At 42.8% G+C, this 257,332-nt stretch overlaps 3 protein-coding genes across 10 annotated transcripts; 2 read left to right on the top strand and 1 right to left on the bottom strand.

Moving 5' to 3' along the window:
* Positions 1–10,508: 10,508 nt before the first annotated feature.
* On the top strand, positions 10,509–23,261 carry ECHDC3 (enoyl-CoA hydratase domain containing 3). The gene is made up of 5 exons (XM_073328773.1): positions 10,509–10,692; positions 12,791–12,912; positions 17,651–17,748; positions 20,490–20,690; positions 22,688–23,261. Exons 1-5 carry the CDS (start codon positions 10,541–10,543, stop codon positions 23,018–23,020), a joined length of 906 nt encoding a protein of 301 aa, XP_073184874.1. The 5' UTR covers positions 10,509–10,540; the 3' UTR covers positions 23,021–23,261.
* A 42,651-nt stretch (positions 23,262–65,912) lies between these two features.
* PROSER2 (proline and serine rich 2) lies at positions 65,913–100,893 on the top strand. 4 transcript variants are annotated; one of them, XM_073328769.1, is made up of 4 exons: positions 65,913–66,093; positions 82,031–82,258; positions 93,495–93,747; positions 95,825–100,893. In XM_073328769.1, the coding sequence occupies exons 2-4, from the start codon at positions 82,124–82,126 to the stop codon at positions 96,829–96,831; spliced, it is 1,395 nt and encodes a 464-aa protein (XP_073184870.1). In that variant the 5' UTR covers positions 65,913–66,093; positions 82,031–82,123; the 3' UTR covers positions 96,832–100,893. The 4 variants fall into 4 exon arrangements, with proteins under 4 accessions (XP_073184870.1, XP_073184871.1, XP_073184872.1 ...); XM_073328770.1 differs by lacking the exon at positions 65,913–66,093 and adding an exon at positions 66,920–67,052; XM_073328771.2 differs by lacking the exon at positions 65,913–66,093 and adding an exon at positions 67,076–67,518.
* A 23,366-nt stretch (positions 100,894–124,259) lies between these two features.
* UPF2 (UPF2 regulator of nonsense mediated mRNA decay) lies at positions 124,260–257,126 on the bottom strand. 5 transcript variants are annotated; one of them, XM_073328763.2, is made up of 24 exons: positions 256,912–257,124; positions 251,090–251,469; positions 248,969–249,748; positions 233,107–233,267; positions 230,530–230,727; positions 228,636–228,785; positions 222,631–222,702; positions 218,508–218,611; positions 217,369–217,454; positions 206,011–206,119; positions 204,499–204,612; positions 203,169–203,285; positions 187,193–187,378; positions 184,864–185,067; positions 183,647–183,922; positions 180,211–180,394; positions 171,255–171,394; positions 169,043–169,147; positions 167,304–167,402; positions 164,974–165,141; positions 149,690–149,831; positions 144,072–144,192; positions 127,579–127,639; positions 124,260–125,518 (listed from the first exon to the last, which is right to left on the bottom strand). In XM_073328763.2, exons 2-23 carry the CDS (start codon positions 251,449–251,451, stop codon positions 127,606–127,608), a joined length of 3,912 nt encoding a protein of 1,303 aa, XP_073184864.1. In that variant the 5' UTR covers positions 251,452–251,469; positions 256,912–257,124; the 3' UTR covers positions 124,260–125,518; positions 127,579–127,605. The 5 variants fall into 5 exon arrangements, with proteins under 5 accessions (XP_073184864.1, XP_073184867.1, XP_073184865.1 ...); XM_073328766.2 differs by lacking the exon at positions 222,631–222,702; XM_073328764.2 differs by lacking the exon at positions 127,579–127,639 and having other exon boundaries at positions 256,912–257,123.
* Between the last annotated feature and the right edge of the window lie 206 nt (positions 257,127–257,332).

The following is a 257,332-nucleotide window of genomic DNA, read 5'->3' as shown; positions in this document are numbered from 1 at the left end:
ACTTCAGTCTCCTCGTAGGCTCATCCAACCTGAAAAGGGTATGAAATCCACAGGCATAGCACCACAAAACAGACACACTACCCCCTAAGGGGAATATGACTGCCCGATCAACTTGCAGGCTGGATCCAACATTCTGTGCAGCCAAATATATTCCCTCTCAGAACCCATATTAGCTACCCCTAAGGACTACATCCACGAGGATCTGGAGAAAGGTTTTACCAGTATTCCACATCCCCAGCAGGGACCCTGTCCCTTTGTGAAAAAGAAAGATGGCTCTCTAAGACTCCATGTGGACTACTGTGCCCTAAATAAAAATCTCAGTGTAGAATCAATACCCTCTACACCGACCCCAAAGCTCCTGGATCGGGTAAGAACTACTTGGGTACTCACCAAGTTACAGCTCAGAGGGGCATACAGTCTCGTCAGAATCTGATCAGGGGATGAATGCAAGACCACTTTTTCACACTCAGTATGGCTACTTCGAATATCTGATGAAGTCTTTTGGACTTACTAATGTGCCCGGGACCTTTCAGCATCTTATTAATAATGGCTTACAGGATATGCTGGACTGCCATGTGGTTGCCTATTTAGATGACATCGTAACTTGCTCTGAAGACCAGCCTACGCTAAGCTGGAGAGATGTGTCTTCAATCAGCCCACAGTGGAATCCTTAGGCTACATTCTGCCTTGCAAGGGAGTTCGCATGGATCCTTGGAAGACAGAAGCGATTCACGATTAGGCAATACTATAAAGAATTTAAGAAATTAGTGAAATTCATTGTGAATTTCAGTGAATACTTTATAAGGGGCTACTCCTGAATCCTGGTCCCTATAGCTTCTCTGCTGCAAAAAAACCCCACAAAGTTCACTTGGATGCCAGAAATCCAAGAAGCTTTCAATCAACTGAAGGCAGCATTCGCTTCCATGTCCATCCTCACGCATCCTTTCCCAAGTCAGCTGTTCATGCTAGAAACTGATGCTTCCAATGTCACCAGCAGGGTGATGCTGTCCCAGAAACAAGGCCTTGACCAAGAAGTTCATCTCCATTTCTGCAAACTCACTCCTGCTGAGCACAATTATGAAATTTCAGACTGGGAGCTATATTCCCTCTAATTTTTTCCATCCACGTGCGGAATAAATTTTGTTATGTGCACCAAGGTATGTGCAGATGTGCGCCACCAGTAGAAACAAAAACCTAAATATAATATATTTTTTTTAAAAGTTACCATAGGGATAATTACTCCAGCTAGGACAGGTTAGGCATTTTACAACTCAGTACTCACAAAGAATTAAATTTAAGTGTAAGAGAAATAAAAATTATGAAATGCACAGACCAGTCAAAACACTAAAATAACACACTTTGAAGTAATTAAATGACAATATATGTGCATTGCAGGAACTACCGAGTAGTAACAACAACAATACTACAAGTATGTGTTGGGAAGTGAGTGTGAAAGACTGTGTGTGTGTGTGCTGGGGAAAGCCGTGTGCTGTCTCTTTAAGACACTCACTGAAAGCTCTCCTGCTCTGTCCTGAGCCCTGTTGTCTCCCCTCACCTGCTCTAGGGAGATGAGGTACAGGGGCAGGCGCAGGGGGAGAGAGAGACTGAGATGGCTGCTGGGGAAATTTCAGAAACAGTACACTGTCTCTTTAAGAAAGGCACTCACTCAACATTCAGCCCTCAGACTGCAGCAGCTCCGAGTCCTCCTGAGCCAGGCTGTCCCTTCTGCCCTGCTCTGTGGAGATGGAGTACAGGGGGAGGGGGACACCCTGACATCTGCTCTCCTCTCCCCCCTCACCTCCCACCCCAACCCCACACAGCCAGCAGGAGGGTCCCAGGAGCAGCTGCAGGATGGAGCAAAGTGTGGGGAGGGACACCTGAACACATGCTGCCTGCTGTGAGCTCTGCTAATCAGCTGGGCAGCACCTGAGTCTCTCCTGCATGGCCACCCAAGCGTGCAGCTTACAGGGAACACAGAGCTCCTTGCCATCAAAGCAGCTTAAAGACCTGGAGGCTTTATCTAGAAGGAGTCAGACACCCAATTCAGATGTTCACTGATCACAAAAATCTAGAATACCTGTGCTCTGGTAAAGCCCCAACCTGGGGTTCCCAAAATCTTGGTTTTGGCAGAAGGTGTTCCACCTCCTCGAGGTGCATCTCCATGCATGGACTGCTTGCCATCCACAAACCAGTGGCCAATAAGAAAGATTGAACCAGATATTGGAACAATACCTGCAATGCTTCACAAACTACCATTGAAATAACTGGGCCTCACTGCTTCTACACACAGAATTTGCATAAAACAATGCAGACCACGCCTCAACCAAGAGGAGCTTTTTTTTTGGCACAAATTTTGGCTTCCCTGTTTTCACCCTGCACTACTCACAGCACCCACAGCTTCAGACCTGGTTCGTCAAATCCACCCAACACAGGAAGAGCTGAAACAAAACCTAGATGCATCCAAGACTGAGTACAAACCTCATGCTGACCATCACCCTCCAGAGGGCCCTACTTTTGCAGTAGGCTTAAAGATATGGCTATTAGCCATACAACTCAAGACCAGCAGACCTGTACATAAATTGGAGCTTCAGTACCCTATCAGATATGCAGGCAAATCAACCCAGTAACCTTCAAACTTCAACTTTCCTTAAGGTTCACGCTGTATTCCATGTTTCCCTCCTTAAACCCTTCTCCAGCATTCCCTTTCCCAAATGAAAACAGCCTGCCCCTCCATCACACCAAAGCTAAAGCAAGTGCCTTGTCCATGAGATCCTGACTCCCAGATATTGTACCTTGTTGACTAGGAAGCGTACAGGTCAGAGGAGCAGTCCTAGGAACCTGCCCACTATGAGCATGCTCCTGAAAATGTTAGAGCCTTCCACAGAGCCCATCTGGACAAACCCAGTCTTTTGGCACCCCAAGAAAGAGGAGTGGTGTCTGGACGGTGGTATTAAACCCAAGTCCAGCAGGTCCTAAGGGGGCATTCATAGAATCATAGAATCATAGAATATCAGGGTTGGAAGGGACCCCTGAAGGTCATCTAGTCCAACCCCCTGCTCGAAGCAGGCCCAATTCCCAGTTAAATCATCCCAGCCAGGGCTTTCATAGAATATCAGGGTTGGAAGGGACCCCAGAAGGTCATCTAGTCCAACCCCCTGCTCAAAGCAGGACCAATTCCCAGTTAAATCATCCCAGCCAGGGCTTTGTCAAGCCTGACCTTAAAAACCTCTAAGGAAGGAGATTCTACCACCTCCCTAGGTAACGCATTCCAGTGTTTCACCACCCTCTTAGTGAAAAAGTTTTTCCTAATATCCAATCTAAACCTCCCCCACTGCAACTTGAGACCATTACTCCTCGTTCTGTCATCTGCTACCATTGAGAACAGTCTAGAGCCATCCTCTTTGGAACCCCCTTTCAGGTAGTTGAAAGCAGCTATCAAATCCCCCCTCATTCTTCTCTTCTGCAGGCTAAACAATCCCAGCTCCCTCAGCCTCTCCTCATAACTCATGTGTTCCAGTCCCCTAATCATTTTTGTTGCCCTTCGCTGGACTCTCTCCAATTTATCCACATCCTTCTTGAAGTGTGGGGCCCAAAACTGGACACAGTACTCCAGATGAGGCCTCACCAATGTCGAATAGAGGGGAACGATCACGTCCCTCAATCTGCTCGCTATGCCCCTACTTATACATCCCAAAATGCCATTGGCCTTCTTGGCAACAAGGGCACACTGCTGACTCATATCCAGCTTCTCGTCCACTGTCACCCCTAGGTCCTTTTCCGCAGAACTGCTGCCTAGCCATTCGGTCCCTAGTCTGTAGCTGTGCATTGGGTTCTTCCGTCCTAAGTGCAGGACCCTGCACTTATCCTTATTGAACCTCATCAGATTCCTTTTGGCCCAATCTTCCAATTGGTCTAGGTCCTTCTGTATCCTATCCCTCCCCTCCAGCGTATCTACCACTCCTCCCAGTTTAGTATCATCCGCAAATTTGCTGAGAGTGCAATCCACACCATCCTCCAGATCATTTATGAAGATATTGAATAAAACCGGCCCCAGGACCGACCCTTGGGGCACTCCACTTGATACCGGCTGCCAACTAGACATGGAGCCATTGATCACTACCCGTTGAGCCCGACAATCTAGCCAGCTTTCTACCCACCTTATAGTGCATTCATCCAGCCCATACTTCCTTAACTTGCTGACAAGAATACTATGGGAGACCGTGTCAAAAGCTTTGCTAAAGTCAAGAAACAATACATCCACTGCTTTCCCTTCATCCACAGAACCAGTAATCTCATCATAAAAGGCAATTAGATTAGTCAGGCATGACCTTCCCTTGGTGAATCCATGCTGGCTGTTCCTGATCACTTTCCTCTTATGCAAGTGCTTCAGGATTGATTCTTTGAGGACCTGCTCCATGATTTTTCCAGGGACTGAGGTGAGGCTGACTGGCCTGTAGTTCCCAGGATCTTCCTTCTTCCCTTTTTTAAAGATTGGCACTACATTAGCCTTTTTCCAGTCATCCGGGACTTCCCCGGTTTGCCACGAGTTTTCAAAGATAATGGCCAGTGGCTCTGCAATCACAGCCGCCAACTCCTTCAGCACTCTCGGATGCAACTCGTCCGGCCCCATGGACTTGTGCACGTCCAGCTTTTCTAAATAGTCCCTAACCGCCTCTATCTCCACAGAGGGCTGGCCATCTCTTCCGCATTTTGTGATGCCCAGCGCAGCAGTCTGGGAGCTGACCTTGTTAGTGAAAACAGAGGCAAAAAAAGCATTGAGTACATTAGCTTTTTCCACATCCTCTGTCACTAGGTTGCCTCCCTCATTCAGTAAGGGGCCCACACATTCCTTGGCTTTCTTCTTGTTGCCAACATACCTGAAGAAACCCTTCTTGTTACTCTTGACATCTCTGGCTAGCTGCAGCTCCAGGTGCGATTTGGCCCTCCTGATAACATTCCTACATGCCCGAGCAATATTTTTATACTCTTCCCTGGTCATATGTCCAACCTTCCACTTCTTGTAAGCTTCTTTTTTATGTTTAAGATCCGCTAGGATTTCACCATTAAGCCAAGCTGGTCGCCTGCCATATTTACTATTATTTCGACTCATCAGGATGGTTTGTCCCTGTAACCTCAACAGGGATTCCTTGAAATACAGCCAGCTCTCCTGGACTCCTTTCCCCTTCAAGTTAGTCCCCCAGGGGATCCTGGCCATCTGTTCCCTGAGGGAGTCGAAGTCTGCTTTCCTGAAGTCCAGGGTCCGTATCCTGCTGCTTACCTTTCTTCCCTGCGTCAGGATCCTGAACTCAACCAACTCATGGTCACTGCCTCCCAGATTCCCATCCACTTTTGCTTCCCCCACTAATTCTACCCGGTTTGTGAGCAGCAGGTCAAGAAAAGTGCCCCCCCTAGTTGGCTCCTCTAGCACTTGCGCCAGGAAATTGTCCCCTACGCTTTCCAAAAACTTCCTGGATTGTCTATGCACCGCTGTATTGCTCTCCCAGCAGATATCAGGAAAATTAAAGTCACCCATGAGGACTTTAATTCTTAGGACTGCACCTTAGCAATGCACTGAAGTACTTCCCCTGAACAACGTCTTAGTGTTAAAGGCCTGCAGACACACACACAAGCCACACCCCAGGCTCCTGATTGGATGACAGACAGCACTCTCAAGACTCCAATAGGAAGAGGACACTGTGTGAACAATAGACATTGCCTGCTAGTCACTGCTTAGACTGCCCTGCTGCCTCGCCACTTTGCCTGACCTTGCCTTCCTAACCTGCTGACCGGCTCCTTGGATGGAACCTTCTCCTTACTAACCCCAATGAGAACTCCAACCATTGTCCCAGACTGCCTCTGATACTGATCAACCTTCCAGCTACCTAACCACCAGGGCACTCTTAATTACTGCTCTGAACTGCCCCCCTAGTCCGCCACAGCCACAAGGCATTACAAGCCCCCACAATGAAAACTAAAGTCTATGGGAGCTCTGAGCATTCAGAGGTCCCTCTGAAAAATCAGGCCCTTATTCTAGATATCTGTAGGTACTTCACAACAGTGGTTCCCAACCAGAGGTACATGTACCCCTTGGGGGTATGCAGAGGTCTTCCAAGGTATATACAGTATCCACTCATCTAGATATTAGTCTTGTTTTACAACAGGCTGCATAAAAAGCACCAGCAAAGTCAGTACAAACTAAAATTTCATACAGACAATAACTCGATTATACTGCTCTGTATACTATACACTGAAATGTAAGTACAATACTTATATTCCAAATTTATGTTATAATTATATGGTAAAAATGAGAAAGTAAACAGTTGTTCAGTAATAGTGTGCTGTGATGCTTGTATTTTTATGTCTGATTTGTAAGCAAGTAGTTTTTAAGTGAGGTGAAACATGGGGTATGCAAGACAAATCAGACTCCTGAAAGGGGTAGTGTCCAGAAAGGTTGAGAACCACTGCTTTACAAGATCGGAGCCAGACTAGCAAAAGTGGGGAGGATTTTTTCATCAGGCAATGGAATGGGAGCAAAAATTCACATCCTCAATGCACATATCTTGTTGATGTGTGTATCTTTATACATTATTTCTACTACACCAGTCACCGTGTTAAAGTATAGATGGAGACACGCTTGTGCGTAAAACATTTATACATGTCAGTTTTTTCTCTTACCATGTGGTGGGGGAATGGGGTGAGCTGGTGTGATTGTGGATGAGGATGGAAATCTATGGGGGTGTAAGACCCTTGCTGAACAGCGAGTGGAATGAATAATGCCAATGTGCTCTGTGTACAATAGCATCTTTCCCAGCTGATCAGCTGCCCCTTGTTGGCTGCCTGCCTGTGGTTGTTTATGCACACCCTGTCCCCCTTTGAGTGGATTGTGGGTGTGGGGACACCACAGTTACACTCTACCAGACCATCCTGGGACTCAAGATAGTATAGCTCAATGGCCAGAGTTAAAGCAGCAGTATAGGCACCAGGGTCCATATGGCAGCCCTCGAAAGCAGGGCTGTGTGGCCTAAGGGCCAGATCCAAGGGCTGCCACCAAAGTGAGACCCAGCCCAGGACCCTAACAGTGGTTGAGTGGTCTGCCACTGGGTCAGCGGGGAATCCAGCCACAACACACTGGCCTTACACAGGTGGGAGATACCACTCACTCCTCCACCCTGGGCCACTTCCTAGCATACTTCACAAAGTTGTAGTCCCTATAACATTGGGGTCTCTGGGCTCCTCAGTGCAGAAAACTCCCTGGGACTCTGACTGCAGCCAATCAGCTGTAGGTGACAGGTCTTCAGTCTGGGTCTCAGGATCTCCAGCTCCTGAACCTCAAGTATCCTTCCTCCATGGTAGTCAGCCTCAAGTGAGCTGGGCTGCTCTCCTTTATGCTAGCACAGCAGTTGGATCATGCCCAGCAGGGTCTGAGGGGCGGGACTTTCTCTGCCCATAATACGGGATTAACCCTTTCCTGCCTAGTGAGGGGTATGTACGCCCCGTCACACTACCTCACACAGCTACCTCCCAGCTCTGAGGAATAATAGAATCATAGGACTGGAAGGGACCTTGAGAGCATGGATGGTGCATGAGCCCCCACTTCAGGGAGGCTAGCCACACAGCCCCATCCTTACCACCTCCCATGTCCACCGGAGCCCTGAGTACCCCCACCCTGCAGCCGGAGAAGCCCTGGCTGAAACATCTGGGCCTCTGGCCACCCCCAGCACTGGGTTGCTAGCTGACCTCAGCATTGGCCCCAACACCAGGCTTCCCGCCAGCCCCAGGCCTCCAGCCGCCCTCAACACCGGCCCCAGTGCTGGGCCTCTGGTCACTTGCACCATTGGCCCCAGCCCCAAGTTGCCAGCCACTCCCACCGTCGGCCCCAGCACCTGGCTGCTGGCCTCTGTCCAGAGCTAAACTCTGGCTTGGGGGAGAGGGCGGAGCATGGGTGGGTCCAGGCCTTGGCTTAAGGGAGGTTTAGCCTCCCCATGCCTATTATATCTGCCGCCCATGCTCGAGAGGTCTTCTAGTCCAGTCTCCTGCACTCAAGTCAGGACTAAGTATTAGCTAGACCATCCCTGACAGATGTTTGTCAAACCTGCTCTTAAAAATCTCCAATGTTGGAGATTCCACAACCTCCCTAGGCAATTTATTCCAGTGCTTTACCACCATGACAGTTAGGAAGTTTTTCCAGACAGCCTGTACTGCATGTAAACAAAGACAAGAGGTCACTTCTGTGAGTAGTGAGTGGAATAAAGAATGGGGAAGTGGTGGTATTTCAGTCACGGCTGACTCCCTGCCTGGCAATGAGGCTAGAAGCTCTGGCCCTTTTTTCTAGAGAATTTCAGCCCTGCCTGGGGGGGCCCCTCCGCTGATGGGCTGCTTTCCTGCTCAGTGCCCAGCTTCTGGGTTAGAGCAGCCAATCAGAGCTGCTGGAGGAAGCAAGCTGAGCTGACACCATACTCACAGGAGGGGAGGGGGAAGGAGGGAGCAGAAAGTCCAGCAACTCAGGGCAGCTCCACTCCCACTTCCCCTTCTGTGGCCTGGGAAGGGGGGATGAAGAGCCCCTGGAGCTGTCCCCCCCATCCTGGAAGTGGGAGAGAGGACCCCACTGCAGCTTCCCAAGGCCTGGGAAGGGGATGAAGAACCCCGGGAGGAGCAGAAGGGAGGTTGTGAGAGCAAGGGACAGAACTGATGTTGGGGTATAATTGATCTGAGGCCTGGGGGGCTGAGCAGATGTGAGGGTGAGAGCTCCTGCAAATCACCTCACCCAATAAATATGGGAGGGTGGGCAGCACTGATTGTCATGCACACACTGGGGATGAGTAGGGAGAGCTCAACAATCTAAAGACAGGCCAAAAACCACAGTGTAATGTTTTTTAATCTCATGATTTTGCGGGGCCTGACTCGTGATTTTTTAACCTTTAGGGTTGGCACTACTGTGTGCGTTCTGCTGAATTGGAAATGATGATTCTCTGCTTTTTGTGTCATCCTTCTAAGAAGGCAGCCTGATGAGCCAGAAGCCCACCAGCTCCAACACGCCTCCCCATGAAGTTTAGCAGGGAGTGATGTGGGTGAAGGCTATTGCAGCTCCCTGATCCATCACCCCCCAGCTCTGCCAGGGCATTTCAGAAGAGTACTTCAAACAGAGGACTCTGAGTCAGGAAATCTGCCGTTTTACCTTTGGCTCTGTCACTGACTTGCTGGGTGATCTTAGGAAAGTTACTTAACTTCTGTCTCTGAAATCTGAATGTCCCCCCTCAGTAAAATGGGGATGGTTAACATTTATTGAATCTACAGCTCATAGGAATGTTGTAACAATTAACGTCTTTGAGCTCTTTGGATAGAAGGAGCAATGATAAGTATTATAATGAATTGGCTAGTGTACACATTGTACCAATGCAACCCATTGGGTTTGATCTGCTCAACTCAATGTCATAGGAGCAGTGAGGTTATTTGGCCTTTCCACACTCCTTGAGTACCATCATTTTGCTCTTTCAAGTCTTATTCTTTTCATAAGTGACTCTTTATGGGATCCTGGTCTTTGGCTAGTGCATAGAAAACTGGGGGGCAGAACTTTTGATTTTCTTCTATTCCCTATTCTGCTATCAAATCATGTGATATTGAGAAAGCCATTGCATCTCCGTGCCTCAGTTTCCCACTCTGTACAAGGAGAATAAATAATCAGACTGCTGAGTAGCTGCCTCACAAGATGGCTGTGAGTCTTAATTGAGATTTTTCAACTTCCTTCAGAACTTCAGCTAGATGGTGCTAGAGACAGACAATATATCACTCCAACCTGCAAATTAAGACAATTTTTTCAGAAATTAGTATTTCTTCCCACTGTTTCAGGATGATCGGCATCAGCCCCCAAACCGATCGTTGCCCATTATCAAAAGGCCATTAAGACAATTTACTGACGCAGGCTTAGATCTAAATCCCCAGCTCCCATAAAATCAGAATGTCACAGATCCAGGCAGTTTTGCTGAGGGTATAAAGAACCACAGAACTCTATTCAAAAGAGGGAAGAGTAATTCATCCTGCATGAATGCTGCCCTCCTAGGAAGAGTGACCTGAACAACATCCTCCCAGATATGTTAAGCATCTGCAAACAAATGGTGCCAAATCCTGTACTGGGCATATTAAGAAGGTCACTGCTGCTTTGGGAGCCTGCATAACAGCACCACACCAGTGGCTGGGGCTGGAGACATTAGGTCCAGTTCACCATTGTCCTGCTGTAATGCGTTGTCACGTACACCTGTGCAAAATGAGTGCTGCCAAGTGAGAATGGCAATGTCTTTGCACTGAGGGGCAGGCAGGCCAAGGCGGCATCAGGCTGTGTGTGCCTGGAGAGCAGAGGCGAGCACACTGGCGCCCAGCTCTCTGTGCAGGCAGAGGGAGCAGATTGCTGTGGGTGGCCGGGTGGAGGCAGAGGAGCATTTCCCCCGTTTCCCTGCAGAGCCCTGCCAGCCTAGGGGTCAGCAGAGAGCCAGAAAGGCTCCAGCAATTGCACAACACCTCCTCCCACTCCTTCCCCAAACAAGCAATGGCTGCGAGCCTGAGACTATGGAGGCTGAAGCCCTCCCGGATCCTCCGCGGCCGCGTTGCCTCTGGGTTCAGCAGCGGCGCCACCGCTGGATCGGGGCAGCAGCCACAGCTGGAGAAACTCACCAGCACGCGGCAGCTGGACGGCATCAGGTGAGGCTACGCTGCGCCCGTGTGAGCGGCTGAGCAAAAGGTCACACAGAACCGACCAGCGCTGGGACTCGGAGTAGTCCCCACTCTCCCCCGCGCCCCGATGGGACGTTCCTGCTGTGGGATTTTGTATGTGACCCAGACCCCAAAACGAGGTGTGTGTAACGCACTAGACCCCACCCCCAACTCGCCCACAATAGCAAAGGGGGTTGAAATGCTGGTGGATTTCCCTGACACGCAGACAGAATTTTCTATGCAGTTAATCTTCATAACTCTGGGTTTCTGATGTCAGTGATTTAATGGGGCAATGTCAGCTTTTGTGGGGGACCTGCATAGATTGGCAATGAGTGAGTGTAACTGAAAGGTGGATGGGGTACAGTTCAAGGCCAGTATGGCAATCAAAATCCAGGGGGATCATTTTTAAAAAGTCCTTTAAAGAATAAGGACATAAAATCGTTTACAGGAGCAGGGACGGGGCCTTCCCATGTGTCTATTACTCTGTTCAGTCCCTAGCTCAGTGGGTGTGGCTTAATAATTTTGACAGCACATTTGCACTTCTAAATTTTCCTTGTGGTATATAAAATCCTTGTAGTATATAAAACTGCCCACGGGGAGAATGGTGCTGTCTGACCTATGAAGAGCCGAGAGCCTCCCTGCCACAGAGATTTACCAATCTAAATCAGTGTTTCTCACATGAGGCCACCAGGGGCTTTTCTTGAGGCCACAACCTCCTGCGCTGTGATGCAGGGGGGAAGTGGCAAAGTAGTGGCCCCTCCCTGGTGCTTTTGGATGCACCACCTTTGTGTTGGTTGCTGGATCTTCCAGCAGGGGTTGGGCCCTGCCCCCCTCCAGAGATACCTGGAGGAGCAGCTGGTGAGTTCCTCACCTTCCCAGGTGTGGTGGGGCTCAGGCTTTGGGCTTCAGCCCTGGTGTGTTGGGGTGGCAGGCTCTGGCCACGGGACTTGATGCTCCAGCCCCCTGCTGCCTCCCCTGGCCACCCACCCACCCACCTACCAGCCCCATCGCCCCAACCCCAGCTGCCTCCCCCGACCCCCATCCAGGGTTTAATTTTTCCCAGGCTTGCCAGGGCTGAGTAAGTCTGCTGTGAAAAGTGATACTTGTATGTTTGTTAATATCACTTTTCACAACAGACTTATGAACTAGCACTAAATATATTACAATAATTTGGACATGTGTATATGCATATTTATTTGTTTTTCCTAAAGCTAACCAAATATTATAGGAAAAAGTATGAGAGCGGCCATGAGCAAGAGTTGGTGGCCGCACTCTGAGGCCACCAAAAAATTTGTCCTGAGAACCCCTAGGCTAGATCCTGCAGTTGTTGTATGGATGAACCCCTGTGCCTGCTTGGAGCCACATTGCCCAAGGCTCCCACGCTTATTCCCATCAAATGTAGTCCTGTTGACCTAAATGGGATTATTCACAGTCACAAGTGTTATGCCTGGTCTTAAGTGTGTGCTGGATTGGGCCCTAAACAGCCACAGTGAGTTATAGGACATAACTGTGCCTTCTTAGTCCCACAAAGTGTGTGGCTTGGAATTTTTAAATTAAATTTTGTATTTATTTTGGGGGGGAAGGGCTCCTGCCTTCACTTTATGAAATTGTCATGCTCTTACCCTTTGCCACCATGGGAGAGAAGCGATAATAGAACAAACATGACTTCTGTCTGTTCCCAAGAGGTGGCCTCCCGAGGATCTAATGATGAACACATCTGGTATGTATAAGTAAGCTGTGTAGCCAGTCCATATCTGATACAGAGGAACACAGCAGCCTCCATCAGGGAACAAAGTTGTCAAGAAATGCTTCCTGGTAGCAAGTTTAAAACCAGAATCAGCTGTAAATTCTTCAGTACAGGGACAGTCTTTTTGTTACATGATTGTACAGTGCCTAGCACAATGGGGTCTTGAGTACTGACGAGGTCTCTTGCCTCTACTGCAATACACATAAATTATATTAAATAAAATAACAAATTTCAAGTGCCCGTCCTTATTTGGACCAAAGCTTTGATTCCAGAAACAGTCGCAGAGGTTCTATTTTGTTTGACTGGATCATGACCAGTTTGTTACTAAAATCTTTACAGACACATTATGTTGAATAACCCGAAGAAAAGAAATGCTCTGTCACTCTCTATGCTGAAGTGTCTCCGCGATGATATTCTACATGATATCAAAAGCAAGGCTCTCAGAGTCATCATCATTTCAGGTATTTCCTTGATCTCAGGGGGAAAAAAAAGGTTGGAAAAAAAGATGGGTCAACTGCCATGTTCTACAATGCCATATACATAGTGGTGGTTTGGACAGTGTTAGAGATGGGCAAATAATGGATGTTTTGGTTCGCTGGCAGTTCCAAATTTGCAGAGTCAGGGCCATTGTTTACCCAGCTGTAAAATTGGAATAATAATACTTACCCAAACTTTGTTAAGTGTTTTAGATGAATGTTGTTACAGATCTGAGGATCCTGCAAAGACTTCCATATATGTAGGGTGTCTATTTTTCAGGGCTTATTAATTTCATTTTTAGGGGGCTATTTTTAGCTATTTTTAAACGTTAGGTAGCTGTAGATGGAACAGCCTTCCAGGGGAGCAGTGTGGGCAAAAAATCTAACTTGTTTCAAGACTGAGCTTGATAAGTTTATGAAGGGCCTGGTATGATGAGGGTAGATGGCCAAATCTCCAACGACTGGTGATGGGACACTAGTTGGGGAGGGCTTTGAGTTACTACAGAGAATTCTTTCCCAGGTTTTTGACTAGTGGGTCTCACCCACGTGCTGAGGGTCTAACTGATCACCACATTTGGAGTCAGAAGGAATTTTTTCCCCAGGACAGATTGGCAGAGACCCCAGGGGGTTTTCACCTTCCTCTGCAGCGTGGGTCACAGGTCACGTACTGGTTTGAACAAAAGTAAATGGTGGATTCTCTGAAGTGAGCTGTAGCTCACGAAAGCTTATGCTCAAATAAATTGGTTAGTCTCTAAGGTGCCACAAGTACTCCTTTTCTTTTTGGTGGATTCTCTGTAACTTGTAGTTCTCAAATCTTGATTTGAAGACTTCAGTAACTCACCCAGAGGTTATTGGCTTATTACAGGAACAGGTGGGTGATATTCTGTGGCCTGGAGGTCAGACTACATGATCATGATGGTCCCTTCTGGCCTTAAAATCAATGAGTCCAAAAATCAGGGATGTTGGAGCTTTCTCTTTGTATACACTGTAATGAGCAATCTCTTCATAATGTTCCCTGGTGTACATCAACCTAGCACTGTTTCAAATACATCAACCTAGCACTGTTTCAAACCACACTATGCTAAAGCACACTAGGGAACCTTTCATGCCCACCAGCAGGGTCTGCACAGACCAGTTAATGCACAACTCATTAGTGTGCTTTAGAAATCACCCTCTCATACTCTGCATTACTGCTCTGTGCAGATGAGCCCTTAGATACAAGTAACCATTTCCAGAGTTTATTTGATAAACACTGTTTTTTTTTTATTTTATTTATATCGTGTTTTATTGGTCAAGACCTAAAATCCAAAGTCCCACATATATGCTTAATTTTACACACTGTGAACAATACCTTCAGTGTGACCTGAGAGAGTACTACCCACGCTGTGTGAAGCTAAGCATATGCATAAGTCCATGCAGGGTCTGACCCTACTTTATAAGTGCAATAATAAGTACTGATGATAGTAATAACTAAACTTTTCTTCACTCAGTGAAAATACAAATCTACACAAGTGACAAACACTGCAGGAACCCTCTTGTGAGCTGCAGCGTTTTGGACCCTTACTGCAGTATATTTTTAAGGGTTCATAAGTTCAATTGTTACTTTTCTTTTCAAAATCAATTTTATATATAGGGATTTTTTTTAACAGAATAAAACCTAGGTTACAATGACCATCGAGTTAAAGAAAATTCCTTTTTTTTTTTTTAAGGGTTTACTGTTAAGAGGTGTTGAGCTCCCACAACTCCCATTGATTTCAGTGGCAATTCCACAGGCTCATGTGCTTAATGTTGAAGTTATGATCAATATCACAACATGTTGTGCAGAAGTTCAGTGGGTAGGACACAATATTGGGACTCAGGAGATGTGGATTCAATTCCCAGCTCGATTACTAGCTGCCTTTGTACTCTTCTGCAAGTCTCCAAACTTCACCGTCCCTCAGTTTCCCTATTTGTAAAAGGAAAGATGACAAGCATTGTAAAGATCAAAAGGTGACCAGCATTATATAAGAGCCAAGTGTTATTATGTCCCTTCTTCCTTCTAGATACTCATATAACCCCTATCACTATAGGTAACATTGATGGGCATGGTATAAGAACTTGAATAAAACAGTAATATCTGAGAACTTCCAGAGTATATAAAATAGAAAAAACAATCAACAATCTTTTTTCTTTCCTGGCCTGTAGAAGAAATAGCTTGATTCGTTTATAATTCTTTTAAATTTTGTGTGAATGAGAGTGAGAGTTGGATTATTTGTATCTCTGTGGGTGAAGGGTTTATTGAGGGAAAGGTAGGTCAGAGAAATTAGTTTTCAGTTAGCTTTGAAAGTACTACTTGGCTCTTATATAATGCTGGTCACCTTTTGAGCTTTACAATGCTTGTCATCTTTCCTTTTACAAATAGGGAAACTGAGGGACGGTGAAGTTTGGAGACTTGCAGAAGAGTACAAAGGCAGCTAGTAATAGAGCTGGGAATTGAAAGTACTAATTTTTCAAAAGTAAAAAAAAGTAAAAATTTTGTGAAATATTCAACATTTTTACTTTGGGGGTTGTTTTTTTTTTTTTTTTTTGCTTTTTTTTTAAATGAGAACTTTCAACCAGCTCTACTCCAGTTTCATTGTTCTAGTGGAATGCAGCTGATAAGGAGGAGGAAGTGATCTCGGGCAAGTTAAGGCCAAATCCTATGGGATGATTTTTCATGACCTAGCAGTAGAGTGGCACATGGGCTACTGTGTTTTGTATAAATTGGAGGTTTTTAAGGGCGTGCATGTGGCTTTTTCCCCCAGACATAATTAGTTACAACAATCTGGCACAGAGGAAACTATTGCATGGCCAGGGCTGTGTCTGTCTGCTAGGATGGAACACAGTCTTTGCATTTGGACATGGGTGTTTTTTGGTGCCTGGCTACATAAGTATCCATTAGCAATAAGGAGCTCTAAAGAACCCCAAAACTGCCAACCAACTTATCCTTAGGGCAAATGCCCTTGATAGAGAGGATACTTCCTTCTTCCTACCACTATTACTTTGCTGTGGCCTGGATTCAGCATTCATATAGGTTCAGATTTCTAGTAGGCATTGAGAGAGCTGGGGGATGGTACTGTTTGTGTTTGACATAAAGCAGACGTATAGCTGGGTGTATTCTGCCTTCATCTAGGTTCAGATTTCTAGTAGGCATTGAGAGAGCTGGGGGATGGTACTGTTTGTGTTTGACATAAAGTAGACATATAGCTGGGTGTATTCTGCATGCTGCTGGCAATTCAGTCTGTGCTGTCACACCAGCCTTCCCGACAGCATCATGTAGTTAAAGGATCATGGGTAGAGAAGGGACAGAAGAGAGAGAGGAGTTAGCCGTGTAGGATTCCACAGATGAGAGCTTTGGAGGTGGAGCAACCATTGCCCACAACAACCATCAGAGAGGAAAGACAGTTCTTGTCTGTTGCCCTCCTGAACAACCTGGCACCAAAATCCTGATCTTTATTTAGCGTGGGTGAAATATTAACCAGAGGCTGCTGAGTCCTGTATAAACAGGAGAGAACTGTGTCAATCAACCTAAGAACAGAGCAACTCCCCACCATACTGGGTAGAAGCTGTTGTTTAAGTTGCACTGAATAACTATTTTACTGTTTTTTCTGAGAAGCTAGGCTGAGCCCCGTAAAACCCCATCACTTCCTATTGACTGAGGAATCCTCTGCTAAATACAGGGGATCAAATACTCCTCCCCCCCCCACCCCCAGAAAAGCCAACAGGATGAAGGAAAGAATTTCAAAAATTATTTGGGTGTGACCTCACTTTATTTTTGAGGGGCTAGCAGCCCCCTGACTCCACAGAGCTTGAGGATCCTTGGAGATATATGGTACTATCCTCGCAGGTCACAGGGCATTCACGCAGAGAGCCAGCCCCACTATGCTTTTCCTTTGACTCCCGCCCTGCCCAGCCCCCCTCATTTGGTATACCACCTTCTCTCTGAGCTGAGGAGAGGGTGTCACTACTGCAAGGAGCAGCACTAACTCCCCTCTGGATTTCTCCTAGGAGACCTGAGTTGCTAGGGAGCATTTCACACAGCAGTAAGATTAATGAGGTGAATATGTGGCCTGTTGTGATTTGTCACAATGCAGGTACCTCCTGCCTTGAACCAATCCGTAGTTTCAGTAGCAGTTTAAGAGATCCCTTTTATGGCTTGTATATCAATTTAAGATTATAAGGTACCTTAGATGACTTTGGGATGAAATATATTTGAGCTACGTGCATTCTTATGTGTAAATTCTTATTATGTCTGCCATTTTGTGCCTCTCCTAGATGACCAGTTGTCATGTCTTGCACTAAGTTACACAAGAGGTGCTCAGTAGCAAGTGACGTGAGATCACTGGTTGCATTTCACTGGGTACCTACAATGGAAGGCAAAGTAGAAGCTGAAAATGAAAGCTCAAGGGTTTCCTTCTACAGATGTGTCCTTACAATGCCTGTTAGAGTCACTGGGGTTTATGTGACTAAATGCTGTACAGCAGTCTGTATCTTGATCTACAGCAGCTGAAATCTTGATCTAAAAAACAGAAGCCATCATTTTGTTATGTTTTTGCAAAGTACCGTCCTCCCCTATTTTGGGGTATCTCTACTTCTGCCATGTAGGACTTACTACATTCTGAATTGTCACCAGCCCAAGATGCTAGATTCATTCAGATCAGCAACATTAAAAGATTTTTTCTTCCTTTTGTTGAATGCTTTGCAGCGGAAGGACCTGTATTTTCAGCTGGCCATGATTTAAAAGAATTGTCCAGTGAATGGGACATGAAGCACCATATCGAAGTATTTGATACCTGTGCTGAGGTAAGCCAGGGTACTGGTTTTGCATTAATGCCAATAATGCATTTCAGTGAATCCACTATTAAAGTGCAGAGCTGAATGGGACAATGAAACAAGTTTAAGAAGGGAAAGAATGTGGTGGTCCTGTGGTTAGAACAGAGCTTGGCCCTCTGGACTCCTGACTCCAGTTCTTGACTCTGCCACTGATTTACTGTCTGATCTTAAACACGTTATTTTCTCTCATCATTTCTCCATATGCAAACAGAAGTGTAAGGATTATGCATGATTAAAGGCTTGTATCTGCAATATGCAAATGCTCGAAACTAGGTATAATTGTTGCATGTTCCTTTAAATCTTTTTAATATTTGATCCATGTATCATCACTGCATGAGTCTTGCAGTCTGCACAAATATGGATCAATTCGTTATGTTTCATAGGCATAGTACTCCTAACCTACCTTGCATCAATTAGGAGCCGTTGTCCTATTCCAAAACCTAGTTGGTCAACTGGAACCAATAGGGAAACATGGTTAATTTACTGATATTTGTTAAAAGCTCTGAGAACCTCATGAGAAAGTTGCTAAGGAAGTGCCAGGTACCATTAGACATATTGATAACACCCATGGATTTGCCTGTTTTCTTTATTTTAATATTAGTTTTATAGTATTAGTAAGATAAATGTTTAATTCAAAGTCGATTTTTTGCTCTTTTCAGTTGAAGACAGGGGTGGCTTTAGGGTGGGTTCATGGGTTGAGTTGCACCCACAGAAATCATTAAACCAAGGGTGTAAAACCAGGAAAACATGATGGAGAGGCAGCCAGGCCAAACCTGAGTGACACTGTGATCCTGTGTGCAAGATTGCAACACCCAGAGTGGGGAGCCAGCCCAGGGCCGCAAGATAGGAGCTGCTGCTTCAGGGCGAGTGAGGGGATAGGCTCGTTCTCCAGCCCCTGCCTCTCAGAGCCTCCCCTCAGCACCAAGCTGGGATTAAAGTTGAAGTGCTAGGAACAAGGGGGCTGCTGCGGGTGGACAGTGCCCCCTCAGCAGTTTAATATAGTACACCCATTGAATCAGGGCTAGTTACATCTACCCCTGGTTGAAGATAGTCATGTGTTATTCACACAGGCTTATGCCTAACCCCCATCTGAGCAATGTCCTGCCATGCTGACCACGAGCAATTGAGCAAACAGCCACTGGTTCATGGAAAAGCTGAAGAAACATAAAACCTTTTCTACTGTCATATAGAGTGGAATCAAGAGTTTGCAAGTTTCTCTACTTTAACAGAAAATTAGACGGTCCTGTAGGTATAATTAATACCGTGAATGTGTGCAGGATTTCAGTTATTGGCACTTCCCGCTGTAATCAGCGGGCAGATTGGAATAGAATGGCTCAGATATTTCATTCTTTGGGGTTCCTGATCTAGCAAACTAGGCTTTGAGTTAATAAAGAAAAATATAGGAGGATTAGCAGACTATTTGTAGTGTAAAAAGTTAAGTCAGTGTATAAGTCTTATACAGGATCAGGGCCTTAGCATATGACAAGTGTAATAATTTAGCCATGAGTATAAGGAACAAATAATGCACCATACTTCAAATAAATATTTCTGGAACCATGAAAATGATAAAGAAAGTTCAAGAGGAAATGAAATGCCAGGGACTAAACTAAATATATGATCTTTTTTTCTAACAGGAATATCTTGCACTTCTATAGCCCCTTCTATCTGAGAATCTTAAAGAGATTTAAAAGCACTAATCAAACCTCACTTTACCCCTATGTGGCAGGGAAGTCTGACTGGTAAATAACCACATCTTACATGTGGAGAAACTAAGGAAGTTAAGTGACATACTCTATTCACTAGACCACACTGCATTGGGTGTTGGACTAGGGGCTCAGGAAACACTGCTTTTAGTCCTGGCTCTGCCAGTGGCCTGCTGCATGCCCTTGGGCAGATCACTTAATCTCTGCCTCAGTTTTTCCATCTGTAAAATGAGGATAATACTGACTTCCTTTGGAACACACTTTGAAATCTACTGATGAAAAGTACTGTTTAGAAGCTAGGTGGTATTATCCCACACAAAACAGATACATCTTGGAGTAGAAACTAGCTCTCCTGACTTGTTTAAACACAACAAAACAAATACAATAATTTTTTTGTAAAGGATGTTTTGAAGAAAGTAGTTGCAGATGTGAATACTGTACACAAATGGATTCCTTGCCTGGTTCCATTTCTCAAGAAGTTCTGAACACTAGTTTTTAAACAATAGCACAAGAACTGAGATAAAGGCAGAGCTCATGCAAAACTGAATTTGGAAATTTCAGCCAAGGAGTGTAAAATATGATTTAGCAGAAGTGATTTCCCCCCACAAGAAGAGAGTGAAGAAACCAGCTGAAATTTGTCATCTAGTCACCCTGTGCTGATGTGAGTTGTTTATCTAGGTAATCATGATAACACTTAGCAGGTAAATAGCACTTTTTATCTGCAGAGCTCAAACATGGGTAAGTATCATTATACAGACCGAAATGGAGGCACAGAGAAGTTAAGCAACTTGCCAGGTGATCAGTACCACAGAAGTGTCCTGGCCCCCAGCACTGTGTAATACTCTTTGGGGGTAGGGACTATCTTTTATTGGGACACTCTGCTACCATATTACAGATAATCAATTAAGATTATTGTATCTGTAACAACATCTTCAAGTCATGGATTATGGGAACATGTTGCACCTATGCATCCGTGACCTGCTGACTACTTCCTTTTTGTATATACAGGTCATGACTCTGCTCCAAAAACTCCCCGTACCAGTGATTGCCCAGGTAAATGGTTTGGCTACGGCAGCAGGCTGCCAGCTGGTGGCGAGCTGTGACATTGCAGTAGCGAGTGAGAAATCCCAGTTTGCTACACCCGGAGTCAACGTTGGGCTGTTCTGCTCCACACCAGCTGTGGCCGTGGGGAGAGCCCTTTCTAAAAAGGTAGGTGGTGTTCAAGAGAGACCTGTTCTCTCTGGGTTCCTGAAAGTAGACCCCATATTTACGTGCTCTAGCTCTGATCCATGCACCTCCCTCACTCGGCACTTTGTCGTGCAAAACATTCCAAAAGCAACTTTAGAAAAAAAAAAATATTAGTCTGAGGAAGTCCAAGAATCATAGAATATCAGGGTTGGAAGGGACCCCAGAAGGTCATCTAGTCCAACCCCCTGCTCAAAGCAGGACCAATTCCCAGTTAAATCATCCCAGCCAGGGCTTTGTCAAGCCTGACCTTAAAAACCTCTAAGGAAGGAGATTCTACCACCTCCCTAGGTAACGCATTCCAGTGTTTCACCACCCTCTTAGTGAAAAAGTTTTTCCTGATATCCAATCTAAACCTTCCCCACTGCAACTTGAAATAGTGTAGACGTGACCTGTATTCCAGGACAGCAGCTCTGCTACCTCCCTGATCCCAAGCAGTGGGTCCTCACAGCAACAGCAGATCAGTACAGGAGTTCTACTCCCTTCCGCCAGTAAATTCTTTCCTTTAGACAATGATGCTTTCCCCCCTGCTGAGAGACCCCTCCAAGTGCAGGATACCAGTCCCATTAGGTATCCATTCCTGCCAAGCACTGACATTTCAATGCCAGCATGATCTGCTTAGCTCTGTTTTAAATAGCATCTATGACCTTCCTTTATCTCCTCCTCATTTCTTTCCTACTGACTGAGTATGGGCCTCACTCACTGGATAAGGAATACAGTTCACTTCACAAAGCCTCGTTTGAGATGTGCAACCTCAGGTCCCAGTCCTCATACAGTACTGGATCCATCTGGGCAGAAGCTTTTGTCCTCGCTATGTCAGTGGGGCTCTGCCCAAGTGCAAGGGTCCTGCTGTGCAGGTCAGATTTCAGGAAAGGGACCTTAACTGTTAACTTCCTGGCTCTGATGCCATCTTGAAATCTGTTGAGTTAGAATGGTTTGATACTACAGCTGCTCCTGGATCATCCTTCCAATATTTCTGATTGTACAATTCTGTGTTTAAAAAAATACAATGCCACATATTTTAATCAAAGAATATCAGGGTTGGAAGGGACCTCAGGAGGTCACCTAGTCCACCTGCTCAAAGCAGGACCAATCCCCAATTTTTGCCCCAGAGCCCCTAAATGACCCCCTCCGGGGTTGAACTCACAACCCTGGGTTTAGCAGGCCAATGCTCAAACCCCTGAGCTATCCCTTCCCCCAAATGTACAAGTGCTCCCATGTCAGATTAAAAAGCACCATTGTTGCAACTGTTAGGACTTATGGTTTTACATCTTATCAAATGAAATGTGCCCGAGAGGATGGTCTTTGCTGCAGGAGCTACAAATACAAGAACAAGGGTACTTAGACCTCATGATTCCGGATACCAGCTGATTGCCTCTAAGGTCAGCAAGGCATTTTCCTCCCCATATTTAGCCCTGTACAATTAGCCAAGTACATTATGGATTTTTTCCCCTCTCAAATAAAGCATCAGACACAGGTCACTGCAGGAAGCAGAATACAGAAATAGATGTAGCAGTGATCTAACTTGAGCGTCAGGGAGTCTAATTAAAAACCACACAGAAAACTAAAACTAAGGCCAACATTTTCAAAAACTACCCACTGATTTGGCATGCCTTCATTTTTATTCTGTTTTATATTTAGTGTGCTCAATTTAAAGCACAAAGGTGGGCCTGTTTTAGAAAATGCTGAGCACCCACCCCTCTCCTTGGCTTCAGTTGGAATCATGGGGGTTCAGTACTTCTCGGTATCAGGATCATGTGACTCAGGTTGGCACCTAAAATCTGTGGGCACTTCTGAAACATTTTTGCCCCTGGACTCAACTGTCCTCCCATTGAAGCTCATGAGAATTTTGCTAGCGACTTCAGGGTGAACAAGATTGGGCCTTATGTCTCCATTTTAATTGCTGACGTAAACCAAAGCAAGCTGAACTGGCTCAGTAGGATTTATTTTTTTCTGTCCAGGTTGCATTAGAGATGCTGTTCACAGGAGAGCCTATTTCTGCCCACAATGCTTTGCTGCATGGACTTCTCAGCAGGGTGGTACCAGAAGACAAGCTGGAAGAGGAGACCATGAAAATTGCACGCAAGATATGTGAAGCCAGCCGGTCTGTTGTGGCACTGGGGAAAGCCACCTTTTACAGACAGATGGCACTGGACCTTGATGCTGCCTACAGAATGACCTCCCAAGTCATGGTGGACAATCTGACCCTGAAGGATGGGCATGAAGGAATAGAGGCCTTTATTCAGAAACGCAAGCCTACCTGGTCACATGACGTGAGCACAGCTTGCAAATGAGCACGCTCAGGCTTAGCTAACTCACACCAGTGTCTTCTCTGTGAAAGTCCCAGGGACTGTATTTTTGGTATTGCTGAAAACGATTTCACTTCTGTATGGTGTAGCTGATGGCCACTGGCAATGATAAGGAAGGAAGGAAGGGGGAGGAAGATAATGGCTAATATTTCAGGTTGTTCTTCAAGGGATGCCAACAATCATATTACAAGGTTTCTGAGGACACAATAAAATGAAGTAAATCAAACCAACCTTGTCAGAAACTCAGCCTTGTGTCAGAAGGGCTCAATTCTATCTGGTGCTGTCGTCAATGTAACATATTCATGGCTACTTGGAACTTCAAGAAACTTTGGGGAAAGAACTTGGATCCTCCTGTTCTGAAAGCATAGGCCCCCCTACTCTTTGAGCCAAGTGAGAATCTCCATTAGTTAAGAACCTATAACACACAGCTACAGGATTTAGAGTCATCCTGGAGCAGGCAGTTGTATATATACACATAATAGTTAATTACAGCATGAATACTGTACAATTATGATAGAGACAGAAGCTTGCTAGAGTCCTTTCCCCTTATTAAAATGTGATTCTGAGCCATAGAAGTCATTAGTCTATTTCCTTCAGTTCATCTTCTAGTGCCTTGTCTGCTCTGGTTTTAAATAAATATCACAGTGATGCAAAGGACACCATTTGAGGTCATAAAATGATAATTTGCCCTAAAGTCCAGTGTCTGTGCAGCATTTAAATGCAGGTCCAGCATTTTCACATGGCCAAAAAAAGGCCTGCTCTAGATTCATTTAAGTCAATGGGAATTTTGCCATTGATTTCCTTGAGGCCAGGATTGGGCCCAGGATGTTCAGTTTGGACTAAATTGATGTAAATTGGCATAGCACTGGTAAAAGTGACCGGAACTATATTGGTTTACACCAGCTAAGGATCTGGTCTTACGCCATTAAGAAGCAACAATATTGCCCAGCTATTGGGCTGTATGTCCTTGGTTCAGCATGGAGAGTGCATCTGAGCAATGTAGCAAGACAGCTGATGTTAGTCTGGTGGGTCCTGCACTTTTCTTGGCAGGGAGCTAACAAGCCCCCGTTTGCCCCGGCTCTTGGGTACCAAGGGCCCCAATACTAGCCTGGGAAGGTGGTAGAGGAGGAAAGCAGGGGAGGGTCTGGGTTTGCTCCTCACTTTGAGTCCCAGCCCCTCTCAACCCCTGCAGGTTTCTTACCCTCATCCCCCTTCAGTGGGCTTACCCTCAGTCCTTAGATGCTGTAGGGAAGGGAGTCTCCATTACTTCAGTATTCAGGTCTTCCAAATCTCTCAACACCTCTCCAAACTCCAGGGGGTGGAGGTTTCCTTCTTCTGTCTGTCTGAAGCAAGGGATTTTATTAGGCTCCTAACAGGGCCTTGATTGACTGCAGGTGCTCCAATTAACCTGCAGCCTCCTTCCCTAGTCTACAGGGAACCACGCCTTAATTAGCCTTGAGCTTATATATTTCCCCTCTAGCACTCGCCTATTCTTCCCTGGCCCTTCTGTATCACAGCAAAGATACTTTGTTCCCAACAGTGAAGTTCTATGCTACTTTGTTTGCTTCCCCAGGTTTTGCATAGTCAATTAATGCAGTTGCTAATTCTCATGGATTTCTTTCTTCCATATGTTGGGATGGAGAATGCTATCCCTTCTCTCCTTTTTTCCTCCCCATCTGTAAATATTTGGCAATGTTTGTCCCATTTATCACATACATTGATTTGCTAAATTTACTATATTTAGCTCTCCTGTTCCCCTTATAGTTCATTTGTATCAGGAGCATGATTTTCCACACATAATGCATTTTCCTATAGCTATATGTGGTCATTTCTTTTAGGTCTTTCTTTTCTCTTCATTCTTTTGTACACAGTTCAAGCCTGTTGACATGAGGCATTTTTGGGGTTCTTCTAACCTCCCCACCACCACCACCACGTTGTCCACTGAATTCCTAGCATTCTGCAAATATTTGTTCAGAGTTTTCATCTTCCCTGTTTCCTATAACTTTTGCCAAACGCTTAAGTTCAATACCTTCAATCTTAATGCTACCGGCACTTCACCAGCAGCTATCTGCGTTATACACAATAGCGTTGGGATGATGGCACCACATACAATGCATAATGTTAGAGCTTGGATTGCGTCTAGCTTCGTTAAGATTGTTTGCGATGCTGAACTAAATGCTTAGCATTGGTACTCAGTATTTAGTCTTATTAATGTTCTATAATGCATTACCATTGCTTTCTTTTGTGCTCCTCGGGTGGGTCCAGAAATACTTTTAAATAAGTTGAGTTTACCTTTACATTTATCAACATTATTTTCAATGTGATGCTTCCATGTTAGTTTCCTATCAAATGTCACACTCAGGAATTTATAGCTTTTAACTATACCTATTTGCTGTCCATACAGAGACAATTAATCTTTTTAATTTTCTTTTTAAGTGAATATCATTCCTTTCATTTTCAGAATTTAAAACTGAAAGCCCCACATTTCCCCATTCGGCATTTTTCCTATGTGCTTCATTAATTTGTTTCTCACCTATTTCTTGGTTTCAGTTTTTAGCTCGTATGGCATGATCATCTGAAAACCAGGATGTGCCTACTCCTGTGCTCATCCTTTTTGGGGAGATTGTTTATGGTGACATTGAGTACCATACAGCTGATAACACTCCTCTGCGGACTGCCATTTGTGACTCTGACCTGCATAGTTCTTTTACTTAAGAAATCCTTTATCCACCTACGTATTTTTTCTTTTGTGCCAATGGATGATATTGTATGCAATAAGCCCTCTGCATAACGTGTCATTTGCTTTTTCAATATCTAGGAAAGCTACTATCATTTACTCTTTTTCCTCAGACTTTCTTGTGCCTCCATCTCTACTCTTACTTTGTGATCAAATGGACTCCTCCCGCTCCTGAACCCAATTTGCACGTTGTCTATAAGTCCTTTTTTTCTAGATACGTTGTTAATTGTTCATTCGTTTTTGCCATGGCTTTATCCATACATGATGTAAGGGCAATTGGCCTGTACATACCAGGTCTTTTTCGCAGCTTTCCATGCTGGGACTGCAACCACATGTTTCATCTCCATTGGTAGCTCACCTGTTCCCCACACACTGTTGTATAGTTTTAGTGGTATTTTCAGACTTCCTTCATCCAGGTGTTTTGGCATTTCATTCCATATACCATCCTTGCCTTGTGCGGAGTTTTTGCTTTTACCGATAGCTTTTTGAAGTTCCCTCATACAGAAGTTTTTGTTTAATATTGTATTCTCGTCTTCCTCCACCTCTTCCCATTCTTGTGATTCTCTTTAATAATTTTTCCCCATCATACAGATTTCTATATCTGATTTTCATCATTCCTAACATTGTGGAATATTTCTGCTAGGGCTTCTGCTTTTTTCTTCATTCGAGCTTTTTATCCCTTGGCCTTCTACAATGAGGCCTGGTACAGAATTGCCCTTACTCCAGATTCTATTTATTTTCCTAATCTTTATTTATTTTCCTGCCATACTCTCTCCAGCTTTCTTCCCCACCCCCTTTTTAATAGCCCTTTTCACAATTGCCTTTCTTTTATATTTCATTAAATCCTCACCATTCATTGTATTTTTTGCTTTCTTATATGCCTTGTTCCTTTCTGTAGTTGTTGTTTTACATTCCTTATTCCACCATGGTACATGGTTTCTACTTTTAGGGTGACTTAATACCTTAAGTATTGCTAACTTTGCTGCCATTATAATTCCCTTAGGTATATTGCTATTAAACTCTTCAGTGTGATCACTTATACATTGTTCATTAATATTTTTGTTACATTTGCTCCCACTTTGATTTTTTTCATATTCCAAGTGGGGGCCTTCCTCCATCCTCAACATTGCCTTGATAAACTATAAATACTGGAAAGTGATCTCTTCCCATTCCCTCCTTTTTATCGACTTCCCGGATGCATTTGCTCGCTATACTACTTGACACAATTCCAAGGTCTAGACATGAGAGATTTCCATTGGCTGCATTAAACCTAGTGGTATCATTCAGTATTACTAAAATATTTTCATCAATGAATTGATCTAGACATTTACCATTCTTATCATTTTTTCCACTTCCTTGCCATCTGTTATGGCTGTTTAGGTCTCCACATATAATTATATGGGCCTGTGGCATCTTCAACTGTCTCTGTCAAATCCTTAAATCTCCAGTTTTCCACAGGGGTTGTATACATTATATAGTCTCAAAGATGCAGATTTATTCTGCTTTGGAATCTTGATAACATTATACTCTATATTAAGTTTCTTCAACTCAATTTCACAATAACTTAGGTTTTCCTTAGTGAATGTACAAACTCCCCCTCCCCTCCCAACTTCTCTTTCTTGCCTATAGATGCCATAACCTAGTATTCTAAAATCTAGTTTTCCCTATGAACTGTGTTTCGTGTATACAAATGATATCAGATTTAGTATCTTTAAGAAGGATATTTTTCTTTAGTTCCTGTCCATGTGCTATTAGGTCAGTGGTTCTCAACTTATTACACATTGTGAGCCCGACCCCAGACCCTCGCTGCATGGGGCCAGCCAGCTGCCCGACCCCACTGCGCAGCTGCCCCAGACCCTGGAACTCACGCGGCCAGCCGGCAGCCCTGGACCCTGCCACACGTAATGGGCCGGTTGTCCAGGCCCCGGACCCCCGCCATGCAGGACTGGCCAGCTGACCCAGACCCCCACCGCATGGCTGCCCCGGAGTTTGCGGTGCCGGGTGGCTGCCTTGGACCCCACCATACGGGGTGGGCCGGCTGCCCTGGACCCCAGCCAGCTGCTCCGACACCAGCCCCCCGCCTAGGGTGACCAGATGTCCTGATTTTTTAGGGACAGTCCTGATATTCGGGGCTTTGTCTTACCTAGGTTCCTATTACTCCCCACCCTCTGTCCTGATTTTTCACACTTGCTATCTGGTCACCCTACCCCCGCCACACGGCTGCCCCTGACCTCATGGGGCCAGCCGGCAGCCCTGACCCCAGAGTCCCACCATGCAGGGCAGGCCGGCTGCCCTGACCCCGGCAGGCAGCCCTGACCTCTCTGCACCAGGCTTCTGGGAACCTGGCGACCCTGGTAGGTTGGCAGCCTTTACCACACAGCTGAGCTGGGCTGCAGCTGTGTACTAATTGGACCGTGGGTTGAGAACCGCTTCTATTAGACAGTAAACAGTAAATACTTAGTACCATTCTATTTACACTTCAGTGTTTCCTTCACTGAAAGCATGGAGTTGTTCTACTGATAAGTTGCTAAAATGTAGGTACTTTCCTGCTGCTTTAACCATAATTTTCATTTTCTGTTTTTTTATCCCTGCCTGCGATGCGCAGTTTATTGCTTACATCATAAAAGGTATAAAACTCTTTGTCCATACACAGTATGTCTTCTCCTTTTCCCCCGTAGCACTCATTATACCCTTTGATTTATTATGTTGTGTACTTCTCTCTTTTTACTGGGTCTCCTTTCCTCTTCCCCTTTTGGTCTTCAATGTCTCCTAGTAGCTTCTGCATTGTTTCTGTACCTCTCTTGCTTGGCTGCTATACACTTCCCGTAGGTTGCACTGTGCTTTCCTCCATAGTTACTACGCGGGTCATATAAATGCTCCCCTCCACATTTACTGCATCTAAATTTCCCTCCCTGAGGCTCTGACTGCCTTGCGTTGTATTTTATAGATTGTTTGTGATTTTGAGTCTCGCACCTTTCCTGAATTCTTAAAGAATTGGCGAAGAGCCTTTTTTTTTTTTTTTTTTTTAAACTGGGCCCTATTTTCCTTGTATTCTTGCTACATTTTGCAAGGAAAATTTTGTTATTTTAAGGCCTCTGAGTTTTCTATATAAACACCTCCTTTCACTGGTGCCGTCTTTACAGTCCCAAAGGATATGCTCTATCGTTTCCTGCACCTTCCGTGTTACACATAATCCATCTTTATGCACATTAATTAGAAATAAATTACTATTTAATCTGCAGTGCCCTGTTAGAATTCTAAATAGAGCCACTTTGAGCTTCCTCTCAGAGCCTTGGAGAATATCAACATTTTCAACTGTTGGGCATACTTCTCTGAGTCTTTTCCCCTTCGTTTTGTTCGCCTACAGCTCTTGCCATTCCTTCCTTATCTCATTTTTATTTAGGTGTTTAAATTCCAGTTTGCTTCAGGGGATTCCCAGGTCAGTGCATTCAGAATTAGTTGTAGTTTTTGCCTGTTTGTCTGCCAATTCATTGCCTGCTGTCCCTACCTGTGCCAGGATCCATGCGATTACTATGGTTACATCCAGTTGCATCAGTTTTGTTGTTACCAGTAATAGTTCAAAACGAAAATCATTTCTGCTGTCAGACTTGCCACTGTAAATCTCCTGCAGCTCTCATAAGGAGTCAGACAGGATGGCCATGGAGTTGGCACCCCCTTCCTGTTCTCTGCTGGCCCAGCCCACTCCCAGCTGGGATTCACTCTGTTAAGCCTGGCCCTCCTCTCAGGTGACCTAACTGATCTCAGGCCCTCATTAACCCTGGCAGGGCTAATGTGGAGTGCACAACCCATCAGTTACATCAGACTGCTCAGACAGATAAGGAGAGGGAAAGGGGGTAACTAACCTTGACAATATCCTTTTCAATATAAGATGCTCTGCTTGGTACATCTTCCTACATGGCCAACTGAGAGCACTGAGGAGACAGTCAATTGTTTTTTGTAATGTTTATATTTGGTGGGTGTTATTCAGCCAAGCTCTGTTGGCTCTTCTGTTCCAGGCTTTTAGGAGTAAGTAAGGCATTGGATTTTTACAGAATTCCGCTCTCCCCAAATGGCTGTGGCACTTGAGTGGTTCACCTGGCCCATCCTAGACCACAAGCGATGGTTTTTCTGCGTGCGCTCTCTCTTTCACTAGATAATTATATTTTTAGAAATTGTCCTCATGTAATTAACTACAAGCTGCAAAGCTACTTTTTAGATGGCTCTATTGACACTGTCTTGAGGGGTTGGTTTGGGTTTTTAAAGCAGATCCTGTTTCTGATTAAATAGTTACAAGTCAAACTTGTTTTACTTAAATAAGGATCTAAACCAACTGACCTTACTCCTGTGAATAGGTCTACTGCCTTTAAATGCTGTATCCTGCCTATCTTATTCACAGAAATAGGCCCATTAATGCCCCAGTCTTGCAAAGACTTATGGGCGTGCTTAACTTTATGAGATCTTAGCAGTGAAATTGAAATCAGTGGGACTATTCACCATATGTAAAGTTAAGCACATCCATACATACACCTTTGCAAGATCGAGGCTTAAGCGAGAGAGTGTTGGTTACTTATTAGATAGACCAGGGGAATAGGATGCAAGGCTCCTGAGTTCTCTTCCAAACTCTACCACTCACTCGCTATTTTGGGGTCTAAACTTCCAATGTCCCGGGTTTTGTCAACAACCTCAGTGGAAGTTGAGGATATTCAGCACCCTGAAGGATCAAGATCAAACCCTTCATAAAGCTGGCTCTTTAAGTCCAGTGTCTCTGTATCTGCTCAGAAGCATGTTATGAGGTATAACAAATTCAGTGCTAAGTACTTTGAGATCTTCAAATGAAAAGCACGACTGAAGTATCACAATCACTTTTTTTAAGATGAAGATATTTCTTTGTACTATTTTTGCTCAATAAAGCAATTGTGTAATTAGCATAGGCCTAGTTTGACTTGGGAACCGCATAATTAGTCATCAATCTGTCCCTCTAGCTCTGAGGTCTGTGGAACAGCCTCCCCATGGGGATTGCTGCATTGCCTATTGCTGGAAATGTCTCTTACTGGATTGGGCAGAGCTGTGGAGGAATAGAACAAACCCGCAAAGGGACTGACAAGGTGACCTAAATTTCCAGCTCTAATTTTTGCACAATTTTTTTTTAATCCACAAATGTCTTTATCTAATTTCATGAGCACACAGAATATTACTTTTTTGAAGCAGAATGGTTGCAAGTGTGTTAATTAAGTTCTACAGCCCAAGATCAGCAAACCAGATGATAAACTGAAAGCCTGTGGTGGGGCAGTGCCCCCCCCCCCCCAGGCAAGATTGGGCGACAACAGGCCAGAGCAGCTGTGCAGAATGGCAGCCAATCAGAGAGGGCCTGTGGGGGAGCCAATCAGTGCCAAGCAGAGGGCAGCAAATCAGGGCCAGGCTAGGCCCTATAAAAAGGCTGCCCAGGAGAGAAGCAGGGGGTTAGTCTCTCTCAGACCTTCAAAGGGGAAGGTCTGTCTCCTGAGTGAGGAGACTAGCACCTGGGATAGTGCAGTGCAGGGCAGGCTTGGGGGAGCAGAAGGGAACTTCAGCCCGGTACCTGCCAGGCTGCAGGCCCTGATAGAAGGGCCCACAAGGTGCAAAGGGTCCAAAGGGGAAGCAGCCCAGGGAGGAGAGGTGGACAAGGGGAGTGAAGGAGGGCAGGGAGGCTGCTGCCAGAGGGTCCCTGGGCTGGAACCTAGAGTAGAGGGTGGGCCTGGGTCCCCCCCCTTATATTACACTAGACTGTTAGAGCGGCCATAGTGGACTGCACCCGACCCCTGATAGAAGGGGTTAGACTTCAGGGGTGTGATTGGCCGCTGGGGTGAAGCGGAAGGACTGCTGTTAACCCCCTGCCCTTCCTGGAAGGGGGTGAGTGTGGACTAGGGGGCACTGCCAGAGGGCAGTGTCCTGAAGAGGATGCTGCAAGCGGGGAGCAGTGGGGGTTGAAACGCCAAATGAGAGCAAGAGATGGACTGTACACCACTGGCAGAGTACGCTCCACATGAACTGAGCTAATTCCCAGAGTGACCAACAGGAGGCTCCACAGTGGTAAGTCCCAACCGCATCACAAAGCCCTACTTCTGTGCCTAGCTGCTGCCTGAGGACAGAATTTGCCCTGAAATAACTGAGTCTTTCCCACATTGCCCCACTCATTTCTATTAAAGAACCTGCTCTGGAGCAGTCAGCCTGCCAGGTAATTAGCCTACTTTCAAGTGACCCGAATCACAAGTGACATGTCTATGTGTTGGGCTTCTAGGAATGCAGCTTATCATTACAAGTGGCTCTGAGAGGAAGGGACAAGATTTCTGTTAACTTTACAATGTACGCAGCAGCAGCTGGAGTTGGATCTGGTAGAGAAAATGTAAGCTACAAATTGCCATCCCAGGTCAGCACACTGATCCAGCTGGTCAGGCATCTTGCCTCCGAGAGTGGCTAGGACTAGAAGCCTTAGAGCAGTGGTACCCAATCTGTGGGGTGTGCCCCCCTAGGAGGGCATGGAGGAAACTCTGTGGGTGCATGGCAGGGTGAGGCATGAGCCCCACTCTGGGCCCACCCCCACTCTTTGCCACCTGCCCCTGGCTGTGTCACCCTGCTCTCAAGCCATAGTCCCAGCTGGGGAGGGAGTGTATGCAGACACATTCAATACTGTTAAGGGGGGGGCATGAGTGGGGAAAAGTTTGGGCACCACTTCCTTAGAGGAATGTGCGTGAGTCCCATAATAGACTGAAGTCTCAAGTAATACAATGAGCACAGATGATCTATAAACATATTCCTCTGATGAAGAATGTAAGCAAACAAGTCAGGGTGCAAAAATAGGTTTTAGCTTCATTGAAACTAATATAGTAATGACCTCTCTGGCTCCAAGAAGAACGTCCTGTGGCCCACACTGTATTAGCTAGGGCAAATATGCTGAAGGTGCCCTTAGACAGACACACTCAGGATACCAGGCACAAGACATTTGATGTTAAACATGCAAAAAGAGTAGGAATTCAGAATACATCCTAATTTTCCACATACTTGGGATTTTATCACAAGCGTCACAATATTTGGCATTTTTCTTAAATCTCTAGCTCCTGGAGTCAGTTGATTATATGAGAGTTTCAGCTTTCATTGTTTGTTTGTTTTGAAATAAGGCTCTAGCCCTTACGGTTGCAGAGGAAAGCTTGGAAACATGCACCATAATGGTTCAAAACCCAAAAGGCAAATAACCTGCAAAATTTAGTCATTTTAAATCCTGTTAGTTTTAAGTCAGTCTCATGATTTTGGGTGCTGACTCTTAATATTTGAAGATCTGGGGCTGGCGATACTGGGATTGGATTGTAACTGATAGCTAGTAAGTAGTATTGTCCCCACTTTACAGATGGGGGAAATGCCAATTGTTTTGCCCACGTTCACATGGTCAGTAAGTAGCAATAGACTTCTTCACCAGCAAAGTTTTCAGTGAAATCATCAGAAATGTAGGGCAGAGGTATACTCTGAAAAGACTCTGCAAAAGCTTTTGGGAAGGAATTATGAGCTACTGCATCAAAGGCCCCGTGCTTGACATTTATTGGCTTTTTGATGAATGTTGAGAAATTGTTGACCGTAAAATTACCCCATTAGGAGCCTAGCAAAGTTCTTTTCTGACCATTATCTTGCTCAATATCGCATCATGTTGCTACAAAGAGCAGAGATTCTATGTAAAAAAAATCACTGTAGCTGCGAAATGGTCCAATAATTCTGCGTTTAAATAATTCCATGGAAATGTGGGCAGCCTGCCCTAAACAATAAGGAGAATTCAGACAAATGGCTACGTTTTCATGAAGAGCTAAAGCTTGCTGGACAATTCTGAGAATATGCAGCGGGATGCAATTCTGTTGGTTTCAGTGGCAATGCACCCAGTTTATACTTTTTTTTTAACCCACTGGTATACTGTACCCCTCAGAAATATGCCTTTTTTGTAAGGAGACATACAAAAGTATATAAAAACTTCAGGGCTGTGCCTTTTCCCCTTCTCTATGATGTATAAAAATTGCCTCAATACATTTGTTTCCTACTTGTTTTTAACATTAGAAATGTAGGTCTTGTCTAGACTTGACACCCTTCTGGAAAACTGAAGTATGACATCGCTAATCCCACTGATTAACTGAAAGGAGGAAGTGATTCTGCTGAAACTGCTTCAGTCTGAAACAATGTTGCCAACTCATGATTTTCGCATGTGACTTGTAATAGTTGGTGTTTTTCTTAAGCCCCAGCTCCTGGAGTCAGGTGAGAATTTCAGTGTAATTCTGTATGTCCCCTCATGCTTCCTGTCTGTCATTCCCCTACACCCCACTTCCAGTCCTGCCCCAACACTTTCCCTGTGTCCCACATTCACTCTCCCTACCCATTGCCTTGCTCCCATATTCTCCCTAGCCTTTTATATCCTCTTCCCCCCCACATTTATCCACCCTGGGTTTCTTAGGTGTTACCACAATAAATAAGCAAGTCACAATTAAACAATAAATCATTAATAAAGCATTTTCTAACACACAATTTAAATTTTCCCTGTTGCAACTTAAGCCAATTCCTTCTCTGTGACAGTCTGACAGTGCTTTCACCAGGGTGCATCGACCGTAGGGAAATCTAGACCTTCATTCTTCACTAGCACAGCTGCACTGATGGAGGCTGTACTAGAGACAGTACACAGGTATTTTGACCACTCCATGGTCTAATACCAGGTCTGAATAATAACCATGTATTCTCTCTGATGGTCTTCACAACTGCATTTGTTTGCTCTCCATGAACATTCCTAGGAGCAAATTCTTTGTACACAGGAATGTTTGCAGAAAGAAAGAAAGGGCCTCATGAATACATGTGTAAATATTTATTCAGGTGAAAAGCTTTTTGTGGGATCAGGGAGCGGAATCAAGTCCAAGAGATTTTAGGTAGCCATTCTAACTACATGACTAGTGAAATACAAATAGCAAATGTCTAAGCAACATGGTGCTTATGGTGCAAACTCATGGTTTGCAGAAATTCTTAGACTAACAGATCTACATCTAATCTTAGGCATTTTTATGACACTCATTACCATAGCATCTAAATAGGTTTCCATAAATCATGAGTTGCATAATTCTGAATGATTAACAAGAGAAGATAGTCATGTAGTAAAGTCCTGGACTGGGACCAAGGCTATCTGGATTCACTTCCTGGCTCTGTCAGAGTCCCTGTGTGATCTTGGACAAGTCAGATTTGTGGTGTTTAAGGCCTAGTCTTACCTCCTTTATAGCACAGTCCATTAAATTTCCCCCAATAAATTGTTTGCCTAAAGCGTATCTTGATTTGAAGACATCTAGAGATGGAAGAATCCACCACTGCCCTGGGTAGTTTGTTCCAATGGCTAATTACCTCCCTGTTAAAAATTTGTGCCTTACTTTGAATTTGTCTTCTGCTTCTAGCCAGTCCAACAGAGCTGTTTGCACTGCAAGCTCCACTTAGTCTGTGTCTCACCCCTCATCTGGAGGCGGGGGTACAATTAATACTACTTTTCTGACTTTTTTTGTCTGTCTTGTTGTATTTAGACTTAAGCTATTCAGGGCCATGACTGTCTTACTATATGTATGTTCAGTGAAATACTTTGAGCTCAGTGGTGTCACTATAATACAGATGAGAATAATAATAAATATGTTCATAGCAACCAGAGACTGTTTGTGGATAATATGCAACCAGACAGAGACTAAAGTCAGAAAGTATAACAAACTGGGTGAATTATTTGATCACACATTCTCAGAATTCCAACTTTGAGCTGCAATGGTAGGAAACATTTTTAAGAGTGACTGAGCTATAGAGCAAACCACCAGAAGAGGGTAGCAATAGCTTGTGTTTTGAAGCAACTGCAGGCTGCTAGCCTAGAATCTTTCATGTGTTTTCTTTTACCAGAGTGTGTACATGGAACAAGCTGCTGATTTAAGCACAGCTCTCAGCACAGCAAGGTTGAGAAAATATCCTTGTAATCAAGAGCATAGATGGACTCAATTTCTTCTTTCTGACCAAGGCTTCTGGATCCCATTAGTTTACTGAGGCTAGGGGGACCAGACAGCAAGTGTGGAAAAATTGGGACGGTGGGTGGGTGTAATAGGAGTCTACATAAGAAAAAGACCCAAAAATCCAAACTGTCCCTATAAAATCAGGACATCTGGTCACTCTAACTGTGGCCCTTTTCATCCAACCTCAAAGCCTGGATTTGTTGTAAAAATAGCTCCCAGGGTGGCCACTTCCCTCTATAGTAGGGAGAAGCTACTGCCAAATCCAGAGAGCATTTTAGGAGTGGTTGGAACCCTTCCAACACCCACTCCACCAGGATATAGTCCCAACCTACCAGTCAGTTGTGTCTCTTTGGCTGAATCTTTCCTTCCAGCACAACTAGTTTGTCTACACAGCAGTTAGACACCCACAGCTGGCCCGTGTCACCTGACTCAGGCTTGCAGGGCTCAGTCTAAGGGTATGTCTACACTACGGAATAAGGTCGAATTTATAGAAGTCGGTTTTTTAGAAATCGGTTTTATATATTTGAGTGTGTGTGTCCCCACAGAAAATGCTCTAAGTGCATTAACTCGGCGGAGTGCTTCCACAGTACCGAGGCTAGAGTCAACTTCCGGAGCGTTGCACTGTGGGTAGTTATCCCACCGTTCCTGCAGTCTCTGCTGCCTGTTGAGATCCCAATGCCTGATGGGGCTAAAACATTGTCGTGGGTGGTTCTGGGTACATATCGTCAGGCCCCCCTTCCCTCCCTCCCTCCATGAAAGCAAGAGCAGACAATTGTTTCGCACCTTTTTTCCTGAGTTACCTGTGCAGATGCCATACCACGGCAAGCATGGAGCCCGCTCAGGTAACCGTCACCCTATGACTCCTGGGCGCTGGCAGACGTGGTACGGCAATGCTACACAGTAGCAGCAACCCATTGCCTTCTGGCAGCAGACAGTGCAGTACGACTGGTAGCCATCCTCGTCATCTCCGAGGTGCTCCTGGCCACGTCGGCTGGGAGCGCCTGGGCAGACATGGGCACAGGGACTAAATTTGGAGTGACTTGACCAGGTCATTCTCTTTAGTCCTGCAGTCAGTCCTATTGAACCTTCTTAGGGTGAGCAGGCAGGCGATACGGATTGCTAGCAGTTGTACTGTACCATCTTCTGCCGGGCAAGCAAGAGATGAGGATGGCTAGCAGTCGTACTGTACCATCTTCTGCCGAGCAGCCATGAGATGTGGATGGCATGCAGTCCTTCTGCACCGTCTGCTGCCAGCCAAAGATGTAAAAGATAGATGGAGTGGATCAAAACAAGAAATAGACCAGATTTGTTTTGTACTCATTTGCCTCCTCCCCCGTCTAGGGGACTTATTCCTCTAGGTCACACTGCAGCCACTCACAGAGAAGGTGCAGTGAGGTAAATCTAGCCATGTATCAATCAGAGGCCAGGCTAACCTTCTTGTTCCAATAAGAACAATAACTTAGGTGCACCATTTCTTATTGGAACCCTCCTTGAAGTCCTGCCTGAAATACTCCTTGATGTAAAGCCACCCCCTTTGTTGATTTTAGCTCCCTGAAGCCAACCCTGTAAGCTGTGTCGTCAGTCACCCCTCTCTCCATCAGAGCAACGGCAGACAATTGTTCTGCGCCTTTTTTCTGTGCGGACGCCATACCAAGGCAAGCATGGAGGCTGCTCAGATCACTTTGGCAATTAGGAGCACATTAAACACCACATGCATTATCCAGCAGTATATGCAGCACCAGAACCTGGCAAAGCGATACCGGGTGAGGAGGTGATGTCAGCGCGGTCACGTGAGTGATCAGGACATGGACACAGATTTCTCTGAAAGCATGGGCCCTGCAAATGCATGCATCATGGTGCTAATGGGGCAGGTTCATGCGGTGGAACGCTGATTCTGGGCTCGGGAAACAAGCACAGACTGGTGGGACCGCACAGTGTTGCGGGTCTGGGATGATTCCCAGTGGCTGTGAAACTTTCACATGCGTAAGGGCACTTTCATGGAACTTTGTGACTTGCTTTCCCCTGCCCTGAGGCGCATGAATACCAAGATGAGAGCAGGCCTCACAGTTGAGAAGCGAGTGGCAATAGCCCTGTGGAAGCTTGCAATGCCAGACAGCTACCGGTCAGTTGGGAATCGATTTGGAGTGGGCAAATCTACTGTTGGAGCTGCTCTGATGCAAGTAGCCCATGCAATCAAAGATCTGCTGATAGCAAGGGTAGTGACCCTGGGAAATGTGCAGGTCATAGTGGATGGCTTTGCTGCAATGGGATTCCCTAACTGTGGTGGGGCTATAGACGGAACCCATATCCCTATCTTGGCACCGGAGCACCAAGCCGCTGAGTACATAAACCGCAAGGGGTACTTTTCAATAGTGCTGCAAGCTCTGGTGGATCGCCAGGGACGTTTCACCAACATCAACGTGGGATGGCCAGGAAAGGTACATGATGCTCACATCTTCAGTGACTCTGGTCTGTTTCAAAAGCTGCAGGAAGGGACTTTATTCCCAGACCAGAAAATAACTTTTGGGGACGTTGAAATGCCTATATGTATCCTTGGGGACCCAGCCTACCCCTTAATGCCATGGCTCATGAAGCCGTACACAGGCAGCCTGGACAGTAGTCAGGAGCTGTTCAACTACAGGCTGAGCAAGTGCAGCATGGTGGTAGAATGTGCATTTGGATGTTTAAAGGTGCGCTGGTGCACTTTATTGACTCACTTAGACCTCAGTGAAACCAATATTCCCCCTGTTATTACTGCTTGCTGTGTGCGCCACAATATCTGTGAGAGTAAGGGGGAAGACGTTTATGGCGGGGTGGGAGGTTGAGGCAAATCGCCTGGCTGCTGGTTACGTGCAGCCAGACACCAGGGCGGTTAGAAGAGCACAGGAGGGCACGGTCCACATCAGAGAAGCTTTGAAAACCAGTTTCATGACTGGCCAGGCTATGGTGTGAAAGTTCTCTTTGTTTCTCCTTGATGAAACCCCCCGCCACTTGGTTCACTCTACTTCCCTGTAAGCTAACCACCCTCCCCTCCTCCCTTCGATCACCGCTTGCAGAGGCAATAAAGTCATTGTTGCTTCACATTCATGCATTCATCACACAAATAGGGGGATGACTACCAAGGTAGCCCAGGAGGGGTGGTGGAGGAGGGAAGGAAAATGCCACACAGCACTTTAAGCACAGCACTTTAAAAGTTTACAACTTTAAAATTTATTGAATGCCAGCCTTTTTTTTGGGCAATCCTCTGTGGCGGAGTGGCTTGTCGGCCGGTGGTCCCCCCCCCAACGCATTCTTGGGTGTCTGGGTGTGGAGGCTATGGAACTTGGGGAGGAGGCCGTTGGTTACACAGGGGCTGTAGTGGCAGTCTGTGCTCCAGCTGCCTTTGCTGCAGCTCAACCATACACTGGAGCATACTGGTTTGGTCCTCCAGCAGCCTCAGCATTGGATCCTGCCTCCTCTCATCACGCTGCTGCCACATTTGAGGTTCAGCCCTGTCTTCAGCCTGCCACCTCTCCTCCCAGTCATTTTGTGCGTTCCTGCACTCTGACATTATTTGCCTCCACGCATTCGTCTGTGCTCTGTCAGCGTGGAACGACAGCATGAGCTTGGAGAACATTCCATCTCGAGTGGTTTTTTTTTCCCCTTTCTAAGCTTCACTAGCCTCTGGGAAGGAGACGGGACTAACTTGAAGGGGAAAGGAGTCCAGGAGAGCTGGCTGTATTTCAAGGAATCCCTGTTGAGGTTACAGGGACAAACCATCCCGATGAGTCGAAAGAATAGTAAATATGGCAGGCGACCAGCTTGGCTTAATGGTGAAATCCTAGCGGATCTTAAACATAAAAAAGAAGCTTACAAGAAGTGGAAGGTTGGACATATGACCAGGGAAGAGTATAAAAATATTGCTCGGGCATGTAGGAATGTTATCAGGAGGGCCAAATCGCACCTGGAGCTGCAGCTAGCCAGAGATGTCAAGAGTAACAAGAAGGGTTTCTTCAGGTATGTTGGCAACAAGAAAGCAGCCAAGGAATGTGTGGGCCCCTTACTGAATGAGGGAGGCAACCTAGTGACAGAGGATGTGGAAAAAGCTAATGTACTCAATGCTTTTTTTGCCTCTGTTTTCACTAACAAGGTCAGCTCCCAGACTGCTGCGCTGGGCATCACAAAATGCGGAAGAGATGGCCAGCCCTCTGTGGAGATAGAGGCGGTTAGGGACTATTTAGAAAAGCTGGACGTGCACAAGTCCATGGGGCCGGACGAGTTGCATCCAAGAGTGCTGAAGGAGTTGGCGGCTGTGATTGCAGAGCCACTGGCCATTATCTTTGAAAACTCGTGGCAAACCGGGGAAGTCCCGGATGACTGGAAAAAGGCTAATGTAGTGCCAATCTTTAAAAAAGGGAAGAAGGAAGATCCTGGGAACTACAGGCCAGTCAGCCTCACCTCAGTCCCTGGAAAAATCATGGAGCAGGTCCTCAAAGAATCAATCCTGAAGCACTTGCATGAGAGGAAAGTGATCAGGAACAGCCAGCATGGATTCACCAAGGGAAGGTCATGCCTGACTAATCTAATCGCCTTTTATGATGAGATTACTGGTTCTGTGGATGAAGGGAAAGCAGTGGATGTATTGTTTCTTGACTTTAGCAAGCTTTTGACACGGTCTCCCATAGTATTCTTGTCAGCAAGTTAAGGAAGTATGGGCTGGATGAATGCACTATAAGGTGGGTAGAAAGCTGGCTAGATTGTCGGGCTCAACGGGTAGTGATCAATGGCTCCATGTCTAGTTGGCAGCCGGTATCAAGTGGAGTGCCCCAAGGGTCGGTCCTGGGGCCGGTTTTATTCAATATCTTCATAAATGATCTGGAGGATGGTGTGTATTGCACTCTCAGCAAATTTGCGGATGATACTAAACTGGGAGGAGTGGTAGATACGCTGGAGGGGAGGGATAGGATACAGAAGGACCTAGACCAATTGGAAGGTTGGGCCAAAAGGAATCTGATGAGGTTCAATAAGGATAAGTGCAGGGTCCTGCACTTAGGACGGAAGAACCCAATGCACAGCTACAGACTAGGGACCGAATGGCTAGGCAGCAGTTCTGCGGAAAAGGACCTAGGGGTGACAGTGGACGAGAAGCTGGATATGAGTCAGCAGTGTGCCCTTGTTGCCAAGAAGGCCAATGGCATTTTGGGATGTATAAGTAGGGGCATAGCGAGCAGATTGAGGGACGTGATCGTTCCCCTCTATTCGACATTGGTGAGGCCTCATCTGGAGTACTGTGTCCAGTTTTGGGCCCCACACTTCAAGAAGGATGTGGATAAATTGGAGAGAGTCCAGCGAAGGGCAACAAAAATGATTAGGGGACTGGAACACATGAGTTATGAGGAGAGGCTGAGGGAGCTGGGATTGTTTAGCCTGCAGAAGAGAAGAATGAGGGGGGATTTGATAGCTGCTTTCAACTACCTGAAAGGGGGTTCCAAAGAGGATGGCTCTAGACTGTTCTCAATGGTAGCAGATGACAGAACGAGGAGTAATGGTCTCAAGTTGCAGTGGGGGAGGTTTAGATTGGATATTAGGAAAAACTTTTTCACTAGGAGGGTGGTGAAACACTGGAATGCGTTACCTAGGGAGGTGGTAGAATCTCCTTCCTTAGAGGTTTTTAAGGTCAGGCTTGACAAAGCCCTGGCTGGGATGATTTAACTGGGAATTGGTCCTGCTTTGAGCAGGGGGTTGGACTAGATGACCTTCTGGGGTCCCTTCCAACCCTGATATTCTATGATTCTATGATCCTGTGATCATTGAAACACATGCAGCTGGTCGAGGAAAAAAAAAAGGGACAGCGGTATTTAAAGAGACACATTTTATAAAACAGTGGCTATACTCTTTCAGGGTAAACCTTGCTGTTAACATTACATACATAGCACATGTGCTTTCATTACAAGGTTGCATTTTGCCTCCCCCCCCACCGCGTGGCTACCCCCTCAACCCTCCCTGTGGCTAACAGTGGGGAACATTTCTGTTTAGCCACAGGCAAACAGCCCAGCAGGAATGGGCTCCTCTGAGTGTCCCCTGAAGAAAAGCACTCTATTTCAACCAGGTGACCATGAATTATATCTCACTCTCCTGAGGATAACACAGAGAGATAAAGAACGGATGTTGTTTGAACGCCAGCAAACATACACTGCAATGCGGTGTTCTACAATGTTTCCCGAGTACGTGTTACTGGCCTGGAGTGGTAAAGTGTCCTACCATGAAGGATGCAATAAGGCTGCCCTCCCCAGAAACCTTTTGCAAAGGCTTTGGGAGTACATCTAGGAGAACTGCGAATGCCAGGGCAAAGTAATCCTTTCACATGCTTGCTTTTAAACCATGTATAGTATTTTAAAAGGTGCACTCACTGGAGATCCCTTCTCCGCCTGCTGGGTCCAGGAGGCAGCCTTGGGTGGGTTCGGGGGGTACTGGCTCCAGGTCCAGGGTGAGAAACAGTTCCTGGCTGTTGGGAAAACCGGTTTCTCTGCTTGCTTGCTGTGAGCTATCTTCCTCATCCCCAAAACCTGCTTCCGTATTGCCTCCATCTCCATTGAAGGAGTCAAACACGGCTGGGGTAGTGGTGGCTGAACCCCCTAAAATGGCATGCAGCTCATCATAGAAGCGGCATGTTTGGGGCTCTGACCCGGAGCGGCCGTTCGCCTCTCTGGTTTTCTGGTAGGCTTGCCTCAGCTCCTTCAGTTTCTCGCGGCACTGCTTTGGGTCCCTGCTATGGCCTCTGTCCTTCATGCCCTGGGAGATTGACAAAGGTTTTGGCATTTCGAAAACTGGAATGGAGTTCTGATAGCATGGATTCCTCTCCCCATACAGCGATCAGATCCTGTACCTCCCGTTCGGTCCATGCTGGAGCTCTTTTGCGATTCTGGGACTCCATCATGGTCACCTCTGCTGATGAGCTCTGCATGGTCACCTGCAGCTTGCCACTCTGTCCAAACAGGAAATGAGATTCAAAAGTTTGCGTTTTTTTCCTGTCTACCTGGCCAGTGCATCTGAGTTGCGAGTGCTGTCCAGAGCAGTCACAATGGAGCACTCTGGGATAGCTCCCGGAGGCCAATACCGTCAAATTGTGTCCACAGTACCCCAAATTCGAGCCGGCAAGGCCGATTTAAGCGCTAATCCACTTGTCAGGGGTGGAGTAAGGAAATCGATTTTAAGAGCCCTTTAAGTCAAAATAAAGGGCCTCATTGTGTGGACGGGTGCAGGTTTACATCGATTTAATGCTGCTAAATTCAACCTAAAGTCCTAGTGTAGACCAGGGCTAAGAGACTGTTCAATTACAGGGTAGACATTCTAGCTCGGAATAGAGCCCAGGCTCTAGGGTGCTGCGGGGGTCCCAGAGGTCTCAGGCTGAAGCCTAAGTCTGAACATCTACACTGCAATTAAACAGCCCTTTAGCCTGTTCCCTGCAAGCCAGAGTCAGCTGACACAGGCTAGCTGTGGGTTTTTAACTGCAGTGTAGCCAGACCCTTAAAGACCAGTGATCTGGTGCAGCAGTGAGGCTGGTTAGTATACAGATGGCAAGTGGAAAGGAAGTTGCAGGACACTGAGCCACCCAAAATTAGTAGACACTGGAAAATTTTGCCCTAAAAACCAATAGGTGTCTCAGTTACCCATCTGTAAAATGAAGGAGATTCATTAGTGTTTGTAAAGAGTTAAGCCCTCCACCTTAAGGGAGGCAGTGTAGCCTAACAGATAAAGCACTAGTTGTAGACTTGGACGACCTGATTTTAGTCCTGGCTCTTTAACTGGCCTGCTGTGTGATCTTTTGCAAGTCACTTTACAGCTCTGAGCCTCAGTTTCCCCACTGGTAAATTGGGGATAATCCTTACCATCTTTGTAAAGAACTTTGAGATCTGTGGGTGATAAAAACCAGCTAAAAAACCTACAACATAGTGTTACTACTGTTTGTCAGTGGTAGTTACTGGTCAGTTATTAACTAACATGCTTGTTACACTTGTCTGGAGTCTAAGGCTGTGTCTACATTACAGCCTATGTCAACATAATTTATGTTGCTCAAGGGGCTGAATAAACCACTCCCTGAGAGACAAGCTACACCGACATAAGTGCTTGTGTGCGCAAGGCTATCGGTGGGAGAGCATCTCCTGCCAACATAGCTTCTGCTGCTCAGAGGTGGTCTTATTACACCTCTGAGAGAGCGCTCTCCCATTAGCGTAGAGCTTCTACACCAGACGCACTGCAGTGGCACAGCTGTGTTGGTGCATCTGGTATGTGCAGCGCTGCACATACAGACATGGCCTACAAGGTACAGGTGAAAGGTATTTAAGGCGACAACATGGGTGAGCTAATAGCTTTGATTGGACCAACTTCTGCTGGTGAGAGACAAAAACTTTCAAGCTACGCAGAGCTCTTCTCCAGGTCTGGGAAACTTACTCCATGTCAGAGCTAAATACAAGGTGGGAAAGATTAAGTAGTTCATACGTATTTCAAGGGACCATTCAATGTGAAGTGAGGGGAGGGATAGCTCAGTGGTTTGAGCGTTGGCCTGCTAAACCCAGGGTTGTGAGTTCAATCCTTGAGGGGGCCATTTAGGGATCTTGGGCAAAATGGGGATTGGTCCTGCTTTGAGCAGGGGGTTGGACTAGATGACCTCCTGAGGTCCCTTCCAATCCTGATTATTTATGATTAACACCCCTCCAGTCATAACAGGAGGGCAAGGTAGAAGGCAGCTGGGTGGGGTGTTGGTAGTGGGTTATAGATTGTTGTAGTAAGCCATAAATCCAGTGTCTCCATTCAATCCATGATTTCTAGTGTCTAGCAAAGCTATGAATTTAAACTTCCTAACTTTGCTGAACATTAAAAATCACGGATTGTTGTAATAAGCCATAAATCCAGTCTCTCTATTCAATCTATAGAGAACTAACAACCCCTTGCCTCATCTGTCTTCCCCTTCCCTCCCCTATGACTGGAGGGGTGTTAACCATCCACTTCACCTTGAATGGTCCCTTGAAATGGATTAACTACTTATGCTAAACAATCTGTTCCACCTTGTATTTAGCTGTGACACTCAGAATAGTTTCCCAGACCTGAAGAAGAGCTCCGTGTAAGCTCATCTCTGCCCCCAACGGAAGTGGGTCCAATAAAAGAGTACCTCCCCCACCTGATCTCTAATCTCCTGGGACCAGCATGGCTACAGCAACACTGCATACAGGTATTTAAGGTGTTACTCCAAATAGGCAGCAAATGCCATGGCACAGCAGGAACTACTGAAAAATAAAAAAAAAAAATCTGTAGAGTCCCATCCCAGCAGGAACAATGTTCTATTTCAGAGTAACAGCCGTGTTAGTCTGTATTCGCAAAAAGAAAAGGAGGACTTGTGGCACCTTAGAGACTAACCAATTTATTAGAGCATAAGCTTTCGTGAGCTACAGCTCACTTCCTCAGATGCATATCGTGGAAACTGCAGCAGGCTTTATATATACACAGAGAATATGAAACAATACCTATTCCCACCCCACTGTCCTGCTGGTAATAGCTTATCTAAAGTGATTTCCAGCACAAATCCAGGTTTTCTCACCCTCCACCCCCCCACACAAATTCACTCTCCTGCTGCTATCACCAGCAGGAGAGTGAATTTGTGTGGGGGGGTGGAGGGTGAGAAAACCTGGATTTGTGCTGGAAATCACTTTAGATAAGCTATTACCAGCAGGACAGTGGGGTGGGAATAGGTATTGTTTCATATTCTCTGTGTATATATAAAGCCTGCTGCAGTTTCCACGATATGCATCTGAGGAAGTGAGCTGTAGCTCACGAAAGCTTATGCTCTAATAAATTGGTTAGTCTCTAAGGTGCCACAAGTCCTCCTTTTCTTTTTGCGAATGTTCTATTTGTGACACAGCTTTCCTGCAGAGTCATTCTGATCCCTTGGGGCAGGTGGGCACTTTGTAATAGTCTGTTTCTGTAATCATTAGACTATTGTAAATATTAAAGTATCCCAGTGCCAGGTGTTTCTTCATCTGGGCTTGAATTTTTATGCCCAGCCTCAATGACAAATACAACAATGAAGTATTCAGTACAAAGTCGTGATAGAATAAATACTACTTGGAACTTTTGTTGCTTTACAAAAAAACTACTAATAAACCTCACTCTGATGTAGGGTTCACCTAACTCCCAGGATGAACTCCAAAGCAGCTTAATGTACGGAAACAGCAGCTAGAACAAGAAGGGAAGAAAAATACTGGATCCAATTCAAACTGTAGAGGAATTTAGGTAAACATTCAGTAACCCCTCTCCCCTTTGGAATGTGGCAAACACACCTGGATCAATGAACTCTCTAACCAGCATGGAAGGTAGAGCAGCAAGGTGGGGGGAGGTCATATTTTTCACTGGACCAACTTCTGTGGGTTGGAGACAAGCTTTCAAGCTTATGGAGAGCTCTTCTACAGGTCAAGGCTTCAACTGCATACAAGTATGGAAGGTGACATATGGGGTCTGATGCTGTACCAGACCTCCAGGAGCCATGAGGAAATGGGGGCAGAGATGGTTATGCCACCTTGCAGGTCCTGGGCTGCTCCAGAGGCTGCGTAGTGTGGCTCCACTAACGACATATGGTGGAAGCTGCACAGTGGAAAAGGTGGTGACATTTGTTCTGTGCGTGTCGGACACTGGGTCAGTGATGAAACCATTGGCATTCCCCCCCCGCCCCCAATGCAACCTCTGTTTAGACTTTGTTCTTCAGATGCATCCTATCCACCCTTCAAAGAGATGCTCTGAAACCAGCATCACCTATAACAAGAGAGGAAGCATGGTCTAGTGGTGAGGCCATTAGCTTGGTATTTAGTAGTTCTGGGTTCAGCTCCCAGTTCTGCAACAGACTTTCCATGTGACTTTAGGCAAGTTACTTAGACCCAGATCCTCAATGATATTTAGGCTTCTAGCTTCCATGGATCTCCTGGAAGCTAGGTGCCTAAATACCTTTGCAGATCTGAGTCTTAATCTAAAAATGCCTCCTTTCCCCATCTGTAAAATGGGGATAATAGTATTTGCCTACTGCACAGGAGTGCTAGGAAGATTCATTCAAGATTGTGAAGCACTCTGGTAATGGAGGCCATATAAATAGCAGTGATAGAACATCTATTTATATGGTCTCTCTTATGCCAGGGCACTTTGCAAAGGCAATGGTAAAGTTTATCCAAATACATTTTGACTAAAAGCAGCAAGCAAATGCACATTTTGTTCAGCTTGAAATGCCAGCATTACTGCACAGTTCAGAACGGAGTCAGAAGTGACATCCGCAGCTGCAGAGCCATTAAAACGCTGTTCCCTAAGGCAGGTGTTCAGACAAAGAAAGCTTCCATTTCAGATTCCACGATATGAAGAGGACCAAAAGACCTCTCTGAAATATTGTGACACAACCAAAGAGTTATTTAAAAGCAAGCAGTAAAAACCTTGAAACAGACAGAATTTAATAGGGAAAGATTAACCATTTCAAATAGCAGGGCACCTGTAACAACTGGAGCTGGCTGGGAAACTATTTTTCCCCCCACCAAAAATGTCAATAATAAACATTTTTGTAGCTTCTTCAAAACTTGAGTTTCCATTTGTCGTAAATATAAAGGGAAGGGTAAACACCTTTAAAATCCCTCCTGACCAGAGGAAAAACCTTTTCACCTGTAAAGGGTTAAGAAGCTAAGATAACCTCGCTGGCACCTGACCAAAATGACCAATGAGGAGACAAGATACTTTCAAAGCGGAGGGGGGAGGAAGAGAGAAACAAAGGGTCTGGGTCTGTCTCTGTGATGCTTTTGCTGGGGACAGAACAGAAATGGAGTCTTAGAACTTAGTAAGTAATCTAGCTAGAGATGCATTAGATTCTGTTTGTTTAAATGGCTGAGAAAATAAGCTGTGCTGAATGGAGTGGATATTCCTGTCTGTGTCTTTTTGTAACTTAAGGTTTTGCCTAGAGGGATTCTCTATGTTTTGAATCTAATTACCCTGTAAGGTATTTACCATCCTGATTTTACAGAGGAGATTCTTTTTTACTTTTTCTTCTATTAAAATTCTTGTGAGAAACTGCATGCTTTTTCATTGTTCTTAAGATCCAAGGGTTTGGGTCTGTGGTCACCTATGCAAATTGGTGAGGATTTTTATCAAACCTTCCCCAGGCAGGTTTTGGTGAGTATTTTGGGGGGGGGAGAAGACGTTTCCAAACGAACTTTCCCTATAAAATCCCGGTTAGACATTTGGTGGCAGCGAAAGTCCAAGGGCAAAAGGTAAAATAGTTTGTACCTTGGGGAAGTTTTAACCTAAGCTGGTAAAAGTAAGCTTAGGTGGTTTTCATGCAGGTCCCCACATCTGTACCCTAGAGTTCTGAGTGGGGAAGGAACCTTGACACCATTAAAAAAAAACCACACACCTGAAAACCAAATCTTGCTTTTTTTGGGGCAAAGGGATACCAAACATTTCAGTTTTTGGCAACCAAAAAACTGATTTTACTTAATTTAAAAACTGAATTTTTTTAAAATGAAAATCAAAAATATTTTTGCACAAGTTTCCATTTAGTTTCATAGATGCCAAAGCCAGAAGGGAACATTGCAATCATCTTGTCTGACCGCCTGTGTAACACAGGCCATAGAACTTCCCCAGAATAATTCCTAGACAGATTTTAGAAAAATAGCCAATCTTGATTTAAAAATTGTCAGCATTGGAGAATCCAGCATGCTCCTTGATAAATTGTTCCAATGGTTAATTACCGTCATGGTCAACATTTTATACCTTACTTCCACCCATTGGATTGTGTTCTACCTTTCTCTACTAGATGGAAGAGCCCATTATTAAATATTTGTTCCCCACAAAGGTACTTACAGATGAGAATCAAATCACCCCTTAAACTTCTCTGTTAAGATAAATAGATTGAACTCCTTGAGACTGTTACTGAAAGGCAGGTTTTTAATCCTTTGATTGTTCTCATGGCTCTTCTGTGAATCCTCTCCAATTTATCATCAACATCCTTCTTGAATTGTGGCACCAGAACTGGGAACAATATTCAAGCTGCGGATGCACCAGAGCTAAATACAGAGGTAAAAGAACCTCTCCATTCCTCCTTGAGATGTCCCTGTTTATGCATCCTAGGATCACATGAGCTCCCCGTGTAATGCTGTGGCCAAAAGAGCTAATGTTCAGCTGATTATCCACCATGACCCCCAAATCTGGGTGTTTCAGAGTCACTGCTTCCCAGAATATGGTGCCTCATTCCATAAATATGGCCTATACTCTATTCTTAGATGCACACATTTCTATATTAAAAATGCATATTGTTTGCTTGCACTCAGTTTGCAAGGGAATCCAAAACTATTATAACGTTCAGATATTCCTAGCCATATATTAAAGGATCTTATGGAAAACACACCTTTGGTGTATCTCTGAGAAGGAAGCTCTTTAGTCAGTCCATATCAGATAGAGAAGCCCGACTTGCTAAGTAGCAGTCCTGCAACCTACTGTGTACAAGGTGTACATGACATGGTGTCAGAAGTAAACTAGCCCCAGAGGAGAACCAAAACAGAAGGGAAGCAATAATAAAGGTTGTAAACAGAAGGAACAAAGGATGCAGGGCTGATCTCATCAACATGCCATTCTTCAGTGCTCCAGAGAACTTCAGTTTTGATAGACCTACAAAATGAATGAATTGGAAACAATATTTTGCAAACTAACCCAAGGAAATTGGAGACAGTCAGGTGTGCTCTTTAACTTATTCTATGGGAAACAGGCAGATCATACCTTTTTAAATACTTTGACTGTACTGAAGACAGTCACAAAGATAACTATACAAGGGTTTTGGCTGTTTGAGGCATCCTTTTAACCTCAGATAAATGTGGTCTATGAAAGAGCATGTTTTCATCAGAGAATTGAGGAACTAAGAGAAAATGCTGAATCTTGTATAAGCATGTGATGTCCTGCACAAGTACCCAAAACTGTGAGCCCTGTGTGACCTCTCTCAGCCTCAACAAGTGAGAATTTTGCTACAATTAAACTGCGTAACAACTCCCTGACAAACCAGCCTGTCTGCCTTGCCAGAAAACTCTTCAGGACTCTGCCAGTCCAAACCTTACCTAGCAGATATCAGTGAACCACTGCTCCTGAGTTCCCCAGAGACATTTCTCTGCAGCGTCCAGTCCTTCTCACTGGCCACTCACACAAGTTACTAAGGGCAGGTGTTCACTTAAAGCTGCCGTAGTCCAGATGCGTTGCTATAGCACTTTAGTGAAGATATTACTATACTGACAGGCAAGCTTCTGCTGTCAGTGCAGTTAATCCACCTCTGCAAGAGATGGTAGCTATGTCAGCAGGAGAAGCTCTCCTAGTGGCATAGTACTGTCTATACCAGGGGTTAGGTCAATATAACTGTGTTGCTCAGGGTGGGTGTGGATTTTTTTGAATGGGTACTGTAGACCTGGCCTAGAGACAGAGCACACAGCAGCCTGTTAGTTTAGCTGAAGATTTCGACTTCAATACACAGCATTGAGCTGGTTTTGCAATAAAACAAGAATAAGTTTAACAACAAAGAATAGAGATTTAAGTGGTTGTAACAGGGCTCACTTACCACTAGGGCACCTCCTCCTAGATGCTCTGGGGATTAGCACCTTCCAGGGCTGACACCCCCTTCCATTACTCATTTGCACACCCTATAGCCTCTCTCAGTCACTTGGGGTGCTCCCTCTTTTGTAGCTTGGCCCTCCAGCCAGATCACTACATGTTTTCCCCTTCTGGGGTATCAAAATTTCTCCATACAAACTGTCTCAGGCAGTCTTTCCATTTACTGCCCAGACTGTGCCACTTCCCCAGTTGCTGGTAGGGGAATCTGGGCCCACCCTCTGGAGGGTCACTGAACTGGAACCCAGAGTAATCAGTAGCCAAGGTCTATACCATCTTAAACCTTGCTGCCATGTCCCTGAGCCTTTTCCTACACCCTCTACTCTCACTTTCCTTCCTTTTCTAATATCCCTTACTGCAGCTGTCTTCCACTGCTAGCTTTATAATAGCACCACCTGTTCCTTCTCAGCTGGGCTGCATCATCGATCTGGACTTACTTAGGCCACCTAGTTCCCCTCAGCTGTGGCCTATCCAGTTAACTGGCCCCTTCTCAGACTCTTTAACCATTTCTAGGTTAATCTGGGGTGATCACCCATCACAGTGATAATAAGTAAAAGTAAAATAAACAGCTGTGGTTACAAATAAAACAAAACAAAACACACATTCTGGTGACTAAAACTTAATGTCAGCAAGTTTGCCATCTTTGTATAAGCATATTTCTCACCTACAGTCAGTTTCCAGCTACCTTTGCTTTCCAGACCATGAGGATCCAGCTTTTGTAGGCTCAGAGGGCACTTAACTTTAAGTCCCCTTGGTGATGGATACCTAAAATGTCACCTCCCCCACTCCCCCTTATATTGCCCAAAGTCTGTTGTCTCTCTTTCAAGAGCCAGGAAGGCTTTCAAGGGTGCAGATTCTGTCCCTCGACGTGATTGATAAATGGTCTTCTCCTCCACTCGTTTAGTTTTATGGCTTTGTTTACCTTATATGGAAATGAACATCTATTGTAGACAAGCTGGCAAGACAGGTAAATACACACTCCTTTGTCTAAGACATCTGGGTCCATGTCCTTTGTCTGGGTTCATGCTCTGCCTTCCAAACATACATCTGCCTTTTAGCATACATATATAACTCATTGTGAACAACACGTACATACATCACACAGTGTCACCAGTTTAAACATGATGCCTTACATGACACCTTTGGGATATGTATTATGACAATAGAGTGTTGGGGCAGTATGGAGGGCCCTCTTCTAGCTGGCACTGAGGCAGTTCCAGGGTCACAAAGAGCTTTGCATGCTTTGTCTGAAAACTGATTTTGGGACTGCAAAGCATGAAAATATCAGAAACAGGCTGGATATTTGGCCAACAGACAATAACCTTTTACAGCAGCTTCAATTCAAAACAGATTTAACCCTACACACAGCTATTCAAATAGCAAATCAGTCTGAGCTAGAACCTAGAGCAATTTGCCAAACTTGAAAACCTAAATCTAGTTTAGTAAACAGACACATGAGTACTAAAAGTCATTACCATAAAAGCCCTGAGGCTATTAAGAAATTCCTGGCGCATACCAAAGCCTTTCAGACTAAATGCACAAGATGTGGAAAAATTAATATCCCAAGAGATGGTGCATGTCCAGCCAAAGGTTCATGGTATAATAAATGCACAAAATATGAACATTTTCCCACCTGTTCACTGTACCGAGGCAGTCAGGGAGTTGACTAATATTACAATCAAGAGCCATTCTTTCTGAGATCTATCACATGTGATGACACTGAGCCTGCCTGGAGAGTGAAACTGAATGTTCATAGATAGACTTTTGACTTTGAAAATTGACTCAAAAGCAGCCATCACAACCATCTCAGAAGGGACTAACAATCACCTTCAACCCCTCCCACAGCTGAAGTCCCCTAACACAGCTCTGACTAGCTCTGCAGGTATTCTAAACTGCACAGCCCAGTTCACCACAGAAATAACTTACAAAGACAAAAGCTTTGCATTCAGAGTGCATGTGATCAAAGACAAAAGAACCTTCTCTGCTGCCGCATGGCAACCATGATGGGCTTAGTGAGAAAGGTGGAAGAACTCTATGGAGGATTTGATAATATTGGACTTTTGAAAAGAGATCCTATAAAAATAACCTTAAGAGACTATGCAGAATCACACAGAACAACGTCTCTACCAGACAGACCTTGGAAGAGACTAGCCGCAGATTTATGCACATTTATGCACATGCAGGGGCTATCATTACCTGGTGGTTGTGGACTATTTTTCTAGATATATAAATAATATACTTGAAAGACATACCATATTGCAGTATTATCGAGAAATTGAAGTGCACTTTTGCTCACTTCAGTATTCCAGAACAACTAGTGACAGATAATGGACCACAATTCCCAGAAGCAGAATTTAAGTCATTGCAAATGGAATAGGATATTGATCATATTATTAGCAGCCCACATTACCCACAACGAATAGAGAAGCTGAGAGAGCTGTACAGACAGACAAGAAAAATCCTACAGCAAGAAGATCCATTCCTTGTTCCAACTTTGGAAAAGAATCTATCTTCAAAATGGCCAGACATGAAGATAGTAGCCACATTGGATAAAAAAGCAAAAACAAAAATAAAGCCTATAAACAGTTTTACAACAGACATCACTCAGAGAACTGCCAGGTCTAGAATTTGGTGACCACGTTTGCTGTGTCAGACTCGATGGAGAAAAAGGATGGAGAACTTCAGCTGTTGTAAAGAAAAAGAATTCAGTACCCAGATCAGATGTGATTGAGAGTGACAGTGAAGAGTACAACAGAAACCATCAACATCTACATTTTGTTCCTCAGAGAACAATCAACATAGCAAATTCTACCGATGGTAGATGCAGAACAAGAATACTCAGAGATTCCAAACTGACCACAGCCAGTCACTGCAACTAACAGTCAGCAAGAAGGACCAAGTTGTTACGCATTTGAGTCATGTAATTAGAAAACAAATAAGATTCAGAGACATTTAACAGACTGATCTGTATTGAACGTCAAAGGTCGCATGATAGTGTAAATTTTGTAAACGGTAGGAATGTCGAATATAAAGGGAGAGAGACGTAATGGAATGATAAACTGTATTATGCTATTCAGCCCCTAGGTGGCAACATGTCACATATTTAACTTAAAAAGAAAAGGAGTACTTGTGGCACCTTAGAGACTAACCAATTTATTTGAGCATGAGCTTTCGTGAGCTACAGCTCACTTCATCAGATGTTTACCGTGGAAACTGCAGAAGTCTGCTGCAGTTTCCACGGTAAACATCTGATGAAGTGAGCTGTAGCTCACGAAAGCTCATGCTCAAATAAATTGGTTAGTCTCTAAGGTGCCACAAGTACTCCTTTTCTTTTTGCGAATACAGACTAACACGGCTGTTCCTCTGAAACCTGTCATATTTAACTTAAGCTCACTATAGCTCTTCCTGGCAGAACACTAAAGCAGAAGGGCTTTGCAACTTTGGAGGGCCGTAGCAGCACAGGGTGAGAGGATACCCATGCTGGTGGGTCAGAGGTGGCACCATGGGGGGAACCCGTCACACCTAGTAAAGTGTTCTTAAATGATTCCCAATTGTAATTCACAGTTGAAACTCTATTTTTGTGTGGATTGAACATTTTCAAGCAGCCCTAGTAAGGACACAGAGAGCTTTGTTGGGTAGGAGTGGCTCCATTCTGGACATGGTTTAATTGGGAACTCCTGTAAGTCAATAGTTTGAATAACAAAGGCCTGGATCAATAATTCCACATCATTCTCAAGATCTCAGCAGAGTGGAATTTCACATGCAATATAAACATGGCTGGTAACATAATAAGAGAGAAATCCACAGATATGGCAGCCGCTTGGCAGCTTCATGCTGGGTGGATAGCTGGCTCTGTGCCATCCTCTGCAGAAACCTCCAGTGCAGGTGGCATGCTAGGGGCATTCTTGCAGCTTAAAGTGGCATGGCTAGAGGTTTCTTATGCCCCAGCTAATCCCAGCTACCAGAATGGCACATACGGGCTGTTGGCAATTAGGCATAAGATAAGCAATCCCTTGAAGTTGTTCTAAACTTTGCACAAGTACGACCCGATCAGCACAGGGAAGGTACAAAGGTGGTGGGCAGCCAGTTTTTCCCTGCTCAGCCCCTATACTGAGCTCAGCTCTTGCACATGCAGGTGAAACTGACCTTTCAGCCCAGATCCTTAAAGGTATTTAGGACCCAAACTCCCATTGATATCAAAAGGAGTAAGATGCCAAAAAACTTTTAAGGATCTGGGCCTTCCCTCCTAGAGGTGAAAGTCTCCACAGCTTGAGTTAACTTCTGCCCTCCGTGACCCTACATAATCTCATTGACTGAAATCCTGTGAAATCCGGCAAAAGCCTGGAACAGCTCATTAAACAATGTTGAAAATGTTATCGCTAGCAGAAGCAACGCAGTAAGCAACATTACAAGGAGGGCGTGTACATTGCAGTTCCTTTAAAAAAAGAATAACATGTTACTAGAAGTAATAAATTGCTCACCATATACTCTTCATGCCAGGTATGAACATAGGCCACTATGTTTTATTGTTGACATTCACTATATTGTTTGACTGTTGATGCTGCACATACGCTTGCACAGCCCCTTCTTCATCACCAGTGCGGTCAGGGCCGTTGCCTGGGTGTACAGTAATGGATCTGGCAGAATCTGAATGGAGAGCAATCCTTGAACCATCCACTGCTCACTTCCCCCCTTACCAGCTTCCTTTAAAAATATGGCATCAGTGAAGCAGCTGCCTAAGGACTTTTGTGATGGGCCAGAGTCTAATACCCTTATTCGTGGTCTGTAATACTTTAGTATGGACTCCATGAAGTCAATAGGACTACTTAGGGAGGCAGTATTGCCTAGTGGATAATGCATTAGATTGTGACTAGGGAGACTCTTCCCTTAAGGCTGCTAGGAGAGCAAATCACAGCGCCTCTCCATGCCTCAGTTTCTCAATCTGTAAAATGGAGCTAATGATACTGACCTCCTTTATAAAGGGCTTTGAGAAGTACCAATGAAAAGCACTATATAGGTGCTAGGTCTTATTATTGTTACTTCTACTACTTATGGAGTATAATGCTAGGTTATCAGCATAGCAGACTTTTACTCTGTATACGTTAAAACTCAAAACACTCTTCAAAATCTCTTAGATTCATAGATATTTAGGTCAGAAGGGACCATTATGATCATCTAGTCTGATCTCCTGCACAACGCAGGCCACAGAATTTCACCCATCCACTCCTGCGAAAAACCTCTCACCTATGTCTGAGCTATTGAAGGCCTCAAATCATGGTTTAAAGACTTCAAGGAGCAGAGAATCCTCCAGCAAGTGACCCGTGCCCCATGCTACAGAGGAAGGCAAAAACCCCCCAGGGCCTCTTCCAATGTGCCCTGGAGGAAAATTCCTTCCCGACCCCAAATATGGTGGTCAGCTAAACCCTGACCATGTGGGCAAGATTCACCAGCCAGATACTACAGAAAATTATTTCCTGGGTAACTCAGATTCCACCCCATCTAATATCCCATCACAGGCCATTGGGCCTATAATGGGCCTCTTCCCTTACCCCTGCCTACTCTCGTGATTGTATTGCAAGGTTTGTGATACTTGATATTTTTCTTTAAGCCCTAGCTGCTGGAGTCATGTGCATACACCACCAGAATCTCAGCTTCTCCTCCACCACCCCCAAAAGTAAATTCCAATCCCTCATAATTATGGAAAAATGCTGGAAAATGTGACCCATAAAGGTGCAAAAGCCAGAAGGCAACAGCAAACTCCAAACCTAGTGTTTGGTTGGTTTTCATTTTTAATTTCCATGATTTTTAAGCCAATCGTGACTTTTGGGGGCCTGACCATTGATTTTTGAATGCTGGGGGTTGGCAATAATGCATTCCTGCCCTGGTCTTTCATTATTTTATTGCCCAATTGTATTTGCAAACTAGGTTCTTCAGAGAATGGACTTATTGACAAGTCTGGAGCATTATCTTTCAGTAGTTTATTATGTATATATTTTGTTCATCTATGTCTAATAGACAAGAATTGTATTTTGTTCATGCCCTTGTAACACAGAGGGGCACATGGGTAGATCCAGATCCAGAATTTTCATTACAATGATTGCATTATGTTAAAAACTTTTCACTCTTTGGAGTGCCTCCTGCTTGGGGCTTTCTTATCTAAAGATCAACAGCTTTTTAAATAAACTGGGTTGTTTGAGCCTTTTAGCTTCTGTCTGATGTATAACGAGTTGTTTGGTTTTTATCCTGCTTGTTTGTTTGTTTGTTTTTGTTTTTTTGCCATTAGAAATATGAGCCATGTGGTCTGGGTTTGCTGGAGCACCTCTTGGATATCTCACAGGAGGGCTAATGCTGGGTCTCTTACCTTCGCTGGAGGGGTGAAGGAGCTGAGTCTTTAGCAAAGACTTTGTCTCCAAAACGTTAGGCACTGAAGTTCAGGCTGTCTTTTTACAGCATTAAAAATAAAATAACATCAAAGGGGGTAGGAGGTTGCAAGCTATTTTCCCCTACCTTAATGCATTGGAGATAGCCCTAGATTTAATTATTAGTGGAAGTGGATGTTTATTTTAATAGTGTCTTATTTTAGCATGAAAACATGTAAAATCCTTCTGCCTAAAAGGCAGCTCTGGGTTTATTGCCACAGCAGCTACAAAATTACAGTGCACCCACTTAGACCATGTGCATACCTCATTAAACAATAAGGCACAACAAAGACTGCTGTTTCCATGGTTTAGTCTGTAATTGTAGGCTAGAGAATTAGGAGAGAGGAGGTTCAAGCACAGTGCTATAGATTCCTAGGCTGGGATTAGCCTCTAAGAGTCTTGGCCGCTGGCAATAAAGTATTGCTGGCATGGTATTGTCTTCTGTTTTATTTGTTAATAAACAAAACAAAGCAAAAATCCCAGAAGTTGTGAGTGGGACATTTTAATGGATTCATAAAAATAAAATGGAAAGTGATATCCTGCCCACACTGACGGGAAAGGCAAATCAACCATGGATTTCAGTGGGGCCAGGATTTCACCCTTGATTTCTTTAGGTTTATTAATTTAGGGCCTGATCCAGCTTCCACTGACATCAATAGGATTCTTCCAGTTGACTTTCAGTGGGAGTAGAAATGGACCTTTGGTGTCATTTTGACACGTCTGGAGACTGCGGCCCTCTGTTTGTCCACAAAACTGCTATAGAATGGCCTGGGTTGCAACCGGGCAAGCTGTCCTCAAACCGCACCTAAAAGGATTCCATCTACGTGCACATCAGCCTCCACAGCCCATCCACATCTTCCGAGATTGCCAATGAGAGTGCAAATCACTGCCAGTTGTGATTTTTGTGACAGAGATTCCTGTCCATTGGATTCAGGATTGAGTCTCCCAAATCCGTTTCACACAGGCCACCAAACAGCCATCAGATGGCAACGACTTTCAGCCCCTACTGATCAGAGCAGGAGTTGAACCAGGAGCCTAGGAATAAAAAGAGACAAGCTTATTTATGGGTGTATTTATTTTACTTCATCTAGTAGAAAACACCATAGGCCATTTATTGTTCTTTCATTCCTTCCCTTGTGGGACTAATATGATTAACACTTACTTGAATATAGTGATTATCTGTGAAATTCTTATAGGGAAGAAAGCCACATACATTTAAAAAGTGCTGAGGTAAATCATAGGATTGTGAGCTTCTCGGGGCAGGGACAGGGATGCCGGAACAATTTCTATAGTAGAGGTGCTAACAGCCATTGGACCAAACTGTAACCCTGTATATAATGGAAACCACTTCAAGCAGGGGTGTGGCAGCACCCCCAGCACCCATAGTTACAGGACCTATAGGCAGCGACTGTCTTTTTGTTCTGTGTTTGTACCGCACCTGGCACAAAGGGGTCCTGGTCCATGACTCAGGTTCCTAGGAGCTAAAGTAACACAAATAAATAATAATAATGAGAAAGACAGAGAGAGAAAATGATAATACAAACCTCAGAAAACATAGCTATTGAATGTTAAAAGCCAGGGAACAACTAACTCTGTATTTGAATGAAATTTAGTGCCTTGAGGCACCAACTAAGACTGGGGCACCATTATGCCAGATGCTGTACAGTTAATAAGTGCCATTCCCTTTCCAAAAAGAAAAGGAGTACTTGTGGCACCTTAGAGACTAACCAATTTATTTGAGCATAAGCTTTCGTGAGCTACAGCTCACTTCATCGGATGCATACTGTGGAAACTGCAGAAGACATTATATACACAGAGACCATGAAACAATACCTCCTCCCACCCCACTCTCCTGCTGGTAATAGCTTATCTAAAGTGATCACTCTCCTTACAATGTGTATGATAATCAAGGTGGGCCATTTCCAGCACAAATCCAGGTTTTCTCACCCCCCGCTTTCCGAAACCCACACACACAAACTCACTCTCCTGCTGGTAATAGCTTATCCAAAGTGACCACTCTCCTTACAATGTGTATGACAATCAAGGTGGGCCATTTCCAGCACAAATCCAAGTTTTCTCACCCCACCCCCACCAAAACACACACATACAAACTCACTCTCCTGCTGGTAACAGCCCATCCAAAGCGATCACTCTCCCCACAATGTGCACGATAATCAAAGTGGGCCATTTCCAGCACAAATCCAGGTCTTCTCATCCCCTCCCCCCCCACACAAACTCACTCTCCTGCTGGTAATAGCTCATCCAAACTGACCACTCTCTTTACAATGTGTATGATAATCAAGGTGGGCCATTTCCAGCATAAATCCAAGTTTAACCAGAATGTCTGGGGGGCGGGGGGATAGGAAAAAACAAGGGGAAATAGGCTACCTTGCATAATGACTTAGCCACTCCCAGTCTCTATTTAAGCCTAAATTAATAGTATCCAATTTGCAAATGAATTCCAATTCAGCAGTTTCTCGCTGGAGTCTGCATTTGAAGTTTTTTTGTTGTAAGATAGCGACCTTCATGTCTGTGATTGCGTGACCAGAGAGATTGAAGTGTTCTCCGACTGGTTTATGAATGTTATAATTCTTGACATCTGATTTGTGTCCATTTATTCTTTTACGTAGAGACTGTCCAGTTTGACCAATGTACATGGCAGAGGGGCATTGCTGGCACATGATGGCATATATCACATTGGTGGATGTGCAGGTGAACGAGCCTCTAATAGTGTGGCTGATGGTGTGATAGTGTGGCTGATGTTATTAGGCCCTGTGACGGTGTCCCCTGAATAGATATGTGGGCACAGTTGGCAACGGGCTTTGTTGCAAGGATAGGTTCCTGGGTTAGTGGTTCTGTTGTGTGGTATGTGGTTGTTGGTGAGTATTTGCTTCAGGTTGCGGGGCTGTCTGTAGGCAAGGACTGGCCTGTCTCCCAAGATTTGTGAGAGTGTTGGGTCATCCTTCAGGATAGGTTGTAGATCCTTAATAATGCGTTGGAGGGGTTTTAGCTGGGGGATGAAGCAGACGGCTAGTGGCGTTCTGTTATTTTCTTTGTTAGGCCTGTCCTGTAGTAGGTGACTTCTGGGAACTCTTCTGGCTCTATCAATCTGTTTCTTCACTTCCACAGGTGGGTATTGTAGTTGTAAGAAAGCTTGACAGAGATCTTGTAGGTGTTTGTCTCTGTCTGAGTGGTTGGAGCAAATGCGGTTGTATCGCAGAGCTTGGCTGTAGACGATGGATCGTGTGGTGTGGTCAGGGTGAAAGCTGGAGGCATGTAGGTAGGAATAGCGGTCAGTAGGTTTCCGGTATAGGGTGGTGTTTATGTGACCATTGTTTAGCACTGTAGTGTCCAGGAAGTGGATCTCTTGTGTGGACTGGACCAGGCTGAGGTTGATGGTGGGATGGAACTTGTTGAAATCATGGTGGAATTCCTCAAGGGCTTCTTTTCCATGGGGCCAGATGATGAAGATGTCATCAATATAGCGCAAGTAGAGTAGGGGCGTTAGGGTTGATGTCTAATGTATAATGTCTTCTGCAGTTTCCACAGTATGCATCCAATGAAGTGAGCTGTAGCTCACGAAAGCTTATGCTCAAATAAATTGGTTAGTCTCTAAGGTGCCACAAGTCCTCCTTTTCTTTTTGCGAATACAGACTAACACGGCTGTTACTCTGATCCCTTTCCAAAGAGATTACAATCTAACTAGACAAACCATGGGGAAAGGAAGCATTATGCCTATTTTACAGCTGGAGAACTGATGCACAGAGAGGCTAAATCCAGATCCTCAAAGGCATTCAGGCACCTAACTCCCACTGAAATCAGCTGGATTCAGGCACCTAAATACCTTTAAGTATCTGGCCCTAAGTGACTAGCCCAAGGTCACCCAGGCAGTCTGTGGCAGAGTTGGACACTGAATCCAGATCTTCTGAGCATCAGTCCACTGCCTTAGCCACAAGACCATCCTTCCTCTCTAAATAATTAATAGATGGATATTTCTTTGGCTTCTCCCCTCCACAAAGTATCTCTTTGCACTTCCATGGGCAACTGTAATCAGAGATTGTTTAATCAGTCCACATGTGCAGTTACATTGTCATGAAACGTTGAGCAGCTCCATCATACTTCTTGTGTATTACACCTCATGATTACACACAGCAGCAAAAGTGACTGTCTTAATACGCTGTGTTGGTACAGTGTTAAGCACAGTGGGGCCCCAGTCTTATCTGGACCGTCTAAGTGCTACTGTCATATAAATGATAAATCAGAGTAATAGTCACAGTAATCTTAACAATAAGTCAATAGTAATAGTAATAAAATGTAACTCAGGCTTTTCTGCTGCTAAATCTGTCCATGTTATAATTATTTCATCCTCTCACAGCATCTGCCCTATCTGTCTCTTCTTCCCATCTGTTGCATCTTGCCTGACATGTAGACTGTGAGCTCTCTGGGGTAGGGGGACAGTCTTTGTTATTTGTTTGAACAGCGCCTAGTACAATGGGGATCCGGTCTTTGATCAGGCTTCCTAGAGGCTACCACAATAAAAGTGAGTAATAATAAATTATAACTACCCTTCATTTTATTAGTTCTTTCCAATTGCTCAATACCACCCACTCAATCAGATCAGACCAGACCAGCCCAAATATGGAGAAAAAGACCCAAAAATGAAAGCTAGTAGTTCAGGAAGTTTAAAATAGTGTGGGATGGAATGTTGGAGAACAAATTAGGTTCTCTTTGACCCTAAATTTCCCAATTCACTACTTGTAGACTCAGGCATTTGTAACAGTAAAAGCAGACTAACAACACTGCGTGGGATGGAGGTGGATTTTTGGTCTGTCCGATACATGACCTCCCTCCCAATGTGAGCTCACAGATATAAGCCCAACCCTGCAGCCCTGGTGCAGGCAAAACTCATAGAGGAAATGCAGGATTGGGCTCCAAGTCGATATGATTGTTCTGACGCTATCATCAGGTATGTTTTGTTGTTGTTATGCTTCTTATTGGACAGAAATCAAGCGAGCATAAGCACACATGAAATCCTGTAATGGCTTATTGAGCAATGACCAGAAATGTCAATACCACGTGCTTATCAGTAAGCGGTGGCACAGGAAAAAGATGCATGCTTCACATTTCTTTTCAAACAGGTGTAACAAGTTAGTGGAGTGCTGTGTGAAGGAGCTCTCTACCCCATATAACGTACGGGTGATAGGCTGGAACTATACACCATGAACTTCACCACCTTCAGTATTGAATATAGAACACATCCCCTTGCAAGTGCTTTCCCCGAAAACCATCCCCCCCTTGGATATAGCAATTAAGCTAACAGATTGTGTAGAAAATGAGGAAAGAAGAAAAAAGTGAAAGATAAAGTAAAAATAATTTGAAAACATCCTTCCAGATGACCTATGGTGGGAGAGAGAACGCATAGAGAGAACCAGTTTTTCTGTATGCCTTCCTAGGTTTTGTTGTAGAAGGCATCAACACCATCAAGTGCATGGTATAAATCATTCAATACAAAGACTCTGTATACACCTACGGGACTGACAAAGGTCTGGAAAGCAGCTGGTTTCCCTCACTGTGATCACCCACTGAAAGGGAAAAGCTAGGAATAAGATCCCGTGGCTGCTGCATGACACACGCAGTTAATATTTGCTAGTAAGCAGTAGTCATGATACTTTACAGTTTTCTAATGTCTTTCATCTGTGGATCTCAAAACATTTTACAAATACCGTATTATGGCCCTGATTCAGGAAAGCATTTAAGCACAGGCTAAATCATAAGTGCTTTCCTGAATCAGGGCCTAAAAGCACCCTGTGAGGTGGGCATCTTTCCCATTTTATATAGCAAGAGACGGCGGCATCTCTGTCCTGTAACGACAAATAATTCATTAGTAATCATTGAAATAATGGAATAATGATTTCATATTTAATCATAATTGTTTAATAATTGGCATGTGGGATTGACACTGGCCTATGACCTTGTACAGTCGTAAATTGTTGGCAGCCAGAGCTAGAAATAGAGTGTAGGAGTCCAGAATCCCAATGCCTGGCTTGCTCTTCCCACTAAAACTGCTCCTGCTCCTATATAAAATTCTAAACATGTGATGGGGTGAGGTGCTATAGACATTTTTATAGCCAGAAATGTGGGTGATCATTTTACTCAGCAGTGGCCAAAGCTCACATGACTCTCCAAACATTGGTGATTAGGTATCCCATTTATTTGATAAAAAGAAAAGGAGTACTAGTGGCACCTTAGAGACTAACCATGATTAGCCCATTTTCCCCAAGTCTCTTTCTGCTTCTTTGTGAAGCACCACAGATCAAAACTGTGTCATGGGTATGGGTGGAGAGTACTAATTTCCATAAGCACAGTATAAAGTCCAGTTTAGATAATGGTTTGAAATCTCTGTAATGGTTTGGAAAATAAAAGCATTAATGTGATGACTGGCAGGACCACAAATGTGCTTTAGGGTGACCAGAGGTCCCGATTTCATAAGGACAGTCGCAATGGTTGGGGAGTTTTCTTATATAAGTGCCTATTACCCCCCACACTCTGTCCCAATTTTTCATACTTGCATCTGGTCACCCTAAATGTGGTATAAATAAATACTTCCGATATAGTTGGATTATCACAATACTTTTGTTCGTTTTATATGGGTGGGGTTGCCAATTTTGGTTGGCTGTGTTCCTGGAGGTTTCCTCACGTGACAGAATCTTTAATGAAAGATTAATCTTTAATTCCTGGAGACTCCAGGACAATCCTGGAGGCTTGGCAACCCCTATATATGGGGCTTCATAATAGATCCTGCTTCTGTTCTACCCAGTTTATGATCTCATATCACCCCCATCATGATGATATTTGAACAAAAGTGCTATTGCTACTTTTGAAATGCTTGTTACACTGCGTATATGCCCGGTGACGGGAGGTGGAGCAGTAACATGCATGCACATGCGTGCGCACACGGACACAAGCTGCTTGGATAAATCACAGTTAAGGCCCCAATCCTGCAAGCTGCTCCATGTGAGCAGATCCCTGCATCCACCCAGAGTCAGAAGTGCTGGAACAATTTTTATAGTGGGGGTGCTGAGAGCCATTTAACCCACCTGTAAACCTTGTATATAAGGGAAACCACTTCAAGCCAGGGGTTGGTGCTGCAGCACCCCCGCACCCCAAGTTCCAGCACCTACACCCAGAGTCCCACTGAAGTTTGTAAGAGGTCTCTGATTATAAACTCTTACTGAGGTTGCACGTACTTACTACATGTATGTGCAGTGCCTAGCACAATAGAGTTCCAGTTAGAGCTGTGTGAATAACTCTTTACTGACCAAACTGGGGGTGGGGGGGGGAGAATGTTTTGGGTTGACCCAAGCAAAAAATTTTCTACCAACTTAAAAAGTTGAATAAAATGAGTTTTGGTCAATCAGAAACATTTCACTTTGTCTGGGTTATTTTAACCTTTTTTTAAAAACAAAGCTGAGGTAAAATTCGAACTGAAAAGTTGTTTTGAATAAAAAAACATATTTATGTTTTGAAAATATGTTTTTTAAAAGTTTAGATTTTTTTTTTTGTTCTTTGTTTTTGCCCCCAATGGACTCAACTCTACAAATTCCAACACAAATTCACAACATGTTTTGGTTGACCCAAATCTGCGTTTTTTGGCAGAAAAAAGTTTCAACCTGAAAATTACATTGAGTTCTAGTCCTGATCTCTAAGTGCTAAAATAATACGTTGTAAATAATAACAACTCCACTTGCTGTACTAGAAATCAGGGGTAAGTTAAGAACTGCAGCAAACCGTTTCAAAAAGGCAAGACGGGGCAAACACCAGCATTTAACATTGAAAAAAACTCTCAGCTATGTTTCAGTAACATTATCTTCAAACAGATAATTGTATTTGTCATTGAGATGGAGGCGCTGTTTAATAAAACACACAATGGAGATAAAGTGTGGGAGACAGAACAGCTTTCTTTTCCTCATTCAGGCATAAGCCCTAGAAGAGAAAGACCTGGAAAAAAAAGTCAAGACTCCCAGCTCTGACACTAGTTTTCCTAGCTCTGACATTGTGGTGGTGTTTTTTTCCTTAAAATTTCCCACCAGTGCAGTTCTGCAGGAGGTAGAAAAACAGCAGGACCTCTAGAGTAGGCTATAGCAGTGTTGACACCTCTTGTGATTTGATTATGAGTCTCTTGCTAGTTGGTGTCTTTAAGGCCCCAGGTCCTGGAGTCATGTGATTATGTGAGACTCTCACCTCTCATTAAAAAAAGAAGTTTCTAGCCCTGCTGATTGCAGACAAAAGCTTGAAGAAGTGATCTCTATGGGTTTAAAAACCAAGAGAATAAAAAGAACTATTTTTTGTTTTAATTGTTTTAACACTATCAAGAGTTTTAACCCAATTTCATGATTTTTTGAGGCCTGACTCATGATTTTGGTTGGCAATATGGCCAATGTGCTGGCTTTTTAACTAGAGTGTCATCTAGACCTAGGGAGGTAGACACCTAACTACCTTTGAGGATCTGGGCTTGAGCATCTCTAGGCTCACATTTCCCCATCTATATAATAAAGATACTTACCTCCTTTGGTCACAGGGTTGTTGTAAGGGTTCATGGATTTTTTACATCAGTGGGGCTGTCCCACAGAGTAAAATTAGGTACACGCTTTAAGCATTTGCTGGTTTGTGCCCTTGGTTTGTAAAGTGCTTTGAGTCCCTGGGTTGGAAGGTGCCATGCAACGTTTTTGATCTGCACATGATCGTTGCTTTAAAAACTTAAACCAATAAGTTCAAGATGAGCCATGAGAGTTGGCGAACTCTCACTGTGATGCACGGCAAGCTATTACGCACCTCCCTTCCTCCCCACACCCGTTTATGTATTTGTTTGGGATGTTTTAACCGGTTTACAAATCCCTGCCAGGTCACTATCAGAAACAAAACCAGCTGTGCAACAGAGCGCTTGTGTTTAAAGAGACATTACGTCACAAGCCAGTCATTGGGGCTCTCTGCTTACCAGGGTGTTACTGTATTGCAGAGTGAGCATTGCTGCAATACTGATACTATTCTTCACCTCAGAGGGTTCTCAACCTGGGGGTACTCAGAGGTCTGCCAGGGAGTACATCAACTCATCTAGTGATTTGCCTACTTTTACAACAGGCTACAAAAAACCCACTAGAGAAGTCAGTACAAACTAAAATTTCATACAGACGACTGGTTTATCCTGCTCTATATACTATACACTGAAATGTAAGTACAATATTTATATTGCAATTGATTTATATTATAATGATATGGTTAAAATGAGAAAGTCAGCAATTGTCCAGTGCTGTGACACTTTTGTATTTGTATTGTCAGCTTGTGTAAGCAAGTAGTTTTTAAGTGAGGTGAAATGTGGGGGTAGGCAAGACAAATCATAGAATCATAGAATATCAGGGGTGGAAGGGACCTCAGGAGGTCATCTAGTCCAACCCCCTGCTCAAAGCAGAACCGATCCCCAACTACATCATCCCAGCCAGGGCTTTGTCAAACCTGACCTTAAAAACCTCTAAGGAAGGAGATTCCATGGCCTCCGTAGGTGACCCACTGCAGTGCTTCACCACCCTCCTAGTGAAAAAGTTCTTCTGAACATCCAACCTAACCCTCCCCCAGTGCAACTGGAGACCATTACTCCTTGTTGGCTCATCTGCTACCACTGAGAACAGTCTAACTCCCTCCTCTTTGGCGACCCCCTTTCAGGTAGTTGAAAGCAGCTATCAAATCCCCCCTCATTCTTCTCTTCTGCAGGCTAAACAATCCCAGCTCCCTCAGCCTCTCCTCATAACTCATGTGTTCCAGTCCCCTAATCAGTTTTGTTGCCCTTCGCTGGACTCTTTCCAATTTTTCAGAGGACTCAAAGGGGTAAACTAGCCTGGAAAGGTGGAGAGCCGCTGCCCAGCGCGCTTGGGGAAGGCTGGGAGGCCGGAACACCCGGGGGCGAGGGGGCAGGGAGAGGACTCCACCCCAGAGCCGGGCGGGCGGAGGACTGTCCCTTTAAACGCCGGCTGGGGCGTGGGCCGGGCGCAGTGCGCATGAGTTCAGTGCCTGGCTGCTGGGCTGGGTGTCCCTGCCCGAGCGGGAGTCACGGCAGCCGGGAGGGCTCCGTAACCAGCGCGGGGAGCCTGCACCTGCTCGGCTGGCGGACGGAGCGGGCTGGGCGGGCGGGCCAGGTGAGTGCGGGCGCTGGCCGGGGCTGGGCTCCCTAGTGTCGGAGCGGGACGGAGCGGCCGGCCGGCCCCAGCTGGGTGCTCGGCGCTGTCTGGAGCTAGCAAGACGGGCTGGCGAGCGGCTCTGCTCTGGGGTTCCCGCAGGGCTGTGCGGAGAAGGGTCCCCGTGTGTCCATTAGCCTCCCTGTGTCCCTGCCTCGTCGCCCCTCCGATCTCATCCCGGATCTCCGCTGAAAACCGCCTTCCCCTGGATCTTCTTTTCCGCCCCCGACCCCCGCCGCCTCGGTCGGTGGCGCTGACCCGGGTGCTTTGGGAGCCCGTGGAGGAGAGAGGTGGCCCCAAGGGGCTTCCTTGCCCCCAGCGCTGACTGACGCGCCGGCCAGCGAGCGATCTGCCTCCCCCCGCGCGTCAAACCGCAGGGACGGGACGACGGCTGGTGCGACTGACCCACTGACCCATATCCGAGGGGGTGAGAGCTGCCGGAGGTCTCCCCTGCCTTGGGCTTGCCGCGCCGAGGGCTTTGCCTTTGCTCAGCCCCAAGCAGGTTTCGTAGGAAACTAGCCCACGTTTCTTTAAGCACCGCCTGGGAGGCTGCGGCTCTCCAAAGCCAAGCGCCTGGCTACCCTTTGCAAAAAGCGGGGTTTTTTTTCTTTCTTTCTCCTGTTCAGTAGGCGGCTCCGTTGATGATGCGGTTGGTTTGTTTATCCCTAATGAGCTGGGGTGGGGGAATTAAGAAATGTAGCTATTGAGGTGCAGCTAACCAGAGCCAGGAAGACAAGCTCGTGTGCTCTGTATTTCTACTTGCCTAATTATGTTTATAAGTGAGCTATAGCTCAGGAAAGCTTATGCTCAAATAAATTGGTTAGTCTCTAAGGTGCCACAGGTACTCCTTTTCTTTTTGTATATAGCCCTTGTGTATCCAAAGATCCTCCGAGTGCTTCCCCAATCTCTCAAGGGGGCTGTGTCTAACAGTTTGCATGCCCTCCCCCCTTTTTTGGGGGGGGGTATTGAAAATTTTCCCACCCATCGCTGCAAGTGGTTAGTATAGACAAGGCTGCAAGAAGTGGCTGTTGGGGTTTTAAACGCCCTGTCTTCTGAACTTGCTCAAAACAGGTCGACGTGATTCAGTGCAAGAGCGTTAGCCATGGGGGTGGAGGGATGAGCGAGCCTCATGCAACAGGGCACAAATACAAGTGAAGTAAGTGCTTGCGTGCACGGAGAAAACGATGCAGGAAAGCTAAGTGGTATTCATGTATTCATCCCAGTATGCTAAAGCTTGGTCTTAAGAACAGTTTTTCCTTTTTTTGTCCAGATGTGAGGAAAACTTAACTGAGCCCTGGTCTACATGACAAACTTCTGTCGGTATAATTACATCATTCGGGGTATGGAAACCCACATCCCTGAGCCATGCAGTTATACTGACCTAACGCCTGGTGTAGACAGGGCTGCATCGACGGGAGGGCTTCTCCTGTGGACGTGGCTACTGCCTTTCAGGGAGGTGGAGTACCCATGTTGAAGAGAGAATTGCTCTCATCAGCATAGGTAGTGTCTTCGCTAAGCAGCACCGTGAGTGTAGACAAGCCCTGATGTCCTGCCAGAAGCAACGCGTGGCAGCGTTATTTAAAAAAAATGGTTAAATGACACTATGTGCCAGTGAAATTAATTTTTGGATGGGCAGGATTATAGTCTAATCCAGTGGGTGTTGGGGAGAGGCTGACATCATCTCCTCATTTCCCCCCACACACACACACTTTTTTTTTTAGCCATTGAATCAGTGGCAAAATCTCAATTGACTTTAAAGGGAGGAGAATCAGGCCCTGATGTGCCAAGTACCCTTTGTCTTTAGTGGGAGTCAGGATGGTTTGAGGGGAGGAGTATCTTTATATCAGCAAGCTGAAAAGCCATTTACTTGTGGTTGGGTTTATGTTGTAGAAAGCACAACTGCTGGTTTCTAACAAATATTTTAAAAGTCCATGGCAAACATGGAATTCTCTTTATAGTATTTATCATTTGTATCGCATCTAGAGGCCAGAACTAAGATCAGGGCCCCATTGTGCTAGGTGCTGTACATGTACGAACAGTTTACAGTCTAATTAGATGAGACAGCTGAAAAGGGAAACTGAGGCGGAGAAAGGTGAAGTGACTTGCCCAAGATCAAATTCTTCACTTAGGGTTTTTTTGGGTGTCCACCCCCCCCACACACACAATTGCAAAGCAATAGCAGTTAGGTACCAAAAATGCATAGCAGCTTTTTTGTGCAAGGAAGGGAAAGTGAGGGAAAGATTTTATTTTTTCTTTTCCCTCAAACCGGCTTAAGAGAGAATAAGTCTTGGTCTTAAAAGCTTGTGTATTTTCTGACTTGGGCTATTAAACAGCATTATTTTAAGACTCTTGTACAGATCCCTGGCTAATGCAGGACTGCAGATGGGTGCTACTGGAGAAATGCAGCAATTTCTATGTAGAATAATCACTTCGCAAATCTTGTTATGTAAAATGGAACTACGTTAGTAGTCAAACACTTGTGAAAATGTCTTATTTATTATTACGCACGGATGAATCTGAAACCAATACTAGGTTCAGATCACTGGTCAGTAATAGACAAAATAGATATAGTACTGACAAGCTTTACAAGTAACATTTGAGTGGGGAGGGGGGTATTCTTCCTTTGTATCTCTGAATAGTCAGTTTCACTGTTCTCCCTGTATAGTCCGTGTGTTTTCCCTTCTTGCTTGTGTGGGCGCTGCGGAGAAAAATATTAACCAGGAACACAGGCAGTGTGGTGAGCTGGGTGGGTATAGTTATCTGAAACCTTTTTTAAATGGACTATTTGAAGCTGACAGCGTCCCTCTAAGGACGGGAGCATGTGAATAAATGTTAATAGGAGGGAGCCTTAAGAAGCCAGCTGCAGTATCACATTCTACCAAAACTATTCGCAAAAAGAAAAGGAGGACCAATTTATTTAGTCTCCAAGGTGCCACAAGTCCTCCTCTTCTTTTTGCAGATACAGACTAACACGGCTGCTACTCTGAAACCTGTCAAAACTATTCTGTTATCAGAATGTATTTGACAATTTGGAATTCTTGTTTACCACTGGCTTCAGCTCCCAGCTAGGTTGTATTTTGCTTAAATAATCACTAAGGTTAAGATTTTTGTCATGACTATTTTTAGTAAAATTCAGGGACAGGTCGCAGGCAATAGACAAAAATTCACGGAAGCCCACAACCTGTCTGTGACTTTCTAGTAAAAATAACAGTGGTGGGAGGGACTGATAGGGGATAACTGAAGCCTGGAGGGATTGAGAGCCTGAGCCCTGCTCTCAATGGAAGGAGGGGAAGCCAGCACCCGCTGCCCTCAGGGGGCTTAGGGCTCTGGGGTCCCCCCGCCTCTTCTGGGGGCTCGGAGCTGCGAGGGTCCCCTGACACCCATAGTGGCAGAGAGCTCTGCACTGCCACCCCGGGGATGAAGCAGAAAATGTCCCTGAGGTCTCTAAGTCATGGAATCCGTAACTTCTGTGATCTCTGTGACATCTTCTCCTTAATAATCACTGTTGATCCTTATGGCAGAAAAGCTCACAAAACAGGAACAAATCCTTAACACAGCCTGTTGCCTCCGGCAGATGATCCTTTGCATGTCTCCTGCCATTTGCCATAGCTCTTTCTGAGGCAAAGCAGCACTCTGACTTCTTTGCACTGCACATCTCTTCCTACACCCTCTCTACTAAGTTGCAACATTCACAGGAGATCGCAAACTCCGTTGTTAGACTGTGACGTAGCGATGCTGTAGTGGGCTTCATGGGTGTTGGGGACAAAAATTCTCATGCCTTCCTAAGTATGGTAGAAAGTTATTCACCTATGATCTGTACAGCAGTGGGATCAAAGTTATGGGACCCTGAACCCCAATGATGTTACACTTGTGACAAGACAGAAGCCCACTAATTAAAGAAAACCTGTACCTTGAATTGTTTGTATTCTGTGCAGTTCCAAAGCATAAGTGACTCTACTAAGCACCAAGTTATCAAGAGGAGAAATGCAAACTAATTAACTTTTAAAGTCCTTTAAAATTCCCCTCCTGGCAATTTGCATAAGAATGTTTAAAGTCTTGGGAGACTTCAGTCCTATGGCGTATTTAATACCTAATATAAAATAGGTCTAGACAGCCATTGGTGTTGTATCTAGTTCTTCCTTAAGTAGTCACAGTCCATCAAATCTCAACCATAGCTGAGCAGTGAGAGCCTTATCCTTATCCTCCTGTAAGAAGTTAATCTAAAGAAAAGTAACTGCTTGCCACTGGCTGAGGTTTTATTTTTAGGCGTGGTAGAGAGGGATTTTATTTCTGCAAACTCATGGGAGGTAACAGCACTATTTAGAGATCTTTCTCTGGTTGTTTAACCTGGTATGTTGCATCTAGGCCTTTCCCAGTTGTTTTGTTTGTCTTAGGGTAGATAAAGGTGCTTTCATATGGCATGATGTGGCTAAAACATATTGATTCTGTAAGTTAAAGCTGCAGTTATTCACAACTAGTAAGGCAAAGACTCAAACCAACTCGCTTCTCAACGTTGTTCTTATCAATTCTCTTGAACCTGTGCCTAATCTAGAAGGTGCTGAGCACCCCTGACTCCTGCTGAAGTGAGGATTAAGTCTGTAACCAGGATTTTACCGCATTCTGAACACCTGGGGGTCTTGGGGCGCTATTACCTGAGGGTCTTGGGGTGATATTTCCAAAACAGTAATGGCATGGAATGCAGTAAAGGTTTCTCATCTTGGGGGTGGTTTGGTTACCTTGCCTTAGAACTAGGTGGTTTAACAGTCTCCTATTGTTTGGCAAATATTTTCAAAAGTTTCTTTCAACAACCACAAAAATAGCCTGCTCTTGAAAATCCAGAAAGACCAGTTAAGAAATAAAGACAACATCGAGCTGGCATCCTCAGACTGAGAGATTAATTTGGTCAAAGATGTAACCTTAACCATCGATATTAAACAAAGCAAGATGACAAAGTACTGTACATGCTGAAGTTAACTATTATTTGGAGAGGTATGTTAGAGGCAATCACAAATTAACAGTTGCTTTTTTTTTTTTTTAATTAGGCTCCTTTCTCCATTTAATTTAGGCTCTGATTTTAGCACTAGGACACATGCTTGAAATCCCTGTGAAGTCAATTGGATTCAAGCACATGTATTAAGTGCTTTGCTGAATTGGTGCTTCACTTGCCTGGCTGTTTTAGGGCCTTATGTACACAGGATTAATTATTATAGTGTTGTCAACTCCTGTGGATTTTTTTTTAATCACAAATCTCAGGATGCTTGGTGTTTCTGAAGCCCAGCATGGAGATTAATGTGGTTCTGTGAGAATCTCAGCTTTCATTTACAAAAATAAGAAATTTCCAGCACTCAATTGCAAAGAAAAGCTTAAATGTGACCTGAATGCATCTTAATGGCTCAGAAACCAAAAACTTAATACAAAGAACCCATATTGCATTTTTTAAAAAATGTCATTAATTTGGGGGGGCTGGTTCTTGATATTGGATTATTCAGGGTTGGCACTGCTGTTATGTACATTAAGGTAGCGCCCAGAGTTCCTAGTCAGGATCAGAAGAGCCTCATTATTCTAGGTTCTTGTATGAAAGGGTGTTGTACTTAAAGTACTACACAGGATCTTTTCAGGGGTGATAAGGCAAAGCATCACATTTTTTGGTAATACATGTATCAATCAACGCTGCATCATGGGCATATGATATAGATTACACTCAGGCACTCGCAGACACGCACAAACACACTCGGTCTTGTTATTGGTTTCAGAGTGGCAGCCGTGTTAGTCTGTATTCGCAAAAAGAACAGGAGGATTTGTGGCACCTTAGAGACTAACCAATTTATTTGTTATTGTTACCAACTAGTTGCTCCCCTTAATTTCACTGGCCAGGTGAGTTAGATGGGGGAGGGGTGGAGCCGGGCTTCTGTCGATCAACATCGGAGCATCAATCCGGACAAGATGAGACCCAGGGTCCCCTGTAAGACACCTCACATTTTTAGCAGTTCCCTCTCGTGCAAATCTGTACCAGATTCAAAATCTGTATCTGTTTCAGTTAGTCACCTGTGCCGCTTCCTTCTGGGTGTTGTCTTAATGCTACCACACTTATTTTCAAAGAGGGTATTTTTAAAAGAAGGTGCTCGCTTCTAACTCCCAAGGCCGTCAATATGTCTGATCTTCTTCAATAGGCCCACTTTTTATTGTTCTTGAGTTTGGCTTCCATCCCGTCTCCAAAGGTTGCAGCTGTCTGGAGGTGCTTGCCTTGCACACTGTGCTCATTCTCACCTCATTCATTCAACAGGGCAAGTGATTAAAAGGCGGGAGATCTTATTCTACTCCTAGCAAAAAGACACTTTTCTTCTACCTTAACTATCCTTAGGGGCTATAACATTATACCAAGGCTCAATACAAAGTTTCTGTATAAGGACTTGATACAAAGTTCCCATATACCAAAGGACTTGACACAAAGTTGCATGAAAACAGAGGTCACATGTGGATAGACTCAATACAAGGTTGTATGAAGAGGTATAATACAAAGTCATATGAAAGTTTTATGCGAAGATGCTAATGCAGAGATTTATCTACAGGGGTCACATGCTTTGTTGCTTCTGTACGCCAAGCTCATTGCACACACCAAAGGGTCCTTGCATCTCTTCCCCCAAACTCCCCCTGCCAGATACTGTGTGGGATTTCCCCCCACTTCGGGTCCCTCAATCTCCCCCTGCCCGAGGTTCTCTGTGCACCCCATTCCTCCATGCCAGGGGCTCTGTCTGTCTCCCTTTCTCCACTTTCCTCCACATCAGGTGCTGTGTGCATACCCCTTTCCGGTTCCATCCATTCTTCCTTCAGCCCCCCGTCATTATTTCTCTTGTCTGTCTGGGAGAGAAACCATTCAAGAGGTCAACATGTTAAACTCTACTGGGAGATTTCAGAGTAGCAGCCATGTTAGTCTGTATTCACAAAAAGAAAAGGAGGATTTGTGACACCTTAGAGACAAACAAATTTATTTGAGCATAAGCTTTCGTGAGCTACAGCGCATTTGTTTGTCTCTAAGGTGCCACAAATACTCCTCCTCTATTGGGAGAATGAACATAGATGAGGTAAAGGTATTATGCTGGAAGGCATTAATGGATGCCATCAACCAGTTGTTTGATCTATAGACAATTGAAGGGATGCTTGAAGCTGTGGCTGTGCTAATTGGATGACAAGGGCTCTCTGTCTCCCATTTCCCCTTGGTTTTTTTTATTTTTTTTGTGGGGGGGAATCAGTAATGTTCTGGTCATTGATGCCTAGAATGTTCCCTGTGACTCTTTTTTTTTTTTTTTTTTAATGGATCGGGTGCAGTGTTCAAAAGTTACCGTGCTAAAGGCTGACAAACGTCATTGAGTTAAGTGAAAGGCCTGGCCTACACTAAAAAGTTAGGTTGACCCAACTATGTTGCTCAGAGGTCTGAAAACTCCATACCTCCGAATAGTATCGTTAAGCTGACCTAATCTCTCGTGTAGACAGCGCTAGGTCAATACCTACCTTCCTACCTAGCGCTTCTTGGGTAGGTGGATTATCTATGCTGATGGGAGAACTCCTCCCGTCGGCATATGTAGTGTCTTTCAACCCTGGGCCAACGAAATCCTGGTTTCTCCCATGGGGGATCTTGCAGTCTAAAGCTGTCTATGCCACAGAGCCTATACCAGCAGAGCCGCCTAATGTAGATGCAACGTGTGCCAATAGAAGGATTTTTTTTCTGCCAGTGCATGAACACCACATCCCAAATGTTAGCTACACTGACAGAAACACTTCTGTCTGCACAGCTGCATCTGTGCTGGGGGTTTGTTAGCATAGCTGTGTCATTAGGGGGTGTGGATTCTTTTCATACCCCTGACTGACACAGCTAGGCTGATATTAGTTTTCACTGTATACCGACCGTAAGCTTACGGCGCCTAACAGCTGTGTTTTTAGAACAGCTAAAACAGTCTTTTTGGCTAAATACTCTACTCACCTGGTTTGTGTGGGTGGGATCATGCCGTGATAGAAGAGCATTTTTAATAAAAAGCTATGCACTACCACTTCTGTCTGTCTTTGAGTATTTAGGAAGCAGCATTCACCATAGTATGTAGGTTAGAGCATTTCTTGGTTACTTGGTCATAATCTGATTTGACCCTGTCTGAGGGGCTGACCAAAATTAGGTTAAGCCCACTTTCCCAGTGCAGATGAAAAATGTATTGTAAACGAGCCCTAACAATGAGATTGTGGCAAACTGGGGTGTGAATCTACCTCGCCCTAGCCGGTTACAGTCTGTCCACTTGGACCCTGCTGAAATGCATTAACAGTTAGTCCCACTTCAAAGAGGACTAGATCAAAGTGCTCTAATTTGAGCAGCAGACTAGTGCGGTGTAGACCCACATCCCAGTTTGCCACAGTCTAATTGTTCACTAGACAAGCCCTTTGATATTTGCATTAACGCACTTTTAACTAGCATGAAGTTCACCACTATTTTGCACGTAGTGTGCCCCTAGTCATGCTTTTAAAACATTACCTGGTTCAGGTAACCCGTGTTTAAATACAACCTATCCCTGTCTCCACTTGGTGCCAAGTTGTATAAAACATATTACTTGAACAGAGTTAGCTTTTTCTTAGTGTAGACATACCCTACCATGTTTAAAAAACACGCCTAACACAGTTTAAAATCCTAGCATAGGTAGGGCAAGATTTAGTTTTCCATTGGTTTAGCTGGTCATGGTGAACCCTGGGGAAGAGGGGGCAACTAAATTGAGGTGCTTCTAGAACTTGCCCTTTCTCTGCTAGGATTAAAACACGTCAATTAGTGCATGGTGTTAGCTTAGGTGCTGGAACTAGGGGTGCAGCTGCCCCCCCCATCTTGAAGTGGATTCCATCATGTCCAGGATTTACAGTTTGGTTCAGTGGCTCTCGGGACCCCATTAGAAAAAATGTTTCAGCACCCCAGTGGGTGTTAGACCTTTTTCCTAATGTAGAGAAGGTCTAAATTAACACTCTTATTATACATGTCCCCAGTGTAGACATAGCCATAACTTTTTCATTCTGTCCAGATACCATTGCTGTTTTCTCTTTACCTTTATCTGGGATGCCTCTGTCTCCTTATTCATTTTATCACCAGAGTAGGAGAGTGTGGTGTTCTTCTAAAATTCAAGGATTTAATCTCTTGTGTGGACACCAGAGGAGCTAAGGAAGGCAACCACAGTCAGTATGCATCTTCCATCCCTGTGCATAGAGCCATCCACATCATCAAAGCAAACATGCACTCTTCTGATTTAAACATGGCTGTGACTGAAACAGGTCATAAAATGATTTGGTTTTGTCATGCTGCCTGATCAAATCTTGTTTAGACTTTTGAGATTAGATTTGTTTTGGTAGCCTTCAACCCCAGCCTACCCTAAGGGGCTGATCCAAAGCCCATTGAAGGAAATGGGAGTCTTTTCATTAATTTCACTGAGCTGCAGATCAGGCCATAACCTTGCACATGCTTATTCATGTAGATATAGAAGAAGTGCCATTGAGCTAAATGGTGTGTGCGTGTGTGGACACATGCAGGTCAGGGACTTGGCTGTCATTCTTCACCAAAATAGTTTTACTGGAAATATATTGTGGGGTTTTGGGGGTATTCCAATTGTACTCTTAAAATGATTTGTATATGGTGCTCTTTTCCTTAAAGAATAGGAACAGAATTTGGGCTTAGAACTCTGCAGGGGTCTAGAATACTATCCTGACTTGGTGGGAAATTTAATTTCTTTGTTTATCTCCAAAACATTTATATATAGTACAAGGAGGGGGACAGTTCAGCAACATTTTGTTTTTTAAAATTTTAATAACTTTCCGAGAATCATGACCATATTTCCTTCAATATATCTTGCTGGTCCTGTAAGTGGAATGGTGCTCTCTGCATTTGGATGCTTTCCATTTTGGAAGGATCAATCTTGCCTATTAAGCTCTCAAACGAAATTGCTTTTGTGGTTTGCTACCAAGTACATCACTTAGCTCCCCTAGTATAAAAATTCTGTATCTTCTTGTTGCTAAACTGGAAACAAGGTAGAGGAATAATCTGAGTCCACAGGCTCTAAAAATTTGGCTTCCTGGAATGAAAGACCACTCCTTAATCTACAGCAATTTTCTGTAGTCTGTCTGCTGAGTCTTTGAATCTTGGGAAGATTAAAACTGAACTCAGATTAAAATGATCAGTGCCAGTTACAAAATATTATTGATGAAATCCCCTCCACTGACTGAACATGGTTAGTTGCAGTTAAATGTAAGAATTGTGAGGCTTTCAAATAACCCTAAAGTAAAAATTAGAACACTGTTATTGGGGACTTGGAATTTGCTCTTAGGAAAACTGTCAGTGCTGTCAGATGTACTTTTTTGCTGCCTGGCCTGAAGTGCAATATTTGGGCCACTGATGAGTGATGGGGACAGTCTACCACAATTGATTCTAGTAAGGGCATTGCATTTAAACACCTGCAATGTGTCCATGAGTGTGTTGTGTAGACAAGAAATAAATCCTGTTGTGAACAGCTTCCATTTTTAATGCATTTTGAAGGTCAAGAAGAGCAGCTTCCTACTAACCTGCTGTTTCATCTCTCTGAGGATTTATTTTATTTTGAGCCTGTCTGGTTACCTTGACAATCCTGTTGGACCATACCATTGGGGGGGGCGGTTGGGTTGGGCTGGGTTGTTTTGAAGCTCATTAGGAGGTTAGAATAGAGATGGCTACAGTCATAAAATCTCTATCTCTTGCTAGTGATGGGGGCATACAAAGACATGGGGAGACTTCTGCATTATTCAAGTCCAAGAAGGGAATTTGTCTGTAAATTTATACTAGTATTATAGTAATGTTTGGAGGCCTCAGTCGAGATCAGGCTCCAGGGTGCTAGGCACTGTACAAACACATAGCAGGAGACAATCCCTGCCCTGACAAGCATAAAGTCTAAATAGACTGACACACACAGTGGAGGCCAGGTGAGGAGAAAGGCAGTGTTATCCTTCTTTTATAGATGTGGATATGAGGCCCAGAGAGACTAAATGACTTGTCCAAGATCACACACAGTCTGTGGTAGAGCTGAGTGTTGAACTCAGGTCTCCTGAGTCCCAGTCTAGTGCCTCTACAATACCCACTTGCACTGCCCTCTAGCCTAGGCCAAAGCTGTGTAGCACCAAATTTATCAATAAATTGCCATTTTGGATTATCGCTTTGCTAAAGACCTCTGTCTGAATTACATTTCCTACTCAGTTAGGAATCTCTTCTAATTCCCTGGTTAGGTGCCATAATTGGGCCATAATTCTGTTAAACATAACCTAAAAGATCAAATCTAAGACAATTTTAAAAAAATACCCTTCTGCCCTGCCCACATCAGCAGCTGAACATACTAACTGATAAACCTGGCTCACAAACTTTCCTCGCATGAGCAAAATCTATAGGGTAGCCAGGGCCTACAAGAGAGAGGAATAATGGCTACCATAACACATGCTGCCAGTTGTTGGGTTCAAGAGGGTGAAGATTTCTTCTTCTCTGTAGTTTAATCATTCCTTGGAGCTTGATGAAGCCCTTTTGAGCCTGGAATGCAGTATGAATTATAACATGGAGTTGTTGGAAGTGAAGCTGCTCACTACTGTTGTTACACAGAGTTCTTATTAGCATTGGATCTGAGTGTTCTTTTTCAGGTGCAAAGAGTACCCCACTGAGGGCTCAGTCCTGGACCCCCTTGCAGTTTTGCAGTTGACTTCAGTGGGAGCAGGACAGGACTCTTGGGTCAAATAGTTCTCCCTCCTCCACCTGGTTAGGTTAGGTTTGTTTAAACTTGTGGAGGCGATCTTTGGTAAGATGCCCTGGTAATGTGAGCCATGAAAATTCTTAGATAGACAATGAACTTGGTGACCTGTTGTCACAAATGGGGCACCATTGTGAAAATTGGGGGTATATGTGTGAAAAGTTCAGCAAGAAGCTTTAGGGTTAGGACACCAAACCTTAAAAAAAACCTGGGGCTCACTGAAAGACACTAGGGAACAAATGTGGTGTTTCAGTACATTCAACCCAAGATTCCTACATGAGCGTTACAAGGAGATATTGAAAGGCACAAATGGGAGGTAAGCATTCCGCTTTCATGGAGTTGTGGTAAGAGTTGGTTATTTGTGCCTTTGACGACCTCCCTTACTTGTAAGCAGTGTCTTTAAAGACCGTGGATTAAATCCTTGCCCTATTGAAGTCAATGAGAGTTCCCCAATGAACTTCAGCAAAGCCAAGCTTTTAACCCATAGTGGTGTTACCTTTCACCAAATGCTGCTGCCATGTGAACAGTCTAGTGCTGTGTCCCAGTGCTTACTCTGAAGATAAAGCTGAGGAATCCAGGTAATAACACAGGATGCATTCTTCCTTCATGCTGCTTGTTTGAATTTGACATCCTTCTGCCATTGCATATCTCTAGTGCCTGCAGAAGCAGAAATGAGAACACTGGCAGCTGCAGCAGTATTACAAACGTGCCTGCCTCGTAACCTTTGCCATAGTTTTCATAGTATACATGTATGAAACAGTAATTCTGGGCATGTACTTACATAGGTGTTACTATACTTACTTACTCTTGCAAATTACAGCAAGAGGTGGGCACAAGAAGAGGGCCAAGTAGGTAGTGTTCATTCCAATGGATAGGTGGCTTTTATTAAAGTTTCCAAAGGAAATCATAACTGTTAGATTTATTGTTGCTTGCAAGAGCAGCTCTTTCCTATTTTAGCATGGTTCAGTGGGGTGGAAATCCACGGCTCAGTTTACTTTGGATTGTATTCCTAGAATTTGCTGGATTGCAGCCTAGCTACGTTGTATGGGAGTCTTCCCAGAAGACAAATATTGGAGTGATGGCACAGCTAAGACGACATTCATACATCCCTTTTTAGTATATCGTAGCATTCTGCCAGGATGAAGTGACCAGGAGAATGGAATTGTTACGGAGTATCAATAGATGCTGTTGCACTGATGTGACATGCCAATCAGCTGACTTAAGAAGCAAAAATAGTCAGTGGTTTCTGAGAGGTGGGGTGGAGGTGGGGTGAGACAGGAGAAATAATCCAGTTGAACTGGAAATGCAAATAGGGAACCCCACCTCCCACTTGTGTTGCCCCTAAGGAGTCAAATTATGAGACTGTAAGTTCTTCGGGTCAGGGACTGTCTCATTTTTTGTTTGTACTGAGCCCGGCACAGTAGGACCCCATTCTCAATGGTCCCCTGGGCTCTAACGTAGCAAATGTGATGGCTGGTGGCACTAAACACCAGCCCATGACCCCAGTGTACTGAGGAATTGCTACCACTCTACAGCAGTGTTTCCCAAACTTGGGACCACTTGTGCGGGGAAAGCCCCTGGTGGGCCGCTCCGGTTTGTTTCCCTGCCGCGTCTGCAGGTTTGGCCGATCGCGGCTCCCACTGGCCGCGGTTCCCTGCTCCAAGCCAATGGGGGCTGCGGGAAGCGGCGTGGGCTGAGGGACTTACTGGCTGCTGCTTCCTGCAGCCCCCAGGGGCCACGAACCGCAGCCAGTGGGAGCAGCGATCAGCCGAACCTGCAGACGTGGCAGGTAAACAAACCGGCCCGCCAGGGGCTTTCCCTGCACCAGCAGCGTCCCACGTTTGGGAAACACTGCTCTCCCGAATATTTAAATATTGCCTGTGACTGGGAAACGTGTAGTGGAAAAAGACAGTGCATCAGAAAAGTGCGTGGTGTTACTTCTCAGTACATCATGCTAGTCGATGCCTCTGGATGTTTGAGAGGAGATTGGCAGGTAGGGTGGGGAAGTGTCTCATGCTGTTAGTGAGCACTGTCTCGAGAGGATGCTCTTATCTTCACGTTAATGTCTGGGACTGAAGAAAACACTGGGGCAAAGGGGTTCGCTTCCTTCAAAACATTACAACTAGTTCTAATGCTTATCAGCCAGATACTGCGGAACTGAAACCTGTGATTGTTTGAAAGCTCTTATGCATCAGTAAATACTTGTTTATTGGGTTTTTATTCCAATAAGCTTGGTTTCTCCAAAGGAATAAACATCTTTCTGCATGACAGTGAATGAAATTGAGTTAGAGCCAGAGGCGCTTTAAGGTTTAAAGTGCAATTTCACTCTGAAATGTGACTATAAAAATGGTACCTGCTTATTCCACAGATGGGTTCCTTGAATGTAATCGAGATTGGATCTGTTCACATGAGTGACAAATGAGTCAACCCTGCAGAGCTAAGAGATGGAACTGGATTTCATTCCTCTTATGCATCTTAATAAAAAAAAATTGTTCCCATCAAGCCCATTGGCGGTAATGGGGTTGCACAGAGGTCACTGAAGGCTTAATAATTTGGCATGCAGAATCTCATTACCAGTAGTCGCAAAAAGAAAAGGAGTACTTGTGGCACCTTAGAGACTAACCAATTTATTTGAGCATGAGCTTTCGTGAGCTACAGCTCACTTCATGCATCCGATGAAGTGAGCTGTAGCTCACGAAAGCTCATGCTCAAATAAATTGGTTAGTCTCTAAGGTGCCACAAGTACTCCTTTTCTTTTTGCGAATGCAGACTAACACGGCTGTTACTCTGAAACCTGTCATTACCAGTAGTAGTGATGTGTGATAATACTAATAACAGAAAACCCAGCCTGATTGTCAGATCCCAGACCGAGTTATGTATGGTAGTTATGTAACGTCCACACTGATAAACAGAGCCCATCTGATCTGGAAGTCACTGAGATGGACATGTAGCCCCTCTATTCCATGTGTTTTAAAGTCCCCTTTTAGATTAGAACTGCACTTTAAGATGTAGTTGGTTGATGGAAATACCCTGGTCTCCTGCAAAGTGATTAAAAGATTTTTCCTGATTACAGACTTCGAGATCTTCAGTTTACCCTCCTTGCCATTTAAATAGATTAAAAATCAAACCTAAACTAACAACACAATTCTCTTCTACTTTCAGAGATGAACGTGGTGAGCAGCTGCACATAAGGCATTGACCACTTTCTACACTGCCTAACAAACTTGCTTTGGAACGATCTTTCTTTTGGGTGGGATGCCTAGAAATTTGATGTTGGACTTTTCAGAAATGGCATCTGAAATCTCACCAAAGTGCAGACTCGAGAGCTTTGAAAGAAGTGGGAGCTTGGAGAGTCGAAGCAGCAACTCTAGGTGCAGAAATTTTACCTTGGTAAGTGCTCAGTCTAGCTAAATGACCTGACCTACCTTAGCTTTCTTTGCATCGTGTAGTTCGTTTTTGTTTTTTTAAATGTTAAGCTCAACTGACTTGAGTCCTGTATTATTGATTTTGATTATAGCGCTACATAAATGTTAAGGCCGAAAGTAACCATTTTGCTCCTATGACTTTCTGCCTATGACTTTAGTATGACTTTCTGCCTATGACGCAGGCCATAGCTTGTGGAATGCCTTATTTTATTTCCTTCACAAAGCTGGAATAACCAAGACTACGTTGCTAGATCAAATCACGTTGTAAACTTCCCTATTCTGTTCGCATGCATTTTACCACCACGGATTTGGAATCACCATTGACTCGTTCCAGACACAGACAAGTCCTTTGAACAAAAGAAATTGGAGATGTTTACCCTCTTCCCAAAGCGGGGCAGCTTTGAGAATAACCATTAGTAAGGTAGTGCTTAGTGCTTGATTGTAGACATCTCTTGTGTTCGGTTTCCTATTAGATTAGGCCCTTAGTTGTCACTAGCTGCATAAAGGCTCTGCCGCTCACTCAGCCGTAATATAATTTGGTGTGTAATGAATACATCACCATAAACACAGTTGTCTTCATATAAATGCATGTGTGTGGCCATTAAAATGGCACATGAGTAATCGCTGAGTGTGAGGCATGAGCCTTGCATCCTCCAATTAGAATGACTGACTCAGACTGTTCACTTCACTATTCAAGCATTGTTGCTGGAGGGGCCAGGGAAGTGATGGGGTCCTTTCACACTTGAGTCAATGATTCATTCATGGGTGGTGGGTATAACAGGACCGGGGAGGCTAAACCTTCCCAAAGACCAGCCCTGGCCCCGCCCATACTGCATCCTCTTCCCCCATGCTGGTGCCCAAGTCTGCAGGAGCTCAGTTCTGCTGCCACCCAGCTGGTGGCCTGGCGCTGGGGGGTGGCTGGGAGGGGAGGCATAGTGGGCACTTGGGGCTCCAGTGGATGGGGGGCAGGAACAGGGCCTTAGGTGCAAAGAGTGGGGCCATGTGGTTAGTTCCCCTGAAGCGGGGGGAGAGGTCTCACACGCTAGCCATGCAGTCATTGCCACTGAGAAGGGAATGACACAGGCAATGTCTGTCTCTCAAAAGCACTGAGCATCCACAGCGGCAGGTCTCAGGCTGGGCCCCCAAAGTCAGTGGCAGGTTTTGGGAAATGAAACACAACAGGTGTTCACATCATCACCTGTCTACTCCTCAGCATCAAGAAGTGACGTGGGCCACCTCTTGAATGACCTTCATCTAAGTGGGCATCAGCATGCCATATGCCTACATGATAGGGTTGGAATCCTCTGCTGTTGTGGTGTTTCCTGTATGTAACAAGAGGAGGGGTTTTTTGTTTTTTTTTTGTTTTTTTGTACCAAACCCAGCAGGGATAACAAGCTGGCTATTGATGGAGGACTTCCACCAGTGTCATGCATCTCTCAGCTGACCAAGCTCAGGAAGACATTCATGCCTTTTCAGTAGGCCATGCTGTGTAGTTTGTGTGGCTTTTTTATCCATATGCAGTAGGAAAGATTAATTCTAGTGTGACAAGTCTCTTAAATGACATCAATATTAAATAGATGTTGTTACATGGTTGGCATAGCAGATAAAGCAGCTAACAACTAAGGACAAGTTGCAGCTCCCATTGTCCAGGAACGGCAAACCATGGCCACTGGGAGCTGCGGGTGGCTGTGCAAATGTAAATGAACTGTCTGGCGGCCTGCCAGCAGATTACCCTGATGGGCCACAGGTTGCCCGCCACTGCCTTCAGCAATGCTCTTCCTCCCAGGCAACGCCAATTCCTTTTGTGTCCTTTAAGCCAGTCACTTAAACTTCTTGTCTTTGCTTCCTCATTTACAAAGCGAGGATAAATAGTACTTACCTTACATGTGCTGTTTGTAAAGGTGTGGAGTTTTTTGGGGAGGGGTGGGCAGGGGGAGAGAGAGAGAGAGAAGCCCTGACAGCATGTTAGACTTCCCTTATGGTCCACGCTGTTAAAACATTTCATCACTACATCTTAACATCTCTCAGCAAATATAAGTTACCCCTACCTGCTTTTCAGCTGGCATCGCACTCTTTAGCCACTACAAGGTAGACCGATCATTCAGTTCAAAGGTTTCGAAGAACTTACCTTTATCTGCATTAATGAGTTTGTTTATCCAGATACATAACACAGGGAGTCAGCGTCACTTTTGCTTTGCGGGGCTTCAGAGGATTCAAAGCGAAAGTATTGCTTGAGATTATTATTTTTTTTCCCCAGCTGGTTACAAGAAAAGGGCCCTCCATATCTCTAGGTGTCTAAACTCCATCCAGTTACCAGGTGCAACCTTTGGATGAGAGATCTCTATGGACTTCAGACAAACACAGAAAAACAATAGCATGTGCAAACAGTTGAACTAACTCTAGCATATGCTCGCTGCTCAGAGCCAGTCTGGCTGACGTGGTCGCTTAAACACAACTGCAAACTGTCTACCCCCGTGCTGCAACTGTGAAACTGTACCGCTGCTCGCATTTGGGGGAGAAGCTTAAATTCTCAATGTACACAAGGCCCCTGTGTAAGAACTAATTCTTGCCAGCAGCCTATTGTCACTTTTGCATATTATGTAGAGGAAGGCTTGGAAATGTGATGCAGCTGTCTGCATTTTAATGCTTTGATCTAATCCATGTAGATACAGTGCATTCTTTAAAGCACAGCATACTCTTATGTTGACTAGAGAGAGCTATTTTTAATGGTACCTGTATCCATGCTGTGTGTTTGGAGTGGAATTTGCCTAACCACTTAATAACAGACACTTAAGGGTTAGCATCACAAACCAAAATGTAAGTTTCATTTAAAAGTGATCTAGCCCATGTCCATTTATTTCAGAACTGTACAAGGTCACATTATTCAAGGAGGTAAGTTTGCCTACAGATCTGTGAGCATGAAAAGTGACATTCTGCCAATATCTAAACATATCTCCTTGTCTGAGCAAAAGTTGAATATTCAGATCAGAATCTCCTTCCTTTGAGGTTTTTAAGGTCAGGCTTGACAAAGCCCTGGCTGGGATGATTTAATTGGGGATTGGCCCTGCTTTGAGCAGGGGGTTGGACTAGATGACCTCCTGAGGTCCCTTCCAAGCCTGATAGTCTCTGATCAGCTAAAACATTCTCAGCGGAGTGAAAGATGACTGCGCCTTCCCCATGCATGGAATCACTTGCATGGCTCTAAAAGGGTGGGTAAACTGAAATACTCCATTCTTCTCAAGAATCTCCATTCCTCATCCCATGCTTTAAATTTAGAGCATGCTCCCTTTCATTTGGGGCAAGGGCTCCTGTTCTTGGTCATCTTTTTTACACAGCTGATGAAACAAGTGCAGTTGAATCCAGGCTGAGCAGTTTAAGACTGTATATTTGAATCTCGCTGGGGATAAAATGAGGCCCTGGACTTTTTCAGGCGTCCGTTTACGCATCAGCAGTTTAAGACCAAAAACAAAGGTTTGTGGGCTGAAGCAGCAAGGCTTCCTTTTTCAGTGCTTTAATTCTGTAATTGTATTCATAGGTGACAGGTGGAGCCCCCACTTTAGGGAGGCTAGCCCCTTTTGTCTGCCCCCCCCTCCATGGCTGGAGCCTCAAGACACACCCCCGCCCAGAGGAACCCTGAGCGCTCCCCATGTTGGCCAAAGGAGCCCTGGACTGGCCAAAGCCCCGAGCCCTCCCCGCATCCTGCTCGGAGGAGTCCCAGGCCGCGAGCCTCGGCCCTGCCATGCCTCCCCAGACCCCAAGCTGCCCTGGGTAAAAACCTCTCGTCCCAAAGACGCTTTTGATATGCCCCACGCAGGTTCTGAGGTGGCTGAGGAGGTGGTATTTGTTACTCAGCTTCCTGGGTTCAGGAGTCCAGGGAGATTACTGATGAACCTGGTAAACTGCTTAGCACCTACTGCCGCCTCAGCCACCCTGGAACCTGCATGAGGCATAATAAAGCCCAAACTTCCCCCTCACGAAAACCCACAATGGGGTCCGTCGGCAGTGGCAGCACCAGGGTGGGCAGAGCCGCCTCTGGCCTGTTATACCCGCTTCCCAAGATTGTGCTGTTTCTAAATCCAGCCGTGAGTAACTGAAGTCATTTCTAGGTGGGAATAGCATATCAGTGCAATAGTGTCATTTCCTGAAACCATACAGCGCGCTCGAGCATGTCTCAGGTGAGTTGTGCTGGCACTGAATTATGGCATTGAGATTGTACTAGTAACAGCTACTGAGAGGACCTCCTTCCTGTGCTGATTACCCTGTGTGCTGTTAAATACTTACTGCTCTTGGGCATGGTGTGTAGCCTTCATGTTAGCTGCTATTTTTGGAAATAGGTTTTAACCAAATGCTCACGCTGCCTGGCACTCGGGGGCTGGGGTCCGCGCTGGCCGGTGCTCCGGTGCTGGGCACCATGCTGCCTGCCCCCTCGTGTTGGGGCTGGGGGCCATGCTCAGCTGCCTGCATGCCTGGCGCTCTAGGCCTGGGGTGGGGCGCCACGCTGCCTGCCCGCCCACCCACCTGCCGTTCTGGGTCTTGGACTGGGGACCACGCTGCCCAGCACTCCAGGGCTGGCGGGGGGAACTCTGGCGGCCTGGCAGACCCCTCTGGGCTCCATGAGGGGCAGGCCGGCCAGGGGCTATCCTCCCCAAGCTCATGATTCACCCACCGCCAATGGCAGACGTGCTACCTAAACAATGACCGGTGCACTATGGCAGCAGGACAAGGACAATTTGCACAGTTGCGCTGTTCCCCCTGTGGTAGCTGTTGGCCCTGCCATCACGCAGACGCATGTGGTGGAGGCCTCCTTGCTCAGAACAAGCCAACTGGAATCAGGAATGCACAGCTGCATCAGGCACTGGGTAGTGAGCAGCTGCATTCCTCCCCATTCCTATTCTTGCATTGTAACATCAGATTGTGTGAAGCAATTCCATACATGCCAATCTCAGGCCTTCCCTTTGCACAAGTACCCACTTAACCTTAGTTGCACCCAGGCTCCTCCAACTTCTCCAATAAACCCAGGAGGTTGCACGGCAGTAAGGTTTTAGAAGATAAGGGTGTTAGTCAGGAATTGCAGACTTGATTCTACTACAACTATTCCCTTGTTAATGTGAATTTACAGTGGACTGATCACAATAATACCCCATGACTCTTGACTCCACCATGCTGAATGTAGGTAGTAAGTTAGATAAGATTAAGTGGTCCTATAATGACACTATTTCTAGTCTACTGAGATGATCCTCAATCACTGAATTTTTCCAGTGTTTCTGTTCTTTGTAAAATACCTGTTTATGGTCTATAGTCCTAAATGTATATGTAGAATTAGAATCTCTTCACGCAATCATACATGGAAATGTATGACCCTTAGAACCCTTCTTGTTCTGAAGCACCTCTTTAATTCTACTAAGAGTTAATGCTAAGCAATAAAAATGAAAATAAATCCCTTATATTAAAGGGCCAGTAGATCAGACCTTACTACCCAATTTAAAAGACAAGGGTTGCACAAGTCATTGTGGGCCTTAGTTACTGACGCAAAAAAAGACCAACCAGAGAACTTTACAGATCCAATGCTGTGATTGTAGGGATGGCTTTCAACACTGTTACTTAAGTGTACTTAAAATTTGAACAGAAATCAAGCACCGTAAACACAGAATTTTACCCTCACCCCCAATCCATTTATAGAGCTTAACTTCACTTAAACTTACAATGTAGCAAAATTTTCAGATTTAATAAAATCATGGGATATGCAATACTGGGTCCATGGCTGTAATATATTTGCCAGTCCTTAATATTAAAGTAACTTTTCTGGACAGGGTAGAAGAGAATTTGCTCACAAATTTTGAACACAAACTTTCCTTTACAAAAAATATTCCAGTTGCATGCACACTGCTCATGCCAAACAGGGCAAATGTGCATTAAGTTCTAATATATTCGATGCCAACTGAACATACCCATCTTTTTTGCTTATAATCCAAATTTCTTCCCCATAGGCAACAGCTTTAAAACTCTAAATATTTCAGTTTTCAAACTTCAGCTGTCCTTTGACAGTAGCTTTTTCTTAGAGCAAGAAAATCCACTTCCCTCCCTGCCCTTTCTGCTTTCCAGCATGAAAAGGAGTTGCAGGGGTTCTGCTTAAACTTTCCAAAAACAAATTATTTTTTGGGCAGCAAGAGAGAGTGGGGAAATAAGCCCCAAAAGAGGTGAATGTTTTGACTATGTGGAAAATAGGGCTATAATGGGAACAGGTTTTGTAACCTTAGTTATAGTTGGCACGACCAGCACTTCCTGTAATAAAATTCCTCCCCTTTTTCTGAAGCTTTCAGTATAATTTGAGGAATGCAGAAGAGCATTTGGTAAGACAGCAGTGCTCTTAGAGCAGTGATAGCTTGTAATTCCTCAAATTACACCGTGGAAGTACAGAGACCGCTAATGTAAGCAATAGCCATTCACAAGCTCTCAGAGCAGTATTGTCCCACCGTATTGACAAATGCATATTATCCCCATAGTATCTGAGCAGCTTGAACACCAATGGATTTATTCTCATGACACCTCTGTGGCAGGGAAATATCCCCATTTTATAGATGGCATAAACCTGTGGCAGGGCTGGAATCTGGACGTTAGGGTCTCCTGACCCCCATCTCAGTGCCCGAACCAAAAGACCATTGTTCCGCCGCAGCTGCTTTCTTGCCACTCCCATGAGAAACTGACTACTTGGGTGACCGTTGCAGAGAGAAACTTTTGGCTGAGGAAAGGAAAAAAAATGGCTGTGAACGTAGACTTGTGCCTGATGATACTGGGAGGGCACAATGTGAAGGGAGGGCCATGTGACTGCCCCACCTGTTGCTTCTGGGAGGAACCTTCCAGCCCCACCTCCCTGGGCCAGGGCATCCAATCCTGCTGGGGGCTGGGGCCACAGGACTGGGAGCACGTGCCGCTGGGCTGGGCTGGCTGGCCTCAGCCCAACTCACAGCATCAGTGTCTCTCTGGAGTTCCCACACGCTCGTGGGCATCGCAACAGGGGGAGGGGCATGGGCAAGGCTCCTGCCTCCGGCTGAGCAGAAGGACCTTGCTCCCAGCCCCTTCCCCAGTGACCTTCCCGCCCTGGGCCTGGCCCAGGGCTGCTGCATGGGCCCCTGTGTACTTCTGCTGCACCTTTCTTCCCATCCCCCAGCACTTGAAGCTCTCTGGGCCCTGGTAGCCAGGCCTGGGCGGGGCTGAGCCACGTCTCACGCTGGCTGACTGTGCTCAGTACCACTTGCTGAGAGAGGCGGTAGCTAGGTTGACAGAGAACTCTGTCTACAGTGGGGATTAGGTCACTTTAACCATGTCACTCAGGGTGGATTTTTCACACCCCTGAGCGATGTAGCTGAGTTGTCTCTACATTTTAGTGTAGACCTGGCCTCTGTCAAAAGCAAACCAATGTTCATATGCTAAGGCCTTGATCCTGCATTGCAGGGTTAACATATTGCACAGTGAGGGCTATTTCCCTGTTCACCCCCCAGCCAGGTATTTCAACTCAATGGATGGGGGCTTTTTGCAGGGGGAAGGGGAGGGCACAGTAGTGGGGTTTTTTTGTTGGGGTGTGTGTGTGGGGGGGTGGATTTTGTTTTTAAATGGGAGACTTTTTTTCTTTTTTTCTTTTTTTAAACTGTAGTTGAAAAATTTTGCTCACTTAAAACCCAATCCTGCCATAAGGCCAGAAACCACCCTTTGAAAACATCAGCCCAAGAAATCGGTGCTTTAGACAAGCAACTAAAAATGGGGCTAGAATGGAAATACTTAACTACAGTGTAATGCAGGTGCCAGCTCTTGCCAAGGCTGCAGGCATTCGCTAAGAACTGACAAACTCGTAGCTGGAGACCAGATCAGTTCACTTGTGTTAGTTGCTCAATAGATATTAGACTCTAATTCATGCAGCAACTTACAAACATTCTATAGTCTTATTCATAATGTCTATAGTCCATGCTATAAAGAAATATGTAAGTTTTGCTTTATAACTTTGAAAAGGTCTGCTCTGAACTTATGAACTCAGATGGGAAGTGTATGGGGTTGGGTTTTTTCCACTGCCCATTCAGAAGAAATAGCAAAATCAGGCCATAAAGGAACATTGCAGTACAAAGGATTGGTTAATGGCCCTGTCGCACCCTGGCAATGCTGTGTGCAAGGAAGCTCATTCTGTATGGATTGGGAAGCTGAATGAAGGCAATAAGACAAAGGAAAATTGTCCTTCTTTTTGCTGCTTGAACTGTCACCAGGCCAGAGACCCCAAACTAAAGCCAGAGATCCCCAGGGGTCACCTCCTGGGTCTGCCCTGAAAGACACTTTGAATTGACAGATCACTACAATTCTGTCACTCTTAGGATTTAGATTGCAACTCGCTATATGTTGGCTTGCTTTAACCTGTAAAGATTTATTAACTAGGGAAAATAAATGAGTTAGCTTATTATAGGTTTGGCTACAGGTATTGTCTTTGGTGTAAGATCTAGGGTACCAATTGATCTGGGGTAAGTGACTGGTCCCTTGCGACTGGAAGCAACCTGAATATGGTGTCAGAGTAGCAGCCGTGTTAGTCTGTATTCAAAAAGAAAAGGCGTACTTGTGGCACCTTAGAGACTAACCAATTTATTTGAGCATAAGCTTTCGTGAGCTACAGCTCACTTCATCGGATGCATCCAATGAAGTGAGCTGTAGCTCACGAAAGCTTATGCTCAAATAAATTGGTTAGTCTCTAAGGTGCCACAAGTCCTCCTTTTTCTTTTTGTGAATATGGTTTGAATTTTCTGGTGACCATTTATCACTAAGTTCAGCTTGCCTGGGTGCCAAGATAGGAGAGTCTAAGGGGACTGTCTGTGACACCCTGGTAAGACTGTTATAGTGATCGAGGAGTTCACGTTTGTTACTGGCTTGGTGAAATCTAATTATAGAACTTACCACCAGTTTGGGGTGCCTGCTCTTTTTGACAGTCCACCCTGAGGTAGGTAGTCACGGTTGTGAGCCACTCCATACAGTGTGACACACAGTAGTTGCTGTCACCAGATCATTTCACCCAGTCTGCCGGGGTACGCTTCAGGTTACACAATTAATGCGTGGCGTATGGGTGCCAGAGCCACAGTGCTTTGCTCGTACCCGTCTGGCAACATTTACTCTGCCAGCAATACAGCTGGCTCTCAGGGAATGCATCAACATCGCAAACTTCTTGTGTTGGAAAAAACAACCCAAGACTTCTCTCGTATTTATTAGAAAGCTTGCATTGATTGGAGCTCAACCAGTACTGACCGGGCTGGTTTACAAGTAGGTTTTTTGCTCTGAAGACCCAAAGGTGGCTTCGAAGCTGAAATGTAACCAGTGGGGGGGGAGGGGAATTCCATTGGCTGCTTGGGATTATAAAGCTAATTGTGAGCCCTAAAGTATTTACCTTCACACCCACATGGTGGTTATTTAAATCTCAGACCCATCCACACCACTGAGTGCTTTAAGGCTTATTGCCAGTCACCTTGTGCTTTTCATCTATAGATGATAGTGTTCTGCGAAGGTAGGTCAGCAGCACTGTCCCCATTTTAATGACTGGAGCACAGAGGCAAAGGCTTTGCCTGCACCAGGATTTTAGCCACTGGTGTATCTGCACCAGTGCACACTTTTGTCAAACCCTTCTTTACCCCAGCACAGCTTGATCAGCACAGCTTACTCTGGTTTGGCACAGGTTACATTGCCTTGGTGTAAACTGCGTTTCCTCTTGGGTTTTGCACTGGTAGAGCTACACATGTCTGGCTTGTCAGGCCATGCAACAAGCTAAAAGCAGAGATGGAAATGGAACTTGTATCTTGATTCCCTGCCTGGTTTCCCCGTTTGCAGGCAGCAGCTGCTAGCCATTCTTGCGTTAACACACTGGATGAGAGAAGTGTAATCTAGAAAAAGAAGCAAACCTACGCTTGCCTCTCATTGCTGCTAGAACAGGGTGCTTGCATACACTGTCTGCAAAGCTGTTGGGAAATGTCTTTCCCACACCCATTGTCTCATAACAAAACTCCTTACTAGTCACTATTTGTCATCCTTCTACTTGTGGAAAAGAGGGTGCTTCCCATGAGGTAGGAGTGTGAGAAGGGTTCATGCATTGCTACTCGTTCCCATGTTATCAGGATCAGGTTAGTCGAGAGCGGTGAATCAGGGAAGACTAAGTGACTTCATGGATCATCCAGTCTATTTCCCCACTCATGCAGGATTATTCCCTTTTGGACAAAACCTGCCTAGCTGGCCCCTCTGCTGTCAGGATACTGTCAGGAAGCATTTCCTGATATTTATTCTAAATTTCCCTATTTCTTTGATTTTTTTTTTTAATTCTCAAATTCTCCTTCATCCTTGGTATTTACAATTTGTAGATAGTTGGTTTATCATGGATATCTGTCTTTGCACATTGCTGTACCCCAATCTTCTTGTTTCCCCCCAACTTGATAGTGACCAAAACGACTATTTTGGAAGCCCAATATGACACAAGAAAGGGTCAGGTACTTAGCACTTCTGAAAATCAGACACTTTAGTCTGTCTTGCATCGGACGCTCAAACACTGAACATTTGTGAAAACATAAACCTATACTCTGTAGTATCCATTCTCAACCAGAGCAAGTGAAATTTATTTTGTTTAATACACTCTGCTAAAATAGGGTATCACAGCAGTGGCTATTTCATCCTTTGTTTCTAATAGTTTTGTAGTTCTACCAAAAAATCAAACTTTCCAGTCAAGACTTAGGCTCTATCAAGCCGTACTGCCTAAATCATGGTGTTGTAGCTATTTAAGCTTTCCCCCCCCCCCTTAGTATTTAATAGTTTATTAAGGTTGGAAGTTTCTGATAAGATAGGTTTCAGAGTAACAGCTGTGTTAGTCTGTATTTGCAAAAAGAAAAGGAGTACTTGTGGCACCTTAGAGACTAACCAATTTATTTGAGCATAAGCTTTCGTGAGCTACAGCTCGCTTCATCGGATGAAGTGAACTGTAGCTCATGAAAGCTTATGCTCAAATAAATTGGTTAGTCTCTAAGGTGCCACAAGTACTCCTTTTCTTTCTGATAGTAATTGTTAGGATCATGCTTTTTTTCTTTAAAACAGGTGCTGCATTTGTGTTCTATTTTCAGTTAGCCAGTCTTTGCAAAATCCTAGACAACTAGCATTTGTTGTTGTTTTCACTTTAAGACTCTTTTCTCTAACTGTAGGATGATGAGAGTCTCCAATACCTGACCCATGAGGAGAAGGATGTTCTCCGGTTTTTTGAAGAAACGATTGATTCTTTAGATGATGACTTGGAAGAACAGGTCCTACATGGTAGCGGTATCCACTGTCACTCCCCAAGATCAACGGACAAAAATGTTTCCAGCCATTCAGAATCTGAAGATATCATTGACTTGGTGCAATCAACCCTTGAGAGCAGTGATCACAAGTGTACTCTGAACAGAGAAGTAACACCAGGTAAAATGTGACTGCTTCTAGTATATGTACATTGAAGCAAATCTGTTATTACTCAGGATACAGAAGTTCTAAGTCTTTTCAGTACCAACATACCTCTTGTTCTGAATTTGTTGAATCGTACTTCTTAAAAAGCAGATTTTTCGCCATGTCCCTCCCTGTTGGTACTGGCACACAAACTTCCCCTACACCAGAGGTGACGCATGGAGTGGGACATGCAGGGTCACCCCCCCCCCCCCAAAGATTGCTCGGTCACATGGTGCAGCCTGGCCCCCCTTCCTGAGAGGCAGCTGAGCCAGCGGGAGAGACAGAGGCAGGAGAATCAGCTGCAGGGAGGGGCCTCTGCTTTCCAGGAGGAGGGAGGGGGTGCACTACATTCCGAGGGGGGGACTCCTTGAGGGGGCGTGACTCGAGCTGTTCCGGGGTTGCTCCCGCCTCCCTCCCCCCAGCAGGCACAGGTTGTCTGAGTACCACCCACGTGGCTTAGTAGCTCAACATTATTAATTTCTGCCCCCCTGCCCCAAAACACCAGAGCATTAACAAAATAAAAGTATCATGAAGTTGTTCCAATGAGCAATAGGAGTGAAATGATACTAAACTGGGAGGAGTGGTAGATACGCTGGAGGGGAGGGATAGGATACAGAAGGACCTAGACAAATTGGAGGATTGGGCCAAAAGAAATCTGAGGCTCAATAAGGATAAGTGCAGGGTCCTGCACTTAGGACGGAAGAACCCAATGCACAGTTACAGACTAGGGACCGAATGGCTAGGCAGCAGTTCTGCAGAAAAGGACCTAGGGGTGACAGTGGACGAGAAGCTGGATATGAGTCAGCAGTGTGCCCTTGTTGCCAAGAAGGCCAATGGCATTTTGGGATGTATAAGTAGGGGCATAGCGAGCAGATCGAGGGACGTGATCGTTCCCCTCTATTCGACATTGGTGAGGCCTCATCTGGAGTACTGTGTCCAGTTTTGGGCCCCACACTTCAAGAAGGATGTGGATAAATTGGAGAGAGTCCAGCGAAGGGCAACAAAAATGATTAGGGGACTGGAACACATGACTTATGAGGAGAGGCTGAGGGAGCTGGGATTGTTTAGTCTGCAGAAGAGAAGAATGAGGGGGGATTTGATAGCTGCTTTCAACTACCTGAAAGGGGGTTCCAAAGAGGATGGCTCTAGACTGTTCTCAATGGTAGCAGATGACAGAACGAGGAGTAATGGTCTCAAGTTGCAGTGGGGGAGGTTTAGATTGGATATTAGGAAAAACTTTTTCACTAAGAGGGTGGTGAAACACTGGAATGCGTTACCTAGGGAGGTGGTAGAATCTCCTTCCTTAGAGGTTTTTAAGGTCAGGCTTGACAAAGCCCTGGCTGGGATGATTTAACTGGGAATTGGTCCTGCTTCGAGCAGGGGGTTGGACTAGATGACCTTCTGGGATCCCTTCCAACCCTGATCTTCTATGATTCTATGACCACGACTGTAACAAGTTTACTTGTTCATGCACCCGTTCCTTTACCCACCTCTAGCCCACTCTTCTGTGGACAGTCCTCTTGTGCATTGATGGTAGTGGAGCCACCATGAGGGCTTAGAGGAATGTGGCTTCACTGACCAAACCCCACCACATGGGTAGGTGGCACCCATGGAGCGTGGCCTCCTGATGCCTACACACAGCCAGGTTCCTCAGACTCTCTGCAGAAGAGGAGGACTTGCCCATTAGCAAATGAGCTACTTGGGTCTTAAACATGTTTCTTTCCCCTCTGGTCACAGTAACCAAGAAAGGGCCCAAATGCCAGAAATAGAGGAAAAGGAGAAGGCTGTTGAAACACTGCACATACATCTAGCAGGTATGGGAATAATGGATTAGCAGAAGGAAGGATTGTATCAAACCCATCACAGACAGTGTCTAAGTGGAGGTGTTAGTTTGTTGCCAGAGGAGACATTAAGCTACTCAAGTTCCAACTTTTTATTCAAGTGAAAAATTGGGGGACTAGGGGGAGTTTGGGGGGGAGAGGCCAATACTCGTGAAAGGAAGCCTTGTGTTCTACTCTCTGCAAGGACCTAATGAGATTCCATTTGTTTTAAGTGTCAGAAGCTGCCAGGAGAACAGATGGTCCTAAATCAGAGGGCAGTGAGCTGCCTGAGAAGATTCCACCTCCCGATGCTCCCCCAAGCCACCCTTCAGCTCCTCCATTGATGAGCGATGAGAGAGTTCTTGCTCCATGCCCAGTGCAGCACCCCAAGCTTCATCATGCCATCCCCACTCCACTTATCTTGGCTCAGAAAATGTCCGAGAAGCAAGATGAGACCAAGACAAGCTCTCCCACTTCCCCCAAGGAGGAGAAGCCTGTGGAGACAAGGAAAGCCCCAGTGCAGAATGGAGACTGTTTCCCAGCCCCTAAGCACCCTCCACTGCCTGGACCCAAATCCTACCGGTTTCCAAGTAATATCAACATAACCAATGCAGGTGGGAAAGAATTCAACCAAACTATCTCTAAGGCAGCAGTCAATGTGCAGGTGCGCAAGGCCCAGGTGCTGGCCAACATGAACGGAGCAGCCTTTGGGACAGCTGAAATAGAAGAGAGGTGGCAGAAGAATGAGCTCTTGGTTCGCAACAGAAGCTCCTCCTTAAGAGATCTAACTTCTGAGCAAATACGATATGACGCTCTGACTAAACTAGGCCTGGTGAAAGGAAGGCCAAGTCTGGTCCAACAATATCATGCCCCAAACACACAGAAGATACAGGACTTGCAGGAAGAACAGGGAGAGACTGTTCCTAATGGGTATCAAAATATCCACACAACCTTAAAATGCGATCCCAGCCCTCTCCTTCCTATGGGCAAGACCGTGAAGATCAAACCAGACACAACTCTCACCAGTGACAAGGTTGCTCGACAGAATGTTGCCAAAAGCTTTTTTGACCATGGGCAGTCTGACTTAAATCTGGATATGAGAAAGAGATCAGGCTCACTGCCTAGACCTTCAGGATTTCGACCCCAGGGCATAACAGTACAGTTTTCTGGCCGAGGCTCAACAGAAGAAGCCAGGAAAGAGGCTCTTCGGAAACTGGGGCTGCTGAAAGAGACTATGTGAAAATCTGAGGGGACAATCCTGACACCTGGGGGCAAGCGAATGGATTGGCTTTGTGTTGGAGTAGTCAAACAGAATCAGGTTTAAAAGGAAACTGGGAGAACAAAGGGCAGTTCTCTGCTCCTGCAACCCAAGGAGGAACTAAACACTGTGAAATCGCAGGGACTCACTATCTTCGCACCAAGAGTGGCACCCCAGAGAGTCAGCAGTGGGTTCAACACTACATCCTACCAAGTTACCTGTCTGATGTTCAGTGACTCGTGAAGACTTTAGAAAGAAAAAGTCCTGGCTGTAGCAGAGGGCATTGCGTTAATGAAGTGTTGTGTGCAGTATTTTTTTTTTTTATTGTATGTAGATGACAAATCAAATGGAGGATTTTCCTTATGCTGTACCATTCTGAAGCCAAAAAACAGATAGGGGTGGGGGTGTGTGTATGATATATAACTGAAGTCTTCAACCTATGTGACACAATTCTATGACTTCTTTCTTTCTTTCCTATCATATTTTATTACCCAGCTCTGCCCACATCGATACATAACAGGTGTTGGAATCTTCCTAATCCTCACTCTGCCCAAAATCTCAGCTCAAGCACGTCTCTGACTTGTGCCTCTGCACAGATGGTGGCTTCCTGTTTGGCCTTCTCTTGGACATAGAGGCCCAGGCTTGCAGTGGGTAACTGCATTGTTCTGCCACTCTATTTGAACGTCACCTCTCCTCCTAAGCAGGTGCTTCCTGAGCATCTAGCGACCTACTGGGTGTACAGTAAAAGGCACCTGCTAGCTCTCAAGGATACGTGCAATGTGTTCATCGTGTTCCCCTGACAACCAAAGAGTAACTTGACAATCGTATAAAGGTTTAGTTTCCTACCAGAAATGATGACCAGAGAAGCCATAGGAACAAGTTAACTTTGTACCCAGAATGAGAGCCTTGTGTTTAATGTCTTACTTTAAACAAGAGTTCAGCGGAGGAAACCATAGTTCTACTCCACTGAGCAGCTGTGGCTCAGTACTGTTACTTTTATTAACTGACAACTGTTTTTTCTAAGTCTTTCCTATGCTCATCCCTATAGTGTGAGAGCCCTAATAATTCCCAATTCAGAAATGTACGTTTCTTTGCAAACGTCAGCTTATCCTGCTAACACACCACCAAAGTTATAACCAAAATCCCTGTACATTAAACAGAATTAAAGGCACTTGTATTTTCCAACACATGAAGACTTCCAAAACTCTGTCCAGTTGCCACTTTCCTGTGCCCAGCAGACAGAGTTTAAAAGTGGTGTGAAAATACTTATTTTTTAAATTTTAGAAGGGATTTATATCCCATATGGCACAGTTACTCTTCCTAAACAAAATAACTCATTTTCTCCTTCCAGAAGTATCCCAAAATACTTTAAGACTAGAAGCTAGTTTAGAATCTAATGGCAAAGTATCTGAATCTATTTACTCATCTTTATTTTTGTACATTTGTAAGAGGCCCAAAACTTTTAATTTCTCCTAAAGGGAAAGATAAACCCAGTCTCCCTCTCTCACACACTTTTTTTTTTTATGTCGCCTGTAGCATTTTTTTTCCCTTTCCTTTTTTAAATGGTTGAGTTATAAATCTTGGAAAATAAGAGGAGTGGTTACAATAGAGACTGACACACCCTGTATTATAAAGTTCTGACAACTGTGATAAATATATTTCTGTATTTCCTTGATAGAAAGTTTTAAGCAACACTTTCTGAGTAGAATTTATAAATGAAGCTTTTGTGAAGGAAAATCTTTTCATAATCGTTTACCTGCCTCATAAGTTATAAACATTTTTTTTAAAAAATAGTATTTAATCAGTTTTTATAATTGATTGCATATGTTATGGAATCTGGCTGGTTTTATTATTTAAATGAGGGATTATTTCTTCAGGCTTTTAATACTTTGATTTGAAATCATGTTCCCTGTTGTAGCAGATGTTGTAAGTAATTTTGAAATAGACTGACTATTCTTCAAGCAAGCAAAGCACTTAAGCATGTGTTTAGTTCAATACATGACTAGATCCACTGAAGCAAATAAGACTACTTGCATGCTGAACTTTCAGCATGTATTTAAGTGCTTTGCTGGACCTGAGAATCTGGTCCCAATTCAGGACTGTATTTAAGCATGTGCTTGGGACTTAGGCTCATGTTCAGGACAGCAGTTAAGTGAGGGTAATGCATTGCTAATGCATTAAACGTATCATCTTAAACATTTTTTATTTCAAACACTACTTTTTCTACAAGCAAATCAAATTGAAGTGTTTCACAGCTTTTATGCATCAAACTTTTTTGAATCCTAGTAAAGAAACACTACAAATGCCAAACCTGTATAAACCATCTTTACATTTTATCACATTTCTCTCAACAGTAACAAGTATTGATCTTGTGCTTCAATTTTTTTTTCTACAGGTGAGATCACCCTCTTAACAATTAAAAAAAAAAACAAAAAAAACCTTTTGTTTTACCCAAATATTTCTTTGAGTGAAGCTGAATTTCATATATTAGTAAAATCATAACATTTAAAAGTTGATAAGGTTTTTCTTATCTAGAAGGTATATAAGAGATCGCAAAATCTTCAGTGTTACCTTGTCCTTTCATTCTTCAATTAGGGTTGAATCCTCAGCTGGTGTGAACTGGCATAATTCTAAAAATACAGCAACTGAGGGTGTGTGGGCCAGTGTATTTATTTGGGTATGCTAACATACCCGTTACCCCATTGATAAAACCTTTCCAGTGTGCCTAAAACTGTAGAAAGTAAAGCCATGTTCTATATGTGAAATTATTATAGCTGCTAATGAAATAACTTGTATATTAATACAAACTATGTTGTATATCATGTCACTGTGTGTGTAAATGTTGGAGGTTTTATTTTAAGGTGGTAATTTGTCTTACATAAATGTGCTCTGAAAACCATAATGAATCAGCTGATTAAACTAACTAGGATAAAACCAGTAGTGGATGAAAAGTGGAGGAGTTGTTTTTTTTTTTTTTCCTTGCAAATGCTTCTTTTATCATCCAGCAGCACGTGACTCCTTTCCTTTCTTTCTAAGATGAAATGACTGAGGCCATGCCTATCCTACAGGGGCTACAATGGCACGGCTTCAGCTCTGTTACCTGTGCTGGAGATGCAGCCTAAAGCAATGGAAGGGGTTTCTCTGTCACTGAAGTTAATCCACCTCTCCATGGGGTGGTAGTTAGGTTGACAGAGGAATTCTTCTGTTGAGTTAGCTATAACTACCACAGGGCTAAGGAGCTAGGTTGATCTAAACTTTAAGTGCGGTGGGGGATGCGTGGAGGGGCCTCCAGGGTCATGTACCCCCCCCTTCCCCGATTTGCTGCTTGGCTGGTACTGAGCATGCTCACACATATTGACCCTGGGGCTGAAGCCGGCTGCCTTCACTCCCACTTCACTCTTATATACCTTCACTGCCGCACAATTGGCAGGCATGGGTTGTTTCCTTAAACTGCTGACATGAATTAAGCCTTCCCTGTCTCATCCCAGTTCTAGTACTCGGAGATGCACAAATGTAAAGAAAACAGTGTTGTGCATTCAAAATGTAGCACTCATTTCATAAGGCGATATTTGCATCCTTGCCTTTGGGGTAATATCCTTTGGGCCAGACCAGCACCCTTTGTGTACTGTAGTGAGCAAGAAGAAATCATCACCTTTCCCTACCACTTTGCTATTGTAAAAACGTCCTAAAGGGGGGTGGTGGTGGTGGTTCCTGTATAAACTCCTCACAACATCTCCATGTCTGCAGGGATGTGCTGCCTGCATTGTAGGAAGCAAGCATAACCCTGGAGGAGTATACCTAGACGAGGGTGTCTTCGTTTTTCTCCTCATGCAGCACAGAGTTCCTGTAAGGAAGATTTGTACAGTAATATGCTCAGTGCTCTTCCTAATTGCTTTTTATTTTTTTTTTACTGTTTCTCTTTCCTTTCCCTGGGATACTTGTATATCAATAAATGTAGGAATGACAATTTTCTGAGGAAACTTTAAAGTTGCATCTCCACGCCGGGTTAGCATCTCTGTGGTTGAATAAAAGGGTTAAAGTCAACTTCTTTAAAAAGTGAGGTTCTATTTGTGTTTCATTTGAAATCGCTTTTCAGATTGATGCCGTAGCCAAGAATGTCAAATATGCATGCCTAAAGTGAGGCCCCCATCTCTGTGTTTAGATGCCTAAACCAGTTGTCTCATTTACACAGGTGCCATGCATCTGCTGCTCACACAGGGTGACCAGACAGCAAGTGTGAAAAATCGGGACAGGAGGTGGGGGATAATAGAAACCTATATAAGAAAAAGCCCCAAATATCCAGACTGTCCCTATAAAATCGGGACATCTGGTCACCCTAGGCTCACATCAAAGCTTGTGGGAACTGCTGGTTTATAGCACGACTGAAAATCAGGTCACTTATTTGTGTGATTCAGTCTATGCAGAGTGGCTGGTACATTTATTTTGGCCTTGACATTTTAATTGTATGGTTATAGGGGCTTATTGAAAACCCAGGCTATGCACCAAGTGTCTGTGTTAAAGGGGCTAATCCTTCGGGTGTGTTCATGCTAGAAACGCTGCAGCTGTGCGGCTGTACTGTAGGCCCTCACTACAGCGATGGAAGGAGGTCTTCTGGTACTGCAGTAAATCCACCTCTCCAAGAGGCAGTAGCTAGGTGGACAGAAGAGTTCTTCCGTCAACCCAGCAGTCTCTACAGTGGGGCTTAGCTGGGGGTCTCAGGCTGTGAATTTTTCAAACCCTGAGCAAGGGAGCTCGGTCAACTTAAGTTTTAGATGTAAAGCAAGCCTCACTTATGCTTTAAGGCAGTGGTTCTCAAACTTTTGTACTGGTGACCCCTTTCACATAGCAAACCTCTGAGTGTGCCCCCTTCCCGTTATAAATTAAAAATAGGTTTTTTTATATATTTAACACCATTATAAATACTGGATGCAAAGTGGGCTTTAGGGTGGAGGCTGACAGCTCGCAAACCCCTGGTCTAAGGCCTGGCCTGCACACAGATTTTGTATAGGTATAACTATTTTTGTCAAGGGTGTTTTTTTTTTTCTTTAAAGTTACACTGGTACAACCCCTGGAGTGCATGCAATTATACTAGTATAAAAATGGTTACAGCGGAATAGCTTATTCCTCTTCCTGTGTGGGAATAGCTCTACTGCTATAAGCTTCATTACAGTGATACAACTTTTGTATGTTGACAAGGCCTAACTCCCACTTTATGTTCCAGCAGCGTCATGGGGCTTTATAACTAGCATCAGTTTAACTCAGGCTATGTCGAGTTAATTGAGGGACGTGATCGTTCCCCTCTATTTGACATTGGTGAGGCCTCATCTGGAGTACTGTGTCCAGTTTTGGGCCCCACACTACAAGAAGGATGTGGAAAAATTGGAAAGAGTCCAGAGAAGGGCAACAAAAATGATTAGGGGACTGGAACACATGACTTCTGAGGAGAGGCTGAGGGAACTGGGATTGTTTAGTCTGCAGAAGAGAAGAATGAGGGGGGGGATTTGATAGCTGCTTTCAACTACCTGAAAGGAGGTCTCCAAAGAGGATGGATCTAGACTGTTCTCAGTGGTAGCAGATGAGCGAACAAGGAGTAATGGTCTCCAGTTGCAATGTGGGAGGTTTAGATTGGATGTTAGGAAAAACGTTTTCACTAGGAGGGTGGTGAAGCACTGGAATGGGTTACCTACGGAGGCCATGGAATCTCCTTCCTTAGAGGTTTTTAAGGTCAGGCTTGACAAAGCCCTGGCTGGAATGATTTAGTTAGGGTTGGCCCTGCTTTAGCAGGGGGTTGGACTAGATGACCTCTTGAGATCCCTTCCAACCTGCCTATTCTATGTCTACGCTAGAAATACTACAGTGGCATGGATGCAGCTGTGAGACCATATTTAACGACCGTGTTTGGGATCTAGTGGCTGATGAAGCATGAATGAAGACATCATTTTTCCACAGTCTACTGTCACTTTATGACCCGTTTAAATACACTTTTTTTGCCCAAATCATTGACATTTTTTCTTGAACCATTTTAAATCAGAGCTTAGTTTTAATGTTGAGTACTAGCCCATCTCAGAGTTAATTCTCTTTACCTCACCTCCCTTTCCCAGCACCGTTGTATCTAATTCACTAGGGGCACTGGGCTGTTGTCAACAGCAGCAGCTCAGAGTTCTGTGGGCACTGAAAGTTGATAAAGATTCCTACCTTAATTTTCAGCTGAGAGTGGCATTATAGCCTGATCTTTCTGGTGCACAGATGAAATTTACTGTTATGAGCTGGATGAAATCTTGTTGGGGTTGAGTTAAAACATTGCTCAAATTGAGAGGTGAACATGCCCTTCATTTAAGATAGTTAAATGGATGCACCCGTGTGTGCATGCATACACACAGTCTAGTAGAGTCTGCCCAGAAACTAGGACCAAGGGGGTGGGGGCTTCCCATGGGTACTGTGACCAAGAGTGGGGTGTTATGAGAAAGAGAGCAAACACACCCATAGAAAGTGACAGAGGCAAAAAAGCCAAGCACTAGCCTTTGAGCACAGCGTGACCCTGGCAAAGCTAGCGAGAGAGAGCTTTTGGATCTGTTTGCTAATGAGCCCTGGGGCTGTTGTTATGTTTAAATGGCTTATTTTGTTCTTGGTTCCTTGTGTGCTCAGATGAGCAAGACTTTACAAGGTTGCCACTGCTCCAGGATTGTCTTGGAGTCTTCAGGAATTAAAGATTACTCTTTAATTAAAAATTAAATTAAAAATTAAATTAAATTCATGTGATGAAACCTCCAGGAATACCTGTAACCAAAATTCGTGATCCTACTTCATAAGGAACTTACAACCAACAAGCTGGCATCCAAGATATGCTGCATACCAGCTTCCATCTATGTCTACTTCCAGCTGAAATACCCCTCAGGCCCTGAACTTTGCATAGGTGTTTGGGTCAAAAAGGGCAACAACAATTAATATCTGCCATAAAGAAAATCATGCTCTCCCATGTCAACTCTTCCCTCCCACACCTTCCCAAAAGAGAGCGCTTAGAAATCAATTAATCACGTTTGCTTCTTCCTAGCGAAGCAGTTGCCAGCCCATGGGAAAAAAGTGACTTTTCATTTAAAGTAGAAAAATTCAATGGCAGGATAGATACTGAGAAAAACAAACAGCAACAATCGGTGGAACTAGCTTCCTCCTTCCCTCATCCCTAGCAGACAAATATCAAGGAAATTATGAGCTGGGCATTCAGCTGTTGCAACTACCAGAGCCCCACTGAACTCCAGGGCACTTATGCTGCTTTATAACAACTGCCTAGGGTAATTTTGAGCTCTACACTCTTTATATCAGTATGATCCAAATGATCTTCCTCACTAGACTGAGTCCTCCATGGCTGACTTCCACCCCAGTTGTCATTTCAAACACACCCTAGCATAGTAAAGAAATGCAGAGAGAAAGCAGCGCATTATAGCCATAATAAGGATTTCAGCAGTGACATGTACTTGCGCTCCTACCCTGTCCCACTTTGCTTATGTTGACTTCACAGCGAAAGCAACTCCAGACAAGGGCCTGCATTTTTGTGGGGGGAGGGGGCGGGGGCCCATGAAGAGTCATGCACAGTGCTGCTATGGTGTAATGGCTCTAGCCTGCACCCCTATGGCCAATGGGAATTAAAGTATTGCCTTCAAGTATTGCCTTAGACCCTCAATTAACGGAGGCAATGAAGGATGGGAACAACACAGGTGGTTATCAGACCCATTTTACCAACCAAGCAAGGGGCGGCAAGTTATATGAGCCCATGGTGCCCGTGCTCCAGCAATAGTCAGGGTCCGGAGGCCCGGCTCCACCAATGTTTGGGGCTGGGTCTCTCCCCCGGCCCGCCTGCTGCCCCGTGCACCTCCCCCAAGTGTCTGGGCTTGGGCCTGGGGCAGCGGGCGACAGCCCTGCCTCGCCATGCTGTGCTCCCTCGCCAGCCGCTGCTGAGGGGTTTGGGTGGAGGGTCAGAGGAGTGAGTGAGTGACTGCAGCAGCTCAGGGAGCCCCTGGTTGGCTGCTCAGCCTGCTTTGGGCTTTTTCCTTCCCTTCCTCGCTTCCGCTTTTCTTTTGCTAGTTTCCCTTCTTTGTGGCTGTAGCCAGGGCACGCCAATTGCCCCCAACGCTGCCTCCTCCCCATCTACACTTGGGTAGAAAAGCGGGCTGTTTTGGTGTGCTGCAAACAACAACGCTGCATCGTGCCCGCCCCCCCCACCCCCAAATTGAGCCAGCTTCTTTCCTCTCTGTCTCCCTGGGTGAAGTCTCCGCCCCCATTCCCCGTAATCTCTCTGCGGAGTTGAGGGTGGGGAAAAGTTTCTTGATTGTCAGTTTTCCCTCTGAACTCTTGTCTTTCTTGTTTTTTGAATGAGGATTTCTTGCTCTGGGGAAGTGTAACCCCCTGGACCTAAGAGGGGCCCTAGGAGCACGTGCAGTGACAGTGGTGCGGGGTGAGTGTGCTACCGGGGGGTCCTCCTCGCTGGCCCCACACCTGCCTGCACCCCAAAGGCCTCATCCTCAGCCCCATCCCAGAGCCCACACCCCCAGCCAGAGCCCTCACACACACACACCCCGCATCCCAACCCTCTGCCCCAGCCCTGCGCACCATCCTGAACCCCTCATCCCCAGCCCCACCCCACAGCCCCTGCCCCATCCCACCACCCACATTGTGGAGTATAGGGAAACTGTTAAACACTTACTGTTTCAAGTCCATTTTTACGTTATTAATATATATATATATCTTACAAGTCAGGGGTGGGGGGCGGCTTACAAGGCAGGGGTTGGGGGGCCTTGGACCCATTCTGGGCATCACCAAAAATTATACAAACCTGCCACCCCGGCCTAGTCCCTGCACTCTTTTTAGTAGCGTATGCAGCAGCAGATTACGATTTATTGGGGTCCTGGGCCCAAAGAACATTTGGGCCCCCACAAACACCTCTTACTGTGGGGCCCTGCCCCCTTCTCCTTCCCTTCCCCCAGGCCCTGCCCCAGCCAGACCAGAAGTTGGACCATGGTAAGAGCCACCCAGGGAGCCTGGGCCATTGTGGGTAGCCCCAGACCCATAGGTGTAGTTTCACTGCTATATTTGGCCAGGGGCGGGGCGCATGGTGAGGCAGGCCTGTGCACACACAGATGCATGTTCTGAAGCTGGTTCCCCTGGCTCATTGGCTCGCTCCCCCTGCCTGGAGTGGTACCTGAGCTGCTGGTGATGTGAGGAGGGGATAAGCGGGCTCAACAGGGGAGCCCAAGGCCTTCAGTTACCCCTCTGCTCAAGCGTGGCCACCGTGACCCGCTGGAGTGGGATGTGCCCTGAGTTGGCCCATAGCAAGGCTCCCCGCAGTGCAGGCTCTGCTGGACAGTGCCCCAGCTCCCACTGCCCACAACCGGCCAGCACCTGCGCTACCCACCTGGGGTGGCTCTGCACGAGCCCTGGGGCCTTATCCAGGCAAAGGGGTCAGGGCCGGGTGCAGACATGGTGTGGGGGTTGGTAACACCAGGGAGACCAGCCCCACTCCTCCACCCAGGACCCCGCCACTGCCAGACCTGCCCTGCGGCCACTTGAAAAAGAGCAATGCCCCCGCCCCCCAAATCTACACCTATGCACGGACCAGCTCTGGGCACCGCGCCCCAGGGGTGGGGGAGGGAACACATGCCAGGGGCTGATCTCAGGCATCCCAGCCCCCTCACCTAGGGCAGGTGGTGGGTCTGGGGCTCCTCACAGTGGCCCAGGTTCTCTGAGCGGCTTTTACCACAGCCCCGCTCCAGCTTCCTACCTGGCCTGGAGCACAGGGCTACATTTCCGGCACCGGTGGCCCCCCCACTTCTATACAGGTTCCAGTGCTCCTGTGGGGGAACCCCAAATTGGCCAGGGCCCCATGGGCCTGTGCATTAATCTGCCACTGAATATATGCAGATTAGTTTTTAATGTCTCAAGCAAGGGAGTTCACATTCATGTTATGCAATTAATGTAGAACGTATATGGAACAAAACCTTTGAACAGTGCGACCTTAATGTACTGACAAAGAGTATGACTCAATGTCACACACACACTGTGTATTGTTTGACCACACTGAGGCTTAATCAGCATCCTTTGAAACATTTTATTCCCACCATACCCTATAAATAGTATCAAGATGGTAGATTTGATTATGAGCAAGAGAGCAGCCAAGTACAGAAATCATGTATACCATGAAAGAACGTGGCAGGCAGGAGATTGCTCTGTCACTAATTTTATTCTCTCTCATTCTGCGCTTGCAATGAGTTCCCTGCAGGGTGCATCTCCAACTGAGCCCCATTAATTTTAATGGACTCTGCACCTCAGGGTGTCGATCTGCACAGAACTCATTACAGGATCAGGGGCTCTAAACACCATGCATGTTTATAGTGCTGTACACAAATGGCCTTAGATATGGTCCCAGCCTCAGGTGAGCCTGGTAAAACAGAGCAGGAATAAGTTTAAATGTCCTTAACTGCCTATATGATTGTTGTACATGCATGAAGTCCCTCAGTACTGGCGACAGAGAAAGCCACATACACTGGGGTCTTCCTATCTCAACAACACACAACTTTTTTCTACACTGAGAATTTCCCTCACTCGCCCTCTAGGAGGAATGAAATGCAGAAGATATTTTCAGCACAGCAACTCTGTCTGATGCTCTCTGATGCTAGAAGCACAAACAGCATGACTGTAATTTGCAGCGCTCCTAGATGAACTGGAAATGTTTCATAACTGAATTCGCCCAGGTAGAAATTGCAAAACACATTCCTTGGCTGGCTCATTAAAGTCATCATTATTGTTGGCAGAAAAAGAACAAGGCTATCATGGAAAGTACACTACCCCAGATCAAACAGAGTAGCAAGTGTCAGAAGCACTAAAGAACTGCTTTGAGCCATTGCTCATGCCCTGCCCTGGCGACATCTACAAAAAAAACTTTTAGTTTTGGAATCCTCAAGTATATTTCATGCTGCAGCACCATCCCCGGCTTGCTAACACCTTGTGTTTTTCGTGACTTATAGCCTAACCCCATACGTGTGGTTTGGTGCTGAACGTAATGGCTTATAAAAGAAGGGATAGGTTGGTAGGGGATGTGAAATTGTGGGACAAGTTCAGCAAAGCGTCTAGATTGAGGTAATTTAACGCTTTCTGCCAGACCAAATGTGTATGTTACAATACCTTAGACACACTCCCTCTTACCAATGCGCATCTTACAGCCTCACCTTACCCTGAATTTGGTCCACATTTTCTGTGTTGGGATTCTAGTCCTGGCTGCAGCTGCATTAGTGCCAACCATTAGCACAGGCGCTGTTTACACTGGCACAGCACTATTGGCACCAGTCCAGCTTACCCTGTTTAGAACCGCATAGATCATGATGCACAGATGTAAATCTTGTCTGTGCTAGGAGGTTGCAATGGTGCAACTACACTGAGACTAAACATCCAGTGTAGACAAGGCCTTATAAGGGTAAGAGTCAAAGGCTATGTCTACACTACAGAGCCCATGGTGGCATAGCCCCTTAATGTAGACGCAGCATACGCCAATGAAAGAAGGTGGTATTCTGCCAGTGAAGTAAAAACCCCCTTTCCATGTGATGTTAGCTATGCCAGAAGAAGCTCTCTTCCTACAGCTGGGGGTTTGTTGGCATAGCTATGTCACTAGGAAGTGTGGGTTTCTTCACACCGCTGACTGACATAGCAATTAGTTCTAAGTGTAGCCCAGGCCTAAGTTGATGAGCCTCGGACAGGAGAAAGGAGTACAGCAAGGAAGTGTGCATTAAAGTGTGCCACAATGTCCACCTTCTTAGTATTTAACTTACACCTGTTTAAACTTTAGACAGACCAACTTACTCAGGGCTTGTCAAGCTAGTGTTTGTATAATTTCACACTGGCATAGCTTATTCCTCCACTCTCCAGGTTGTGCTAATTTAACTATTTTGGTTAAAAAAAGTCTGAGTGCAAGAGTGTCTAATTTACATTTCCTCACACATCCCCTGTGAATTTGGCCCTTTGTTTAATACTCTTGACAAAGCCTCATTTTTAAAGCATTTCCTACACTATGATTAGTCATAGGTGCTAGTGTGTTTTCATCACAGAACTGGCTCCCAATAGGAATAGTTTCTCCTTCTTTCCCCTGGTGTAAGGCAGGTCTCTCTTCACATTGAGGGTTTCAGACCCAGGACCTGCCAAACAGAACACCACCTCATCTTTCATGTGCGTGCCCTCTTGGAATTCGTCAAGCATTTCTCAGAACTGGGCTCTCCCATCCGTGCTCAGGGTGACCCCTCCCGAAATAGGAAGTGCCTTCCCTAGGCAGCAGCTGGCATGCCCCAGGGGAACACTCACTGAATTGTCAGATGTGTGCTTACCTCTAGGGAACTGGAAGGAAAGGTTATTTTTGGTAATAGGACCAGCAGTTACGCCCCAGTCTTCAGACTTTCCATCAGATCACAGCTACCTCCTCCTACTTACTACCTATAAAATAAAGAGCAGCAGAAAGGAGCCTGTGGTGGCTGAGGATTAAACAGATGCTGTGAGTAGTAAGAGCCTGGATGGTGGCCTAGACAGAGCAGCCAGCTTCACTTTCCTATCCCTGGTATTTGCTATACCAAGGTTAACCGTAGGTTTTGAAATAGCCACAACACAGCCTCGCTCCCCCTCCCTTCTGAAACCAGTGGGCGCTCTGCTCCATCTGGCGGCCAGGGGCTACCCAGGGCGGCTCGGTGCTGGTGCTTGGGCCAGCCAGCGCGCAGCTGCAGTGAGGCAGCTGATGCGGGTGGGCCAGGGCTCCCCGGCCGCGGGGCTGTGGGGGTCTTGGACAGAAGCAGCTGGGCCAGGCCTGGGGCTAGCCTCCCTGGAGGGGCGGTTCACCTGCCACCCATGAGTATGTGAAGGGAGCACTTACCGTGGCCCACGGGTTTTGTTTCTGTCCTTGCTGTGATGAAGGTCAAGTGGTGCTCATACCTTAACTTTTTGAGGTAACAGAACAGGCTCACACAGACACAACAGCACTGGTCTACTGAGGACCTACAATTAGTGTCCGACCAATGTATGTTTGCGGTGTTGTTGTAGCTATGGTGGCCCCAGGATATTAGAGAGAAAAGGTGGATGAGGTAATATCTTTTAGTGGACCCACTTCTGTTGGTGCCAGAGACAAGCTTTACAAGCTTACCCAGAGCTTTTCTCCAACTCTGTGTAAGCTTGAAAGCTTGTCTCTTTTACCAGCAGAAGTGGGTCCAATAAAATATATTACCTCACCCACCTAGTCTTGCTAGGCTCAATATATGTTACAAAGGGTATTTTTTAGTGGGGGTAAGTCCCATTTGAAAGTAAATTCTGAATCCATCTAGTACTGGGTACGTGCATGGCCCACATCAGAAGAATATAAGATCCCTACTAAAAGCATGTCTGTATTTGATTTGTGAAGATTGGCCTCTGTGGATTTGATCAATCAGTGAGTGCCAGTTTCTACCCATGCAGGCAGCAAGCAACACCAAGACACCACATGCTGTTATCGAACATCTCAATTTAGCTGGAATATTGACAAGCAAGAAGCTTGTTAGGCCACAGTTCATTTCAGTGGTACCCTCCCCACCGATTCCTTCCAGGCTCTTACCTTCTGATTCCCACACGTAATACAGTGCTCCCATTGTTCCTAAGGAGGCCTCAGTTTAGCAACTCCGCCACCACACAATTTGTGGGTCCCACAAGCACTTGTGTTTGCCCTCCAGGGGGCTAACATGCTCTGCTGACCTTCAAATGGCATGACCCACCCCGGAATGAATGACACTGAAGTACACATCAACAGCATAGGAGGCATGAAATAAGAGGGCATTATTTTTCTTAGTTTGTCTCATCCTCTCATTTTAGAGACATCAACTTCTTGCAAGAAGCCAATGGGGCTATAACAGCAGGTCAGGGCATCAAATCTAACTGAATGATGGTTTTCCCTAAGTACAGTGACAGCATGGGCTAATACAGTCCTAGCCCTGCTCTCAGCTCTGCCACTGATTTCCTGTGCAACTTTGGGCAAGTCACTTAACCACTCCATGCCTCAGTTTTCCCATCTGTAAAATGGAGATACTTTGTTTCCTACCTAAGGCTTTGGGTGGCTGAAGTTATGTTCTAAAGTACTTTGAGAACCTCATAAAGTAGACGCTTTTGTAAGTTTTATTTAACTAAGATGCTTATATGGCTCCCTATTACTTAGTATCTGAGCACCTCACAATCCTTAATGCATTTATATGCAACAACCCTGGTAGGCCAGGCAGTGCTGTTAGCCCCATTTTACAGATGGAAAATTGAGGCCTATGGGGACCTAAGGTAGAAAGTGACTTGCCGAAGGACCCATAGGAAGTCTGTGGAACAGAGCTGAACCGTGGTCTCCCAAGTCCCTTAACACTGGACTATCCTTTCTCTCTAATATTTAACTCTCTCTAACCTTTATTATTTACTGCCTGCTTAGGAGGAAACAGCAACCTGAAAATTTGGGCTCCCATGTGACCAGGCTATCAAAGGAGTGAGTTGTTTATCCTGATTGGGCAATGCAGATAAACCACCTGATGTTTCTGAAGTGGAATGAGACAGAAAGGAACAGGAGTATTTCATAGAAGCTGTCACAGCAAGAGGGAAATTATTAGGAAATAGTTGTCAGCACATTTCTATTTCCAATACACAAGTTGCTGCCAGGGCAGGGAGGAAGAAAACTGGATCATCAGCATGGTCCTTAGGCTTTCTGACAAATTTAATTATATCTGGATATTTCCTGTCTTCCTAAATGGGTTTAAACCTGATTAGGTTTAATTTGCCATTTATGATAGGAGAGATTTTCTAGTGAGACTGAGCTTGGAATATGTTCTGTGGAGTGAAGAGTATGTGTTGATACTGTATACCCTAGGAATAAATTCATGGGCTTTGCTTCAGACATCATGAGAGAGAGAGGAGAAAATTCCCATTGTTGTAAGTATCACATTACAGGTGATATGGATAACTCACTCCACTATTTTTTTATATGTCAGTTATGCACAAGAGGCGTTTTTGTTTTTAATTCAGTTAAAACCAAATGCTAATGATTATCACTAATAGGCCAAGGCATGTGTCACCCACCTGGCCCCTGTAGCATGGGAGAGTTTGTGGTCACAAAAGCCAAGTCATAGATTCACGTGCATAATCTTTCTGATGGAGAAAAGAAACTGCTGCAGGAGATACTAGAAACTAAAAAATATTCTTGGAACACCCTGACTGAATTTCCAAAGGTGATTTAAATAACCCAGTCTGACCAATTTAGCTGCAAGTCATTCCTTTTGGAAAAAGCTTTCCCACCAGAATGGTACAGAAGGGGGGGGGGGGGGGGGAAGAATCTATCCCTCTCCTCCCACAAAGCAGAGTTTCCTATAGCAGAGAAAAGCTGAAAACTCCATAAAGTGCACGTTGGCCAACCTGATTAACCAGGGGTTCTGTTCCATCAGTTCTCTCTAGGATTCAGTTCAGATCAATAACCATTTAGAGGCTACCGTGATACAAGCTGTATATAATTATGACAGACAGATTAAGTTAATAGTAGAGCCAAACACATTGTCTGAAGGACGCTGGACAAATGCTTTATTAGTTGATATATGAAGTTTTTTCCACAGATTACTTTCTGCCCTTTATCCAACCTTTATTAGAATCATAGAATATCAGGGTTGGAAGGGACCCCAGAAGGTCATCTAGTCCAACCCCCTGCTCAAAGCAGGACCAATTCCCAGTTAAATCATCCCAGCCAGGGCTTTGTCAAGCCTGACCTTAAAAACCTCTAAGGAAGGAGATTCTACCACCTCCCTAGGTAACGCATTCCAGTGTTTCACCACCCTCTTAGTGAAAAAGTTTTTCCTAATATCCAATCTAAACCTCCCCCACTGCAACTTGAGACCATTACTCCTCGTTCTGTCATCTGCTACCATTGAGAACAGTCTAGAGCCATCCTCTTTGGAACCCCCTTTCAGGTAGTTGAAAGCAGCTATCAAATCCCCCCTCATTCTTCTCTTCTGCAGGCTAAACAATCCCAGCTCCCTCAGCCTCTCCTCATAAGTCATGTGTTCCAGTCCCCTAATCATTTTTGTTGCCCTTCACTGGACTCTCTCCAATTTATCCACATCCTTCTTGAAGTGTGGGGCCCAAAACTGGACACAGTACTCCAGATGAGGCCTCACCAATGTCGAATAGAGGGGAACGATCACGTCCCTCGATCTGCTCGCTATGCCCCTACTTATACATCCCAAAATGCCATTGGCCTTCTTGGCAACAAGGGCACACTGCTGACTCATATCCAGCTTCTCGTCCACTGTCACCCCTAGGTCCTTTTCCGCAGAACTGCTGCCTAGCCATTCGGTCCCTAGTCTGTAACTGTGCATTGGGTTCTTCCGTCCTAAGTGCAGGACCCTGCACTTATCCTTATTGAACCTGTATTAACCTGTATTCTATTAAATGTGAGATGATATATTACAACAACGTACTTAAGAAGCTTTGGGACATGGACACATGAGAGATACAACTGCTTTGCATTCAAAACAGTTGCCATCTTCCACATCAGAAGTGGCTGCATTTCATGGTGGGTAATGTGATTCTTTCTGATCCTTTATGTACCTCCAAAGTATGTTACGAAGCTGCATAAGTATTGCCTATAAAGTGCTCCTAGGATAAAATGGTGGCATATAGTGATCACCTTATATCATGGGTGAAATCATGGCGCATTGAAGTCAATAATAGTTTTCGGATTGACTTCACTGGGGTCACGATTTCAGCCTAGAAAGAAAAAGAATGATCAGTCTATCTAAATCATTTCCATGCATATGCAGGAAAGAATGCAAAACAGTATAAAGACACTTCCATTTTTTTTCTACATTGGTTCTTACAAAAGATGAGTGTCAATACCAATGATCCACCCAGCGCTTCATGAGCTGCAACAAGACATTAGCGTGAGTATAGGAAATGGATTTTGTTCCTCAAAGATTTGCAAGGCCCAGTGGAATATTCCTGCGTCATTTTACACATTGCCGTTCAGATGGGGTAGTTTAGTTACAAGTTCACAATCCCTTTTCCACGAGAGAGCATATAACGCAATGAATGTAGCCACAAACACATTTTTTATTCACAGATGTCACCAACTAAGCCATTTGGCTGCCTGCCCCCTGCTGAACTTTTTCAGGGAGGTCGAGGTAGAATACACCTGCCGTATTGCTGAACGTACTAGGTACCCGGTATGTCCTGAGACGTCAATGGAATGTTACTGGAAGTCCAGCAGGAGAGGGTGGGGATGGGGGTGGGAACCAGCAGTGTTGAATTTCAAACAATGGGAGCTCAGGAATGAAGAGCCCTGCTGGTAGACCAAGCCTGCCGAGTTATTTTCTCCAGGCTTTGTTGTTGAGTCATAGTCAGACACTGGTGCAATTATGTGATAACTCGCGTGGCCACATTTTTGTTGCTCTTTTTTTTTTCTTGGAGATGAAACAAGGCCAACTCACACTGACGAGAATGAATGCTTTACGTGACTAATCGGTGATTACATAACCCGAAGGGGAGGCCCATGTGAACAGTACAGAATGCCAGCCCGGAATGTGAGTCTATGGAGAGTGCTGGGAAACCAAAGTTAGTTGTCAATTCATATTGACTTTCCCTTTTGCCTGGTGGAGTTTGGGGGGGACGGGACGGTGCTAAGACAATGCAAAATCAGAAGTGATTAAAGCAGATGTTTTGGTTACTTTTTACCTGTGGTGAAGTGAAATCAAAGGGTGATGCAAGTGCTTAGCACCTCTGAAAGTTAGGTCTGAGGTGTCCAAAGTTGGGCACCCAAAACTGAAGCATCTGCTACTAGGCCAATCTGTAACATCGGGCTGACTGCTCCATCCACACAGAGCCTCACAGATGTCAATGGGACTCTGCGTGGGCACAACAATCTGCCTACTCTACACATTACGGAATTGAGGCCTGGGTGAACCCTTGAAAATTTTGGTCTCAGGCAGGGGTGAAAGTAAGTCTAGGGACTTACCGGTACGGGGCTGGGCTGGGGCCGGCTCTGGCCCCTGGAAGGGGCGGGGCTGGGGAGGTCAGAGCCAGCCCCGGCCCACCCAGTACCGGCAAGTGCCTCCTTCCCCCGCCCCAGGGTAACAGTGGCAGCCGGGGCCTCTGGTAGTGGTTTAAAGGGCCCTGGGTGGTAGTGGCGGCCGGAGCCCTGGGCCCTTTAAATCGTCCCCAGAGGCCCACCACCGCTTCCCCAGGGCTCCGGCAGCAGGGCTCCGGCCGCCACTACTGCCCCGGGCTCTTTAAATTGTCCCTGAAGCCTTCTGGAGCCCTGGGGAAGTGGTGGCGGGGCTCCAGGGACAATTTTAACAGCCCAGGGCTCGGCCGCCCCTACTGCCCCGGGCCCTTTAAATCACCGCCCCAGCCCCACCGCCGCTACCCCAGGGCTCCGGCAGCGGGGCTCTGGCAGCAATTTAAAGGGCCGGGAGCTCCAGCCGCTGCTGGGAGCCACAGGCCCTTTAAATTGTGCCTTGGGGAAGCCGATCCACCCCGCTACAGCACACCGGCTCTTGCCGGAACACCATACCAGGGCATACCGGCTTACTTTCACCTCTGGTCTCAGGGCTTCTTTACACAGAAAAATCTACTGGCATAATTATACCGGTGTAATTATACTGGTATAATTATGCCAATAATTTCCCCTGTGTAGATGAGTCCTTAGGCCCTGTCCACATTAGGGAAATCCACTCCAGAGATAAGGCGGAAGGCTATATAAAAATAGGCCTTCGTAATACACTTGGAATGCTGCTTGACAGATAAGTGACAAAAGCTGCATTCCAAAGCAATTAGCACATTGGACCTTGATTAGAAAGAATGAAACTTCAAGATAAAGAGGAGTGAAAGTCCATTAACAAGCTGAAGAAATTCTGGATTGTCACTTGCCTATATATCCAGAGGGATCCAGTGGCAACAGGATTAGAATGTGTAGTATTCTGTGTGTAATGCATAATATGGACAGGAACTGACTGGGTCATGTAAATCTTGGACAAAGTCTACTAAAGCCAAGACTACATTAGGGCCCAGTCTACACTACAAAGCTTTGCCAGTATGGCTATGTTGGCTTGGAGTGTGAAAAAAATCAACTCCTCCTCCCCTGCCAGACATGGATCTGTAGTATGGACAAGCTTTTGGGATAAAGGGATAAAGCTTTCCCTGACTGAAATGAGCAATACCAGCAAAAGCATTGGGCTTTTGCTGATATAAAAATGTTGCAAAAATGCAATCATATCCCTAAGTACCATTACTAGACCAGCAAATGTTTCTCATATAGAGCTGGCCTAAATCTCAAGAAAGCTATTTTCAGCATCGTTACAGAAAGTTTTCATCCACTATCATCAGAAATCATCAGCAACAGGGCCCCTCAGTTTCTCCATGTGTAAAACTGAAAATAACACTCTCCTCACAGGAAAGTTGGTAATGAATATGTAGAAAGTTCCTCAGATATAAAGTACAAAGCAATATTTTAAAGAAAAGTTTGTGGTTTGAGTAAAGATTCCACAAGTAAGTGGGAAGGGCAGGTTATATTTGACTGCCCCCACCCTTAGGGTATGTCTACACTGCAAAGTAAGCCCATGCTTGAGCCCAGACTCAAGGTTAACCCCCTCTCTTGCATCTACATTGCAGTTGCATTAACTCAGGGTCCCAGGACCCTGCAGGGCTGGAGGTTCTGAGCTTGAGTCAAGCTGGGACCCAGGGTCTGAGCCCTATTGCTTTGCAGCGTGGCCACAGCCCAGCTTGACTCAGGTCCCGGGAGTCATTAGGAAGTATCCCACAATTCCATGGGACAACTTCCTTCATCCTCTCTATCCCAACAATCTACAATCCACTCTGTTGAAAACAGAAGCCCCCCATCCCACCCCAGCAAACAGCAGCAGCTCAGGTCAGCGTTAACCCATTCTTTTCTGATCACCGCTCTGCAAGCACATCATCAGAGAGCCTCCTGGGTTTGCAATGGAGAGCAAACCTGGAATGTGCAGGGCAGGCAGTAAATTTTCCCCACATTGCACCGTGGTCCTAGGGCTAGAGCAACCATATTTCAGTAGTAGTGGTGGCGAAGCTAGGGACTCCAGGATATGGTTACTTGGACTCAAGTCTGCGCACCGCAGTGTGGATGCCAGAGCCCTAAGTTCGAGCACAGGTTAGAAAAATCTTAATGTCATAGGGTTTAAATACAGTATAGACATGCAAGTCCTGGGATCCGTAACACAGGTCAGCTGTCTGACTCCTGTCCCACTAACCCATGGTTGCAGCGCAGTGCAGACATATCTTTAGGAAGGTAACACTGGAACGCGTTCTTCCAGCTTGTCACTTGAGAAGGGGTCTAAGGGTTAGTCTACACTAGAAAAGGTTTGCCAGTTTCATGTAGATGCAGCTTCTCCCAGCAAAAATATGCTTTCTTATGTCAGTACCCCAAGCAAAATAAGCTAGCAAAAGCACTTTTGCCTGTATAACTGCGTCTACACTATGACTTTTGCTGGTATAAAAATGTCATAAAAATTCACACCCCCTAACCCACATTATTATACTGGCAAAAGTTTATAGGGTAGACTTGGCTTACGTGAAACTTAAAAAGCTACTTTTATACCAGAATAAGAGGCAGGGGGAGGTAGGAAGGTGTGTCAGTGGTTATACTGGTATAACTAGTAAAACTTTCTCCTGTAGACAAGCTCTAAATAAATGTTTCTCCTAAAACAATGACAATTAACAAAATTGTATGCAGTGAGTTATAGCCGTGTTGGTCCTAGGCTATTAGGCCAGGTCTACACTATAGACCTATAGACCTTTAACTATGATGCTCAGAGGTGTGAAAAATCCACACCCCTGAGCGACGTAGTTACACTGACCTAACCTCCGGTGTAGACAGCGCTTTGTTGACAGGAGAGCTTCTCCCACCGACATAGCGGCCGCCTCTCGGGGAGGTGGATTAACTACACCAAGAGGAGAAGCTGTGCCACTCTAGAGCTGTACGTGAAGATAAGCCCTTCGAGAGACAAAGTGGGTGTGGTAAAATAAAAAGTTATTACCTCCCCCACTTTTTCTCTCTAATTAACAGCGACACTTCAATTGTCATTAGACTTTAATGGCCCCAGTGAGATGGATGGAAACAGTTAACCCTTCTAAGGCTATGTCTACACTGGCAATTGAGCTACAAAACGTTTGTCTTTCAGAGGTGTTAACCCCCCGCCGCCCCCGAAAGACAAAAGTTTTGCCGATAACAAGCGCCAGCATGAACAGCACTTTGCCGGCAGCACGTTGTCTCCCGCTGACAACGCAGACGCTGCTCGTTGGGGGTGGAAGTTTTTTGTTGGCAGGAGAGCCAACAACCAGCAGCTACATGGTGCGACTTTTAGCAGCAGTGCTATGGCGACACAGCAAGCTGTGTAGTGTAGACAGAGCCTAAAAGATTGTTGAAGGCTGTCACGGAGATAGCACTTCATTCATTCGCACTCAGACTATTACCATCACAATTATAAGGGCTAGATATATAGTTGTTGAAAACAACATCTTAAATTCTGCGGCAATTGAGACGGCCACATGAAAAACGCTGTGATTGTTATAACCAGGTCAGTCAGACAGCTGCTGCGGATGGTTGATTGCACAATGATAGACAACATCTGAGCCACGCTGACTCTACAGCTTCCACTGGTGGTGAATTAGGGCTACAAAATCTGTTAGTGATGTAAATGCAGCATTGAGGTGGCCCTATGAGGCTAATGTCGAGACATTAGGAGAAATGATGTGGAAAGACGTATTACGTTTGCCAAATGTTTTGACCCATTCTGTAGAGGGAAGATTTCAAGCTGAAGGGCAGGCAACCCATTACTTTTCTCCAGTACTAAAAAATAAAGACAACTCAGGGACATGACAGACATACCTTTCCTACAAGTAATGTAACAGAACAAAGTATTTCATGAACAGTAACACCTTCCATTCTTCTTTGTCGTACAAGGTTTTTTTCCCCGTTCATTGCTCCTTGACTCACTTAAGGGAGGGAAAAGCAAGGTTGGTTTTGAATTAAAAAATACTCTTCAATCACAGCTGAATAATAAATGTCTTTTTTAAGTCACCACATTTTCCCCTATAGTATGGGCTCGGTATTTTTAAAGTTCACAATTCAAACAATATGACTAAATGTTTTGACATGAATGCCCAGTTTTTTGATATCTTCGCAAATAGCTTCCTATTTATAGGTTCAGAACTACACAATGTGGTTAGAAATGTATATTTAGCGTCAACTGCTGGGAGACGACAGTGAAGTGTCATCTCAGATGAGTGTTTCTTGAAGGGTGGAAGAAATATCTGTGAACAATTTAAGGATGCCAGTTGTTCAAAGGAAAATGCAAGATATGTAGAGAATATTCCTCATCAAGGAGAAGTTTTGGTTTCACATTGTTTTCATTATTCATTCACTTACTCAGTGTACACTTTCAGTGTTTCAAAGGGTGTGGTGGGGAATCTTAAGAAAGTGGTGTCACTTGCTATGGACAGTATGTAGTAAGTATATCCATCAACCAAGCTTTTTATTTAGCTCTATCTTCAAAACTGATGGAAGTACAGTGACTGTGTAAGCAATTACCAGACATAGGTGATGACTGTTCAGTGACCCATCTATAAGCAATTTTGCGGTCCCAGGGGTCTTCATCACTAATACCATTACAGGTACAAGTAATGTTCACTCCTTGTTGGCAACTTCAGAGGTGCTCCGAATTGAATGGGTGTGGAGGATTAATCACTCACCCTTGGAAATGATGCCTCCCCTCCAGCTCACAGCTGAGGTCCTTGGATGGGGCAGCCTGGAGAAGTTGCGTATCACTGCCCTGCAGTGGAAATAAACCAGACTTCATTCCCCAGGGCTGTCAGTTCAGCACCTTTCAGCAGCACTAACTTTACTTACGAAGCCAAGCACTTTCCCATTTTAATTAAACAGAACCTTGCAGCAATGAACCAGTGGAGCCTGAAATGGCAGCTCCTCACTAACTGCTGACCGTGTTGCTATGAGAGTGAAGTTATTGCTGTTTTAAAGGGAAATTATATTACAGGTTAAGCTGCAAAAAGGGGTGGGGGCTGCGCCTTTGCGATGCATTAAAAACATCATTAAAACTTTTTTTCTTTGACTATATTAGAAGTAGCAGATTTGGATTTCTTCCTGCTGAAGGATCAGAGAGCTAATGAAATGATGACATGGTAAGACTGAACCTCAGCACCCTAGAGGGATGTGTACTCAAGTGAGAAATGTGACAGAAATACACTGTTCCAGCATAAGAGCATTTACCTATCAGTAACTGTAGCTCAAAGGGTTTCCTTGCTTCTGTATAGGCACACTACCGGGTACCGCCAGCTTCTGGAAAGCCTGACCTATGGGCAATGTGCTCCAGCTGCCTCAGCTAAAAGTGCTAGATGAAGTTCAAGCAAGTTTTGTAGGTGAGCTGTATTTCACAAAATCATAGAAAGGCAGGGCTGGAAGAGACCTGAAGTAGTCAACTTGTCCATCCTCCCATGCTGCGGCAGGACTAAGTAACCCTAGACCATCCCAGGTGTTTAACCTGTTCTTAAAAACCTCCAATGATGGCAATTCCACAACATTCCTTGGAAGCCTTTTCCAGAGCTTAACCACCCTTATAGGTAGATTGGTTTTCCTAATATTTAACCTAAATCTCTTTTGCTGCAAACTAAGTCACTTCCTGAGTTACCACCTTTAAAAATGGCTCTTTACCACTGGACATACATTTGGAATATGGCTTGTTACAAAATTTCCAGTTTCGTAGTGATCAAGCAAAAATCCGTTACTCAAATTGTGTTATAACTGTAACTTACCGTCAAGTGGCACGGTCAAAGCTGGAAGTTATACAACTCTATTGCCCACGGAGATCCTTAGCGAGGATGTTTGGTAATTGTTCAAGATTCTCCCAATCATTAAAGACTATTATAATGTATGTGCACAGTGGGTGTGAATTTAAGTTCCAAAGGGAACCTTTTGCGCGCTTGACTTTACAACCTTAGAGTTCTTTTAACATATGTTTTTAAAAAATAAACAAGTCATGTTGAACCCTACTGTGTACTGCCCCTCCATGAGTCATGAGCAGGTTTACATAAGAACGGCTATACTGGGTCAGACTAGTGGTCCATCTAGCCCACTATCCTGTTTTTCGACAGTGGCCACTGCCAGGTGCTTCAGAGGGAATGTACAGAACGGGGAATCATCAACTGATCCATCCCCTGGCAAACAGAGGCTAGGGACACCATCCCTGCCCATCCTGGCTAACAGCCATTAACAGACCTATCCTCCATTAACTTATCTAGTTCTTTTTTGAACCCTGTTATAGGCTTGGCCTTCACAACATCCTTTGTGTGTTGTGTGAAAGAATAGTTTGTTTTAAACCTGCTCCCTATTAATTTCATTTCATGACTGCTAGTTCTTGTGTTATGAGCAAATAACACTTATTTACTTTTGCCACACCAGTCATGATTTTGTAGACCTCTGTCATATCCCCCCTTAGTCATCTCTTTTTCAAGCTGAACAGTCCCAGTCTCATTAATCTCTCCTCATATGGAAGTTGTTCTATAACCCTTAACATTTTTGTTGCTCTTTTCTGTATCTTTTCCAATTCCAATATATCTTTTTTTGAGATGAGGCAATCACGTCTGCATGCCATATTCAAGATGTGGGAGCACCACAGATTTATATAAAAGCAATGTTATTGTCTGTCTTCTCTATCCCTTTCCTAATGATTTCCAACACTGTTAGCTTTTTTGACTGCTGCTGCACACTGAGTGGATGTTTTCAGAGAACTATCCATGACTCCAAGATCTCTTTCTTGAGTGGTAACAGCTAATTGAGACCCCATCATTTCATATGTACAGTTGGGATTATGTTTTCCAACGTGCATTACTTTGCATTTATCAACACTGAATTTCATCTGCCATTTTGCTGCCCAGTCGCCCAGTTTTGTGAGATCCCTTTGTAACTCTTCACAGTCTGCTTTGGACTTAAACTATCGTGAGTAGTTTTGTATCATCTGCAAATTTTGCCACCTCACTGTTTACTCCTTTTTCTAGATCATTTATGAATAGGGCCCTACAAAATTCACGTCTGTGAAAAACACAGGGTGGACTGTGAAATCTGGTCTTTGGTGTACTTTTACCCTATACTATACAGATTCCATGGGGGAGACCAGCGTTTCTCAAACCGGGGGTCCTGACCCACATCCTTACTTCTGTGTTACCTTCAGAGCTGGGTGACCGGGGAGCAGCGGCTACTGGCCAGGCGGCCAGCTCTGAAAGCAGTGTCCCACCAGCAGCAGTGCAGAAGTAAGGGTGGCTGTACTACGACCCCCCTTATAATAACCTTGTGACCCCCACAACTCCTTTTTGGGGTCAGGACTGCTGCAGTTACACCACTGTGAAATTTTAGATTAAAATATCTGCAATGACATTCATGATTTTTAAAATCCTATGACTGTGAAATTGAGCAAAATGGCCCGTGAATTTGGTAGGGCCCTATTTATGAATATGTTGAACAATATTGGTCCCAGCACAGATCCCTGGGGAACACCACTATTTGCCTCCCTCCATTCTGAAAGCTGACCATTTACTCCTAACCTTTGTTTCCTATCTTTTAAGCAGTTACTGATCCATGACAGGACCGTCCCTCTTATCCCATGACAGTTTACACAGAGCAGAGTCTGTGTTGCCAGTCATTGGGGAGTTTCCCCTGGTAGGACAGACGGGCTCCCTCCTGCTGTAAGCAGGAGATAGTAATTCGCTCTGGACACCTCGAGTAACCCCAAAAAGTGTCACATTTCCCTACAGAACCTGGGATTACTCTAGTTTTTACAGACCCTTCTGCCTCTGTTCACCACAGCCTGTCCCTATCTCCTGCTCTCATCCTCCCTCTCCTGCTCTTGCCCATATTCATCCCCGCCTGGCCCACTAGCCTGCATGACTTCTGCCCATCCCATCAGCTTTTACCCTTCCTCAGTTCCTGGTTCTGCTTCCACCACTCCTTTGCCTTTAACAGCCCCTCTCCCCCAACCTAATTCCTCCCCCTGCCCATCCTTGGCTTCTATCCATATTTCCTCCACTCTGCTTCTATCTATCCCTCCCCCCAGCACCTGCCTCTCCTCCCTTCTTCCAATGCTGTCTTCTACCCCTGCCCATACCCCCTTCCCACTACTTATAAAAAACCCTTTCCCTCAAGTCCTTTACTTCTCACCATGAATCTTTCTCTCCCTCCACATGCATTACTGCTCTGGATTTGAATCAGGCTGCCTCATTGTTGCCTGGGCACGAGTATGGGGAGCACTGAGAGCAAAGAAGAGACAGTGCAGCAGTCCCAGACAGCTGGATGGAGCAATTGCATAGAAAGTCCTGCTCCATTACTGCCGTACTGAGATGGTGCATGCTCAGAACAGATGCAATTTTCAAAATTTAGCTGCCATACTCTAACGAGACTCTACCGAACACATGCCAACTGAGATGTTTCAAAGGTTTATAACCTGGCCAGAGTCGGATGATTTTTTTTTCAGGGAAATAGCAAAAGGCACGTCCCTGATACTTGAGCAACTCCCCTGTTTCAAAGCTTGAGGGCACTACAGCGTCTCCCAGATGTTTTGCCCATGTTAAGAAATTTCTTACCAAGTATTTTCCCGAACCTTATTCTCAGAAATGTCTGAACTATTTTTTCTGTAACTTCCCAACAATATTCAGCCTGAGGCAGATATCTGAAATGGAAAATTCCAGCCTGCATGATGAAAGTTTCACAAAATTATAAGCAACTGAAAACAAGGGTCTCATCATGGGAAGTGACAGGCAAGTTTAGCACCTGCACCACCTGTAATATCTTCATTTTAGCCTTTCTTCATATCTTAACACTACGAAGTCTAACTTTCTTGCCCTTCTCCTGACTAATTTTTCCAGTACCTTTTGGAAAGTAAGATGTTAATATTTTACCAACTTGATATATAACGGTAATCAATACTCTGGGGACAGCATTCAGTCAATATAAGAATCTGAAAAATTATTAATCTGTCCACATAAAGAAATTGTGAAAAATTTGAAATACATCTACCTCTCTCTAATACAAATAGATTAGGAGTGAGGAGAGAACCTAGACAGCAGCCAGGGGGAACTCAGGCTGTCTCAATGAAGACTGTACAGTACTATCTGTGTCTGATCTAGTTTGTCAGCTTGTTGGGGCAGGGACCGTCTCATGTTTGTACACTGTCATATACTCCTTATGACACTCAAATAAGTGAAATGCTGGACAGAAATATCCTCCAGGGCATTTAGTACATAATGTATTAATATTATTTCAGATCATCATTTACTGCAAAATGAACTTAAAGAGAGACAGACACTAATTCTAAATTACAACACTTTATTGCAGCATCGGCAAAGGTCAGATTTCTGAAGCTGGTGAAGATCGGGCGGCATTTCTGTGTGAAATGTTACAATTTTACAAGTCTTTTTATTCTACATGCAAAAACCAAACCAGTGGTAGAAAGAATTTTAAAAGAGCTAGAAAAAAAGATTTAATCAAGTAGTAGCATACAGATGTGCTCTTTAACTGAATGTACTACACCTACCTGAAAGCGAACAAAAAAACACAACTATACTAATAAATAACAGATTGTCAGAAACGGACCAAGAAACCTCATTTCTACCTAGAAAAAAAATAAAATAAAAATTCTATTTATTTCCAGACTTTTTTTTTCCCCTTTTTTTTAAGACACAAAGGCTTGTCAACCCGTGAAGGTCAACGAAACATTTGGATCCGCTCCTTGATGTCCTTCTGTCATGCTGACTGGCACATTTTGGTTTTCAATGATACTTACAATGGGCTCAACTATATCCCTGTTCTTAGGCTGGTGTCAGGCTGTTCTATGCAATTTGGGTAAACACTGTGTCAATAAACTTCACATTTTGTCTTTAACCTTAACAGACAATTTTATCTCCTTGGCTCTCTTTGATTTTCCCCCTCCCGCCTATTCCTTTTAGAAAAAGGTTATTGTTAAAACAAAAGCCTTTCCTCTGTGGAGTATCTGATGTTTGGTAATTGATCATAATTTTGTCATCCTACATGTCAGGGTTGCGATAAGATTTTACTGCTTGCTCTACACTTTTCTACTGTAGACTTGAAGCCCCCAAAAGAATATTCTTCTGCCACAGAATGCTCGATTCAGAGATAATGTAACTCCCACTGGGTTTAGAACTCTCTTTGTTTTTCCTCACATCGAGCCATCAAAACCCTTTCCGTTCCAGTGTAATCCATCTTATTTTTAATTGCTCTTTGTTGTAACTGAACTGCTCACTGGTCAAGTTAACCATCTCATTTATTTACTTCCATTCTCATGAGAAGATTAACCCTCACACGGTTCCTGTAACAAAATGCTTTTTTTGTAGGCCATGACTTGGAAGCTTCCACTTGTTCTGTTTTTAGTGGAGGCTGGTGTTTCTTCCCCACGGCTCCAGCCTGTCCCAGGTTTCGATTCTGAACTCTCTAGACTGACATGCTGAGATGTGTCCACGGCTCTCATTTAATTGCTGGAGGACTCCACTATCCACAACATCAGAGATACAGGACCTAATGAAATGACACTTGCTGCTGGATCAACGTCTCCTAAAAGGGGGGGGGGGGGGAGAAAGGAAATACATTATCCTTAAAGGACCAAAACCATGCAGTTGTACAGGACCTAAAGTTGGCTGTTGAGTTCGCCATGTCTGGATCTGTTTTATGGCCATTCCTACCCCTTGTAGCTTATATCCTTTAAATTCCATCTTTTCACTTTATAAATACTTTTACAAAAATTGTGTGTGCCAAAGGAAGGCAAATATACCACCATGCAAACAACCCCAGGAGACTGATCAGAGAAATTCTCCTTCCTGACCCATCTCCTCCAAAAATGGGGAAGCTAAGCTTCGCTTCAAGCACAAAAACGGACTACTGTGAGACAAGGCTACTGAGTAAGCATGCACCATTTGTCGAAAGGTAAGTAGATTTTTACTTTGCTTAAAATAGACTTTGCTTTCATGCATAATTTATTTCTTGCTGTACAAGATGTAACAGATGTGGGCAAAGTTTAAAGAAAAACTAGAGCTGGGCTTTCTAGAGTCAAATACTGAAATATTCTGAAAAACTTGTAATGACACATTAAAATCTTAGGTTATACCTAAAATGTGAAGCAATTCTATCTGGGTAAAAGAATGTAAATGAAAGAGATTATATCAGTATGGTTAGATGTGATATAAAGGAAACAAGGTTACATATAGAATGTTTGTATATTTCTGTTTATGCTGTTAAACGTATACGATAAAATATACAGGATATGCAATGGGGCTAAGTTCACACTACCACTGGAATCTTTACTGTTGTATTTTTTTACCGTTATTTCAACTGTGTGACTTTAGTATTACATTAATATAGATTTCTGTAGTGCTTTTTGCAAAACAAGTAGCACAGGAAGAAGCTTGAATTTTCATATCTTTAATTAAATGGAACTACTATAGAATGCCACAGAATTTTGCAAAAACAGTTCGATCTGCATTTTTTTTTTTAAAACACAATTTCTTCCTGTCTACTGTTGATGCAATTTTTGGGTTTGGCTGCATGTGTTCTGATGTAGTAACAATCTCCCTCATGCAAATTCTCCCACTAACAGCTGCCCCTATATTTGTGATAGAAAAAGCAGAGAATACACAGTTCTCCCTATATTTTGTATGATATGTCACAAAGCGGAGGGGCAAGAGTAGACTGCTAAAAATCTTAGCAGTAGCATACTGAGCATGTTCAAAAACAATATTTCAGTTACTTATAAAACTTTTCTATTACTAAATTTGTTCCTTCCAAACCTTGTAAAGCTGATAAATTCCCTTTATTAAGAAATATTTTCATGAAAAGTTTCCAATTAGAGCCTTTTGTGTTATAGGCACAACTAAAAAAATTAGAATTCCTTAAAATGGGGAAAGACTATCCATCTACCTTAGCCCTTGGCCAAAACATAAAAAACAGACCAACATTACCTTTTGACGAGATCAAATATGGAAAGGTTTTTAGACAAATTGTGAGCTACTGAAAATAGGATACTAAAATTGAATCCATTCTGGGTTTGTTTTTTTTTTGGTGTTACCTGCAAAACTTACTTTGCATTTCTAAAGCACTTTACAAATATGAATGTTGACTACAGCCCACAAGATAGATAAGGAATATACAGGGCTCACTTCACGCACCGCTGTAATGCAGCCATGTCTGAAGTAGACATTGCACTATTTTAAAAGTGCAAAGTACACTACAGTTTAGGTTCGGAAGTGAAGAACCCCATACACATTTGAAACAGGGAGATTTAGATAGGTAACACAGAATGTAATGATCCAAATTGGAACATGGGCAGGATTCCCAGGATAATACACCCACTCTCATGAAAAACCACAGTCTTGTTGAATAAGTAGTAATCCTTGAGTGTAATTCCATCAAGGGGATCTGCTGATATCAAACCATAAGAGCAAAACTCTTATGATTGGTTAATGCACGAGATCCTCAAGTTACAGATTTCCACTCAATCCCTTTGTCTCCTCCACCAACCCAAAACTCCATGCCCTTTTCATTCCTGAAGTAACCTCTTTCTTCCTGCGTGCCAAGTGCCCCCTTTCGGCCTCCTCCAAATACCTCCTCTCAAAACTCACTTTTCGGTGTGCTTTCCATGACTAATCTCAGCTTCGGCGCTGTCTGTTCCCTCTCTCTCGCCTGACCACGTTAAACAAAGAAACAGGAATGACACGAAATAGACACACAATGAGCATCTGATTTCTTTTTAAACATTACTGTTTCATTAGCAGATTTCCTTCTTACATCTTATGTTGCTCATAGTGGTGTTTTCTTGCTTTACCACCACCTCAGTTTGGATTGTATGATCTTCAGGGCAGGGACCTTGACCTTAAAGAACCATGCACACCAATGACAAGTAATATGTATATGCATGTGAACACAGACAGAGGTTGGAGTACTAGCGTAGGAATTTCAAGGCCTGGATTCAAGTCCCTGCTTTGGCACAGACTTCCTGTGTGACCTTGGAAAAATCACTTAATGTCTCTGTGCCTTAGCTCACCATCTGTAAAACGGAAATAACAACACTTCCTTACCTCACAGGGGTGCTGAGGATAAATACATTAAAGCTTGTGAGGCCTTTGGATATTACAGTAGTGTGTTGCCATGCAAGTACCTCAGATAGATTTTTATTCACAGGACTAATAGTTGATTATACATGGGATGGAGGAAATCTCAATGATTAATGCTTGCAGTCAATCTAAACATGTTAACAGGTGTGAAGTTGCTGAAAGGCAATATTTCTCAAACACACCTTTTCTTCAAATTACATACTTTGTTTTAGTCCATCCCTTTTGATACCAGAAAAGGATAACACTAGACAAGAAACAAGCGTTATCAAGCTCCATGTACAGTCAGTCTGTTCCTTTAGCAAAGTTTCAAAGTGCACATTATAGGTCTAGTATAGGGTGGAGACTGCTCAGATCAGTTTTTGTAGGATGAACAGACTTAAATGAATACATCACGCAAGCTTTATTCATTACAAAAAGTATTGTTTTCACCTTCACACAGCCCTAGACTCTCCTGACTTGCAGCGTCCCAATATAAATAGCTAAAAGCAAGAGTTGAAGCTATTTTAATAAACTATTTTACATGCTCATGCTTCCAAACAATAAGATACCCTGAAGCCAAACACAAAGCCAGCTATTAACCACTGTATTTAAACTGGTAATATAAGGAAAGTATCCTAAAGTGTAGTACTTTCCAGACTGCCATGAAACTGCAATGCTCTGAGCAGGTAGTTGCAGATCAAAATTTAACATCCTTTATTTAAAAATACTTGAAAAGACAAACAGGTGAAGCATGTCAATACAAATTTGCTTTTTATTTCCCTTAGCACTGACTGTAACCCTGCCTACACACCTGCATTATGTGAATGAGAACCACACATCTCCCCAACCTCTGGGAACCCAGTGAGCACTCACATGCTGGTATGAAGAGGTAGGAGATATACAGGAATGGGCCCTAGAGCTCTACATCTGCTTCTAACCATCCTGATCTTGCTCAATTCCTGTGCAGCCTGTTGAACACAGAAAAACCTGCAGGATCCCAGAGACTGGTTTTTCTCATCCCTTGAAGGTGGCACTTACAGTATATTTACACAGCAAAGGAAAACCCACGGATGGCCCATGCCAGCCAACTCGGGCTTGCCGACTTGGGCTGTGGGGCTCTTTCATTACCGCGTAGACTTTTGGTCTCAGGCTGGAGCCCAAGCTCTAGGACACGTGTGCACACATCCACACACATTTCTCTGTGAGGCAGGAGGGTCCCAGAACCTGGAAGTCCACACAGCAATGAAACAACCACACACAGCCTGGAGCCCTGCAAGCCTGAGTCGGCTGGCACGTGTCAGCCACGGTTGTCTACTTGCTTTGCACACATACCCTTAGGAGCACGGTGAACATTACACTGCTCTGCTGGACTTCCCCACTACTGCAGAAATTTGAGAGAGGAAGGGGGAAACATGTATGGGTGTGCATGCAGGCAGATGCATGTTGCACAGCAAGAGGAAAGAATCGAAGAGGGGACTGAGAAGAGGCCAAGATTGGAGGGACTGGGTGAAGATGGCTGAGGATTGTGGTGGAAAGCAGAGTTATTTCAGAGTTTTGAAAACCAAGACAGCAGTGTTTGAATCTGAAGTGGTTAGGATGCCGAGGAAAACAGAGGATGGGAGCAACAGATCCCATGTCCCGTGTAATGTTGCTACAGCCTCTCCACTCCCCCTTTTAAAAGAGTAGGGACTGAGAACGCTAATATGGGAGTCAAATAAGGATTTCAGAAGAGGCAGAATCAAAATAAGGATGAAGTCTGGCAAAGATCTGGGAACTGTGACATACCAACATATAGAGCTTCTCTAGTCTTGGAAAATTACTAGTCCTAGCACTTAGTGTAGACAAAGAAAGATATGTTAAGCCGAATGTAGTCAACTTTAAAGTGGACCTGTGAGAAGAGAAGTTGGGATCCAAGATGACCAAGATTTCTGGCCTTTAGAGTAAAGCTGAAAGAAGAGAGAAATGCAAGAAGATGGGTCAAAAGGACAGCTGTATGGAGAGTTATACAAGCAGTACCCTTGCTCAACAGCGGAAACAGGAAATTATCATGTTAGCAGATCTAAATTTTCCCTTGTTAAGCTTGCCTTTATTTCTCAGCATTAATAAAACAGGCTTTATTATGGGATTTTAATGAATATTTGGGTAATAAAATCCCAACATCCTGTTATTGTCTTTATGCTTCATTTCTCATTTAAATTGGTCATAGAAAAAAATCAGACAGATGTAAAATAAGTGATCCCAAAACTGTCATGACAAATGGTTTCACTGAAATCCAATTTGATTAGGTTTGTCAACCAGTAGACAATCACAAGAAGTGTCTTCTTACAGAGCATACAACCCCACAGGTGAAGGAGTTTATACTACTGAGACTAATTGGTGAGGTTTACTCTTCTCCCAAACAAACCACTCCTTAGAAGCATGCTCTTTGATGCAGATCAGATAATTAGTTCCTCTTTCCATGAAAAACTTCTGAAAAAGCAATTAGTCTTTAAGCTACTGCTATTAAAAGGAGAGGTTTTTAAAAGCAAACTAGAAGTTAAAAATGGCATGAAAATCACTATTTCTATGCTCAAATTTCTTCTTTGCAATCTCTGGTGCATTTATTAATAGATGATTTATATCTTTAAAACACGGGCCCAAATTTCATAATATGTTGCTTATGTATACTTCCCAGACCTGACAGAGCTCTGTGTAAGTTCAAAAGCTTGTCTCTCTCACCAACAGAAGACAGTCCAACAAAAGGTATTATCTCACCCCCCTGTCTCTCTAATATTCTGGGACCAAAACGGCTACAACAATGCTGCATAATATATAACAAATCAGTTAAGCAACCTGAATATAGTTTAAACCATTCTGGCTTTCTGGCCTGCTGAGATATATTTCCCAAAAGTATTAAACACATTTTTAAAAGGAATTTATTTGAAACAAGAATCTACACCTGAGATTTATAGTAGAATAGTTTAGTAGTGGGGCTATCCTTCCTGAACAAAGACTAAAAAATTATGATGTCTTCTGTGAAAGTATCAGATTGACAATTTTAAGGACTGAAGTCCTAGTATTATGCACAGAACCAGTGCAGAACAGGAAGTGGTAGTGCAAACTTTCCCCACTCTAGTCCACCAATGTACCTCGACCTTGATCTGGAAGGACATATCCTGAGGGAGCTGATGGTAGATTATCTTGGAATTCTTGTTGAGTCTCAGTGGAAACCCAAGACTTACTGGGCATAAAGACAGAGTAAGACCAGCAGGTCCTTAGACCTAACACTAAGCAAGCAGAAAATCTAACAACAACAACAACAAAATTCCTTTGGTTTATGGTCCAAGAGTTTGCAAGAATCTAATGACTAAAAGTATGAGGTCAGCAAACTTCTTTGTATTCCTAGTTCATCACACAAACAGGAGACTCGGAGGAGTGGCAAGGAACAGAGGGCTTTTATTATATTTAATTCTACAATTTATGGTGCCCCCAACACAGCAATAAGTATAGCATGTATATCTAGACAAACATACAGCATGCAAAATTAACTAGAGACAAGGTAATGATTGCTTGAGATCTCAGACGTCATAGTAATATTGCTTAAGAATGACTGAACTACTGACATGACTGACTAGATCAGGGATGGGCAAACTACGGCCCCCTGAAAAGGAATTTTGTCAAATTTACAAACTAAAATCTTTAAACAAACTGGTTAACCAAAGGGATTAAGTCCTGTTTTTAAGGGTCTCAACACAACCAGGCCTTGAACTGGAACAGTGGGTACCTAGGCACCAGCTGCCATCTTTTCCTACATCTCTCCTGACATGGATGCCACTGATCAAACACAGCAAGAAGTGCTAACAATTAAAACTGCAGCTTCTGAGTTAGGGCTAAAAGAAAAGGAGTACTTGTGGCACCTTAGAGACTAACTAATTTATTTGAGCATGAGCTTTCGTGAGCTACAGCTCACTTCATCGGATGCATACCGTGGAAACTGCAGCAGACTTTATGCATCCGATGAAGTGAGCTGTAGCTCACGAAAGCTCATGCTCAAATAAATTGGTTAGTCTCTAAGGTGCCACTAGTACTCCTTTTCTTTTTGCGAATACAGACTAACACGGCTGTTACTCTGAAACCTGAGTTAGGGCTGTATCGGGTAGCTGAAGTATTTGGCTTGCTAGGGGATTCCGAACTGGAGGAGAATAAAGCCAGCCAGCTCCTGTAGATGCGGCTTCTGCCACAAAGACCCTTGTTGCTCCTGCTCCTCTTGGTCAAGGAGGGGTTCCCCATTCTACTAGCTCTTGCTTCCTTATGGCCAGTGGCAGTTCTGGGGCTTCTTCTCCCTCCTTTTCCATTTTCATCAAGAAATGGTAGAGAGGGCAACAGGATGATGGGATGAATGGCTAGGAAGGAAGACATGCAAATATGACCGCAAGGGGTCACAAGTGGGAGCTGTGGGCAGAGCCTGGGTTAGTACCATGCAGGGTCGACTTTAGCAGGGTTTCATGGGTTCAACTACACCCACAGAAATCATGAAACCCAGGATGCAAAAACACAGTGTATGTGTGTGTGTATTTGGGTTCACTCCTTCGCACGAGAAACTGTGAGCAGTTCCATAGTCTGTGCCCTGCATCATGGTGATGCTGCTCCTGGCCACGTCACTTTGTGATGATGTTAGAGTTGTGTGCTGCTAGGCAGGCCCGAAGGGCAAAATCTACCAGAGGGAACACTGGTGGGTGGCAGGGTGATGCCTCCTTGTGTCCCGATCTCCTGAGCTCATGCTGGGGCCTCTGAGCAGCTGGGTCTGGATGCTGAACAGAGCCACCTCCCGCACTGTGTCCAGGGAAGGGTTTCTCTCATCGCCACAAGTAACTGGGATTGGCCCCAGGACAGCCACACAGAGAGGAGCAGCCTTACCGGATCATCACTCCTCCTTCCCCCACCTTCGGCCCTCTCATTGTATCATGCTCTCTTTGTATTTATTTTTCATTTTGTTTCATACTGCGATTACACTCCACTTTATTACACTGCAACCACTGAATTAGGAGGCTGTGCCTGTCCCTGCTACCAGGCTACATTCCCACTCCAGTTTGACCCTTGAACACAATCTTAAACATGAATGTGCTAGCGGTGCCCACACAATAGTGATAACCAGCAATTAAGACCACAATAAATGGAAGACTAGTCTGGCATGTGTGGAGGGGCTGTCTAATCTGTGTCTTTAGCCTGATTAAAATTTCACATCAACAACATTCAGTTAGACAAAGGATCCTTGTAGAACCCATCCCTCGAAGTTACAGATGCCACAGTTAACATTTTTAAAATGTTTCAGCAGGATGGCTCGATCTGTCAGTAGCTTTTCAGCACAATACAAATGTTGAGGTTCATGTCATAGCTAATAATAAAAAAGTACGGGTGAAACACCATGCCAATTTCTCCACCACTTGCAGACTGTTTAAAATCCTCAAACAAATATTTATTTAAAAGCAATCTCTGACAATCTCCAACATAACACACCCAGAACTGTTACCGGCATGAATCCAACCAGGAAGTTCTAGAACAACAACAAAAACCTGCCTTCCTTAAAGCAAACATGCTGCTATTTTAGTAAATATTATGGTCACTGAGCCCTGACTCATTACTGTGTGAAACGAGCCCCACAATGTGTCAGTCTGATCAGTAATAGGCACACACGGAAAATGAAGAAGAAAGGAGAGAGCACCCATCACATAAATGGGAAAACAAATATGTTGCTTTACTAACTCACTCTCACATTGGAAAAGTCGTGCTTCTTGAAACAGGAAATCCCTAACCTACAGGCCAGATTGCAATACCCTTGCTCACAATGCATAGTACTTTACACCACAAATCTCTCTGAAGTCATTGGGAGTAAGGTGTGAGTAAAGGGTATCGCAAAGGGGCGTTAAGCATTAAGGCATTCTTCAAGATTGTGTTCACTATTCTGTTGCCCCTTATTTACTGTGCTGAGAGAGAGACAGACAAAACTAGGTACAAAAATTTTTAAGCTTGAGGGGAGAGTTGCATAGGGGGGTGCAGAACTTCTACAAGACCTGCTGCATAATACAGCACCTGGGAGTCCACTCCACTCCCCCCATGGCAGGCACTGCCCACTTGTCAGTGATGCACAAGGGCCTGTGTCCCTTGGGGAGCACAGGGGAGCCAGAGGCTAGGAGCTGCAGAAGCAGCAGCCCCAGAATGGGTTCCCAGGACTCACTCCCATCCCCAGTGACTGTCAGAGCATTTTCATCAGTGAGACCCTCCAACTTCATTGAATGTCACTTCATTCCCAGCCCTGTATCCCCAGAGACACCCCAACCCATTGAATGTCACTGCACCCCTCAGCCTGCTATTACCAGAGATCCCCCAACCCTAATCTCAGTGAAACCCCCAATCCATCCTGCCAAACTTCGGTATGTATTTTGTTTTAATAATTTGTATGAGGCTTGTTGCCTCATTAAAAAAAACCTAGCAAGTATAAATAGCTTAATAAGCTGAAAATGGCATGGAATCATGGAATATATACACACACACACACACTCCGGCCGGGGTGCTGGGTCGGGGGCCGGACCATGCGGCTCGGCCCCGCTCCAGCCGGGCACAGGGTCAGGGCTGCACCATGTGGCTCGGCCCCACTCCGGTGCTCCAGCAAGGGTGCAGGGTTGGGGGCTGCACCACACGGCTCCCAGAAGCCGCGGCATGACCCCCCTCCAGCTCCTACGCACTCTAATGGGAGCTGCAGGGGCAGACAGGGCAGTGTGCAGAGTGGCCTGCCGCGCCTCCATGTAGGAGCTGCAGAAAGGACATGCCTCTGCTTCCAGGAGCCACTTGAGGTAAGCCCCACTCGGAGCCTGCACCCTGAGCCTCTCCCCCTTCCCCAGCCCTGATCCTCCTCCTGCTCTCCAAACCCCTCGATCCCAGCCCAGAGCACCCTCCTGCACCCCAAATGTCTCATCCCCAGCCCCACCCCAGAGCTCGCACCCCCTCCTGCATCCCAACCCCAATTTGGTGAGCATTCATGGCCCACCATACAATTTCTATTCCCCGATGTGGCCCTCAGGCCAAAAAGTTTGCCCACCCCGTTTTAGATGATTTTAAAACAGAAGTATTTCAGAATGGTATCTAGAAATAGCTATTAATCTGCAAAAAACTCAGACTTCTAATAGGCTTAAATTGTGGTGTCTGCTGGTCTGGCAGCTGCTTTTAAAGGAAAACTGTACTGCTTTTCTAATACGTGTTGCTGAGATAGATTTTGTAAGAGATTACTATAGAAATACTTATTAAAGAAAGGCTTGCAGAGGTTACAATCATTCAGTGGATGCGAGTGGTTCAGAAGCCTTGTCTACACTCCATAGCCAGTATAGCTATGTTGGTAGAACCCTCTAGTGGAGATGCAATATAAACCAGCAGATGCATTGGTTCTGCCAGCACAGCTACACCGCCTCCCCAAATGACGTTACCTATGCCAACAGAAACACCCTATGCAGTTGCATCTACACTGGTGGTTCTGCTAGCGCAGCTATGTTGGTTAGGGGGTGTGATTTTTTTCTTCACACTGTCAGCTGACAGAGCTATGCCAGCAAAAATTTGTAATGCAGTACAGACCTGAGCTTGCATGCACCTCAGGCTCAGCTGAGTTCCTGTAGGAAAGTTGTACTGAGAAGGGAAGTTTTTCCCATTGACCACAGGTCTGGTCTACTCTACAAACTTAGGTTGACGGAAGCCGCCTTATGTTGACATAATAATGTATGCAGCTACATTACCAGGTCCCTTTCGCTGACCTAACTCACCTGTTACATTGACTTAATTACTCCACTTCGGCGAGAGGTGTAGCGCTTAATTTGATGTTGATGGGTCAACAGAGAGCAGCGTAGATGCAGCATTGTGTAAGTCCATTGAATTGACCTCCAGAAGATGCCCCACAATGCCCTGCTGTCAGGGCCGGATGTAGGGGCAGGAGAGCTGGGCGACCACCTGCGGTGCCAGGCTTGTGGGGCGCTGGGGTTGGTGTGCTGTTTTTGTTGTTAGCGACAAAAGGGAAAATAGAATAGAAAAACAAATTAATTGACCTTATGGCAAGGAAGGTGCTTGATAGCACTGATGCAGCTTGGTAAAGTGAAGTAATAGTGGACTGCACTCCTGACATTAATCAGTGAAAAGATGTCATTTACAGTAAGATTTGTTGATGACGAGGATGGCTGTGTTAAAGTAAAGGAACACTTCACCTGTGTTCGGTCTGAGGATGATTCTACTGGAAAGGCCTAACAGAACTGTTTAAGAATGTCTGATTGAGAATAAAATAAAGCTTAAGGACTGCAGCGGCCAAGGCTACGACAACAGCATGAACACGAAGGGAAGAAACAGTGCTGTCCAGGCAAAGATCCCTGCACTGAATCCAAGAGCTTTCTTCATGCTTTGTAGCAGCCATTCTCCACCTGGTTATGTCAGATGCAGCCTCATCTTCTTTAGATTCAGTGTGTCTCTTTGGAGTACTGCAAAGGATAGACATCCTGTTTTCAGCATCAGCTATCAGGTGGAAGATCCTCATGGACAAGGATACAAATCTGACTGTGAAGCCACTAAGTGACACACACTGGGAGAGCCTCATTGACAACATAAGGCCAGTGAGGTACCAAGTGACCGAGATGGATGACGCCCTGATGGAACTGGCACAGTCGAGTAAAGCCAAAGCCAGAATCTGACACAAGGCGGAAAGCCTGGCAAACTAGATCACTGACTTCAAATTTCTGGTCTCAATTGTGGTTTGGCACAATATCCTGTTCCAAGTAAATGTTGTAAGCAAGGCATTACAAACTCAGTTGATGGACATCGCGACTGCTACTACTTTGATGAGAAGCTGCCTTGATTTCGTTGTGGGCTACGAAGAAAATGGATTTGAAGATGCCATCACTAGTACCAAAGGAATGGTGGAAAACTTAGGAGTGGAGCCTGTCTTCAAGGAAACTTGTATTCATCGGAAGAAGAGACAGTTTGGTTACAAGAGCACAGATGAGGTGATGGGAAGCTCGGAAGAAAAATCTCAGATGACTTTTTTTGCTTGCTCATTGACACTGTTTGAGTGTCCATTGAAGAAAGGTTTGGACAAATGAAGCATCTCAAAAAGATGTGGGGTTTTTTGAATGACCTTACTAAGCTGCCAGTGTACAGGAAAATGCTTGAACAATTCTACGGACCGTCACCAGATGCTGATACATGGGGAATGTTCTTACGTCAATGATAAAGACCTCTATGTCGACTGGACAACATCTGTCACAGTTTGCAACATGGGAAGCAAACTCCACTCCAAGTTCTCGAATTCATTCATGAAGCAGAACTGAAAGATACTTTTCCAAATATGTCGATAACTTTGAAGATTCTGCTCACACTGCTGGGCTGGTCAGAGTTGAGAATGGTGAGTGCAGCTTTTGGAAGCTCAGGCTCATTAAAACAAATCTTCAATCAACCATGGCTGACGAGGCTGACATTGCTTGCTATTTTATTGCTTGAAAATGCCATTGGCCAGTCTTTGGATCTCTCTGACACTGTACTTCAGTTTGTGAACGCAAAGGTGAGAAAAGCGACCTTCTGAATAAAAGAACTAAGATTAATTTTCTAACGGGGTCACCCATTGTAACACTATTTAATACTGGTCCACCTAATGTTGGTGTACAATTCAATTTCTTTATGTTAGTACATTTCAGTTATTCTTAAAATTAAAAAGTTTCTATAAACTTAGAGAAAATAAATGTCTTTTAGTTTGCTTATATATGGCATGAATAAGAAGAGACTTACAGATTGTAGCATGCACATTTATCGTCTTATATGACAGGGATAAATCATAAATGCAAATTGTGCAAAGTTGTGAAATGGGCTACAAATACAATAAAAAATAAGGTATTCAAAAGTTTAACAAATGAAGGGGAGTCGTCAAAGATGCTCCTCACCGGGGGTGCCATTTGGCCTAGGGCCAGCCCTGTCCACTGTGACCACTCTGGAGATCATTTTCAACTCTGCTGCACAGCAGCCAGGTACGCAGGAAGCAGCCTCTCCCCTCCTGAAGCCCCAGGAACTTTTGAATTCCTATTTCCAGTTTGATCAGCATGGACAGCTTGGCAGCCCAGCTGACCATGGCAATTCAATGCCGCAAACGTTCTCCAGCATTGGAGTATACAGGAGGTGGTGGGACCTTATTCGTTTGTGGGTAGAAAAGTCTGTGCAGGCACAGCTCCAATTCAGCTGTAGAAATGTTGACATCTACGAAAAGATCGTGTGGGGTAGGGTGAAGAAGCGATGCACCAGGGACATGCGTAAGTGCTGCATGAAAATCAAAGAACTTTGGCAGGCATGCCAGAAGGCAAGGGAGGTGAACAGTCGTGCTGGTTCTGCGCCACAGACATGCTGTTCTACTAAGAGCTGCATGTGATTCTCAGTGGCGACTACACCACTACCACCAAACGTAGTGTGGCTACCTCCCACGCTGAGTCCCAGTCCCAGTCCGAGTCCTGGGCCACCTCAGGCAACAATGAGGAAGACATTGTGGATGAGGAAGAGAATGGGAGACAGGAGAGCAGGAGATCCATTTTCCCTGAGACCCAGGAGCTATTTTTAACCCCAGAGCAGTCCAGCCGGTCGCAGGACAGCATCGTGGCCGAGCATGATGGGAAGGTACCTCTGGTGGGTATGCAATTCCAATCAAACTGTCGGGGTTACATGCTCTCACATCTTATGTTTCATCTGAAGAAAAAGTGAGGTGCGGTGGGGATCTGTTTCCCAGTGTCTGCTAGACACTTGTGATCCCCCACCCATGGTGATTTCCAGGTCCCTCAACCATAGTTTCCCTAATATGCCTGTGGTCTGGGCGGCTGGGATCGGTGTTGAACTCACAGTCTGCAAGCCTAGGGCAACGGCTACAGTGTTGGGAGGGAGAGGGGTGGGATGGGTTTCCTGTGTTCTCTCATGGCAATCTGCAACCCCCACTGGAGCTGCTGTGGACAAAGACCACAGGTTGGGAGGCTTGACACTAGTCCCTGGCCTCCAAGCACCGACCATGGTGCTAAGGGAAAGGGGCATTGTCCACCTGCTCATCTGTGCTCCCAACGTGGGTTGCCCATAAGTTGCAGCACAAGGCCCGTTGCCCATGCTGTTGGCTCACACTCACCATGGCTGGAACAGCAAACCGGTTCACTGAATAGCTAGGGGGATACTGATTATGTTCTGGCTTGCACTTCAGTGTAATAAGGGAAATGATTTTAAAATATCTACTTTGTACTAGACTCAGTGTATGCACTGACAATGGTTACCTTGTGCTTTGCATGCCTTACAGTGGAAAGCTTGGCCTTCAGCACAGCCTTCACACTGACAGAGAGGCTTTTGCAAATTAGAAGATGGAAAAAAGAAAACGTATGATGATATATTCAATGAGATAACGAATGTCTCTGGGACAGCTGACACTGAGCTAAGAGCATGGAGAATTTCATTGTCTGAAGACATGGACAGGGAGACCAGGAGAGCATCCCAGGAACATGAGCGTGCCACGCAGGATGAGATGCTGCAGATTATGAAGGACCAGTCAGACATGTTGAGGCATCTGGTTGAGCTTCAAGAAAAATAGCTTGAGGCTAGACTCCCTCTGCAGAACAGCCTGCAAGCATTGCCCTGTTTCCAATCCCCTCCCCGATACGTTCCAGAATGTGGGGTGTGGGCGGGAAAGAAGGTGCAGTATTCCTGCCACTCAATACCGGGGACAATACTAAGAACAAAAGGTGGCCATTCGAAGATCTTTGATGGGCAAAACTTCTGTGCTTACACAGAACAAGTTGACTTGGTTTCTCCCTTCCCAATTTTATCACACCGTTTTCCCAAGGTTAAATTATTTTTCTGGTCTTTCAGTTTCTTTATGTTTGTGAAGTAAAAGTCGAGAATGAAATACTCTATTTATTCCAAGTTTGGGGGGGGAGAAGGGGAGGTACAGGGAAACTGATGCAACGGAGGGGATTGGTATGGAAAGGCACAACACAGATGAGCAACGCACATTACTGTGGCTCATTACTGAAACAGGTTTTCAAAGCCTCCTGGAGAGACAGAGCTCCTTGCTGGGCTCTTCTTATTGCCTTGGTAGTTGGCTGCTCAAAACTACCTGCCAGCCTATCCACCTCCATGCCGCACTCATGTGGAAACTTCTCTCCCTTTGCTTCACAGATATTATGGAGCACAGAGCATGTAGCGATAACAATGGAGATACTGCTTTCACTGAGGTCTAACCCAATAAGTAAACTGCGCCAGCTACCCTTTACATGTCCAAAGGCACATGCCACCACCATTCTGTCCTTGCTCAGAGTATTGTTGAACCGCTCCTAAGTGCTGTCCAGGTGGCTGGTGTACGGCTTCAGGAGCTACGGGAGCAAGGGGTAGGCTGGGTCTCTCAGGATCACTATTGGCATATCTATGTCATCAATGGTTGTTTTGCGATCCAGAAAGAAAGTCCCTGATTGCAGCTTTCTGAACAGACCTGTGCTCCTAAAGTTGTGCACATCATGCACCTTTCCTGACCATCCCTGATATCGGTAAAATGCCCCGTAATCCACCAGTGCTTGCAACACCATTGAAAAGTATACCTTATGATTTATGTTCTCTTTGGCGAGGTGGTCTGGTGCCAAGATAGGGACATGAGTGCCATCTATCACCCCACTGCAGTTAAGGAACTTCATTGCAGCAAAACCATCCACTATGTCCTGCACATTTCTCAGAGTCACTACCCTTTTTAGCAGAAGTCGATTAATGGCTCGTAAACTTGGATCACAACTCCTCCCATGGTGGATTTACCAACTCCGAATTGATTCCCCACTGATCGGTAAAGCAGTCTGTCATTGCAAGTTTCCACAGAGTGATCGCCACTCGCTTCTCCACTGTCAGAGCAGGTCTCATTTTAGTGTTGCTGCATTTCAGGGCTGGGAGAAGCTCTTCACAAAGTTCCTGGAAAGTGGCCTTCCGCATTCAAAAGTTCTGCAGCCACTGCTCATCATCCCATAACTACGTAACAATGTGATCCCACCAGTCAGTGCTTGTTTCCTGGGAACAGAACCGGTGCTCCACCATGTTCAGCTGCTGCGCAACTGCCAGCAACAATCGGGAATTGTTTTGTTCTATGGTTTGCAGCAGGGCTGCTTGAAGGACATCAAAACGTTTCGCGTGGTGGCTCCTATCTCAGCTCTGGAAATACCACAGGATAAGGCGAGAGGTATTTGTAATGCTCACAACAAGAGTGCACAGCTGAGTGGAGTCCATGCTTCTTGAAAACAGGTGCGAAAAAGTATGAGGAGTTTGCCATTGATATCAGAGTAGGGGAGGGAGGAAATCATGGGAGATCAAAGCCATGTTCCCATTCCACCCTGCAACAATGTTTTGGTCCCACGAGGCATGGCAAGTTCCCAAAAGGCCCTGCGGCTAGCTGCACTGGGGATAGCTACCCACGGCGCACTGCTCTGTGCATTCATGCAAGTGCTGCGAGTGAGGACACACTCCACCAAGACAATGAGCATGGTGTGAACATGCCTGACCAACAATTATTGCTGTAGACACATGCCGATTTAAATTAAGTTGACTTAACTTTGTAGTGTAGGCAGTGAGTCAGAGTTAGCTGATTGTTGTTTCTTTGGAAAGTGTCAGAGTGTATTTTAAAAGTTTATGGAGATCAAGTTTAAAACCAAACTACATTTTTTTTGGAGGGGGGTGGGGGAAGAGGGGCTGTAGACACTTTGTCTCGAAGGACCCAAGGAAGGGAGAAGGAACACAAGGGAAACCTAAAACTTCCAATCCAAAAGTGCTACCAAAATGAAGCTGGTGAGATTATTGGACTATAGGACTGGAACACCAGACATGAGATTTTTTTTTTTTTAAGCTAATAAAGGGAAGTTTCTATCCTTGTAATGCTCCCCTCTATCCACCACCAAATTAATCAGTGTTTTTTGAAAAAAGGAGGAAGCAGATCAACTAAGTGCATACCAGGCATGGCAGTCTGTGTGTACAGATGTGTTTTCTACGTGCATGGAGAAAACACACGACCGGCTTATGTCGTCACTGCAGAGTTAACTCAAGTTACCTACATTCCAGATTCAGAGTGGCCACACTGAATTAACACTCAAGCTGCACAGACCAATTTAATTTACAGTCAATTACAGGTGATTGTATTATGATGAGATGATCTAACCTGAGCTGTACTCTATACCCTGAGAGGACAGCCAAATCAAGTTAAAAGCATCACCACATTCGACTTTAAAATGTGTGTGTGGGGCAGGACTTGGTTTTGGAGAGACACTCGAGTTAACTCTGCAATGAAGACAAGCCCATATGAGGTAGGCAAAAACAAGGTAATTGAAAACCAAACTATGTTTATTCTCTGCCAGCACAAATTGCAGATACATGTTGAAACTTGCCTCAGGAAGGGGTTCTACATTGTCTTAGCTAGTGTTGGTTACAGTGAGAAAAAAAACTCCTTCCACCTCACAGGAGCGTGGCTGCTTCCACGCAACAAAGTTTTACCATGCCCTTTTTATTTGTTAATTAATTATAAAAGCCATTTGCACTTTTTTTGGTAAGAGATGGAAGGAGTCTGAAATTCTATGTAAAAAGGAGGTTTTGTTTTTTGTTTTTTTAAATGAACCTACTGAAACAAACTGCAGGTTTGTTCTCTGGATAATTTTCTCACCAGCCTCTGGAGTTTCAAGAGCTTCAATTTCTACTCAACAAGATGCATTGGAACAGCTCTGACTTATTGTGACTAATCACTGCTGTGTCTAATCCAGGACCCTTGCCTTTGACTGGGCTAGGTTTGGATGCTTCAGAGAAGATCAAACCCATCCCATAATTCACCTGGCCAATTGTGGATCTTCATAAACCACGGGGGAAATTCCTTCCTTCCTTCCTTCCTTTTCATCATGAAGTTCAATTTGCTCTGTACCTTTTTCCTCCATTTTACAAAACTGTAAATGTTACTGACACTTAAATTTAGATAATCAGTTTTTAAATTAAGATGAACTACTTGCTTCAACCTCTTCCTGCAGCACTGAATAATCATAATTCATACTGCACTGGAAACAGACAGCGTTTTACAAAATTAAGACTTATTTACTTCCCTGCCTCAAAAAATGTAAGGATGACACTGTACTATATAAAAATATTTTTACCCCAATTTTTGTGCCCTCTTGTTCTCCTATTACAGAAGATTAACAGTAGCTCCCATTTGGTTTTAATTAAAATGTTTTATGTAATTCAGCACTTGCCAGATTAGCTCATCTCAGGTTTTAGAAGCTTTTTGTCATATGAAAGCCCACCACATCATATCGCTAACCGTTTTTTGCTGCCCTTCTTAGGATCATTTCCATTGTACTCTTTTGAGGTGAAAGAATTCATAATATTTTGTTTTTCTCCTGTGACATCAAGATCAGAAACTCTCTGTCTTATTCTAATGTTTAAGAATATGTCAATTAGCCTCTAACCCACCTAGATTTTAGACCCTGAAATGATAATTGGGAATAGCTCTTTTCAATCCAATATTGCTTTTCAGTATGTGTCCACCATGCTGCAAATTAAATGAGTTTACAGTGGAATCTCTGTCCCTCTGTTTTCCTTCCATTTATGACAATACAAAATTGAGTGTTTCAAGCTTACAGAATTGAAAGAACCGCAATTACATTAGAATTCTTAAAGAAGTTTTAAACTTCCTTCCCGCGCACTTTCTGTGTGAAAATAAAGAACTACGCCTTTTCTTCTGAAGCCAGTGGTACAAGCTTTGATTATAATGTAAACAATTAAATCAGGATTCCTTGGCAATCTCCCAACTCTCCCCTATACTATGGTCATTGGATAACCAACACATAAAACTAACCTGCCAAGTATTTTAATAGTTGGTAGAATAACATTACTTTAAACAGAAACAGCTTCATTTCAGTGCATAGATCATTAACTTTGTGTTATGCTGGAACTTACTTAGAAACAGAATTAACAACTTTAAGGAAAGGTTGTCTTACCTCCCACCAGTTTTAAAGATTAGATCTGCATTAGGTGCTCCCTTTGGATGCTGGTAACGTGGCCGCCGTTCACGATTAGTATTTGCTGGAGCTGGACGCTGTGCCAGAGACTGTAACATCTCTGTAATTTCATACAAAAAGGTTGAACAGTTTTTGCCTCTTTTTTATTAAGTGGAATTTACACAGACTAAATAGTATAGTAACACATATTTCTGAAATGCGTATAAACCAATTATTAAAAACGTTTTGATTCATACTTTTATATATTTGTGGGCAAAACTTTCCCCAGGGCAGCCAACTCATGTCCATAACAGATACTTTTAAAAATACTTTTGAAATTGCATAGGCAGTTTTGATATTTCCAAGCTATGCTATGATGTGTACTCTGATTTTCAGCTGCTGCTGGATGTTCAGATAGGAGCAGTTGCCAGCCAGCAGTGCTTTTCATCTTTCGTACTTGGTAAGAAAGCTCTGACCTTTTCTTTCCGATACTGGAACCCGCCTTGGTCATTCACTTATGTCATTTGATATTGGACCACTGCAGTGCTGTAAGTGGATACCCCTAAAAACTATCCAGAAGTAACACCAAGTGCAAAAGGCAGCTGCCACTTAAGCACTTAAAAATCATTCAGCAAAACTTTCTTTGTACAAGGAGAGAGAAATAATTAACATGACTAGAGTAGACTTCTGGGCAGCTAAAGTAAATGGCTATTTAATTTGATAACCTGTGTGTTTATTAGCATACCATGGTGAGTCTACCTTCATAGACCATGAGTTAGGGGTACATGAACATGTTTAATTGAAAGTACCTCTGAAGTCTACCTGTGCAAGGATATGCATTGCTCAGCAAACATGAACAGATGGAATAAACAAAGGGGAAAAATGGACTGATCTGTTAATTAGATTACTCTTGAAAGTCTGCTCTGTCTGGTTCTCTAATCTCTCGTAATCTCATTCAAGACATGTCCAGCATCTGCTAGAAACTACTTTGTAGTGTACTGGTAGAGTTTTGCACTGATTATAGTAATGAAAACTAAAGTCAATTAATGAGATTTCATCATGTTTACAAAAGAGGGAAGTTCAGAGAGTGCAATGGATGCTCCACCTTGCCCATTTATTGTGAAATTATTATTTTAAATGTTTTATCAAAGACACGATGAATATGAGAAACATCTAATTTTGGGGAGGATTTAGTAGCTACTGGTTATTAAACCATGGTATCCATAAAAGAACATAAGAATGGCCATACTGTGACAAACCAATGGTCTATCTAGCCTAGTATCCTCTCTTCCAACAGCAGCCAGTGTCAGATGCTTCAGAGGCAATAAACAGAATAGGGCAATTATTGAGTGATCCATGTCACTCGTCCAGTCTCAGCTTCTGGGAGTGAGACATTTGGGACACCCAGAGCATGGTGTTGTATCCCTGACCATCTTGGCTAATAGCCATTGATGTACCTATAGTCCATAAACTCATGTAATTCTTTTTAAAACCCAGTTATACTTTTGGCCTTCACAACATTCCCAGGCAAAAGGTTCCACAGGTTGACTGTGGATTGTGTGAAGAAGTTCTTCCTTATGTTTGTTTTAAACCTGCTGCCTATTACTTTCATTGTGTGACCCCCTGGTTCCTGTATTATGTGAAGGGGTAAATGACACTTCCTTGTTCACTTTCTCTGCACTTTTCATCATACAGACCTCTATCATATCTGCCCTTAATCATCTCTTTTCGAAGCTGAACAGTTCCAGTCTTTTTAATCTCTCTTTGCATGGAAGCTGTTCCATAACCCTAATAATTTTTTAAAAAGAAAAGGAGTACTTGTGGCACCTTAGAGACTAACAAATTTATTTGAGCATAAGCTTTCGTGAGCTACAGCTCACTTTTTGTTGCCCTTCTCTATACTTTTCCCAATTCTAATATAACTTTTTTTGAGATGGAGTGACCAGAATTATATGCAGTATTAAAGGTGTGGGTGTACCATGGATTTATACAGTGGCATTATGATATCTTCTGTCTTCTCATCTATCCCTTTCCTGATGCTTTACAACATTCTGTGACTGCTGCTGCACACTGAGCACATGTTTTCAGAGAACTATCCAACTATCTCTTTCTTGAATGAAAACAAGTAATTTGGACCCCATCATTTTGTATGTATAGTTGGGATAATGTTTTCCAATAGGCATTACTTTGCCATTAACACTGCATTTCATCTGACATTTTGTTTCCCAGTCACCAAGTTAGCGAGATCCCTTTGGCACTTTTCAGAGTCAGCTTTGAATTTAACTATTTTGAGTAATTTTGTATTGTCTTCAAATTTCACTACCTCACTGTTCACCTCCTTTTCCAGATCATTTGCGAATATGTTGAACAGAACAGGTCCCAGTCCAGATCTTTGTGGGAACCCATTATTTATCTCCCTCCATTCTGAAAACTGACCATTTATTCCTACCCTTTGTTTCCTATCTTTTAACTAGTTACTGATCCATGAGGACCTTGCCTCTTATCCCGTGACTGCCTACTTTCCTTAAGAGCCTTTGGTGAGAGACCTTATCAAAGGCTTTCTGAAAGTATAAGTACACTGTATTACCTAGATCATCCTTGTTCACACACTTGCTGACATTCTCTAAGAATTGTAATAGATTGGTGAGGCATGATTTCCATCTACAAAAGTCATGTAGACTCTTCCCCAATATATTGTGTTCATCTATCTGTATGTCTGATAATTCTGTTCTTTGCTATAGTTTCAATCAATTTGCCTGGTACTGAAGTTATGTTTACTGGCCTCTAATTGCCAGGATTACCTCAGGATCGTCTTTAAAGAAGTCAGCATTACACTAGTTATCCTCCAGTCATCTGATCCAGAGGCTGCTTTAAGCGATAGGTTACATATCACAACTAGTAGTTCTGCAGTTTCATATTTGAGTTCCTTCAGAACTTTTGGGTGCATATCATCTGGTCCTGGTGACTTGCTACTGTTTATCAATTTGTTCCAAAACCTCCTCTATTGACACCTGAATCTGAGACAGTTCCTCAGATCTGTCACTTAAAAAGGATGGCTCAGGTGTGAGAATCTCCCTCATGTAATTTGCAGTGAAGACAGATGCAAAGAATTAATTTAGTGTCTTCACAATGACCTTGTTCCCCCACATTCCACATCCCTCAGATACAAAGCATAGTTCTGGCTATCAGGACGGACACATTATGGAAGTGAACAGCTGGGGGATAACAGGAATTGATGAGAGGGGATGAAAGGCAGGCAGCAACTAGAAATATTGTGTATGCACCTCTCAGCCCAGGTATTAAGAGGGTGCAGGTTTTGTGGAGTACAACCAGCACTAAGATAAGGAAAAATAATGGAGGCAGACTGGGTACTGGGAGAGAGTAGGTGGGGAATAAGGACAAATGTTAATGGGTTCACCACATGGCATCAGCTATTTTGAGTGTTACCCTACCTTGTTTTTCAGATGAGAATTATAGGAACACAAACAGAAAGACTCTAATCTATATTAGAGAATCATCAATTCTAAATTACTACTTTGACTTTTTAAAAACTAAATGGATTTTTTTTTTTGTTAAATTACAGTAGGCAGTTTAACAGGCTTCATTTGTTAATTTATTTAACAGACTTGGATTAGCAGCTAGCCTATTCCTATTAGAAAAATGTACATATAGACTTTAGACAATGTTGAGATTTTGTTGGTAACGTTTAAAAATTTCTCTCTCCTTACTGGTTCTAGTAATCCTTTAGAAGCTTGAAACTGAAATCTGATATACTCCTTTCCACTACACTCACATGATTGTTATTCTAGGGTTAACTCATGAAGAACAGTAAGCTAATGCATTAGTTTATAAAAATATGATAGAAAAGAGTGAATATTGACTTTGCAAACAGATTTAACAGATCAAATTTTGGGCCTACAAAACTGACTTGTCCTTTTATTCGTCTTTGTTATGAACATAATCCTAGTATAAAGCAGTGGGAGAAAAATCAACACAGAAAAGAAGAACCAGAGACATTTGCCATCTTAACGTCTTATTGTAAATCTATTACTGCTGCTTGCCTTTTTAAATATGCCAAATGGGAATATTCATGAGAAAATGAAAAAACTGGCACCAGTAACCAGTTTCATTCATCCACCACAAAATTGAGGTCCTTTATTGTTTTACTGCATGAGAAGTGCAATTCTTAACAGCTCACAACAGAATCCTATCCTAAATGAATTACATTTATAAAGGTTCTCCATACAAATCAACAAACTGATCATGCCAAAACCATGTGTGTATTGACCTTAAAAAAAACCAAACAAACCAGGAACTCTACATAATGGGAAAAAAACAGCATCACAATATAGAATTTGTTAAGAGTTGTAGTGTAAAATGTGACCACAGCACTCAAGCTGCCTAAATATGAAAAGCCTTTTTTCATTTTCAGCCTGGGCTTTGCAACAAGGAAGTACCTGGCAAAAGGAAGTTTTAAACAGTTTGGGAGGTTTAAAATGGTTTGTTTGAAATCTGTATTCTATTTACAATTTCAGAGCTCCACAGCTATTATGCTTCTGGAAAAATATGATACAGGGGCTCACTGAATTTGGTTCTCATGTCACAGACTTCTGAAACATGTTTTGTATTCCATGGCTTTTATTGGATTAATAGGGTTGTTTTGAATTTAAAATTTCAATTTTACAAACTACAGTTCATTATTATTTATCAAATACAGAAATGTGACTTACTGCTTTATAACTTACAGCTTATATTATGTTTCAGTTTCGAAGTGGAAATCACCTCTATTAACAGACGAAGAATTGTGGAGGCATTAAATGGAAAAAAGTGATTTAAGGACTGAGAATATCATCCACTTTATTAGGTTTGGCCCTGATTATGATCAGAGTATGCCAAGGAAAATGGAATCTGATATAACATATTGAATTCACTAGGATACGGCTATATCTGATTTGCTGATTGCTTCATAGGCTTCATTTTGTCTATTCAATATCACTTGAATTAAATATGAATTGATTTGTAAAAGATACATAATTAGTATAAAATATTTATCCTGTCACTATATTCAAACACCCTCCTTTAGAATGCTGAAATGCAGGAGAAATTATGAAATTTCAACTTCAACAATGTCAGTATGAACCAATCACTGCTATTAGCCAGGCTAAGGCAGTCATTTTGATGCGTATACTGTAATATGTACTAACACACCTTCACTCAATTGTACACAATCCATTTCCCTTGCACCTGACTGGCTTTTGTTCCTGCTGCATTGCAGGTGACAGCACAGACATCATGTGCTAGGCTACAGAGTATCAGATAAACTGCTTTTTTTGGTATGATTTCCCTAAATGCAACAATTTTATATCTCAAGGTGTATAAAAAGAACTCAAAACTCAGTGCAATATAATTACACTTCCCCATAATGTTAACCTAACCTGTATGTACTGGTTTCACATTCCACTGGGATTCCTAGCGGTTCTGACAACCAGCATTGTGCATGCTGAGGCATACAGAAGAGTGGAGTTGGTTGCAGCAGGGACACATGTCTTGGGACTGAATTTTTATAGATTAATTTCTCTAGGAATAAAACCCTATTATTTTGAAAGATAATTTCATACCCTGATAGTCCTCTTGTTCTTGCCGTTCATTAATATCCAGAGTGAGCTTTTTCATTCTCATTCTCTCCTCTTGCTCAGCTTGTTGTTGATTCCAGTGGTTGGCAGCAAGTTGAGAAGACATTGGCACATTTAGGATCTTAAACTGAAAGAAAAAATAATCTCTTCAAGTACATATCATACCTTACTTTACAAAGAACAAAAAGAAGAGACTAATTATATGATAAGAAATGTCTTAAGTTGAATTTTATTATTTCTGAACAACCCTGAAAATATACATTATTGAACAAGTTTCTGGGGGGGGAAGTATGTTCCGTACTTTCATATATGTTCACACACACAAATGAAAACACTAGAATCTATACGACTGCTAAATTTTAAAGCCCATTAGATACAAGTAGAATTCTCGATCTGAGAAACAGATATATTTAGTGTAATTCATTAAGTAAACTCTCTCAGTAAGTTTATCCTTGTAAATAAAACTTTTGATACTATCTCCCACAGTATTCTTGCCAGCAGGTTAAAGTAATATGGATTGGATGAATGGACTATAATGTGGATAGAAAGCTGGCTAGATTGTCAGGCTCAATGGGTAGTGATCAATGGTTCGATGTCTAGTTAGTCTATCAAGCGGAGTGCTCTAGGGGTTGGTCCTGGGGCCAGTTTTGTTCAACATCTTTATTAATGATCTGGATGATGGGATTAATTGCACCCTCAGCAAGTTAGCAGATGACACTAAACTGGGGGGAGAGGTAGATACGCTGGAGCGTAGGGATAGGGTCCAGAGTAACCTAGTTAAATTGGACGATTGGCCAAAAGAAATCTGAGGAGGTTCAACAAGGACAAGTGCAGAGTCCTGCACTTAAGACGGAAGAATCCCATGCACCGCTACAGGCTGGGGACCGACTGACTAAGCAGCCGTTCTGCAGAAAAGGATGCGGGGATTACAGTGGACAAGAAGCTGGATATGAGCTAGTGTGCCCTTGTTGCCAAGAAGGCCAACAGCATATTGGGCTGTATTAGTAGGACCACTGCCAGCAGGTCAAGGGAAGTGATTATTCCCTCTATTTGGCACTGGTGAGGCCACACCTGGAGTATTGTGTCCAGTTTTGGTCCCCCCACTACAGAAGGGATGTGGACAAATTGGAGAGAGTGCAGCATAGGGCAATGGAAATGATTAAGGGGGCTAGGGCGCATGACTTATGAGGAAAGGCTGAAGGAACTGGGATTATTTAGTCTGCAGAAGAGAAGAGTGAGGGGGAATTTGATAGCAGCCTTCAACAACCTGAAGGGGGGTTCCAAAGAGGATGGAGCTAGGCTGTTGATTTAGTTGGTGTTGGTCCTGCTTTGAGCAGGGGATTGGACTAGATGACCTCCTGAGGTCTCTTCCAACCTTAATATTCTATGATTCTAAAACCTTTGCATTTTCTCTGGGTAGCTAACAAAAGGTAAAGTTTTGTCACTCACTATTGTATTAAATCCATTATCCAATCTGTTAAATCAACATATGTACTTCACAAGAGCAAAAATGTATTGAAAACATTTATTAAATCACAATTTGTATAGGAACCAAGGCACATTTGGACATTCTCCTGGTACAAGCTGGACTGTTCAATGCTTTATTTCTCAGTAGAATATCAGTACTGTGAAAATACATAAAAGCAATACTATGAAAAGGTGGCATATGACTGGCTGATAAAGGTTTCCATTGTGTGGATATCTGGTAAAATCATATAGATCTTGTGCTAGATTCAGATTCATCATTGTTGGTACAGGAAGGTAAAAGCTGCACCTCCCAGTGACATCAAGACTTTCTGCCATTCAAAGGGATTAAACCACATGTTTCCACCACTAATAGTCCTTGGTTGTTACACAGGAGAAGAGCAGTTTGTATATCCCACCAAGATTACACAGGAAATCCTTCCAACAGAGGGATTTACTAAGTCATTGCACAAATATTCTCATGGTTTGCACTTTCCATTTTATGAACGTTGCTTGCCCAGTATTGCCCCCTTGTTGGCGAGAAGATTACATCAACATATGCAGCAGCTATCTCTTCCCCAATGAACTTTCTGCCACTCGGGACCTTGCATGCTGGTTTATGCCTGCAGAACCTGGTATAAACCAGAGGTGAACCTCGTCCCTTGTATCCAAGTTCCTCTCCCCCAAGGTATAATGGCTGTGATTTCCAAAGGAGCCTAAGGGAATCAGATGACATAACTCCCCTAAGATTCTTTCAAAATCCCAGTGTAGTCACCCCGCTCCAGCCATGAAGGGGTTAAAACAGCCCTGCAGAGGGCTGCAGCTGGGGAAAAGGGGCCAAGCTAGGCTCACTGGGGAAGCAGCCACAGCTGTGGACAGCTTAATTAGGGCCCAGCTGGCCCTTGTAAGAGGGCTGGGGGTCAGGAGCTGGGAAAGTCTCATTTTAGCCTGAGAGTGGGAAGGGCTAGCTGCCTGGGAGCAAGGTACCTGAACTGGAGCAAAGTGCTGGGGAAGGGCAAAGGGAGCTGGGGAGCTCCAGCCTGGTAAACCCCCAGGCTGCAGGCCTTGGTAAAGGCCCAGAAAGGTACTGGGGCTGAAGAGGGGCAGCCTGGAAATAGGCAGAGGCAGCTGGTCCTACCCCTTGCCTGCGATGAGTGGCCTTTACAGACTGCAGTCTGCCCCAGTGAGCAGGGGCTAGATGATGACTGGCAGTAGCCACTGAGGCAAGGTGGGGATAGAGGGTTGGAGGTTCCCCTGGGAGGGGAGATCCAGACTGTCGGGATACTGCTGGGGCAGAACCCCAGGGTAAAGGGCACTGGGGTCTGGGAGGGACATGGGGTCAGCAGTAGGCGAGACACCGGCCTGCAGAGGGCGCTCCATATGCTGGGAAAAAGACAGCCAGCAGGAGGCGCTGCATTGGTGAGTCGTCACCTTGTTACACCCAGCCACTATGCCCAGACGGAGAAAATATTATGGAAACTTTAAAAACCAAACAGAAATAATTTTTAAACGTTTTCATTCAAAGTGGAAACACTAGCCTTCAGAAAAGCCTGTTGATCCTAAAGTCTGTGAGCACACCTGGGAAAAAGTCACTTGTCCTGCTAAAAGCATCCCTATGTCCACCCTAACTAAAATGGATAATTGACTGTTAGAAAAACGTGTTAAGATAAGCAACTGCAATTGAATAGGAATTATTTTAAAGCCTTTTGCTTGCTTTTGCCAATCTGAGGTCTGTTTTCATGGGAATGGAAATGAATGGCAGCCAAGTTGCAAGATTTCTTGTCACTTACATTAACAAAACTTGCAATGCAAAAAGGTATAGTATCATTGCCTTGTACAGTGGAGAGGCACGGTAAAAGCAAAGTTCTCATAGTAAATCCACTGTATTTAATGCAGTAAAACAGAATTACTGTGAAATCTCATAGTACCTATCACACAGCAACTCTGTTCTGGCTGCAGGTCAGTGTTGTGCGCGGGAAATCATTCTGTTGCCAGTGAGTACTCAGGCAGCTACAACATTTGAAAAACAGTTAATTTATGGAGGAAAAGTCAACCAACTGTTGGTTGCAACAGTTAAGACAAGCTATTACAAACCTGGGAAAGAACTGAAACATCTTTGTGTGACACTGTAAACTATAAGCTCATTTAGATGGGAGAGGAAAAAAAGGAAAAAGTGTTTTGAATAAAACAAGAAAACAGTGTAGGGATTACCAAGAATTCTGGATGACAAGTTCAAATTTTAAGAGCCTCTTAAGTTAACAGATATAAGAGAAAAGCAACCAAGGAAAACAGAAAAAAGATGAAATCTCTATAGACATCCAGAGGAAAAATATAGACTTGAGCCATGTCAGCTTCAAACGAACTAAACAGATTCACAGATATCAGTAATGAGTACTACCCAGATAGTTAACTAGCAAACCTATTGGCAGTGTCTAAGGCTACAAATCACTTACTAACGCAAGGGCCTAGTGGTGGCACAGTCTTAATACACAGGAAATCTGGGTTTTGCTTCTTGTCCCATTCTCTGAGTTAAATCAGGCTAGCAGGGTGCTGTGAGGCAGGATGCTCAGAATAAATGGGAAGGGAATATGAAATTTAGATGGTGAAATGAAGCAAGAAGGATTCTGGAAGGCTGTAAAGTGGTGATGAACAACTTATGAGACGAGTTAAACTCAGAGGTAGGCAGGCACATTGATCAACCAGAGCCCTGATCCATCAAAAACTTCAAGGCCCTTCAGACAGACAGCTCCTTCTAGGTCCCATATCTCCCCAAAAGACTAACATGCACCCTCCCTGCCCAGGAGGGTGCATGTTAGTCTTTTGGGGGAGATATGCTACAGATTGCTACTCTTCTGCTCTTATGGTACACTAATGGCTGATGCTTCACTAATGGCAAAGTCTTCCTGGACATTGGGATCTGGGCCCAGCATTTGGAGATGTTGTGCATCCTAATAATCCAGTATTAATCCCACTACTGGAAGGAGGAACAAAACGTACTATCACCATCAAGGAGTGTTTTGTTATGTAGAAAAATAAAATTCCAGTTACCAAGACTAGCCTCTTCTGCAGCTCAGATAAGATAAACAGAGTTCAAACCAGATCTACAGAACTACAGAGATTAAGCTCACATGGTGATGAGATGGTGGGACATTACTACTACAGTTTACTTCAAATAATCTTAAATAAAACTGAAGGAAAAACCATACAATTTTTTTTGCAAATTGTTGTCCTCATTAATCACATGTAATTGCACAACCCCAGATGGTTTCCCTCGGTGGAAACACAATAGGTGAACAGTTTCTATGCTAGAGTTGGACTCTATACTTACTCTGTAATGGCTAATGCTGATTGTTAAGTTTAGTAGTTGGGAACCTAATTTACTGGAAAGACACGTTTGTCTGTGGCAGGGCTGATCAACTGAATTAATCTACTAAAAAAACCTATTTTAAAATAATATGTATATAATATACATTACTTGTGTCAAAAGGCATAAAATACATACAGCAATATTTTGATAGCAGTCTTGATATCTATTAAAGACTTCCCTCACTTCAAAAATCAGTGTATATTCTACTCACACAGGTTTAAAATTCACTTAGTACTGTATGAAGGAACACAATTATTTTCTTTTCAACTCCACCTCTTCTCTTCTTATTTTTCTTTTAAAACTGACTGCTAGGGTATGTTTTTTCTGAACACAAATTTGTAGACAAAGAAGTCTTTCATTTACTCAATGACCAAAGTATTCTATAAGGCAACATATTTTACATTTCTAGAACCACCAAAAAGAGTTTTGCCAGGAAGAGCCTACTCCCAAAAGCAAATATTGAGGGTGGTGGTAGGGAAGATTCAGAACAAGATCAGCTTTCTTTTTCAAACCACAAAATGCCAGCACCATTTTCCTCTCACACATACTATGATGCTCCCAAAAAACTTAATATTTTACAAAATTCCCAGCTAAATTATCCTGAAACAGTTGAAAAGAGGTCATAATGAAGAGTTTCCCAAGATCTCTGATTGGTTCATTAATTGCTACAGTTAAAGCTTTGAAAAAAAAAATCTAGAAATTTAAACTTAATACGCAACTCCCAAGAAAAAAGAATTCAAGAAAATGCTTTTTACATGAATGACAAGGAAATAAAAAAAGTAAACTGTTACTGTTACTACTAAACCCAGATACGTACATGCACACACAAGTAACTCTTATTCTTTACTAAAAGTAATTCAAAATGTAAAGCACAAGTCAACCCATTGACATGAAAACAGAATTCTCAAGTTTGGAATTAGACTTGTGATCACAGAAGTTGGTATATAAAACCTTTTATCAGTTAACAGATAGGAGTTTATTGATCACTTTTCATACTCAATAGCACAAATACTATGATGTATATATTTGGGAGTTAAATGTTTGATTAAATAAAACAGACACCATGATCAGCTCCTGCATGAATGTACACACAAAAAAGTAAAGTTAATATACAAGTATCTGTTTCCCCCCACTAGCACTATAAAAATATACTACTACCATTCCAAGCAACATAACTAGTTCAAGAAAAGAGGTCCCAAAATACTGTAAAGGGAAATAAAAGGGAAGTGGTATAAAGTAATTTTTTTAATCTACACACGAAATTGTGGCCTCTCTCGCCTCTCAGAAAAGATTTAACAGATGCTAAAAGTGATGTCTCATATGAATAATATCTCATAACTTCTACAAAAACTCCTATACATTAGTCAGATCATGGCTTTAAGGAACACTGTGTATTTTATGATGTGTTTTCCTTTTATTGTGCGTCCTCACTTAATAAATCATAAGATTCAGTAATTTGCAATGTGTCTCCAAGTCTATGCAAGTTAAAGTGTTTCTACAGTATTTGCCTGAACCATTTTTCTGTCCCTTAAATAACTTGGACTCAATTGTTTCAATTAAAATATTTTTCTCTAAGACCATATTTCCCAAACCACAAAAGCCTCAGTCTGTGCAGAATGTGTAATGAAATGCTAAACTGCATCATACTGTTCAGTCAGTAGGTGGTGCTGTGTGTAAAATACCTTATTTAAGCTAAACTCTGCCATATCTGGCAGAGCATTAAAGGATCTTATGATAAACACATCTAGTGTGTATAAACAAGCTGTGTAGCCAGTCCATCTCTGATACAGGAGTACAGGACATAATGTCAGGAGTAAATTAAGAAAAGAATCAGAAGGAGAACAACAACAAAAGGTTGAAGGATCTCATGTCATTCTTCAAAGCCCCAGAGAATTTCAGCTTTGACAAATCTTCAGAATGGACAGACTGGAAGCAGTATTTTACAAAATTTCAAATGGCAAACAAACTCCACAAAGAAACTGGAGATATACCTGTATCTTCTCTAATTTATGCTAGGGGAAGCAAGCAGAGCATATTTTTAAATCCTTTGACTTTCCTGAAGACAGTCACAAAGATGGCTATCAAAGGGTTCTGGCTATGTTTGATGGATACTTTCTATCCCAAAGAAATATGGTTTATGAGAGAGCATGTTTTCATCAAAGAATTAAAAAAACCAGGAAAAAAAACGGTGAATGTTTTAGAAGAGTTCTGGACACATTGGCTGAAAATTGTGATTTTGGGAACGCAGTATCAGAGACAGTCTGGTTATTGGGTCAACAGATAAAAATCTTTCCAGCAGCTAAAGTTGGAGAGATTTAACCCTAGCCAGAGCTATACAGATACAAAGCAGTCACAATTAGTCAAAGCGACAAAAGGGCAGGAGCAATTTGAAAAACCTGAAGCTAGCTTAGAAGCTGACAGACACTTGACTGTTAAAAGTCATTATTATAAAACTCCTGAGGCAAGGAGAGTGAGAACTAACAGGAGGGACAAATTCCAGCCTACATGCACAAGGTATGGAAATAGTCATATCCCAAGAGATGATGCATGTCCAGCCAGAGGTGCACGTTGTAATATTACATTAACGAAATATGGATTTTGCAGCTCTCTGCCACACCAAAGGATTCAGGGAGTTGACTCATATTACAGACAACTAAAACCCATTGTTTCTGGGATCTAACACTTGTGATGACATAGAGCCTGGCTGGAGAATGAAACTGAATATTCATGGCATGACTGACTTCAAAACTGACACAGGAACTAAAAGTCACAGTCATCTCAGAAGGGACTGAAGCTTTGTCTATACTGGAACTTCACTGGCAAAACTTTTGTTGTTCAGAGGTGTCAAAAAAACCACACCCCTGAATGACAAAAGTTTTACCAACAAAAAGTGCTGGTGTGAACATTCTGCCAACAAAGCTGCTGCCACTCGGAGGAGGAGGAAGCTTTCTGTCAGCAGGAGAGCTCTCTCCTGCCACAACCAACAGCTACATTGAGCACCTTTAAGCAGCGCGGCTGTAGCAGCACAGCTGTGTCGCTAAAAGGTGCATAGTGTAGACAAAGCCTTATAATTGCCATCAATCCCTCCCAGAGCTGAAATCACCTAACAGAGCTGTGACTAGCCCTGGAGGTATTCTGAACTAAATGGGCCTGTTTACCACAGAAAACTTACAAAGACAAAAGCTATGCATTCCGAGTACATGTGATCAAAGACTAACAACTTTCTCAGCTGCAGTGTAGCAGCCAGATGGGCCTACTGAGAAAGATGGAAGAACTCGATGGAGGATTTGATATTGGACTTTTGAAAGGAGATCTGGTACAAATCAACTTAAGAAAATGCTGAACCATAGAATGTACAAAAACCTCTATCAGAGGGACCTTTGAATAGATAACCTGCAGATTTATACAGATTCAGAGGGTATCATTACCTGGTCATCGTGGACTACATTTCCAGGTATACAGAAATAATGTACTTGAAAGACACAACATGTCACAGTGTTATCAAGAAACTGAAGTGCACTTTTGCTCACTTCGGTATTCCAGAACAACTAGTGACAGACAACAGACCACAGTTCAAAGCATCAGAATTAAAGTCATTCCAAATGAAATATGGTTTTTGGTCATATTACTAGCAGCCCACATTACTCACAAGAGAATGGATTGGCTGAGAGAACTGTACAGACAGACAACAAAAATCCTATAGCAGGAAGATCTGTTCCTTGCTCTTCTGCATTATAGATCAACACCAAAAGCAGCTATTGGATATAGTTCAGCACAACTTCTGATGGGAAGACAACTCAGAAAAGACAGTTACCTTTTTCTGTAACTGGTGTTCTTCGAGATGTGTTGCTCGTGTCCATTCAGCTTAGGGTTTGTGTGCGCTCGCCACATGCACCAGTGCCAGAAGTTTTTTCCCTCAGCAGTATCCATAGGGGACCGGCTCCGGTGCCTCCTGGAGTGGTGCGCATATGCTGCGGTATATAGGGCACTGCCGGTTCTCACCCCCTCAGTTCCTTCTTGCCAGAAACTCTGACAGCGGGGAAGGAGGGTGGCTTGTGGAATGGACATCAGCAACACATCTCGAACACCAATTACAGAAAAAGGTAACTATCTTTTCTTCTTCAAGTGCTTGCTCATGTCCATTCAAGTTAGGTAACTCCCAAGCAGTACCCCTTGGAGATGGGTAGGAGTTCACGGACATGTAGATTGCAACACAGCTCTGCTGAACCCAGCATCATCTCTGGCCTGCTGAGCGATGGCATAGAGGGCTGTGAACGGGTGCACTGAGGATGACATCGTGGCTAGACAGATGTCCTGGATTGGGAAGTATGTCAGGAAGGCTGCCGAAGATGCCTGTGCGCTGGTTGAGTGGGCTCTGACGATCGGCAGCAGAGGGACTCCCACCAACTCATAGTAGGTGTGAATGCAAGAGGTGATCCAGTTAGAAATCCTCTGCGTGGACACCGGGAGGCCCTTCATTCTATCAGCTGTAGAGATGAAAAGCTAAATCGACCTACGGAAAGGCTTTGTCCGATCTAGGTAGAAAGCCAGGGCCCTTCTTATGTCCAAAGCGTGAAGGCACCTCTCATCATCAGTCTCATAGGGCTTGGGGCAGAAGACTGGAAGGAAGATGTCCTGGCTCACATGGAAAGTAGCCACTACCTTGGGAAGGAAGGCTGGGTGGGGCCGGAGCTGGACTACGTCCTTATAGAAGACCGTGTATGGCGGTTCTGAGGTCAGGGCTCGCAGCTCGGAGACTCGCCTCGCTGACATCACCGCCACCAGGAAAGCTACCTTCCACGATAGGTGAGACAGGGAGCACGAGGCCAAAGGTTCAAAGGGCGGGCCCATGAGTCTGGGCAGAGCCAGGTGAGATTCCACTGAGGGACTGAACTTGTGGAAAAAGTCTCTCAAGACCTCTGAGGAAACTGACCGTCATGTCATGTGAGAACACCGTCTGCCCCTGGATTGGAGGATGAAAAGCAGAAATGGCCGCCAGGTGCACCTTGATAGAGGAGTGTGCCAAGCCCTGGTTTCTCAAATGAAGCAGGCAGTCTAAGACGGACTGCACCAAAGAACGCGAAGGGGAGATTCCCGCTGGGCGACCAAACAGGGCGAACCTCGTCCACTCTGCCAGATAAGTCTGTCTAGTCGACGGCTTTCTACTCTTGAGGAGGACCTTCTGGACTCCTTCCGAACAGGCCCATTCCTCAGGATTCAGCAACAACCACACCATAAGATGGAGGGACGCAAGGTTGGGATGCAAGAGTCGACCGTGATCCTGTGACAGGAGGTCTGGTCGGTTCGGCAGAGGCCATGGAGGGATCGCCAACAGGCTTGATAGCGTCCCGCACCAGTGCTGGCGAGGCCACACGGGGATGATCGTGATAACCTGAGCCTTGTCTCTCTTGATTTTCTCTAGGACCTTGCTGATGAGTGGAATCAGAGGGAACCACTGCTGTTCAGTATACTAGAACATGATTAACAATCTATGGAAAGAATAATATATATATATTACCACAGTTTAGTAATGATAAATAAGTGGAAACTAACGTGATGCTAATAAGAGGAAACATTAAGACTTACCACTTCTGTAGAATCAGATTCAAATCCAGTTCAAAGTGAAAATTAAGTTAGTGGTCTCATCCTGGTACCTTAGCAGTAATTTAACCAAGTCACAAAACCACAAAAGTTTGCCATGGCTGGCTATCCTGGCTGAGTCAAGGATACAGAGGCATTGAAGATGAGGACTTAGGTTGATTGGAAAGCAGATTGCACAGTACCTCCCTTGTCTGCCTGGTTCCAGCCACTACTATCACTCATTTTCACCATCACTAGATGCCCCCCAAAATGTAAAAGGTATTTTTAAAAAGCCATGACATACCTGTATAAAAAAAGCATCTTCAGCAAATACTAGGCACTTTTTTGTGCATTGTACGTATTACTTATCCAGGAATGCTCAAATATATGCACTATATATCTAAGTAACCAGACAATTAGGTAAGGACAACTGCATGACTTGGGATGCTTAGAGGAAAATGGCACCAAAAAGCCAAATGCCGCCAGCACCAAGGAAGAGTTAGGTTTTTTGTTTTATAAAAAGAGTTTCCATTTTCAATGGTTTTAAACTCACAGCAGAATTTTCCCCTATACTTGCCTCAAACAGAATCAAAAAGAGATTTTTTAGAAATCACTGATTTCTGAGTTGAACAAATTCAGCTAGAATAGCAGCTCTTTCAAAAACCTAAAATAGCAAACACTGCAACTTGATCTGAAACTGAAAGTCTGTTTTCAGGAAATTCTGCGGAAGCTGTGGCGTCCTGAAGATCCTAAGATCTTCCTTCCTTCCCTCATTCATTCATTCATTCATGCAAGACTGATTAAGAAGACATTCTCTATTTTGAACAGAGTGGAAAATGTTTTTCCCCCCACGTAAAGGAATCTAAGGGAAAACAAGCATGGTTAAAAGGTACTGAGAGTCAGAACTGTGCTTAGAGAAGAAAACAGAGTGGTGAAGAGTACTGGCAAATTCCAGATAGCTGCCCGAGGAGCCGTGTGTGTCACCATCCTGAACTTTTCTACTTTGACAAAGATATTGAGAATCCTGAGATCTAGGATTGGTGTTCATCTGCCCCTCTTTCTGGGAACCAGGAAGGATTTGGAATAAAATCCTTTCCCTCCATACTGTGTGGAAACTAGTTCCACAATTCCTTTGTGGAGAAATGACAGAACCTCTTGCCTCAGGGGAGACTTGTGAGATGGATCCCTGAAAATGGACAGGGCTGAAAATGAATGGAGTATCCCAATGTTAGAACCTCCACAACCCATCCATTGGAAGTAATCTGCTCTCATGAGCTGCAGAAATGGGAGACAGGTTTCGACCTACAAAAAGGTGGGAGAGGATGTGGGTAGGATGCTGCAGCATCAGATCTAGAATGTGGAAATGTTTGTAACCCTCAACCAAGGCGTCAAAATGAATGCTTGGCTGATAAGAACAGGTAAGTTGTCTGGAACCTAGATTTCTTTTTTAGGAGAGTCTGATGATCTGTTATAGGTAGAAAACAGACGGACAAGATCTCTGGGATGTCTGTGACCTACTGAATCTATTCTTATTTGCCAATGTAAAAATCCCTAGTGGGCGGAGAGTCACCTTGAATTCTTGAGAGAACATAAGGACTATCAGTTGTTCAGTGAGTCCACAGAAGTCCATCAAATGGAAGATCTTCTACCATGTTTCCATCATCTTAATTCCTGAGGATTACAACCATGAGGCTAGACACGACAGCTGCTGTGGAGATGAAGCGAGCTGCTGTATCGAATGTGTCAAGAGAGGCTAGCAAAGTTGTTTCTTATAAAGAGCTGTCCTTCAATAATAATGGATTGAAAATGTTCCCTTTGTTCCTGTGGGAGATGCTCATTAAAAGAATTAAACTTGCTACATGTGACATGGTTGTAGTTAGCAAGAATCCCCTGGTAATTTCGGAATTTCAGAGTAGCAGAGGAGTAGCCCTTGTGACCAAAAATGTCCAAGCGCTTTTAGTCTTTGTTATGTGGGGCAGTTCTCAAACGATGTTGCCTGTTGGATTCATTCACCACATCTACAACCAAAGAGATGGGGCAGGGTGTGAAAACAAAAACTCTGAACGCCAAGCCAGAACACAACACTTGTCATCTGCTCTCTTAGAAGACAAGAGGAGCAGTGGCCAGGGTTTAGCAAATTGTCTTCGAAACTCCAATAAGGCCTCATTTGAAGGTAAAGGCACTCATCTGGATTCTGTGTATGAATAATATCCAACAGCCTATGCTGGGTCTCCTGGATTTCTTCTAATGGCATTTGCAGAGTATCACCCATTCTCGTCATCAAGTTCTGAAACTTTGAAATCATCTACAGTAGGTGGAAGGGGTAACAGCCTCATCTGGAGGGGATGATGAAGTATTAATCTGAAGGGTAACCTCCTCATCAGTTCTTTGTTCTTGTTCTTTCAACAATTTTTCTCATGACTGGGATTGATGTGCTGGGGGGATGGGGGGGACGGACACATGACAGGAGAGCGTTGTCTGTGGGATTCCGAGAGTTCAGTGCATTGGAGAACTGCTGACAGTAAGCTGTTCAAGGATCTCAATATGGCCATTGGGGAGGGCCAGAGATACCAAGAAAGATGAGGAACAGTTTGAGACTGCCTGTGTTTTGAAGTGTTCCTCAAGGAGACAGATTCATGGGAATCAGACCTGGGTTGATAATCAAAGGAGCCTTGTATGGAAATCTGGGAGTCAGAAGAGCTGTCTTCTGCATAGTCCAGAAGGGGGATAGACAAGGGTGGAGTACTAGGAAGTGTGTCTGTCCACATGGGTACCAGGGAACCACTAGCAATTGTTGATTGATTGAACGATAGATATCAATAACCAGTGGTTACTGATAATGTACTGGAGATAATTCTGGCTGTGATACTGGAAGTCTTGCTGAACTCAACAAGAGGGCACTCAGGTTCATCAGAGATGAATAAACTTCTGGAAAATCAAAACTGCTTCAGTACTAAGTGAATCTGTGCAGAAACTAGATGAGTCTCAGATGTAGGAGGTGCAGAGTGCAGATGTGGTGCAGAGTGCACTGTCAGCTGAATGACTGATCTGAGTACCGAAGCAGCAGCAGAGGTCTCAGATAGTACCATCTTTCTCAATACAGAATTTTTAGAGTCTCAGATACCTCAATCATATTTCAGTTACACCAAGGTACGTTTTGGTACCAGGTGATGGGTACCGTGGGTTTTAGAGGTACTTGAGAATTTCAGAGTAGAGGGAACCCTGGTACTGGGACCACTTGGAACCTTCACCTGGAGGTTTTTGGTACAGCTGGTCTCTCAGGGCCAGGTTCTTTTTGAGGAGATTTAGATAGCCTTTTGGCTGGAGACTTCACACTGTCCGTGCTGCAGATCTCTCCCGCACAGGTCTGGAAGGTAATCAAGGTGCAGAGGTTGGTGGGGAACTGTGGTCACTTCAAAACTGCTGTCGGAGGGTCTGAGGTAGAGGATTATTATTGTGATGTAGGATGGACAGAGGATTCAATCATAAGGAGACAAAACTTTATCTCCCTGTCTTTCCTGAAACATCCTTTGAATCCTGAGCAAACCTTACACTTTGATTGCATTTGAGTACCCCCTAAACAGCGGATACAGTGCGAGTGGCCATCACTAACTCGGAAGGACTCCCGGCAAGTGAGGCAAAATTTGAATCCTGCGGATTTAGGTATGCCCAAAGGAAAAGCAAAAGAAAGCTCCTTCAGCAAGGTGGGTTCTCACCTGAAGGGAGTGTGGGGAAGGGGAGAGGCTAAAAGCCTAAGTTTATAGGGAAAAAAAACAACAAAACTAAACAAATATAAAACATATACAAACCTAAACTAATATAGGTAAATTAACGACCAAGAGCAAGTGAAGTAAGTGGCTGCACAAGTGGGCACCACTAGATCCTCCGCCTTACGCCAAGGAAGTTGAGAAGAAATGGAGTGTGGTTTGTCAGCCGCAGCCCTATACATCCTTGGTATGGGTCATGAGGATACCTAGGATGTATACCTACCGCTGCAGAAAATCTCTGATCGAAGGTGCATAGGATGCATGCGTACCTCAAGTGGAGCAGCCATAGGGACATTATTCAAGGAAGTGCATATAAGTGTGTATTATTTTGTCTACATTTGTGTTTCTTGTACTATTAAATAAAGAGCAATGGTCTCTTAGAATCTTGTGCTATGTCTTTATGCTTATACTATCAATATGCCCCTGAAGAAGAAAATGGTAAAAGTGCCCACATGGCTGGACTTCTAGGAGAGGACATGCTTAAGCTCCCAGGAAGTTTAAAAGGTCAGCACTGGTCCCTAGTGATTAGGCAGTTGAACTGCAGTGCCTCAGCTCTCAGAAGAGGGTGCTAGACAGAGGATTTACACCCTGAAAGCATGCTCAGGAATGCCAAGCCGGGGCAGTGCCTGGACTTGCGTTTAGATTCTGGAGGCTTACAGCACCTGGGGCCTAATGAGATGGATCTCATCAGCAGTCTGGTGAGTGTGCAAGAGTGGGATAGATCTGCGACAATCCCTTGAGTATATTACTCCTGTTGCTGATGTTAATCATGCTGTCTTTCCAAGTTCCAGTGGCATCTTATAACGCCATGGATTCAAATTCCCAGCTGCCAGTTAAACTGCGCCTGTACTTTGTATACATAACAAACATTGCTCAGCATCTCTCTTTGGTCTAATTAGAGAACTTAATATAAAAACAAATAAAGGTATAAAGTGGTCCTCTCCGACTCCTAGTAAGAATTTAGAATTCCAGGGAGTTCCCATCAACAGAACAGAGGACTGCATCCCACTGTAAGAAATAAAGATGAAGAAACCAAACTCTTTAAGTTATGACAAAGGAAAATGTTTACTTACATCCATATAATCCCTTACCTGCTGTTTGTTGCCTTTTCGAGTTAACATGACAAATGGCATTGTGTCTCCCAACTCTGATTCTCCTTCCCCACTACCCAAAGGTGGACCCTTCTTTAGCTGACTCTTGAGATGCAGAGGAATAGCAACATCCAGCTGATGAACTTTCACAGATTCTCCACTCCGTTGCTAAAGAGAAAGGGGATGCAAAATGCTCTAGGCAATCAAATTCTGAAAATATGAAAGCTTTGTTGTTTTCACAATTCATTTTTCATAAAAAATGTAAATTACCTTCTAAAATAACAGAGCTATATACATGTGTACAGTCTCATTAAAATGTATTGTTTCCTTCCGAGTTGCTACACTTCTTACCCTCTTATATTCATTACGTAGAATTGAGAACATTGCAGAATGTTAATTTAGAAAACAACAACAAGGAAATATACTCAATTTTAAGGGATTTGTGAATGATTTTTTAAATTAAAGAAACAATTCAACTAAAATTGGATATAGTAAGATTAGTAATTCTGGATTCAGATTTTTTTGTAATATTCCCGTTACTCTATTCTTGATACAGTGCTTGCAACAGATTACCAAATTATTCTCCAGATGTCATTTGTTTTGTTTTTATTTTAGCCATTGATATGCTATGTAAATTCAAATGGCAGCAACATTTATAATGCTTAACATCCTATGTAGGGATAATCACATGATGCATAAAGCCAAAAATGTGTCTGTGTCATTGGCTTTATCTTTATTGAGCAGTCAGTTGAAAGAATCAGTCAGCATCTCCAGATATTTATTGGGCAGAAGAAAACAATTTACAGCTGCTTTATTAAAAGCAATTTTCCTCCAGCCATACTACTTCCATTCCTTAATCACTGATTCTTGAAACAGTACTTGAGCTCATTTTATAGAGTTCCTACATAATCAGTAATTGCTCCTTCCAGTGTCCACGGAAATTTCCATCCTTCCACAGCAGTCACTAAGAAATTCAAATGAGGTTAAGGCATTATTTTCTACTCTGGCCCAGGCTCTGTTTTCTCAAAATGGCCACTGCCTTATCTGTAATTTTAAAAATGCTTGTATTGCATCCCTCTACTGACAGATTCAACATATTTAATTTATCAAATACATCAATTAGGTATGCCACAATAAATCGCCAATGCTCGTCTGGAACTAGTTTCTGCATCTTCACCTTCCAGAAATACAAATCTCATTTCTGAGCTTTAAAAAATAACCAGCTCAAAACTTTTCCCCTTGACATGAATTTTAGAAAAGAAAAAAGAAAAAGTATCTATTTGCACTCAGAACACATCCCCAGTCACAAGTCATATTGAAAATATCTGGAATTGAGTGTTCCGACAATAGAAATAATATAATTTAGCAGTTTTACAGCATTTGACAAGGTTGCGTTATGTTCAGGAAACATTTTTTGTATTGAAATTTACTTTACGAAAGTGGGTGAACAGATTTGACTCTTGTTAAAAGCCCACTTATGATGCCTGTTTTAGAAGATGCACCGTCAGCAAAGAATCAATCACGTCCCACTGGATGTTACAAGAGTGAAAACTTACTCCCTAGCAGCATGTCTGGATTAGTCTGTATAATAAAATACCTCCCTGAAATATCACTAGCATTCAAAGAAACAAGTATAAACTATAACTTCCGCCACTCCAGCAACATCAGTAGGCTCATCAAGAAGACATGAGAATTCCTTTGTGTATCTTCTCAGTCAATTAGGACGGCACCATCCAAAGGCCAATTCATCTATGTGGTGTCTGGCAGTACTACTGGAAGAGCAGAAGCAATTTAATATTGCCTTTTAATCTAAACTTCACAATTAATAATCAGGATATTATCAAACAGCAGACCCAAGACTGAATCTTGGATTATCTCTCCCTTCCTGAGCTGGCAGGATGGGTGCATCTCAGAAGCACACCTGCTGGTCAGTAAAGCACAGGATTAATAGAGCTCCATTTAGCACTCAGAGCTGCAGGATATTTGTAACGACAGGAGAAGGAGTAAAGATTAAGGGGGAAAGGGAGGCTTTTGTGAAAGCACAGGATTGAGCCAAACCACCCCAGCATACAAGACTGATTTTCATGACTGTTCTTCCCAAAAGGCCCCTACCTAGGAAGCTGGGCAGAAGGACTTGTATAAAAAAAAAGGCCGCACAGCAGTTGTGCAGAATTAAGAAAACCTAGCACTGAAGGATGGCAGCCAAAAACAGAGTATGAAAAAACACCCACATCCCATGGTGCAAGCAGCTCCATGTTAACCACTTATTTCAGAATCAACTATGCAGTAAAGGTGCTTATTTAATCTAAGACGATAACAAGGACTAATACCTGAAGATTCTCCAGCATCATTTTATCCAATGCCTGAATGAAGTCCTCGTCCTCTACACAAGGAACATGTTTAAGTCCTCCTCCTTTAATCATTACTTCCTGGTTTAGAAGACAAATATTTTGTTACATTAATTTCAGCAGTAGTGAAGTTCAGGATGGATCCGAATTACTAAGAAAATTACTCTGCTTGCATCTCTGACAAAATTTGTCATGGGTTTAGTTTAAAAAAAATTGCTGAAGGAAAAAAATGTTAGAATGGATTTGCCCAGTTTAGGAATTTTGGTGTTTACTGCTCTAATGCTTACTAACATTGATCACTGCCTAAAAACTGATTATCTGCAATATGTTACAATACAGTTGGCACATTGATTTGTACTTATTTTAGATATCATGACTACAATATATACAAAATAATATTCTCTCCCCATCTGCAACTGCAACTAATTGATTTGGCTGTATTTCTTAGATTGGGAAATTAGAAAGCTTATTCAGAGGGGACTGCCCATAAATATTTGTAAAGCACACACATATAGCAGGTACTACTGTAAATAATAATCATCATCTATTCATGGGACAGCTGATGTAAGGGTGCACTGATGCAATGAGACCCTAGTTAGTTATCTACAGAGAGGCTTTGTGGTTGTTTGGCATATAGTTCTTGAGAACACATTTTAGTCTATGATAATTTTTATTCTTTTTAAGCGGAACAAAATTGTAGACCTAACAATATGAAACAAGACACTCAGCTCAGTGGGGGGCCAACTGGTTCTGCCTCTGCACCACCATCCAGTAAAGCAGCAGCAGAATGTTGCAAGACCAACAACCTCAGTAGTCTCTGCTGAATCTCTTGCATAACATCCTCCTTCCCACTCTCCAACAGCTGAATGACCTCCTTGGGTGCCTTCTCTGGGCTAAAGGCTCTCTTTCATTAATGTCAGAACAGCTGACTAATACTAAGCAAGTGCCATCACCCAAGAGACACTGGCATCAAAGGCCGTCTATATAGGTCCTCATTCTCTATCACACCTGTTTCCGCCTCTGGCAATGCTTCTGCTTGTTTCCATGATCCAAGTGACTGTGTCATTTGGTGCGTCTTTTTGATCTGAATGGAGGTAATCAGAATGTAACACAGCAAATACCTCAATATGCTACTTTTTCAGATGTTACCACAGCACATCTGTTTTGGGGTGATCATTCCCCATCTTACTATTAGACCACACTCCAGGCACACAGCTGGATGACCAGGTTTGATGTGGTTGCTTTCGATAGTGATGTAACAACACACCCCCATCATTTCTTCACTGCTGCTTTTTGTTTGTTTGTCCTGCTTCCTTATTACAATTCTGTGACACGAAGGAGAATCTACTTTACCATGTCAATTTGCTATTAGTTACCTCAATAGCATGTCAAAACTTCCCTTTTTTCTAGCAGTCCACTCAGTGTTTTCACAATGGCTATGCAATCTCTTCCAATGTGAATGAGTATTTTCATGATTACTTGTGACACTTTCACTTTCCTAAGAGTCTTGTAAGTAAAATTGTTTGTATGAATGTCTGTGAAAAGCAAACATTAAGGGGTTGCAAATGTCAAACTGAACTTGTTTTTGTCTGAAAGAACATCTGTGAATATTTTTAGTGTATGTCCCCTAATCTCTAATGAGCATTATCTGCTAAAAATATTCAGTCAAGAAAACTGAGCATGTAAAACCAGTCTCATTATTCAAAAGCAGTGGCACATACTGTGTTCTCTTCATCAGTTTCATTTTCCTTATTGGAGTCTGTGAGGTAATCAGTATTCTCTTCCTCTTCTTCCTCACCCTCCTCATCGTCATTGTCTGAGCACTCCTGAAATAGCATATTTAAAGTTTAAATTTTAATGACATGCTACATTTTAACATAATTTAATGAGAGAAACATTAAGTGCATTCACTATTTACAGCCCCCCTCAGTGCCATGAAATGTTGTATAATCGATTGATTGATCTTTGATCACAACATGCAATGTAGTCTGCTTCGAATGATAATGCCATGCCATCTAGCGACAGTTAGCGATCAGTTTTTGAATACTCATCTTACTGTCACACTAACCCTTGATCTGCCCTATGCCTGGGTCCTCATGTTGTTTCCAAAACTTGTTCTTTATTGAACAAGTTACATTTTCCCCAGTGAGACTGATCTGAAAGCAGACTAATTTTTTATTAGACAAGCTGTTTTATGCAGTGTTGCTGAAGCTGTGTTGGTCCCAGGATATTAGACAGACAAGGTGGGTTAGGTAATATCTTTTACTGGACCAAAAAGAGACACACAAACTTGGAGAGAGAAACGAACTTTGAGCTACATTAAGCCACAGAAGTTAGAATTTTCAAGATCACATATATTAGCATATTGCACACTTGCTTTTGTATTGGCTATATCAATTTGATTCAAAAGATTACTGAAGCAGTAATGAAGACTGACACGATCCCAATGCTTCTTATTATCCATATTACACAGGAAAAATGATGAACAGCACAATGTGCCTCTTGCTTCCTTTAGTTTTGGTCTTTTATATGATAGTTAATGCATCTGCTCCAATAACTGGTATAGGAGATGGTACAAAAATAGCTTTATATTTACAGATTAATAGCTATGCTGAGAGGTAGCATGAGAGGAGGGGAGGAAAGGATAGCTCAGTGGTTGGAGCATTGGCCTGCTAAACCCAGGGTTGTGAGTTCAATCCCTGAGGGGGCCATTTAGGAATCTGGAGCAAAAATTGGGGATTAGCCCTGCTTTGAGCAGGGGGTTGGACTAGATGACCTCCTGAGGTCCCTTCCAACCCTGATATTCTATGATTCTGTTGGGCAGAGCACAGGGTTGTGGACTGAGGACAGCACTGAGTTCTAACCCTTCCTCTGCCACTATTTCCTTGTGGACTGAGGACAGCACTGAGTTCTAACCCTTCCTTTCCACTATTTCCTTGGGAAAGTCTCTTGAATGCTCGGTGTTCACTTTTCCACACATGTAAAATGGGGATATTATTGCCTACCTTCCGAGGGGTGTTGAGGGACATTATTAAGGGCCCTTTTTGCATAACCTGAGCAAATGGATTTTTGTACAGGGACTCTCCATAGAAGCTAGGAGGTAGAATCCTTCCCTCCATGAAGCACAAGCAGAACTGGTAACTCCACAGCACATAGGGTTTAGAATCCCACCTAAACATTCTCTCTACAACTAGGGCCCTGTGCACAGCAGAGCAATGCTGCATCAACTGACTTCGAGGCTTTATGCAGGCCTACCACAAGGTTTAGGCCCGGGTTGGGCAAATTACGGCCCACGGGCCGAATCCGGCCCCTCTGGGCTTTGGATCTGGCCTGCAGGATTGCCACCCCCGCGGTGCAGCAGGCCCCGCTCTGCTCCAGGAAGCGGCCGGCATCACGTCCCTGCAGCCCTGGGGGGAGGAGGGGGCTAGAGGGCTCTGTGCACTGCTCTTGCCTGTGGATACCTCCCTGGAAGCTCCCATTGGCTGGGAATGGGGAACTCCCTGCCCTGAGCCCCCTGCCTGCACTCCAACCGCCTACGGCATCCAAACCCCTCCTGCCCCCCAAACCCCTGCCCTGAGACCCCTCAGGCACTCCTCCCTGCACCACTGCTCTGAGCCCCTTCCCACACTGTGCACCCCCACCCCTTTCCCTGATCCCCCTCATACGCCGCACACCCCTCCTCTGCCCCAACCCCTTGCCCTGAGCCCCTTCCTGCTCACCGCACCCCCTCCCACACCGCACATTCCCTACTGCACTCCAACCCCCTGCCCCAGCCCTACATTCATGGCCCTGCATGCAATTTCCTCACCCAGATGTGGCCCTTGGGCCAAAAAGTTTGCCAACCCCAGTTTAGGCCTTTATGGTTTGCAAAATGCTAAGTATTTTTCCTTCTATGTAAGAATAGTGCAAAACAAGGTAAATGAATGTGATCACCTCTTCCTCTGGCTCATTTACTTCACTTTCATTTCCAGACTGTTCTTCTGTCTCTGCTCCACCTTCCTCCTCCTCTTCCTCTTCTTCCAGATTCTCTCCTTCCGTCATAGAATCTTTTGAATCTTTGTCATTCACAATGCCTGAGAGTTGAAAAATAGGAAGGGATTAGGAATAGAATGTGTTAGACAGGAAGCAATCTTTTGCTGTGGCATCACATTAAAAATACTGCACTGATGTATGACAGTTTGAAAAACCCAACCCTAGTAAATGCTGACTAAAGTATTATGCAGGACTAGTGATTAAGTCTTGAATGATATATGTATTTATAATTGTATAAGGTATTTCTTTCTGAGCAAAATCGTAAGAGAAAATGGTTTCAAAACAACTCAAGAAAGAATTTTTACTGGGAACATTTAGGAATTTCCACAGAACACCGATCAAGTAAAGAAGTGTTACATCTCAAAATATCTTTGAAATTTCTTCAACTCCCCTGTACTACATTTTGAAGGCTACATTAAAATGACACAAACATCTTAGATGCTGTACATAAAATGCCAGATGCTGGATGTTATTGGATCTCTGCAGTGTGATTTTCAGTATTCTGGGAGATTTATCAAGAACTGTACAGACTGTTTAAGAAACACTTCAGAGCATGTAGTGAAAATTCCTACAACCTGTATTAGAAACTCTCAATTCTCAATTTATGGCACTACATCAAACAAAACCACAGTAAACATTTTTGTTGTTACTGTGATTTATTATAAAATGAAACTCAGTACATTTCATAACTCTGGACAAAACATTTAGCCTGTTTATAATAGATTCTTGTAAAACAAACTGTTTTTTGTTTCCCTAGTAAGGTCCTGAGATCCTGCATTTGAGTATGTATGGGCAAATCCTGCACCCTTCCCAAAGCAGTCACCTAATGTCCCTATCATACTGTAGAGAGGAATACTTCAAAGGGTCCCAGCTCATCTTACCATCTTCTCCATTAACAGACTCATTGTCTCCATCCCTGTTAAGTCTACTTTGTCTTCGGTTTTTGTTTTGTATTATTTTGACAAGACAACCAACTCACTAATGCTCCGATTTCTTCATGAAATTATCCTTCAATTTGATCTGTTCTCTTAGTTATATTGTTTCCTTTAAATAATTACAAGTGTATTTTAATTTTGGTTTGAATAATTTTGGATTATCCCAGACCCTGCTACTATGTCACTAAATATTCTGTGATATAATTTCAATTCTCCTTTATGGAATCAGACCCCATTACACATTATCAGATCAGAAAATGCAGCAGGTATATTTCAGCTTACAATTTAGTCTTAGAAATAGTTAAACTATTAATAAAAAACATATGAGAATTGAGTATGGCTCTGAAATATGGAAAAACAAGGTAATTTATTTTTGAAAAAAATCTTGCTAAAGCTAAGCCATCCACTACAAAAATGGACAAGCTTCTAGCACAAAGTACTCTTTCATACATACTTTAAATTTTTTCATTAATCCACAAAACCACTTTATACTCATGGGGATTGTGGTTTGAGCTAGCAGAGAATGATATTGATGCTAGCCTTGCCCAACACAGAAGATTTCAGCCAATGATTTTTCAAAGATACCCTTCAAAACTGATGTAGTCAGTACACAGTACCTTATTCATAGTTTAAACTATATGACCCATACAGTTAGGTTAGTTATTCTGGAGTGCAAAGAAAGAACTAATTTCCATTCTCCAAGAACTTTGAGTAGCTACTTTTGTTTCTTATTACAGCAACCAATGCTTCAATCTACTGCAGCAAGTTTGGGCTCATTTTCATAACTGTGGAAACCTGAGCTGGGGACAAATTTTTGTAGCAAGAGAGATTTTTGCTTCTATGGGCCATCATGAGTGCATTAAATTGGGGCTTCAACACAGACCAACAATGATCAGCTCAGTACAGACTACCCCAAATGCAACTGTATTGGCTATGTCCATGAATCCACTGCAGAAATATTATTCACATTGCTCCTTTAATCATTATCCATGAGTTGTGCTATAAGTCATGAAAAGTTACAAGGAAGCATTTTGAAAATCTGATGGCCAGGCTTTGTTAGAAAGATCTGTGTAGCCTTCAATCTACAGATCACTAGAAAACAAGTGCGGTGCCTTTTCCTTGTTTCAGTTCTATAACTCAAAGTAGACAAATGTTAACCTACTCTAGTTTATTGTATAACATCAATTTGCTGGTCGGCTGTTAGACACTTCACTGATAACAGATTTATTTTAAGTGTCCTAAAACAGGTCATGCAGTAACTTTTGCGATTTTACAGACACATCAGTTTAATAATATAAATCTATACCAGTAGCATGACAACAAAATACTAGGGCTTCAGAGCACTTCTCTACTCAAATGCTTATATTAAACAATGCAATATTTCATACAAGAGGATCCAGTACTCCCTTGAATTAAAAAACAAAACACATTCTTAGGTGAGCTGCTCAGATACAGTCTTAATGGCGGCCATGTGAGGTACTTAGATCAAACTTGGCAATGCTGATGTATACAATTCTTATCTACTAAGATTTTCTAAATGAACAGTGATTTTGGGAACCCCATGTTTTTTTCAGTACCCAACTGGAGACTTTAAAAGGACCTGAGTTTCAGAAAGCGCTGAGCACCCGCAATCAGCCAGGGTCTTTTAAGGGGTCTTGGACAGGGCACCCAATATCATAAGTCACTTTAGAAAATCTGGACCTAAGTCCTGAATAAGACATTTAAATTTGCCAAATCTCAGTAATGCTATTAATACTAGGGTATTGTTTTGTACTTCGTGGAGTTTGACTCAAGTTCTGCTCATGCATACACACTCCCTTCCTGCCAATTCCAGAGGCTCCAAGCTATCAATCTTCCTTTCTAATGATGAACTGGACACAACTCCCCTCAGAACTAATGGACTGATGCTGAATCACAAAGGTATTCTTAAGGAGGACATGAGAGTATGGTCTTTCAGCTGCACTTCAAACCCATACTGGCTGAAGGAGCAAGTATGAAAACCTGGGTTTCCATGGACAGATTACTCAAGAACGGTAACACTTTTAAACAGCACCTGAAGTTTAATGAAAAGAAATATATTTAAAGCTGTTCCAGTTTCAAACCCCAACATCCATTTACATTGGATGAGTTAACAATCAAGGAGAGCAAGAGTTGAGACTGAGGAGTGAGCACTGGAAAAGGTATCTTTAGAGAGAAGAGAACTGTGTAGGGCAGAGGTCGGCAACCTTTCAGAAGTGATGTGCCAAGTCTTCATTTATTCACTTTAATTTAAGGTTTTGCGTGCCAGTCATACATTTTAACATTTTTTAGAAGGTCTCTCTCTATAAGTCTATATATTATATAACTAAACTATTGTTGTATGTCGTATTGTCGTAAAATTAAATTAAAATGCTGATCTTATGCCACCGGTCCGCTCAGCCCGCTGCCAGCCTGGGGTTCCGTTCACCTAGGCCGGGAGCAGGCTGAGCGGGGCCTTTGGCCGGGACCCCGGCTGGCAAGGGGCCAGCAGCCAGAACCCCAGACCGGCAGCCAGCGGTCTGGGGTTCCGTCTGCCGGCTCCTGCCAGCCAGGGTCCTGGCTACTGCCCTGCTCAGCCCGCTGCCGGTCTGGGATCCCAGCCCTGCCCACACAGAGTGGGTACCTACCTTCTCTCTGGTTCTAGCCCATTCTCTTCCTCTCTCTGCACGGAGCTGAGGGTGGGAATGCACTGAGAACAGGGCTGGGGGTGAAGGAGCAGGAGCTAGAATGAGGGAGGGGGCTCAGGGTTGGGGTTTGGGCGTGGAGTGCTTACCTGGGCAGCTCCCATTTTGTGCGAGGGGTGCACGTAGGAATGTGGTGGGGGGGAAGAGTGCAGGAGCTCCCGTTTGGTGCTCAGGGTGGGGGTGAGAATGTGGGGGGTGCAAGAATCAGGACATGGGGTGTGGGGGGGACTGGGTATGTGTGGAGGGTGCTGGAGGAAAGGCTGGGGATGTGGAGGGGGTGCAAGGGTCAGCGCAGAGGGCTGGGAGGTGTGTATGAGGAGTGCCGGGGTCAGGGCAGAGGGCTGGGGGTATGTGAGGAGGGTGCAGGAGTCAGGGAATGGGGTGTGGGGGATGCAGAAGTCAGGGCAGGGGGTGTGTTAGGAGGGTGCAGGAGTCAGGGCAGGGGGTTGGGGGGAGTGCAGGGGTCAGGGCAGGAGGCTGGGGTGTGTGGGGTCAGGGCAGAGGGTGTGTGAGGGGGGTGCAGGAGTCAGGGCATGGCATGGGGGGCTGGGGGGTGTGAGGAGGGTGCAGGAGTTAGGGCAGGGGGCTGGGAGTGTGTGAGGGGGGTCAGGGCAGGGGGCTAGAGATGTGGGTGTGGGTGCTCCCAGCCCCTTGCCCAGAGCGGCTCACGGCAGGAGGCGATATGCCCTGATTCCACCCCTCTTCCCCAAGGCCCTGTCCCCACCTCTTCTCCGCCTCCTCCCCGGGCAGCTGCGGCTTCTCCCCCTCCCTTGCAAGGGCCGTCAGCTGATGGGTGGCAGGGAGGGAGAGGAGGAGGGGCAGGACCCCAGCACGCTGCGGGGACGGGGGAGCTTGCCTGCCCTGCAGCAGCAGCCGGCAGGAGCAAGCTTCTTCACCCTGCCCCCACGGTGCAGGGGGAGGGGGGCGGAGAAGAGCGGGCTGGGGCAGGCAGGATTTTTAATGGCACACTGCTGCCTGCTGGGGTCCGGCCTGGATTCGGCAGCGGGCTGAGCTGGGGCCGGCAGCTGGGACTTGGCTGGCAGCAGCGTGCCATTAAAAACTGGCACGCATGCCATAGGTTGCCGACCCTTGGCGTAGGGGATACTGGGCCTAAGGAAGGTATGGGCAGAGGTAAAGGGAATGTGATTAGAATGGGAGAAAGGGTGATGAGAGCAAAGAGTACTACTAGTTTTTGCTTCCATATCAGCCTATTTAGAGAGCAGCCAACCCATCCGACCAGTGAAATCCTTTTAACTAGCATCTCCACCACATAAAAAAAACCTGGTAATAACGGTGTGAGAGCAGGTAGCGGCAATCTTCCCTCTATCATACTGATCCAGTGCCAAGCAGAGATGTTAGAGGAGCACTCTACTTGCTCGACTTGCTATCATACGAACAAGAAATATAATAGACGTCCTAGCCACTTGTGATCACTTCAAATCACAAGCCGGTTTTGCTAGAGTAGGACTATTAACCTTTTAGTCTTGATTAAATTTCCATTTTGGCAGTTACAATACACTCTGCTTGCTTAAATTTCTTTCCTACACAGTAATTTCAACTGGACACTATATTCTTCCTCACTACATGTCAAGCTGCTGCACCAAATTGTTAAAAGTTCATTTCCAACCATGTATTGGCTCCTCTTGTATGTGCATGTAAATAATTTGTAAAGTTCTTTCGGATGTCTTATTCTTATATTCATGCCACATATCTAGAGATAGATAGGCATGTGTGTGAAAGTACAAAATATTAACACAGGCTAGAACAGTGTCAAGTAAATAGTATAAAAAAAATCTGTCATATATCCATTTTAATTATCTGGAATCTTTACCGAACCTCAGAAATAAATCCACAGAAATACAAATCTGACAAAATTATTAAAATCGTGTAGGAACAGATTATGATTTGGAGTTTGGTCAGATCCCTCATTAAAACTATTCAAACAAAATATTTTCCAGTGAAAATATTTGCACCTATCATAATAGCTTTCAAAGATATGAACAGAGAAAGAGAGTAGGGTCCAGAAGATTCTTATCTATGTATAGTCATAACAGCAACGGATTAGCAACTATCCTACCATGTGTGTGTTCAACTGGGAACAAAAGATACTGGAAATCCAACACAGTTACTCATCCAATCGCAGCTTTAAAAATAACAACAGTGATCTGCCTGTCTGGTGCCAGAATGAACACAACGGAATGCCATTCCCCAAAACTGGCTCACTCACGCTCCAGGAATAAGGAGATCCCACTACTGTACTGGATGCAACCGATTTACAGAAAATGGTTCAGAGGCTGGAAATTACTTTTACATACAGAAGAAACTGCTGGGCATCTTTGAAAGGAATATATTAAAATGCATCTAATTAGTCATAATTTGCCTTTTTGGGTGAGTTAGAGATCATGAAAGCAGTAGTTTAGATCATGCCATGAGGAAGGGAAAAAATTTCACCTGAAATGGTTTCCATTCCAAATTGTTTTTTTCCTTTCTGATCATCATAACATATATAAGGAAATCAAAGTCTGATATTAATACTAAATTATATTTGAAGAATTTTAATTAAATGAATAGCACAGTGAACAAAATGCAAATTCCTCTTAAAAATAAAATTCAATGCATAATTTCTCCACATATTGACCCTTAAATTAAGGGATTACTTTGAGAACTGAACTGATTTAACTAGAAGTAGTGTGGATCAAGTTCTTGCCTAAAACACTTGCAAGTAAAAAAATCCACAAAAAAGCCTCTAGCAAAACAGGGCTTCCAATTAGAAATTAAAAATTATAAAATAAATCCATTCAACGACTGAATACATTAACAGCCAATGGCACTGCATAAAGATGTTTTTTTTTTTTAAATGCATCACTACCCTAGTGTTTCTAGATCTAAACATTAGGGAGTGTTTGGTCAATTGAGCTGTGGGGTCCCCATGGCTGGGTGTTTGCTCCTGATGCTAACTAATTTCAACACAGATAACTTTGGAGTGTTTCATAAATGTATACCACTGTAGTTGGAAGAAGAACAGGTTTACCTTTTAGTAACTCACAAATGCAGCACTAGTTTCCATATGCTTTTTAAATAAATCAGTCTATGAATCCAGTTTAATAGAAGCATAAAGAGAACAGAAGTAGTGTTTATATTTTGCATAAGTAAGGGAGGCACATTCTCATAGAGTAATTTCCTCCACTGAAAACTGTGAGCCTATTTATGAGCATTCCAAGGAAAACATAAAAGACTCAAGATGTTTGACAGTCAGCTTTCTAGAAATAGAGCTGTGGTCAGTAAACAGAATAGCAAACAGGTTCCCTTGTTTTATTGTAGTTCCAAACTATTCCAATTTGACAAGAATTGCTATTGCCATGCCTAACATAAGAGTAAGTCAACATGTGTCTTGGAAAATACAGGATTATACTGAACCTTTTCAACCCAGGGAATAAAGAATATTGTAACTCCACATGACAACTGTCATTTCTTCCTCTGATGCAGACCACCAGTAGCAATTCCTTGGTGACTTTTATCCTGCAGAACTTTTATGCATCCTGAAGGGAAGGATTTCTTCCAGAAAGCTATCTGTCAACCACTTCCTAAAGTCTCCTTGACTCATTGAAGTCTCTTAAAGAGTGACTTAGTTTGTCTCCAGATCTGCTTGCTACTTGCTAGATATTCCAAAAGTTCAAGCAAAAGTATTTTTTCTACTTTATTTCTGTAATACATCATTGTTAAAGACACTGTTAATCTCTCTACATAGCAAACATTGGAACACTCATGACACTTTGCAGGCCTAACTTTAAAGAAAAAGATACTAAGTGGTCAAGTTTACCCTTCCTAGAGTGCTGAAAAAGATGCCCAAAGCACCATTTTCCTCATCTATTTAAGTATTCACTGGAGACATGCTAACACCACACTTCTGTGGATGAAAAGAACTGTATATTTCAAAGCTCTTCCAATAGGTGGTTTAGTAAATAATTTTATCTCCATTTTATGGAATGGTGTAAATGAGAGTCAGAGAGATTTCATGAATTGCCGAAGGTGGCGTAGCAAAGTCAGGGATGTTACACAGATCTCGACACCCATCCCTATGCTTAGTCCACTGGAGCCCAGCTGCCCCTCTATATGCATTCATGAGTGTGCCTGTGGAAATACAAACAACAAATATACTAACACACTGCATTTCTGCAGTGTCTTTCCTTGAAGACTATCAAGATGGTTTTCAATCAATTTAAACTTGGTTCAATCAACTGCTAAGAGGCAGGTAATGCAGAAGGAAAACTGAATGAAAGGGGTCAAGGGAGTTGTCTAAGGTCACATGTCAAGACTGAGGAACAGAACTCAAATGACCCCTAGTTTCACATAATATCCACTAGCCCACATGAGTAGGCACAACTGTTCATTTCAATAACTGGATATTACAATACACATTTCATGCTTATTTGAATGCCTTGTTCTTAGGTTTGCCAACTTGGTAATATTTAAAAACCGGACACTCCAACAGAAGTGCCGGAATCAACCCTGTCCTGCCTCTTCCCCCGAGGCCCCACCCCTTCCCCATAGGCCCCATCCTTGTCCACTCCTCTTAACCCCTCCCCTGCATCACTCACTGCTCTTCCCCTCCTACCCTCACCTCCCGGGTCAGGACGGATTTTCCTGCAGAGCTGGGACCCAATGAAGGTAGGAGGTGGCCCCTGATGAGTAGGGGGCTGGAGCGGGTGATGACCTGGCACCTCCCTCACTAGTAGTAACCGCACATTGTGAGGTCCCCTTTTCGACCGGACTTTCCAGTCGAAAACCGGGCACCTGGCCACCCTACTTGTTCTAAAAGCCCAGTGTTTGACTGTAAGGGTCCCATATACCTTAAAGGAGTCCAGGTAATTGACCCAATGGATACGCTTCTGTGTGATGAGCTACTCAGCCACCAGGACTGCTGGATGCACTAAATACCGTATCAAATCAGCCAAAAGCTCTTGCGTACTGACAAAATTAGAGATGGTGGATTTCCTTTTCCTTTTACACCAGTCATCAGAAATAAAAACCACAATCACCTTCGTGTTTAGTGTTTCTTTAGGTACATCAAATTAATATATTTCCCAGATTCAGAACAGGTCAGGAAATCCATAAAAAGGTTAAAAACGCCTAAGGGTTAGTGAGAATAATAAATAAATAACAACAACAACAACAGCGTAAAAGACGAACAACTGGCTTTGCTGATATATTATTTCTTACCTAGTTTTATTAAGAATTCTCGTTCCAAGTCTTGTACCTGCCTGACGGATTCTTCCAGAGAATTGCAGAGTTTTATCTTTGGTCTCAGCAGTTCTAGGGTATCACTGATCATATAGTCAATGTCAATAGGAAACGGATGGTCTTTTGTCCAAACTTCCAAATTCTTCTTCCACCAAACATACCTCTGAAATACAAAACATCCTCACATTATATACATACTGTACTTCATGTTGACTGAAGCTATTTTACCAAGAAAAAAGACATTACCAAAACATTTTCTTTAATGTAGGAGCATACAAGTCACTAAAAACATACTAAAGTCATATATCTTGCTAAAACAGTTTGAAACAATTCGAACAAAATCCCTAAAATAAAAAAATCCATATGGAATCTTAAAGTGACAATCCAGATTTTAAATTACATAACCAAATGAATCATCTTTGGCAACTGACAATATTATCAAAAAAATGGATATAGAATGTAAATACCCTTTTTGTGGCAGATTCTTTCAATGAGAGATGGGCACCTACGTGTCCTTTGTGCATTTCAATTCTTGTACAAATGCAGCCATACAAATCATATTTATTTTTAAAAGGGAAGACATTTATCACCAAAATGTGAACATTAAAACTTCAGGTATCAGTGGGTGATGCTTCTATCAAAAGTATCATCATATTATGGGTTTCAGAGTAACAGCCGTGTTAGTCTGTATACAGCTTACAAAAGCTTATGCTCAAATAAATTGGTTAGTCTCTAAGGTGCCACAAGTACTCCTTTTCTTTTTGCATCATATTATGGAGATATGTAGCAAACCAGCACTACATTCATCTGTAAGATGCAAAGGAAATTCTACACTTATTTCTACAAGTGTATTTAAGGGCAGAATGAGAGAACAATGAGGTTGCGCAGGTGTATCTGAAGGCAGAGTATGATCAGCAAAACCTTTATTAATGGTGGTGATGTTCAAGCCAGAAAGAACTCAGTCTGACTTTCAGATTTTCAGGACTAACAGCAATCAGGAAAAAACATCTTTTAATTTTTAGACTGATCAAATTTGATATGTATTGACAGGGAACCCCATAATATGTTAAATAATCACTTCTTTAGTTTAACCACAAAGGAACTGAGTTAATATATATGCCATTTAGGGCTGTCGATTAATCGCACTTAACTCACGTGACTAACTCAAAAAAATTAATCGCAATTAAAAATATTAATCGCGATTAATCGCAGTTTTAATTGCACTGTTAAACAATAGAATATCAATTGAAATTTATTAAATATTTTGGATGTTTTTCTACATTTTCATATATATTGTATTCTGTGTATAATTGAAATCAAAGTGTATATTATTTTAATTACAAATATTTGCACTATAAAAATGACAAACAAGAAATAGTATTTTTCAATTCACCTCATACATAACTGCACTCAAAAATAGAACAATGTAAAACTTCAGAGCCTACAAGTCCACTCAGTCCTATTTCTTGTTCAGCCAATCGCTAAGACAAACAAGTTTGTTTACATTTAGAGGAAATAATGCTGCCCTCTTCTTATTTACAATATCGCCAGAAAGTGAGAACAGGCATTTGCATGGCACATTGGTAGCCAGCATATGCTAAACATTTACATGCCAGATATGCTAAACATTCGTATGCCCCTTCATGCTTCAGCCACCATTCCAGAGGACATGCTTCCATGCTGATGATGCTCATTAAAGGAATAATGTGTTAATTAAATTTGACTCAACTCCTTGGGGGAGAATCGTAAGTCCCCCGTGCTGTTTTACCTGCATTCTGCCATATATTTCATGTTATAGCAGTCTCAGATGATGACCCAGCAAATGTTAGGTTTCAGAGTAACAGCCGTGTTAGTCTGTATTCGCAAAAAGGAAAGGAGTACTTGTGGCACCTTAGAGACTAACCAATTTATTTGAGCATAAGCTTTCGTGAGCTATCCGATGAAGTGAGCTGTAGCTCACGAAAGCTTATGCTCAAATAAATTGGTTAGTCTCTAAGGTGCCACAAGTACTCCTTTCCTTCCAGCAAATGTTGTTCATTTTAAGAATATTCACTGCAGATTTGACAAAATGCAAAGAAGGTACCAATGTGAGATTTCTAAAGATAGCTATAGCACTTGACCCAAGGTTTAAGAATCTGAAGCGCCTTCCAAAATCTGAGAAGGAAGTGGTGTGGAGGATGCTTTCAGACGTCTTAAAAGAGCAACACTCTAATGCGGAAACTACAGAAACCTAACCATCAAAAAAGAAAATCAACTGTCTGATGGTGGCATCTGACTCAGATAATGAAAATGAACATGCGTCGGCCAACACTGCGTTGGATTGTTATCAAGCAGGACCCATCATCAGCATGGACGCATGTCCCTTTGAATGGTGGTTGAAGCATGAAAGGACATATGACTCTTTAGCGCATCTCGGATGTAAATATCTTGAGACGCCAGCTACAACAGTGCTATGCGAACACCTGTTCTCACTTTCAGATGATATTGTAAACAAGAAGCGGGCAGCATTATCTCCTGCAAGTTTAAACAAACTTGTTTGTCTGAGCAATTGGCTGAACAAGAAGTAGGACCGAGTGGACTTGCAGGCTCTAAAATTTTACATGGTTTTATTTTTGAATGCAGGTTTTTTTGTACATAATTCTACATTTGTAAGTTCAACTCTCATGATAAAGAGGTTGCACTACAGTACTTGTATTAGGTGAATTGAAAAATGCTATTTCTTTTATATTTTTACAGTGCAAATACTTTATTTTTTATTACAAGTGAGCACTGTACACTTTGTATTCTGTATTTTAATTGAAATCAATATATTTGAAAATGTAGAAAACATCCAAAAATATTTAAATAAATTGCACTCTATTATTGTTTAACAGTGCGATTAATTGCGATTAATTTTTTTAATCACTTGACAGCTCTAATGCCACTACTCCTCCACTGGAGTTATCTTTTAACTTCCCTGTTTTCCTTTTGTCCTTCGAAATTAAACTGAAAGATTAACACAAGCACTCTGAAGTCCACGAATGTTTCAGAATATTCTATGGCGTTACCATGGCAACATCCAGTTACATTTGACATTTTAATGCCATTTCAAGAATCTCTCTCATTAAAACTATGAACATCAGAAGGGATTTAAAAAATCATTACAGAGCTTGTAGGGTTCACACTCAGGCCTCAATTCAGCAAAGTATTTAAGTATGTGCTCAATTTAAGCATGTGAATAGTCCCAGGGAAGTCTACAGGACTGCTCATGTGCTTAAATTTAAACACATTTAAATGCTTTTCTGAAGCAGAGCCCAAAATATAAAAACCTAAATGTACAGATTCTAGATACTATATAGATAAATCTTTAGGACCATGCAAAGATACACCCACCACACAAAGACAATTTTAAACACAAAGTTAAATTTATTAATACCTGAAAGTACACAAGAAAGCAATCAAGCTTCCGTTTGCTGGAACCTCTGTCAAAATATTGCCCACAGGTATCAAGGATGGTGCAGACCAGTCTAATTCGGAAAAGATGTTCTGGAGGGTCCAGTGGACTAGCAGTACCATCAGGGTTCACACCAAATGATGTAAATGAATATAGAGTTCGAAATATTACAGCTGACTCTACCATTCGGTAATTGTAAAGTTCTCCCAAGAACTTGGCACTGCTGATCCGTCGCTGATTAAACTTTGGCTGGTTAACCTGAAACAAAACCCAATATTTACTAGTTTAATGCAGGACACACTTTTACTTTTATACATGTGGACACAATAGGAATTACTATAAGGAGCCTTACAGTCTCCACTACAGAAATGTAAACTAAAAAAGTATGTTTTTGCTTTAAATAATGTCGTCACTCCTTGATATAATTTGTTACAATAGATCCCAAAGATAACTCTGTTCTATCTGACAGGTTTCAGAGTAACAGCCGTGTTAGTCTGTATTCGCAAAAAGAAAAGGAGTACTTGTGGCACCTTAGAGACTAACCAATTTATTTGAGCATGAGCTTTCGTGAGCTACAGCATTCATGTATCCGATGAAGTGAGCTGTAGCTCACGAAAGCTCATGCTCAGATAAATTGGTTAGTCTCTAAGGTGCCACAAGTACTCCTTTTCTGTTCTATCTACATAACATATTACATAAATTTTAGCATACACAGTAGTGCAGATAGTCATAGAACTTGGCCAATCAATAGATATCATAAAGGTTTGAATGAAGTCCAGTCCTGTATTATTTAAAAGAAAGTTTCTGTAATTTACTTTGGGGGGGGGGGGTTTATCTAGAAAAAGCTTTCGATAACTATGAGGTCTATCAAATTATGGACTTCCAAAGAAAATGATATGAAAATCCATGGCTTCAGATATTTAAACACGAGACTAGAAAAGCATTATACATAGTGCACAGGGAACAATCTTACCACGGCAAGGGGACAAAGTAGGTACCGCAATAACCCTCTCTCATTTTTATTCTGACTTTATGATTGACCTTAAAGAAAGCAGCAGGCACGTAGGTACAAAAGTAATCAATCAAGCAATGAAAAATATTTTCCATTACCTCTATTTCTATTTTTAAATTGTATTTAGAAAGGTTTTATTTTAATTTTTCTGATGAACAAGTGAATGAACTTATAATATATTTTTTACCTCCATGCCTAGGCGAATATCCTCTAGCACTCCATCCACGACATGAATTCCAACGTCCTCTTGGTAAAGCACCAACCCTGCTAAGAGGTTAGCTACACAGTGAATACTATTGTATTTCACATTCCAAATGTTGATCATACAACATATAACATAATCTTTCACTTCAGAGTCCTGCCAGGGCAATTTGCGCATCTGTCTCAGGACCTAAACAAGATTTGTAAAACACAATTAACAATTCAGTAGGCAAAGTTGGGTAGATGCATGTGTAAATGAAACCTGTTATATCTTGTAGTCATTACAAATGCCACCCACAAATAGTATCTGTGGCCTCTTTCTAAAGAAACACCCCCACCTATTCAGAAGTGGATTCATGTGTTATGCAAATGAAGTAAATCTAATGGATATATATCCCAAGCCATGGATACCTAATCTAAATCCTACTCCAAGAGAAGACAGGTGGTCCTCTCCAGCTTGTCATTTATCGAGGCGCTCTCAACAGTTCAGGAAGCCAGTAAGAAATCACATGACTGGGAGTAGAAAGATCTAGAACAACTATCACACTACAAACCACAAGACCATCTTCTTCTGAAAGGCTCGGATTGCAGGAAGCACCATTTCATAGTGAAGCTGCCACTTTATCCCCTTTTCCGTAAAATCCACGGAAATTAGCTGATACTTGTAATGGGACTCAGAAGAGCAGAACTATAATATTGGAACGGCATTGAAAAAATACTAAGATTAAAACAAAATTCTACACTTCTCTTGAACAAAGTAAACCGAGTCACAACTTAAGTAAAGGTGATCTGAAAGCAAACATGAACCTTAACATCTAAGCTACACACAGAAATTTTTTTAATGGAGATAGTTAAGACTACAGAATAAAAACAAGGAGTCTAATATACCCTGAACTTTTAGGGCTAGATTCTCAACTGGCATAAACTGGTGGAGTTCCATTGCTGCTAACAAAGCTCCACCAATTTACACCAGCTACGGATCTGATCCTTAAATTTATATACGTGTTATTTATTTTGCCTAGTACTATTAAAAACATAAAGCGAGACAGAAACTCAGACCACTTATTAAAAGGTATGGAATACATTTGGTCTGACCTAATACAAACATTGTGCAGGATGGAAACACCTCTCCCAGATGCTTTGGTACCATATTCACTCAGCACTGGATGTCTAACACAATGGTTCTCAACCAGGGGTAAATGTACCCCTGGGGGTACACAGAGGTCTTCCATGGAGTACATCAACTCATTTAGATATCAGCCTAGTTTTACAACAGGCTACACAAAAAGCACTAAGAAAAATCTATACAAATTAAAATTTCATAAAGACAATGTCTTATTTATACAGCTCTATATACTATACACTGTTGGAGAAAAACACAGTTCTCACTTTCAGGTTGGGTGCAGCTATCTACTTCCACAACACTGAAATGGAAGTATAATATGTACATTCCAGCTGATTTTATAATGATATGGTAAAAATGAGAAAGTAAGCAATTGTTCAGTAATAGTGTGCTGTGACACTTGCATTTTTATGTCCGATTTTGTAAGCAAGTTGTTTTTAAGCGAGGTGAAATTTGGGGTACATAAGATAAATCAGATGTCTGAAAGGTGTACAGTAATCTGGAAAGGTTGAGAACCAATGGTCTAACAGACATCCAAGGTTATATCCCAGAGATACTGTAGACTCTCCCTGCACATGTCTTAGAATAAGACTGGTGTACCTTTAGAGTTTGAGAGCCTCACCCCCCAGTGTGACCTGATGAGAAATCACAAAGTGTTCTTTTCTGGGACTTGCATATTCTCAGACCTACTCCTCTTCTCTTCCTGGAAGACTAAAATCAAGGCTGGAGCTCTACCTGGACATCCCCATTGACTCACCTTAAAATATCTTGCCTTGTTAGCATGCACATGCCTCTGATTTTAATAGCTCAGACAGTGTGCCCATCTTTAATATAATCCTGATCAAGGCATAGCAGAAGCAGTTTCTCCTCTCCTGGGAGTAGTAAACATTAATCTCAACCCTGCCCTCAGACACTTGCTGTGTTCCAACTTTCTTGGATCCTTCAGAACAAATGTCAGATCTGGAGAATTCAAAACCTCTTCCCATCTTTTCAACCTCAATCATTTACATGGGTCAAGCAGAAGCCTTCTTTCCCAGCATTAGTTAACTACATCCTTTCACTCTCAGGTTCTAAATGAGTACCTATAATTATTGTTCTTGTAATAAATAATTTAAGAAAATATAAAAAAGGAAGAGTTGCATCATGTCACAAGTACTGCCATCTACAACATCAAGATTTCACATGGATTCACCTTCTCAGTGGTGACCTTGGAGAGATCCTTGTAAAGAAGCTTACGAATATACTCCTGCAGAGGTGGGCGTTTCTTTCTCACAGTTTTTTCAGCAGGAGGGGGATTACAGTAGTAGTATGCATTCTCCACCATTGTGACATACCGTGCGTCGAGATGCATTGCTTGTTTCTTTCTCATCATTTGTTCCTAGAAACAAATAAAACGTATCAGGTGAAAAATGTTTCTCATTAAGCTACTAAAGTTCCCTCAAACCAAAAGTCTTCATAGTGTAACTGATGGGTGGCTGGAGGCAGAGTGCAGAGAAACAAATTACAAGTATGTTGCTTGTGATGGTGGGGGGCAGAGCTCAACAGCCTAGGGCTAATTTCCAGTTTATGTCTTATGTTCCTAAAGCTCATGCTTCAGGGTTTTGGCTGACAACTGGGAGAGGCCAGGAAGAGATTATTTTCTCCGCAATGTTTTCTGGGAGGTTTTTAAAATCTCCTTCCTCAGAAGCATCAGGGATGGCCAAAACTGGAGATGGGACATGGGGCTGGGTGGGCTAGGGCTCTGGGATGGCACTGAGCATTCTCGCACTCTCAGGTGCTTGGCTGGCTGGCTCTTGCTCACACTCTCAGGGTCTAACTGATCACCATAATACGTCGGGTCAAAAAGGAATTTGCTCCTAGGTCAGACTGGCAAGTACCTTGGGGTTTTTCCGCCTTCCTCTGTAGCGTGTAGGCATGGGTCATATGCCAGGACTATCTGAGTATTTCTAATTCAATCAATTCCTTGCCACTGGAGGGCCCTCAAGCACTGGTGCACCTCAGTCCCTCCTAGTTTCTGCCTGTGGCACATAAATCTAGTTGCCTGTGGGCCTCATTTACTTTGGACTCATTTCCGTTGTTGGGTTCAGTGTGCAGGTGCTGGGTGATGTCGATGGCCTATGATATACGGGAGGTCAGACTAGATGATCAGTGGTCCCTTAAACTATAGGACTATGACTATTTTTTTTTTGCAGCCTTCTTAAAAACGCAGGTGAAAGCTTGAAATTAAGTAGTTTGTTCCGTATGACCATCGTAAAGCTCATTTATTTTCATTTATGTTTCTCCAGGGATCACATGAAGAAGATTTAAGAGACATTTAAGTTTTATCTTAATGAAACCTAAAAAGCTCCTATTTATTCATATTATGATTCTACTTAATAAGTTTTTCAGCTATTAAACATAAATCCTGTGTTCGTGCTGTGATTAGCACAATGGAGCCCTGGTCTATGATTAAGGCCCCTAGGTATGACAGTAATACAAATAAAAAATAATGCATTGAAATATTTAAATTAGCACAGTCAATCAATAAAGACTTCTTACACACTTTTTACAACATGGTGAGAATCAGCAAAAATTACACTGGAATTCCATATTTACTTTTTTTCAGTGGTATTACCTCTGATATTTATATTTCCCATGGTATACTCCAGTGTTGGCAGCTAGATTTTGGGACAACAAGATAATAGATCGCAAACAGAATACCACAGTAAACGACTATTTCAGGAAAAATGAGAACAGGGGTCAGAGGCTGAAACCTGCTATACACATATACACATCAAAATACAAGAACACAAGCAGTTCTAAATTGGTGCATTCCACAATTAAAAATATTGAGATTTAATTGAATTTTATCATACAATATTTAAAACAAAATGATATAAAATCACACCAAGGTTATCACAGGCTCCACATAGTCTGAACAACTCTGGAGCTGTTATCCTAAAGGGATCACCTAACTTTAGAGGTTACGTATTAAGAAGCCAAATAAGAATCAATCATACCATTTAAGGATGTATCTAAATCTTAGCTTGTCTATGCATAGTAACCTAGAGCATCAAATCTAGCTATCATCAGAACTCAGGTTTCCAGTACTTTTTCATTCCCACATGCAAAAGTTGTTCATGAAGCCAAAGTGGTCTACTCAAAACTAAGAATAGTTAACATTCTTTCATTGTAGTCTTGCCCTCTAATCAGAAAAGTCTAGAAGGAGGTTGAAGATCTTGAGAGCAATAGCAATAGGTAATGCAGTCCAATATCCATCTAGAGAGAGTCTTTTTTAAGAGATTGAGGATCCCTTAGATCTGTCAGCAATAGAAAAAAATAGTCTGGGAGACTTCCTGAAGGGCTTAGTCCTATCCAAATATAAGGCTAACGATCTCCTGCATCGAGCGTGTGTAATGTCACCTTCCTTTTGTCCCAGTGTGGTTTCAGAAAGAAAACTGGGAAGCGGATAAGCTAGTTTATATGGAAGTCCAAAGATATTTTCAGTAGGAACCGTGGGTGTGGTCATAGTGTAATCTTGTCTTTGAAAAAGACTAACGGGTGAGGGTAACCCATTAGAGCCCCTATCTCTCCTATACTTCGAGCAGAAGTAATGGCTGCTAGAAATGCGGTTTTCCTAGAGAGGTACAGAAGTGAGTAGGTGGCCATGGGTTCAAAGGGAGATCTGGTTAGCCACTTGAGGACAAAGTTGAGGTCCCATGTCAGTACAGGACATCTGATTTGTGGGAAGAGGTTACCCAGGCCCTTGAGAAACCTTCTTTTGTAAGGTGAGTGAAAAGAGAACAACAGTCTATCTTATGATGGAAGGCAGTGATGGCTGCAAGATGCACCTTTACAGAGTTTAGAGATAATCCTGATTTTTTTAGTTCAAGGATGACAAGTGATAGTGCAGAGAATGTAGGAGTAATGTGCCTCAAGTCACACCGGAGTTGGAATCTCTTCCACTTTTGAATATAAGTGTGACGAGTAGTTTGCTTCCTTCTATTCAACAGCACCGCCTTTCAATCCTTGGAGTGGGTCATTTCCAAGCCTTTGAACCATCAAGGAGCCATGCTTTGAGCCAGAGAACCTGCAGATTGGGTTGATGGACCTGGCCAGCATCCTGAGAGAGGAAGCGAGGAATAGGCTCAAGAACAAATCACCAGTAGAATAAGGTATGTAAACCATGTCTGACGTGGTGTCATGGGAGCTATGAGGATAACTGTGGCTCTCTCTCTATTTTTTTTTTTTTTTTAAATCTTGAGCTGGACTGTGGATATTAGAGGAATCGGTGGAAAGGCATACAAGAGATCTGTGTTCCATTGTAGAAGAAAGGCGTCTCTGAGAAAGTGATAACCCACGCTGGGCCTGGAGCAGAACTGGGAGCACTTCTTGTTTCTGGCTGTGGCAAATAACTTTATCTTTGGGACTCCCCAATGTAGAAATATGCTGTGGCGAATGGAGGGATTTATTTCCCATTCATGATCCTGGGAGAAATTCCTGCTGAGAGTGTCTGCTGTAGCGTTTTGTATGCCTGGGACATAAGCTGTTGAGATGTTGATTTGGTGGCGAATGCACCAATTTGAGAGTTTCACTGCTTCGACACAAAGGGAAAATGATCTTGCTCCTCCCTGGCACTTTATGTAAAACGTACAAGAGATGTCTGTCAATCTTTATATGCTTGCCCCGATCAGTGGTAAGAAATATGTACAGGCTTTTCTGACTGCTCTGAGTTCTAGTAAGTTGATACGTAGTGTGGACTTGAGTGGGGACCATTTGGCTTGAACAATGTGCGTGTCCAGGTGGACTCCTCATCCCAATAGGGATACGTCTGTTGTGATTATTAAAATTAGGGATGACTGAGTGAAGGGAACTGCTGCACAGACATTGTGACTGTCTTTCTACCAGTCAAGGGAGTTGCTGGCAGAAGTCTCAGGGCTGGCCTGGATTGTTGGGAATAAGTTGACTAAGGTGTTGAACCTGCGTGAGGGAAGGATAGTGTTAGCCTCTACTGCATCTATATAGGCTCCTATGAATTCCAGATGCTGTACTGGAGTTAATATGGTTTTTTGGATGTTTAATTGTAGCCCCAGCTGAAGAAATAGGTCCGTGGTCTTTTGTGGGGCCGTCAAAGCTTCAAAGGAGTGTGCTTTGAGCAGGCAATTCTCTAGATGTGGGAATATCGTAATTCCTTGTTTGCACCACTACCACAGAAAGGACTTTTGAGAACACTCTGGTGCAGACGATAGTCCGAATGGGAGCACCTTGTATTGAAAGTGATCCTGTCCCTGAATGAATCACAGAAACCTTCTGGGATGGATGGATTGCAATATGAAGATAAGCATCTTGTAGGTCAAGGTCTGAGAACCAGTCCCGTTGGTCCGAGATGGAATTATTTGTCCAAGAGTAACTATTTTGAAGTGCTATATCTTTACAAATTTGTTGAGTGAATCCCTTCTATGTTGAGTTGGAACTGGTTCTATAGCACCTAGGTTCAGAGAGAGTGTTTCCTGAGGTACAAGATGCTTGTGAGAAGGATGCCTGAGATGGTCAGGGAGGGGGGAATGGGCAAGTGGGAGGGAGGTAAAATGGATCAAATACCCTGTGGAGATGATCTCCAATACTCACTTGTCTGTGGTTATACATTTCTAGTTGACGAAAAAGAGTAAGGTGGTCACCGAAGCAGGGGAGTTGTTCGGGTTGTTGCCACAAACAAATATGAAGGTGGTAATTTGGGGTCTCAACCACCATGTCAAAATTGGTGTTTAGATGTAGATGGGTGTGAAGTTGATGATTGTGGGGCAGCTGGTCTCCTCTTTGGTAGACGTTGTCTTCTTGGTTGGGGCTCATAATGCCTCTGAGGAGGAAGAAACAAAGTAAACCAGGATCTCTGTCCCATGGGGGATTTACCATATCTTCTTTTTTGTGCAGGTGTGTAAATTCCCAGAAAGCACAAAGCAGCTCTAGCATCTTTTAGTGTGTGAAGGGATTCATCCATTTTCTCTGCAAATAACTTTGATCCCTTAAATGGAAGGTCCTCCACAGTAAACTGGACTTCTCTTGGAAAGTCAGAAAGGTGAATCCAGGAAGCCCTCCACATGACCCATTGCTGTGGAGATGGGGCAGGTGGCTGTGTCAGCGGTGTCTAGAGAGGCCTGCAAAGATGTCCTTGAGAGATGTTGACCTTCGGCAATATTTTCCTGAAACTGCTCCCTCTGATCAACTGGAAGATGGCCAATGAAAGCGTTTAGTTTGGAATAATTGACATGATTTTATTTTGCAATAAGAGCTTGGTAATTGGCGATCCTATATTGCAGGGTTGCCGATTAATATGATTTTCACCCAAATAAAGCAAGACGTTTCAAGTCCTTGTCATACAGTGTCGATTTACTGTAGTGCTGTCTACCACATTCGTTTACAGCGTCAGTGACAAGGGAGTTTGGGATGGGTGTGAAAATAAAAAGTCCAAGTCTTTAGAGGGAACATAGTATTTTTTGTCCACTCTCTTATATGAAGGTGGTATCGTGGCCAGTGTCTGCCATAGAACCTTTGCTGGGTCCAGCAAGGCCTCATGAATGGCAAGTGCAAAGTGGGCAGATGAGGAAGTGTGCAGGATGTCAAGCACCTTGTGGTGCAACTCCTTAACCTCTTCCAGAGGAATTGGTAAAGAATCCACTACCCTCTTGATAAGGTCTTGAAATTGTTTGAAGTTGTCGGCCAGCGTTGGTGGGGGAGGCATAACAGCTTCATCAGGAGAGGATGAAGAGATGTTAAATCGTGGGAGTAATCTTTTTGTCTAGTCTTGCTTCTTGTTCCTCAAAGGTCTCCTCTTGTGGATCAGACAGAAGCTCTAGAAGATTGCCTTCTCCTACCACAATGGGAAACCCTAGGGGTCTTTGAGAATTGGTGTCTATAGACTGCCCATGGGTCCTAGTAAGGCCACCAAGGTGGTGCAAAGGGTATGGTTAGGGGCACCCAAGGGTGTGCCAAAAGGTCCCGTGCCAAAAGTGAAATCCCTGCAAGCTGCATGGAAACTTTTTAATGACACCATAATAGAGATTCAATTTAAATGCATTAATGCAAATTAAAAAACATAGGACGAGGATAAAAAAATGCCATCGTGGCTAAACAACAAAGTGAAAGGAGCAGTTAGAGGCAAAAAGGCATCCTTTAAAAAGTGGAAGTTAAATCCTATTGAGGAAAACAAAAAGGAGCATAAACTCTGGCAAGTGAGGTGTAAAAATATAATTGGGAAGGCCAAAAAAGAATTTGAAGAGCAACTAGCCAAAGACTCAAAAAGTAACAGCAAAACATTTTTTTAAGTACATCAGAAGCAGGAAGCCTGCTAAACAACCAGTGGGGCCACTGGACGATAGAGTTGCTAAAGGAGCACTCAGTGAAGATATGGCCATTGCTGAGAAACTAAATGAATTCTTTGCATAGGTTTGTGAGGATGTGAGGAAGATTCTCAAATCTGAGCCATTCTTTTTAGGTGACAAATCGAAGGAACTGTCTCAGATTGAGGTGACGGAGGAGATTTTGGAACAAACTGATAAAATAAACAGTAATTGTCACCAGTAATAGACACCACGGCCAGACGGTATTCACCCAAGAGTTCTGAAGGAACTCAAATGTGAAATTGCAGAACTACTAAACTGTGGTATGTAACCTATCATTTAAATCAGCTTCTGTGCCAGATGACTGGAGGATAGGCTAATGTGACGCTAATTTTTAAAAAAGGCTCCAGAGTAATCCTGGCACAGGCCAGTAAACCTAACTTCAGTACCAGGCGAACTGGTTGAAACTACTTAAAACAGAATTATCGGACACTTAGATGAACATAATTTCTTGGGGAAGAGTTAACATGGTTTTTGTAAAGGGAGATTGTGCCTCACCAATCTACTAGAATTCTTTGAAGGGGTCAACAAGCATGTGGGCAGGGGTGAACAAGTGGATATACTAGGTTTAGACTTTCAGAAAGCCTTTGACAAGGTCCCTCACCAAAAGCTCCTAAGCAAAGTAAGCAGTTATGGGATAAGAGGGAAGGTCCTTTCATGAATTAGTAACTGGTTAAAAGATAGGAAACAAAGGGTAGGAATAAATGGTCAGTTTTCAGAATGGAGAGAAATAAATAGTGGTGTGCCCCAGGAGTCTGTACTGGGACCAATATTCTTCAACATATTCATAAATAGGGCCCTACCAAATTCACAGGACATTTTGGTACTGCCCACCATTCCGGTACAGCAGAAATTTTGCTTTCCTTGGGACTTGCTGGTTTAAGAAACGCCTGAGTTGCCCTTGCTTGTCACTGACAGGTTCTTAGTACCAATCACATCTCATTCCCCGGATGTGTGTGCTGTACTGATGGAGTCTCCCACAGCATCCATAACTGCTCCACCTCTGCCAAAGGAGGAGGAGGACGATGACAACAATTTCTCTTCACTCTCTGTTGAAGGCTCTCCATTCCACTACCAGGGAACAAGCCAGCCAGAGACCTCTGCAGAACCAGTTTACTGCCACTAGAGACACGGCCCACCCTGTTGGTATGGTTGATTTTGTATCCCTGCCCATCCTGGCTAATAGCCATTGATGGACCTACCCTACATGAACTTATCTCGTTCTTTTTTGAACCCTGTTATAGTCTTGGCCTTCACAACATCCTCTGGCAAAGAGTTCCACAGGTTGACTGTGTGTTGTGTGAAGAAATACTTCCTTTTGTTTGTTTTAAACCTGCTGCCTATTAATTTCATTTGGTGACCCCTAGTTCTTGTGTTATGAGAAGGAGTAAATAACACTTCCTTATTTACTTTCTCCACACCAGTCATGATTTTATAGACCTCAATCATATCCCCCCTTACTTGTCTCTTTTCCAAGCTGAAAAGTCCCAATCTCATTAATCTCTCCTCATACAGAAGCTGTTCCATACCCATCATCATTTTTGTTCCACTTTTCTGAACCTTTTCCAATTCCAATATATCTTTTTTGAGTTGGAGTGACCACATCTGCACACAGCAATCAAGAGGTGGGTGTACCATGGATTTATATAGCACCAATATGATATTTTCTGTTTTATTATCTATCCCTTTCTTAATGATTCCCAACATTCTGTTTGCTTTTTTGACTGCTGCTACATTGAGTGGATGCTTCCAGAGAACTATCCACAATGATTCCAAGATCTCTTTCTTGAGTGGTAACATCTAATTTAGACCCCATCATTTTATATTATAGTTAGGATTATGTTTCCCAATATGTATTACTTTGCATTTATCAACATTTATCACATTAATTCTCATTGCAAGTAGGCATTGTTACCATTTTACTTGTGGGGAAACAGACAGGGATGCCCACAGAGGAAGTGTCAGAGCTGAAATCAGGGAGGATGTGAAAAACTACCTAATTTCAAAACATACCAACAATAAGTCAGATACCAAAGAATAGGAATACTGGTGTCAGTGCTAGAGCTATAAGAGTATTTTATATCAGCTGAGAAGTCTCTTTACATATATGCACGATATAGACCCATTTTTAGAGAGGAGTATGGTAAGAGCACAGGTCTGGGAACCAGGAGCTCCTGAACTCTGATTTCAGCTCCAACGTCCTCTGTGGACATCCCTGACTGTTTTCCCACAAGTAAAATGCTGACAATGCCTACTTGCAATGTAGGCGTAAAATGAGAATTAATGTTACAATGGAGCCTTCAGGTTTTTCATTTTGAAGTGCAACTAAATTAAAAATAAATAAATAAATAAAAATTTAAACTAAATTAAAAAAATAGAACAGTGGTACCATCACCGGATGTGCATAAAGTACTCCTGGAGGCACTCTGCACCAAAAAATTAAAAATCCTCTCCAGAGCCAAGCTGTGAGCCCCCGTCCTTGCCCAGACACCTGTCCCCCCTTCCCACCCAGAGCCCTGGGATCCAAGAGGGAGAAAACAGCCTGATGCTCCATCCCAGCCTTGCACAGTTTCCTGCATGCCGCCCTCTCCTTCCCTCAGGGCACGCTGGGAACTGCAGCTGCCAGGAACCCTCTAATGCCCTCTCCCTCCCCCCAGCAGTGACTTGCATGTGCAAGCTGGGTTCTGCCAGATCCAGTGGGCCCTAGTGATGGCTAGCAGCACTGCAGACCATTTTTGTGGGGGAAATGAAATTTTATGTGCATATTAATTTCTGCAAAATTATGCATTGCGCAGTGGCACAGAATTCCTCCAGGAGTAATGAAGGGCACGCAAAGCGCTTAAGCACATGTTAAACACTGAACATGAACATTTCTCTGGGACTATTCATGTGCTTAAAATTAAGTATATGTTAAAGTCCTTTGCTGGATCAGCTTCATAACAAGCATATGAAATCGTGTAATCATATTATAGCCATGATCTCCCCTTTCTTCTTTCCTTCACCATCTCCGCCCCACTTTGTTGCACTCACTTTTTGCATCACATCTAAAATTAATTTACAAACTTCTTTGATCAAGGACTGAGCTATAGTAAAGTGCCTAACATGCTTTTGGTGCTGTATGAACAACAATTAGAAAGGAAGCAAGGTCTAGTTGCTAAAGTACAGGAGGAGTAAGAAGATATATATTCTACTCCTGGTTCTGTCACAGACTTCCTGAATTACTGCAAGTAAAATTCACCCTCTGTGCCAGCCAGTTTCCGTATCTGTAAATAGGTAACTATGACTCACCTACCCCACAGAGGCACTGTATAGCTTAATTTAGAGGTGTTTTTATAACACCTGGATATCACTAAGGTTAGAAGGGGACATAGAAGATAAAAAGTATTACAACTGTCCAATAACTAAAGACCTTTTCTTCAAAACCATGATTATCTGGAGACATATTTTCTAATACATCTTACTGAAAAACAAGATCAGAAAGGCACAACATGTGGATTTATTTTTTTCTTAGCATGTTATCCATTACCAGAAGTGTATGCATTTAATAAAAAGTGTTCGTTTTCTTCACAGCCCAAAATACTAAATCATAAGTTATTTCCATAGCAACAAATTCTGTGTTACACTTCACATCAGGAGGAGATACCAAGTTGAGAAGAAAGCTTTATAAAAATACAAATTATCCTCCCTAATACAGAAAAAAACACAGAAAATGCTAGCCCAAGCATATATCGTGATATAAAATGTTCTCATTTTTTAAGTTTCCTCCTTTATGAAAACTCATCTCATAATCTGTAAAATAATATATAGCAGTTCTGCTGATAATACAAGCCCCTAGCAGCACTACAAGAAGCAGAAAGTGGCAGTTTGGGATTTATCCGGATTAAAAAAAACTGAGTTCAGATGGATATTTGAGGAATTTCTTTATGTAAAATATAAAATAATGAAACCAAATGGGCAATAATAACTAAAATACATTTGATTTTCTTTCACTTTGAAATCAGAATTTTCTTGCACATCAACACAAAGGATTGTATAGACTTTGATGTGAAGGCAAGTACAATTATGACATAAATGAGCTACAAAACAGACATCATACTATGAACATTTATCACATTAATTCTCATTGCAAGTAGGTTATAAGAGCACACAACAAACACAACCAATATATATCAAAGGCAATTTTGACTTATTTTTTTTTCATTTTTGTTAATCCTTTGCCATAAGATGAGACTCTACAATATTTCATCTCCAGAGATAGCTCCACAGTGTCAGTTGAGCCCAGAATGAGCTACTACATGAGAAACAAGTTTAGGTCTCAAGCCTTGACCTGTCAATTCCAGACCCTATAGTACCCTCTGTAATGATCCCATGGCCTATTAGTGGGCAATTCTGATCAAATCTTTTCTAGCCTTCTGCTGGTCACTGTGACACAGAGCCTTGGAAGGGAGTGCAAATTAAAGAAAAAGGATTTTTAGGACTCAAAACATTCTCCCTGGGAAAGAAAAAAAAGAAGTCCATTATCTTAATCATAGAATCATAGACTATCAGGGTTGGAAGGGACCTCAGGAGGTCATCTAGTCCAACTCCCTGCTCAAAGCAGGACCAATCCCCAACTAAATCATCCCAGCCAGGGCTTTCTCAAGCCTGACGTAAAAACTTCTAAGGAAGGAGATTCCACCACCTCCCTAGGTAACGCACTCCTGAAATTCCAGTGTTTCACGATCATCCTAGTGAAAAAGTTTTTCCTAATATCCAACCTAAACCTCCCCCACTGCAACTTGAGATCATTACTCCTTGTTCTGTCATCTGCTACCACTGAGACCAGTCTAGATCCAGCCGCTTTGGAACCCCCTTTCAGGTAGTTGAAAGCAACTATCAAATCCCCCCTCATTCTTCTTTTCCGCAGACTAAACAATCCTATTGTAACACCGACAGACCCTGTCTGTCAGCGGGCAGGACTGAACCAGGGACCTCTGGAGCTTAGTGCATGAGCCTCTACAGCATGAGCTAAAAGCCAACTGACTGTTAGCTACTGTGGTAAAGCAGACTCATTTAACTCTAAGTGGCCTCGCTGCCACTAGATGGGACAGAATGCCACACCCAGGAGGTGTGTTGGTTTCATTATCACTATTCAGATTTTTTTTAATCTAGTCCTATGATTTCCAAGAACTTGCTCTCATTTCAATTTTCCATCTGGATCCTTGCATGGGGTTGGTAGGAAATGATCCAGTTAGTTGCAACATGACTGCCAATCATTGTAAGGACACAGCTAGTTGGAGACCTTATTACAAAATTTATGCTCCGCAAGGAAAGCTTAAGGTTAAAAAATATCCAGCAGAACTCAGCAGACCACAATTCTACATATTAGATACTGCTAAAGCTTTAAACCTGATTAGATTTTCCCTTGGGGCGGCCCCAAATTATTTGCTCTGATAGTAATCCTTTCACAGTTCACCTTTACTGCTAACATAAGCCTACAATCCAATTTGTATAATACTATTTAAGTAAAAAATTGGATTTTTGTGTTTACTGTAAGGCAGTACTGGAGCTTGTAGTCTAGAGTAGTCTGTAGTACTAAAGCATCTACTTAATCTGCTATATTTCCAATTCATGAGGTGTTTCAAATGCTTCTCTGCCATCTGCAACTTCCTACAGCAAGGCCCCCCTGTGTACAACAAGGGAAAATTACTCACCTGCAATTCTGAGCAGATTTTAACCACGTTTTCTGAAATGGTGAACATGGGTTGTCCTTGGCAATGCTTACAGTGATATCACATTCAGTACTGATACAGCACGTGTTACCAGTGGGAACAGCTAACAATGGGGAATTTTTGTAGCACAGACAAGGACCAAAGGTGAGCAGTCAAAAACGAACCTTGGGTAGAAGGTGTATTTTATTTATCTTGACTTGTAAACTTGTACTAACTACAAGTGATGCAATACAGCGAGAGAAATGTCTTTAAAAGGATAAAAGACCCATTTTGTTTTCCAAGCACATATACCAGATTGGGGAAGTGGACACACTTTACTGCTGCGCGTAAGATACAGAAAAACGATCATACTATGCAAATACATTATTTTTTAAATAATGGATCAGGACTTGAACTTGAAGTACATACAGGTATATAGCATATACCCACTAACCCCAACTGATAATTATGTTTACCCACTGTGATAATCAGCTCCAGACACTCCAACAGGAGTGCAGAAGTTTTAAACCCCAGAAATGAACAGTTGAACCAACCAGTTGAATACTGTATTATTGTACTATAAAAGTGTATCAAGTAAGGTCTTTTATGAAAGTTTGTAATGTTCTGAACTTGATGGTTATTATGAGATATGTATACACACTGTGGTTATGAATCTATGTATTTATGTATACAGAAAACTGTTCGTAACCTGTACTACAATTTCAACTATACCTCACAGCAAGGAGAGGCACCTCCAGGTGTTTACACAAAACCAGTTCCAAGTAATGATCCTGGTCCAGCCAGGAAGAGACAATGGTGAACCATGAAAGTTAACGGAAAGACATTGGGACATCCCAGTTCTCAAAATAACAGAGGATTTCCACACACTGAATAAACATGAGTCACCATGGACTAAGAAAAAAAGGAAAAAAGCGTTTTAAAAGCAAGCTTATGTTTGAGATTTGGCATCCAGAACCTGAGGGACAGTCTTCAAGGCAGAATGCACTCTGTGAAGGATGGATCCCAACTATGGCTAGAGGGTACGCTGGGAAAAACTGTTCAAAGGCGATGGGTAACTTGTATAAGAAAAGGGATTTTATCGAATATAGACGTGTAAATCTGAAGTTGCTTCTTTATGTTTATTTTCTGTGTAACTTGTATATGATAACTTCCCTTCCTATTTCATCTTTGAATCTGTGTTTTTTCTATTAAATAAACTTTTTGTTTATTTTTACCAAGCAGGTCTGCGGTGTGTTAACTGTGTGCAGCGTGGGTGCAAAAGTGAGCTGGTAACTGGAGGGCTGATTTCACACCTTCAGGAGTTATGAACCAGAAGGGAAAAGTCAGAGTGTCTGACAGTTAAGAACTCAGGGAGGATGGACGTGAGGAGACTCGAGCCTGGAAGGATGGTTGATGTCACTCTGCAAGGAAACTAGGCTGGTGGAAGCCAGGGTGAAACCTTGTGCTTGTGGGCAGGCTACTGATGTCAGGGATCTGAAACAAATCTGCACTGCATAAAGGTACCCAAGGTTATGGGGAAGGCAGTGAAAGAACTCCTTATCTGTTTGGGTGACACCCAAAACATCACATTCTCTCGCACCCCCTTTCTTTCACTTCTGCACCACTAAAACAAGGGACATCAAATTCAAAGCTTCAACTGCATGAACTAAAGGCTCAAGAGGCAGCAGCTCTTTGACTCCAATTCTCTTTGTTGGGAACTCAATGGGGAAAGTCACCACTGACCCATAATCTCTGGAGACTGAGTGGGTAGAATGGAGAGCCTGGAAAAAGAGAAGGCCCTGCCTTCCTCTGCAAAACAGTAATGGGATAAGAGCTGCAGGAGAAATTAAGAACTATCCCCTTGCACTAAGGAGCTAAAACCCTGGACTGAAAACCCTGAATATTCAGTGCCTTTACAGAAGGCTGCTTTTCATAAGAGTACTAAGCTTCTTTAGAGATGGTAATATGTTTTGTTAGCCTATTCACTGGACAATTTAACAGTCTTTTTGATAAGTTCATGCTGAACAAATAAATCTGTTGTAGTTTATAATAGTAGATAAAAGTTACAGCCTGGAAACATGCAGTTATGTTACCTATTGATTTAAACCTTTCATTTGCATTAAAATTACCTAAACTGAAATACATCTACTTCTCCCATAACTCAGACGCATAGATCTGAAGGCCAGAAGGGATCATTCTAATGTTTAGTCTAACCTCCTATATAAACAAAGGCAAACTCACAACTCACTCTATTTGCCCTCTATCTGCTTGCCCAGCTCCTGTCTTCAATCTTATTTCCTCCTACTGATTATTTTTGTCACTGAATCTTTTTTTATATCATGTTCAGCTTAGTTATTTGGTCTCTTTAACCAGACCTTAAAATTGTTCTCCAGACCTGAAATCTTGGCATCGTCTTAGAACTCAAAATTATAGACCAAAAACATGGAAGAAAAAAGTCAATCTATCTTCATTTCTAGGTCATTGCCAGCGTTTGTCCTCACATCAACACTGCCTCTGGTGACATCTCTTTTCATGCTTTAAGTATATCCATCTCAACAACTTCAATTCCCTCTTTTACAATCTTCATTAATCCTTTTCTCTTAAAAGTTCAGATTTTGTTACTCTGTTGAATGAGACCATCACTTCCACAACCTTCTTCTACTCCACTTAACAAGTTGCTCTCCTAGTTAATGAACTCTGAACTAACTTATTCCAAACTACTCCTCAACTACTAACTATTGTCTCCCCAGGCCACTCACTCCAATTCCTCCAGTCTCATCCTCAGTCTTCTCCCCATGATTCTATATTGTCACTTCTATCTAAAAGGCAATCCCCATTTTTTCCCAATAAACTAAATTCTCTAAGTCTTTCCTGGAAATCACAAGGATACTTATAAGTAACTGGAGTTCTCCAATAAACAGGATATTCAGAAAGCCACCATCCTTGCAGGTGAAATATGGAAACATAGCCAGCACTGAACAGGTTGCAAAAGGTCAAAAAGGCACTGAGGTCTACAATGTAACACTGGGCAGTGCTAAGTGTTTGTGTCAGCACATCATCATAAAAGATACAGACACTAAAATGGAACCGTTGTGTGCCAAAGGAGTCAGACTGATGTAACAGTGTTAAAGTTTAAGAAACTTGTCCATCTCCTCTATGGCTTCAAGAGTAAGCTACACACATATTCCAGTGTCTCTGAAAGAAAAGTCCTGTCCTAAAAACAGCATGTGCTGGGCTGTAAAGACTTCTCAATAATACTTACACCCTACTTCTAAAAGTCAGTCTCCACTCTGATGCATAGAAATTTATAGGACCCTAAAAGTTTGAAAATAAAAACTCTAAACAGCAATTACATTTTAAGCTATACAAAAACCCAAAATTATCCAAGAAAACATCTGTTTCAACAGCTCAAAGATCAACAGCAGACACATGAAAAAAACCAAAATGGAAATGGAGCCTGCATTTCTCATGTTATAGCTGCAATCTCTGCATCCTAGAGCTCTTCAGTCTAGTGACTTTGGTGAGATTCTAACTGCTTCTAAGGGCTTGTCTACATTACCCACTGGATCAATGGGCAGCGATCGATCCAGCGGGGGGTCTATTTATCACGTCTAGTCTCGACGCAATAAATAGACAGCCAAGCGCTCTCCCGTCGACTCCGCAGTGAAGACACCGCGGTGAGTAAATCTAAGTACGTCGACTTCAACTACGTTATTCACGTAGCTGAAGTTGCATAACTTAGATCGATCACCTCTCCCTCAGCATAGACCAGACCTAAGAGTCCAAGGTCTGAGCAGCTCAGCACTCAGTTCTAAAAGTAGGAGCTCGTGGATGCAATTTCATATGGGAAAACTTTCCTTTTTGCTTTAGATCACAAATTAAGTCTGAACATTTTTGTGGTGTTTTCTATTATGAATACTATTTACAAACTCTGTTATAGTAGTGGATAAAATCTAATGAAAGTTTGCATTAGTTGATGTTACAGTAGTTATGGCCATTATTGCCAGGTTGTATGACAAACTGCAAAACAAAGAAAAGACAATGATGACAGGTGAATTCAGTACATGATTTTCTACAATAAAATGGCTATAGTTTATCTTACCAAAAGAACACTTGTTCTTAAGTGAGACTCTGGTGATCTAAATAGGAATCTTCCACACGTTTCCAGCAGAGTACATGCCATTTCAATATGGTGATGAGAAAAGTCTGACAGAAGCATCTGTGTAAATATACACACAGTCACCACATTTTGAATCTCTATTTCCACTAATAAGAACACTAATAAATATGATTTTATTAACTAGACAGTTATTAATATAACTATTTTTAAAAACTGAAATGCTATTTCATCTCAATTTGAGTGCTAAGATACTGGCAACTTATCTCATGCCATTTCATTATGAAACTTCCTTTTAATAAGAAAGTAATATTCTAAAGTGGTGGTTTAGGTTCCAGATATAGGATTTGTACATTTAAAAAAAATAGGATGTTTACAGAACCTACTATAGAAAGCTCCTAACTTTTAAAAAAATAATAATGCATACTTTTTAAAAATAATTCATACCTGCTTTAAAATTTGCTCTGCTGGATTGGAAAACCAACACTTAATATTGTACAACCACATGAGTACCCAAAAGTGAAATTAACTAATCTAGTTTTATTGTTTAAGCTGAGCAACAGGTAAAAGAATAGAACTTTGCATTGTATAGTACTATCCAGATACTCACCAGCTTCTAGAGAAACTGCATAAATGATTAGTTTATCTGAGTTTTAAAATTCAGTTTTAATAACTGAAGAGATTTTAAAATTACCACCACCAACACCAGAAGCTAGTTGAAAACGTATTGTACCTACAATGTCCTGTTATAAACACCTTATTTTAAACATTTTATTTTATTTTAAAAATCTGAGTTAAAATCAATTGTGAAGCGAAGATAAACAATCAGACTTAACCTTAATACCACATATGCATCTGGGACTAAATATCTGGAGCTCAGTGTTCTGAGCTGATTTATTTCTTCCTCAACAAATGGCACATGCCTACCTACTGAGATGGCATATCAGCCTCTCTTTTACAGTCACTAACAAGTTTCCTTTTTATTGGAGAAGTAGTAAAAAACAAAGTAATAACAAAAAGCTCATTTCCAGCTCTCCAAGGAAGTTTGGATGGATGATTAGGGATTGCTTACAACTATCTTCTGAGAAAAACAATTAGCAGCAAGTCATTTTCTCATATCCCAGTAGGGAAGAATATTGTAATAGATTTTTACTATTGGAGATTAAAGTAACAAGAAAATCAAGGTTCCAATACTTTATGCAACGTAATAAAAATCTTTAACAATGGAAAAATGGAGGATAGGGATGGGAAGATGATCTTATGCATTACAAACAAGTACTGTACTTTTCTAACTACATGTCTTACCAACACTAACCTTTAAACAATGCAGGGTGTCATTTTTGGAGAACATCTTAAACTTGGCAAGCTCTCCAATAAATCTCACAGTTTTATTTTTTGTTTCAATATTGATCTGGTCCTTTTTTCTCACCTAAATAAAGAGGGAAATATATATGCATTTAATTTTAATCTCTCAGAAATATATATCTTTTATGTATTTCTAATATATTTCCTTACATTTTAGCATACTTGTTAAGGCTGAGAGTTCAGAAAGTTGGAAATTTCCCGTCTGATTCCCCCCGACTTCACCTGTCTTCACCTGTCTCTGGCTCCCTACCTTCCCCCTCTAATTTGGCTATTCCACTCAAACTTCCCCCGTTCCCCTGATTTGGCTAACCCTACAACTCCCCCACATCATCTCTGCTCTGGCTCTTCAGTGTCTCCATCTCTGAACTTCCTTCCTACCTAGATTATAACATGGTCCCCCAAAATACCGATAGCCTTAGAAACATGGCTAGTGTGACACTCTACATCACCCTGCCCAACATCACTGTAGCATTCTATAGGTGGAGTCTATAGTTAGTGTTCTGAAGGGAGCAGCCAAAATCAGGAGTCCCCAAACCAAACTGGTAGAGTTAACAGGACTGTCTTAACCAAAGTGATGACTGTTTCATTAAAAGAAATTTTAAAAATGTACTGATGGACACTAATCAAAATATTATTTAATAAAATACAAATAATGAAATTCCCCCTGCACTCAAACCGATACTTTGGCTTTAGCATAAACAATAATTAACTTAAGTTCATTTTAAAAACTATCATACATTTAAATAGTCCACATATTTGTTCTGTTAACTGATGCCACTAGAGAAAACAGATTTTGAGCGATCCATAATAAAGTTTAGGGGGAAACACTGAAAAAATAGTGGTTGTCCACCATAATTTTGTAATCAAATTTAAATATAGTGCAGGAAACAAGACTGAGAAATAACTTGGTGAAGAACTATGTTCTCAGATTTCTAACCTTCTTACATTCCAATATTTTTCTTTCTTGACATTTTTGAAAATGGATGCAGTAGGACTAATAAAGCACAATATATAGCAGACATCTTTTTGTAAAACAAACTAACTGCTATTAATACAGGTCAATGTCAATTTTAACTGTGAACTATAAATGCTATTCTATAACATTATTTCTAGTTTTTGCAGCTTCTGCCCTAGCTTTTATGTAATTTCTAAATCATGCTACCATCTGAACTAAGTTTAATTGCGGTTTAATATTGGAGCTTGAAGAAGACACTATATGAATGTGTATAAATAAATGACATGCAGTCTGTCAAAAAGGTTATTCAATGTACAAATGAATCCAACATATAATAACAAAGCAATATGATTAGAAAATAAGACTTCTGAGCTACCTGACTATTTTGTTATGTTTGAGTCAGCATCTTCTTTAGTGAAAATAATATAACTTATAACAAGCATTTTTTTTCAAAAGATGGTATATCAGATTTCTTAATCTGTATGCAGTAAAACAAACCAAACATACATGAAATCTGAAATCCCCTTTCAGCATGGAACAAAGATCCTCTGCTACATCAGACATACAGGGATGCAATGTGCCAACCAGCCTTGCATAAAATGGAAGCAAATCCAACCTGTAAACAAAAGTTACACACATGTATAAGATGAGGACAAAGCACAGATCTAATTCAAGTTATATAAAAATGTATTTATGCCCACAGATATACATACAACTACCAATTTGTGTGTGGAAAGGACAGTGCATGACTATGGGCATGTATGTAGAGTTACATTCAGTGTATTGGCTTATACTTTTACTAGTTATATTGCTACTTCCTATTACAATATTTGATTCCCTTTAGATATTCCTGCTTTAAGTGAAAAACTCAGCTCAACCTTAACTATGGAATGCTGAGCAGAGCTTCTATAGTAATATGTACACCTATCCTTCGTGAATTTCTATATGCAAGAGAAATTCAAAAGGAAATTAAGAAGCCTAGAAGTATTCTAAATGGTAGCATTTCCTGCGGGAGTGCAGACAACTCCCATAATAGGTAACCAGAAATATGCATTAAGAGGCAAACATACCAGTGAGACACAAAATCCTATACTGTTAAGCAAACTAATATCCGAACAGCTGTAACAGTGTTAATAATTAAAAGAAAACTCCAGAGAAGGCAATCATGCATATACTGTCACCAGCTGTGGGGGAAAAAAACAAACTAAAATAATTGCTCTTTCAGTCTCAGTATATAAGCATTTATTTTACAAATTGTTAAAAACTCTACCTTATTTCCCTGTAAGTTTTCCCTTGACTACATCCCCTCATTACCATTCTGATGTGTTGCTGTCACTATTTTCTCCCCATCTTTTCACTTTTCAGTTGTTTTAGTGTACAGTTTATATTTTGATTAATCTTTCTTTTCTCCTTGTTCTTTCACTTTCAAACACTAAGCTCAAAACCTGATCTGTTTCTAAAAGTTTAACAAGTTCCTGTAAATCCTTTTGAAAAAATGGATGATCTGTTCAGTCATATAGTCCCACTTGCAAAAAGGTAAGCTTTGGAAACCAGAGAGCCTGGGAATCACAAAACTATGAAGAGCAACTTCAAAAACAAACAAACAAAAAATCTTCCCCTTATGCCAAACAATTTTAAGATATATTAGGAGCTAAACTCTAGAACAAGTCCAGTGCTATAGAGGAGCAGTAAAGAAGAGAAGGTGCCTTAAAATCATTTACAGACAAGAGAGGTGAGCAGTTGTGAACAGAGAACGGATCTTTTTCAGGATTACACTTTAAGAAGGCTGGTTCTCCTATACTAGTAGGACTGCAGAGAAACACTTCTATTAGTTTAACATCTTAAAGTAACATTTTAAAACTTAAGTAGTTTTTTTGAGTGTTTTTAAAATCAAAACACATGGAAGGCTCAATCTGCAAGGTGCTGACCACTTTGGCTCTGAACCTGCAAAACATTTAAGCACATGCTTATATGTTTTACTAAATTTACTACAGAACACTGAAGTACTGAGGACTTAAAGAATACGGTAATTATGTAATGTTAAACTACTTTACGTTTATGTAGCATCTCTCCCCCAAAGGAAATACTTTACAAATTAAACACCCACTGGAATCATGTCACCACTAAAGTTCAACTATTTCTGGATTAGAGGGCAGCAGCCAGACAGAAAACAAGTGTAGATAGCACACATCGCACAACAAGGGGCTGAGGAGAAACACTGTGCAATGTCTCCCAGGAAAACCTTTACGAGGTATGAAATCTTTAACATCCACATAGAGGAGACAGGAGCTTGTCCATTTAAATTTTCAGCTCAACTGCACAGTAAGTTACACAGCACTCTACAGCTCAGAAAGACAGAAAGCCAAGCTGACTCTTAATGATGCACAGAAATCTCAGTGAAAGTTAACACACGCTTCAGTTAAGTGTTAAATGGCTTTTATTCTCCCTCTTGTTAAACAATAAAAAGTTTACTAGAACAGGTAGTCAAGGATACTCGGCACAGCTAATTAATACCACATTATCAACATTATCCATTAACTCCATGAGAAGTCTGAAATACTCAAACAAAAAGAAATGCTTTTGCTGGGTTCCGTTTTATTTGAGGGTATTGTTTTTCCTGGATGCTCAATTCCTCTTTCTTAAAAGGAAAAACATGAAGTTTTGTTTAGAGCTAAAGTACTTGAATGTTAAGAGCCATTAATTAATATTATATCCTTAAACCCAACATACTTGGGAAAATTAAGCCTTAGAGCAGGGGTTCTTTCTCAGCCCCCCCGCCAATGCAATAAAAACTCCATGGCCCAGCTGTGCCATAACAGGTGTTTTTTTCTACATATAAAAGCCAGGGCTAGCATTAAGCAGCAGCAAGCAGGTCAATTGCTCAGCGCCCCACACCACAGGGGGCACCGCAAAGCTAAGTTGCTCAGGCTTCGGGTTCAGACTTGGGTGGTGGGGCTCAGGGTTCTGGGCTGCAGTCCCTTGCTGCAGGACTTGGACTTTCTGCACTGGGACCTAGAGAGTCTAATGTCAGCCATTCTTGGCAGTCTCCCTAAAGCCTGCTCGCAGTCCCCTCAGGGACCCCAGTTGAGAACCACTGCCTTAGAGCACACTGCCGCTGTTCCATTGGAGAACACAAAAGGTTTCTTTATTGGGGAAAATACTAAGAGCATGCATTTCCAAATAGGTGAAATATAGTAAAGAAAAGCCTGAGGTCAACTACTGTGAAACTGGCAACCAGCAAGATCTGGTCTATTCTTTTTCTCACACACACTGATACAAGTTTACAGTGTGCAATAGTACCACCTATTGGTACCTATATTTTGTAAATTCATGCTCTAATTCAAATTGTTTTCATTTGATCATTTTCCTCATCTCAGATAATATCTACCCTTTTTTGAGGAGGGGGAAATATAATGAACTGGGTCCGCTGTTTCTTCTTTCACTCACTAAGATCTGGCCTCATGGACGAAGCATTCTGTGAAGTCTATCCCCAGCACTTTGAGCAAGGTCAAACAAAACCACTAGTGAGACACACAGTGTTGTTTCATCCCTTGACCTTCTTGGTGCAGGTACTCCAGACTGAATCATACCCTGATTTTGGATCCCTGTGTTACACTGCCATTAGAACATTAGGCTGGCCTGCATTTATACCCGTTGAGACACATTTCTGGGATATCTTAGTCCCCTGGAGGTTTTTAAAATACTGATCTTACAATATGAAGACCTAGCTCAATTAAAGCTATACATGTGGCTTCTTCAAATCAGGTGTCTTCAAAATTACAAGGTAAAAAAACAAAGATCTTGGGTACTTGGAAAATAGGATTCTTCCAGAGGGGCATCTTAAGGACATGTAAATTTAGGTAACACACAATAAAAAATAACCACCTCATACTTCAAATCATAATTCAATTAACTAAAATGTATTCATAGGATCTAAATAGTTCAATGCTCTTACCCATATACTGATCAACAGTCACAAAATATTGACTGATGATGTCAACTCCTTTCTTACTGCCATCAATCAAGACAGTGGGAATGATCACAACAAATTATGCCACTGACTTTTCATGCTTCTCAACAATGGGTTTTCTTGCCTTAGCGAAAAAGGCTCAATAACCTAAGCAAAGCCCTCAGAGGCATTCATCCGGAAATGTAAAGTCCTCAGGAACAGGGATATGCTAACCTTCAGTTCAACAAAAAGCTGACCTTGTTACTGATACTGACAAGCCAAGGAGTTGAAAGAAAGTAAATAAGTTTTTTTTTAGAAGTTAGTTTAAATTTAAATAAAAAATGCAGAGCTTTCACCTTTGAGAAGAAAACTAATATCTCTTGACTTAAAAATAACTAACGCTCAAAATTTCAATACCTTATGGGCAATAGCTTTCTCAATCCAAGATGTCATTTTAACCTTAACACATTAAGAAATATTAGACAATGGGAGTACTCAGAACCCATAACAGAAACTTTCATTATCTCTTATTCTAGAATTCAAAGTCTACTAGAATTTAAAACCGAGAAGACCATGCAAATTTTTCTATTGATGGAGAATACCAACAGGATTGCAATATGCAAATAAACCAAAATTAACTGTTTTACTGGACAGATGTAACAATCCAGTTAGCCAACAATAAATTATCCATAATTGTCTTGAAATCAAGGGTAATACTGTTTTAACTACTGTACAGCTGCTTTGTAAAAATAAAATTACCCTGGATTAATCTATTAATATTTAGTTTTAAATGGGTACTTTTTAATTACAAGTATGAAAGCTACTTGAATGCTAGCAAGCAAAATCTTGGTTAACTAAGACATTGTGTACTGTTGTGGTCAGCTGAAGAATTTAAATGTGCCCCATTCATAAACAACCACACTGTGCAATGCAGTACTATTCTGACACCAATTTTCATTCAGTTGAAAAACAAAACTGCCTTTTTATTTTTTTGCCAAATAGGGTGTGAAGAGTATCAAAACACTCTATCCTAACAACAGAGTCAGAAAGCCTACAAAGAGCAACACTGAATAATAATGTACTTAAAAAGTTGATTATGGGTGCACGAAACTGTTCACATTAATCAGTAAGTGCATAAATGCAGTGTTTTGCATGCAGTAGCAAAGAGTTCATGGGGGAAGTGGTTCTTTAACAACTAATACCTATTTGAACAGAAAAAAAACAAAAACCACTTTTAAAATAAAAGAACCACCTTTGTCTAATCTTACTGTTTTGGATATCAATGTAATAATTCAGACTATATGACTTGAAATAAGTACAATTATCCAGGAAGACTAAATGTATTTGAAATATACTTTTTATTCTACTTTCTAGAAGGATGCTGTTCTTCTGACCTTTTAAATCAAGGACAGACACATAATGCTTTCTGACATTTTGTTTTTCCACTGACATTATGGAGGGATGTTGGAAATTCCTGGAAATGGTAAGTATAGTTTGTAGCAGCAGTACAAAAAGGCAGCTAGCATACTGGGATGCATCAACTTGGCATCCCTCAGAGAAGAGTCTGTTAAGGAACAATTTGTAAGTTTTTAGGGTAGGGAATGTGCTATTTACTTTAGTAAAGCATGTTAATATTTTATTGTATAATTATATATTCTTGGCACTATATGCTGTACATAACACAGCATGTAGAATTCTTACAAAAATACTAAAAGTCTGGTTTAAAACCAAAAGAAAAAAGAGTGAGTTTCTCCTTACCAACTCCAATAGATTATACTGAAAGAAATCTAAATAGGAGAGACTGTCAGCTGGGGCTTCAGCACAATGAGCGGAGGGGCTGCTAGGTATGATCCTCACAGCCCCTCACCGACACACGAGGAGCTGCTACCCAAGGGACTGCAAACAGCATATCTGCCAGCTCTGCTCTTCCTACTGCAGCCCCAGTCAGTGTTCCATCTGTATCTCCATGGCAGATACTCTTACTGTGACTAGACACCTGTGGTTCAGAGCAAGCAGACCAACAAACATACCATCAGTGGTTCTCCAGCTGACTAGCACAACTAGTTAGGCATCACAGGAAAAAGGTAAGGGAACAAGGGCAGTGCACAGAATGCAGACTAAGCTAGAAATCTACAGCTGGATCATTGTCCAGTTGAGAACCCACATAGCAGGAGAGGGACATTTCCAGGAGGAAACATGGGAAGGGCATGTGGCAGAATGGATACTAAGGGAGTCATAATGGGCAAAAGGGGAACTGTACAAGATCTTAGCGAACAAAGTATTAGTTCTCTCTCAGCACCGATTGTACTCGTTATCAAATATTAGTAATTGGCAGATTAACGCTGATCTGTCAGATTCACATTTTGAATTCTTCTAGGAATTATTTCAGTAATTGTGTTTGTTCTATGTTAGAACAAAGAATGCACTCTTCAGAATAAATGAAAGATGCTCAGAAAGAGAACTGTGTTTATGAATCAGCCTTTGATAATCTTGAAACCTGCTCAGGGATCATTAAAGAAGGATTCTGGGTGGACTCCTCCTGAAGGTCGAAACAACAGACTGGACTTCTATATTGAGTGCTTCTGCTGACGTGCACTGGCTGAAATTGTGGAAAAGCAGCATCACTTGCCCCATAACCTCAGCTGTGCAGAACACAATGCCATCCACAGCCTCAGAATAGGTCGGAATATAAACAAGAGGCTGCTAGGCAGCTCTCCAACACCACTTTCTACAAGCCATTACCCTCTGATCCCACTGAGGGTTACCAAAAGAAACTACACCATTTGCTCAAGAAATTCCCTGAAAAAGCACAAGAACAAATCCGCACAGACACATCCCTAGAACCCCAACCAGGGGTATTCTATCTGCTACCCAAGATCCATAAACCTGGAAATCCTGGACGCCCCATCATCTCAGGCATTGGCACCCTGACAGTAGGATTGTCTGGCTATGTAGACTCCCTCCTCAGGCCCTAGGCTACCAGCACTCCCAGCTATCTTAGAGACACCACTGACTTCCTGAGGAAACTACAATCCATCGGTGGTCTTCCTGAAAACACCCTCCTGGCCACTATGGATGTAGAAGCCCTCTACACCAACATTCCACACAAAGATGGACTACAAGCTGTCAGGAACAGTACCCCTGATAATATCACGGCAAACCTGGTGGCTGAACTTTGTGACTTTGTCCTCACCCATAATTATTTCACAATTGGGGACAATGTATACCTTCAAATCAGCAGCACTGCTATGGGTACCCGCATAGCCCCACAGTATGCCAACATTTTTATGGCTGATTTAGAACAACGCTTCCTCAGCTCTCGTCCCCTAATGCCCCTACTCTACTTGCGCTACATTGATGACATCTTCATCATCTGGACCCATAGAAAAGAAGCCCTTGAGGAATTCCACCATGATTTCAACAAGTTCCATCCCACCATCAACCTCAGCCTGGACCAGTCCACACAAGAGATCCACTTCCTGGACACTACAGTGCTCATAAGCGATGGTCACATAAACACCACCCTATACCGGAAACCTACTGACTGCTATTCCTACCTACATGCCTCCAGCTTTCATCCAGACCACACCACACGATCCATTGTCTACAACCAAGCTCTACGAGATAACTGCATTTGCTCCAACCCCTCAGACAGAGACAAACACCTGCAAGATCTCTATCAAGCATTCTTACAACTACAATACCCACCTGCTGAAGTGAAGAAACAGATTGACAGAGCCAGAAGAGTACCCAGAAGTTACCTACTACAGGACAGGCCCAACAAAGAAAATAACAGAACGCCACTAGCCATCACCTTCATGCCCCAACTAAAACCTCTCCAACGCATCATCAAGGATCTACAACCTATCCTGAAGGACGACCCATCACTCTCACAGATCTTGAGACAGGCCAGTCCTTGCTTACAGACAGCCCCCCAACCTGAAGCAAATACTCACCAGCAACCACACAACAGAACTACTAACCCAGAAACCTATCCTTGCAACAAAGCCCATTGCCAACTGTGTCCACATATCTATTCAGGGGACACCATCACAGGGCCTAATCACATCAGCCACACTATCAGAGGCTCGTTCACCTGCACATCTACCAATGTGATATATGCCATCATGTGCCAGCAATGCCCCTCTGCCATTTCCATTGGCCAAACTGGACAGTCTCAATGTAAAAGAATAAATGGACACAAATCAGACGTCAAGAATTATAACATTCAAAAACCAGTTGGAGAACACTTCAATCTCTTTGGTCACTCGATTACAGACCTAAAAGTTGCAATTCTTCAACAAAAAACTTCAAAAACAGACTCCAACGACAGACTGCTGAATTGGAATTAATTTGCAAACTGGATACAATTAACTTTGGCTTGAATAGAGACTGGGAGTGGATGGGTCATTACACAAAGTAAAATTATTTCCCCTCGTTTATCTCCCCCGCCTCCCCCCCACTGTTCCTCAGACGTTCTTGTCAACTGCTGGAAATGGCCCATCTTGATTATCACGACAAAAGGTGTGTCGTCCCCAACCCCGCTCTCCTGCTGGTAATAGCTCACCTTAAATTGATCACTCTGGTTACAGTGTGTATGGTAACACCCATTGTTTCATGTTCTCTATGTATATAAATCTCCCCACTGTATTTTCCACTGAACGCATCCGATGAAGTGAGCTGTAGCTCATGAAAGCTTATGCTCAAATAAATTTGTTAGGTTCTAAGGTGCCACAAGTACTCCTTTTCTTTTTGCGAATACAGACTAACATGGCTGGTACTCTGAAACCTGCTCAAAACTTGGATTCACATTAAACAAATAAAACCAGAAAGGCATTTGGACTTCAGCCCCATTGTAATCAGCACAAGTTTCTCTGCAGTGATAAAAGTATTATACCATTTCCATTTTTCAAATAAGGTTCTGGAAACATACAGTAACACTTGTTCCATTTCCCATGCTTGCATCCCTCCAACATGCTGTAGAGATAAGACTGCTCAAATTAATCGTTAGCTCTAGCTGTTAAAAGCTGTTTATTTTGTTTTTTTTCAATGAGCCACTAAAGAGTAGAGGATAATAATGACCTAAAATCCATGTAAAAAAGAGACTTATCTTGTTAGGCATAATGTTAATTTATTAAATATTACATCTTGTAAATTCAGTATAATTTGGCAGGTATTACAGTGAAGGCAAAGAGGAAAAGGAAAACTGAGTTAAGCACAGTATAATGTGGTGTTATAAAAAAAGGACAGGCTTTTTAGGCTTGGTCTACACTAGAGAGAACTGAAATGCACCTTGCATCCACAGGCAAACATGTTCAATCAATTTGTTGCCTTTCCGATAATCTATTTAAGTTACCCCGATAACTTGCAAGGACAAGGGGTCAGCTGATTGCTGGTGAGGACACATCCCATTAACACAAATAGTACAATGAGCTCTAACAACTGTCATCTTTTGACAGCTCCACCACTAAAGAATTAGATGAGCACATCTTTCTAATCTCAGATGCAAAGCAGACATTCAGGTTAACACCAGGATAATCAGTATGCAAAAGCATGGCCATTACACAAGAATAGAAGGTCCTTCGAATAGTACATACTAACAGGATGCAAAGATGGGCTGGAAGATAGCTATTGCACCATGTACAGTGAAAGCTTTGTTATCTGGCATGTTGGGAGAATGGGGGTAAGTCAAAAATTCCAGTTAACTAAGAGGGAGGGAGTTTGGGTGTGGGAGAGGGCTCAGGGCTGGGGACTGGAGGAAGTATGGACTCTGGGAGGGAGTTTGGGTGCAGGAGGGGGCTTGGAGCAGGGGGTTCGGGCGCAGGAGGGGATCCGGGTGGTGGTCACCTCGGGCGGCTCCACGCAAGCGGCAACATGTCCCTGCTGCTCCTAAAGTGGCTAGGCAGCTCTGCAGGCTGTCTCCTACTACAGGCACCGCCCCCACAGCTCCCACTGGCCATTGTTCCCCACCAATGGGAGCTGTGGAGCCAGGGCTCAGGGCGAGGTGGGGGCAGTGCAGAGCCACGCAAGGTGAGCGCCGCCTGGATCTGGTGCCCTCTCCCCCAACCACCAGCTCCATGCCCCCTCCCGCACCCAAACTCTCTCCAGCAGCCCAGCCCCGCATCACCTATTGTACTCCAAACCCCTTGTGGACATTCCTCTGCCTAGGAGCAGCAGTGACATGTTGCCGCTTCCAGAGCCAGGTAGGGAGCCTTCCGGCCCCGTGCCAACTGGACTATAAACTGGATTTTCAATGAAGATCTGAAATGCTGGTTTATAGAACTCTCTGGTTGTTAAAGTGCCGGATAACACAGCTTTTACTGTATACAGCTTTTTAAATGGAAAAAATGGTTTATTCATAGCACTTAATACAATCCTGATTGGACTAGGACCATAAACAAGACATTTTTTAAGAGACTGTTCTCTTGCACGAAGTACTACCTGTTATGGTCAGGGTCACATGAGGAGAGGCAGATCAAAGTAACATGAAAATTACAAGGGAGGGACTCTAGGAAGATACAGAGAGATGACACAAGAAATCTGAAAATCCAAGGCTGCAACATTAACACTGCCTGTCAAAAGATGAGATGAGATGTTGGCGGCAATGCACACACTAGAAATGTAAGATTTTTTTCTTCATGACAGGCACATAAGGTGCACCTATCTAGATGAGCTTTGGCAGAGAGTAAGGCTAGATACATTACACAGGTCAACTTGTTCGGTTTAATATAATTTTCTCTATATATATTCTTAAAAAATTATTTTTTTAAAAACATGCCATTTGAGTCTTATGCTGTTTGTAGGTAAACTCTCTGACCTCTTAAAACAGGCGGTCAGGGAGAAAACGTTGAAGCTCTTAATTGATAGAATTCCCATCCAAGTGCCACTCAGATAACAGATGTGGTCAGTGAAGGCATGGGAAAAGCTGGCTGACCATATGGAGACACAGAAAGAGGGCACAAAAGGTTTCAGTACAACAAAACTCCCATGACAGCTCAATGGGGTAAAGCTATTATCTTGAGATTATTCATAGCATATAGCAAGATCTCACATAGAAACTAATTACTATACATCACCACTGTATCTTACTGCAACACTTCCCAGGGACAATCCATATAACAAGATTCGAGGATTATCATTCTGCATCACTCTGACGCAAAGAATGAATGCCTTTTGAATCAGTGTGTAGCAATGGAAACAGCTGGAAGCATGGCTGAGAACTCCTTTTTATTAGAATATCACCAAGTTCAATCACCACTGGGATTTGCAGTCTGTTACTGTCCGGTTTTTAAGTTCTTGACATTTTGACTCTATAAATTAGATATGTGTGGTATACAGTAAGGCCGCTATGCCTTACATATTCCAAGAGTCCTAGACCAGAGAGGTTGAGTTACCTCTGATATCACTATGAAAGGTAACTCAACCAATCACCACCCATACCCTACAGCTGAACTGCATGTAACGATTTCATTGGTTGTATGAGGGAGAGTGCATAGATAATGGACTACGTGGCCCAAATGCCATACCTGTGCGACAGGATGGACTTTCAGCTACTAGTATTGAAGTTCTCCTGAGTGACACGTGAACTTCTTTTTCCTGGAAAAGCTTTATTTTTTATATCATTGTTTAAACAAAACATGAGCCACCAAAAGATTATAACCATAACTATCACCAGAAAATACTCGTTGCAAGAGTACCCATACTGAAAATTTTTCCAGTACCAACAACCTTAGTTTGATTGCTGATTTTAAGTTTATCCTTAATCCATAAACAAATACCACCAGAGAAGTGTGCATCACGGGTAAATGTAGTAGATACATGAGACTTCGTAGTTGCACTGGACATTCTTGTCTGTTTAAATCACGAAAGCAAAGTTAAATGAAGTGTTACTCTACATTCTTTTTTTCTTTTCCTACCTTTGTCTAGGAACTATGAAGAGAGCTCGTACTAACTTTCTTCTATTGGCTTTTGTGTTCATACTCATGCAAAAATCCATTGCTGCCTATAAGAGAAAAGTCAACGTTTCCACCTTTAAACTTGAATTTCTACACATAAAGCAGTAAAACGTATGTATTCAAAGTGTCTGTTACTTAAATCAAGCTTTTGCTACACGCAATTGCTTAAAAAAAAATCTTCATTTTCTAGCTAGAATTTACACATTCAGAAGACATGAATGTTAAAATCTATACTAGAGAATAGATTGAACCTTTGGACCACTAGATGGAAAATGGAAACTCTGGGCTGATGGGGAGGGAGAGAAAGAATGAGTCAACTGTCTGGGAAACAGTTGCAAGGTTCACTAGCTATGGAGAGAGGCTGGGGAGTTTGCCTTTTCTGTAGGACATACGGCAATTGTGCAGGTACAATAGCTGTTACTGATTAACTCCATATGTGGATGATATGATTCCAGAATAAGAATGCATTATTCTGAATTAACTTAATCCACTTCCTATGAGGATTAAGCCATTTTGGGATAAAGCACTCTTATTCCTGAATAAGAGCATCCACACATGAAATTAATCAGGACTAGCTGTTGCACTTGAAACTCACATTCTACCTTGATTTGAATTAACATTTGTGCGTAGACAGGCCCTAAGTACCATGATCCCCTTACCCAGGTTAATGTCTGATTCTGGATTCTAACTCTCTGGGTAGGCAAGCCCTTACCCAACTGCTGCCTGTATGAGGGAGAGAGGAGGAAGTACTCTCTCAAGATCAGGAAGAGACTCTACACCTGCTAGACTCCAAAGCATGAAGGTATTTCAAAACCAAGCAGCAGAGGTAGTTGATTTGGCCTATACAGGACCTTATGCTCTGATATGGCGACATAAAATATGAAAGAAATAGCCAAGTCAGCTGCCTGGAAAATTCTGAAAATTCTTGTGTAAAAACATGAAAAACCTCTCCTTGAAGCTTATACAGCCTACAATGTTGCTTACAGTTTCTCTTGCGATTACACTGGTACCAAACACCTGAAGTATACTTTTGATCAAATTAACATGCAAGGCTTAGTATTGTGGGATTATGGGAGGATAATATAATAATGTGACTTTACCTTGTCTATGAGGTCTCTGTTGACACAGTTTGGGAGTTGCTGAAGGAAAGCATCTACTATCAGTTTTAAGTGAGACCCAGTACTGGCTTCTTCATCCTCTTGTTCTAGTAGAAAGCAAACAGCCAGCACATTTTATGGTGCACAATAAAAACTATTGTATTTAATTCTCTAAATGTGATACAGGGATCTGTTCAATGCTTACAATACTCACCTATAGATACCTGTGAGGGAGGGGGAAGAGACAAGGAAGTTAACTATTAACTAATCTAAAGGGCTATTGGCTGGATACCTTCCTATTCATGGACTATGAATAAATAAGTATTTTCTACCTGTTAAATTACACTCAGTGGGTGCATCAGCAACTACATATTCTTACCAAGACATGAAAGGTTCTTTCAACTATATGATATGGGTCACAAGAAGATCTGAATGAGGAGAGGCGGGCAATGAAAGAACAGTTACTTACCTTATAGTAACTGTGGTTCTTCAGGGTGTGTTGTCCACATGGATTTCACTTCTGGTGTGCATGTGCCTCATGCACATGAGATCAGATACTTTTGGCCAGCAGCATCCATTGGGGCTGCACCTGCATCCTGAATGCCCTACCACCTCCCCACATAAGGGCATAAAAGGTGGAGTGGGCCCACCTGATCCCTCAGCTCCTTTGGAAATACAGAATCCAGATGGTATAGGACTCCATAATAGAGGGAAAGGAGGGCAGGTCATGGAATCCGTGTGAACAAGACATCTTAAAGAACCACAGTTATTGTAAGGCAAGTAACTGTCCTTTCTTCTGCTAATCCCAACATAGATGCCTTGCAAATTTCAGAAATTGGGATGCTTCTCAAAGAAGCCACAGAAGATGGACTGGTGTCTCACCTATATGGATGGATCTAATCTAGCTATCTCATAGTATGATTTAATAAAATTCAATACCTGCCTAGACAATCTTTGAGTAAATACTGCTTGACATTTAACCTTATCTACAATGCTACTAACAGCCTAGAAGAGCTCCTATCTGCAATATTACAAACAGCCTCCTGAAGAGCCTTGTTTGATGTAAGTAGTATGAGATAGCCCTGTACACATCAAGGGTGTTGGCTTTCCTTTGGTTTGACTGGGACCTGGGGAAAAAACTGGAAAGTGAATCACCAGATTTAAATGAATATCAGACAATTCTGGTAAAATGTAGGGTGCAGCCTAAGAGTCTTTTAGGGACACTATGCAAGGTAGACTAGCCCTGTGGGCCTGAATCTCCCACATGGGTATGAAAGTTGCACAGTGCACAGAAAAGTGGACACTGCAGGTGTTCCATCTCACGGCCATGGTTGGAAAGAAGGAACTGAGAGATGATTGGGCCCACTCTGCCCTTTATGCCATCAGGTGAGGGGAGTATGAGCGCATCCAAAGCACAGGTGCAGCCCCAATGACACTATAGACCAAAAGAATCTGCTCTCAGGTACATGTGCACCAGAAGTGGAATCCATGTGCACAATCACTCAAAGGTGAACTGATGACTCACACAGGGTAGAGGGTCTGGTGGAAACAATGGCATTCAGTGAGAAAGTCCCATGAGCTCCATAGATTGGCAAGACAGACTACAAACGAATGTGTGGAAGTCCTGAGAGGCAGAGGTGCTGGATGTGCAAGTGGAAGCCATATGCTCTTGAAATACCTCTCCTACATACTTGCCAACTGTCTGACATTTAAAACCCATCCTTTGTGCTCCCTGTCCTAGTTATAATCCTGGACAGCTGGTAGAGCAGTTAAAAAGCTGGCCTATTGACCTTGGAGTCTCTGTGGAGAGGAACATATGGGAAGGATGCCTGAGATGGCCTCTTCTAAGCTTCTCCTGTCTACTGGAGCTTCAGAGCTGAGCAGGGCAGCACAACTGTAACAGGGAAGAGAGTCCAGGCAACAGGCAGAAAGTACACTCACCATGCTTCTAAAGTATAGAGGCGGGAGAAGACTGCCTAATCCTTCCCTTAACTATCTTTGGGCTGAGTGGGAGACAGACACATGTGAGTGGGATGCAGAGGAACAGAGAACACATAGAAACTTGGGGAACAGGAATACAAAAGAATTTGTGCAACCCCAAACCTCTTTCCATTGCCAGGAAAGAAAAAAAAAGGGGGGGAGAAGACTGGGCATGAACAATAGCAAGAGTGACAGAGCTCCCTCCTGAAGACAGGAGAACTTAAAACTTGCCATCCTCCATTGAAGATGCCAGAGATAACACAGTAGGCCACTGCACCTCCTCCCTTTCGAAGGCAACTGGTAAGTTGGAGGAGCTATTGAGAGAGGAAGATCTTGTGGTGGGGAGAGAGACAAGGCCCATAAAGGTCTAAATACTTAATTTAACTTCAAACATCGAGGCCCTGAGAATCTATCTATTTCACCAGACTGCACGTAACAGCTCCCAAGCAAGAGGCATTTCATTTTTGGAGAAATGTCTATGGAAATGGATTTAAAATGTCCCCCTCTCCATTTTCTCCTATTTAGGCTTCTCTAGCTATGCTCTCCTGGCTCATCTCCAGAGTTTTCTTTAGTAGCTTCTCATCCTTCCCTCTACCTCCTGTCTGTTAGTATTCCTCATGGTTCTCTCTCCAAACAGCCTCTATACTCTCTGTAGGGGACCACATCTGTTCTTATTATCTCAGCTCCCATCTCTATGGTGATGGCTCTTATAAAAAAAGAACAACAACAAAAACTCTCTCTTTGCTCCACTCCTCTCTCCAACTACCTCTCAGACAACCCTTCTGGAAGGTCCCACTATCATGTCATACTCCATCTACTCCACTTCTAATTTTTTTATGTATTATTTTTACAAGTAACAATTAGAATTACTGTAACTGGAAGAGAGAAAAGAAAAACACTTATTTTGTACACTTGACAGTACGTTATTTCATTGTTTCTCCTGTATAGCCACTCAGTTTCCCCCTTTTATTCCAGGACTCTTTCACAGCAACAAAGAGAAAAATGTTTTAAATAAGAAAAGCTACAAAGATTGGCAGGGGATACCAGTACTGCTGTAGTATCTGAAAATACTTTAAATATTTTTAATTTACTACAAGTCAAGTTGATGGGTTCTTATAATTTTCAGGGGAACAGGCTGATAGAAATGGGAAAAAGACTAGAGCTTTTTGGTCATGAATTATTCCTAATACCTGCTGCTATTGCTATAAGCTATATTTTAAATATTTTATATTTTATATTTTATATAAGCTGCTATTGCTATATTGTGCTATTGCACAAGCTATATTTGCCTCTTCCCTCCCTACTGTCTCAGGGAGCATGGGTTCCACTCCTGCCGACCCCTCTTCCATTAGTATATAACCATGACCACATTCCACCAGCTAATTCTATAGAAACTCTTGGTACTACTTCCCTTGGCTCAGCTGGGCTAGTTGCTAATATCTCCCCTAGAAGCTCCACCCTGTCAGGGAGCAGAGAGTGTTTCAGCCTCTAGGTCCTTTTGGTCTTTGGCCTCTCTGTTTAGAATGCTGACAAAGGAACAAGTTAGTAACAATTATGGATGTGTTTTTTGTGATGTGGTCACCTGTCCACTGTATTAAAGTCATCAAATTAATTTCAAACTGAGCAGCTTTCAGATGCTACTAACAAGGATTGGATTCAAGTTGGTGTCTTGGGTCCTGATTCAGCACTGCACTTAAGCACGTGTTTAACATTACACAAGTTTTTAACTGCTTTGTTGAATTACAGCCTTCGTGAAGAAAGATTCCAGATCATAATTACCAGCTTCCTGAGCCATCCAACCCCTCAGGATAATTCACAGCAAATATTTCTCAACATTTTGGTTTTTTATTTTTATTTTTGTTTCTAGAAAAACTAATAGGATCTAAATAGGATATTGAGTAAACAGGCATAAAATTCAAGCTCATTTTCTGAATGTTCTCTCTGTTGTAGACTACTTGGTATTGAAAACCTATTTTAAACCCTAGCTATGCATCAACACTAACTTCCTTCTACTCCCAACACCTTTGTACCCTTCACTATGTCCATTCCTCTTTTCTTAATACTCCCTTTGTCTCCCTCCACACAGCTTCATTCCTTCCACGTGCCAAGCACCCTCCTCTCCTTCAAGCAGCACCTCAAAACTCACTTCTTTCAGCTTGTTTTCCGTCACTATTTTCAGCTCCGGTGCTATCTGCTCCCTCTCTCCTGCCTGAGCATACTAAAAATAAAACAAAAATAAAATGTACCCAAAATAAACATGACAGAAGTAAAATAAGTTGATCCAAATCCCTTATAAATACTTTTCAATGAGCAGTTTCAACTTTCCTTCTGAGTATCATATCCTCCCTTTCCGTCCTCATGGTTTTATTACTTCTTGTTATAGTTACATTCAACAGACATTTTAAGCTTCTTGGGGTGGGGACTGTTTCTTCTTATTCATCAGTAAAACTCCACACAAACCATGCTACACAGTAATAGTCTTCTTTTTGTAAAGTTAAACTGAAAAAGTTAATTTATTTTGGAATTTAATTTAGAATGCAAGATGACATCTTCAAAAGATGCCAATTCTATACAATGCCTTGTGACATGTAAAAACTAGTTCAAGTAATTTCCTAGTAACTGGTTATGGGTAAGATGAAAATCTGTGGATTCCACTGTGTTATTACCACTCCCTAATGGACTGGAAAGCTCAGAAACTGAAATGACTCTTCCAATTGCTGCCAATGCAGAATACCAGGCCAGCCAACGGGTGGTCATTTTAACATTTTTTATTGGGGGATGGGGCAGAGAGTATTATTTATCAAAGATACTTGTGTACAAAGCTAAAGGAACTTGGCACTCTCACAATTGACAATAAATAGTTACTGTCACCATAATAACAGAAAAGGCAGTTTCAGAACTATACAGCACCAATCACAAAAAAGCAAAACCAAAAACACCAAGTTTTCTACACCAACATTGGGAACACTTTGCGAACATGCAAGAAAAATATCTCCGTGTTTTAAAACGATTGATTCAATTACTTTTGCTTAATTAGTTAAACGATATAAAAAATGGGGAACAAAACTTCAGCATGGGAAAGACAGGATTTTGGTCACTCTTGGGTAGTATCCTCTCTCTGTGAATCATTGTTATGTATCAGCACTTATATAATGCAGTAATAAGCATGTTAGAAATGCAGACTAAGTGGTGAAAAAATAGATTTCTCTCAATTTTATCACCTATGTTTTCCCTGTCCTTTACCCTCGTACTGTTATTTCAAAGATCCCTTTCACACAGTGTGATGGAAAGACAATTATGAATATGGTTTCACAAATATGGTTTAACTAAAGCAATCTCAAAGCTAATTTAGTGCTTCTATTTGATTAACAAGTGGTGAGAAATCCTGTTTATAGAGCAGATGTGTTAAACCGTCCTTAATCAGCACTGTGTTTGCAACTGTCCCAATGGCATAAACATTAAACTAATGTTAAACTAAGTTAAAACATTAAACTCTGTTAAACTAAGTTAAAAAACATGTGGATGCACACCACGCCAGACACTTTAAACTATGGCAAGCTTTTTTAACAGTTTTAGCTCTAGGGTGTACAGGAGTAAAATGTTAAAGATTTCACTAAGCGTAACCTTGTCTTTAATATTGAAAAATATTCACTAGCAAATTTCAAATAGCTGGCAGAGAACTGTTTTGCTTACATAATTTTGCGGTTATTATGTGGTTTATTCGGAAGGTCTCAAAGCACATTTGTTACGTGAGACTTATACACGCGCACTAAGCGCAGAAGACATCCCTTATTAATTTTTTCTAGTAATGACGAGTCTGTGACGTTAACTCTAGCTGACTAGACTAAACTAGACTTCAGGTGGTAGAAGCAGGCAAAGCAGGAACTGCTGCACTGGGTGGGGAGGAGGAGGTAAAATGGGAGTCAGACGGAGCCATCCCTCCCCCTAGCATGCTTCAGACCCAGAACTGCGCAGGGGAGACCACTTTGGAGAAACTAGAGCCTTCTCTCCCCATGTTATATGGCCTTACGGGAAAATTGCAGAGAGAAATCAGTCAGAGTCCAGACAGTTGAACCAGCTACAGAAGCAGCTTCTGACATTCAGAGAACTTGCACAGTTTTGACGTGACGTTCCTTACTCCATGTTGACTGACTGCTTGCGCCAACTTTCTCCCTCCCACTCCCTTCGTCTCTTCATCTCAGCTTCATTCTATACCTGACCCTCTTCCACTGTTCTCTCTTACTCTGTCCCTCTCACCTCCCCCTTCCCTTCAACATTCCCTCTCCCTTCACTTTTCTTTTCATTTAAGCTTATCCCCTCCTAACTAAACCACCCCAAAATTTTGTGGCACTAACATGACGTTTCCTGCTTTCACTTTGTTCGCTCTACTTGTGTGTTCTGTCCTTTCCCCACCCTGTATCTGTCTTATCTGTTTAGTTTGTAAGCTCTTCAGCACAGGGATTGTCTGCTACTCTGTGAGTACAGTGCCTAGCACAATGGGACTCCATTCTTGGTTGGTCCTTAAGCACTACTGTAATAAACATGATTAATAATAGTAATAATATACTGTCTCAATTACAGTTATCTCACAATCTTCCAGAATGAAAGAACAAATGTCACCAAATGATGCATTTGGTGGTTACGAAAAAGACACTCAGCTTCCCCAGATAAGGCCATCTTGCCAAGCTGCCACTAGATTTTGGTTATGGAAGAATCAAGTTAAAAAAACAATCAACTTATCAAATGGAAACCCCAAATTTATAAAAGTGTCTCAGTTTAGATTTTTGTGACACACTTCCCTAAATTTCTGTACAATATGTAGGGTTTGCAATGCACTCACAATGTATTCACAGCTTCACAGTGCATTTCACAGATTCCTCCATATGCTTCAAACAAATCAATTTTTATATTTGGTATTTTGTCATGCTATAATAACTTTCATTCTATTTTGAAAGAGTCCCTTCCCTCTCCATGCCCCACCACTGACTTTGGACCTCAATTTTCCATGCTGAGCTAACGTAATTACTGGTCCATCCGTATTTTGTGACATGTGTTTGAGACATGCTCTCCGTACCATAGTGGCTAGGATCTGGTGCACTGTCACAATTCATTTCTTGTTCAATTGTGCATGTTAGTCTGATAACCTGGCATTGTTTCCCAATATTTTGGGCTGTCAGTGAGCTAAGAGTATGTCAATACATCGCCTGCCTGCCTTTCTGATCTCATTTTCTGCAAAAAACCCCTACACTCCTCTAACCTAAAAAAGATACTTCTCTCAGACATAATCACTTTATGTGTTTAATGTTGTGCCCACAATGTGCTTTCAAAACAGACATGGAGGAATGGTCCTTGCCCCAAAGATCTCACAATCTAACTGATGGACAGACAGACAAGTAGACAGAGGATGGAGGAAGAGGGAAACAGTTTTTTAAACCATGAATGTCAAACAGATGCAGTGAGCAGAATGGCAACAGTGGGTCATCAAGGGGGACTTAAATACCAAGAGTGTACAGGAAGTGCAGATAAAGGAAGGTTGAAGACCACATGGAAGAAGACATGGATGTATTTATGTAAGAAGCTGACAGCTGGATGGTTGACGATGCAAAGCAAGAACAAGGAGAATAAGGAAGGTATGATTTATGCAGGGTTTTGAATTGATGGCCATAATCTTGTATGTATGTGGTAATGTAGGGGATGTGGAGTCATAAAAGGGAATTCCAAAGAAGGAGTGAGATGATCAAAATGAAAGGCAAGGCAGATGACTTAAGCTGCAGCATTTTATATAGATTAAAAGAAACATGGGTGTTAGGGGAGGATGTTAGAGCAGGCAAAGCAGGATATAATGGGGACACGAAGGGATGGAAAGAAAAGGATGTATCTTGGATACCTTGGAGGAAGGAACAGAAGGAGTTGTATTAAGCCTGGATTTCTGCAACAAGAGGAGATGGGCAATCAAAAAATAACCCCCAAATTGTGGCATTAAGTGACAAGAAGGTCGTTGGTGTTGATGATAGTAGCAGAGAAAGGGGAAGTTGAGAAGAAAGATCAGTAGCTTTCTTCAAAATGAGAGACCGGACTGAGGGAAGGATCCTTTCTTCCTTCTCATTAATACTTGCTCCCTTCCTTTATGTCTTGCATTTGTTTGCACTGACATATTTAGAAAGCTCTCTGGGGCGGGGAGAATATCTTGATGCTTACAGAGACATGCAATTTATAGCAGTTACCCTATTTTAGCAGTAGTTAAAAAAAAAAAACATTTGAAGTATGTCTACTATGAAAAGTGACTATGAAAAGATATCACATTCTTAGTCAATGGATCTGCTCCCTCTGTGTATCAGAATCATATCTGATGACTGGAGTTATAAAGCTCACTACTTACCATAACTGTACTTCCTTGATAGTGTTGCCTCTGCCAGTTTTGCATTGTGGAGGCACACTCAGCACCACTGAGCTTCAAAAACCTTCTGAAAAACAGCACCCATTGAGGATGCACTATGACCTAGCAGTGAACTCAGTGTCCTTCACCTGCTTCATCAGGTCATCCATCTTATAGCTGAAAAGACCCTCCCACTTGAAAAGGTGGTCTGTAACACAGACTTAAGCCTCAGACAAAACGCCCAAAGATTCAAGCCAGAAGTACTGACTCCAGAAGAGTTGATGCCACCATATGAGTCAACACATCTGAACCATCAAAAGTTGTCAGGACTGAGGTTTGGAACTTGATTTCCCTTTCTTGGCTGGTAAAACCACCCATCCGCCAGCATGCCTATTTAGTACTAGGTCTCTTTGGTACATGGGGAGCTCATCACCCTGATAAAAAGAGATCCTGTGGCAAGTACTTTAGAAGCAGAAATTACCCTCAGAATCGGTTAAGTTCTTGCCCCAGAAGGCTCACATCTTTGAACTGATGAGGCTTCAGAGCCCACTTGAGACTTAGGAACCAACAAACTTCTTCACTGCCAAAGTCATCCCCACTTTGTTTGAAGTCTTCATCTTCATCTTTGAAGTCAAATGCAGCCTATTCCTTCATGGGGGCAGCAGGATGACTTAACATATCTTGGGGTGGAATTCATAAGGCTTCTGGTTTGAGACCACAGAGCCTCTACTGAGCCTGCACCAATGGTCAAGTGTGAAGACCCTATACACAGAGCAGAAGTCTGGGGAAGAAATATCCCCAGGCAAAATGAAGAGCATCATTTGCATCCACCTCTGGGAAAACCAAGGGACACAATGCACACAAAGTCCCTTCTCCTGCAGCTAATTGCAGAAAGGAAGTAATTGAGAAGTATGTGGCCCTTGGCTCCTGACATTTGGTGCTGCTTTTCAGAAGGTTCCCGAAGTTCAGCAGCACCGGTAGGAGGCTCATAACTCACAGGTGGGAATACACCACAACCAACTTAGATTTTACCAGTTTTCACCCATGCTATCTATGCTAACATTGTTACAGGAGAGAGGATGTGCTGGATTCTATTTCTTCTTGTGCATCCTTAGCAGGATTTTTTCCTGAGTGTTTATCAGAGAAGGCAATAGTTGTTATTGAATGCAAAATCTGTATTACTGATGATGATGATGATGCACAAGAAAGAAAGAACCCTGTTTGACTTTTAGAGTCCACATTGGGCTTAAAAGTAAAACATCTTTTTATTTGTAAGCTGAACACATTTGATAAGATAATAATTGATATACAAACATGGAGTCTCACATGCCATTTATTACCGTCACTTTTCTGAGTAGAACTGCCTTTACATTTAATCTTTTTCACAATTCAATCAAATGCCAAAGTAGTAACAAACGTATCTATTAACCTTCACCACACAAACCTCAAAATAGTGGTTACTAAATCATCTCAGTGTCTTTACTGAAAGGAGAAGTTATTTCTATTTTTAATCCTTTAGCAGTTTTGGACCAGTTTTCTTTTCTTTCTGCAGTGCACTTTTATTTCTTATCTCTCTTTATTGAATGTTTTGTTAGAAGTGTCTGCTGAGCACAATAGGATGCAGGAAGGAATGACCTTGCTCAAACTGCTTCTAGCTACTACAGACGTTGCCCAAAAGAATCAAAAGAACCCCTCCATATTAATACAAGGAATTGAAGATATACCAGGACCCAGTTAGAATACAGTAGCCCTAAGAGTACCAGCTCTGACTTTACCTTGCTCATCAAGAAGCTTTTTTGTGAGATCTTCTGCTTCATCTCCACAGTCTAACTCCAAGTTATCATCATTAATGTCCAAATTTTCCATATCCAACTCCAAATCCTCAGTACCAGCAACATCCTTATTATCCTTGGCATCTTTTGAATCTTTTTCAAAGAAAGCAGAAATATTTTACATGCAATGTAAACACGAGTAGGCATGGCTTAAAAATATTCTAAGACACGTTGGTGCATCCCTGAATCTCTAGCCTGACCTCTTACATACCCTTATTCATATCTAAGGAGAAGAAGCACACTTCTCTTCTGACCAATACATTAGTCTTATTTGTCAATTCTGGACTTTGTGCCATCTTTCATATCCCCATACATGCCTGGAACAGTCTCCCTAATTCACTTCCTTCTGTGATGTGCTTCTGTTAAAAGGTGCTCATACCTTTTGAGTGGCTTGGTTTGTTCCCAATTGTACTTGCTGCGTCTTCACTGGGCTGGGATATGTTATTTGTTAGGCATTCTACACATAACCTATAGTGTCCTATGTTTAATATCATGATTAAATAATAAACCCAAAATTTCAAAAGTGCCATCTGTTTACAATGAACTTTCAAGTATCTCCTTTTTGCTCCCAACAGAAACCATTTACAACAAGCATTTTTTGGCTTGTGTTATAAAGGAGGTTGGACTAGATGATCTAATAGTCTGTTCTGGTCTTAAAATCTATAAACTTATGATAAGAATCTGACACTAAAATATATTTTTTGTTTTCTTAGATGACCATCTTAATTCATCATAGCTAGAGTTCCCAAAGACTACAATCTAAACATAACCAGAAGTATTCTTCCTGGTTTTAATATTCTTCCGCATACTGTATCTATAATCTCTAAATTAAATTAGTTTGCATTTTATAAACATATATCCCTCTTTTTTAAAAGTTTGATATAACTTATGTATTGTTTTCATAAACTAACAAAATATCTGATAAAACTTTCAAGTGGCATGTGCTTTATATGGAAATAGTATTCACTGGGGCACGCAATATGTTTAGTGGCTAGTACACAGGACTGAAGGTTTGTCTACACAGCAAATTACTGCTCGCCAAGCCAGAGTGTGAATCTACAGTACACCAGCTGGTACACTATAGATTCACACCATGGATTGCCAAACAGTAACTTGCTGAGTAGACAAGCCCTCCAAGTCAAATGATTTGAGTTCCACTCCTGACAGGCACTCTCACTCTGTGATCCTAGATAAAGCATTAACTCTTGTGACTTAAGGTTTTCCTTCACTGGAGGGAGGGGGGGAGGAAGGAGGCATGTTTTTACATCAAGATGTCACCAGTAGGATTTTTGCACCGAGATCGTTAAGGAACAGTAGTTTTTACCTCAATGCAGCTAGGCCAAATCAGTCTCAGGTGTGTTGGCAATGCGGGTGGGATAGGGTTGACCTTGACTAGCTACATCAAGGTAAAAACTACCCCTGCCTTGTCTGCACTAGAAATTTGAATCAAGATAGCTAACAAGTTAATAATCTCAATGTAAAAAATCTCCATACCTGTCTTTTGCAGTGAAGGTACAACCTTGTTTCTTTCATATATAAAGATACAAATATTAATACTTACCCACCAAAAACACACTGATATATTTGGGTGAAAAATGCTATCAGTACTCATTTTTATTTATTATTATTTTCATAAAACAACTTTGTGTTCCAATTACCTATCTAACATATTTCTGTGCTCAAGACCATCCATTCTGGTGGAGTGTTCTGACTGCTATATAAATAATGATTATTTCAACTAAAGACTTTTGTTACTTTTGCTAAACTTGCATGGCTGTTGGACACAATAAAATTGTTTTTAAAAAAATCTAGAACATTTTCTTCCAAATTGTTTTACCTCTAGACTCATCCTTGCTGGAGTCCTTGTTCTGAGAACATTTTTCATTATCTTTAAACAAAATGGCTGGCACAAAAGCTTTTAGATCAATAAGGTTCTCATAGAAATTTCGAGCATCTTCATCTTCCCAGATGCCCCCTTCCAGGTCATATTCTCCAGGTTTGCCAGGGGTAAAAATGTCAATGCCAGGTCCATGTTCTGGAATCACAGAATGCACAAATGACTAATTTATCAATATAATCATACTAAAAGAAATATTTTCTTTTAAGCTAAGGGTTAAAGCTATCTACACAAGCTTTAGATCATTTCATTTTAAAAAGACAGACTTTTGGGCTAAATATTAAAAAAAAAAGTTTCCTTGTTACTGCCACTACCTTGGCTTCTAAAACTGAAAGTTATTAAACACGTATCCCCAGCATTTTAAACAAAGTACAACCAGACTAGTCTCATTCAATGAAATTACAAAGCTACACTGTGCAATCAGAAAGTTATCACACTTCTATTATACGAGATTACTAAATGGAGTTATAGTGGAATTCATCCATATTCGCATCAGAAAGTGTTTAGATACATCATTTTGGGGGTGATCATCCACCAACTTCCACAAATGTTTTATTTTCAGAATATAAATAAATGCTTGCAAAATCTGGAATACTGTAATCCAGGGGCAATTAACAGGGATGGATTAAAAAATTTGGGGGACCTGTGCACTATGGAAATTGGACCCTCCCCACTTTCCTTAAAATAGACAAAGCACATGATACATAATTTATAAATATGAGAACATCTCAATTTATTACTAGTAGCTTGGAAAAGACTTAAAGAACTAATATGACATGTTAATATTAATACATCTAGGAATATTTCATTTAAATATATATTGCAATATATTTTTTTTAATTAAATACTCACTCTTTCCTTTGGCTTCCACAGCATCCTGACCCTCCTCTCTCCCACTCAGTACACCTCCCGACCCCACCCCTCCACAGAAGCCTGATCCTCCTGTTCCTCTCTCAGGCAACCACCCCCTCCCAGCCTGCTAGCCCTTAAGCCCCTACACCTACCTCCTCTCAGGAGCCTTAGTACAGGGAAGCCCCCTACCACTCCCTCCCAAGCTCCCAGGAATCCCTGCGTCACCCACTCTGGTCTCCACTTCTTACTCCTCCCTGCTGTTGAACCTCAGGTCACTGAAAGGAGCAGGAACCGCCACATTGGCTCATTGAGGGCCTGGCATGTGGAGCAGGACCTTGGTGCAACACCGGTAGGCACAAGACCTGAATGCTATAGTGGAAGCAGCTGTGACGGTGCAGCGCATGCATGCAGCAATGGATGCCAGTTGCATTGTGCTGGGGTTTTCCCCCAACTTGTAACTTACAAGTGGAAAAAAGCCCCAACACATTGCAACCAGCAAAAGGGGAGAAAAACCAGTCAAGAGGGTTAAAAACCAGCCAGGAGGTCAGAGGCACCCTGAGATTAAGGACCCTGTGCAACTGCACGCTGCTTAATCTGTGTCTGGCAATCAGGGTAGGAAAACTGTTGGGATAATCACATTTCTTCTTCAAAACAGATTTAGCAATTTTTTTTAAGCTCACGAGCATTTTTGGACAAATCTGAGGTCCATGATTTCAAGAACCTGAATACGTAAATATTAAAATTTGACAGCCATCAAGACTAGTGTGGCATACTGAATTTTGCCATCATATTCAAAGGTCACAGGTAGCCATCTAGTGGCTTATCTAACAGGTCGTGCAACATTTTCCCAGCTGTATTTTGAAATACTTTAAAGGGCAAGTTTAAAGTATATTTTAAAACTATACTGAATTGTTAAGCTCTGAGATGCAATTAATAGATAACTTCTAAAGCAGATTCAAACTACATTAAGTAATCAAAACCAAGTGCCTTCTGTGCAATTTGAGAAACAAGGAAACACAAGTAATAAGGAAAGAAGACAATTTAACTGAAACATCATAGTATTTGCTAGCATATTTCTCTATATGAGCTGCATTTAAAATGAAATTTTGAATGGATTACTAATCTTCAGATTCAAATGGTCTCTCTAATGTAAAATAAAGCCTGTGAATGACTAGTTATCTGACCAAGTAATTCTTACAAAAATAAATGAAATATACTTACTTAAAGTGATGGGAAGGATTAAAGGTACAAATAGGATTTTCTTTACATGGCACCCATTACCTTACCACCTTAATAAAACCATCCTAACAGAGGTACAAGATATCGCCAAAATGAACACTTAGCCAATCTTCTTCTTTAACCTCCCAAGCCCTTGGGTGCATAGGGCAACCACCAGTTTCCACCATTTATTTTGGTCCTGTGCTGGCCTATTTAGGCTCAATAATTCACTGGATGTTAATAAATTTAAAATGAAGCTTTATTGCTATACCCTAGAACGCTTTGTCTTATTCCATATATTTAAATATGGGAGGCTAAGCTATGAACATTTAAAAGGAAACTTGCAGTGAAAACACAGATCAATGGGAGGGTTTTGTTTTTGTTTTTTTCCCCATAAAGGAAAGCTTTCAGTATTGTATAACCTATCAACCCTAAACGATGTCCTACCCTCTGGTGTTGGTTTCTCTTGGGGAAGATCCGGCATATTTTCATCCAACAGATCAGCCAGAGACTGAGAATTTGCCAACAGCTTCTGATAGGACATTGCAAATTCTTCATACTGCTTATGTCGATCTTCACTCAACTCTCCTTTAGAGTGCAGAATACGCCTATAAAGAGCACAAAAAAAAAAATACAATCAGACATTGTCTGCTTATTAGAGATCTATTTGACCTATACTGAACCACTGACAAAGTTTTCCACTGAACAACAATCAGTCTTCCCTCTGGCACAGAATTATATACACACACACTAAATGAGATAGTAGCAATGAGAGACAACAATCTGGCTAACACTACTATCAAAATTAAACTTAATACCAAATTTGATAAACTTAAATGTACTACAACCACAGCTGTTTTAACTTTAATGCCATGAAGTCAAAGCCCAAGTCCCCCCAGGCAGCGGGGCTCAGGCTATGGGTTGTGTAAATCAACCAAATTGGCCTCCAGGAGGGGTTCCACAATGCTCTGTTGTGACCACTCTGAAGATCATTTTCAACTCCGCTGCACAGCAGCCACGTAAACGGGAAACAGCCCCTCCCCTTTTCAAGCCTGGGGAACTTTTGAGTTCCCATTTCCTGTTTCATCAGCATGGAGAGCTCACCAGCCCAGCTGACCATGGCAACTCAGTGCCCCAAATGTGCTCCTGCCTGGAGTACACAGGAGCTGGTGGACATTATTTTTCCATGAAGAGAAGAGTCTGTGCAGGCACAGCTCCAATCCAGCAGAAGAAACGTAGATATTTATGAAAAGATGGCACGGGCATGGGGGACAAGGGTTACAGCAGGGACATGCAGCAGTGCTGCAAGAAAATCCAAGAACTTCGGAAGGCGTGACAGAAGACAAGGGAAGCAAACATTTGTTCTGGTTCTGCACAACAGACATACCATTTCTACAATGAGATGCATGCGATTCTCTGAGGCAACCTTACCACTACCCCCAAATGCAGCATGGATACCTACCAGGAGTCTGAGTTCTGGGCCACCTCAAGCAACAATGAGAACATTCTGAATGAGGAAGAGGCAGAGGAGGAGAATGGGAGACAGGCGAGCAGGAGATTCTCCACGAGAGCCAAGAGCTATTGTTAACCCTGGAGCCTACTCAGTCACAGGACAGCATGGCGGTCAAGCGTGATCCCAGGGAAGGCATGTCCGGTGGGTATGCAATTCCAATCAAACTTTAGGAATTACATGCTTTTATATTTTATTTTATGTTTAATCTGAAGAAAAAGTGAGGTGCAGTGCGTATCTGCTTCCTAGTGACTGCTCCAGCTATGCAGAGGGTGCCCCTCAGAAAAGATTGCTTATGTGCACAGGAATCGCCCAGGAATCCTCCATGGAGATCTCTAGGAACCTTTCATGGTGGTTCTCTGCAATTCTTTCCAGAGGTTTCTGGAGAGGGCTACCTTATTTCTTCCACCACAGTAAGACACTTTTCCAAGCCACTCCAGTATTAACTCTGCTGGCATCATTGTGGTACACAGCATAGTAGCATAAGAACCAGGTCTATACCAGGACACTTGCAGCACCTGCTTTCTTGCCACTTCTGTTACCCTCAGGAGACTGATATCATATAGGGTCACCTAGGAGAAATGGGGGAAGTTTTCGTTACAAGTGCTCGTACTGCGAACAATAGAGCATGTGATCCACCATTCATGGTGACTTCTGGGTTCCTCAACCACGCTTTCCCTAATATGCCAGTGGTTTGGTTGACAAAGATCGGCATTGACCTCAGATTCAACAAGTCCAGGGCAACTACTACCAGCAGCATTAAACAAAAGGGAGGGAAGGCTTCCTGTGTTCTCTCTTGCAGCCTCAGACCTCGCCAGAGCTGCCTCACACAAAGACAGCAATTTGGGAAGCTTAACGCTGGTCCCTGGTCTCAAAGCAATGTCCATGTTGTTAGGGGGAGGGGGTATTGTCCACCTGCCCACCTGTACTCCCAAGGCAGGTTTGCTACAATTTGCAAAAAGGCCCATTGCCCATGCTGCAGGGACATACTCACCACAGTTGGAACTGGTTCACTGAATAGCTAGGGATTCTGATTATGTTCTGGCTTGAGCTAAGTGTAACAAGGGGAATGTTTTTTAAATAGCAACCTTGCACTGGACCCAGAGTATGCGCTGACAATGGTTGCCTTGTGCTTTGCATGACTTATAGTGGAAAGCTTAGCCTTTAGCACATCCTCCACACCAACAGAGAGGCTTTCGCAGATTAGAAGATGGAAAAAGAGGATGCATGATGACATGTTCAGCGAGATAATGAACACCTCCAGGACAGCTGATGCGGAGCTAAGAGCGTGGAGGATTTCACAGTCTGAAAAACTGGACATGGAGAGCAGGAGAGCATTCCAGGAGCATGAGCACGCGATGCAGTATGAGATGCTGTGGACTACGAAGGACCAATCAGACATGTTGAGGCATCTGGTTGAGCTTCAAGAAAAGCACCTTGAGGCTAGATCTCTCTGCAGTTCATGCAGAGCCTGCAAGCATTGCCCTGTTCCCAATTCCCCTCCCCAAAATGTTCCAGGGGGAGGGGAGCGGGGGAGAGAGAGAGAGAGAGAGAGAGAGAGAGAGAGAGAGAGAGGAAAGTATTCTTTTCACTCAACGCCAGGGGAGGGTATCAAGAACAAAAGACAGCCATTCAAAGACCTATGATGGTCAAGACTGCTATGCTTTTACAGACAAGCTGACTTGGTTTCTCCCCTCCCAATTTTATCACTCCATTTGCCCAAGGTTAAATTATTTTCCTGGTCTTTCGGTTTCTTTATGTGTGCGCAATAAAAGTAAACGTTTCAAAAACGAAATGCTCTTTATTTATTGTAATCATGGGGCCTTAAGTGGGGGGTATACAGGGAAACTGATGCAATGGATGGCATGGTACGGGAAAGCACAACAGAGATAAGCGGGGCACATTACTGTGGCTCATTACTGAAACAGGTTTTCAAAGCCCCCCAGAGACGCAGAGCTCCTTGCTGGGCTCTTATTACCCTGGTATCTGGCTGCCCAAAATTAGCTGCCAACCTATCTGTTTCCACGCCCCACCCCATAGAAACTTCTCTCCCTTTGCCTCACAGATATTAAGGAGCACACAACAGACTGTGATAACAATGGAAATATTGCTTTCACTGAGGGTCTAACCTAGAAAGCTAACTGTGCCAATGACCCTTTAAATGTCCAAAAGCACATTCCACCAACATTACATACTTGCTCAGCCTACTGTTGAACCACTCCATAATGCTATACAGGTGGCCAGTGTATGGCTTCGGGAGCAAAGGGTACGCTGGGTCTCCCAGGATCACTATTGGCATTTCTATGTCATCAGTGGCTGTTTTGCGATCCAGAAAGAAAGTCCCTGATTGCAGCTTTCTGAACAGACCTGTGTTCCTAAAGATGAGTGCATCATGCACCTTTCCTGACCGTCCCAAGCTGATGTCAGTGAAACGTCCCCTGTGATCCATCAGCACTTGCAACACCATTGAAAAGTATCCCTTACGGTTTACGTACTCTTTGGAAAGGTGGTCTAGTGCCAAGATAGGGATATGGGTGCCATCTATTGTCCCACTGCAGTTAGGGAACCCCATCATGGCAAAACCATCTACTATGTCCTGCACATTGCCCAGAGTCACTACCCTTCTTAGCAGAAGTTGATTAATGGCCCTGCACATTTGTATCACAACAGCTCCCACGGTGGATTTACCAACTCCAAATGGATTCCCCACTGACCAGCAGAAGTCTGACGTTGCACGCTTCCACAGAGCGACTGCCACTCGCTTCTCCACTGTCAAAGCAGGTCTCATTTTAGTGTTGCTGCACTTCACGGCTGTGGAAAGCTCTGCACAAAGTTCCTGGAAAGTGGCCTTCCATATTTGAAAGTTCTGCAGCCATAGCTGCAGAATGATGCAATCCCACCAGTCAGTGCTTGTTTCCCAGGAACAGAAAAGATGCTCCACCACATTCAGCTGTTGCGCAACTGCAACCGGAAATTGTTTTGTCCCATGGCTTGCAGCAGAGCTGCTTGCATGACATCGCAATGTTCCACGTGCCAACTCCCATCTCGGCTCTGAAAGTACTGCAGGATAAGGCATAAGGTGTTTGTAATGCTCATAACAAGAATGCACAGCTGAGCGGGGTCCATGCTTCTCAGACTATGGCGCACACGCAGCTAACCCAGGCTTTCGAAAAAAGGCGCGAGAAAGCATGAGTTGTTTGCCATTGATATCAGGGTAGGAAGAGAGGGAGGGAGGAAACTGCATCATGGGAGCCTGAAGCCATGTTCCCATTTCACCCTGCAACAATGTTTTGGTCCCATGAGGCATTGCAAGCCCTTCCCAAAACCCACTGCGGCTAGTTGCACTGTGGAATAGCTACCACAGTGCACTGGTCTGTGCATTGATGCAAGTGCTGCCAATAAGGGTGCACTCCACCGAGACAATGATCTTGGCGTGGACACACAGAACCAACTTAATTACTGTGGTGGCTGGATATAGACTGACATTAAGATGACTTAACTTTGTAGTGTAAACATGCCCTCAGCAAATACTGTCCCAAGTTAATAGACCTCAGAAATGGCAACTAAGATGAAAGTTACCAGATGTATTTGGGACATTAGGGGCAAAGTTGTGGCCCTACTTTAGTCCACTGAAGTCAATAACAAAACTCCTGTCAACTTCAACAGAGCCAGGATTTCACCCCAGGTACTCAAAGGAAATTATTCCTTTTCACTTCTGTTTCAAGTCAGTTTCTAGTCAACTCCAGTTTCTGATTAATCTTGCCTTTCAAACTGTATAAAAGATTAGTTTTTTAGATGCAGACAACAGCTGTTAAAAGTATATAGAATTCAAGTGGAAAAAAGCAAGACTAATCACAATGGCATGATATTAAGGTGAGATATCTGATAAACAGCTAGGTCTAGAAATAAATATTAATATCTCTATAAAGATGAAAATATCAGATTTTCATATCGTACTGTCGGTTTCTAGCAATGCTGATTTATAAAATTTCAGATCTTAAAACCATGGCTGGTCTACAGGAGCACTTCCTTGTCATCAGTTAAGGGAAAGAAAAGGTATCAAACCCTGTGCAATTTTTGATCCATATACATTCTAAGCACATTTCAGTATTTGGCTAGAACCACAGAACACGGATGTAAGCCGTGTCATAAATCAGACAAATACATACTAGGCTTGAACAAAATCCCCTCCCCAAACTTACAAGTATTCTGTGAAAGATTTTTTATTGTACTCTTTAGTTTATTTGGCTGCTCTCATCTATTCTAAATCAACATTTTAATAAATTAGTGTCAAAGATATTTGTTAATTTATTAAACTTGCATCCTGGAGAAAAACAACAATCTCTGGCAACTACAGTTTATGGCAAAGAACCACCATCAATATTAAGGGCTGGTCTATTATAGACACAGACATGCAGCTGTATCTTTTACTTAAATTTCCAAGGAATCAAAGGTAACAGAAGCATCATACAATGCAGAACATGTCTTGTAAAGTCCAAAGGGTGGAATTTAAGCCAGTTTATGACTTTGGCATTACAAGACATCAAATGGTAAATCATGCACCACACTATTCAAACCAGAAGTGACAATAGTAATCCTCTTGGGCTTTTTTTAAACCAAAAGAATAGAAATCATCAATTTGATGGTAGCTCTGTTTTTCTTAATATCTAGAAGACAATAGACAACACTCATATATCCACCCCAAACACTCATCCATTTCACCCTCACCTATAACAACTTTACATTCAACAACACACACATACTTTGTCCACACCATGGGCACTATGATGGCTCCCGAATAGGCCAAACTTTTCATGGGCCACCTTGAGGAAGAATTTCTGGACAAAAGCACCACAAAACCAACAATATACCTGAGATACTCTAATGATATTTTCTACCTTTTGACAGACAACCTAAACTTCCTCAAAGGTTTCCACCACAACTTCAACAACTACCACCCACCCATCAGACTCTCCTTAGAACACTACCACACCAACATCAGCTTCCCGGACACCAGGATCAGCTTCAACAATGGAACCCTACAGACAACTACATACAAGAAACCCATGGACCGCAACACCTTCACAGATCCAGGAACCATCCGAAACACACCAAGAAATCTGTTATCTACAGCCAGGGACTCAGACACCACAGAATATGCTCTGAGAAGAAAGTCCAGGATACACACCTTTACACACTTAAAACCACCTTCACCAAACAAGGACACTCCACCAGAGAAGTAGATTGCCTCATGGAATGGGCTACCCAAATACCTTGAAAGAACCTGCTTCAATACAGGACCCAAAAAACTCCCACACCTCTGCAACTGCACACCTCTAGTTTCATGTCACCTACCACCACACACTTGAACCTATGGGGGGGGGGAATCATTAAACAGCTACACCCCACACCCAATGGGGACCACACCCTGAAAGAAATCTTTTCTAATTCCTCTCTTCTGGCCTTCAAGTAAGCCCCCAACCTAACAATGTTCATCATCAGAAACAAGCTCCCCCCAGACCAGGACACACCATCTCAAAGCAGCACCACCTCCAGCCATAACAAAAGCAAAACCTGCAGACATATCTCCGCTACTACGATGATTAATACCTGCAACAATGCACCTGTCCAGATCCATGGGTCCTACACATGCCTATCACAACATGATACATACCTCATCCAGTGCATCAATACCAACTATGTGGGTGAAACCAGATAAATCACTAGGTTCTTGAATGAACTCACACAGCAAAATGATAAAACACAAAAATACCGTATCACCTGAGGGAGAACATTTTTCACAAAATGATCACTCCATATCTGACCTCTCAGTCCTCATCCTCCAAGGAAACCTGCACAACACATTTAAAGAGCGAGCTTGGGAACTTAAATTTGTCACTCAGCTAGACACCAAAAATCATGGATTTAATAAAGACACTGGATTTGTGGTTCATTACAACAACCTGTAACCCACTAAGGGCTTGTCTACACTGGCGCTTTACAGCGCTGCAACTTGCAGCACTCAGGATTGTGTTTTTTCACACCCCGAGTGAGAAAGTTGCAGCGCTATCCAGTGCCAGTGTAGACAGTGCACCACCACTGGAAGTGCTATTCCCCTCATGGAGGTGGGGTTTTTATAGCGTGCTGGAGCCGCAACTACATAGCCACATTAAAGCACTGCCATGGCAGCGCTTTAACGTTTCTAGTGAAGACATGCCCTAACTCTCCTTTATCCTATCACTATAGAGATGTTAACTGCCCACTTTACTTTGAATGATCACTTGCAAAACATGCTAACTCCTTACCTGTTGCACCCTGTATTTAGCTGTTACACTGAATACCTTTCCCAGACCTGAAGAACTACTCAGTATAAGCTCAAAACAGGGCTTTGGAGCTGTGCTCCAGCTCCAGACAAAAACCTGCAGCTCCACTGCCCCGGAGCTGTTCTGCGCTCCAGCTCCGGGCTCCGCTCCAAAGCCCTGGCTCAAAAGCTTGTCTCTTTCACCAACAGAAGTTGGTACAATAAAAGATATTACCTCACCAACCATGTCTCTTTAAGATGATTATTCCATGTTACTCCTGGTTTGAACAGTATGGTTCATGATTTACCACTTGCTAGGTCTTGTAATGCTGAAGTGAAAATGGCTTCATTGCCAACATTCTGCCTTTACAATATAGTGGAGAAACAGCGAATAGTAGTAGATGGTGAAGAAAATCCAACCTGTACTTAAAACAATTTGCAGATACTCATCCCAAAGACTCTTCAACACAATAACTTTCAGGAGTCTGATCCAAACATAGGCCAGATCTAAACTATAAAATGACATTGCTATCACTACGTTGCTCAGGAGTGTGAAAAATCCACACCCCTGAGTGACATAGTTATACCGACCTAATCCCCAGCATAGACAGCACTGTGTCAACAGAAGAGCTTCTTCCGTCAACACAGCTACCCCCTCTTGCAGAGATGGATTAACTATGCTGACAGGAGAAGCTCTCCTGTCCGTGTAGCAGCCTCTTCACTGAAGCACTGCAGCTGCGCCGATGCAAGTTTTAAATGTAGACCTGCCCATAATGGAACAAATTCATCTCTGTGCTGGTGCTGAGTTTGGCACAGGGAAACAAGGGCAGTTTCTGCCACTGTTGATCCCTGACTGCTAGGAATTAAATTTGGACTCTAGCATGGGTTAGAGCTGCCCTAGCTTGTACCTAGGCGGCCAAGGCCCCTGTGGGTTTTACAGCAGCCAGGACACAGTACTGCCCCAGCCACACCACTTCCTGTCTTGAACATGTCCCCTGCTATGTCAGAGGTTCTCATGGAAATGAAAGTGCAGAATCAGTTCTGTACTCTGTGTGTGTGTTTGGGGGGAGGAGGAGAGGGCTGGTCTCCTTTGCAAAGGGTATTCTCCTTGGGGCCTGTGTAGCTGATAGAGGGCCCATGACACAAAAGTGTAAGCTCACACCTAGGGCTAGTCTACATTAGAAGCGCTACACTGGTGCAGCTGCCATAGTACATCTTGTGAAGACACTCTCAGGAGAGAGCTCTCCCATCAGCATAATAAATCCACCTCCGCGAGAGGCATTAGCTATGTCAGCAGGAGATATTCTTCCGCCAGCATACCTCTATTCACACTGGTGAATATGTTAGTATAACTTATGGCCCTCAGGAGGGTGATTTATTCACACCCCTGAGTGCTGTAAATTATGCTGAAGTAGGTGTAGCGTAGACCTGGCTTAAGAGTATGTCTACCCTGCAATTAGACACCCATGAGCCTGTGTCAGCTGACTTGGGCTCGTGGTGCTCTGACTAAGGGGTTGTTTAATTGTGGTGTAGCCCTTCGGGCTCATGCTGCAGCCCGAGCTCTGGGACCTTCCCATCTTGCAGGGTCCTAGAGCATGTGCTCCCGTCCGAGCCTGAACATCCACATGGCAATTAAACAGTGCCTTAGTACGAGCCCCAAGAGCCTGAGTCAGATGGCATGGGCCAGTCATGGATTTTTAATTACAGTATAGACATACCTAAGGTGCTCCAAGACTATTGTGAAATGGGCCCAATGTGCACTTTCAAATGAAAGATGACAGTATTTTCCTGGCTAGTTGTCCTCTCTGACTGGTTTTATAGTAGCCTGAATGGTGGTGTTAGTGGCATCTGATTGACCAGTTGTTACCATTGACCAAAAATTGGTCTGAACCTGATGCTGCAATTCAAAACAGAGAAGCCAGTAACTTGGAATATAATGTCAACTCCACCTTCCTGGGAACAGACTGCATTACTATGTTTATAATCAATTTTTGACTACTAAAATGAAGAAAAATAACAGAGCTGACCACAAGACCATGGTGCTCAAACAGTATCTTCTAGTTGTTAAAAATGTCATACAATTTCCAGGCATGCCCAAATGGCTTCAGTGTTCAACTGATCCAGGTAAGTTTCAATGATAAAACAAAATAATAAATAATAATAATTAGGGCTATCGATTAATCGCAGTTAACTCACGCAATTAACTCAAAAAAATGTATTGCGATTAAATAAATTAATAGAGATTAATCATAGTTTTAATCACACTGTTAAATAGAATACCAACTGAAATTTATTAAATATTTTGGATGTTTTTCTACATTTTCATATATATTGTATTCTGTGTTATAACTGAAATCAAAGTGTATGTTATTTTTTATTACAAATATTTGCACTGTAAAAATGATAAAAAATCTCAATTCACCACATGCAAGAACTGTAGTGCAATCTCTTTGTTGTGGAAGTACAACTTACAAACGTAGGATTTTTTTGTTTTGTTACATAACTGCATTCAAGAACAAAACAATGTGAAACTTCAGAGCCTACAAGTCCACTCAGTCCTACTTCTTTTTCAGCCAATCGCTAAGACAAACAAGTTTGTTTACATTTACAGGAGATAATGCTGCCATTTTCTTATTTACAATGTCACCAGAAAGTGAGAACAGGCGTTTGGCATGGCACTTTTGTATCTGGCATTGCAAGGTATTTACATGCCAGGTACACTAAACATTCATATGCCCCTTCATGCTTTGTGACCATTCCAGAGGACATGCTTCCATGCTGATGAAGCTCGTTAAAAAAAAAAAAATTAAATTTGTGACTGAATTCCTTGGGGGAGAATTGTATGTCACCTGCTCTGCCATATATTTCATGTTATAGCAGTCTCAGATGATGACACAACACATGTTCATTTTAAGAACACTTTCACTGCAGATTTCACAAAATGCAAAGAAGGTACCAATGTGAGATTTCTAAAGATAGCTACAGCACTCAACCCAAGATTTAAGAATCTGAAATGCCCTCCAAAATCCGAGAGGGATGAGGTAGGGAGCACGTTTTCAGACGTCTTAAAAGAGCAACACTCCAATGCGGAAACTGCAGAACCCGAAACACCAAAAAAGAAAATCAACTGTCTGACGTTGGCATCTGACTTAGATAATGAAAATGAACATACAGCCATCTGTACTACTTGGAATTGTTATCGAGCAGAACCCTTCATTAGCATGGACGCATGTCCCCTGGAATGGTAGTTGAAGCACGAACGGACATATGAATCTTTAGTGCATCTGGCACGTAAATATCTTGCGATGCCGGCTACAACAGTGCCATGAAAACACCTGTTCTCGCTTTCAGGTGACATTGTAAACAAGAAGTGGGCAGTATTATCTCCTGCAAATGTAAACAAACTTGTTTGTCTGAGCGATTGGCTGAACAAGAAGTAGAACTGAGTGGACTTGTAGGCTCTAAAATTTTATATTGTTTTATTGTTGAATGCAGTTTATTTTGTACATAATTCTACATTTGTAAGTTCAATTTTCATGATAAAGAGATTGCACTACGGTACTTGTATTAGTTGAATTGAAAAATACCATTTCTTGTTTTTAATAGCACAAATATTTGTAATAAAAATAAATATAAAGTGAGCACTGTACAGTGTGTTCTGTGCTGTAATTGAAATCAATATATTTGAAAATGTAGAAAACATCCAAAAATATTTAAATAAATAGTATTCTATTATTGTTTAACAGTGTGATTAATCATGATTAATTTTTTTAATTGCTTTACAGCCCTAATTTAAACCTGCAAGAGACCCATGCTCCATGCTGCAGAGGAAGACAAAAAAACTCCCATGATCTCTGCCAATCTAACGGGGGGGGGGGGGGGGGAAGGGAGGGGAATCCTTCCCAACTCCAAATATGGCCATCAGTTATACCCTGAGCATGTAGCCAATTCTCTGGAGGAACTCAGAGCTTTTCCCATGTAGTGTCCCATCTCCAGCCATTGGGGATTTTTGCTACTGGCAGTTGCCGATGGGCCACATGCCATTGCAAGCAGTCCCATCATACCACCTCCATGACATTACTACACACAAGTGACATAAGTTTTGCTGGTTTCATAGTTCTTCAATGAAAAATGTTTTTTACTGCATTTAAAAAGTGCTATTTACTCAGCAACAATGAACAGTATTTCCTTGCCAGTAAAGGCATCAATTAGGGATAGTTTCCAACTTCTAAAATAAGCATTCTGAAAGGAGAAAACCAATTAGTTGACAAAGATTTTAAATTTATTGACCTCCTTTATAAATGAACTTGTGGGTCAGAGCTTGCTACTAAAGATGTTTATACTGTTATTCACTAGGTTTCTAGATGCAACAACACTTTGAAACTCAGTACTAATCTGAAGTGTTTAAAGATAAAATTGTAGAGTTACATGTTTACTGTATCTTAACATGCTTAATTTACAAAAAAAAGTGCAGTTCCTCCTTGCTTAGTGCACTTAGCTTTGAGAACTCAGCCTGGGATCTGAGAATCAAGCATGTTTTTTTCTTGCTGACCCATGACCACCAGTAACAAAGATTCTACAAGCCAGATTATGTCCTTAGTTACACTTCATCTTCAGGTTTTGCTATCAATAACACTTGTGCACACGACTACTGCTTTCAGTTGGTTTATACAGGGGCAACTGGTTGGACCATAGGGTTTGTCTTCACTGCAATGTTAACCTGAGTTACAACTTGAGCGTCACCCCTAACTTGAGTCCTATCCTCACACAAAAACCCTTCATTCGAGCATGATGGTACTTTTACTTGAGTTGGTGGGCGCAGTGGGGTGGATAGGCAACAGCTCAAGTTAAAACAACACATCAGTTGCTAACACAACCACTACACTACACTCTGGATAGCTTGAATGTTATTTTGAAGCATGGCTGCTCTCAGTTGAGCTAGGCCAGGGGTAGGCAACCTATGACACGTGTGCCAAAGGCAGCACACAAGCTGATTTTCAGTGGCACTCACACTGCCCGGGTCCTGGCCACCAGTCCGAGGGGCTCTGCATTTTAATTTAATTTTAAATGAAGATTCTTAAACATTTTGAAAACCTTATTTACTTTACATACAACAATAGTTTAGTTATATATTAAAGACTTATAGAAAGAGACCTTCTAAAAATGTTAAAATGTATGACTGGCACGCAAAACTTTAAATTAGAGTGAATAAATGAAGACTCGGCACACCCCTTCTGAAAGGTTGCCGACCCCTGAGCTAGGCCAACTCAAGTTAACTCTGCAGTGAATATATACCCTACGTAAACTATTCAGTTGATGTATAAGGAGGAACCTATTCTAGCTCTCTCCCTGTTCAAGTTGGTTTTGCAGTACTATTGAGAATTAAAAAAAACAGTAAGCTTATTTTTGTCAGTAAAGCACATTGTCTTTCAATAGATCTCTTAGACTCATCGACATTAAGGTCAGAAGGGACCATTATGATCATCTAGTCTGACCTCCTACACAATGCAGGCCACAGAATCTCACCCACCCACTCCTGCAATAAACCTCTCACCTATGTCTGAGCTACTGAAGTCCTCAAATCATGGTTTAAAGACTTCAAGGTGCAGAGAATCCTCCAGCAAGTGACCCGTGCCCCATGCTACAGAGGAAGGTGAAAAACCCCCAGCGCCTCTTCCTATCTGCCTTGGAGGAAAATTCCTTCCCGACCCCAAATATGGCGATCAGCTGAACCCTGAGCATGTGGGCAAGATTCACCAGCCAGACACCCAGGAAAGAATTCTCTGTAGTAACTCAGATCCCACCCCATCTAACATCCCATCACAGGCCATTGGGCCTATTTACCATGAGTAGTTAAAGATCAATTAATTGCCAAATCTGTTGAATAAGGAAGGAGCTATCATTTTTATAGTCACTTTTTAGAATAGAACTACACTCTAAATGATATTCAGTTGCATACTCCAACTTCTCATTGGTCTTTGGCCTCATGCCATCCAAATCTAATGTATGCAGGTATGTCTATGGAGAAAGAGAACCATTAATTATATTAAATTAAACAGAAAAGGGAATTTTTGAGAAATTGAGAATAATCTCTCACTCGCTCTAATTGTTATTAAGGCAGAAGGCTAACATTTTAAAATATATATTTTAATATATAACCAATGCAACCATCTCAACAAGATCCTAAATGATACTGTTTTATCACCTATGCACCAAAAAAAGACTTTGTACTTTAAGTTCTACACCTTTTGTCAGGAAAGGTTTCTCAGGTCCCGGATGGAATTTATGGTCCAGAGACAGACTCAAGAATAGCTAATAGTGGCTGACATCCAGGGCATTCGCCTGGGGCACGGGAGACCCTATTAATGTTCCTGATCTGCCTGATTCAGACAAAGGACTTGAGCCTGGGTCTTCCATACCACACCTCAGCTGAGTGCCCTCACCACCTGTTGGTTATTCTGCGGCCTCTCTTTTTTTCCTGTGGTTTTTCTACACAAAAAAACTTCTGAAGATCTTGGGTTTGTCCCACAAGAGTTTCAAAGACAGGGAAACCGTTTCCTGTCCAGCTCTTTACTGGTAGCTCTGTAGTTGAAACACCCAGTCAGGTGTTAAACTAATACTCCTGGAAAATTTTATAAACTAAAGAACTTTACAACTGTTTGTAACTGCTTGGTAATTAAGAAAAGATGCATGTCAGTGGACTTAAATTATTAGTTGGACATGCCAGTCCTCTCAATACAGAACAGCTGCTGCTTAAATGAACAGCCACAAAGAGGAGGAGGAAGGATAACTGCAATCAAATCCGCCAGCAATGAAGTTCACCTACTTGTTCCCACTGTTTCTGCTACATTTGTCTTTATGACAGACTTACTTAATTGTAACCATTTTAGTTTAAATAATGAAGGTATACACTTATTAAATTGCAAAAAAAATTATACTTGTGTTTTGACTCTCCCTGAACAAGTAAGTAGTATAAGGAGTTGGACTATAGTAAAAGTCACTACACATTCCAACTTCTTATATAGCAAAATACAGTCATTTAACTGATAAGGATGGGACTGGACTACAACAGATGCTTGAGTTTGTATCTCTCACATAAATCCTTATAATAGGCCAACTCCAATACCAAAACTGATCACCCCACACTTTGAGAAGTTCAAATTTGAGTCTAGATTTCAAACCCCGAAGTTGGAAGTGTTCAGATCAGAGGGCTTTTTGTACTCAACATTATAGACATATGCAGTTTGACTTGGGATAAATATTTCATATCCAGAATTTTGGTTCAGGCCCATCACCAATAACTGCACAATTCATGTGCTTTTGCTTATCTCTATTGGAAATATTCTAAGAATATAGGAATTACCACATCATACAAATGAGATCGTATGATGAGAATGCCTGTCATATAAGAAGACTGGCCTTGATGACCCAGGAGGTCCTGTCCAGTCCTGTGCCCTTATCAGACCATCAGTCCACCTAGGAGACCATTCTGGCTTTAACAATGACCAGTTCTGGATGCTTCAGAGAAAAGTACATATTTATTCAACAACACGCCTATCTATGGTGGAAGTTTCTTTCCAGCCTCAGACATTTATAGTTAGCTGAGGTCCTGAAGCATTTAATGTTCTGAGTCAAGGTTTAACAGGACATGGTTGAGTAGGTTAGGCCCAAATTTTGACTTTAGATTTTAATATATAAGAAATTTGGAAAGTACACTTCTTTGACAAACTATTTCCCCTCTATACTTAGAACTATGCTGACACGATGTACAATGTTGGTACACACAAAAAAATAAACAAATCCATGTCAGCATATGGTCCATAAGAAATATGTGGGTGGGAAGGGGGAAAAAAATAAAAATACTTGCTGCCAACTGGAAAAGGACAAAACCAGCTGGGAAAGAAACGCTAGTCTCAAGCTGTTAAAGGTTTCAGAATAGCAGCCGTGTTAGTCTGTATCAGCAAAAAGAAAAAGGAGTACTTGTGGCACCTTAGAGACTAACAAATTTATTTGAGCATAAGGTTTCATGAGCTACAGCTCACTTCATCGGATGCATATAGTGGAAAATGCAGTGGGGAGATTTTTTCATGTTCTCTGTGCATACAAAATTTCCCCACTGTATTTTCCACTACATGCATCCGATGAAGTGAGCTGTAGCTCACGAAAGCCTATGCTCAAATAAATTTGTTAGCCTCTAAGCTGTTAAAGGAGTGTTACAAAACCAGTGGAGGAGTTGAAAAAAATTAAAGCAAGAGAAACTTACTTAACAGTTTCCCTCTAAAAATTATTTAAAACCTAATATCGTATTAGGTAACATTCCAGGCTCTAGAAGATTTTCTAGTTGGGAAATTTTTAAGCATGTTATTTCAGAGACCCTTCTGCAACAAAGCGCTTCTTCCACATAATTTTACTTTGGTGGCAACAATTAAAGAAATCTTAAAGCATTCTATGAGCTGCACTATTATATCAATTTATGAAGTACAGTATTTAAATGTCACCTGTTTTGTCTCTCAATATTTTGCAGCTCTCTGTGGTCCCTTTTCAGGTGTTTGGTCAAAGATGTAAAGTATTCCTTCAACAAATTCTGGAAGGGCTGTTGCTTCTCTGGGCTGATTATCTCACTAGGAGGAAAACTCAAGTTAAACTTTTCTGCAGCATTTTTAACCTTCCTTGGTACCAAACCAGCAATATCATCTCCACAATGCCGGCAAAAGCTTATTACCACAGAAACATGAGCGTGAGTCTCTCGATCAGCGTTAATAATGTTTTTTAGCTGTTCATAGATTAAAGACAGACCTTCTTTATCAGTGAAAATCCCAACTATTGTCAATTCTGCAATGAAACGCAAGTCAGTTCTTAGTTTGGTAATGTTGGGAGTTTTCTCTTCTTTCCTTGCTTCAAAATGCTTTTTCCAAACCTGAAGTAGTGATGGAGCAAAATCAGCATAGCGCTGGTGAAAGAGAGAACACAAGTGCACGGCACAGTTCACATCTGATATTTTCAGCTTTGCTTCAACAATAGAAGCTACAGCTTCTGCAATGTACTTGCTTAAATTGAGGCTATTAAAATCATGAGACAAGGAGTCCCTCTGTTGTTCTGTGATAGTTTTTAGCTTCTTAACAAAAGCAGTGTTCTTCTTCAGACTCGAGTCCAGCCTGCTAAAGAAATTCTCCTCAGGACGGTTGTCTGGTGCATTCTGGTTTTTGCTGCGAAGTTCCTTTCTTGCTTGATGGCGCTCCCAAGCTTCCTGATGCAGTTGATGTGCTTCCTCTTTCTCTCTAAAGAAAGAAACAACAATAGTTATAACCTGATAAGACCTCACTAATTTCCATTATAGATTACTGAATTTTGTAAACTGACAAGTAAATGAACCATTTCAAAACAAGGATAATGCACCACAAGCTAATTTATCTCAACTGTAGTGCAGTTTAAATTTTTCCTGATACTTTATATGTACTAATGAATGTTCTGTAATATATTTTACTGATAATAAGGAAGTCCTAGTAACTCCAAGGCTTCACTAAATAGCACTTCTATTAAATCTTTTCTAAGAAAGTGCCATTTATGTATTAAAACAAACACATTAGCAAGGTTCTATACAGAAATTTTTTATCACAAAGCATTAACAAAGCATAAATACTACAATCATTTTACTCAAGAAAGAAATACAATTCACTTTGGGACAGAATACAGCAGCTGTTAACAGAATAAAGTAACACTACACAAGTGTTCTAGATAAGAAGAATTCCAAATCCAACTGATATTGCAAAGGCAATTTAAGTAGACAAAATGTATTCGCCTGGAGTCTGACCAAGACAGACACATTAATATCCTTACTCTTTAAAAAAGTGTCATGGTATCTTTAATGAACACAAATGGTCAGAATCTTGGTTTTGTTTCCCTCCAACACCATAGTGTCTCTTAAAACCCTGCTATGGATACTGACTCGGAGAGAAAACTAAATTAACACCACTTTCTGCTGCATCCTATCCAGGTTCTCCTTGCAGATTTTCCATCCAAATACCAATTATTTGTGACTGCTGACTATTGGATGGCTTTAGAGATCACAGCCCATTTCCAGTGCTTAAAGGTTTACAGCAACTGCTTATATAGTAAGGTTGGTCTTGTGGCTGAAGTACTGGACTGAGAATCAAGATGCCCAGCACCTATTCCTGGATATATTTCATTGTGATCACAGGCAAGTCACTTGGCCTCTTTGTGCCTCTGTTTCCCCATCTGTAAAATGGGGTAACACTTCTGAACCTCAATGAGACTTTGTGATGTTTAATTCAGGCACATTTATACACCACATGAGATCTCCAGACAGATGACATTACCAAAATCCAATGTATAAGCCAAAGTGATAGCGGTTAGTACATACAAACAACTACTGCATACTTTTAGCTTCTCACAAATAGCACTGAGCATATCACTTGACACGGACATCTATATTTACCAAACAATTATATATTTTTTTACCTTCTTATTCATAAAATTAAAAAAAGTGACCCAATACTGCAGTCCTAACTTTGGCACAACTCCCACTGACTTCAACGGGAATTCTGCCTGAGTAAGGACTATACTGTTAGGCACAGTTAAGACTTAAACATAAATCTTACTTCAATTGTGCAGCTGCCTCCTCTTGCTGACGTTTTACTTCCTCTTCTTGTTTCTTTTTCTCTTCCTCTTCAAATTTCTTTTTTTCTTCATCTTCTTTTCTCTTCTGCTCTTCTTCAGCTTTTATCTTGTCCTCTTCTTTTTTCTTTCGCTCCTTGTCTTCTTTTTTCCGTTTATCCTCCTCCAGTTTTTTCTTTTTATCTTCAGGTGCCTTCAGAGTCTCTCTCTTTAGGCCAACCTTCACATCCTCCTTTGCTTTCTCTCTACTGCTCACTGACCGCCTTTCACTGAAGTCTTTTTCTTTGTTATTTAATGAAGATTCTTTTTCTTCCATACTGGCTGACTTTTTACGCTCAGCTGGCATTATGTTACCCAGGCAAATCTGCAGAAGTACAGGAATATCACCATTATTATTGCATTGGCAATATATGAACAAACTAGTTTTCACTATATCCTGACATTCACTAAGAATAGTTGAAGTAAAGTAAATTTCATCCAGTATGAGGATGAAATTCAATTAGAAAATTGGGTGCAGCTAAGCAATCAACCTGGAAGATGATATTCAAAAGAACTACACTGCCACGCTGTTCCTATGGCACTAAGATCATGATTAAGGAGAAAATGTGAGTACTGCACGAAACCCAAATGCCTGTAATTGCTTTCAGCATATATTATGGCATTCTCTTCAACCTGAACTGTGCAGTCAGATGACTGTTCAAAACTACAACAGCCTGGAGAAAACCTAATCTTTGCAGCAAAGCTAGCATTCCCATTTAAAAAAAAAAAAAAGTTTCCTGATCAGAGCCAAGTACCTACAAGCTTAAATAAAAAAAAAAAAAAAAACCCTCAAAGAAAGGCTTTCCCAGAAAATCTTTTTTCCCTTACCACGAGCTGCAAATTTTTTTTTTTTTTTTTTTTTAACTGTTCATGCAATTCAGATTGAGGTTGCTGGTATGCTCACTGCTGCTATGCACTTTTGGATCCTGAAGTATCAAAAGGGCTATTGTGGGATGTTTATAGACTGACAAAAACTACAGCCCCGATTCAGCAAATATTTATATACATGCTTAGCTTTAGATACAGATTTCTACAGGTATTCAGGCATTGTTGTGCTTCGTGTTACAATACTTAACTGATTTGGGAACCTAAATCTCATTTTCAAAAGGCATTTAGGAACCTAAAAGCTATTGACAGTCAATGGGATTTAGGCTTCTAGGTCTCTAAAAGACATTTGAAAATGAGAGCCTTTGAAAATCTGAGCCTTAGTCCCATTGTGATTATTCACATGCTTAAAGTTAAGCACATAAGCATTTGCAGAATCAAGGCTGAAGGCAAAGGATTTTTTAATACCCTCATTTCTAGTAAGTTATGCTTTTAAAATGCATTCTTTTTTCCCCAGAGAAAATTTAAAAAACTTTTGAAGGGACATTGTTGAATTTAAAATCTTCTAGAGGGTGGGAGGAGAGACATCTTTCGCTGTGTTACTAATATCTACTTAAATTGTTAGAACGAAGAGTAGTGAAAAGAAATTTCTTTTTGCTATTTCTTTTCATGTATTTTCTATACTTCAGTCATCTTGGACAATGAAAACTGACTAGTCAGATTCATTTGTTTCTCATTTTCTTTAAATGTTTGGGTAAAAAACAAAACTATGGGATATTTGCATGTCAAAAGAAATAAAAATGTAAGAAAAAAGTTTTCCAGTATTGAAAAACTTTATTTTATACATCCAACACTCACATTGTAGGCCTTCGTTATCTAACAGTGCCCCTTAATCCATCGGTTTTACCTGTTCTTAACTACACATATTTGAAAAGTATACATATAAAAATAAAACACCTCAATGAAGAAAATCCCTATTTCTAATTAAGTACTTTTTCTATTTTCTCCTGATTAAATGGAAAAATTCTTCAATAATTTTCCCCCAAATTATAATTAGTCTTAAAACTGTATTGAACATGGAGAGTTTTCCATTAAAAATTTCCTAAAATGTTGGTCTGATTTTTATAAATAATTGTTTTAAACCAATCTATATCACAAAAAATTCACCAAGGATAGCAACAGAAAATTCAGCAAGCATAGCAACAGTTTAAGGTTTTCCACATTGTGCTCCTTACATACAGTGTACGTCTTTAATGCAAGAAAAAGTGCTTTCTTAACTCAAATTAACTAATATGATTTAAAATAGCAGTGAATACCAACTCACTTTTAACTCGGGATTAGAAGCTTGAGTTCATTCTCTGCTCACACTTATGGTGCTAGCTTGAGGTAAAAGTCAAATTGGTATGTCCTCACTGCTAATTTAACCTAGATTAGCCAACCTGAGATAAGACTGCACTTTTTTTCCCCTCTTTTTATTTTTTTCCAGTGAAGACATACCAATAATGGTGAGAGACAGGTCAGTTACCATGGATGACCCATTCAAAACTTGGCCTCTCTGCTGACAGAAGTCCCAGTGAGTGCCAACTGTGAGGGTTTGGAGGGAGAGGGTATTGATTTGTATTAATTGGGAACAGGACAGAGGGCAATTAATTTCTCGAGTTACAAAGCTGCTAGCAGATGGTAACAACTTTGACTCCCTAATGACCTGATAAGTAGTGACTAGTTACTGCTGAAAGACTCCATAGGACCATAACCCATCACTGATCCCTGCAGCCATCCAATCCCCATAACACTGTATTTTGACTTTTTGGTTTAATTAGAATGGAATTAAAATAGATTTTGTGTTAAGTCAGTACATTTAAAAAGCAACATACTAAAGGCCAGATGCTGCAACTGGATCTATGGAAATAGGTTATATGTAAGTATTTGGGGTCTAGGATCTTGAATCCAGTTGCAACATCAGTTCCTCTAAATATTTTGCCCCAAGTTCAAAAGTAACATTTAGCAGTCCAAGCTTACAAATGGCATATAATAGAGGCCATATTAATCCAAGACAGCTACTCAAGTTTTTTGTTTGTTTGTTTGTTTGTTTGTTTTGGGGGGGGGGATTTTAAAGTTGAACGTTCTTCCATATTAAAGTCAGCTTAATGTCCCCACCAATGAGATTCAGTCCATTTTAATATTCCACTAGATTCTCTTTAACAATTGTACTTGATAAAGTTGTGTTCTTCCTGATGACACCACTAAATAAAAAGCTTTGTTGGAAAAAAGTTAAAGGAAACGTATCTATAAATTTAAAATGACCTTTATTAAAATCATAGACTCATAGGACTGGAAGAGACCTCAAAAGGTCATCAATTAAAAGTCTGTTAGGTCAAAAAAATAAATGCTGGAAAGTCCCTAAATATTTGTTAACACTGTGACCCTTACCTTTGCTCACCCATCAGTTGTTGCTTGAAAAAAAATTTAAACATCCTCTGTTGCACATATAAATTATAGTAGCATGGTCATTTGCGGAACAGTCATATTTGCACCCACCCTGCTAGCTTACATCAAGATCAGGGAGAAATTCAGGACTGTCTTTTGCAAAGGAATGTCTCATCTTTGCAGGTATGCGGCCTGTATATTAAGGCTGATATTGAGAATTTTGATCGCTGATCTATAGCTGGCCAACACTGGATAAATGAACAGGGTAAAGAAAGGCATACAGTTCATAATGTGGTGAACAAAGGCAAGGTCTAGTATGGATGACAAGGAGGGCTATATGAAAAATGTGAGGTTTTGACCATACTATGTAAATGATAAAGAAACTGATATCCAACCACTCATTTGAGTGTGTATTGCGGAAACAGGCATTAACAGTTTATAACCTAGTAAGTAGTAGAAATCTGTGGCTCATAACTAGAAGTTAGATACAAAAAGATGGGGGTAAATAGGAAGGTCAGAGTTAAGGAAGGTGTTGAAAACTTTACTGGAGTGACAGGTTTCAGAGTGGTAGCCGTGTTAGTCTGTATCAGCAAAAACAATGAGGAGTCCTTGTGGCACCTTAGAGATTAACAAATTATGCCCAAATAAATGTGTTAGTCTCTCAGATGCCACAAGGACTCCTCATTGTTTTTAATGGGATGATCTGTAGTGACATTTAGGGGTTGTGAACTTATAGCCTTGTAGTGTCCTCACTTCCAAATGTTTGGTTTTGTAAACATTGTACAACTTTCTAATTTTTTTAATTAATTTTGTTTCCTCCCTTAACACAATCTTAGGTTTTGTTTGGGAATTTTCTTGATTTGTTTCTGAATTTTTTTTCTTTATAACAAGCCTGATATGTGAAAACTTGATGTAGTTGTATTCACAATAGTGCAGAGTACAAAGACTGTCAGTTCTAGGACACCTGGGGAACTTGTAAGATACACAGGAGTCCAGCCCCAGCTTTTTTTTAAATAGTACACAGACAATGCTCAGCAGAAAATACTTATTGTAGTGCTTTTTTATCTTGAACAATCGCAAAGAGTTATACAAAATATATACAGATAGCATAATTAATGCAGCCAACCTTAAAAGTTGGAAGAAGAAAGCTCAGCACCCACTCCTCTGTACTTAAGTTTTTCACCATCTACAAAATGGGCATTCAATAATAGTGTTGTTTTGGGGTTTCATTAATTTATGTTTGTAAGTACTATGAAATCCAGGGATGAAAGTCAGTATCTAAAAGTAAAGTACTGAAGACCAGATTTTGTATTTGATTAGAAAAAAAAAGGTTTTCCCCCCAAATCTCTCTGTGCTGCTATGGGGAGTTGCATATTAGTCACCATTACAGGGTCTTGTCCAGTTATTTTATAAAATACTGACTAAGCAAATTGAGGAATTATATAAATTAGTCCCATTTTGATAAGGTACTTAAAAATGCAAACTCTGCATGGTTCCCTATGACAAATATTCCATGACAGATGCACAAACTGTCAGAACTAAACAAGTTTAAAGAATAATCCAAATGGTCTGCATCAGTGAAATGCCACAATCACCCAGTCAAACCTAAACTCAAACCCACAAAACAGACCAAAAGAGACGGATGAAGGCGAAAATTCATAATTAAACACAAGCATGGAAAAGGTGGGTTTGATCTAAGGTTCATCACTGACTTTTACTTTCTATTCCGTCTGCCTTATTGAAAAAAGTTTTTACTGTCCTAACTCCACAGATGGGCCTCCTTTGCTAGGGTGAACGCAAAACGAAAAGGCCCAAAACACAGTCACTAGATGGAAAAAAACCATGTGTCCACACAAAAGTAAACAAACAACCCTCTCACCTGCTCTACATGTCACACACAAACCCATCCCCACCGAATACCCTGGTTCAACTGAGGGTCACCTCCTTTGTCTACCCCTTCAAATACCAACCCCCCCCCCCCACCTTTTCTCCTTGCCCGCCTGGCACCTCCCCCCTTCTCTCCCTCCACCCCCTTAGCCTCCCAAGGCCTTTTGCCCCCAGCCTCATCTTACTCCCCTCCGCCCCACACTCCACCCACCCAGCCCTTCCCTCACATTTCCCCCGCTCCTCCCTCAGGCAAACCCCGGAAGCCAACTTCCCCTCGCGTGTCCCCCCGCCCGCAGCGAGCGCCCTCCCGCTCATGGCCCCTCTCCGCCCTGTGACCTTTCCACGCCCACCGGGCCCTTCCCCGCACTCAACTCTCCCCACGCTGAAGTCCAACCTCCCGCCCCCGCCCGAGCCCCGGCCCCCTCCCCAGGCCCCGGCCCCACTCCTGCGCTGGCCGCGCTCCTCCAGGCAGCCCCGCTCCCCGCCAGCCCTGCCCCGTCCCGGATGTCCCTGCTGGCCGCCCGCTCTCTGCCCCGGCCCCACTCCTACGAGCCCCTGCACCCCCAAAAGCCTGCTCCGCCCCGCCGCGGCCCCTCTCCCCGGCCCTCAGGCCGGCGGGGGCGGTTACCTCTGCCCGGTGTAAACATCGGCTCGGACTCCTCTAGCCCCTACTCCACCACCAGCGTCGGCCCCCGCCGCTTGCCCGCAGAGGACCCCGGGCTGCTGCCGCGCCGCCTGCCTGAAAACACTCCGCCGCGGAGGGGCGGCTCAGCCCTCTCCTGGCTGCGGGGGGAGGAAGCGCGCAGAGCTCCGGTCCAGCCGCTCCGCCGCGCCCCCACCCGCCTCGTTGGCGAGTAGCGGCTGAATTCAGGGACGTATCAGGCAGCGCGGCGGGCAGCCCCGGGCTGGCGTGGGGTCCTCGGGGCCGGCAGCAGGCCTGCCCGTGCCGCTCGGAGTCTGGTGCCTAGGAGCAGGAGGTTGTGAAGGCGGAAGTGGCCAGAGGGGGTGGGGGACAGGTGTTGGGCTCTGGCCTCCATCCTGCCCAGTAG

The sequence above is a fragment of the Lepidochelys kempii genome, chromosome 1, assembly GCF_965140285.1.
Source record: "Lepidochelys kempii isolate rLepKem1 chromosome 1, rLepKem1.hap1, whole genome shotgun sequence".
Classification (NCBI taxonomy): domain Eukaryota; kingdom Metazoa; phylum Chordata; order Testudines; family Cheloniidae; genus Lepidochelys; species Lepidochelys kempii.
Note: the sequence above shows the minus strand (reverse complement) of the source record. Positions and strands in the feature narration are given on the sequence as shown.

What these genes read in the sequence shown, in the direction of transcription:
- PROSER2 (XM_073328769.1), top strand. Translation starts at nt 82,124, where the DNA reads ATGCCTAGAAATTTGATGTTGGACTTTTCAGAAATGGCATCTGAAATC. An exon ending in GGTGCAGAAATTTTACCTTG is followed by an intron (nt 82,259 to 93,494) that starts GTAAGTGCTCAG and finishes CTCTAACTGTAG; the next exon opens with GATGATGAGAGTCTCCAATA. An exon ending in GAACAGAGAAGTAACACCAG is followed by an intron (nt 93,748 to 95,824) that starts GTAAAATGTGAC and finishes ATTTGTTTTAAG; the next exon opens with TGTCAGAAGCTGCCAGGAGA.
- ECHDC3 (XM_073328773.1), top strand. Translation starts at nt 10,541, where the DNA reads ATGGCTGCGAGCCTGAGACTATGGAGGCTGAAGCCCTCCCGGATCCTC. An exon ending in CAGAGTCATCATCATTTCAG is followed by an intron (nt 12,913 to 17,650) that starts GTATTTCCTTGA and finishes AATGCTTTGCAG; the next exon opens with CGGAAGGACCTGTATTTTCA. An exon ending in TATTTGATACCTGTGCTGAG is followed by an intron (nt 17,749 to 20,489) that starts GTAAGCCAGGGT and finishes TTGTATATACAG; the next exon opens with GTCATGACTCTGCTCCAAAA.
- UPF2 (XM_073328763.2), bottom strand. Translation starts at nt 251,451, where the DNA reads ATGCCAGCTGAGCGTAAAAAGTCAGCCAGTATGGAAGAAAAAGAATCT. An exon ending in CCAAGGTCACCACTGAGAAG is followed by an intron (nt 185,068 to 187,192) that starts GTGAATCCATGT and finishes AATCTTGTTTAG; the next exon opens with GTCCTGAGACAGATGCGCAA. An exon ending in AAACTGATGAAGAGAACACA is followed by an intron (nt 167,403 to 169,042) that starts GTATGTGCCACT and finishes CTTCTAAACCAG; the next exon opens with GAAGTAATGATTAAAGGAGG.